General features: G+C 44.5%; 4 protein-coding genes, 7 long non-coding RNA genes and 1 pseudogene across 34 annotated transcripts, besides 25 other annotated features; 4 read left to right on the top strand and 8 right to left on the bottom strand.

Annotated features, from left to right (window-relative positions):
- Positions 8603-8782: an enhancer, noted in NCBI's record as "active region_16397". NCBI's record gives its function as "activates an Ori minimal core promoter by ATAC-STARR-seq in GM12878 lymphoblastoid cells {active_cell/tissue: GM12878}" and the evidence as "EXISTENCE:reporter gene assay evidence [ECO:0000049][PMID:35858748]".
- Positions 22306-22805: an enhancer, noted in NCBI's record as "H3K4me1 hESC enhancer chr2:113451927-113452426 (GRCh37/hg19 assembly coordinates)". NCBI's record gives its function as "activates a minimal SCP1, AML or CMV promoter by ChIP-STARR-seq in primed H9 embryonic stem cells {active_cell/tissue: H9 hESC(primed)}" and the evidence as "EXISTENCE:reporter gene assay evidence [ECO:0000049][PMID:30033119]".
- Positions 23923-25122: an enhancer, noted in NCBI's record as "CDK7 strongly-dependent group 2 enhancer chr2:113449610-113450809 (GRCh37/hg19 assembly coordinates)". NCBI's record gives its function as "activates an origin of replication core promoter dependent on BRD2, BRD4, P300/CBP, MED14 and CDK7 cofactors, with strong dependence on CDK7, by STARR-seq in HCT116 cells {active_cell/tissue: HCT116}" and the evidence as "EXISTENCE:reporter gene assay evidence [ECO:0000049][PMID:35650434]".
- Positions 24265-24504: an enhancer, noted in NCBI's record as "active region_16396". NCBI's record gives its function as "activates an Ori minimal core promoter by ATAC-STARR-seq in GM12878 lymphoblastoid cells {active_cell/tissue: GM12878}" and the evidence as "EXISTENCE:reporter gene assay evidence [ECO:0000049][PMID:35858748]".
- Positions 25855-26041: a silencer, noted in NCBI's record as "fragment chr2:113448691-113448877 (GRCh37/hg19 assembly coordinates)". NCBI's record gives its function as "represses an EF-1alpha promoter that drives an FKBP-Casp9 reporter gene in an ReSE screen in K562 erythroleukemia cells {active_cell/tissue: K562}" and the evidence as "EXISTENCE:reporter gene assay evidence [ECO:0000049][PMID:32094911]".
- Positions 36019-42856, bottom strand: LOC102724955 (uncharacterized). 4 transcript variants are annotated; one of them, XR_001739643.2, is made up of 4 exons: positions 42663-42856; positions 38373-38453; positions 37261-37433; positions 36019-36147 (listed from the first exon to the last, which is right to left on the bottom strand). It is a non-coding gene; the product is annotated as an uncharacterized LOC102724955 (long non-coding RNA). The 4 variants fall into 4 exon arrangements; XR_923207.3 differs by lacking the exon at positions 36019-36147 and having other exon boundaries at positions 37230-37433; XR_427158.4 differs by lacking the exons at positions 36019-36147; positions 42663-42856 and adding an exon at positions 40921-41094 and having other exon boundaries at positions 37230-37433.
- On the bottom strand, positions 53330-71216 carry SLC20A1 (solute carrier family 20 member 1). Its single transcript, NM_005415.5, has 11 exons — positions 71026-71216; positions 69993-70592; positions 69691-69831; positions 69417-69502; positions 64357-64453; positions 59914-60033; positions 58061-58330; positions 57393-57951; positions 56583-56768; positions 55929-56013; positions 53330-54291 (listed from the first exon to the last, which is right to left on the bottom strand). Exons 2-11 carry the CDS (start codon positions 70324-70326, stop codon positions 54130-54132), a joined length of 2040 nt encoding a protein of 679 aa, NP_005406.3. The 5' UTR covers positions 70327-70592; positions 71026-71216; the 3' UTR covers positions 53330-54129.
- Positions 69969-70263: a silencer, noted in NCBI's record as "tiled region #7980; HepG2 Repressive non-DNase unmatched - State 2:TssF". NCBI's record gives its function as "represses a minimal TATA promoter and a strong SV40 promoter by Sharpr-MPRA in HepG2 cells {active_cell/tissue: HepG2}" and the evidence as "EXISTENCE:reporter gene assay evidence [ECO:0000049][PMID:27701403]".
- Positions 70725-71554: a silencer, noted in NCBI's record as "silent region_11875". NCBI's record gives its function as "represses an Ori minimal core promoter by ATAC-STARR-seq in GM12878 lymphoblastoid cells {active_cell/tissue: GM12878}" and the evidence as "EXISTENCE:reporter gene assay evidence [ECO:0000049][PMID:35858748]".
- On the top strand, positions 72975-75325 carry SLC20A1-DT (SLC20A1 divergent transcript). Its single transcript, NR_033871.1, has 5 exons — positions 72975-73056; positions 73140-73196; positions 73862-73976; positions 74966-75072; positions 75173-75325. It is a non-coding gene; the product is annotated as an SLC20A1 divergent transcript (long non-coding RNA).
- Positions 74194-75393: an enhancer, noted in NCBI's record as "BRD4-independent group 4 enhancer chr2:113399339-113400538 (GRCh37/hg19 assembly coordinates)". NCBI's record gives its function as "activates an origin of replication core promoter dependent on BRD2, P300/CBP, MED14 and CDK7 cofactors, and independent of BRD4, by STARR-seq in HCT116 cells {active_cell/tissue: HCT116}" and the evidence as "EXISTENCE:reporter gene assay evidence [ECO:0000049][PMID:35650434]".
- Positions 75523-76722: an enhancer, noted in NCBI's record as "MED14-independent group 3 enhancer chr2:113398010-113399209 (GRCh37/hg19 assembly coordinates)". NCBI's record gives its function as "activates an origin of replication core promoter dependent on BRD2, BRD4, P300/CBP and CDK7 cofactors, and independent of MED14, by STARR-seq in HCT116 cells {active_cell/tissue: HCT116}" and the evidence as "EXISTENCE:reporter gene assay evidence [ECO:0000049][PMID:35650434]".
- Positions 75989-76283: an enhancer, noted in NCBI's record as "tiled region #14161; K562 Activating DNase unmatched - State 5:Enh". NCBI's record gives its function as "activates a minimal TATA promoter and a strong SV40 promoter by Sharpr-MPRA in K562 cells {active_cell/tissue: K562}" and the evidence as "EXISTENCE:reporter gene assay evidence [ECO:0000049][PMID:27701403]".
- Positions 77309-83861, bottom strand: LOC107985934 (uncharacterized). The gene is made up of 2 exons (XR_001739642.2): positions 79585-83861; positions 77309-78195 (listed from the first exon to the last, which is right to left on the bottom strand). It is a non-coding gene; the product is annotated as an uncharacterized LOC107985934 (long non-coding RNA).
- Positions 85988-86505: an enhancer, noted in NCBI's record as "H3K4me1 hESC enhancer chr2:113388227-113388744 (GRCh37/hg19 assembly coordinates)". NCBI's record gives its function as "activates a minimal SCP1, AML or CMV promoter by ChIP-STARR-seq in naive H9 embryonic stem cells {active_cell/tissue: H9 hESC(naive)}" and the evidence as "EXISTENCE:reporter gene assay evidence [ECO:0000049][PMID:30033119]".
- Positions 92536-92675: an enhancer, noted in NCBI's record as "active region_16395". NCBI's record gives its function as "activates an Ori minimal core promoter by ATAC-STARR-seq in GM12878 lymphoblastoid cells {active_cell/tissue: GM12878}" and the evidence as "EXISTENCE:reporter gene assay evidence [ECO:0000049][PMID:35858748]".
- RPS20P11 (ribosomal protein S20 pseudogene 11) lies at positions 94874-95382 on the top strand (annotated as a pseudogene).
- Positions 101731-117296, bottom strand: LOC124907869 (uncharacterized). The gene is made up of 2 exons (XR_007087193.1): positions 116842-117296; positions 101731-102942 (listed from the first exon to the last, which is right to left on the bottom strand). It is a non-coding gene; the product is annotated as an uncharacterized LOC124907869 (long non-coding RNA).
- Positions 117297-128114: 10818 nt separating this feature from the next.
- On the bottom strand, positions 128115-132708 carry CHCHD5 (coiled-coil-helix-coiled-coil-helix domain containing 5). 7 transcript variants are annotated; one of them, NR_163920.1, is made up of 4 exons: positions 132669-132708; positions 131031-131181; positions 130790-130955; positions 128115-128289 (listed from the first exon to the last, which is right to left on the bottom strand). NR_163920.1 is itself a non-coding variant. In NM_001304353.2 (4 exons), the coding sequence occupies exons 2-4, from the start codon at positions 131067-131069 to the stop codon at positions 128266-128268; spliced, it is 219 nt and encodes a 72-aa protein (NP_001291282.1). In that variant the 5' UTR covers positions 131070-131181; positions 132669-132708; the 3' UTR covers positions 128115-128265. The 7 variants fall into 7 exon arrangements, 6 of the variants coding, with proteins under 6 accessions (NP_001291282.1, NP_001358252.1, NP_115685.1 ...); NM_001304353.2 differs by having other exon boundaries at positions 131041-131181; NM_001371323.1 differs by lacking the exon at positions 132669-132708 and adding an exon at positions 132502-132546 and having other exon boundaries at positions 131041-131177.
- On the top strand, positions 131883-134168 carry LOC101927330 (uncharacterized). 3 transcript variants are annotated; one of them, XR_923204.3, is made up of 2 exons: positions 131883-132018; positions 132642-134168. It is a non-coding gene; the product is annotated as an uncharacterized LOC101927330 (long non-coding RNA). The 3 variants fall into 3 exon arrangements; XR_007087192.1 differs by lacking the exon at positions 131883-132018 and adding an exon at positions 132340-132384; XR_923203.3 differs by lacking the exon at positions 131883-132018 and adding an exon at positions 132340-132484.
- Positions 132120-132871: an enhancer, noted in NCBI's record as "OCT4-NANOG-H3K27ac hESC enhancer chr2:113341861-113342612 (GRCh37/hg19 assembly coordinates)". NCBI's record gives its function as "activates a minimal SCP1, AML or CMV promoter by ChIP-STARR-seq in primed H9 embryonic stem cells {active_cell/tissue: H9 hESC(primed)}" and the evidence as "EXISTENCE:reporter gene assay evidence [ECO:0000049][PMID:30033119]".
- Positions 132120-133337: a biological region, named in NCBI's record as "MED14-independent group 3 enhancer GRCh37_chr2:113341395-113342594".
- Positions 132138-133337: an enhancer, noted in NCBI's record as "MED14-independent group 3 enhancer chr2:113341395-113342594 (GRCh37/hg19 assembly coordinates)". NCBI's record gives its function as "activates an origin of replication core promoter dependent on BRD2, BRD4, P300/CBP and CDK7 cofactors, and independent of MED14, by STARR-seq in HCT116 cells {active_cell/tissue: HCT116}" and the evidence as "EXISTENCE:reporter gene assay evidence [ECO:0000049][PMID:35650434]".
- Positions 132653-132822: an enhancer, noted in NCBI's record as "active region_16394". NCBI's record gives its function as "activates an Ori minimal core promoter by ATAC-STARR-seq in GM12878 lymphoblastoid cells {active_cell/tissue: GM12878}" and the evidence as "EXISTENCE:reporter gene assay evidence [ECO:0000049][PMID:35858748]".
- Positions 134569-134863: a silencer, noted in NCBI's record as "tiled region #15338; K562 Repressive DNase unmatched - State 5:Enh". NCBI's record gives its function as "represses a minimal TATA promoter and a strong SV40 promoter by Sharpr-MPRA in K562 cells {active_cell/tissue: K562}" and the evidence as "EXISTENCE:reporter gene assay evidence [ECO:0000049][PMID:27701403]".
- Positions 137337-175119, bottom strand: POLR1B (RNA polymerase I subunit B). Of its 10 annotated transcripts, none has more exons than NM_001282772.2 (16): positions 174989-175119; positions 174484-174759; positions 169976-170143; positions 169588-169734; positions 167756-167888; positions 166153-166289; positions 165157-165380; positions 164339-164510; positions 159074-159245; positions 157581-157862; positions 152656-152789; positions 149018-149188; positions 148253-148409; positions 144397-144593; positions 143340-143593; positions 137337-142308 (listed from the first exon to the last, which is right to left on the bottom strand). In NM_001282772.2, exons 1-16 carry the CDS (start codon positions 175001-175003, stop codon positions 141426-141428), a joined length of 3522 nt encoding a protein of 1173 aa, NP_001269701.1. In that variant the 5' UTR covers positions 175004-175119; the 3' UTR covers positions 137337-141425. The 10 variants fall into 10 exon arrangements, with proteins under 10 accessions (NP_001269701.1, NP_001358899.1, NP_001269706.1 ...); NM_001371970.1 differs by lacking the exon at positions 174989-175119 and adding an exon at positions 171233-171490 and having other exon boundaries at positions 174484-174690; NM_001282777.2 differs by lacking the exon at positions 174989-175119 and adding an exon at positions 171233-171324 and having other exon boundaries at positions 174484-174690.
- Positions 160877-161077: a silencer, noted in NCBI's record as "peak3820 fragment used in MPRA reporter construct". NCBI's record gives its function as "represses an SCP1 promoter by STARR-seq MPRAs in K562 erythroleukemia cells {active_cell/tissue: K562}" and the evidence as "EXISTENCE:reporter gene assay evidence [ECO:0000049][PMID:32103011]".
- Positions 162576-163616, bottom strand: LOC124907870 (uncharacterized). The gene is made up of 2 exons (XR_007087194.1): positions 163465-163616; positions 162576-162631 (listed from the first exon to the last, which is right to left on the bottom strand). It is a non-coding gene; the product is annotated as an uncharacterized LOC124907870 (long non-coding RNA).
- Positions 174658-174807: an enhancer, noted in NCBI's record as "active region_16393". NCBI's record gives its function as "activates an Ori minimal core promoter by ATAC-STARR-seq in GM12878 lymphoblastoid cells {active_cell/tissue: GM12878}" and the evidence as "EXISTENCE:reporter gene assay evidence [ECO:0000049][PMID:35858748]".
- Positions 174943-175499, top strand: LOC105373562 (uncharacterized). Its single transcript, NR_136321.1, has 2 exons — positions 174943-174952; positions 175077-175499. It is a non-coding gene; the product is annotated as an uncharacterized LOC105373562 (long non-coding RNA).
- Positions 175416-234999, bottom strand: TTL (tubulin tyrosine ligase). 4 transcript variants are annotated; one of them, NM_153712.5, is made up of 7 exons: positions 234654-234999; positions 231160-231238; positions 222780-223012; positions 215814-215949; positions 213974-214243; positions 196730-196873; positions 175416-188474 (listed from the first exon to the last, which is right to left on the bottom strand). In NM_153712.5, the coding sequence occupies exons 1-7, from the start codon at positions 234808-234810 to the stop codon at positions 188360-188362; spliced, it is 1134 nt and encodes a 377-aa protein (NP_714923.1). In that variant the 5' UTR covers positions 234811-234999; the 3' UTR covers positions 175416-188359. The 4 variants fall into 4 exon arrangements, with proteins under 4 accessions (NP_714923.1, NP_001358641.1, XP_011508967.1 ...); NM_001371712.1 differs by having other exon boundaries at positions 175416-179012; XM_005263599.4 differs by lacking the exon at positions 175416-188474 and adding an exon at positions 195815-195933.
- Positions 187559-188059: an enhancer, noted in NCBI's record as "H3K4me1 hESC enhancer chr2:113286673-113287173 (GRCh37/hg19 assembly coordinates)". NCBI's record gives its function as "activates a minimal SCP1, AML or CMV promoter by ChIP-STARR-seq in naive H9 embryonic stem cells {active_cell/tissue: H9 hESC(naive)}" and the evidence as "EXISTENCE:reporter gene assay evidence [ECO:0000049][PMID:30033119]".
- Positions 188060-188560: an enhancer, noted in NCBI's record as "H3K4me1 hESC enhancer chr2:113286172-113286672 (GRCh37/hg19 assembly coordinates)". NCBI's record gives its function as "activates a minimal SCP1, AML or CMV promoter by ChIP-STARR-seq in naive H9 embryonic stem cells {active_cell/tissue: H9 hESC(naive)}" and the evidence as "EXISTENCE:reporter gene assay evidence [ECO:0000049][PMID:30033119]".
- Positions 215887-215936: a silencer, noted in NCBI's record as "silent region_11874". NCBI's record gives its function as "represses an Ori minimal core promoter by ATAC-STARR-seq in GM12878 lymphoblastoid cells {active_cell/tissue: GM12878}" and the evidence as "EXISTENCE:reporter gene assay evidence [ECO:0000049][PMID:35858748]".
- Positions 234229-234328: a silencer, noted in NCBI's record as "silent region_11873". NCBI's record gives its function as "represses an Ori minimal core promoter by ATAC-STARR-seq in GM12878 lymphoblastoid cells {active_cell/tissue: GM12878}" and the evidence as "EXISTENCE:reporter gene assay evidence [ECO:0000049][PMID:35858748]".
- Positions 234889-235278: a silencer, noted in NCBI's record as "silent region_11872". NCBI's record gives its function as "represses an Ori minimal core promoter by ATAC-STARR-seq in GM12878 lymphoblastoid cells {active_cell/tissue: GM12878}" and the evidence as "EXISTENCE:reporter gene assay evidence [ECO:0000049][PMID:35858748]".
- Positions 235599-235668: an enhancer, noted in NCBI's record as "active region_16392". NCBI's record gives its function as "activates an Ori minimal core promoter by ATAC-STARR-seq in GM12878 lymphoblastoid cells {active_cell/tissue: GM12878}" and the evidence as "EXISTENCE:reporter gene assay evidence [ECO:0000049][PMID:35858748]".

Here is a 238947-nt window from a genome sequence, read left to right as displayed (position 1 = left end):
TTCTCAAAAGAAGACATTTATGCAGCCAAAAAACACATGAAAAAATGCTCATCATCACTGGCCATCAGAGAAATGCAAATCAAAACCGCAATGAGATGCCATCTCACACCAGTTAGAATGGCGATCATTAAAAAGTCAGGTAACAACAGGTGCTGGAGAGGATGTGGAGAAATAGGAACACTTTTACACTGTTGGTGGGACTGTAAACTAGTTCAACCATTGTGGAAGTCGGTGTGGCGATTCCTCAGGGATCTAGAACTAGAAATACCATTTGACCCAGCCATCCCATTACTGGGTATATACCCAAAGGATTATAAATCATGCTGCTATAAAGACACATGCACACATATGTTTATTGTGGCACTATTCACAATAGCAAAGACTTGGAACCAACCCAAATGTCCAACAATTATAGACTGGATTAAGAAAATGTGGCACATATACACCATGGAATACTATGCAGCCATAAAAAGTGATGAGTTCATGTCCTTTGTAGGGACATGGATGAAGCTGGAAACCATCATTCTCAGCAAACTATCACAAGGACAAAAAACCGAACACTGCATGTTCTCACTCATAGGTGGGAACTGAACAATGAGAACACATGGACACAGGAAGGGGAACATCACACACCGGGGCCTGTTGTGGGGTGGGGGGAGGGGGGAGGGATAGCATTAGGAGATATACCTAATGTAAATGATGAGTTAATGGGTACAGCACACCAACATGGCACATGTATACATATGTAACAAACCTGCACGTTGTGCACATGTACCCTAAAACTTAAAGTATAATAATAAAAAATAAAATTTAAAAAAAAGATGCAAAAAAAAAACATAAAAAAATGCTGACTTGCCTTTTTAACATGTTGGGATTGTCCTTGATTGTGAGTTTGGTGCTTGACCTTCATCTGTGCAAATTATATGGCTTAAATTAGATCACTGTTTTTGTAGAGTTGATTTTTGTCTACTTCTGCTGAAATCTTTGATTTCTTTCTGAACTTATAACAACTTCAGCCATCCTTGATGTCCTGGCTTAATGAGTTACAGTTAAAACACTAACACTTTGATGCTAGTTTAAGACTCAGTTTTCCTGTTATAGTGTTATTTAAAAAAAAAAATCTAACTGCAGGGCAATCTGCATGCCCCTGTGTAGCCAAATATCATTACTACTAACTCTGTAATCAGCTCATGAGTTTTGCTTTGTTCTGTCTACAGTCTAGCTGTTCTACCTTGGAGGAGTCTCTCAGAGTACCTAATGCCCTCCACACCAGAAATTAAAGGTTTATTTTTACTTTTCAAATAAATAGTGATTATGTATATAGTACATGATATTAAAGAATGTACAACAAAATGTTTATTTCCAGTGATTGGATTATGGATGATTTTTATATATTTGTCTTTCACATTTTATTTTCTAATCTTTTTGTATTAAGCACAAATTACTTTTATAAAAATATATCACTTTTGGAGTAAAGTTAAAAAATGTGTAAAGCTAAAAAAAAAAAAAAAAAAAAAAGAAGGTCTATGTTCCAAGACCCCTTTTCCAGCCTCCTTATTGCTATCCTGGAGTTCTTCCCCTCTTCCTCCCACCTTCTTCTGAGCCCCCAGTTTGGCAGCTCTCCTTTATTACAGGGAGGTGGAAACAGGACCAACCCAGCCAGCATTCCTCTTGATTCTTCTACCTAGACTGTATCCATTTAAAAAGTGTTGCCGGGCACGGTGACTCACGTCTATAATCCCCAGTGAGTCAGGAGGCCAAGGCAGGAGAATCACTAGAGGCCAGAATCTCAAGACCAGCCTGGGCAACATAATAAGACCTATCTCTTTAAAAATTTCAAAAAATTAGCCATGGTGGCACACATCTGCAGTCTCAGCTACTCAGGAGGCTGAGTGGGGAGGATCTCTTGTGCCTAGGAGGTGGAGGCTGCAGTGAGCCATGGTCTCACCACTGCACTCCAGTCAGGGCAACAGAGCGAGACCCATTCTCTTGAAAAAAAAAAGTGTCAAGGCCAAGCAGGCTCTGTTCACTACTGCCTGCACTCAAAGAGGTCACCAGAACCGGGGTGCATGGTGGGGCAGGGACCAAGTGCAGGGCGTGGCTGTCTCCCCTCACCTTCTGTAAGAGGCAAAATTCCAGATCCCCACAGTGCATCCACCACAGCTTTAGCAGTGCAGAACCTGTGGCCTGGGGATGGGGCAACTTCCATTCTCCTGAGCTTGGAGAAACCATCTTGAGGTGACCAGAAACCTCCTTCCAGACAGGGCCTTCCTTGCACAGGTGCAGCTGGTACAGAGGGATTGAGCGGGGGACCTAACCAGTACACCAGGGAGTCTTTTTAACAGAGGAGAGTCTTGGATGAGGTATTAAAGAAAATGCAGGATTTTTATTAGTTAGTCTAGAAGAGAAAGGAATTTCACATAGCCAGCAAGGAGCCCAGTGCTGGGAGGCAGAAAGAAAACGAACCACACGGGACAGCAAAGGATGGGACCTGCCCTGAGGGCAATGGCCGTTGAACCATGCTATGGTCCCCAGGTGTCTGCTCCCCTCTGATGTGGCCACACTGCTAAAAGGCATGTTCTAGGCTGGCTGGGGAGGGACTCCGACCAGTCTGTGACCAAAGGGTGGTCTCTACTGGCTGGGGTCAGAGAATGAGTCAGGGACATGGGGCACCATTGTCCAGATTCAATTCTACCTTACCCAGGGCAAATGCTGGCCACTTTTTGGGGCTCAGGGTCATGGAGGGAGAGATTTGGGGTAAGAGATTAGGAAATTTCCAAAAACCTGTCTCTCCTTCCATCAAAACAATGGACATTGCTAAGAGTTTGTGGTGCGTGTGTAAGTCCATCTGTGAGTGGGGGATGTGTGAGTGTGGATATATGTGCACACGTGAGCAGGTGCACACATGTGCATGAGTGTGGCTGTCAGCTTGTATGATGGCCTGCATGCATGTGTGAGCGTGGGTGGGTGGGTGGGTAACGGGGTGCGCCTGTGTGACCTGGGTGGGCATGCTGGGACCAGGGCCGGGCAGAGGGCATGCCAGACACTGACCCCAAGCTTGGGCTGGAGCCCTTGGAGCCTGCAGTTTCAGGGAAAGGTGGAAGAGAGGTGGGGACAAGAATGTCATTACACAGCCCAGAGAAGGCAGGGGAGACCAGGAGCCAAGAGTTCCCCCAAAGTGCCATCAGTGCAAGGCTCTTGGGACTCCTCTTTAACCCCTGAGGGGGCGAAGCCTTATTTACTCCTAAATTGGAACAGCAAGGGGTCCCTCATCTCAGCAGCTGTGCAGTCCTGACAGGTCGTGTCTCCCCAGGGAAGCATCTGAGGATCGCGGAGGTGGAGGGCACCGGAGTCTCAGGAGACAGCTGTGTCCTCTCCTGGAGGAACATGTCAGGGAGGGTGCTGGAGGCCTCTAGTCCAGCAGCAGAGGGCAGGGATTTGCAGGAGAGCACCGAAGCAAGATCTGGGGCAGAAGGAAGGGCATCCAAGGCCACGGCAAACCTGCTCAGCTCCCACTGAGGTTCAGCCAGGGGAGGCCGAGAGCCAAAGCTGGGGCACCTCTCCCACAGAGAGCCACGGGCCCCCTCCCTGCAACCTTCAGAGTCGGAAGGGACGAGTATCTACACAGCAGGATGTGGAAGGGATGAGGAGGGGCCAGGGCAGAGTTCAGAGGCAAGGGGAAGCTGGTGGGAGTCTGAGATCTGCGCATTCCAGGCAGCTCCTATTCATAAACCATCCTAGTCAGACAACATGCATTGATTACGCATCTGCCTCCGCCACGCCCACGCTGGAAGCTGGGTTCAAAACTATGAGTAAGATGTGTCACTTGTCCTTTAGTGAGTTCACAGTACAGGAGGAGACAGAAAACACATGTTACTAGGAAACAGTGAAAAGATGAGCCCATGTCCTTGAGCACCCAGGGGGATCAGGGAGTGCTTTCCGGAGAAGGAAGTCTTGAAGGATAAGCCACCAGGCAAGGGCAGGTGGAGCCGCACTCATGCAAGGGTGTCCACGAATGGTGCTGAGCGACAGACTGGCCAGTGGGCAGGAATCGCAAGCAGACAGGCCTGGCCGGAGGGGGGCACACGTGACTGGGAAGGCAGCAGAAGGGCATGAGGGGTGAGCTGGGGCATGCTGCAGTGGCTCTCCAGGGACTTTATCTTGTAGGTGACAGACCATATGTGGAAAGTGGCAAGAGGGAGAGTGACCTAATCCCCTGTGCAAGAAGGGTCGATCTCCCTGGCCGCATTACAGTCACGGGGCTTTGGGCGTAAAATATAGAAGCAGGACATCAACAGGAGAGTTGTATTTCACCAAAAACCTGGCCTTTGTAGGGGTCCGGGGTGAAGACAGTTCCAGGAGAAGGTGATGCCCACTCTCTTTTGAAAGCTGAACAGGAGCCCCCTGGGCAGACCCACAAGAAGAATTCTTAGCAGAACAACAGTGAGTGTGAAAGGGAGAAGGGGTGTGACCCGCCCACAACCAGTCCCCAGGGACCCATGGGAGATGCGAGCAGGGAGCAAGGCCAGATTGGGAGGCTCCTGTGTTCCACTAAAGAGCTTGACCTTGATCCTGTAGGTGGTGGGGAGCCAGGCAGCATCTTGAGCAGGATGAGGATGTGCTCCACCATGTTTCTAAAGCTGCCCCTGGGGTCAGCTCAAGGAGGCATTGGAAGCTCAGATAAAGCAGAGCTGCTGAGAAGTCACTGCAGTAGCCCAGGAAGGCACTACTGAGAGCCTGAATTGATGGAAAATAGAGAAGGGAGGACAGCCCAGAGACCCACTACACTACGTTAGTCAACACTTGAGAACTGATCAGCCGTAGGGGATCTTGGTGAGGGAAGAGGCTTAGATTCTAAGGAGCCAGAGGAGTATGGGGTCACCCACCCAGGGATGCCAGAAGGAAGGGGGCTTGTCAGGAGGGTGAACGGCCCCATTCATGAGCTGGGGAGGCCTGGGCTGAGGCACACTTGGGAGTTGCAGGTCTACAATTCCTAATCTGAACCCATTAGGGCCAGATATATTCAGATTCAATCTTTTCTTTTCTTTTCTTTTTTTGAGACGGGGTTTTGCTCTTGTTGCCCAGGCTGGAGTGCAATGGTGCGATCTTGGCTCACTGCAACCTCCGCCTCCCTGGTTCAAGCAATTCTCCTGCCTCAGCCTCCCAAGCAGCTGGGATTACAGGTGCCCGCCACCATGCCTGGCTAATTTTTTTGTATTTTTAATAGAAATAGGGTTTCACCATGTTGGCTAGGCTGGTCTCAAACTCCTGACCTCAGGTCATCTGCCCGCCTTGGCCTCCCAAAGTGCTGGGATTACAGGCATGAACCATTGCACCCAGCCTCAGTATTTTCCTTTTAAGAAAAATCTTTTTAGAGACGGGGGTCTCACTCTGTTGCTCAGACTGGTCTGGAACTTCTGGGCTCAAGCAATACACTGGTCTCAGCCTCTAGCTGGGATTACAGGCACAAGCCACCATACCCAGCTAGATTTAATAATTTCTGGATGTAAGAAGGTAAAACATAATTTCCTCTATATATGCACGATCACACCCTTGTTGGGATCTGGGGCAGCAGCCCACAGTCAAACACATTGACATTCCTGCAGCCAACATATGAATATTCATTCACACGAAGTGGCTACATAGGGACAGCAAATAACCTCCTGTCCAGGCCTATCAAGGTTTTCCATCAAATGAGTTTGGAAAACCCCCTAGATTTTTGGACCTAGGGAGCAAGGATGAGAGATGTTGCATCGGCATCTATGGCAGCTAAAGATCGAGCACCAGGACCCTTGGAGAGGGACAGAAAGAGAGGCAAGAACGGAGCCCCGGGAACAACCAGGTAGGATGGAGACAGGAGAGGACCCAGCAGAGAAGACCAAGAGGAAGCAGGCAGAGGAGCGGAAGAGGAGGAAGAGAAAGGCTGGCCCAAGCCCCTGGAGCAGGCACTGTGCTGCAGAAAGGCAGAAGGAGAGAAGGCCCCAGTGCCCCCTACACTAGGCAATAGGTCAGAGGAGGCCTTGGCTGGCCGATGAGATGTCAGTGGTGAGATAGGGCAGGAGTCAGGAGGGAGAGGAGGGTGCAGACGTGGGAACAGCCTATGAAAGACAACCCTTGCAGGAGTCTTAGCCAAGAAAGAAATGACTTCAGGGCAAGTAGCCAGACTGATGGGCAAGAAACCCAGCAGGGCTGAAGGACCAGAGTCTCAATGAGCAGCAAAGAGGCCACAGGAAGGAAAGTGGGTTAAAAGACAATGGTGTGGGACGGTTGCGGTGGCTTATACCTATAACCCCAGCACTTTGGGAGGCTGAGGCAGGCGGATCACTTGAGGTCAGGAGTTTGAGACCAGCCTGGACAATATGGTGAAAACCTGTCTCTACTAAAATACAAAAATTAGACAGGCATGGTGGCAGGCACCTGTAGTCCCACCTATTCAGGAGGCTGAGGCAGAAGAATCGCTTGAAGCCAGGCGGTGGAGTTTGCAGTGAGCCGAGATCCTGCCACTGCACTCCAGCCTGGATGACAGAGTGAGACACCATCCCAAAACAAGCAAGCAAAAAAAGACAATGGTTTGTGTCCACCAAAAGACGTGTGCAAAATGCCACATCATCTTTATCCAACATCGTCGCAAACTGAAAACAACCCAAATGTTCAACAGTTCCAGAATGGGTCAATAAATGGTGACGTGTCGACCCAGTGGAATCAGCAATGAAGAAAAACCAAACATGCTACCCACAATAACATGCGTGAATCTTACAGACCCAGCAGTGGGCATAGGAATTCATGTACATCACTGTATGTACCTCCTACCTGAATTTAAAACCATGAAAGATGATAAAATGTAAGGTTTCAGATGTGGAGCAGCCTGGGAGATGACAAGGTCCAAGGTGTCACCAACAGTTCACATGGGTTATTCTAAAACAGTTACAGAAGACTATTTTTGAAAGTGGATGGGGCTGTACTATTTTTTCACAGACTCTGCCCTATGAGGCTGCCAGTCCCAGCTGCCCCTTCTCCAACTGTCCCCAATTCTGCTCCCTGACTCCATTGCAGCTTCCCCCGTGGACACTAGACCCTGGACTCTCACTCACTCACACTCAGACATGCACACCACACCGCACAGCACCCCACACCGCACACTGCACACCCTCACAAGGGCCAGACCTGGATAAAGATGTGAGTGAAACAGCACGTGGGGAAGCAGACCAGGAAGTCTCTACTGAAGGCCTCTCTATTGGGTCAAGCTGGTTGTGCCAAGCTCCTTTTGCCCTTGGGATGAGCTCCTTCCCAGGCGGCTTTTCCAGCTGTCACACCAGCTTGACTTCTGAGAACTCTCCCTCTCCCTCTGTCCACACACCAGTCACTCCAGAGCCTGAATGCATGTGACACAGGACATACAGGGAAGGCCATAGGAAACAATGAACAGTAGCTGCCTGGCACCGCAGCTATTGTTCATTATTGAATTAATGAATTATCATCATCCAAAATGGTTAAAATGTTCCCGTCTTCATTTTCTCTTCAATAAGTTATGTCTGAATTGATTTTTTTTTTTGAGTCAGAGTCTCGTTCTGTCACCCAGACTGGAGTGCAGTGGCACGATCTCGGCTCACCGCCACCTCTGCCTCCTGGGTTCAAGCGATTCTCCTGCCTCAGCCTCCCGAGTAGCTGAGATTACAGGTGCATACCACCACACCCAGATAATTTTTGTATTTTTAAGTAGAGACGGGGTTTCACCATGTTGGCCAGGCTGGTCTCGAACTCTGTACCTCAAGTGATCCGCCCGCCTTGACCTCCCAAAGTGCTGGGATTATAGGCGGGAGCCACTGCGCCCGGCCGTCTGAATTGATTTTTAAAGAAGATAGGTTGGAGAGACCTGAGAGTGGCAGCTCTGTAGGAGTGACAGTTCACAGAAGTCTCAAATTCACACTCAGCAGGCAGAAGCAGTGCCTGTCTGTGAGAAGCTGAGAGTTCCCTCGGAGGGCGGCTCCTGGGGGGTTCTGGGCAGCACAAGCTAAGCCCTGTGCGGAGATTCTAGGTCGGCAGGAGAGTGACCTAATTAAACACACAGGCTTATTCTTAGACGAGGAGCCCCAGTTAAGGCCCCTGGGTAAGCACAGCACAAAGGCACAGCCCTAGAGGTGACCGGAATAATTCTCATTTTTAAGTAGCAGCCACTTTTTTTTATTATAAAAGTAGTACACATTCATCGTAGAATGTTTAGAAAATATAGAAAGTACAGGAAAGGAAATGCTCTCTACTAGAAATAACCGCTATTTTTGCTTATTTCCTTCCTGGTCTTCTTTTTATACATATTTACTTATTTGACGACTGAGGGGAAATGTTTATTCACAAGTGTAAGTGAAAAAAATATATAAAATTATAAACGGCACAATCCTAAATTTGTTCTGCAAATTAGGACTGTTATACATATGCAGTTCTGTGTCCTGTTTGTTTCATTCAATATTAAAAACCAACATCTCCTTTATGTCATTAAATATTCAGCAACTTGATTTTTAATGGCTTCATAATGTCCATCACATAGAATAGTGTATACACTGTTGCCCTGTAATGGGGCATTTAGGTGGCTTCCAATTTTTCAAATAACTCTACCATGAACCTCCCTGTGTATTTTTAATTATTATCTTGAGCTGATTTCTAGAAGTGAAAATTATTTAGAACTCTTGTTTTGCATTGCCAAATAACTTCCTGAAAATCCCCAGCTATTGGCACTTCCACATCATATAGAAAGTACAGAAAAGTCCCTAAGTGTGGGACATCTTGGTTCCTGTAAAAACAACCTGAGGTTCCTTTTTTTTTTTTTTTTTTGAGACAGAGTTTCGCTCTCATTGCCCAGGCTGGAGTGGAATGGTGCGACCTCAGCTCACTGTAACCCCCACCTCCTAGGTTCAAGTAATTCTCCTGCCTCAGCCTCCCAAGTAGCTGCGATTACAGGCATGCACTGCCACGCCTGGCTAATTTTGTATTTTTAGCAGAGGTGGGGCTTCACCATGTTGGTCAGGCTGGTATCAAACTCCTGGCCTCAGGTGATCCACCTGCCTTGGTCTCCCAAAGTGCTGTGATTACAGCTCAGCTTCTTTATCAACGGACAGCTGATCCAGATCAAACAGAGGACACTGCGAGCAAGGAACCAGATCCTCAGAGCCGTCTGGTGCTTTGTGACTGAGCACAGCCAACACTGTCTCCTAGCAGGAGTCACCTTTCACCAGGTTAGGCTGCTGTAACCAACAACTCCAGAATTTTAGGGGATTACAGCAAGCACGGTTTATTTCTCACACACATCATTCAAAGATGTGGGTCAACTGTGGCTTTATTCCATGTCTTCTTAGTCTGAGACCCAAGCTGAAGGAACAGCCCAGCTCCTATCTCCAACCTCATGGTCACGGACAAAGACACAAAGCAGAAGTCCACAATGGTCTTTAGAGCTTTGACTTGGACTTGGCGTGTACAACTCCCACCCTCTTCCAAGCCTAAAGCCAAGGAAGCAAGGGAATACACTCCTCCCATGGGAAGGTGCTCCAGGTCCCGCGGCCTGGGGTGATACAGACAGATCCTGTTACAGAGTGGACAGAAGAGAACTGGGAACAAGGATACAATCTGCCACAGCTATGAGCAGTTGGAAACGATGCTTAGTGTTCATCGTCACTAAATCTGACGTCAGGAATCTCTGGCACCCAGAATACCACCTCATACTGGAAAATCCCATGCCCTAGAAGCCTTCTCCAATGGCTGATGAGAAGGATCACCTAGGTTTGACTTTTGTGCCAATAAAAGGAAAAAAATAAAATATACGTGTGTTGTGTGTGTTTATGAACATATATTTATAAGTAGCTCCATGTAAAATAGTGAAGGTATATGCTGTTAAATTTTTAAAAGGCAAAAGTAAAATTATATGTATGACAGGCTACCATTTATTTATTGTTTGTTTGTTTGTTTGTTTTTGTGAGACAGAGTCTCACTCTGTCGCCCAGGCTGCAGTGCAGTGACGCAATCTCAGCTCACTGTAACCTCCACGTCCCAGGTTCAAGCGATTCTACTGCCTCAGCCTCTCGAGTAGCTGGAATTACAGGCACCCGCCACCATGCACAGCTAATTTTTGTATTTTTAGTAGAAACGGGGTTTCATCATGTTGGCCAAGCTGGTCTCGAATTCCTGATCTCAAATGATCCACCCACCTCAGTCTCCCAAAGTGCTGGGATTATAGGCGTGAGCAACAGCGTCCAGCCTATCATTTATTTTTTTTATTGGGGGAGAATACATATACATTTCTGTTTATATACACATAAAACATTTCCCAAAAGATCAATAAGAAGCTGGTGACAGTGGCTATTTTAGGAACAAGAACTAAGGGACTGAAAGTGGGGAGGAAGGCTTGCTTTTCACTGTATACTCTTCTTATAACTTGGATTTTTTTTCCTTTTGTTTAGATTATCTTTTCCAAGAAATTTGTTCTCATTAAAAATTTTAAAAATTGTCCTTTCTCACGCACATCACATATCTCTCTGTCTATGCTTCCTTCATTGCTCCCACATTGGGACATGCCCTGAATTCCCATTCCTACAGCCTGAGAAAGCAGAGTTTCCAGAAAGCACTAGAAAATCCAAGAAGAACAAATACCAAGATCTACAAAGCAAAAAAAGAGCTCATGCTCCAACAGGCCAACCCGCTTCCTGTGGTTGTACAGACCACACTCCCTCACCACTGGCCTGATAAGCCCCTTTGAGTAAGGTGAGATCTGCAGATAGGGCTGAACTCTTGCGTGAGTCAGGAGTCTTTGCAGCAAAGGGGGTGGAGAGAGGGGAAGGAAAGGAAGAGACAGAAAGAGAGCAGCAACACGTGCAAAGGAAGCCAGGACTGGATGAGATGGAGGCCACTGGTGCCCCCAAGATCAGGGACTCTACAGATGGGGCTGCCTACCATACCATAGGCTGCCGAGACCTCTCCTCTGTCTTCTTCACATGCCCACTCCTGCTCCAAACCTCCCATACACCACATGCTTGCTGTGAAGAGATCCCTTTGCAGAAATCTCAAGGGCTGACATTTTTACCATCTGGAGGCGTGGAACCAGGACAGCACCCATAGGAACAGGAGCTAAAGTCAGAGATAACATGAGGGCATGGTGTCTAGGGAAATGGTGGAAATTCTGAGGAGTACTTTGGATTTCTAGAAGGCATTGAATTTGGAGTGCAAGCCAAGCTTATGTCTAAATAAGCCTAGAGCCCACAGTGGTCACTGGGTTTCACAAGCAAAGGTCATGAATATAGAATGTTCTTGCATGAGTGGTGGCGAGGTTGGTCTGCATCACTGGTCATCTGCTGTGAATTTTTTCAGGGGAAGCTCACATCCTCGGAGGCCTTCGCCTCACCCTAGAAAGATACAAAATGCCCTGGAGAAATGCTGTATTCACAGCACATTTGCACAGGACACTGTGTCAGTCACTGATCTGGAACACTTTGCTTGCTTACCTCCTTGAGCTATTGGTGCAATAACCATATGCAGATGGGCTAGCACAGGCTCCTGGGCTCCCTGAGTCAGTTCCACAGAACCCGGGATCAACAAGGAGTTACGAGAGTTCCATGGAACAAATAGAAGACATGATTAAATACATTTAGGGAAGATGGGAATAAACAAGATTTATGACTGCAGGACTTCTCAGAGTTTTGATGCTTTGATATGCATAATGAGCCCCCAAGAAGGGAATTATAATAGAGAGTGTATCTCAAACTCCTTTGACCATGGAATCTTTTAGAACAGCATCCCAGCCAGGGTTGCAAGGAACACATCTTGGAAGCCTCAAGTACTTCCAAGGTCAGCAGGCAACAATCAGGCAAGCCTATCGAAAAGAGAACTTCTGGGAATGAAAATGGGGATACTCTGGCTTGGTTTTTACATCCCAACCAGTGCCAATTTCCATCTGGAAATACTTTTGCCAGGTCTGCCACAACCTGAGACCTCCACATCATGCAGATTTGGTTTAGCCAAAGGTACCATCGAAGTCTACACCCCAAGCCATTAACTATAGAGACTACAGAGGAGTGGGATTAGGGTGACTGAGGGGAAACATTCACATCCTACTTTATACACTTCTATTTTATTCTTTTTTAAAATAACAAGCATGTATTTCTTTTTACATTTCTATGTATATAGTAGATGTGACCCTTCAGGAAGACTCAAGAGAGCACGGAGCTTGTCTTTCTTGTTCCATAGCATATCCACAGTATCTACAGGGATTGGCATGTAGTAGGTGCACACTCAACATTTATTGAATGACTCAAGCTGTGAAAAAGGGTGAAGACAGTAGATATAAGAGGGAAGAAGGCAAAGACCGAGACTGAAAAGCGTACTCAAGGACAAGGAAAAAAATGAGTTCAAACTTTTAAAAATGAGACCGGGTGCAGAGGCTGAGACCTGTAATCCCAGAACTTTGGGACGCTGAGGAGGGCGGATCACCCGCGGTCAGGAGTTCAAGACCAGCCTGGTCAACATGGCAAAACCCCATCTCTACTAAAAATACAACAACAGCAACAAAAATGAGCCAGGCGTGGTGGTGCATGCCTGTAATCCCAGCTACTCGGGAGGCCGAGGCAGGAGAATCACTTGAACCTAGGAGGCGGAGGCTGCAGTGAGTGAAGATCGCACCATTGCACACCAGCCTGGGCAACATGAGTGAAACTTCATCTCAAAAAAACAAAACAAACAAACAAAAAAACCAACTTTTAAAAATGAACTTAAAGGCTGGGAGCAGTGGCTCACACCTGTAATCCCAGCACTTCGGGAGGATGAGGCAGGTGGATCACCTGAGGTCAGCAGTTCGAGGCCAGCCTGGTCAACATGGTGAAACCCCATCTCTACTAAAACTACAAAAATTAGCTGGGCATGGTGGCACATGCCTGTAGTCCCAACTACTGGGGAGGCTGAGGCAGGAGAATCACTTGAACCCGGCAGGCAGAGGCTGCAGTGAGCTGAGATTGCACCACTGCACTCCAGCCTGGGCGACCGAGCAAGATTCCGTCTCAAAAAAATAAATAAGTAAAATGAACTTAAAAATTCCCTATAGAGTTTCAAAGTGGTTAATTAAAATGCAGTAATATTGAAAGACAATGTCAAGAGAATGAGTAGAGAAGCCAGGAATTGGTAGAAAACATTTGCAAAAGACACATCTGATAAAGTACTGTTATCCACTTTATACAAAGAACTCTTAGCCAGGCGTCATAGCTCATTCCTGTAATCCCAGCACTTTGAGAGGCTGAGGTGGGTGGATTGCTTGAGACTAGGGGTTCAATACCAACCTGGCCAACATAGTGAGACCCCATCTCTACAAAACAAAATAAAAAGTTACAGCTATTCAGGAGGCTGAGGCAGAAGGACTGCTTGAGCCCAGGAGGTTGAGTTTGCAGTGAGCCATGACTGTACCACTGGACTCTAGCCTGGGCAACAAAATGATACCCCGTCCCCTTTGCCCCCGACAAAAAAAAGACCTAAAATGCAACAACTAGAAAACAAACAACTCAATTTAAAAATAGGCAAAAGGCTGGGTGCAGTGGTTCACACCTGTAATCCCAGCACTTAGGGAGGCCAAGGTGGGAGCATCACTTTGAGGCCAGGAGTTCAAGACCAGGCCCAGCAACATAGCGAGACCCCTTCTCTACAATTAATAATAATAACCATTATTATTATCCAGGAACAGTGGCATGCACCTGTAATCCCAACTACTCAAGAGGCTGAGGCAGGAGCGTCGCTTGAGCCCAGGAGTTTAAGGTTGCAGTCAGCTACAATTGTGCCACTGCACTCCAGCCTAAGTGACGGAGCAAGATCCTGTCTCTAAAAAAGTAAAAAATAACGTTTTTTAAATGGACAAAAAACCTTAACAGGTGTCTTAACAGACACCTCACCAAACAGGATACACAGATGGTAAAGTAAGCATATGAGAAGATGTTCAACATTATATATCATTAGGAAATTGTAAATTAAAACAATAATGAGGTACCACCACATGCTTATTAGGATGTCGAAAATCCAAAACACTGACAACACCAAATAATGGTGAAAATATGGAGCAGCAAGAACTCTCATTCATTTTTGGTGGGGAATGCAAAATGGTACAGCCACTTTGGGAGACAATTTGGCAGTTTCTTGCAAAGCTAAACATATTCTTACTATATGTTTCAGCAGTCACATTACTTGATATTTGCTCAAATGAATTTAAAATTTATGTCCACAGAAAAATCCGCACAGAGAGGCCAAGCATGGTGGCTCACACCTGCAATCCCAACACTTTGGGAGGCCAAGGCTGGAGGATTGCTTGAGCCCAGGAGTTTGAAACCAGCCTGAGCAACATAGGGAAATCACATATCTAAAACAATTTTTTAAATTAACCAGGCATGGTGACATATGCCTGTAGTCCCAGCTACTTGGGACACTGAGGTGAGAGGATTGCTTGAGCCCAGCAGGTCAAGGCTGCAGTGAGCAATGACTGTGCCTCTGCATTCCAGCCTGGGCAACAGAGTGAGACCCTGTCTAAAAGAAAAAAAAACCTGCACACCGAAGTTTACAGCACATTTAGTTATAATTGCCAAAACTTAGAGGCAACTAGGATATCCTACAATAGGTGAATGGATAAATAAACTGTGGTACATCAAGACAATGGAATATTACTGCTAAAAAGAAATTAGCTATCAAGCCATGGAAAGACGGGGAGGAAACTTCAATGCATATTACTATGTGAAACAAGCCAGCCGAAAAAGATACATACAGTATGATTCCAACTACATGACATTCTCAAAAGGCAAAACTATGGAGACAGCAGAAAAGTCAGTGGTTACCAAGGGTTGGGGGAAGGGAGGGGACAAACAGGCAGAGCACAGAGGATTTTGAGGACAGGAAACTATTCTGCATGATCCTATAATGGTGGATACATGTAATTATACATTTGTCAAAACCCATGGAATGTACAGCACCAAGAGCAAAGTCTAATGTAAACTATGAACTCTGGGTGACGAGGATGAGTCAGTGCAGGTGCATCGATTTTTAATATTTTGGTGGGGGATGTCCACAGTGTGGGAGGTTGTGCATGGGTGGGGAGAGGTGGATGGGAACTCTGCACCTTCTGCTCAGTTTTGCTGTGAAACTAAAACTGCTTTAAAAGATAAAGTTTATTAATTTTAAAACAGCAATGATTGATGGGGCACGGTGGCTCAGGCCTGCAATCCCAGCATTTTCGCTTTGTGCTAAGACCTACAAATTATGTAGCTGGCCCAGTCTGTAACAAGATCCATATAAGAATGCTAAAATTAGTGGGTAGAAGTGAGGTAGGAGGCAGGACTTGACTCCAGATGAGATTGAAGACTGGCTGAAACAGAGAAGAGGCACCAAAAATATCTTTCCATAAGACTCACCCACCAGTGCCATGACAGTTTACCATTGCCATGGCAACATCTGGAAGTTATGACTCCTTTTCTAGAAATTTCTGAATAACCCATCACTTAATTTGTATATAAAATACAGGCCAGTCATGGTGGCACATGCCTGTAATCCCAGCACTTTGGGAGGCTGAGGCGGGTGGATCACTTGAGGTCAGGAGTTCAAGACCAGCCTGGCCAACATGGTGAAATCCCATCTCTTCTAAAAACATAAAAAATTAGCCGGGCGTGGTGGCACATGCCTGTAGTCCCAGCTACTCAGGAGGCTGAGGCAAGAGAATCGCTTGAACCAGGGAGGCAGAGATCGCTCCACCGCACTCCAGCCTGGGCGACAGAGTGAGACTCTGTCAAAAAATAAAATAATAATGATAATAAATAAAGTACGTATAAGTATAACCGCAGAACTGCCCCTGAGCTGCTGCTCTGGGCACATTGCCTATGGGTAGCCGTGCTCCAGAAGAAGCAGTTCCTCTGCTGCTGCCCTTCACTACCGCATCTATAAAAGTTGCTGTCTCACACCACTGGCTCACTCTTGAATTCTTTCCTGAGCAAAGCCAAAAACCCCCTCTGGCTAATCTCCAATTTGGAGGCTCACTTGCCCTGCATCAGAAGCTTAAGAAAAATCAGGATATTTCAGTAGCTTCAAAGTACCTCCCCCAAAATACTTGTTAATTACAAGGGGGAAAATAGAAACTTTACAGTGGAGTAACCAGCTGGACACTGTCTTAGCCAAGCAATCAGAGTTAATATCATGTATCCTGACATGGTACACTGGTAGAAAAGCACATTACTTCTGCATTATTCTCCCCCCAAATCCATAACCTTCATATAACCATGAGAAAACATTGAATGGACTTATATTGAGGAAGATTCTACAAAATGCCCAACCATTACTGTTAAAAACTGTCCACGTCATGAAAAGCAAGAAAAGACTGAGAAACTGTGACAGATGGGAGATTCAGAGGATATCATTACTAAATCAAAACAGGATCCTAGATTGGATGCTGGACAGAAAAAGGACATTAGGTGGAATACTAGGGAAACCCAACTGAAATCTATGTATTAATTAACTCCACTGAGTCAATGTTACCTTTCTGACTGAAAGTCATTGTACCATAATTCTGGAGGACAGTAGGGGAAGCTGAAAGAAGGATTTAAGGGAACTCTCTGTACTATCTTTGTAACTCTTTGGGTCATAAATTATTTCAAAATTAAAAAAAAAAATTTAAGCAATCATAATTCAGAAGGCAGTGATGAAATACACCATAAGCAAAACCAAAAGCATGTGACACTGTGGGAAGAGGAACTTACAACTCGTAACACAGACAAGAGTGAATCTCCCTAATACATAAAGAGCTTTGAGAAAAACATCAATAACCAAATAAGAGAAAAATGAACAAACAATTCAAAGAAAAGGAAAACAACTGGCTCTTAAATGTATAAGATCATCAAAATCTCTCATAAAATAACTGCAAATTAACACTACAGATAATTTTCACCTATCACATTGGCAAAAATCCAACTAGTTGATAATATTCTCTGTTGGTGAGTCTGTGGAGAAAGAGGAACTTTCAAACATTATTCGTGGGAATGTAAATGGATGCAACCACTTCTGGAAGGCAATCTGACAGCATCTATCAAAATTAAGATAAATCAGCCAGGTGTGGTGGCTCATGCCTATAATTCCAGCACTCTGGGAGGCAGAGGCGGGAGGATCTTTTGAGCTCAAGAGTTTGAGACCAGCCCAGGCAACAGAGCAATACCCCATCTCTGCCAAAAATGTTTAAAATTAGTTGGCTGTGATGTAGTCCTAACTACTTGAGAAGCTGAGGTGGGAGGATTGCTTGGGCCCAGGAGTTTGAGGCCATAGTGAGCCACGATGGTGCCACCGCACTCCAGCCTGGGCAACACAGCAAGATACTGACTCTACAAAAAAAAAAAAAAAAAAAAAAGATCAATCCTTTCTTTGACCCATTCCACTTTTACACTTCAGATTGATTTGTACAAATCCAAAATGTCCACATATATAAGGCTGCTCATGGTAACACTGCTTATAACAGTAAAATAAGTAGCATATATCCATCAATAGAAGGCTGGTTAAATAAAGTTAAGGCCCCACAGTAATGCAATACTTTATACACATACGACTTTGAAAAGTGAGGTTACCAGGGACTGGGGGGAGAGGGAAACAGGGAAATGCTGGTCAAAAAGTACAAAGCTTCAGCTATTCAAGATGAACAAGTCCTAGAGATCTGCTGTACAGCATGGCACATATAATTAACAATACTGTATTGTATACTTAAAATGGTGTTAAGAGGACAGAGCTCATATTAAATGTCATTATCACACCCACAAAAAAAGAGGAAGAGAGAAAACTTTTAGATTTGATGGTTATGTTTATGGCTTTTTTATGGTGACAGTTTCATGGGTATATATTTATTTTCAACTCATCAAGATGTACAAACTGAATATGTACAGCTTTTTGGCATGTCAATCATACCTCAATTAAAAAAAAAAGAAGAATGAGGAAGCTTTCTATCTACTAGTAAGGAAAGACCTCCAAGATTTACCAACAACTGTGGGGGAAAAGTTTGCAGAACAAATAGTATCTACATTCTGCATGAAAAAAAAAAAGAAGGGAGTAACAACAACAACAAAAATAACCCCATTAAAAAGTAGGCAAGAGATATGAACAAACACTTCTCCAAAGAAGACATACACACGGAGCCAACAAACATATGAAAAAAATGCTCCACCCACTGATCATCAGAAAAATGGGAATCGAATCCATAATGAGATACCGTCTCACACCAGTCAGAATGGCTATTATTACAAAGTCAAAAAATTAAAAAAAAACCAGCTGATGAGGCTGTGGAGAAAATAAAAGGTTTAGACACTGTTAGTGGGAATGTAAATTAGTTTAATCACTGTGGAAAGTAATTTTGAGATTTCTCAAAGATCTTAAAGCTGAGCTTACCATTCAACCCAGCAGTCCCATTACTGGGTATATACCCAAAGGAAAACAATAGTTCTACCAAAAGACTCATGTACTTGTATGTTCATCAAAGTGCTATTCACAGTAGCAAAATCATGGATTGGTGCTCATCCATGGATTAGATAAAGAAAATGTGGTACCTCTACAGTATGGAATACTAAGCAGCCATAAAAAAGAGTGAAACACATCCTTTACAGCAACATGGATACAGTTGGAGAACATTATGCTAAGTGAATTAATGCAGGAACAGAAAACCAATGCCACATTTCCTCACTTGTAAGTGAGAGCTAACCATTGGATATACATGGACACAAAAATGGCAACAATAGGCACTGGGGACTACTAGAGAGGGGAGGGAGGGACGGAGGGAGGGAGGAGGGGAAGGGTTGAAAAACTAACTATTGGGTACTAAGCTCACTACCTGAGTAACCGGATCAATTGTACCCTAAGCCTCAGCATCACGCAATATATCCAGGTAACAAACATGCACATATACCTCCTGAATCTAAAATAAAAGTTGAAATTATTTATTTAAAAAAAGAGGAATAAGAATCTATATTTGAAGTTTCTTCCATTTGCATAAAGAAACTGGAGGAATATATAAGAAACTAAAAACAGGATTTCAGAGGACAGAGAAGGTGGTAGGAACTAGAGACAGGAAATAAGAGAAAGAGATAAATTGTTCACAATACATTGGTTCCTAGTTCTGAATTGTGAGCCATGGAAATATATTACCTATTCAAAAAAATTAAAAACTTCAGGGAAATAAGTAATCATATAAAGAAAGGGTGATTACAACCAAAACTAAAATTATACCCTGAGCACAACAGTCATTCCTTAAAACAAAATATATTTTTTAAATGTGTATGGGCAACACAAAAATCATGCATAAGGCCCAAACATTTCAAAATAATCTGTCATATAAACACACCAAACCTGAATCATCAGACTATGAGAAACAGTATACATTTTATTTTTATTCCTGTTATGTACCTTGAAAAAAAGTGCATTTTTTTTTTTTAGATGGAGTCTCGCTCTGTGGCCCAGGCTGGAGTGCAGTGGCGCTATCTCGGCTGGCTGCAACCTCCGCCTCCCGGGTTCAAGCAATTCTCCTGCCCCAGCCTTCCAAGTAGCTCGGATTACAGGCACTTGCCACCATGTCTGACTAATTTTTTGTATTTTTAGTAGGGATTGGGCTTCACCATTTTGCCCAGGCTGGTCTCGAACTCCTCACCTCAAGTGATCCACCCACCTTGGCCTCCCAAAGTGCTGGGATTACAGGCGTGAGTCACGGCGCCCAGCCAAAAAAAGGACTTTTTACTTGTCTGTTTGTTAGGTAGAAGGAAGGAAATAAAGGGAGGGAGAGAAGGGATGGAGAGAGGGAGGGAGGAATAGAGGAATGGCCAGTGAGTTAGCCCATTGGCGGGAATTAAAATTAGTGTATTCTTTTTGTGGGGCAATATTGCAATATCTACCAACATTTTTAGCACACATGCCCTTTGATCCAGAAATCCTTTTTCTGAGAATTTATCTAACAGATATATTCCCACAGCTATGTAAAAGATAATTAATGCAGCACAAACAGATATGTAACGTGGCATAGTTTGTAGAGCAAAAATCTGGAAATTACCGAAATGTTCATTAAGAAAGAGCTGGTTAAATTACGGAATATCCTAAAATGAAACCTTCTGAAGAATGAGGTTGATGCTCCTATACTGAATTGGAAAGATGGTTGTGATATTAGCAAGTGAAAAAAAAAGTTGCGGTTTTGTAGACAGCATGATTCTATTTGCGTAGGGATAACATGTCTTGAAGGATCCACCAGCATCTGCTAACAATGGGTAACTGAGAAGCAAGACTGGGAATCAGGGTGGGAAAGCCAATTGGAAAACATTCACTTTTTTTGAATGAATTATGTTTACTATGTGCATTCATCACTTTTTTGTCTTTTGTTGTGGTGAAATATACACAACATAAAATGTGCCACTTTTTAACCTTTTTTTTTTTAATTTTTTTTTAGATGGAGTCTCGCTCTGTTGCCCAGGCTGGAGTGCAGTGGTGCGATCTCGGCTCACTGCAAGCTCCGCTGCCCAGGTTCATGTCATTCTCCTGCCTCAGCCTCCCGAGTAGCTGGGACTACAGGCGCCCACCACCACGCCCAGCTAATTTTTGTATTTTTAGTAGAGACGGGGTTTCACCGTGTTAGCCAGGATGGTCTCCATCTCCTGACCTCGTGATCCACCCAACTCGGCTTCCCAAAGTGCTGGGATTACAGGCGTGAGCCACCACGCCGGGCCTTAACCATTTTTAAGTGTACGGTTCAGTGGCATTAAGTACATTCACATTGCTGTGCAACCATCACCACCATCCATCTCCAGAACATTTCATCTTCCAACACTGAAACTGTACTCATTAGACACTAACTCATTTCCCCTGCCCCTCAGGCTCTGGTTACCACTATTCTATGTTCTTTCTCTATGAATTTTCCTATGTACTTCATGTAAATAGAATCATAATACAGGATTTTTCCTTTTGTGTCTGGCTGATATCACTTAGTGTAATTGTTTTCAAGGTTCACCCATGTTATAGCATGTATCAAAAAATTTCCTTCCTTTTTTTTTTTTTTTTTTTTTGAGATGGAGTTTCCCTCTTGTTGCCCAGGCTGGAGTGCAGTGGCACAATCTCGGCTCACTGCGACCTCCGCCTCCCCAGTTCCAGCGATTAGCTGGGATTACAGGTACCTGCCACTACGCCCAGCTGATTTTTGTATTTTTTAGTAGAGATGGGAGTTTCACCATGTTGGCTAGGCTGGTCTCGAACTCTTGACCTCAGGTGATCCACCCAACTCAGCCTCCCAAAGTGCTGGGATTACAGGCATGCGCCACCATGCTCAGCCAATTTCCTTTCTTTTTAAGGCTGCATAACTTTCCATTGTGTGAATACAACACATTTTGCTTATTTATTCACCTGTTGATAAACACTTGGGTTGTTTTCACTTTTTGACCCTCATGAATAATGCTGCTATGAGCATGGGTGTATAGCTATCTATCTGTTTGAATCCCTGCTTTCAATTCTTTGAGGTATAGACCTAAATGAGGAATTGTTGGATCATATGTTGAATCTATGTTTAACTTTTTGGGAATTGTCATACTGTCTTCCACAGAGGTTATATACCATTTTATATTCCCAGTCAGGCTCACATCTGTAATCTCAGCACTTTGGAACAATGAAGTGGGAGGATCGCATGTGCCCAGGAGTTCAAGGCTTCAGTGTGCTATGACGGCTCCGCTGCACTCGGCCTGGGCCACGGTGAGACCCTGTTTCTAAAAAAAATTAAAAATTAAAATTAAAATACATTCCCCCCAGCAGTGCACAAGGATTCCAATTTCTCCACATTGCATCTATTATTTTTATAACTAAAACTGTATTGTATTTTTAAAATCTCACTCTTTTGACTTCGATAAGTTCTCTAAGTTGTACCTCTCATTAACATTATGTTTATATTACAAATTCTGAGAGAGCAGGGATCTTCGAAGGGTGGATCACTTGAGGTCAGGGGTTTGAGACCATCCTGGCCAACATGGTGAAACCTCATCTCTACTAAAAATACAAAACTTAGCCAGGTGTGGTGGCGCGCCCTGTAATCCCAGCTACTGGGGAGGCTGAGGCAGGAGAATTGCTTGAGCCCGGGAGGCGAAGGCTGCAGTGAGCCGAGATCGCACCACTGCACTCCAGCCTGGGTGACAGAGCGAGACTCCGTCTCAAAAAAAAAAAAAAAAAAATCATCCTGGCATGGTGGTAGGTGTCTGTAATTCCAGCTACTTGGGAATCTGAGGCAGGAAAATCGCTTGAACCCAGAAAGTGGAGGTTGCAGTGAGCTGAGATCGAGCCACTGCATTCCAGCCTGGGCGACCATAGAGCGAGACTCCGTCTCAATCAATCAATCAATCAAATAAATAAATAGATAAATAAATAAATGCATTAACCATTTGTTTAAAATCAGTGGAGGCCTTCCAGGAGGAGGAAAGAACCAGTAAACCCTAAAAGCTTAGGTGCCTTCTGAACATGACAGCCTGGGGACAGCCGCTCACGCTCAGCCCATGGCCATGCTCCCCTCACATTCACAACGTGTCCTAGTCCCTGTCAGGGCAGGCACTGAGAGGTGATGATGTGGGGTCTACTGAAGGCCTCACGGGCATTCCAATGTCTAGAACACGGTTTCATTTGAAAACTTCTGGGTGTACAAAACCCAGCACCCACCTCCCGCACCCATCCCACCCCAACTGGCAGCAGCCTAGGGTCTAAAGAGTTCAGAAAGGGCCCTGCATGGGGGCTGACCTGAAGCCAGGTGGATTTCCAATGATGGCTGGGCCAGATGCCTTGTTAAGTAGGACACCGTGGGCAGCGCGCGGTGGCTCATGCCTGTGATCCCAGCACCTAGGGAGGCCAAGGTGGCGGATCACTTGAGATCAGGAGTTCGAGACCAGCCTGACGAACATAGCGAAACCCTGACTCTACTAAAAATACAAAAATTAGCTCGGTGTGGTGGCACCTGCCTGTAATCCCAGCTACTCAGGAGGCTGAGGCAGGAGAACTGCTTGAACCCAGGAGACGGAGCTTGCAGTGAGCCGAGATCGCACCATTGCCCCCCACCCTGGGTGACAGAGGGAGATTCCATCTCAAAAAAAAAAAAAAAAATAGGACACTCTGTCTGCCCTTTTTGGTGACATGAGTCTTTCAGAGCATGAGCAGTTCTCTCCTGGGACCATCTCATTTATCTATTTACCTGCTACCAATTTTAGCGCCAGGTTTGCTCTCACTCTATGCAGCAACTACAGATGTACAGCAACGGGCACCTCTGCGCCTGCTCCGCTTTCCTGCCTCGTTTCCATGAAGACATGGCTGGGGGCTTTGGGGACAGGGAGGTGTGTGTAAGGGGTGCCTGGGAAGCGCAGGGCGGAGCAGGAATGCTGGCACTCCACTCCTTTCCTGCCCCTCCAGCCTCACTTCCGGGTCATTCCTTCCCTCGCCCACTTTGACCCATTCTCCAGACAGCAGGAGAGACCTGATGTGGATGAGAGAATTGGTGTTTAGAAAAATCAAACACCTTGCTTAAGGTGGCTCAGTAGTAAATTGGAAACCGGGCCTCAAATTCAGATTTTCTGATTTGTTTTTCTTCTTCTGGAGCCAGCAGGCCGGTGTCTCATCCTCTTACTGCTTGGTCTTTGCTGGGTCTGAGTTATGAACAAATCCAAATGATAGTGCCTGGATTTTAATGGGGTCACAATTTAAATATTTTCATCTTCTCAAGGGATCTAAAGATCCTATATTAACCCAGGCTGGTAAAATAGCTAGTGCTAAGTAGGGAGAACTTTCTGGAACTCTCAAATTGCAGCATCTTGGTGTTCAGTAGCTGAACCATCAAGCCCAGGTCCATGCACTCATTCCCTTCCTTAGCGCCCCTGCCCACTCTGCCAGTGACTCATCCTCCCACACCTTCCCTCTTCTCTCCTGTGCCCATTTGCTCCCCAACCAGCTTTGCCACACCAGGGCTCTCCTGCCTGCCCTCAGGGTGACAAGAGGCAGAAGTCACAGGACTGGGGAGAAACTGACCCCAATTACTGAGGATGAAATGGTTCCAGCATCTCAGTGAGGCATCTCATTGAGGTGAGACAGGGCTTTGGAGGGACAATGAAGGTGTACTTGGGTTGGGGGATGCAGAGCTTTAGCTGGCTCTGGTTGCAGCTCCCAGGTGGGCATGGAAGTGAGGGAGGTATGGGATGGGTCAAGGGGGTCTCTACCTAACAGGAAGCCAGAATGGTGGAGGGGCTGGGAGGACAGCACAGGAGGAGTACAGACCACACTGGACCAAGGCAGGAGAAGCTGGGCAGATATGGGCCCTGAGGAGTAGGGAGGGAGTTGCTGTTGTTACAGTTGCCGCCTGGCTGCAGAAGCCAGAGGTCAAGTTCAGGCATGCTGGTTTCTAGGGAGATGAGCTCATGAGCTCTGATGCTCACTCCGCAGGAACCTCCAGCATGAGTCAGCATCAGCTAGGTTTCTCTGGTTCTAGCCTCACTCCTCGCAGCAGTCAAAGTCCAGGAGAGAGGATGTGGTTGGCCCAGATAGAGTCACACGCCCTGGCAATCTGGCGGGTGAGGGATGCTTCCCCTGAGGAGGCACCTGACCTGGACAGGTGACTCCCTGGAAGGAGGTGGGGCTGCTGCATCTGGGAAAAGGAGTAAATGCTGAGAGGTAAGATGACTAAAAATCATTCCAGTCCGATAGTGAAAGGACTGGCCTTTGAATCCATCCCTAAACTTGAGGATTTGATTTGCTCAGTGGCTTTAAAAATATCTAAAAGATATTGTGTCAAATTGCCAAACAACTCCCAGGCACTTCCTCTGCCTTAGCCATTTCTGGGGCTTTCATCAAGTCTATAGCTCCAGGTAATGGTCCAGCTGCTGATCCTTGTGGAATGAGACATGCGAAGCTCTGTGTATGAGTTACTGTTTGGGTTGTGACATTTCTCACTGCAGATTTCCTGCCAAGCCTCACTCCCAGGTTCTACATCCACCCACGAGGCATATAGAGACTTCTCTGGAAGCAGGCGCTGGGAGGCCCATCCAGCCCACTGTGACTTCACACCCAGGAGTGTTAAAAACTAGAATTCTCCTCCAGCTGGGCTAAGCAACATCCCTACTTAACACAGACGAGTAATACACATGCACCAGGGTGCAGTACTGTTTCAGTTACTAAAGGCTCCCAACAACCTAATGGCCATCAGGGGAAGATGTACTAAATAAATCATGGTGAGCCATCTAGCATGCTTCCAGGAAAAAAAAAAAAAAAAGAAGAAATCATGGTTCATTCACTGTTCAGCCATCTAACATAATAAGGCAGCACTCTGTATGAAAATGGAGTGATCCCTTATCTGTGCTGTTCAAAGTAAGGTGCCAAACATTGGGCAGACTACGACATCCCTTGTGTAAAAACTGCACACATATTTTAGGCCTGCTCATATGTATATGAGCACACATATAAAGCCGAAGTGTTCAGTTTCCCCACCACCCTCTAAGGAATCAGGGAACTCCACAAGGCAGTAGAAAAAGCAGACGGTAGGATGGAGAGTCAAGGAGAGAGGGGACCTAAGAGAAAGAGAGAGGAAGACACTTGGGGGTCAGAGAAAAAACAGTTTTTTTAGGAAGCTTTGTAGGGTGGTATTGTAGAAGGCAATTTTCATTCTTTCGAGCCACCCAGCGTCTGATCCTCTGTCTGTTAAAGGAACCCCGTCTTCAGAAGGCAGAATTCCCTTCACAGCAGAAGCTGAAAATGCCAGAGACTCATGTCCTCAGTTTTCCTTGCAGGGAGGGTTGGGACTCGTGACTCCACCAATCAAATGTACTCACCCTGTGTCTGAATCAGAAATTAGTCACATGAGCCTGGGCAACATGGTGAGAAACCGTCTCCACAGTAAAATACAAAAATTAGCTGGGCGTGGTGGTGCGTGCCTGTGGTCCCAGCTACTTGGGAGGCTGAGGTGGGAGGATTGCCTGAGCCTGGGAGGTTGAGGCTACAGTGAGCCGAGACCCTGTCTCAAAAAAAGAAAGAAAAAGAAATTAGTCACATGAGGCACTCTGTAAAACCCACTCAGTCCATGAGGTGGCAGTGGTGGCAATACCTCCAGTCTCCTGGGTGGCAGTTGGAGCGGTCCACGCAGCCAGCAACCAGGACCCAGAGTGGGTGTCGTGGTGTTGCAAGCTGCAGCCACCAGTGCCTATGTCTGTGGTCATATTCTAACCAGACCAATCTGCCACATGATTCTGGGGGTTGGTCTCGTCTGCAGAGCCTCCTAGCTGTGAGTTATCCAGAGATTCTATGAGCACCAGTATTGTCTAACAGAAAACAGTGATTGCCGTTGCTTACAGCTGCAAATCCTGAGACACATATATGTGTGTTGTGCGCCTCTGTCCTTAGCACTCTCCGTGGATCTTTTTTTTTTTTTTTTTTTTTGAGATGGAGTCTCACTCTGTCGCCCAGGCTGGAGGGCAGTGGCGCAATCTCGGCTCACTGCAAGCTCCACCTCCTGGGCTCACGCCATTCTCCTGCCTCAGCCTCCCGAGTAGCCGGGACTACAGGCGCCCGCCACCATGCCCAGCTAATTTTTTGTATTTTTTAGTAGAGACGGGGTTTCACTGTGTTAGCCAGGATGGTCTCGATCTCCTGACCTCGCGATCCACCCGCCTCGGCCTCCCAAAGTGCTGGGATTACAGGCATGAGCCACTGTGCCCGGCCTCCGGGGATCTTAAGTAAAGAACTAGACTAGTTCAAACATGAGGTCAGATTTGTATTTCTTTTCCACAGTCACTGTGCTAAGGCAAGAGCATGGACACCCGGTTTTATTGGGGTGACATCAAACATGCATATCAGACATTGTGAATGTTGGGAAAGATACTCACCAATCTGTTCACAGTGGCTGTCCCTGAGAAATGAGAATGCCATGGGGAGGAGGACTTTTTCTTCTCATTTTACATTTTTCCATGCTGTTTGAATTTTTTTTTTACCATATTCATGTATTATCTTTACATTTTTTAAGTTTAAAATAATTATTTTTAAAAGAAAAGTAATACATCTACAAATATATCAGAATGTGTACATGAGAGAAAAGATAAAGTAATATATGCATTCTGGCAAAAGGCAGAGTCTTTGGAAGAAGCAGGTGGTGAGGAACTGGTAGTCTGCTAACGTCAGCTGAGAATCTTAATTTGGTGGGCTGTCAGGACTGCAGACTTTTTTTAAAGTTTTTATTTGGCATATCTTTTCTTTTTTTAAGAGACAGGGTCTCACTCTGTTGCCCAGGCTGGAGAGCAGTGTCACGGTCAAAATTCACTGCAGCTTCAATCTCCTGGACGCAAGTGATCCTCCCACCTCAGCCTCCCAAGTAGCTGGGACTACAGGTGCATACCACAATGCCCGGGTAATTTTTAAAACTTTTTTTAGGAACAGGATCTTGCTATGTTGTCCAGGCAGGTCTCAAACTCCTAGCCATCCTCCCACCTTAGCTTCCTGAGTTGCTGGCATTACAGGCGTGAGCCACCTTGCCTGGCCTGGTTTAAAAACATAAATAGAAGAGGAGGTTTTGAGTGAAAATTTGATATGTAGGTTATATTTATGTGTGTGTGTGTGTGTGTGTGTGTGTGTGTGTTTACACAGAGGTCTCACTATGTTGCCCAGGATCTAGGACGTGAATTCCTGTTCTTAAGCAATCCTCCTGCCTCAATCTCCAGAGTAACTGGAACTACAGACTCTGGAGTAACTGGGACTACAGGCTCCAGAGTAACTGGGACTTCAGGTGTGCAGCAGTGCACCCAGTTACAATTACTTGTGTGTGTATGCTTGGGGGTATTTATGAATGAATGATGGAAGAGTATGACCACCGTTGTTGTCCATTTATATTCAGGACCCTAGAGAAAATCAGACAGCCTCTATCAGACTCCTCACATCCTCTGTGCCAGCATCAAAGGAGACCAGGTCCAGGTGAGGGGGTGAAGTAGCCTTCCTCTGCCTACTCTCCCTGCAGGTCCTGGGCAGGCTCAGGAAAGGAGGGTGACAACAAGCTTGCCTTCATCACTCTGAGGCGGGCCAACTGCCTAGCTCAGGGCATCTTCATCAGGAGGGCACAGCGGTGTGGGCTGGCCACTGGCTTCATTTTGTTTTCGGAATTTGATGTTCATCCCCACAGGCAAACAGATGAGTAACATCATGAAAAGCAGACTCAAGGACGGAACACCCACGATGGCTGTCGGCAGATCCACTTTCCACCTCCAGACGATGCCTCCGGCGAGTGCCCCCCACTGTGTAGTCAGAGCCCACCAACAGCAGAATCCTGGAGCTCTGGCCTGACCCTACTCTCCTCTGGCAGTGGGGAGAGGGGCCGGGGGGGACCCTGGCCTTTGCTCTCAACTCACTCCCTCTTCACTCCAGGGCAGGAGCCATGAACTCAGTCCCCACCTGTCTTGATCACTGGGGCCTGGGGTGAAAGGTAGGGTGGCCCAGGGAGAAGAGGGCATGGAAAGGCGTGTGTGGAAACATACCCTGACTGTAAAAAAAGGAGTGGTCAAGAGCGAAAGGTCACAGTGAGTCAGTTCCTGCTCCAGCCTGCTCCTGGTTCTTAGGTGCCAGAATGAGAAGATGGGTTCTGGGCTGAGGGAAAAATAAATATTTTTTATGCAGGAAACTTAAGACTGCAGAGGCTGGCCAGGCATGGTGGCTCATGCTTATAATCCTAACACTTTCAGAGGGTGAGGTGGCGGGATCGCTTGAGCCCGTAAGTGTGAGACCAGCCTGGGCAACGTGTTGAGTTGCTGCCTCTATAAAAATGCAAAAGGTAGCCAGACATGGTGGGGCACGCCCGTGGTCCCAGCTACCCGGGAGGCTAAGGCGGGAGGATTGCTTGAGCCAGGGAGGCAGAGGTTGCAGTGAGCTGAGATTGCACCACTGCACTCCCCGCTGGGCGACAGACAGACCCTGTCTCAAAAACTGTTACTGAGGGCCTGTGGGGGGGGGGGGGAAATTTTTTTGAAAGGACTACAGAGGCTTTTTGATGAGAAGATTCTCACAAAAACTACGAAGATGAATACCAGTTGCAGCTAAGTTAAAGAAAAATTAATGAGGATGATTAATCATAATAACAACCTATATGTATTTGTTGTAACCTCCTGGTTTACAGAGCACTTTCCTTTAAACTAATACAGTTGATCTTCACAGCAAGGTTCAAAGCAGGGAACATATTTTATCCAGGCTCAAGGTCATGCTGTAAAATTGTGCATCAATTCAGAAAAGCACTTTAAAGATCTAATTCATTGACTAGTACTGTTTGACATCGTTAGATATAATTGGCTATAGCATTGAAATTAACTAAAACATATTTAGCTCTTTGCGACATCCACAGAGACATCTTTGAAGTCTCTATGTTGAGTGGCAGGGCCAGGCTCAGATGTTGTCTTTTCATTCTCAGCCCTCCCCTGGCTTGCTCAGCAGCACAGCCTCCGCGTATAACCCATGGCCACGCCATCCCTTAGCTTACACGTTTGTCTGTAGAGCTAAGAGCTTGTGATTGGCCAGTATTTGCTTTTCAAAAAAATTTTTCTGGATTTACTTTTATTGTAATAAAACTTTTGTTAGAAAAAGCACCTAAATTTATGGATCACATCAAATAATCTCTGAGTTAGCCATTTCCAGGGAAAACCAGCCTGCAGACCCCGAGTGGACAGCAGGACCCTGGCGTGAGGGCAGTCAGTGCTACTCCAGAAGGCCAACACAGGGCCTGGGGGCAGTGGAGAATGGCCCCCAAAATGGGAAATAATGCACATCCAACCTGCCTCCCGGGGATGCTGGAGAAATACGGCACTGTCAATGGTAGAACTACTTTGCCCTGGGTAGACACGCGCTGCTACCATATTTGTGGGAATGTTATCATTGTTATTTTAATGGATGCCTTGTCTTCTTTCTGCCGGGCACTTTGAGTCTCTCTGGAGGGGCCAAGTCTCATGGAAACATGAAATGCTGTGTGCAGACAAACACCACGAGTTAAACGTATAGAAAGCTGGCAGGTAGGCGAGGCATGGTGGTTCACACCTGTAATCCCAGCAATTTGGGAGGCAAAGGTGGGAGGACTGCTTGAGCTCAGGAGTTTGAGACCAGCCTGGGCAACATAGTAAGACCCCATCTCTAAAAAACAATAAATAAATAAAAATTAGTAGGGCATGCTGGTGTGCGCCTGTAGTCCCAACTACTTGGAAGCTGAGGTAGGTGGACTTGAGCCCAGCCTTGGCAACAGAGCGAGACCCTGTCTTACAAAACAAAAAGAAAAAGTGCTGGCAGATGGCTCCTCAGGAAGGTCTCAGGAGATCTGCTGCCTGAGCAGCTTGTTGGGGAGCCCTGCCTACACGAAGCTCATAGCCAAAGTCATTCTGACGCTGAGAGATAACTTGGCCTTGTCTCCTCCCGCCTTCACGGCCCCCTCCCTGCTTGGTAAGCCCCGCTCCACTGCAGTCACGGTAGTCCTTACGCTGGAGCTGAAGTTGGTTCTGCCTCTCCAATTGCCTGTGAGCTGCAAGGAGGCCAGGACTGTGCTTCAGGCTGTGGAAGGAAGTCAGAGAATGGGAGGAGCCGCCTGTGGGGAGCAGGAAGGCTTGGGCCCTGGGTTCCTGCTCAGCCAAGGAACACCTGTAGGTTTCTGAACCTCTTTTTCCATCTGTAAAAGGGGGAAATAAGCCCTGCCTACCTCATCAGGCTTACAGCTGCACTGTCCATTATGGTAAGCACTAACCACTGTGGCTAATGAGCCCGGGAAGTGTGGCTAGTCCCAATTCACATGTGCTCTAAGTGGAAAATATGCACCAGATTTCAAGGCCGGTACCAAAAACTGTTATCAAGTCCCTCAGTAATTTTTATGTTGCTTATGTGTTGAAATAACATTTTTGATATATTAGGTTAAAGCACATATTATTAAAATTAATTCTCGCCAGACACAGTGGCTCACGCCTGTAATCCTAACACTTTGGGAGGCCAAGGCAGATGGATCACCTGAGGTCAGGAGTTCAAGACCAGCCTGACCAACATGGTGAAACCCCATCTCTACTAAAAATGCAAAATTAACTGGGCATGGTGGTGCATGCCTGTAATCCCAGCTACTCGGGAGGCTGAGGCAGGAGAATCGCTTGAACCCAGGAGGCGGAGGTTGCGGTGAGCCAAGATGGCACCATTACACTCCAGGCTGGGCAACAAGAGCGAAACTCGGTCTCAAATAATAATAATAATTAATTTCATCTGTTTTGTTTGTTTGTTTGTTTGTTTTTGAGACAGGGTCTCACTCTGTCGCACAGGCTGGAGCGCAATGACATGATCATAGCTCACTGCAAACTCCAACTCCTGGACTCAAGCAATCCTCCCATCTCAGCCTCCTGAGTAGCTAGGACTAAAGGCATGTCACTGTACCCAGCTAATTTTTCTGTGGAGATGGGGTCTCTCTATGTTGCCCAGTCTGGCTCAAACTCCTGGGCTCAAGCAATCCTCCCACCTCAGCCTCCAAAAGTGCTAGGATTACAGGCATGAGCCACCTTACCCAGCTTGCCTGTTTCTTTTTAAAATGTGGCTTCTAGAGAAATTACAGTTACATATGGGCTCATATTATGTTCCTACTGGACAGTACTGGTACAGCAATGAGCTACTTGGATGGATGGAGTTATTAGAACTCTATTTCTTCTGTTCTCTTCTCCTTGAATCTTGCAGAATGTGGCACAGGCAGAAGGAGGCTTGAAAAATCCCTGTCCAAAATAAAAGTCTTAGGTTTTTCATCTGAAAGAGTCAGATACTCCAGCTACCTCCACTTCCCACCCCTCAATGCAGATAAACAAACAGGCGTGAGCCACCGGGCTATTTATGATTTTGACAACTGCTCTCCAAAATGTTGTAACTTTCCACCCCTCCAGCAATACATGAGAGTACCCATTTCTTCAACCCTTCCTAATACAATTGGGGTTCTATCATTTTCTTCATCTTTGCCAGTTTAATAGGTAAAACTTCCCCTTCTGTGCTTACTGCAGAAAACTGAAACTTGTTCCTGGGTTACTGACCATATGTCTTAGTTTTTAATAACTTTCCTCATCCTACCTTTTCTTTGCCCATTTTTTCTTCTGAAGTCTATTGTCTTCTCATTTCTATGAGCTCTTTGCATATTAAGGACATTAATTCCTTGTCTCACATGCTGCAGCTCTTATTAGTCTTTTATATTGTCTGCGTAGTGTTTTTTTATGATTATTGAGTTAAACCTCTGAGTACTTCCTTTACGTTTGTGCTTTGTGTGGTTAGAAAAATCTTTACACCATAAGGATGAACTTATCTGTGTTTTCTTCTAAATTTATTATGGATCTTATTAATGATTCCACTTATTAAAATTTAGGTTTTACCTGACTTGAAATTATTTAAGTTGTGGTATGATTCAGAATCTAACTTCGTTTTCCTCTCCCAAATGGCTAGCCAGTTGTTCCCACTATCTCATGTATCCCAAGACTTCACCACAGTGACACTGTGGGACGTTTTGGGCTGGGTAATTCTTTGCTGTGGGAGGCTATTCTTGCACTGTAGGATGTTTAGCAGCGCCTCTGACCTCTATCAGATTCCAGTTGCATCCCCTCAGTTGTGACAACCAAAAATGTCTCCAGACATTGCTAAGTGCTCCCAGGGAGACAAAACCACCCACAGTTGAGAATCTTTCCTTTTCCCAGTGATTTAAAATATCACTTTTACCACACAGTAAATTCCCATATATCATATATCCTTGCGTCTATTTCAGGCCTTTCTATTCTGTTCCAATGAGTTGATGTCTATTCTTGGACTAGTAGCACCAAACTGTTTGCATTATTGCAGTTTTGTATTAACTTTTAAATCAGTTTATGTTCTTGCTCTCCCCACCTCTTTCTTTTTTTTAATCCACCACAGAGGACAGTTAATCTTTTTGAGCTATCAGGTGAGAATGCAACAAGAGAGACCCACGCAGAATCTGGGGCAAGGGAGAGCCCCACCTTCGAGTCAGGGAGTTGCACATTGGGTGGGACCAGCAGGCGCATAGCTGCCTGAGGCTGATAGGAGAAAGGGCGCCTGATAGGACCTGGAAGCCTATCTCCAGGGTCATCTGGTAAACCTGGCGGGAAGGAGCTACAGAAAACAAAAACAGGAAGTGGGGCAGTGTTTTGAGCTGCTGGTATTACTAAGTCAGGATGGAGAAAGAATGGGGATGGGAGGACAGGATCTTTGTGATTATTTACAGGGTATCTAGGCTTCCGTTGTTTCACAAGTAGTTAAATAAAGCCCACTAGGGAATTAACCGTTCAAGCCTCAGTTATGTCTAATGGGCATGACTGATGGTACACTCCCTCAGGACAGGGAATTTCGGTCCCCCTCATGTCTGGAAGGGACGGTCCCACCTCTTCCAGCAACTACTGGGATGTGCAGCTCAGGGCGGCCTGTCCCGAGGAGCCCACAGCAAGGGCTGCCAGCATTTCAGTTCTGTCTTCTCAGAAGGGCCTAGCCTTTGTTACCAAGTTGTTTCCCCCATGCCAGGGGCTGGAGCTTTGTCTCTGACCATCCAACAGCTCAGAGAGAAGTAGTGACTGGTATCCCAGGGGTACCAGTTAGGATGGTTTCAGTTTCAAGAAACGAAAAGCACAACTCAAACTGGCTTAAACAATAAAAGAAATGTATAGGCCCACATCACAGAAAAGTCCGCAGGAAGGCTTCATCCAACAGCTCAATGATGTTGCCAGGACCCATTGCTTTCCTTGGCTCCCTGCTGTCTTCCCCATGGGAGTGGCATCCTGGGTACAGGCCTGGACTCCTGTGTTCTCCAGAGGAACACCTGGGGCTGCATGCTCTCCTTTTAAAAGCAGCAGAGCCGGGCGCGGTGGCTCACGCCTGTAATCCCAGCACTTTGGGAGGCCGAGGAGGGCGGATCATGAGTTCAGGAGATCGAGACCATCCTGACTAACATGGTGAAACCCCGTCTCTACTAAAAATACAATAAATTAGCCGGGCATGGTGGCGGGCACCTGTAGTCCCAGCTACTCTGGAGGCTGAGGCAGGAGAATGGCGTGAACCCGGGAGGCGGAGCTCGCAGTGAGCCGAGGTCGCACCACTGCCCTCCAGCCTGGGCGACAGAGCGAGACTCCATTTCAAAAAAAAAGCAGCAGAAAGTTCTTTGCTCCAAAATCCCCGCAAAAGTCCTGAGATTCACCCTGAATGGACTAGAGTTGTTCACATGCCCATCCCGGAAGACAGAATTGGCATGCCTTGATGGGCTTAGAGCTGGAATCACTGAAGTCCCCCACTGGAAGTCTGAGCCTGTTGGGAAGGGGAAAAGGAAGAGGGAACGGATGCCGGGATATCCACAAGTGTCCACTGCATCAAACTTCCCAAAGGGATTGACTCTTTGTTCGGGGCTCAGTCTTTTAAAATGTTAATCTGACTGGGCCGATGCACCTAAATAATAATAATAAATCCTCCTCAACCCCTCGGTATCCCTGGTTCCTAAATCATCCAGCAACACCCCCACTGGAAGTCTGAGCCTGCTGGGAAGGGGAAAGGGAAGAGGGAACAGATGCCGGGATATCCACAAGTATCCACTGCATCAAACTTCCCAAAGAGACACAAAAGGAAGCAGTCTCCAAATACTGGTGTCATTCGAGAAGCTTTGCTTCCTATGTCTTCAACAGTCTCCTAATATCATCTGCCTCTGTCAGGCAAAGCCAGGTTCTTGCTGCACGTGCTGGCCAGTCCCTCAATGAAGCGCACACACAAAGCTCTAAGTGACGGGGTTCCCGTGACAAATGTTTTTTCTGGGAAATAATTGTGGCTATTACAGCAAAAAGTGCCCTGATGAAGCAAGCTGGTCTGCCATAGCCACTGCCTTCCTGAGATGCTTGGCTGCGCCTGGGTGACAGGAGGGCTCCTCAGGAGGAACCCAGCAATGAAGCAAGTCCTAGCCTAGCGCCAGCCCAGTGGCTTTGCAAAGGTAATGCCTGGACAGCCTCTGCTGCTCTCCAAAACATGTTTCTCAACACAGGTCCCAGCAGTTTTGTGTCACCATCAAGTAGATCAGCAGCTCCTACCCATGACATCTGCTCTGCTCGGCATAAAGTTCTGCAAGGTGTGGTGGAGGCCAAAAGGATAGAAGATGAGCCCTCTCTTTCACAGAGGCAGGGGGCAAAGCAAGGCTTGACCTGTTATGGTACCAGCATGCCTGAAGATTCCCTCAGCGGTCAGGGTAGACCAAGCTGCTACAGGCAATGGGTTGCACTGGGAAAGCCAGCATTGCATGCCAGGCATTCAGAAAACGGCAGCAATATCAATGCCATTTTAATTATGCTTGCACCTCAAGACTGTTTTGTTTTGTTCGTTTTTTTGAGACAGGGTTCCACTCTGTCACCCAGGCTGGAGTGCAGTGGTGTGATCTCGGCTCACTGCGGCCTCAAACTCCTGGGCTCAAGTAGTCCTCCCTCCTCACTTCCCAAGTAACTGGGACTATAGGCCTGTGCCACCAGGCTGGCCTATCAGACTGTTTTATTTATTTGTTTATTTATTTTATTTTATTTTTTGAGACAGAGTTTTGCTCAGGCTGGAGTGCAGTGGTGCAGTCTCGGCTCACTGCAACCTCTGCCTCCCGGGTTCAAGCAATTCTCCTGCCTAGCCTCCCGAGTAGCTGGGATTACAAGCTCCCACCACCATGCCCAGCTAATTGTTCTATTTTCAGTGGAGACGGGGTTTTACCATGTTGGCCTGGTCTCAAACTTCTGACTTCAAGTGAGCCGCCCACCTTGGCCTCCCAAAGTGCTGGGATTACAGGTGTGAGCCGCCGCGCCTGGCCTATCAGACTGTTTTAAATCCAACACTTCACCTTAGGAGATCTCACCAAGAGTACAAGGCTCCAGCAATAAAACCCCAGAAATGGGTAACAGAGGCATTTCTACAAAGCCCCAAATCACCTCCCTTGTGCTTTATTTTCCTTCTCCTTCAATCACCTGCTGATTTTTATTGACTTTGAAGACCCTAGAAGCACAGGTCACAGGTTCTGTGGTAGGGACTCCGGTCTCTGAACACATGTAGAATCTCAGTCTCTGTGGTATCCAGATCTTCTGCCGGCTGCATGCTTTTCAGGAGGAGCTATTGCCAAAGCACACACCAAAATGGTTTCAATGGTCCGTAAATAATTTTCCATGCACTCAGATTCTCCTTAGGAGGAGCAATCCAATTGGCATCTAGTAGTCTCATTTGTCTTAGATTTGGAAATGCTCCCACCTTACTGGTTGGAAGTTTTCTCTGTGTGTGGGCACCTGGTAAACTGTCTCCGCTTTGCTTTCACTTTCCCCACCACTGCACTGGTACATTCCCTAATGTTCTGGCCGTGTGACCTTGGATTGCCTTCTTTACCTCTACAATGCCTTAGTCCTCTCATCTGTAAGATCAAACTTCCAGATTGAGTTATTGCAAAGAGTAAATAAGTGAAAGCAAATGAGTGTTAAATTAAAGCAGGCCAGGTGAGGTGGCTCATGCCTGTAATCCCAGCACTTTGGGAGGCTGAGGAGGGGGATCACCTGAGGTCAGGAGTTTGAGACCAGCCTGGCCAACATGGTGAAACCCTATCTCTACTAAAAATGCAAAAAGTAGCCAGGCTTGGTGGTACACTCCTGTAATCACAGCTACTCGGGAGTCTGAGGCAGGAGAACTGCTTGAACCTGGGAGGCGGAGGTTGCAGTGAGCCAAGATCATGCCACTGCACTACAGCCCAGGTGACAAGAGCGAAACTCTGCCTCAAAAAAAAAAATAAACAAAAAATTAATTAAGGCAAGCTATGACTAATTTCATACCACTGTAATTACTGTCTGATTTCCATTGGCCAATCCCATCTAAAAATGACATGACACGAGAAATCTAAATTATATCTATTTCATAATTACATATTTAATTACAAATTAAATATGCACTTAAAGCAAATACTAGAACGGAACATAGAAAAATAACAAGAGTAGATTGAGACTCGCAGGTAGGTGATTTATAATGTACCATTTCTATAACGGGAAAAGTAAACTCCAAAGAATTGTATTGGTTAGAACTAAAATTTTGAAATGCATTAAATATACATATTTTGTGATATCTATGAATGATAAAAACATCTTCCCTTCAGCACCTGCCTTAGCTAGAGCTCTGATATCTATTATTACATAACAATCTATATCAAAACTTAGTGGCTTAAAACCAGCAATTTATTTTGCCTACATTTGGAGGATCAGGGATTTGAGAAGGGCTCAGTTTGGCTGCTCTTCTCGGCTCACATGGCATCAGTTGGAGTGTTTCAGCTGGGGCTGTAGAATCACCTTCCAAGACTGCTTGCTCACACGGCTGGCAGGCTGGGGCTGGCTGTTGGCTCACAGCTCTGCCAAGGATGTTGGCTGGAGAGAGAAGGGGAAAGAGATCTTGATTCCTCTCCATGAATCTGCTTGGACTACCTCACAACACAGCAGTCTCAGGGTAGTCAGGCTTCTTTTATGGAAGCTACTTTTCCCCAGGGCAAGTGTTCCAAGACACAGGAAGTGGAAGCTGCCAGACTCCTAAGACCTGAACCTGGAAACTGGCAGTCGCTTCTACCAAATTCTATGACTCACAGCAGTTAGAGCCCATCCAGTTTTAAGGAGCGGGGACATAGATCCCACCTCTATGGGAAGAGTGTCAAAGAAACTGGCCATTCTTAAATTGTCACAGTTAGCCAGGCACCGTGGCACACCTGTAGCCTCAGCTACTTGGGAGGCTGAAATGGGAGGATCGCTTGAGCCCAGGAGTTGGAGTCTGCAGTAAGCTGTGATGGCACTACTGCACTCCAGCCTGGACAACACAGTGAGACCTCATCTCTTTAAAAAAATTTTTTTTAATTGTCATAGTTATTCTTTTCTTTCCTTTCCTTTTTTTTTTTTCTTTTTTTGAGACAGAGTCTGGCTCTGTCACCCAAGTTGGAGAGCAATGGCGTGATCTCGGCTCACTGCTACCTCCGCCTCTTGGGTTCAGCCTCCCAAGTAGCTGGGATTACAGGCACCTGCCACCACACCCAGTGAATTTTTGTATTTTTATTAGAGACGGGGTTTCACCATATTGGCCAGGCTGTTCTCGAACTCCTGACCTCAAGCGATCCACCCGAATCAGCCTCCCAAAGTGCTGGGATTACAGGCGTGAGCCACTGTGCCCGGTCAGTTATCCTTTTCTTGTGCCAGCCTTGCCTGCTGGTGCCACAGACAGGCCATTGCCAGCATTTCTTGCCTTACATACTTCTTTATGTGCTTTCTCCCCCATTCCTATTACTCCTTCCTAACTCCTGGTCCTTGACCCTTCTCTCATACCTGGTGATACTCATCTCCAGCTACAGGTTCAGAAGCTCTACTGTGTTCCAGTGACTTCATGCAGCTCAAGAGCTTTGGAATCTGGCAGACATGGGTTAGAACCAACTCTTTTAATTATTTGCTGTGTCCCTGGAAAAGTTGCTTAATATCTGACACATAGTTTCTTTGCCTGAAATAAAACTTATATCCTATGAGGTATCATAGGATTGTTGGGAGAATTTAGAAATAATGTATTTGGCAAAAATGTTTAAGTCTGACAATACCAAGTGTTGGTAAAGGCATAGAACTGAAACTCTTACACACTGCTAATGAGAGTTTAAACTGGTTCAATTTTCTGACCTATTTGGCAATATCTGATAAGATTATAAATGAACATATACTATAGTACAGTATATACTATATACGCATATAATATATACTAGGTTTTGATGGTTTTTTTGTTTGTTTGTTTTTTGAAACAGGGTCTGGCTCTATCATCCAAGCTGGAGTGCAGTGGTGCCGTCTCGGCTCACTGCAACCTCTGCCACCCAGGCTGAAGCCATCCTCCCACCTCAGCCTCCCAAATAGCTGGGACTACAGGCATGCACCACCACACCTGGCTAATTTTATGCATTTTTTGTAGAGATAGGGTTTTGCCATGTTGCTCAGACTGGTCTTGAACTTGTAAGCTGAAGTGATCCGCCTGCCTCGGCCTCCCAAAGTGCTGGGATTACAGGCATGAGCCACCGTGCCCAGCCTTACTGTATTATATTACAATATAATACAACAATTCTACTCCTAGATTTAGATTTTAGAGAAACTCTGAAACAGGTGTCCAAGGAACCCCATATAAGAATGGTAAGGAAAGTACTCTTTAATTGAAATTAAAAGAATCTCACTACAATGCTAAGCAAAAACAAGTAAATTGTACAACAATACATATAGTGTGAGATCATTTACACGTGGCTTAAAACATGCAAAAGAGTGTGATATTTTATTTAGTTATATGGATATAACCAATATATATTTTATATATAACTATACATAATATACATATTTATCTTATATATTTAGCTATATATATATGTGTGTGATAAAAGTAAAAAGAAATAATAAACACCAAATTCAGTCAAAACCAATCTAAGCCCTGGAATTTTTTTTTTTTTTTTTTTGAGATGGAATTTCGCTCTTGTTGCCCAGGTTGGAGTGCAATGGCCTGATGCCGGCTCACCGCAACCTCCGCTTCCCGGGTTCAAGCGATTCTCGTGCCTCAGCCTCCTGAGTATCTGGGATTACAGGCATGCGCCACTACGCCTGGCTCATTTTTTTTGTATTTCTAGTAGAGACAGCGTTTCACCCTGTTGGTCAGGCTGGTCTTGAACTCCTAACCTCAAATGATCCATCCACCTCGGCCTCCCAAAGTGCTGGGAGTACAGACGTGAGCCACCGCACCCGGCCTAGCTCTGGAATCTTAAGCTGTATGGTGGGAACCAAAGTGTTCATTATTTTATTCTTTCTTTTTTTTTTTTTTTCTGAGATGGAGTTTTGCTTTGCCACCCAGGCTGGAGTGCAGTGGCATGATCTCGGCTCACTGCAACCTCCGCCTCCTGGGTTCAAGCAATTCTTCCGCCTCAGCCTCCACAGTAGCTGGGATTACAGGCGCCCGCCACCATGCCCAGCTAATTTTTGTATTTTTTAGTAGAGATGGGTTTTCACCATGTTAGCCAGGCTGGTCTGGAAACCCTGACCTCAGGTGCTCCGCCCGCCTTGGCCTCTCAAAGTGCTAGAATTACAGGCATGAGCCACCACACCTGGCCATTATTCTTTATGCCTTTTCTATGTCTGGAATATTTCACAACTTTTAAAAGTTTTAAGGACCTACTTTATATTAAGCATGTGGCACAATGCTGGGACTGTGGCCAAGGTTCAAGGCACAGTAGCAACTGCTGTCATTTCTACTGAGACCACCCCTTGTCACTTCTGCAGCTTCAGAATCCTCTCCTTCACTCCATCCTTAAGATAGAAAAAGTCGTTTCCATTTTTACAACAGCTCAAATGAGCTTGTGACTGAAGTCATGAAAAGCACTCTAAATCTGGTTACCTGGATCGGACCAGCTGAGTTAAATTGGATTTTGAGAACAGTCACTTTTTTTTTTGAAGGTGAGCAATCTAATGTATAAATATGCCATGTGGTCAAACACTAACGATGGACAGATTTTTGAAAGTGCTGATTTGAAAGCAAGACATGCCAATCTTCCTGGTTCAGTCCTTTCATTTCTATCCAACGGATTGAAACAAGGAGCACTAATTTACCCTGTGTGGCCAATTTAGGCTGCCTGTTTCAAGCTTCTCAACTCTGCAAGCATATTGGAATGCCCAAGAGAGCTTTTGAAAATCTCGATGTTCAGTCTACAACTATATCAATCAAATCACAATGCCCTTGGATGGGACCCAGGCCTAAGCTCCGCAGGTAAGTCTAATGCACAGCTGTGTTAGTCCATTTTGCATTGCTATAAAGGAATACCTGAGGCTGGGTAATTTATAAAGAAGAGAGGTTTATTTGGCTCACAGTTCTGCAGGCTGTACAAACGTGGCACCAGCATCTGTTCGGCTTCTAGTGAGGCTACAGGAAGCTTTCACTCATAGAAGAAGGCAAAAGGGGAACAGACATGTCACACAATGAGAAAGGGAGCAAGAGAGAGAGCAGGGGGTCCCAGATCCTTTTTTGTTTAATTTTTTTAGAGATTAGGTCTCATTATATTGCCCAGGCTGGTCTCAAACTCCTGGGCTCAAGCGATCCTCCCGCCTCAGCCTCTTAAAGGGCTGAAATTGCAGGCATGAGCCACCACGCCAAGCCCCCATATTCTCTTTTTTTTTTTTTTTTTTTTTTTGAGATAGAGTTTCCCTCTTGTTGCCCAGGCTGGAGTGGAATGGTGCGATCTCGGCTCACCACAACCTCTGCCTCCTGGGTTCAAGCGATTCTCCTGCCTCAGCCTCCCGAGTAGCTGGGATTAAAGGCACGAGCCACCATACCTGGCTAATTTTGTATTTTTAATAGAGATGGGGTTTCTCCATGTTGATCAGGCTGGTCTCTAACTCCCGACCTCAGACAATCCACCTGCCTCAGCCTCCCAAAGTGCTGGGATTACAGGTGTCAGTCAACGAGCCTGGCTTTTTTTTTTTTTTTTTTTTTTAAGATGGAGTCTCACTCTGTCACCCAAGCTAGAGTGCAGTGGCGCAGTCTCGGCTCACTGCAACCTCCACCTCCTGAGTTCAAACAATTCTCCTGCCTCAGCCTCCCAAGTAGCTGGGATTACAGGCACAGGCCATGACGCCTGGCTAATTTTTGTATTTTTAGTAGAGACGGGGTTTCATCATGTTGGCCAGGATGGTCTCAAACTCCTGACCTCAGGTAATCTGCCTGCTTCGGCCTCCCAAAGTGCTGGGATTACAGGCATGAGCCACCACGCCCAGCCCCCATATCCTTTTTAACAACCAACTGTTGATGAACTAATAGAACAAGAACTAACTCATTACCAAGGGCAGGTCACCCATTCACAAGGGATCTGACCCCATGACCCAAACACCTCCCACTAGGCCCCACCTCAAACCTTGGGGATCACTTTTCCACATGAGATTTGGAGGAGACAAACATCCAAACTATGTCAGCAGCCAAGGTTGAGAACCACTGGCCCAGTTAATCCCCCAGGACAATGACAGTCCTGAAACACCAGACACCACCTGTGAATTCAGGTTATCTTTTCCCATCCTTCCATGTGTGAAGCACTAATTCCTTCTTTTTACTTTAAGTTTTTACAATTCAAGTCAATCGTGGATTCAACTGCAGTAGTAAGACTCTCTGGGCTTAGCCCTGTGACAGAGTGCTAGCCATGGACACCAGTACTTGCTCTCCCCCAAGTCCTTATAGATAGAACTCCAACTTTGGCTGGGTATGTGGCCCATCCACTTAAAAACCACATTTCCCAGGGATGGGGGCCAGGGAGAAGGGAAAGCTCTTCTTTACCAAAGAATGCCAACTAACGGATGTACAAGGAATGAGAGAAATAGAAAATAATTTTACAACCACCTTCATAATAACTGATTCAGGTGAGATTCATTAGTAGATACTAAGGCCATTGGCAGAAAGACTGTGGCAGCATGTGACATTCACACAATCTCAAAGCATCGCCACCCCCGACCCCCAGAGAATGCATTCATTCCAAGGGGAAAAGACACTTCCACAATGGAGAAACCTGGCAGACACCGCCTTTGTGGGCTGTGAAGCAATCATATCTCAGCTCCAAACCCTACCCTCTCTGCTCTGCTGTGACGCTGGGCTGGGAACCTTCCAACATTTGCTTGCCAGGGGCTCCCCTGTTTCGCTCTGCTGAGACGGCGAGGCTGGAGAGAGGAAAAGGAACTTCCTCCGGCTCGCCTCCTGTTCCCGCAAAGGGTGACCTCACATTTCTTCACTCTGATAGCAGCAGTTCCTTCCTTTTTTTTTTTTTTTTTTTTTTGTTTGAGATGGAGACTTGCTCTGTCGCCCAGGTTGGAGTGCAGTGGCACAATCTCGGCTCACTGTAACCTCAGCCTCCTGAGTTCAAACGATTCTCCTGCCTCAGCCTCCTGAGTAGCTGGGATTACAGACACCCGCCACCATGCCCGGCTAATTTTGTATTTTTAGTAGTTTCACCATGTTGACCAGGCTGGTCTCGAACTCCTGACCTCAAGCGATCCTCCTACCTCAGCCTCTCAAAGTGCTGGGATTACAGGCGTGAGCCAGCACGCCCGGCCAGCAGTTCTTTCTGACATAGCAGTTGGGTGCTGTGTGTGGTTCTTCAGCTCTCACCAAACCAACCCCTTCATGCACCTTTTCAAGTCACCAGCTGCCTGCCTGCCCTCCTCAGCAGCCAGGGCCCAGGCCCACAGGACCCTTCCAAGCCAACACAGCAGCTCCAGCCAGGGAGTGACGCTTCCTCAGCTCTTATAGCCTCAGTGATTGCTACCTCCATAACACCTTAATGTTTGTTTCTTGCCACTTCAGTTACCTGGTTAACACTTTACACCTAGCTAACAACTCTCATTAAAGGCTCTGTTAAAATAACTCAGATTTCTGTCTCCTGACTGGATCCTGATGCAGAAATTGGAATCAGGAGTGGGATTTATATGCCACCCTCTGGCATGGAAATATATCTTACTAAGGCATCCAAATTCCTTGCTATTAGTGATGTGAACACCTTAATATCACCAACAATGAGACAACTGATATCTCTGGGTCCTTGGGTCTCGAAGTCGCAACCACATGTTGAGGATGGAACAAGATAGAAAGAGTCTGTGTTTCCATCCTGATGACCATGGAGCCACCATAATAGGCCTGGGCTTCTTTTATTTATGTAGGAGAGAAATAAACTTTCTGTTCTTTGTTATTGCAGTTTTCTGTCACTCGCAGCTCAATCTAATCCTAATTAATATAGGGCATTTAAAGGCAAATTCACCAAAATTAAATTTATTTTAGACTTAAGAAATGAAGTTACAGTGAAGGAAAATTACTTGTCACACCACAGGCAGGAAAAGGTACCTTAGAGAATCAATGTCAAGTGGAATATTACCATGTCAAGAAAAATTACATATATTTATATGGAGAATGAGGTCAGTTAATAAACACTATGAAGTGCTTATGAAGTCAGGCACTACACACATTACATGCATTATTTTATTTAATCCTCATGAAAATCCTCTGACATAAGGCACTGTTATCATCACCAGTCCTTAGACAAGAGGACTGAAGGTTGGAAAGATTAAACAACATCCCATGCCATGCAACTTGTAAGTAGTAGAGATGGAATCAGAACTCAGGTAGGCTGAGTTAATCAACTCAACTTAATCAACTGACATTAAGATCTCTGCCACCAGTGGAAACTTAGAATGTAAAGCCTTGCCAGGTGCAGTGGCTCATAGCTGTAATCCCAGCACTTTGGGAGATCAATGTGGGCCTATTGTTTAAGCTCAGGAGTTCAAGACCAACCTGGGCAACACAGAGAAACCCCGTCTCCACCAAAAATACAAAAATTAGCTGGGCATGTTGACGTGCACTTGTGGACCCAGCTACTTGGGAGGCTGAGGTGGGAGGACCACTTGAGCCTGGGAGGCAGAGGCTGCAGTGAGCCAAGATGGCACCACTGCATTCCAGCCTAGGTGACAGAGTGAGGCCCCCATCTCAATTAAAAAAAAAAAAATTTAAACCCTTTCTCTATGTGAGAAAGTAATTCTACATGAAACAAGACAACCAGTATAAAAAAAAAGATTCTAAACAGAAGTTACTCTGACCAAATCTCTATTCCCAAGCTGACAGTTTTTCCAAAAAGCTGGCAAGGCCAACCACATTTAGGCTGACGAAGAGCTTGCCAGAAGCCAAGATCTTAGCTAAAAGAAAATTAACCTCCGTTCCAAATCAATAAGGTACACATAAGGTCCATCACAGGACTGTTCAACTAATGGACAATATCGATTATTATTCCCAGAACACGGCCCCCCAAAATTTTCAAATTAAAATTTAATTCAATAAAGGCTTCTAGAAAAAGAGATCAATAGGCACTTATTCTTATGGGCTGACATGAGATCTCCAATGGGCCTTGTATACAGCACAGCTCTCCCCGGGATTTCCAAAGTTCTATTATCTTCAGTGCTAAACTAAAAAGTACTAGTTCACATTAGGAACCAAACTGGCAACTGGGATGCCAACTATTATTTTGCAAAGCAGGACACAGTTAGTTGAAAATTGTATTTTTCCAATTAGCACAGCAGGAAACACTGCTGAGACATTCATCCCAAGCCTGCAATTAGAGAACATTTGCTTGCTTCTAGAAATAGAATGAATGGGAAGTAGAGACCTGCTATCTAGGTCTTCGGCAATAATATCCTGGGAGGGGAGATCTTGCTACCATTTCAGCAGTTCCCAGAAAATAAGCATCTTGCTCCTTTTAATAAATGCAGTATCATTCTCCAGTGCACCACAGTGTGTTAGGAAGAAACTAAGAAATCCAGCAACAAAAGGGGTTTACACAAAACCCTTATCATTAGAAAGGTAAGTACAACTGCCGATGAGCAGCTCTAATGTTTTATTTTATAGTTGTTTTAAAAATCTATTAATAGCTGGGCACAGTGGCTCACGCCTGTAATCCCAGCACTTTGGGAGGCCAAGGCAGGCGAATCGTGAGGTCAAGAGTTTGAGACCAACCTGGCCAACATGGTGAAACCCCGTTTCTACTAAAAATGCAAAAATTAGCTGGGCATGGTGGCACGTGCCTGTAGTCCCAGCTACTCGGGAGACTGAGGCAGGAGGATCGCTTGAACCTGGGAGGTGGAGGTTGCAGTGAGCCCAGATCATGCCACTGCACTCCAGCCTGGGTGACAGAATGAGACTCTGTCTCAAAAAAAAAAAAAAAAAAAAAAAAAAAAACCATTAATAATGTCTCAAAAGTCTCCACCTGTCACAAAAGGAAGTTTGGGCTGAGCACCTCCACAATCTCCAGCTAGCTGGCCTTCCCTGGCTCTTCAAATACAGTACTTCATTGTATGTGAGGCAAAACAATGGAAGCTTGAAGAATTTAGATCTCTCTCAAGCAGAGGTAAAGATAAGGCAGAGAACAGTGTTAAAAAGAGAAACAACTTTCACACCATGGGGTATCAGTTCAGTAACCTCATCAAAATTTGGAGCACTAAATTAAGATTTTGGTGTGAGCCAAGAGAAAACCCATTGGTTACTAAGATATTTGCTCTATATACCCCGCACAAACATTACAATGGAGAAAGGGTTTTCATAGACTAGGCATCCCCATACCATTAGATTTTACAGAGGACACTACAACTCAGCTTTAATGAATAAGTCTAACTTTGTACCTTTGGTCTTTAAGCAGCTTTATATTACATGAAGGTGAAAGAGGTATACAGTGAGAACAAATCCTTTTATTTCCCCCAATCAGGAAATGATTTGTTGAAAGCCCTAGCTTGGCCCAAAGTTTACCTCCAGCTTGTAACACTTATGGTAACTTGCAGGTAAACACGTGCATGATTGTGTAACATCTATTTAGATTGGTGCAAAAGTAATTGCGGTTTTTGCCATTACCTTCAATGGCAAGAACCGCAATTACTATTGCACCAACTTGACTATCTAGTTCTCAGTGACTACAGGAGGTTAACCAGATGATTCAACACTGATATTTATTCTGTGAAATAAACTATTTAATTTCTAGACAACACAGGGGCTTTACTAATAAACAGCTTCATCTCTCAGAAAGATCATGCAAGTATGTATGTGTGCATATGTACACATATGCATAGACAAAATGCCTATGAAGGTTTGCCAACTATTGCCAGTGGTTTCCTTTGGATAATGAGACTAGGAAACAGGAAAGCAAGCAAGACTCATTCATTCTTTACTTTCTTTTTTTTGTTTGTTTGTTTTTGGTTTTTGAGACTGAGTCCCACTTTGTCACCCAGGCTGGAGTGCAGTGGCATGATCTCGGCTTACTGCAAACTCTGCCTCCTGAGTTCAAGCGATTCTCCTGTCTCAGACTCCCGAGTAGCTAGGATTATAGGCATGCACCACCACACCCAGCTAATTTTTGTATTCTTAGTATTTTGTATTTTGTATTCACCATGTTGGCCAGGCTGGTCTTGAGCTCTTGACCTCAAGCAATCTGCCCTCCTCAGCCTCCCAAAGTGCTGGGATTACAGGCGTGAGCCACCACGCCCAGCCTATTCTCTACTTTCTATACCTAATTGTTCAAAAAACTTTTCAATGTAAACATTCCAATAAATGTTTCACTTAAAAAAAATACTACTAAAGCCGGGCACAGTGGCTCACACCTGTAATCCCAGCACTTTGTGGGGCTGAGTCAGGTGGATCACCTGAGGTCAAGAGTCCAGGTCCAGCTTGGCCAACATGGTGAAACCCTGTCTCTACTAAAAATACAAAAAAAAGCCAGGTGTGGTGGTGGACTCCTGTAATCCCAGCTACTCAGGAGGCTGAGGCAGAATCACTTGAACCTGTGAGTCAGAGGCTGCAATGAGCCGAGATTCCACCTCTGCACTCCAGCCTGGGCAACAGAGCAGGATTCCAACTCAATAAATAAATAAATAAATACTACTAAAATACCAACTAGTCAAGAATTTCCAGGGGAAGACACACTGAAACATTTACCTTCACTCCCTTAGGGCAGTGGAGGAATATTGTAGAGGCATAGTGAACAGGCGAGGAAACAAAACCTCAAAATTGTGGAAGCTTAGATAGCAGATGGAAAGACTCGGCTGACCCCAGAAGGCTGAAGCTAAGCTGGCCACTAAAAGGCTCGGAAGTTGGAGTCTCAAGTAACTTGGAAGAGAAACAAAGGATGGGCTAGAACCAGTAAGACTGAAAGTCTAAGAAGCAGTTTGGCCAGATGGAGTATCAGATGATATTAAAGAATTAGTAGGGCCGGGCACAATGGCTCACACCTGTAATCCCAACACTTTGGGATGCCAAGGTGGGTTGGGCACGTGAGGTCAGAAGTTCAAGACCAGCCTGGCCGATATGGTGAAACCCCGTCTCTACTAAAAATACAAAATTAGCCAGGCGTGGTGGCGCATGCCTGTAATCCCAGCTACTCAGGAGGCTGAGGCAGGAGAATCACTTGAACCCAGGAGGCGGAGGTTGCAGTGAGCCGAGATCGCGCCATTGCACTCCAGCCTGGGCAACAAGAGCGAAACTCTGTCTCAAAAACAACAACAACAAACTGTGTTAAAAATGTACAGGGAAATTTAAAAATAGCAAAACCACTATTTATTTAGTACCTGTAATTTAAAACATTAGACATATTGGGACTAAGCATTTTTGGATCAGCATCCAGTATTTTGCCCTTTGGGCTCTCGGTGTTGTAAATTAACTCCAAGAGGTCTGTTAAGGTGAAGTTTTTGCCAGCATCGCCTCTGGGACGCGTATGTTCTCTTTATCACAATCACTTTCTTCATTTTTGTTGTTAAATTTACCTTCGCTAACTTCCTCTGGCTGCCTGTCTAGAATCTCTCAAACAGCAGCCTGATCAACTTCCCATGGTCAAATGTAACTCAATTTATGTGCAGTTTGAATTCTGCAAAGTTACTTGCAGCATATAAGTTTCTACCACATTGAATATTACTGTTAATTTCTGCCATGATGCTTTCCATTTCTTCCAAACTTCAGCTAAAGAAATTGCAAGATCTGGCCAGGCGCAGTGGCTCACACCTGTAATCTCAGCACTTTGGGATGCTGAGGCAGGCGGATCACTCGAGGCGGGGAGTTCGAGACCAGCCTGGCCAGCATGATGAAACCCTGTCTCTACTAAAAATACAACAAATTAGCCAGGCATGGTGTCACACATCTGTAGTCCCAGCTACTCAGGAGGCTGGAGCAGAATTGCTTGAACCCAGGAGGCAGAGGTTCCAGTGAGCCAAGACACCCCCAGAGCACTCCAGCCTGGGCAATAGAGCGAGACTCCATCTCAAAAAAAAAAAAAAAAAAAAAAAAAATTGTGAGGTCGAGGTGGGTGGATCACGAGGTCAGGAGATCGAGACCATCCTGGCTAACATGGTGAAACCCCATCTCTATTAAAAACACAATAAATTAGCCTGGCATGGTGGCACACGCCTGTAGTCCCAGCTACTCGGGAGGCTGAGGCAGGAGAATCATTTGAACCTGGGAGGTGGAGGTTGCAGTGAGCCGAGATCGCAGCACTGCACTCCAGCCTGGGCGACAGAGTGAGACTCCATCTCATAAAAAAAATAAAAATAAAAAAAGCAAGATCTCTGGATGTAGCATCAATGGCCTATCAAAACTCCATAGAAGATAATGAGCTTTAAAAATCAAAATAATGGCTAGGCACAGTGGCTAACACCTGTAATCCCAGCATTTTGGGAGGCCAAGGCGGGTGGATCACTTGAGGTCAGGAGTTCAAGACCACCCTGGCCAAGGCAGGTGACTCACTTGAGGTCAGGAGTTCAAGACCAGCCTGGCCAACATCTCTAAACGTCTCTACTAAACGTCTCTACTAAAAGTTTAAAAATTAGCTGGGTGTGGCCAGGCGTGGTGGCTCATGCCTGTAATCCCAGCACTGTGATAAGCTGAGGCAGGCAGATCACGAGGTCAGGAGTTTGAGACCAGCCTGGCCCACATGGTGAAACCCTGTCTCTACTAAAAGTACAAAAATTAGCCAGGCATGGTGGCGTGCACCTGTAGTCCCAGCTACCTGGGAGGTTGAGACAGGAGAATCACTGGAACCCAGGAGGCAGAGGTTGCAGTGAGCCAAGATCGCACCACTGTACTCCAGCCTGGGTGACAGAATAAGACTCTGTCTCAAAAAAAAAAATTAAAAATAAAAAAAAAACTTAGCCAGGTGTGGTGGTGCTCACCTGTAATCCCAGCTACTCGGGAAGCTGAGGCAGGAGAATCGTTTGAACTGGGAAGGAGAGGTTGCAGTGAGCCAAGATCGCACCACTGCACTCCAGCTTGGGTGACAGAGCGAGCCACTGCCTCAAAAAACAAAAAAAATATCAAAATTATCTGTTTGTGCATTGGCTGGATTAATGAAAGTAGTGTTTGATGGTAAAAAGCAAATTTTCATTTTCATTCAAGCCCCCAAAAGAACTGGAGCATAATCCCACAGTAGCACTGAAAGTCTATAGTAGTATCTCTCCCACTGGAAGATAAGAAGGCAACACAACCAAAAGCTTTCTCATCTGGAGTGAACTGAGTAACAGATGTACAGTAGCCAATCACCAACAGACTTTGAAGGAAGTGACATGACAGATCACCCATCATGATGTGCCCATTCTTTTCTAAAGGTGATCTGTGGACTGAAGAGCTAACAGTGAAGGCTTTGCTTTATAGTTACTCAGTTAGTAGACCACGGTAACTGAAATATGAGCTGTGCTGTCAGGGGACTGGTATTTACCTAAACTGCGGTAACTAAACCGGTGCCTATTGAAGCCACCCTAAGGATGGGCTGTCTAGGCTGAAAACAGTGAGGTTAAAATATGTGGTGACCACTTCCCCCTCTGAGTCCTAGAACGTTCATTAGTTAGGCTTTTAGCCTTCTGAAGCTTTTCTGGGGTTCCTCCAAGGAAAGAGCCCAACCAGATCACCCTATGTCAGGGTTCTGCAACCTCAGCACTACTGACATTTCAGCCCAGGTATTTTCTGTTGTGGAGTTGCCCTGTGTACTGTAGGACGCTTACAGCAGCATCTCTGGTCAGTACCATCCCCCAATTGTGACAACCAAAAATGTCTCCAAATATTACTACCATAAATGGGACAAGGGAGAGTCACAAATGGGGACTGGGGACAGCAAAAGTCACCCCTGGTGGAGAACTCCTACCCAAGACAAAGGCCCAGTAGTCCCAGAAGTGTCACCCGCACTCAGCCAAAAAATGCGAGAGGGAAATAGTAACACAAGTATATTATTTAGATATAAAGAGACAAATACCAAAAGAATTGAAAGTGGTTGCCTCAGGAAAGGGAAATGTTGGCAGACCTGTTTTTGTTAACAAGCCTTGTTGGACCAGCTGGCTCTTCAATTTGCCCAACCTTGATTTTCAAAAAACTTTTAGTTAAGAAAAGGCAATGTCAGCTGAGCCGTGGTGGCTCACGCCTGTAATCCCAGCACTTTGGGAGGCTGAGGTGGGTGGATCACCTAAGGTCAGGAGTTTGAGACCAGCCCGGCCAACGTGGTGAAACTCTGTCTCTACTAAAAATACAAAAATTAGTCGGGCGTGGTGGCGCAAGCCTGTAATCCCAGCTACTCAGGAGGTTGAGGCAGGAAAATCGCTTGAACCCTGGGAGGCAGAGATTGCAGTGAGCCGACATCGCGCCATTGCACTCCAACTGGGTGACAAGAGCGAAACTCTGTCTCAAAAAAAGAAAAGGCAATATCTATGCCGAAAAAAAAGGGGGGGGCCAGGGTTCTCACCATGTGTCCCTGCCCCATGGCAGACAACTAAAGTAGAAATATAACCGCTCCTCTGGTCCCTTCCCTAGCTCTAGAGGCTCCTCTCCCCAGGTCTACCTGCTCTGCCTACAGAAACACATCCTTGGTGTGTTCAATCTTTTCACTTCCCTGGGCCACACTGGAAAAATTGTCTGTAGCTGGACAAGCTTGGTCTAAGTATTTTCTCAGCTGTTCTGTCCTGAGCCAAGTGAAAGTGCCAGGGAGGTTCCTCTTCTCCATGTAATCACTGGGCTCTGAAAGGATCTGGGCTTTTGTGAGGTCATTCAGCACGAAGGGAAGGCAGTGCCAGAACTCTGAGGGTCTCCTCCCAGACCCTCAGTTCAAGGCCTAATGCTCGGTCGCCCTTTACAACAGCCCCCTACCCTCCCTTCCCTCAAGTAACAAGTCATAAAGCTAGTTTCACCCAGCCCCAAAGGCTACAAGTAACGGGCACCCTCTGCTAACTGACAATACTGGGCAAATACAGATGTTCTCCACGCCAGTTTCATCATGTACAAAATCAGGATAAGATCTACCACAAAAGGCCATGAGGATTAAATGTAGTCTTCTGCAAGACCATTAAACTGACAGCAGGATGCAACGGCATGTACCCAGCCAGTGGCCTAACCTTGCAGGCACAGGTTAGACTAGGCACTGCCTTACCCTGTTCGATTCTTAGTGTTGGTTTCTAGTGAAACGCTCCAAATAAACTCAAAATTCAAAAGTATTGTTCCAAACCCTCAGGACAGGAACTATCAATCTAGTTTGCCAAGAAATGTACTTTTCATTAACTTCTGATCAGGGGCAAAAATATAATGGGTCAGAACTGAAGAATCCCATACTGAGAACTTTTAAACAAAACTTAGCTACACATTGCCTCCCACTCATTTTTGCTTTCCTTGTACTGATGTCCTTTGAACACTAGTCTGAACTGCAGAATCCACTTATACACAGACTTACTTTCACCTCTGCCATCCCTGAGACAGCAAGACCAACTCCTCCTTTCCTCCTCAGTCAACTCAAGATGACAAGGATGAAAACCTTTATGATCCATTTCCACTTAATGAATAGTAAATGTATCTTCCTTATGGTTTTATTTCCTTTTCTCTAGCTTACATTATCGTAGTACAGTATATAATACATACATATAACACGTAAAATATGTGTTCACAACTGTTTATGTTATTGCTAAAGCTTCTGGTCAACCGTAGGCTACTGGTAGTCAAGTTTTTGGAGTCAAAAGTTATACATGGTTTTTTGACTGCATGGGGGTTGGTGTCCAACCTCCACACTGTTCAAGGGTTTACCGTAATACCAAAGCTAAAAACAATCTACATAAAATAGTAAAATAAAGCTGTCCATTCAACAGTAAATCTTTGGCTGTGAAAAACCATGAGTAGGCCAGACGCAGTGGCTCATGGCTATAATCCCAGCACTTTGGGAGGCCAACACAGGCGGATCACTTGAGGTCAGGAGTTTGAGACCAGCCTGGCCAACATGCTGAAAGCTTGTCTCTACTAAAAATTAGCCAGATGTGGTGGTGGGCGCCTGTAGTCCCAGCTACTCAGGAGGCTGAGGCAGGAGAATTGCTTGAACCCAGGAGGTGGAGGTTGCAGTGAGCCGAGATCACACCACTGCACTCCAGCCTGGTGACACAGCGAGACTCCGTCTCAAAAAAAAAAACAAAAAGTATCAAAAGAAAAAACTGGAAAAACAAAACAAAAAAAACACCCGTGTGCTAACATGAAAGTGTACAGGCTGTGCTACTAAAAGGGAAAATGCCAAGTTGCCACCACAGTCCCTATGGAGTAATGTCTTGCATATTCTGGGCACACAAGAAGCATACAGGGAGGGGTTGGGAGCTTTAAGTTGGACAGTAGCTCTCACTTGTTAAGATATTCACATCACCTAAGAATGATATTAGGCTAACTGATCAGGAGCCCAGGTGATTCGAGTATGAAAGAAAACCATGAGAACAAATTTTCTAAAAACTGTAGGCTTTTTTATTCAGTTAAGAGGTAGACAAATGAACATGGAAGGCTGTCCCACTTAACTTGCCCAAAGTTCACATTCCACTTCATTCATCCATCCCACACTGCCAGAAATCTTAAAGAAATAACCAAGATTGCCAACAGGCTTTTTCTTTCTTACTTCTTCTTAGCAATAACAGTCAATAAACTGCTTGCAAAAAAGTTACTAATTTAAATTTTCACTGTGTTCAAAGAACCTCATCCCTCTAAGAAGCTCCCGAATATGCCAATAGATCCTGCCACTACTGACAGGAGGGCAGAGTACCAAGGACTCTACTTATATAAGAGACTACAAGGGAAGTTGTAGTTATATTTTTGTTGTTAAATCCCTGTGCATGTGAGGGCAGAAGCTGGTGAAACCAACAACGCAGAGCATGCTCTGTCAAACGGCTCTTCATGGTTTAAAAAAAAGAAAAAAAAATCACAAGTCATCTTCAGAGACAACATTAAAACATAATGGAATTGAAGCCTGATACAAAAAGTAGAGAAATATGTACAGGAATTCACAGCCCAGAAGGAAAGGGGACCTCAGCAGGAGCCAGTGGAACCCGGGCTATTTTACACAGCTAATTTTGAGACAATTCATATTTAGCACAAAAGCAGTTATAGCACAAGTAACACTTCCCTCCTCTGGCTCCCAAATAAAAAGACTCTTGTCAGTCTTCTGTTAACACTGTAATCATTCTTCAGGGGAGCAGGAATACCTAAGATGGTCCCAAACATTGACACAAATTTTAATCTCAAACAGCTTCACATTCTGAGGATGACATATCTGAAGATTGCCATGATGGCAGCACTGATAACTCCAGAAATGGGGACTGTGACAAACCAGGCCATAAAAATGTTACGAAAGAGACGCCAGTCAACAGCCTTCTTGGACCGGAGCCAGCCAACAGACACAACAGAGCCCACCTAGAAGAGAAGCAGACCAAGGAAACAGGTTATTGAAGTGCCAGTGGTATTCTGGCAAACAGACACCTGAGACTGTTTGGACAAGGAGCCCCAGACCCCTGGACAAGACAAAGTCCAAGAAAGCTGGTTTACAACAGGTTAAGCTGGGAAAATGAAGGCAATTTGAAAATCCAATCATAATCTATACTAACGGTAGTAAAAGGACACAAGAACTATTTCTTTTCCCCTTCTCAGCTACTGCTAAAATTTAATGAATATATACTGCTTTTATTTATTTATTTTTTGAGACGGAGTCTCGCACTGTCGCCCAGGCTGGAGTACAGTGGCGCAATCTTGGCTCACTGCAACCTCCACCTCCTGGTTTCATGTGATTCTCCTGCCTCAGCCTCCCAAGTGCTGGGATTACAGGCACCCACCACCACGCCTAGCTAATTTTTTGTATTTTTAGTAGAGATGGGGTTTCACTATGTTGGCCAGGCTGGTCTCAAACTCCTGACCTTGTGATCCACCTGCCTTGGCCTCCCAAAGTGCTGGGATTACAGGCATGAGCCACTGCACCTGGCCTATACACTGCTTTTAATAACAAATTGCATTGTAAGTCTTCCTAAGATTATTTACAGAGTGGCTGATATTAAACCTAATAAACAATTGTCTGGAGACACATCCGGGTAGCAAACAGATGACTCAGCAGGATCCATGATGGACCAGCTTAAATGCTCTTAAGGAAACCAGTTTCTTCCTTCTCCTATAATTATTAGATTGTCATCAAACAACCTTAAGATTTGTTTTGTTTCTCAGTATTTCAATCCTGAGAGGCCCTGAAATATGCCTTCTGTAAATAAACTGCTTTGCCAACATTTTGGCAAGCCTCACAGACTTGTTAGAACCAGGCCTTCAGCCACCACAAATGGCAGCAGAAACCCACCTGGCCAGAATTAAAGCACCTGCCAGTTTCTAAGCATACACCTACCCTGCTCTGAATGGCTTCCCCAAAGGCAAAGAACATAATGCTGTCGGCCGGGCGCGGTGGCTCACGCATGTAATCCTAGCACTTTGGGAGGCCGAGCCAGGTGGATCACCTGAGGTTAGGAGTTCATGACCAGCTTGGCCAACATGGTGAAATCCTGTGTCTACTAAAAATACAAAAATTAGCCAGGCATGGTGGCGGGTGCCTATAATCCCAGCTACTTGAGAGGCTGAAGCACAAGAATCACTTGAGCCCAGGAGGCGGAGGTTGCAATGAGCCGAGATTGTGCCACTGAACTCCAGCCCAGGTGACACAGCAAGACTCCAACTCATACATAAATAAATAAAACATAATGGTGCCAAGTAGAAATGACTCTTGAGATTAAAAAAAAAATTATTATAAAGAGACTACAATGAGGGAGGATAAAGTAACAAAGGAAGAGGTTAGTAGCCAGAAACTACAGTAAGCTGTATATAAAACAATGTTTCTATTATTTGGGGAGAATATCTATTTAATTGCTTAAATAAGAATAAACACAAGAAATAACTTATGAACTCTTCAAGACTCCAACTGCACAAAACTTTCTAAATCAAAGTATCAGAGAAGTAAAACTAAAAACCCTACATATTAGAAGAACCATTTGAAAGACACACATTGGCATTACACTTACTTTACAATGTGTTGTACTGATGGGAAGGCCAATATTTGATGCAATCACCACAGTGAGGGCAGATGCCAGTTCAATACTGAAGCCACTACAGACACAAAAGGATTCTTGTCAGGAAGTGAGTTTGACTTTTTTGAGAAGCTAACACTACACCTCAAGTTAACACAGTCCTGCTTTGTTCTACTCAGTCACAAAACCTCCACTGACATCTTTATTTGCTATAACCCCTAAGATCTACTTTATTTAAATCAGGCCACAGATGCCCAGTTTCCTTATTCAAAGGCTTCCAGTTTTACGTTTTTCTGGAATCCCACTATTAAATAAAATTTGCACTTTTATTTTGAAGAGTTTGGTAAACATTGAGTCTTAGCTCCCAAGACAAATAAAAGGCAAGTATACATAACTATCCGCTCTTAGCATACACAGCTTTCTCAGAAAAGTCATTTTCTTCAGAGACCACCAGAGCTAAATGGGTAAAATGTCTGACCAAAATGTTTAAGGGCCAGACAAGTAAAATCTAAAAAGAACAATGACAATAAGAACATCATGAACTTATACAAACTTGGTTACTTTAGAGATTTGTGTTAGCACTCGACAGTGTTATATCTCTGAAAAAAATGAGTACTGACATTTGTAGAACCTGCTCCACCTACTTACCTAGAGGGTGTGATCGGTGTCAGATCCTTCCCCATGGTCTGGATAACTCTTCTTCCCCAAACCCACAGACCAACACAGATACCAACACCACCATAGAGTAGAAGCCATATTGGTGTTGCCACTTTTGAAGAAACATCTCCTGTGTCATAAACCAAATATAAAGCAACCAGAGGCCCAATGGCATTGCTGGAAGAAACAAAGAGGGCAGAAGTGACTTTTCAGGCAGAACTAGATCTTGGCAAGACCCAATCTGCTGAATGATCTACCAGGTTGTCTAAAGTACAGCTTTCAAGCTCATCTGGCAAAAGGGCCTTTCTTTCTAAAGACATAAATGGAACCCCAACATACACAACAGAAAAATGAACACAGCTCTGATGGAGGGAATGCCAGGCAAATGGTGGCCTCTTTCCTCCTATAGGCAGCTTAAAGCAACTCTCAGGTTCCAATAAACAGTTTACAAACCAAACTACAAAATCATTCTATATGAAAAACTTTTAAGTTTTTCATCTTACATCTTACATCCCACAATTCACTACCAAAGAACTGAATCTCATCTTGATGGACAAAAGCCTTCTCTGTGAAGAGTATCTGTTTATATTTATCATCTACAAAAATAAACATTCTTTGTAATTCCTCTGAAGAATAAAACTGTACTGTCTTATTATGTCAATAACTGCTATTACCTCATCCTATTTGTATTATTTGGGGTCCTGTAAATGCTAGGAGTACCACTACCACAAGCACAGGCCTGTGACAAGGATAAATGGTTTAAAAATAGGGTTAGCAACACTAAGATCAATGTCAACTGACCTTACGTCATTGCCACCATGGGCGAATGACCCAAAGCAGGCTGTAAGGATCTGCAGGAACTGGAAGAGGAGAGAGACTTCAGGCTTATCCTGGTCATACCATTCTTCTAGAGAGCCATTACTTCCTTTTCTGTCACCTAGACCCATCTCTGCCTTGACACTCATGTCTATCTCAGATGCTGAGTGAAGGTCAGACACAGCATTGCAGTAACTGGTGTAACTGTCCATTCGAATTCGCTTCTTGGAGTCTGCATTAGGCCATGTCAGCTTCTCCATTTCTTCGCCCTTCTGTTCACCTTCTTTGGCACGGAATGAATCCAGAGGCATGCCACATATTGCCATGGTATAGGAAGTATAGCTATTATTGCGCCTTAAGGGTTTGTCACCGGAGTCTCCCATGCAATCTCCCACCTTGGCAAGATGTAATTTATGGAGTAGCTCTTTGTACAGGCCGGAATCCTTATGCACGGTGTGATACTGGTAGTGGCCACTGGAGTTTATTTGGTTGCTGACGGCTTGACTGAACTGGACAAGGTTCCCATTAGGCAACTGCACTGCACCTAGTCAAGATCACCAAGGTGACATTCAATACAAAAAGCATCAAATCCAAAACAATAAGCCTCCTCACCACTGCAGGTAACAAAAGTGAAACCAGGAATTCCAACTCACCATTCACGGTGCTATCTATGCTGGTTTCCTCTTTCAAGTCCACGCTGGGAAGCCTCTCTCTCTCTGGAGCTTCCTCCAAATCTCCAAGTTTGAATGAGACTGTTCTCTCCTCCACCACAGCCTGGAGGGGCACAGTGGCAGGCCCTACCTCAGAAACAGGATGCTTGTTTTCAATATCACCAACAGACAACTTTGTTTCTTCATGGTCTTCTTTCAAGCTATTCTTTTTTTCCATTAAGGGGCTTTCAGAAGGACTACACTTTATTTCTCCTAGGAAAAAAAAGGGGGGTCTTTTTTGGTTTGGTTGTGGCCATACTACTTTGTTCCACGTCTCCTTTCCTCCACCCCCAAAAAACTCATCTCAAAACAAGAATGTATGTGAACTTCAATTAACATTCAGGAACATTTTTCCTGCCTGCTTTATCATTTGCCAGCAACTCTCACTTGGGAACAACCAGCAATGCAGAACACCCTATGTCAGGGGTCCCAAAATTTTTCTGTAAATATTTTAGGTTTTACGGGCTTCTGTAGCACATTGTTGTTTTGTTTTTATTTTTACAACCCTTTACAGATATAAGAACCCTTCTTAGCTCCCTGCTGACTCATTCTGTAGGGGAAAGTAGCTCAACCATGGGGCTGATAAGCTGAAACTAAAAATCTGAACTGTACCCAATTCTATTCTTTTCAAAAGAGGATTCTCTCAAATTTCAGTCCACCAATTCAAGCAAAGTGGCACAGCTCAATGCAGGGAACTAAAGACGACAACTTTAATTTCCACCTCTATAAAACAAAGAGATGTGCATCATGGCTGTAAATCCCACAGGCAGACCAGAGTATCTTCTGCCTCTCTCATGCCAGTGCTCAGTATGCTGACCTATCCATCCAGGCACCTCAGTCAAACTACAGACTGACTAACATAAAGCAAGACTTGTCTCAACTCCTCCCAGAGAGGGAAAATGAGGCCAGAGAGTCCTGAAAGCCTGGTTCCCACCGTGCACTCGGCACAGCCAGACTAGCACAGAACCTCTCGGAGGCTCTTCGGTTCAGCTGCGGTGACGCAGCGTTCTTCCTAACACCACTGCAGTCTATGCATCCCTCAGCTTCGAAACGATAAACTTCAACTTGCTAACCCAGCCTTCACATCGATGAAAAGGGCAGAAAATGATTATTTTAAGGAAAAAAAAGTCCGATACTAACCAAAATTTACTCAGTATTTAATTACATGAGTGTGTGGTAATGGCCTAAATGATTCCTTGACACTTGAAAATGTTTACTTCTAGAATCTGTGCTACAATTCTAGCAGACACACAATGTGTGTTTGTATATGTATTTGCATTGTATACTGCAATACAATGTCTACATGTATTCTAGCCTATATACAACATGTACACATTAGACTTAGCTTTGCTTGTCTGAATCTGAAGTTATACACAGAAGCAGTTGGGGTAAATATTTCCTCTACGAAAATATCTTGTATCTACCCCTTATTTTTCATTAAGGTATCCTTCTACTTCTCAGTAAATGTAGGCTATGATTTCTCTATTTATCTATCATGTCACTGGCAACTGATCAAGGAACATAAAAAAATTCAATGCCCCAGATTGTCTCTACAGCATAGGTTGAATACTCTTTATCACTAGGTCTTAGGTCATGTAAGTCCATTTTTAAGAACAGGTCTTAGGTCATGTAAGTCCATTTCTAAAAACAGTTTGGACAACAAACCCATATCCTCAAATTTCCCTTTAAAATCTCTTATTTTGCCAATCTCTTCTAATAGATTTTTACAGGTGGCCAAATAAAAAATAAACACAACATTAGTAGTTAAACTTTTCTGCTGTTTAGTTATTACTTACGTTCAATTTTTCTCTTCATCCTGGGACATACAAAGAACCAGACGATAAGGGCACAGAAAACTGCACATCCCACCGAGATGAGGATGGTACCCCACAGAGGAAGTTTGTCAAAGCCCAGCACTAGGAGATAAAATGGTGCATCTTGAAAACCCCAGGGCAACAGCCCCCTGCAATATTGTGTAAACCCTCCTCTGGGGACTGAGGGGTTCCCCATACCAGCCCATCACCCCTGACAGCTGCTGCCAGATTTAAGTGCACAGGATTACTGTGCTAGTGCCTATACAAATTTGGGAGAAAAACTCAATGATCATCTGAAAACCCACACCAGCCTAGCCCACTTGAACACCTGCGGGACTCAAGTTCCTATGCTTCTCAACATACGAGCCTTTTCCTTTCTTCACCTTGGAAGATAATAAAGATCACTACACGCTAAGGACCTATGACTAGCTATGAAAAAGACAGCAAGTGTTCCACTCTCCTAGCTCATGATCGTAACTGCCACATATTCCATTACCACCTACAAACTTATTTTAATGTTAACAGAATGATGTCTCAGTAGTCACATTTGTCATGCTGACACAATTCTGTGTAAAAGTGATTACATTCACTATACTGGCCTTTAGTAAAATGCTTTAATGAGATTATCTCCTTGAAAGCAGTATCAAAGCAAGATACAGAAAACAAGGATATTATCTATCAAAAGTTGATAATTTAAGAATAGTTGTAAAAGCTTTGTCTTTCAGCCAGGCACGGTGGCTCATGCCTGTAATCCCAGCACTTTGGGAGGCCGTGGCAGGCAGATCACTTGAGGTCAGGAGTTCGAGACCAGCCTGCCCAACATGGCAAAACCCCATCTCTACTAAAAATACAAAAAAAAATTAGCCGGGCATGGTGGTGGGCGCCTGTAGTCCCAGCTACTCGGGAGGCTGAGGTGGGAGAATCACTTGAACCTGGCAGGGCGGAGGTTGCAGTGAGCTGAGATTGCGCCACTGCACTCCAGCCTGGGTGACAAAGTCAGACTTTGTCTCAAAAAAAAAAAAAAAAAAAAAAAAAGTTTTGTCTTTCTCACACACAAAGTTTAGTGGTAATTTCACTTACAAGTCTTACCTTAAAAAAAGACTTGCCTAGCAACACTGTTCACATGGTTTAAGAATGAGTAATATTAGTCATTATCTGACTGTCATATGCACGCCAGTAGGCTCCAAACCATTAGCCTGTACTAAAGACAGAAGTAAAGCACTGGCCAGGCACAGTGGCTCACACCTGTAATCCCAGCACTTTGGGAGGCTGAGACAGGTGGAGCACCTGAGGTCACGAGTTCAAGACCAGCCTGGCCAACATGGTGAAACCCCGTCTCCACTGAAAATTAAAAAAATCAGCTGGATGTGGTGGTGGGCTTCTATAATCCCAGCTACTTGGGAGGCTGAGGCAGGAGAATCACTTGAACCCAGGAGGTCGAGGTTGCAGTGAGCCAAGATCGTGCCACTGCACTCCAGCCAGCCTGGGTGACAAGAGCGAAACTCCGTCACAAAAACAAACGAAAAGAAGTAAAGCACTATACAATCCTATTTAAATCTAACAGATGTTATAATGATCTCTAGCTACTCAGGAGACTGAAGTGTGAGAACACCCTGAGCCCAGGAATACAAGGCCAGCCTGGGCAACACAGCAAGACCCCATCCCTGAAAAACAAAAAAGGTAAAAAAAAAAAAAAAAAACCCATAAAAGATATTATAATGATCTGTAGTTGATATCTAGGAATAGCTTAGTTACTTCTGCTTGTTTTGCTTTATTTTGCTTGTTATGTACGAAATCACAGATGCTCCTCAACTTACAATGAGGTTATGTACCTATAAACCCATCAAAAAGTCAAATAACTGAAGGTTGAACCATGAAGTCAGGGACTGTTTGTACTTATAAACTGGAAATTCTATCATACCCCAAAATGATTAATCTTTAAAAATCAGACACAAGGCCAGACGCGGCAGCTCACGCCTGTAATCCCAGCACTTTGGGAGGCTGAGGTCCGTGGATCACCTGAGGTTGGGAGTTCAAGACCAGACTGACCAACACGGTGAAACCACGTATCTACTAAAAATACAAAAATTAGCTGGGCGTGGTGATGCACATGTGTAATCCCAGCTACTCGGGAGGCTGAAGCAGGAGAATCGCTCAAACCCGGGAGGTAGTGGTTGCAGTCACCCAAGTTCGCACCACTGCACTCCAACCTGAGTGACAGGGCGAGACTCTGTCTCAAAAAAAAAAAAAAAAAAAAAATTAGAAACAAATTGAGGTCCCTTCAAAACTAAAACTTTTTTTGTTTTTGAACTTTTTTTTTTTTTTTTTGAGACAGCATCGCACTCTGTCGCCCAGGCTGGAGTACAGTGGCACGATCTTGGCTCACTGCAACCTCCGCCTACCAGGCTCAAGTGATTCTCCTGCCTCAGCCTCCGAAGTAGCTGGGATTACAGGCGCCTGCCACTGCACCTGGTTAGTTTTTCTAGTTTTTAGTAGAGATGAGGTTTCACCAACTTGGCCAGGCTGGTCTTGAACTCCTGACCTCATGATCCACCCACCTCGGCCTCCCAAAGTGCTGGGATTACAAGCATGAGCCACCGCGCCCGGCCCCAAACTACAATTCTATGGTGACTATGTATCTTTTCATTTTAAATTCTGCTTTCAATTTTGATCATGTGGTCACACAAACTAAAATATACATGAAATTACTGTCTATCACAATTTAAGTTGGTCTACATTCCAAGTCAAAAAGGAAAGAGACTGGTTTTTCTTACAAATGATCCATAAAGGACACAACGAAAATATCTAAGTTTCTGTTTTTAAAATGATTCTAATTTCACTCATCTCTGAGCTTTGCTTCTACCACATAAAGAATGAGTGTTAAGAGCATCATGGGAGACTTTTTAGTTTATCACAAAGAACTGTTTACAATGGAAATCTGGCATACAAACTTCTCTTCACCGGCACATAGCAGTTCAGTATAGTCTAAGTAAGAACAATATTTTCTTAAAGTTGTCTGTTTCGTTCCTGATTATTCCAAGAATTAATTAGCAAGATTAAAAATACTTAGCTCCATCTAACAAAATACACATATAATCCCTCAATCTAAAATAAGGTAAAAAATTAAAATATTGGCGAGGTGCGGTGATCATGTCTGTAATCCCAGCACTTTGGGAGGCTGAGGCAGGCGGACCACCTGAGGTCAGGAGTTGGAGACCAGCCTGACCAACATGGAGAAACCCCGTCTCTACTAAAAATACAAAATCAGCCGGGCTTGGTGGTGCACGCCTGTAATCCCAGTTACTTGGGAGGCTGAAGCAGGAGAATTGCTTGAACCCGGGAGGTAGAGGTTGTGGTGAGCCAAGATCATGCCATTGCACTCCAGCCTGGGCAACAAGAGCAAAACTGTCTCAAAAAAATAAATAAATAATAAAAATATTTAGCTAACTCTACTTTGGGTCAGCAACTTACTACTTCAGTGAGGTTTAAGAGCAAGTCACAACCCATTACTCAAAACTGAAATCATTTCAGTGGGCCACAACAAATGTTAAGAAAAAAAAAAAGAGAGAATTTGAAAATATGGGTGCATAGCACATAGTAAGCATTAAGTGGCTTCATGACACTATTCCAGTTATCTTTCTCTCTACATACATACATGTGTGTCCTGTATTTCATCCAGTGGGTCACAGTATAAAGAATAAAAGTCACTGCCTATGTAGTCACAGACCATCAGGCCAAATGAGTCTAGATACCAAAACTGTACTGTCCTGCCAGTTACAAGTTACCAATCTTTTGTTGTTGCTAAATTAAACTTGTAGCGCCATAATTTAATCCATGCCTTGCCTTAGTCCCAAACATGAAAGTCATCAACATTTCAACCTTTATATTCTCACAAATTATTTTTCCTCTTAGCTGCATGAATTTCTTCTTCCAAGTGCACTTAGAGCAGGTGGTAAACATCCCAACTCTTCTCATTCAAGCAGATTCATGGAAGTTTAGTACTTAGAAACAATAGTATCTCCATTTGGGAGAGAAAAATGAGAATATCCAGCAAACCAGTCCTAAATGACTGATTACTGAAGATCAGATATAACTAATGACTTCAGTAGTTGAGGTCAGTATTAATTCCAGCATTTTTAGCATAGACAGGAGAAAGGGAAGGAGATGATCATATTATCAGTGGATCCTGTGAAGACTAAAGAGGAAAGGTCTGTAGTGATTTAGAATCTGAGCAGGTCTCTTTGGTTGAAAAACTATCTAGGTTAACTCAGCGTACACTAGCCTGCAGCCTTCTGAAATGGGCGCAGGCCAGCCACCTTCTAGGAGATTTCAGCCCTGTAAAGCAAAAAGGGGTAAATTGGGCATTTAATGCAAGTTTTGTAAACAACTTTAAATTCACATTTAAATATTTTGATAGGTACTTACACGGTGCTCCAGTATACATGATGGAAAAGAGGTTTATTCCAACTGTGCAGGCATAGAAAACTGGCAAAGCTCGCAAACCATTAGGAACTGGATCTGCCTGTAAAACATCATTAAGATCAATATCTTAAAAGGTATAAAGGTTAACCCATTTCCACAGAATCTTTTAACAGGGTAGGTTTGGGAATTATAGTGCCAATAACTCTCTCCAGAGTAGTTTCCAAGGACAACAGAGTTTTTCCTGCATTTGCATCTGGAATTCTTCCTACGAAGGCTAATTCCAACTTCTACCTGTTTTTTTTTCTTTTTTCTTTTAATAACAAGACTAACTGTACCAGTGACTGATAACATCCTGAATAAAGATTGCAATACCCACATTCTAAGGTACCCAAAAGCCCTAATATAAACTTCAGCACACACCTGAGGATAGGCTATACTCTACGTTTGTAAGAGATGTCAAGAAATAGACTATGTTAGGATGTTGCTTACCTGACTTCATATCTTCAAAGACTAAAAATACAACATGCAGACTATGCGTACGCCAACCATCTTATCTAAACATCTGACAAAGATGCCACAATTAATGCTTTACCGAAGTTCAATGATAATAACTGATTGTGCACAAGGTCATCCACTCACTCAAAAGACTGTGTGCCAAGTGCTATTCTGGGCACCGAAATATAGGAGGGAATAAGACCAAGTTCCTGTTCTAATAGAACTGACACTCACCTTCTAGTATGGAATAATGTAAAGTACTGACAAATGCTGTGAAGAGAAATAAAGAAGGGTAAGAGGAGAGTGATGGAAGGGGGGGCACCATTTGGGTGGGGAGGGTCAAGGAATAAGCATGACATAAATGTAGTAAGCTAGCAAGCTGTGTACATTAACTATGGGTACAGAAGGGGCAAACCACCTGATTATTTGGGCGCTGAATGTTCCAGACAGAGATATCAGCAAATGCAAAGGCCCTAAGGCAAAAACTTGAAATGTTTAAGGAACAGTAAGGCCAGTGACTAAAAATAAGAATTCTACCATACCTAGTATGTATTAATTCTATAGGAGAACACCCAAGTCAAACACCGAAAGAATGGGAGGAGGCTGGGCGCGGTGGCTCACACCTGTAATCCCAGCACTTTGGGAGGCCGAGGCAGGACAATCATGAGGTCAGGAGATCGAGACCATCCTGGGTAATACGGTGAAACCCTGTCTCTACTAAAAATACCAAAAAAATTAGCCCGGATGTGGTGGCAAGCATCTGTAGTCCCAGCTACTCTGGAGGCTGACTCAGGAGAATCACTTGAACCTGGGAGACAGAGGTTGCAGTCAGTGGAGACTGGGCCACCTCACTCCAGCCTGGGCAACAGAGTAAGACTCCATCTCAGAAAAAAAAAAAAATTGGGAGCAAAGATCTGAATACATATATGGGAAGGCTAAAAACTTTATAAAGACCTTAGCCTAAAAGGTTTAATGTTATCTTGATCACAATTCCAGTGGAAAATCTTGGGGAGGAAAAACAGAAAGTAAAACCCTACAGCTTCCAACAATAATCAATACACTGGAAAGTTAGTAGCTTAAGACCAGTGAAACAAGGGAAAGCTCAGACCCATGTGTAAAGTAAAGGTACCATTTCAAATTAGCAGAGATGAGCACTCATTGAAAACCACTCTAAAATTTAACTCTTATCTATAGTTTAATAGAGAATGTTAACAGATAGTGAAATAGCCAAAACAAAAACAATAGCATACAGAAATCAAGAACTGTTAAGCATCCTTGAATAACTAACTCAACGGTGGTCAAACTCTGAGGGCAGTCAACAAGATTAGGAAACTAAGGTGTGTATTTTTATTCTAAAGACTAGTCTTAAGAAAATGCAGGTCAGGTGTGGTGGTGGCTCATGTCTGTCTGTAATCCTAGCACTTTGGGAGGATGAGGCAGGGGATGGCTTGAGCCCAGAAGTTCAAGACCAACTTAAGCAACAGAGCAAGACTCCACCTCTATAAAATATAAAAAGTTAGCCAGATGTGGTGGCACACACCCATAGTCCCAGCTACTCTGGAGGCTGAGGCAGGAGGATCACTTGAGCCTGGGAGGTCAAGGCTGCAGTGAGCTACAATTAAGTCACCGTACTCCAGCCTGGGTGACAGGCGAGACTTCGCTTAAGAAAAAAAAAAAGCCAGGTGCAGTGGCTCAAGCCTGTAATCCCAGCACTTTGGGAGGCCAAGACGGACAGAGCACCTGAGGTCAGGAGTTCAAGACCAGCTTGACCAACGTGGTGAAACCCCGTCTCTACCAAAAATACAAAAATACTAGCCGGGTGTGGTGGCGCCTGTAATCCCAGCTACTCAGGAGGCTGAGGCAGGAGAATTGCTTGAGCCCGAGAGGCGGAGGTTGCAGTAAGCCCAGATCGTGCCACTGCATTCCAGCCTGGGCAACAGAGTGAGACTCCGTCTCAAAAAAAAAAAAAAAAGGCTCCAAAAAACCCAACCCAAGACTCCCACCCCCAAAAATTTCCTGGGTTTTAAAGACATTATGTGGGGACTTCTCAATAGATTTTCAAAGATATTTCGTAATATGATTATCCATAAATCAAATTGTAATTGACTAGTCTGAAGTAGCAGCCTGTGTATTTATTATCCTGTATAGCATAGCCCAATTAAGTATTCCCTGAGGTAAACAAATCTGAGGTATTCTCTACGCAAAGTTGTTGGGGATGGGGTAGGGTATGAATGACACTACTATACCAATAGTTTATTGTGAAATACAGGTTCATGGTTAAAAAAAAATCAAAAGTTCCAGAGAGTCTAGGAAGAAGGTAAAACAAGAAAGGTCTCATCATTGTAGAGATCCACCTAACACACAAGTAAAACTTCACCTGGAAATAATGTGAATGCCTCATCGTCTAGTCATGTGGGACAGGAAAGGTCTTCACAAAACCCCCCATCTTCACCAGAATAGTTCACTTTTACATATTGGATATTCTGGTTTTGTCTAAAGAAAAGGGAAGACATCCTAAATATATTTCTAACTAATGAGAATGCCAAAAGCCCTATTTTCTTTGACTAGAATTTAAAAATACTCAACAGGAGCACTGAAGCATATTCCTTCTGTGCGATGCCAGTCCTAAATAGAAGTACCTCACCTCCATTCTGTCTGTTCCCACCTATCCCCAACATGCTTGGAACAAACATTCAGAGAATAGAAAATGTTTAAAAGCAATTTTTTGAAATTAAAAAAAAAGGTCATGTTAATCTTAATTTTCAAGATAGACATTTAAGAGTTGGAATATATCTTAATGGTCAAATATTCAGATTTTAGCAGTTAAGATACCAAAAGCTTACCAGTCTAAGGATATTTTCTTGAAATTTAACTCCTAAAAGGAAGCAGAAATATTCATACTCAACTGAAAACTCCTGTTACTGAGGGATTGGCCTGCAAGAGTGTGTGTGTGCACGTGCACAGAGTGGGGGAAGATCCTCAAAGTCAATATTGTTTTAAACACTATGCCAATCATTCTTCATCATTTGATCATGCCCATTCCCATACCCATATAGGAAATATACAATTAAGAAATCAGTTACCGTATCTAACTTCAGCCCTCAATAACACCGTGGGGGTATGCATTCCTCAAATGAGAGGTTCTGGGCACCTGAGAATCCCTCTTTGCACCTCAGAGCACCACCATTCCCCTTCCGGGGAATAAGTGTTTTGTGGAGGTGAAACACACAAACCCTCTCCAAAAACAAAATGATCTGCTACTCAATAATCAACACAGGGCCAGCATAAACCTTTACCAAGCAGGAATTCACAACAGGAGATCCTACTAATGCTTCTGACTCTCTGCTAAGTAGCAAGATATACAGTTCTAATGAAAACTCTAAAAAAAACAAAAAAATCTGGTCCATGACTACTGGTGAGCCTCTAATTTAAGCATCCCAGTATCATACACTACAGTTGTAGGGAGTGGGAAGGTAGATGCTTATCGTACCTGTCTGCTGAATAAAACAGTACCAAACTTAGGAGTCCATAAATATCAATGAACTGTTTACTCTCATATTATACCAGGCTAAAGATATTTCAAGTTTTCAAAGTGTTAAACTGCTATATTCTGCCAGATTCTGGCTATGGAAAACAGTGATTAGTGAATCACTTTACTAGTCATAGAATTTCTACAGAGAAGAGACAAATCTTTCCCTAGAGAAGCTTACAACTAGACCAGACAAGTGGGTCTGAATACATTCTTACCTGCTGGGATTTATGCTATCTCCCTCAGATTTCTACAGTTTAGGAACACTTTTAAGAACTTACAATGGATTGTTAAGAGCCATTCACCTTAGAAAAAGGACAACTTTGTTTCCTGAGAAAAATGCATTTATCCTCACTGTAACTCAGTCCTATGCCAACATAATCCCTTGTCAACATTTATTTTGCAGCCAGCAAGACTTCTTGATAAAAGAAATGCAAACTGGGTCACTTAAAAGGGATTTTCAAATGGACAGGAAATTAAATGGCTGCCTGAAGTTTTTTTGGGGGGCGGGCCAAAAACTACCTTTAACTGGTTCTTTTCAACTATTCTGAGAAATTGGAGTCAAGTCACTATGGGAGGCAGAGTCCTCATCTAGAAGCTTATAAACTGGTTATGATAATCAGCACGGCAGAGACCCATTTAACTGGCAGCTTAGTTAAAAAAGCCACAGGGGACACTGTCTTGAACTCCAAGTTTACGTATTATATTAGCCTGAATATAACAGTGGTTTAAACAAATAATGTGTATACAGCTACACAAAACCACGCAAAATAAATTTCCTTATTTTTTTGCTCCCAGTTTCTCCTACTTCTTGGCACATCATAGTATTCAATTTTTCCTTCCTGACTGCCCTCTTGAGTATTAAAAACTCGCTTTCAGAGAACTCCACAACATACAAGAAATGCACAGAACAAAGAGCTTTTTAAAATTTTCCAAGGCCGCATACCTATACACCAATCACATCTGCAAAAGTACCACTGGGTTTGAAATCGATTGGGTGTGCTCCATGAAAGGTCTTCATACGGGGGAGAAAGGTTACCTTATGGAGGATGAATGCACGAACCAGGAAGAATAAAATTCCAGACATAATTCCAGAAAGCAGTGGGGACACGAACCAAGACATCACTGGAATAGAACACATTAAGAAAAAATATCAAATAATGAAAATCAGAAACCAAAAACCACTTTAAATGTTTAAGAGTTCAAAATTCTTGGGTCTGTCCCTCGACGTTAGAACACATCCTCCCATACCTAATGCCATGGTAACATATGACGAAAACGAAAATTAAGAAGCCGTTTGGAATTAAACATACCAATTTTTATCAGTTCAGACCACTTGACACCCTCCTGCCCCTTTGCCACGAGGGAGAAACCAATAGTTGCACCAACAATACAATGGGTTCCAGAAATAGGGAGCTTCAAAAACGAAGCCACGAGTTGCCACACAGCAGAACCTGAAACATAGTAAAGTTTTATTAAGTAAATATCAAAATTCCATTATGTAAGTGGCACATTCAGAAAGGTTAATCGGAAAGGTTATGCACAAAAATGGAACCACCCATGATACAAATTTGCTCACCCACCACGAAGAGGACAAAACATAAAAAGAACTTACCAAACATAGCACTGACTGAGCCGGCCATCAGCAGCCCTTGAGTCGAGTTGTACATCTCCACGTCAATCAAGCCCTTCCGGATGGTTTCGCTCACTTTGGCCCCCAGTAAGACAGAGCCCACTGTTTCAAAGATGCTAGCTAGGATGCAGGCTTGCTTCAGGGTCACTACACCTGAGCCCACAGCTGTACCAAAAGAATTTGCTACATCATTGGCTCCCACGGAGAATGCCAAGACAAATGCAATAATGAAGCCCAGGATGAGCATCCATAGGTAGTCCACCAAAGGACCAGAAGCGGCGGTAGCAGCTGTAGTACTGGTAATCAGCGTTGCCATTCTCTGGAGTAGTGGTTGTTTAGTAAGAGAACTACTGAGCGCCTTTCAAGATGTGTAAACAGAATATGAGGTATCAAAAATGCTATAATAAATAATATATATTATATAAAATTAAATACTGTAAACTACGGCACAGAAACCGAGCTGGGGAGTTACTGCTATACGCTGCGTATGGGCATCTGTTGTCTGGGGTTTCTTTGGCTCAGGAGGGCTAAAAGCACGGAGCAGAATTCCATGGCGGAGAAGAGAAAGGACGCAAGTTCATCCTGCGGGGGAGGGGGGAAATAACAATAGCTGCGTGCCCCTGGGGGGCCAGTGGGGCACCCCGCTCTACCCACGCGCCCGGGGTCCCGCAATAGCCTCTGCCGGCTACTCCAGACCCCCATCCCCAGTAGGACGCGCGAGAAGGAGAGGCACGTGGCTCCGGGTCCTCCGCGGCCCGCGCGCGCCCAGCCCAGCCCCTGCGCTGCCAGCCCGCGCGCGCCCTCCGCGCGAAAATCGGAAAAGGGCCGTTCCCGCGCGCGCCGCCCGGGGACCGCCAAAAAGGCCCGCGGGCGGGCAGACGGGCGGAGTGGAGGCGGCCAGCGGCGAAGAGAGAAGCCAGCCGCGCCGCCCACGGCGTCCGCCTCCAGCGCCACGGCGTCCGCGCCCGGCCCCGGGGAGAAGAAAGAGCCTTTACGAGGCGGCGCCACTACTCACCAGGGAAAAGGGAGGGCGGAGCGGGAGACGAGGAGATCGAGGCGACAGCGGCTGGAGCCACGGGCACACGGCCCGGGTCGGCGGCACCGGGGACAGCTCAGCGGGACTCACGACCTTCCCAGGAAGCAGCCGCGGGGGTTTCAGCGGCCGAGAAGAAGAACCACGCAGAGAGCGCCGGCAGCCATCACTCCAGCGGAGCACCCCGCCGGCCCCTACTTATAGCCCGCGCAGCGACCCGCGTGACCCCGCCGCGCCTCGCGCCGGCCCCGAAGCCCCGCCCCCGGCATGACGCAGCCCTCCTCGGCCCGGCGTGCCCAGCCGGGTGAGCCCGACGGTGGCGCTCATTGGCCCGGCCCGCTTCGGCGGCCACGCCCCCAGCGGGGAGCCGGTCCACGTGGGGCGGGACAGCCCCCTCCCTGCGGCCTCGCCCTGGAGTCTCGGCACCGTCTGGCCCCGCCGGCTGATTACAGCCAGAGATCGAGGGGGACCTCGCTGTCCCCCTAGAGGCCGTCATGCGGGGTTACAGAGGCTGCGACCAAAGTCATTCCTAGCTCCTCTCTCGGGGCTCCGGAAAGCCGTCCGCGCCTCCAGCCGCACTTTCAGCGCACGCAGGACCTGCCGCGCCCGGTGGCCACACCCGTCCCTCTGCCGGGTGACGCTGCGGGAGATCTTGCGCCCTGGGGCTCCGGATCCAGTTCTGGCACGTTGTTGCACCTGTGACTTGTCCTTGGCCTGGCACTGTCCCTCGCCTGGGGGAAGCGGGGGGGTGGGGGGGGGATGCTCACGTGGTCGCTTTGCTCCCGCAGTCATGCACTTGGGTGAAAACAGACTGAAGAGTCACGGGAACCAGCTTGTCTCCCCAGTTATGGCGCAGAGCTGCAAGGATGGCTGTGGGTCATTAATTTCTCCGTGGCTGACCTGTGTTTGTAACGCCGCAGCTGTTGCGAGGGGGAAGGACACTGCTTCGGATTCAAATTCTGACTCCTTGCTGCAGTGTGTCACCTTGAGCCAGTCCCAGATCTCTGCGTTCTCACAATTGTAAAATGTTAACAGAGGCTGCCTACCTTGTGGCTGGAATTAAATGAATTAACGTGTGTGAATGTGACTAGAATTCAGTACATGTTCAGGAAAAGCTGATTTCCGCTTTGCTGTTACCGTGAATATTACTGTTTTAGGGTGTAGAAAAGGGTGGAAGGGGATGTTATTGCATCCTGGAAGCTTATCCTTTTGAGGTAAAGATTGATTTCTGGTCCCCTGCGTGGTATATAGTGTAGTTTTGACATTATTTAGATGTGTTATGCACATTTGGGTGTTGATTATATGGCTTACGATCAAGACTAACCAGTCATGCCGTGGGAGATTAAGGTCGTGGTCTCTTGTCAGGATTGTAGTGAGATTTAAAAATTCCAGCCAGAAATACCAGGCTTAGAATGCTCTGAAGCCCTCCCCACATTTTTGCCATCTCTAGCAGGAGGGCACTGCATAGCAGAAACAAAGACGTTGTAAATTGTTGCTGCCTGAGTCATTTATAGAGGCTTAAACAACCTGAATGTCCTCTGACCTACCTGTAACATTTGATGGAGTTGTATGAGTAACTTACAAAGCTGTAGGTCCCAAGGTCGGTCTGAAAAAGAAAGTTCATATCCGGGAGCACTGACCCCGTAGTGTAATCCTGGCACCTTAAAACGTACTGCTCCCTCCACCTTCACTTCAAGGTTATGAAAACATTGAGTAAAAGGGATGATCTGTTCAAAGTCCTTAGTGTTCTGCCAATTTAAAACAGTAATTTTCAAAGCAGTTATTTGCAAGGAAATTGCCTAGAACTTCTCCCAGTGTGCGGTTGTTTTGTGTGTTTGTGTGTGTGTTTTGTTTGTTTGTTTTCAGTCTGTCCACAGGCGTACTTTTATAGGTCTGTGATAGTAGGTAGCTCTTCAAGTTGGCAAACACCTGCTGGACAACCCCTGAGAGATTCATCTGAGTGAGAGAGCACTCTCCAGCCCCATCGGAGTGGGTTTGCAGGGAAATCATAAGGTAGAGATTCAAAGGAATTCCCTTGCGTTGCAAATGAAAACTGTATCTTCAGACTCTGATATAGTGTAATCCTTCCTTTTTAGGAAGAAATCCTTATCTTTCCAACACTGAGATGCTTCTGCCGAAGAGTAGAATGGGAGGTGAGGAATTGGGGTGGGCCCTCACTGCTTTGCCTCCGGATCAGTAGGGTACAGCCCTTGGAGACCAGGATCTTCCTTGGCTGGGACACCTTCGTCCTCCCCTAAGGGAGGAGAGGTAGGGATCTGCCTGTGGAAAGAAGTTACAGTGCCTTTTAAATAGAAATAGGAGGTAGGAGGACCGTCAGTTGTCAGTTCGTGCACAAATGGCATTGTTTCTGGCCTTATCTCTGAATGCTGAGGAAACAGGTCAGAGATCCTAAAGAGAATCTAATCTCTTAGAATCCAGGCATTGGCACAAACCCCCTCTAGCATCTTAGGGAGGTGGTTTGGTGTAGTGGTTAAACACATAGACTGTAAGACCAAACCACCTGCTCTGTCACTCACTAGTCCTGTGACCATAGGCAAATAAATTATCTGCCTCAGTTTCCTGATCTGTAAAGGGGTGAGATTGAGACTTCTAACTCACAGTGCTGTTGTGAGGACCAAATGAATGAATATATGTAAAGCCCTTGTAAAAGGGCTCTTATTCTCTTTGTTCAATAACTAGCTGAAGGCCTGTCATACATAGCCCATGTTTAAAATGAAGTATGTGTCAGATGTCAGGACCACCCTCTTCTCCCTGCCCTCTGATCCAAGCCCTTTCAAATTTCTCCCACGGCTCATAGTGAGGGGACACGCAAAACGGGCTGCTGCCGGAGGAAGAGGAACAGTGTTGTGGCTCATGCCATATGAATGGGCTCACTGGCCTGGCCCAGACCCTGACTGCCCACAGGATCTTTGGTGAGTCACTGTCACTGAGCCTGTGAGCCTAGGGTCCCTCTCCAACCTCACCCTCAGAGAGGACAGAACAAGATGACCTGTGGCATGCTGCAGAACACCATGTTGGGGACTGTGGGTTTAGAGTCCTCTTGGGGACATGTCCATCGTTCACTAATTCGGTGGAGTTGAGCTGCTGAGAGCTAGGAAAGCTACTCTCCCCCCGGATCCCAACCTAGCCCTGTGGAAGACCAGACAAAAGAAGGAAGCAATGACATTTCTGCACTTTTTAGTTCAGAGAGGCACAGTCAAGGAAATGCATTTGAGGTCACTGTTCGATGTACTTGAAGTACTCATCCTGGAAATAGTCTACTTGGAGTAGAGGGAGCTCAAGTGGGCATGGGAACGTTGTGGAACCAGACCAGGAACAAAGGCGGCTTCAGAGGCCGTCTGTGAGGACTTGCATGGGAGCAGGGGCGAGAACATCCAGGGAAGAGAAGGTAGGAGCCTTGGAGTAAAGGAGAACCAGCTCCTCTCCACCCACCAATGCCCTCCCCATCCCCAGATGAATGAGGTAATAATAATACCTGTAGCTGGACATGGTGGCTCAAGCTTGTAATCCCAGCATTTTGGGAGGCCAAGGCGGGTGGATCACCTGAGGACGGGAGTTCGAGACCAGCCTATCAACATGGAGAAACCCTGTCTCTACTAAAAATACAAAAATTAGTTGGGCACGGTGGTGCATGGCTGTAATCCCAGCTACTTGGGAGGCTGAGGCAGGAGAATCACTTGAACCCGGGAGGCGGAGATTGCGGTGAGCCAAGATCGTGCCATTGCACTCCAGCCTGGGCAACAAGAGCAAAACTCCATCTCAAAATAATAATAATAATAATATCTGTGATGCAGTTGAATGCTTACTGTGTGCCAGGTACTATTTCAGGTGCTCTGCATGGATTATCTCAGGTGATGCTCTCAATAAATCTCAGATGAGGTATTTTCCCCTTACTTTATAGACAGAGAAACGGAGGCACAGAGAAGGAAGCGGCAGTTAAAGCTGCGAAGAACCTAACAAATTTCAAGATTGTAAGTGCCTTTTCCCAGGATGCCAGCAAGTACTGAGGCAAGTATGATTGCCCTAGGTGCCAACTCTTATTTGCACTTAACACATTTACTTCCTCCTTCTTTCCCCCTCCTTTTTATTAACTCTGTTGCTTTTACAGCCTGTATTTTGAGCTGCATCAAACCCTGTTGGAATAAAAAAGGACATTTCTAGGAGATCAGTCTTCGAGATTGGCCCCAGTTTCCCCAGAGTAGGAAGAGGCAGGAAGCCAGAGCACATGTTCTCTCCAGAAATAAAGTTGTTGCAGTGGCCTAACCGTGTCTTAGAGTTACTGAAAACTCTGTTCTCTTGAGATTTCTCAAGAAAGGAAACCTATCTTGCAAGACAAAACCCACCTGTAGTCAATTCCTACAGGAAATAAATTCAAAATAATGTTTCAGGCAAGGGCCACATGTCACCACCACCACTTTCCCACCAGCTTTGAATGTGGCTGTCCTCTGTGTCTCCAGTCATTTCCCATTTCCCCCGGCATCTGTGGCTCTGTCCTGGCAGAGTCCAAGGGATGCTTGGGATCCAGGTGGGGGAAGGGTGCTTGAAAGCACCCAGACAGCCAAGCCCTGATATGGAGACTGGTTGAGACTGGTTGTGACTGGTCTCAGGCCAGCATCCCATGGCAAGAAAGCTGAGTTTTGGTTGTGCCAGACAAACTGGTGGGTCTATTTCTCCGCCAACACAGGAGTATGGGAGGTTGGCCCACCCTCTCTAGATTTTACATGCCTCTGTCCTGGCTGCACATGGCCTGGTCTCTTCCCTTTGGCTTTGAGTTCACACATGTGGGTGTGATATGGCATAGGAGCCAGGCAGAGGGAACAGAAGCACAGTTCTTAGAGCTTGAAATGGTCCAGGTGTCTCTGGAGCCAGCTTCTGGATAGCACAGCATCCTGAATACTTCTTTAGGAAGACGTCTCTGGTGACTTAAACTGGGACTTCTCGCTTTCCCCAAGGCCCAGTTTTCTCAGCTCTTAAACAGGGAAGAAAGGCAACTTGCTGGAAACTCAGGAACTTTGTGTAATGAAGATCCTACAGCAGAAAAGGAAGGGTCAGCTCGCTGCCCGCACAGTCCAGGATGTGTGGTTTTAGGCTGAGAAAGTGAGGGGGCAGCAGGACGTGAGTCATCCCCAAAGTCATCCCAGGAGGAGGTGGAGGGTAACAGCATCTGGCTTTGTATGGCTTCCCTAGCCTTTCATTCATTCGTCTGTTCAGTCAACAAATAGCCTGCTATGGATCTAGTGGATCAACAAGATTGACCAGCCCATGCTTTTATGGGCCACAAACCCCTTCTTGCATTGAGTTTCACACTGAGGACTGGCCATGAATACAACAGCCAAAGAGGCAAAGTCAATCTCTCCCTTCCCCCAACAGACCTGCCACTTCTGGACATGAACCACACACCTCATCTTCCAGTACATCCTTATTTATCATTCGCTCTCTCTACAGACCAGAGCACAGGAGACTGTGCCAGGCCACTCACTGCACAGTCCACTCCACCACTGCCGAGGCTCTTGCTCCCCAGCATTCCTCTTCCAGGGTCAGTGCCCCTCACTTGTCTGATCCCTTCAGCAAGAGAAAGCTTCCCAACAAGACCCCCCACCTCAGAGCTTGCTGGGCACAAAAAGCTGAGTTTTCAGGGAGGGAGTAGGGCCTGGGGCTGTACCTCTGCTTTCCTGGTCCAGAAATTCAGGTGTTTGGGGCACTCAAAGAGAGGCTTCTGCTATTGGGAACTGCCTCATGGGAGACTGAGGTTCTGAGCAGAACCCAGTTTCTTCATTTTCCGTGGGGAAGTCTATCTCCAATGATGGGACCCTCTAGCCCTCTGCCTAGAGCCTTCACTCCACCCCAGACCTGCTGAATGAGAATCTGCATTCTAACAAGATCCCCATATGATTCATAAGCATGCTGCAGTTTGGGAAGCAATCACAAGAATGACTCTTGCTACCTGGTAAGTTTAGAAACAATATGTTAACACATTCCGTTTCAGTCAGATGTTCAAAAAACACCACTTTTTTCTATTTTAAGTCCTGTTTTTCTGAGCAAGCATTCCTACTGTTCTAGGTAAGGGATAGTTTAGCACATGGGACCTGGGGCCAGACTATTAGAAATTAGAATCTTGTCGACCATTTACATGCTATGAGGTTGGGCAAATTGCTTAACTTCTCTGTGCCTCCCATTCCTCTGTAAAGTGGAAATAATAGGGTTGTTATGAGACTTAAATAAGTAAAATGCATAGCACTATCCCTGGCATTTAACAAGCATTTATTTGAATATTAATTGGGTTTGGGTATCCCCCAGTTTTGTTATTTTGTTTTTATTTGTTTATTAATTTTTTGAGACGGAGTATTGCTCCATCATCCAGGCTGGAGTGCAATGGCACAATCTCAGCTCAATGCAACCCTTGCCTCCTGGGTTCAAGCAATTCTGCCACCTCAGCCTCCTGAGTAGCTGGGACTACAGGCTCCTGCCACCATGCCCAGCTAATTTTTGTAATTTTAGTAGAGACAGGGTTTCACCATGTTGTCCAGGCTGGTCTCAAACTCCTGACCTCAAGTGATCCACCCGCCTCGGCCTCCCAAGGTTTTCAGATTACAGGCGTGAGCCACCCTGCCCAACCCAAGTTGGTTGGGTTTTTTGTTTTGTTTTGTTTTGTTTTTTTGTCACAAGGCCTCACTCTGTTGCCCAGGTTGGAGTACAGTGGTGCAATCTCAGCTCGCTGGAGCCTTGACCTCCCAGGTTCAGGTGATCCTCCTTCCTCTGCCTCCCCAGTACCTGGTACTACAGTTGCATCCCACCACGAATGGCTAATTTTTGTATTTTTTGTAGAGACTGGGTTTCACCATGTTGCCCAGGCTGGTCTCGAACTCCAGGGCTCAAGCAATCCACCCACCTAGGCCTCCCAAAGTGCTGAGATTACAGCCATAACCCACTGCACCCGGCCTAATTTTGTATACACCACCTTTACCATCTTTTAGGATGAAGTGCTTCTGTGGCTGGTCTCATCCATTTAGCATAGATTCTTGCCAGTTTTATTTTCCAAAAGTGATTTTCTTCCTGGGGGCAACTTACTGTTGCCCCAAAATATATCCATTTTAGGACTGTTCATTTATTCAACCATTCAGCACCTACCACCTGCAGGGAATATGAAATTTTTAACTGTGACCTTGAATACTGCCTCTACCTTTTATTTTGTTTTTTCACTCCTCCCTCTCCACCCATTTACCTCTCCCTTTTTAATGATGGTTATAAAATCAAATGTTAACGCTGATTTATAAAAACCATATATGTGTATATATATATATATATACACACACACACACACACACACACACACATATATATAGATATATATAGGACTCACTCTCCTGTTTCCAGATACCTTCAAAGGCATTGTTTCATTTTATCTTCACATCTGTGTGATGTAGGCAGAGCAAGTATTTTTTTTACCCTATCACAGGGAAATGAGGGTCTGAGAGCCTGCAGTCGGGCAAGTAGCAAGTTTTAGAGTAGGGCCTGGAGTCCTGCACGGTGGGCCCTGGCAGGCAATGCGTGAGAGACTCCAAGTCTACTATACTTCCCACCACCCTGTGTTAACTCCCCATTTAAGCCAGAGGAGTGACTTACAGGTATGGGGATAGGGATGGGACATTCAGGCCAGAGAAGGGAGAGAAAGGGACAAGGGAGAGAGTACTTCATGCAGTGACTTCAATTGCAAATACCCTATTCCATTGTCCCCACTAGAATTCATATTTATCAGACTTGTATTCTGATTATTTCATAATATATGGGCACCGAAACAACCAGACTAATAGGGGAAATAGTTTAGGGCAAGAGGAGCTCAAGATTTTTAAAAATTATTATAAAAATAATACATGCTCGCTGGGTGCAGTGGCTCATGCCTGTAATCCCAGCACTTTGGGAGGCCGAGGCGAGTGGATCACCTGAGGTCAGTAGTTCAAGACCAGTCTGGCCAACATGGAGAAACCCCGTCTCTACTAAAAATACGAAAAATTAGCCAGACATAGTGGAGCATGCCTGTAATCTCAGCTACTCAGGGAGTCTGAGGCAGGAGAATTGCTTGAACTCGGGAGGCAGAGGTTGCATTGAGCCAAGACCACACCATTGCACTCTAGCCTGGGTAACGAGAGCGAAACTCGGTATCAAAAAAAAAAAAAAATTAGCCGAGCATGCCTGTAATCCCAACTACCCAGGAAGCTGAGGCATGAAAATCTCTTGAACCTGGGAAATGGAAGTTGCAGTGAGCTGAGATCACATCATTGCACTCCAGCCTGGGAGACAAAATGAGACTCCTCTGTCTAAAAAAAAAAAAAAAAAAAAAAAAGCTCATGTAAAAACTATACCATAGAGAAGAATATCAAGTGAAAAATGCTCCTCCTTAGAATCTCAACTTTCTAGTCTAACCCCCCGACATAACTACTTTTAATCATTACTTGTAATACACACACACACACACACACACACACACACATAGGTATTTTCACTATAATATATAGTGTATACCTTTTTTCTTTTAATCAGATGAAATCATACCATGGGGTTTCGCAACTTGTTCTTGATACCTTTGCACGTCACTGCATATAGATCTTCTTGCACGCCTTCTTTTATTATCTGCAGTGGAATAGACCATTATAAAGCACGTCCTTATGCAAGTGGACTCTCTGGGTCATGGGCTATGCAAATATTTTCATTTTATATGATATTGCCAAATGTCCACCCAGCACATAAGAGAAAATGCCAATTTCAAGGCTGGGGATGTTTTTTGATCCCCTTCTGATTACATATGGCTGGTGGTGTCATGGCCCATCCATATCTCCTTTGCCAACATTAATCCCGGCTTTGGCATCTCTTTAACTCTCAGTAGAATGAAATCTTTGGACGCTGATCCTCAGCAGTGAGGCATTTTCTTTGCCTTCTCTTTCCAACTCTGTAGTGGTCATTGATTAACAAGCCTGTCTCTCCCTTTCACTGGCCCTTTCCATTTAGACCCTGGCCTCTTTCCTCACTCCATCCTCCTCCCAACCTGCACTTTCTGGAACAGCCCCACAGGGCCCAGCTGGTGGGTGCCTCCTTCCCCAGGGGTGTGGGGTGTATGGTTGGTTTTGTGGCAAGGTCATCCTCATGGTCACCACCTTGCTTGTTGATGTTCCCTGCCATTGGCATGGTGGTTGTTATGGGATCAGCATGGGTAACCAAACCCTGAAGAGACACAGCTTTGCTGCTAGGAATTTTAAATCTGTAGTTCCTTACTGTCTCGCCAAAGGCTGGCTCTTAATAGCTCTTGTTGCCAGCGGCGCTGATGATGAAACCAGCCCTCGCCCTCACCTTTCAGTGGTTACCCACTTTCACTTCCCATCTGTCTGCTTATGCCTTGGCCGAAACAGGGACCACTCAGTGCCTCACTAATGTTTACAGCCCTCTGGATGATTTCTAGCCACCAGCTCTGATGGGCCCTATGATGAAGGAAGAAAAGAAGAATCAGTAGCAAACGGGAAAAGGAATAATTGCTGGTGCTCTGGGTCCCAGCCCTGGGCTTTGAACACCCTTGGCCATTCCCAGAGAATGCCTGGTCCATCCAGTTGCCTGACTTCCATGCTGCCTAACCACAAGAATAAAGACCAAGGCCTGGGGGTACTGGGGCCAGGTGCAGGCTGGTAGGCCTGGCACACAGTGGAGGGATAGGGGATGCAGCCTGTTGTGAAATCCAAGATTAGCATCTCCGTCTACCCCGTCCACCTCATCTGCCTCTTTCTGTCTCATTTTCTCCTTTGTCCTCAGCAAATTCAGCACTTCCTTCTCACTGTCTCCTTCCCTTTTGCCTCCAAACATCTATGCCTTCCTTTTTCTTCCTACCCATCACTTCCACTGCCTGTTCCCTGAGATAGCAGTCTCTACCAGTCCACCTTCCTTCCCCTGCACCTGCTCTCCTCTACCCTGAAAGGTATTGCCCGTTTCCGCACCCCTGCTGAAAATCTTGTTGCCCCTTAGCTTCAGACGCCCCAGCCTCTTCTCAGCACTCTTTCTGAAACCTCTGCAATTGGTAATGCTAATAGAGCACTTCCCTAGGACTGTCTTCTCCCCTGACACCTGTGTACACCCCACCTCTCCAGTTCCACAACAATTTCCTTTTTCCTTATCCCCAGTATCTGTCCCTCCACATTTTTTTCGGGGTTTCACCGAATCCATCCCTGCCCTAAATCATCACCTCCACATGCACTTTTCCACCAGGCCTCCATGTCCTGCCCCATAGCTCTCAATGTAAGCTGCATATCTCTTCTGTTAAATATAACATTTAAACCAAAATGTCTCAGCTTCTCACCTCCCACCCTGAGCAACCTCCCTCTCATGATTCCCCTGCTTCAATAACCAGAGCTGCACCTCTCTTACATACTCTGAAGCTTCAAGCCTGGTGTCCTTTGAATCCAACTTCCACACGGCATCAGTCTTTACATCCTCTGAGATTTCTCCCAAAGCAGTGCCTCTCCTGAATCAGAGCTCCCCACTCTGCCACCTTTTCCAGATTATTGATTCCTGGGTGGCCCAGTCCTGTACACTCTCCCCATGTGCCTTCATCATCACTCCCTTACGCAGACACCTCTCGGGGCCCTCTGTTTGTGGAATGGGGCCCAGCCATGCAGATTTTCTCCAGTCCATACCCTCGTGTCCTTCCCCACTGGGGAACCTCCCTCTCCCATGCTCATCCCAGGGCTGACTTCCCCCAGGCCGTGTGCACCTCACCTCTATGCACCCCTTTATCATCTGTGGGAGAAGATCTCTTCTCTAAATTCAACTCAGAAATGCAGATGACTGCCCCATGCATTGGGTCTGCCATTGTCCTCCCTCTTTGCCTGTATACTTGTTTTGTTTTCCCAGCAAAATCAGAAGCTCCTGGAGCGCCTTTGCATTTCTTCATGCCCTGCTAAGGTGGGGTTGGTAAATTCATAAACTCAGGGGCAAGGCCAGAATGCATATACAACAGGTAGACAAGAAGGACGGTGTTGGCCGCACAAAACCCATCTATAGATTGAATGGACCCGTGGGCCGCACCAGTTTGAGATCCTTAGCCAGGTGCCTGGCCCTGTCAGTGAGTCCATGAATCCTTTGTGGTGGATGCCCCAGAGGCAGCAGTCAGTCCCCAGCGTCCGGCAGACTGTTGGAGTGGGTGACCTGATTTCCCTGGCCTGGTGTAGAAGGAGCAGCCTGCCTCAGCAGGCACAGAGGTGTCAGCTTCTCACTCCGTGGGCTGTGCTGCACCTGAAGTCAGGTGCTGCCACAAGGCTCTGGTTTCCTGTGAGATCTAACCAGCGGTCGCTTTTCTCACTCATATACTAAGGAAAGAGTGGGCCTGCCCTTCCTCCACTCATGACCCACTCAAAGCTGCCCAGACCAAGTTTACCTGGAGTTTGTGCGGGTGATTTTGGCTGGGCAGCACCTTTATGCTCTGAAGCATTTGGGAGATGGGGATAGGGGTGGAGACAGAAGGACAAGAGGAGAAAGGCAGAGAGCAAGATGCAGGGGGAACGACGCCCTGGAAACCGGGGCCCTATTTTCACTCCTGTGGCCTGCCTTCCACCCCTACCCCTCCCACTGCCCCAGGCTAAGTCCACACGGCAGCCCTTGACACCTCTCAGGTGCTTCCCAGCCTCCAGTCTCACTCCACCCCACCCAAGCTACACAGGCGGTGAGACTCAGCCGCTGAACCGTGAGTTTCACAAAGCCTTTCCCCATGACCACTGCCTGCAAAACAAACTCCAGACCGCTCTGTCTGGCTGGAGCTTTCCATGACAGGGCCCTTCACTGTCTGTCCAGCTTTATTTTCCTCTGTTTCACCACGGGAAGAATGTATTCTGCCCGGTCCGGCTTGTCACCACCATACCTTAGAACGTTAACTTCTTCAGGAATGTGAGCTGCTCCCAAGTCTGTCCCCGCATTCTCCTCCTGGTAGCAAGCCTGGGGAATGGCATAGTTACCCTAATTCCACAGATGAGGAGAAAGGGGTCAAAGAGTTCAGGTGCTTCTCAAGACCACAGCACGACAAGCAGGAGAGCTAGTCTCAACGCAGGCCCTTTTTGCTCCACAGTTCAGGGTCTTCCCACGTAACTTTACTTAAAGGAAAATTGTAAGCTCCTGAGAATGTGGGCTAGGCCGTACTTGTTTTGTTTGTAAATGTGTACATGGGTGTCTTGGTTCATTCAGGCTGCTGTAACAGAGGACTATAGACCAGGTGGCCTGTAAGCAACAGAAATTCATTTCTCACAGGGAGGCTGGGAAGTCCAAGATCAAAACGCCAGCAGAATCAATGTGTGATGAGGGCCTGCTTTCTGGTTCATAGACAGCTGGCTTCTCACTGTGTCCTCAGATGAAGGAAGGGGAGAGGAAGCTCTCTGGTGGTCTCTTTTATAAGGGCACTAATCCCATTCATGAGGTCTCCACCCTCATGACTGCATCACCTCCCAAAGGCCGCACCTCCAAATGTTATCACATTGGGAATTAGGTATCAACACGAATTTGAGGGAGAGTTTTTTGTTACCTTTTTTTTTTTTAGATGGCGTTTCACTCTTGTTGCCCAGGCTGGAGTGCAATGGCACGATCTCAGCTCACTGCAGCCTCCACCTTCCAGGTTCAAGCGATTCTCCTGCCTCAGCCCCCCCGAGTAGCTGGGATTATAGGTGCGTGCCACCACACCCGGCTAATTTTTTGTATTTTTAGTAGAGACAGGGGTTTCACCATGTTGGCCAGGCTGGTCTTGAACTCCTGACCTCAGGTGATCCGCCTGCCTCGGCCTCCCAAAGTGCTGGGATTACAGGAGTGAGCCACTGTGCCCGGCCACAAACATTCTATCTAGTGACATTTTATCTATTGCTCATGGGTTACAACTACAATATGTAACAAAACAGAGCTAGGTAAATAATTAAGAGGAACAGTCATGCATTTTCTTTGGTTTGGTTTTGTTTCTTCTTCTTCTTTTTTTTGAGACACTCTTGCTCTGTCGCCCAGGCTGGAGTGTAGTGGCACTATCTCTGCTCACTACAACCTCCTCCTCCCAGGTTCAAGTGATTCTCCTGCCTCAGCCTCCCAAGCAGCTGGGACTGCAGGCATGTGCAACCATGCCCGGCTTATTTATTTATTTATTTTTTTGAGTTGGATCCTCGCTCTGTCACCCAAGCTGGACTGCAATGGCGTGATCTCGGCTTACTGCAACCCCTGCCTCCTGGGTTCAAGTAATTCTCATGCCTCAGTCTCCCTAGCAGCTATGATTACAGGCACTTGCCACCACCTTCAGCCTATTTTCTTAATTTCTTACTTTTTTTTTTTTTTGAGACAGAGTCTCGCTCTGTCACCCAGGCTGGAGTGCAGTGGTGTGATCTTGGCTCGCTGCAACCTCCGCCTCCTAGATTCAAGTGATTCTCCTGCGTCAGCCTCCCAAGTAGCTGGGACTATTAATTTCTTAAGTGGTGGCCAGGCGCGATGGCTCATGCCTATAATCCCAGCACTTTGGGAAGCCGAGGTGGGCGAATCACAAGGTCAGAAAATCGAGACCATCCTGGCCAACATGGTAAAACCCCATCTCTACTAAAAATACAAAAATTAGCTGGGTGTGGTGGTGCACCTCTGTAGTCCCAGCTACTCAGGAGAGTAGGACTCTCCAGCTGAGGCAGGAGAATCGCTTGAACCCGGGAGGCAGAGGCTGCAGCTAGCTGAGATCATGCCACTGCACTCCAGCCTGGGTGACAGAGTGAGACTCTGTCTCAAACAAACAAACAAAAAAATTTATTAAGTGGTGACGTTTCTACACAAAGTGAAGGGATAACCGAGTTCTGTAATTGAATTACATCACTGCTCCCTGCCCTTCTGCTCCACCGCGGTGTACCCTGGCCTGCCTTTCCCCGCTGTGGCTCCAGAGCCAGTGGTGACCCCCTGCCCAGGCAACAACAAGGAAGAGATGGGCACCTCTAGACCCCAAGATGCAAAAGTTCCTCTCCTCCCATTCACACACTCTTTTTGGCCAGCATTTCCCTGGCCGGGATCCCTCCAGCAGCTCAGTTGAAGAGCTAGCCACCTAAAAAAGATTTGCATTACAGTACAGTGTGACAAGAGCCATCGTAGAGCTGTGCACACAATATCGCTGGGGTACCAGGTGGAGTCTGGGGAATCTTTGTGAGTTAGGGATGGGTATGTTAAAGGAGTGAAGGAAAGATATAAAGTACTGAACAGGAAAGCTGCAAAGAGCAGGCCCTAGGAGCTTGAAGTCCATCATCGTCAGTAAGCCCCGCCTTGGCTTCTGTTTCTTAATGAGGCCAGACTCTCTCAGTCTGCAGATCAGAGCAAACAGAAGCCCTCATCTGTTTATAGTTTAATCCTAACCTGATCCTAGCTTGGAAGCAAAGCTTCTCTCACTTTAGCAATGACAGCTTCTCCGTACACTTTAGGACCATGGCTTTCCACCTACAAGTCCCCACAAGCACTTTTTAAAAAATGAAATTAAAGAAAATATCAGAGTGCATCCAACAGAGTAAGTATTATTTCATGAAACTTTTGATTCAGTGACATGTGTGTATGAGTCTGGGTGGTAATGTCAGATGTATTTCTTACTGAGATTTTAAAAGTTAAACTTTAAACGTTTAAAGGAAAACATCTGTTCATCAAATATTAAGTATGATCAGAAACTGTATCTTGTTCTAGGGTAAAGAAAAGAGCAAGACTTGGCTCCTTCACTTAGGAAGCTGTGAATCTGGGGGCGAAAAGACAAACATACCGCTAGGACAGGATGTGAAAACCACACTGACAAAGTGGCGTCAGGGTGCCTGGAGTTGGGAGGAGGAGCCAGCACCTTCCAGGAACCCCAGTGCCCCTGGAGGAGGTGGTGTGTGGGCTGGTCCTGAAGCGGGCTGCAGGAGGAAGCGTGTTCTCGGAGGGGATGGGGGCGTGGATGGACAGCTGTAGCCTGGTGTGGGAATCCAGGGCAAGGGGCTGCTGGACCAGGCTTGGGCAGAGGTGCCAGGAGGGACACAGGGGCAATGATGACAGGGAGGAAACGATCAAAGCGGACCAGATATTGACTTTATCTTGTGGGAGATGTGGGAGATATATATGTGTGTGTGTGTGTATACACCACACACACACACACACACACACACACACACACACACACAGTGGCACAATCTCAGCTCACTGCAACCTCCGCCTTCCAGATTCAAGCAATTCTGCTGCCTCAGCCTCTCCCGAGTAGCTGGGATTACAGGCACCTGCCACTATACCCGGCTAATTTTTGTACTTTTAGTAGAGGCAGGGTTTCACCATGTTGGCCAGGCAGGTCAGACATGTGTGATATTTTTTGTTGTTTCAAAAGGGGATGACAATGGGAGGCAGCGACTTGAGGGCCAAATGTTGCATTTGTCCTCGTTTCAAGGATTTTTTGGGTTTATCTGAACATTCGTCCTGATTAAAACTTAGGATGCCGTGAAGCAGTGGTCTGATAGGAATTCTCCATGTTTTCATTTTGTTCATGTTTCCTGCTTGCCCTCCAGCTAGACCCAGCGTTGGTATGTGGCCACCTTCCTTTCCCACAAAGCCTTTTTGCTTTCCTATTTTTTCTCATTATCCCCACTGTGCACCAACTCCAGCTGCGGAAGGGACCCAGAAGGGGAGAAGTGTTTTCTTCTAACACCTCTCCTCACCCCTGGGGGCTACAGGCAAGCTGGCTTTAGAAAGAGACAGCAGGGCTGAGAACTTGCTTTTCAGCTCAGCAAACAGGGAGTGGCTTAGAAAGTAGAGACAAAAGAGAAAAGCAAAAACAACTAAAGGAGCAAACGTTTTGTGCAAAAACATTTTTTAGTCGCAGATCCAGAATATAGAGTCTGCCTTCTCCTAGGTAATCTCTTGGAGCCCAGTAATTGAAAGGGGTGGCAAATATCCAATATCTAAATGTAGCTGTCTAAGGGCTAAAGTTAGGGACTGGAATTTACCAACCTCACCCCAGCCTCATTGTGGACTTCTTCCTTCCATGATGTTCGCCTTGACTTGGAACTCTTATATTAAGAGTCATCCAGCAGCGTGACGGACGTCCTTCTGTGTTGTTCGTTCCCATGCAGAAGCCGGTCTCCTTTGCTCTTAACACGCCAAGCCCCTTTTAACCCTTTGCCCCAAGTGTCTTCTGCTCTCCGGAATTCTCTGTCTCCTTTTCTATACCTACCTAAAATCCTATATCCTCCAAGAAAGCAGCCCACACAGAGTGCCCAGAATTCCTAAAATCTTTTTGGTCTTTAAATCTTTTTGTTTTGTTTTGTTTTTGAGACAGAGTCTCGCACTGTTACCAGGGCTGGAGTGCAGTGGTGTGATCTTGGCTCACTGCAACTTCTGCCACCTGGGTTCAAGAGATTCTCCTGCCTCAGCCTCCCGAGTAGCTGGGATTACAGGCACCCGCCATCATGCCCAGCTCATTTTTTGAATTTTTAGTAGAAACAGCGTTTCACCATGTTGGCCAGACTGGTCTCGAACTCCTGACCTTGTGATCCAGCCACCTCGGCCTCCCAAAATGCTGGAATTACAGGCGTAAGCCACCATGCTCGGCCTGGTCTTTAAATCTTTATGAATCATAAAGGAATTATTCATTCCCTTATGTATAACCTCAGGATGTTAAATGTTTGTCACTGAGATTTTAAGTGTTGTAGATTCTTGGAACTCAGAGACACTAAATCATCCTTCTGTGCCTGGCTCAGAGCTGAGGATGTAATAGGATTTCGGAATTGAGATCTAATATAAATCTGGTGCAAAATCTGAGTTCAAGTCCCTGGGAGCTTGGGAGCTTCCTTTGCCTCCTTCCTAAAGGGCAATTCCCCTTTTGTAAAACTAGACTAGTCATCGTACCTACCATTTAGGGATGCTGCAAGGGTTAAACTAGAAAAAGTTTAACATGTTACTGGGATTAGTTATTTTTACTACAAAGTGGTAAGATAGAAGTCAAAGGGTACATTTTATTTGCTTGTTTCTGCTTGTGTTCAACTTTAGCGTTTTCCCTGTCCTTGTGAGTTTTATTTGTATTTATTTTTGAGATGTGAAATATTAAAATGATTTTAAAAGTCAGTTCAGAACAAAAAGAGGATCGGGTGCGGTAGCTCACACCTGTAATCCCAGCACTTTGGGAGATGGAGGCAGGAGGATAGCTGGAGCCCAGGAGTTCAAGACCAGCTGGGCAACATAAGGAACCCACATCTCTGCTAAAAATAAAATAAAATAAACAAAAAGAGATATTCCTAGAAGTCTCATTCCCCCTCATTCCCTTTATTTCCATCCTGTTCCTACCATGCCCTGCAGGTAGCTAATCTCATCCATCTCTGTTTTTTTCTTTTTCTGTTTCTTTTTCCTTGAACAAATAGGTAAATGTGGCCGGCCTGGTGGCTCACGCCTGTAATCCCAGCATTTTGGGAGGCCAAGGCAGGTGGATCACGAGGTCAGGAGATCAAGACCATCCTGGCTAACACAGTGAAACCCCTCTCCACTAAAAATACAAAAAATTAGCCGGGCATGGTGGCGGGCACCTATAGTCCCAGCTACTCGGGAGGCTGAGTCAGGAGAATGGCATGAACCCGGGAAGCGGAGCTTGAAGTGAGCCGAGATCACACCATGGCACTCCAGCCTGGGCAATAGAGCGAGACTCCGTCTCAAAAAAAAAAAAAAAAAAAAAAAAACTAAATGTTCTGTTTCCTCCTCTCAAAGGTATACTTGAGACAATGTCCTTTCGAGACCAGTTTTTCAGGACTCTGGCCATCTTTTGCACATGTTGGTTGGGAGGTTGGGAGGTGCTAGGCGGGCAGGAGCTCTGTGACAGTGGCCTTAGTTGTGTCCTAATCCTCCCCTCATTCTTCACATGACTAGCTATATCATAAATACTTACCCCAGGTCCCAAAGGTGTCTCTATGATTGGTAATGGGGCCACAACCCAGTTCCTGCTACCCAGGAGACTGAGGTTCAGGTTTCCTGCCCTAGTGAAGCATCCCCATCAAGCTCAGCATGGCCTGCTGATTCTCCTGGAGATGGAGGCAATTCAGGTACAAGCCTGGATTTCTGAAGAACCACTCTTGGTGCTTGCAGAGCCACGACAAGTACCAGCCACACTCCTGCAACCTTCACACCTTATGAGAAAACAGCACTTTATGCTTCTAATCTATCTATCTATCCATCCATCCATCTATCTATCTATCTATCTATCTATCTATCTATCTATCTATCTATCTATCTATCTATTTTTTTTAAATGAGATCTGAAGAATCAAGGCCAAAAGACCCCTGGGTGTTTCTCTGTAGGACCTCTTTTTAAGGAGGGAAAAACCTGAGTAAATTAAAGTTCGCAGCCCTAGGGCGGTGGCCCAAGGCAGTGGAGGCCCACCGCTGGAGGTATTCATTGGAAAAAGCAGTGGGAGTGGAGAATTCTGTCTCGGAGTAAGCTGTCCACAAGTCTGCTCGGAGGCTGTGACTCACTCTGAGGAAAAGGAGTGCCCTGTATTCTGGAGGAGGCTGCTTTCTCCAAACAGGAGATCTGTGGCCAAGGAAGGAAATGAAGCAATCCAAGACTGATCAGCAGCCGTGGGGCAGGCAGAGCTAGACGTCCACACCACCCCCAACTCTTTGTGCTTAATATTTGCCCTGTGCCCCCAAGGAATAAACAGCACTACAGAACTGGATTCTGGTGAGAAGGGAATCAGGCCCTATCTTGGGCCCTCTCTGGACCTTTGTTTGCCCATCTCGAAGGTTAAGGGGTGAACTGGACAGGGAGGAAACTGGCAGCCAACTCATGTCCCAACTCAGCCTGTGGCTGCATTTTATCTTACTCACAGTTAGAAAAACAATTCAATTTAGGTGCCTTTGCACAAGGCTCTTTTCTCCAGTTCGGCATAGCCACTACCATTTCCTGCCATCTTACCCTAAGTCAGCTTCACAAATTCAGGCTCCCTGCCTGCCCTTTGAAGTTATTTGAAATGGCAACTCCAGCACTAGCAGCAACCAAGTCCCTTCCAGCTCTGGGGTCCCTCCCGAGGATTCTATGCCTCGGAGAAACAGGGAGTAGAAGCAGGGTGAGCAGGCTGCTCTGGAATGAGAAGGAGATGATCCTTAGTCTCAGGATGCTACAGAGGGTGAGTGTGGCAGCATGCCAGGGCCGAGCATCTGCCAGGCAGCACCATCACGGCTTAGGGAGAACTCAAAAACAGCCTTTTTTTACAGCCTCCTGGTGCATCCTGTTTCTCTGGTGCTGCTGCCACCAGCAAGTGGGCACCATGCCCACCCTGCAGTGGGCAGTGAGGGGGCTAGGTGCCCATCTGTCCCGTCTCCTAAGCAGGTGCTGGGAAGATGGCGCCTGAGCTCAGGCTGCCCTCTGCTGGGTGAGCATAGAAGCTGCTGTGGGGTCTGAGACCACAGAAAATCCCACAGGGGAAGGAGGCACCCCCTCTCAGATTCTCCACATTCGTGAGGTGGGAATGGCTTGATTGTGGGCTGCTGCATCCCTGCCGCCTTCCAAAGAAGACTCAGTCTCTAGGAAGGTAGTCTCAGGTCCTGTAAGTCTGCATTTAATTAAAATCCCTTTCTTTTTTCTTTTTTGTTTTGAGACAGAATCTCGCTCTGTCACCCAGGCTGGAGTGCAGTGGTGCAATTTCAGCTCACTGCAACTTCCGCCTCCTGGGTTCAAGTGATTCTCCTGCCTCAGCCTCCGGAGTAGCTGGGACTACAGGCACCAGCCACCATGCCCAGCTAATTTTTGTGTTTTTCCTAGAGACAGGGTTTTACTACGTTGGCCAGGCTGGTTTTGAACTCCTGACCTCAGGCGATCTGCCAATATCAGCCTCCCAAAGTGCTGGGATTATAGGCATGAGCCACCGTGCCTGGCCCCAAAATCCCTTTTCTGACATAGGGCCTAGCACGACGATGTGCTCAGTGAATATATATTGAATAAATAACTAGGCCAGCGGTTACCTACGGTAGAAACTGCTTCTGTCTTGTTTGGAAGGGCAACTTTATTGTTTTTCTTCCTCAACTTCCTCTAACAGACGCTAACCCCTAATGTCTACTCGGGGTCCTGCCTGGCTCTCCCAATTCCAAGCTGGTGCTCTGGCCTGGGCATCTTCCTCCAGGCTCCCCGGGGCATGGCTTCTCCTAGTTCCTCAGCCCCAACCCAGGTTCCTGCTGAGATGAGCACAAATCCCCCTTTTCTCTCATCATTTCCTTCTGCCTTCCCTTTGAACACCTGGATTCTTGTTCCACCTTGAGCTCACTGGACTTAGAGATATTCTCTCCTTCCTGAGGCAGCCACAGGGTGTTTCTAGCCCACTTCACTATTAACTGTTGTTACTTGACACATGGGCACGTGTCCATGGGGTGGGGTGGGCAGCAGGAAGGGCTGGGAACTTCTGGTTTCTAGGAGGGAACTCTGGGGCCCCCCTAGGGTTGTCCTGGGATAGGACCAGGCCCAGTTTGGGGCTGGGGTAGGGCTGCATGAGACTGAGCTGAATGCCCCATCAAAGATGAACGTTTCTTCAAGCATATTTCAGGCGTTCTCACTTAGCTCTACACAATGATCTCACCAGATTTGGGGAGGGGGAATGGGGCTCCCTCAGGTTTTTCCTATTATACCTATTTCTCTTCCAATTTATATTTCCTAATCAACAATAGAGATCTGTTTTTGATTAGCTAGATGAGATACATAGGAAAAATTCGGCTGGGCGCTGTGGCTCACACCTGTAATCCCAGCACTTTGGGAGGCTGAGTCGGGTGGATCACAAGGTCAAGAGTTCAAGACCAGCCTGGCCAACATGGCCAACATGGTGAAACCCTCCCCCACTCCCGCCCTGTCCCTACTAAAAATACAAAAATGAGCCGGGCATGGTGATGCATGCCTGTAATCTCAGCTACTCGGGAGGCTGAGACAGGAGAATTGCTTGAACCCCGGAGGCAGAGGTTGCAGTGAGCCAAGATTGCGCCAGTGCACTCCAGCCTGGGTGACACAGCAAGACTCCATCTCAAAAAAAAAAAAAAAAAAAGGAAAAATTCAAAGAGCTATAGAGTCAGTAAAAAGTTTTAGTTGCCCCACCCATTCCTCCATTTCCCTTGCCCAGAGACAGTCTGCTGCCATTTTCTTGTGGATCCTTCTAGAAACAGTATCATGAACATAGTTATATGTATATAGGCATGCATTCAGTCAGTATTTGAACACCTGCTATGATTCAGTTACTGTTCTTCTATAAAACATATAAAAATCCTTGTTCTAGAGAACCTATATTCTAACAGGAGGCAAGGAGTCAGAGAATAAATGAGGTAAATCAAATATATGACATGTTAGATGTTGATACATGCAATGGAAAAAACTTACACAGGGTAGGTGAGTTGGGGTGTGGTCCCGAGTGCCTTTCCCCTGGGCTGCCTCTCCTCACCCTGAGAAACCTGGGGCCACACAGCTGGTGCAGCTCTCAATTCTGGTTTCTCACACGCAGGAACCCCACCCTGCCCTGGTGAGTCACGCCTTCACTTGGCTTCCTGATGTTGGAGGGCAGGCCTCCCTTACTGCCTCAAGGCTGTTCATCATCTTCAGCTTATATCCTGGGTCAACGTTGATGACTACTTTGCTGGCTTTAATTAAGTGGTCTATGGGCCAGGAGAATAAGGATCAACATCATCTGGGGACTTGTCAGAAATGCAAATTCTCAGGCCCCACCCCAATACTACTGGATCAGAAACTCTAGGTTGGGGTCCAGCAATCTGCGTGGTTTTTGTTTTAGTTGATGTTATTGTTTTAGAGACAGGGTCTTGCTAGGCCGCCCAGGCTGGAGTGCAGTGGCTATTCACAGGCACAATCATAGCATGCTGTAGCCTCAAACTCCAGGGCTCAAAAGATCCTTCTGCCTCAGCCTCCCAAGTAGCTAGGACTACAGGCGCACCCTACTGCGCCCAGCTGAGCAATCTGTGTTTTAAAAAGCCTTCCGGATAGCTCTGATGCATGATAAAGCTTTTATGAACCTCTGCTCTGCGGAAATGCCTTACCATCTCACATGCCTACCAGCTATGGTCATAAGCACACATTTTATATAATCGTACCAAGTTTTGAAAAATCTTTTCCAAGTTAAATCCTAGACAGGTGTACAAATTATATGTTAAGAAGTAACAGATAAATCTTACAGCCCAATTATTTGAAAATAAGAATCAAGTCATTTGAGTCTGGGCCTTCGAAATTTGACATGTAAGAATATTCATAGAAAATTGACTTAGTCCTAAATTCTTATCCCTAAATCCTGTTTTGTTTTGTTTTTTAATTTTTTTTTAAATTTTTTTTGGTTTTTTTTTTTTGAGTCAGAGTCTCGCTCTGTCGCCCAGGCTGGAGTGCAATGGCACAATCTCAGCTCACTGCAACCTCTGCCTCCCGGGTTCAAGCAATTCTCCTCGCACCTCAGCCTTTTGAGTAGCTGGGATTACAGGCGCCCGCCATCATGCCCGGCTAATTTTTGCATTTTTAGTAGAGATAGAGTTTCACCATATTGGCCAGGCTGGTCTCGAACTCCTGACCTCATGATCTGCCCACCTAGGCCTCCCCAAGTGCTGGGATTACAGGTGTGAACCACTGCACCCAGCCCCAAATCCTGTTATCTAAAAGATGACAAAATTTGAGCCTAGGCAACATATCAAGACCCCATCTCTACAAATTTTTTTTAAGAAATAGCCAGGTGGCTGGGCGTGGTGCCTCACCCTGTAATCCCAGTACTTTGGGAGGCAAAGGTGGGTGGATTACGAGGTCAGGAGTTCAAGACCAGCCTGACCAATATACTAAAAATACAAAAATTAGCTGAGCATGGTGGCACACGCCTGTAGTCCCAGCTGCTTGGGAGGTTGAGGCAGGAGAATCACTTGGACCTGGGAAGTGGAGGTTGCAGTGAGCCGAGATCAAGCCACCGCACTCCAGCCTGGGTGACAGAGCGAGACTCCGTCTCAAAAAAAAAAAAAAAAAAAAGAAAAGAAAAGAGAAAAGAAATAGTAAGGCATGGTGGTGCATGCTTATAGTCCCAGCTACTCAGAAAGCTGAGGCAGGAAAATCACTTGAGCCCAGAGGTTCAAGCCTTCAGTGAGCTATGACTGCCACTGCATTCCATCCTGGGCAGCAAAGAGAGTCTCTGTCTCTACTGAAAAAAAAAAAAAAAAAAAAGAAAAGAAAAGAAAAAAAAAAGAAAAGAAAAAATTTGGAAATAAATTAAAAGTGCATAAAAGTTATTAAAATACTGCTAAATAGTAATAGATAATTTATCTTCCTCTTTACACTCTGCAGAAGAAACGGTGAATGGTACTTATTAGGCAATGTGTAAAGCACTTGACGTGTGTAATCTTATCACATCTGCACAAATGACACACGATCCAAAGAACATTTTTGGCTCCAACTTACAGATGAGTAAGCAAGCTCAGGGAGGATCTTTCCTGATAGATATTTAGCAGCAGAGAGGGCCAGGAATTGGGTTCTGTAATCTCAGTCTGTGCTCATTTTACTGGAAGCCACATGTGTAGATACTGGTATTATCTGAGCCTAATCCCTGGAATCTCTATGGTCAATTGGAGAGAGGCTTAGGGAGGTCAGGGGATAGACAGGTCTTGGCCAGAGTCCACCTCACAGTGGGTCAGGTAGGATCCCAGGCACACCGTGTGGCTATTTTGCCAGCCTTGCTGTCCTTATCCGAGGAATGCGGTCTGTCATGGTGGGAATGCCCAGTTAGAATCCTTGAAAGGGCCACCTACAACCAAGATAATAACCTAAAAACAATTCTGTGGAGGAAGACGCGGTCGTAGGTGCTGAGGATTTCTCGTTCAGACGCTCCTGCTCCTGACTTACCGCTGTTCACTCTCGCCGAGGAACAAGTCGGTCAGGAAGCCGCGCAGCAGCCTTGGCTTTTAAGGATACCGGAAAACACCCGTGGAGCCGGAGGTGGCCATTCACCAAATTCGAATCACCCTAACAAGCCGCAATGTAAAATCCCTGGAAAAGGTGTGTGATGACTTAATCAGAGGCGCAAAGGAAAAGAATCTCAAAGTGAAAGGACCAGTTCGAATGCCTGCCAAGACTTTGAGAATCACTACAAGAAAAACTACTTGTGGTGAAGATTCTAAGACCTGGGATCATTTCCAGATGAGAATTCACAAGCGACTCATTGACTTGCACAGTCCTTCTGAGATTGTTAAGCAGATTACTTCCATCAGTATTGAGCCAGGAGTTGAGGTGGAAGTTACCATTGCAGATGCTTAAGTCAACTATTTTAATAAATTGATTACCAGTTGTTAAAAAAAAAACAATTCTGTGCCTGATGACATTGCAGAAATTAGTTCCATAAAGATTTGAAAGATGCAGGGCTACTGATTTCCATAACACCATTATTACCTCACCTATTTGGTCAGTGCAAGAGGCAAATGTTGGTGGAGAATGAAGGTGGATTAACACAAACATATTCATGGGTTTGCTTATCCCGCCCACAGCACTTCCTCCAGCACCATATATTCATAGATTTACAAATGCTTATTCAATTGCAATGATGTCTTACATACAAATTATTTGTCCATGGGCATGTTTTCATGATAAAAGATGTTAAGCTATGGGCCATGGCTATGGAGTTCCTGCTTACTACATGCCACATCTCCTAGCAGCAGGCAGCTTCACAGAAGGTAGTGGAAAGACCTGCCGCAGCCTTAATTATGGTGGCAGTGTGGGCTCCACATCTACGACTTTACAATGTGTAGTGAACCTTTGGATACCTCTCAGAATTTCCCATCAGGACCTAAGCAGTGATTCCATGAGCTGCTAGAGTATGGACTGCTAATGATTCACAGGTGAAACCTCTTCCAAGAATGTCCTTGGCCCACAGGAACAGTCTTACCCAAGGTCATGCACCCTTCCCAGTGTAGGGACACACAGCCTGTTCTAAGGATATGTAATACTTCTGTCCATAATGGCAAGTGATGTTGCCTTTGGAAAAATGCTACAGTGAGAACAGCATTAGTGGGATGAGAGCACATCCAGGACCCACTGGGCTCCCTGAGCCCAGCCATGTGGTGTGGGTGAAGCAGTACAGGCGGGGAAAAGACCACTGCACTGAGGAAAAGAGCTGGCAGGGTCCAGCGTGCTTAAGAACAGTGTCCAGGCCAGGCACAGTGGCTCATGCCTGTAATCGCAGCACTTTGGGAGGCCGAGGCGGGCAGATCACGAGGTCAAGAGATCAAGATCATCCTGGGCCACATGGTGAAACCTCATCTCTATTAAAAATACAAAAATTAGCTGGGCATTGTGGCGTGTGCCTGTAGTCCCAGCTACTCGGGAGGCTGAGGCAGGAGAATCGCTTGAACCCGGGAGGTGGAGGTTGCAGTGAGCCAAGATCAAGTCCCTGCACTCCAGCCTGGCATCAGAGTGAGACTCCATCTTAAAAAAAAAAAAAAAAAAGCAGTGTCCGGCAGACTGTACAGACTGCACTCTGCTCAGGCCAGTTAGCTCTAATGATCCTTTTCAGCTACAAGTGCCAGTGACTGGCTACTCTGTAGAATGGGGTCATCAGGCATCAAAAGAGTCACATAATGGCATTACAAGATGGCCAGACATCCCTTGATCCCAGAGGAACATTTTGTGCCAGCACCTCCAGCTTCATGGAGGCATTGATACACCAAGTCCCTGAGGATGCCTGAAGCTGGTTCACAGATGGAGCCCGCTAAGTTACAGGCTGGCGGATTGTTCTTGGCCCTTGCAGCTGTGCAGCCACAGGGGAAAACAAAAGCTGTTTAAAATTTTGCACACAAAAAAAAGGTACTACCCAGTGGACAGAGTTGGGGACAGTGGTGGTTTTCCTGAAAAACCCCTCCAAAATGCTCCTTGCTGCTTTTTCATTGATTTAGAGACGGTAGCCAATGGGCTGGCAGTGCGGGCCTGTGCCTGGAAGCAAGACTAAATGATCAAGTCTCAATCCCTATGGCAGTGAACATTATGGTATCAGACTTTTTTTTTTTTTTCTGAGATGGAGTCTCCCTCTGTTGCCCAGGCTGGAGTGCAGTGGTACGATCTCAGCTCACTGCAGCCTCCATTTCCCAGGTTCAAGTGATTCTGTTGCCTCAGCCTCCCAAGTAACTGGGATTATAGGCTTGCACCACCGTGCCTGGCTAATTTTTTTTTTTTTTTGTATTTTTAGTAGAGACGGGGTTTTGCCATGTTGACCAGGCTGGTCTTGAACTCCTGACCTCAGGTGATCCACCATGCCTGGCTATTTTTTTTTTTTTTTATTAGAGATGAGATTTTTGCCATGTTGACCAGGCTGGTTTCGAACTCCTGACCTCAAGTGATCCACCGCCTCAGCCTCCCATGCTGGGATTACAGGCATGAGCCACCGCACCCAGCCTCAGATTTTATTAATACTACACCACTGCCCTCTGTTTTATGGATGTGGATGTCCATAGAAATAGCATGAGTGGAATTCAAAACCCAATCAGACTTGTGCCTTCCAGGTAAGGACAACTGAATACATCATCACAGAGGCCACGACATTCTGTCTACAGTGCAGGACTGGGACCCAAAGCAAAGATGAATGACTCCAGCACAGGAAGCCACCGAAGTCTGGTAAATGAGCCTGTCAGTCAAGGGGCAAAGAAAACTCCAGGGCACATATAAACTCAGGACACCAGATTCTGGCCAGTCCTGGCAAATAGGCTACATAACCTCCTAAATGCTCCACTTGGGGATGCAATTAAGCATTTCCTACAGTAGGCACCTTTCTGGGTATGGCATGGCAATGTAGGTCCTTACCACAGATAGGAGGTAGATGTAACATAAATTTAGGGACTCGCAGATGACCTGTGTTACATACTGAGATTCCCTGAATGTATCTCATCAAATGATGCGCATTTATAGTCAAGAGTACCCAACACTGGCCAACCACCTTGGACATTGCCAGGACATCTCAGGACCCTCATCACCCACAGGCAATAGATGCCATAAAAGGATGGAATGAGGCTGGGCGCCATGGCCCACACCTGTATCCCCAATACTTTGGGAGGCTGAGGCAGGTGGATCGCTTGAGACCAGCCTGGGCAACATGGTGAAACTCTGTCTCTACATAAAATACAAAAAATTATCCGGGTGTGGTGGTACACCCCTGTGGTCTCAGCTACTGGGAAGGCTGAGGTGAGAGGATCACCTGGGCCCAGGAGGTTGAGGCTGCAGGGTAAGCCGTGATTGAACCACTGCATTCCAGCCTGGGCGACAGAATGGGACCCGGTGTCAAAAAAAAAAAAAAAAAAAAAAAAGAGAGAGAGAGAGATGGATGCTTAAAGGAGAAGCTAAAAAGGGTACATAGAGAACCAAAGCTCAATTCTCAGTAGAGTACACACTTAAAACAGACAATATGGATTCTAAATGTGCCAATACCCCAAAAGGGAACTTCCTTTTTAAATAGAATCTGTGTGAGTTTGAGGAGTCGGGGAGGAGGCCCAGACTGTCTGTAAGAGACCCAAACCAACACAATATACTCTCCTTCTTCATTCCTCCTTTCCCTCCCACGCTCACCCCTGGGGAAACCAAACTATGCTGCTTTTTTCTTTTTTTTTTTTTTTTGAGACGGAATCTCACTCTGTCGCCAGGCTGGAGTGCAGTGGCGCAATCTCAGCTCACTGCAACCTCCGCCTCCTGGGTTCAAGCAATTCTCCTGCCTCAGCCTCCTGAGTAGCTGAGACTACAGGCGCCCACCACCACGCCCGGCTAATTTTTGTATTTTTAGTAGAGACGGGGTTTCACCATATCGGCCGGGCTGGTCACAAACTCCTGACCTCAGGTGATCCACCCACCTTGGCCTCCCAAAGTGCTGGTATTACAGGTGTGAGCCACAGCGCCCAGCATTTTTTTTTTTTTTTTTTTGACACGGGGTCTTGCTCTGTCGCCCAGGCTGGAGTGCAGTGGCACAATCTTGGCTCACTGCAACCTCCGCCTTCCTGGTTCTAGAGATTCTCCTGCCTCAGCCTCCGAGTAGCTGGGACTGTAGCTGGGACTATAGGCGTTTGCCACCATACCCGGCTAAATTTTAGGTATTTTTGGTAGAGACGGGGTTTCTCCATGTTAGCCAGGATGGTCTTGATCTCCTGACCTCGTGATCCACCTGCCTCGGCCTCCCAAAATGCTGGGAATACAGGTATAAGCCACCATGCCCAGCCTAACCTGATGCTGCTTTTACTGTCCAGTTATGCTTCCTGGATCTGGGCAATTATAGATACTGATGATATTGATCATGAGTATGAAGTGACGACTCCCAAAGTGGTCCCGGCATGGCACACTATGTGAGGGAGTGGAAGATGTTCTAGATGGCACAAGTTGCAAACACACACACGCACACACACACAAAGCTGCACTGCTTAGGAATAAACTCAGCCATATGGTGTGTATTAGACTGAGTGAGGACTGCAGGGACTAGCTATACCTATCTCATGGCCATGAAAAAACATCAAAAGCCCAGGATGGTGGTGAAGGAACACTCTAGATCTCTCTTGGCTCTTGCCTGCAGAACACCTGGCTTGGCCTGTCATCTCAGAATCTTTTTGTCATGTTGTCCAGGCTATCACCACTGCCCTCAGTCTAACTACTACTCCCATTCTATCGAGAGACCTTAAATCGAGGACCTCCAACTTTAGAAGTGGAGAACTTCTGCCCAAGACATCAGAAAAAAGATAATTTTCTGGACACTTAGGTTTCTTTCCTGCTTTCTCCTATCCTATTATTGCTGGTATCTCTGGTCCCCTTCCACTACCTAAAAAAAATAACAAAACTTCCTTGTGTTGCTCAATCTGTCTTACCCCTCCTGACCCTGCTGACAAACTTTTAATAGCTCCTCCTGCCTGGGCTCGATGGCTCATGCCTGTAATTCTAGCACTTTGGGAGGCTGAGGCAGGTCGATCACTTGAGATCAGGGGTTCGAGACCAGCCTGGCCAACATGGTGAAACCCCGCCTCTACCAAAAATATGAAAAATTAATCAGATATGGTGACATGTGCCTGTAATCCCAGCTACTTAGGAGGCTGAGGCAGGAGAATTGCTTGAACTCAGGAGGCGGAGGTTGCAGTGAGCCTAGTTCGTGCCAAAGCACTCCGCCTGGGGGATAGAGCAAGACTTCATCTCAAAAAAAAAAAAAAATCTCCTCCTTTGAGTACTTTGGAAGTATTCTTCCAGGAACTATTCCTTCTTTCAGGCTCTTTCTGATACTTAAATTTCCTTTATATTGTTAATCCCAGCCTCCAGTCTTGTGAGAATTGGACCTTGACGTCACGTCAGCACTGTGCTGCTGCTGTGGTCACCCAAACCTATTAGCAGAATCTAATTCGCCCTGAGCAGGACGTAGCATTGAGACTAGGTTGGGCTACGATAGCCGGAGACTTATACTCTTACAGTTTTGCCCCAAATGAATAGCACTTCTTATGGTGGATATCAGGCATATAATTGCCTACCACGCACCTAGTTTGGGCTATCAAGTGTGAGCGGTAATGGATGATCACATTGCCCTGGATTTTCTGCCAGCCAGCCAAGTAGGACATCTGAATTAATGACATACCTAACTGGCTTGGCTCTGGATGGGAAGTCTGATTGCAGCCTATCTTTTTCCAAGCAGGCCTAATTGTCCTCCTGGGAGTCATCATCATGGTTACTCTCATTTAATGTTGCCTAAGGAAAAGGATTTGGTCCAACCTTCTACCAGTACATCTAAGGTAAGTGATGGAGAATTTCCAGGCCAGGCATGGTGGTTCACACATGTAATATCAGCACTTTGGGAGGCCCAAGTGGGCAAATCACTTGAGCTCAGGAGTTTGAAACCAGCCTGAGCAACAAGGTGAAACTCCACCTCTACCAAAAATTCAAAAATTACCAGGTGTGGTGGTGCACACCTGTGGTCACAGCTACTTGGTAGGCTGAGGAGGGAGGATCACTTAAACCCAAGAGGCAGAGGTTGCAGTAAGCCAAGATTGTGCCACTGCACTCCAGCCTGGGCAACACAGTGAGACCTCATCTCAAAAAAAAAAAAAAAAGAATTCCCAGGCTCAGCACAGTGGCTCATGCCTGTAATTGCAGCACTTTGGGAGGCCGAGGTGGGTGGATCACTTGAGGCCAGGAGTTCAAGGCCAGCCTGGCCAATATAGTGAAACCCTGTCTCTACTAAAAATACAAAAAATAGCCAGGTGTGGTACCACATACCTGTGGTCACAGCTACTCAGGAGGCTGAGGCATGAGAATTGCTTTAACCCGGAGGCAGAGGTTGCAGTGGGCCGAGATTGTGCCACTGCACTCCAGCCTTGGGCAACAGAGTGAGACACCATCTCAAAAAAAAAAAAAAAAAAAACAATATCCAGAAGAATTATCAGCGGGGTATGTGGAAGGTCCAGCATGGTGGTATGGAGTGCCAACTCCACAGTGCCCTGGCAACCCTGCATGTCTTCACTTAGGCCATGTAGACAAGGCTCAACCACAGTCTGACTCCCCTTGTGCAAGAACACCCGAGGCTCCTGAAACACGGTGAGATTGTAACCGCCCAGTGGGTTCACTTTGCCCCCTGCCTAGACAAAGCCCATTTTTCAAGACAGGGGAATTACATGGAGAAAAAGTAATTCATGCAGAGCTGGCTGAGCAGGAGACCAGAGTTTTATTATTACTCAAATCAGTCTCTCTGAAAACTCAGGGATCAGGAGAGAGGTTCAAGATGGCCGAATAGGAACAGCACCAGTCTGCAGGTCCCAGCGAGATCGATGCAGACGGTGGGTGATTTCTGCATTTCCAACTGAGGTACCTGGTTCATCTCACCGGGGCAGGTTGGACAGTGGGTGCAGCCCACAGAGGCTGAGCGGAAGCAGGGTGGGGTGTCACCTCACCTGGGAAGCGCAAGGAATCGGGAAATTTTCCCCCTGACCCAAGGGAAGCTGTGAGGGTCTCAGCCTGAGGAACTTGGGCACATATACTGCACTTGTTCCATGGTCTTCACAACCTGCAAACCAGGAGATTCCCTCTGGTGACTACCCCACCAGGGCCCTGGGTTTCAAGCACAAAACTGGGCGGCCAACTGGGCAGACACTGAACTAGCTGCAGGAGCTTTTATTTTATTTTATTTTTCCATATCCCAGTGGCACCTGGAACGCCAGCGAGACAGAACTGTTCACTCCCCTGGAAAGGGGGCCTGAAGCCAGGGAGCCAAGTGGTCTGGCTCGGCGGTTCCCACCCCCATGGAGCCCAGGAAAGTAAGATCCACTGGTTTGAAATTCTCGCTTCCAGCACAGCAGCAATCTGAGATCCACCTGGGACGGTGGCGCTTGGTAGGGGGAGGGGCGTCCGCCGTTGCTGAGGCTTGAGCAGGCGGTTTTACCACCACAGTGTAAGCAAAGCTGCTGGGAAGTTCAAACTGGGTGGAGCCCATTGCAGCTCAGCAAGGCTGCCGTGTTCAGACTGCGAGATTGCTCCTCCCTGGACAGGGCATCTCTGTAAAAAAGGCAGCAGCCCAGTCAGGCTTGTAGCAGACTTAAACGTCCCTGCCTGATGGCTCTGAAGACAGCAGCGGATCTCCCAACACAGCATGCGAGCCTGCTAAGGGCCAGACTGCCTCCTCAAGTGGATCCCTGACCCCTGTGTATACTGACTGGGAGACACCTCCCAGTTGGGGCTGACAGACACCTCATACAGAAGAGCTCTGGCTGGCATCTGGCAGGTTCCCTGCTGGGTCGAAGCTTCCAGAGGAAAGAACAAGCAGCAATCTTTGCTGCTTTGCAGCCTCCACTGGTGATACCCAGGAAAACAGGGTCAGGAGGGGACCTCCAGCAAACACCAGCAGACTGGCAGCAGAGGGGCCTGTTAGAAGAAAAAGAAACAAACAGAAAGGATTAGCACGTCCACTCAAAGACCCCATCCGAAGGTTACCAACATCAAAGACCAAAGGTAGATAAATCCACAAAGATGGGGAAAAACCAGTGGAAAAAGGCTGAAAAATCCAAAACCAGAACGCCTCTCCTCCTCCAAAAGATCGCAACTCCTCGCCAGCAAGGGAACAAAACTGGACAGAGAATGAGTTTGACGAACTGACAGAAGTAGGCGTCAGAAGGAGGGTAATAACAAACAACTCCGAGCTAGAGGAACATGTTCTAACCCAATGCAAGGAAGCTAAGAACCTTGAAAAAAGGTTAGTCAAATTGCTAACTAGAATAACCAATGTAGAGAAGAACATAAATGACCTGATGGAGCTGAAAAACACAGCATGAGAACTTCGTGAAGAATACACAAGTATCAACAGCCAAATCAATCAAGTGGAAGAAAGGATATCAGCGATTGAAGATCAACTTAATGAAATAGAGAAGACAAGAGTAGAGAAAAAAGAATAAAAAGGAATGAACAAAGCCTCCAAGAAATATGGGACTATGTGAAAAGACCAAATCTACGTTTGATTGATGTACCTGAAAGTGACAGGGAGAATGAAACCAAGTTAGAAAACACTCTGCAGGATATTATCCAGAACTTCCCCAACCTAGCAAGACAGGCCAACATTCAAATTCAGGAAATACAAAGAACACCACAAAGATACTCCTTGAGAAGAGCAACCCCAAGACACATAATTGTCAGATTCACCAAGGTTGAAATGAAGGAAAAATGTTAAGGGCAGCCAGAGAGAAAGGTCGGGTTACCCACAAAGGGAAGCCCATCAGACTAACAGCAGATCTCTCGGCAGAAACCCTACAAGCCAGAAGAGAGTAGGGGCCAATATTCAACGTTCTTAAAGAAAGAATTTTCAACCCAGAATTTCATATCCAGCCAAACTAAGCTCCATAAGTGAAGGAGAAATAAAATCCTTTACAGACAAGCAAATGCTGAGGGATTTTGTTACCACCAGACCTGCCTTACAAGAGCTCCTGAAAGAGGCACTAAACATGGAAAGGAACAATGAGTACCAGCCACTGCAAAAACATATCAAGTGTAAAAAACATCGACACTATGAAGAAACTGCATTAACGGGCAAAACAACTAGCTAGCATCATAATGACAGGATCAAATTCACACATAACAATATTAACCTTGGGTTGGGCATGGTGGCTCATGCCTGTAATCCCAGCACTTTGGGAGTCCAAGGCAGGCGGATCACAAGATCAGGAGTTCGAGACCAGCCTGACCAACATGGTGAAACCCCATCTCTAATAAAATAAAAAAATTAGCCAGGCCTGGTGGCAGGTGCCTGTAATACTCGGGAGGCTGAGGCAGGAGAATTGCTTGAACCCAGGGGGCGGAGGTTGAGTGAGCTGAGATGGTGCCATTGCACTCCAGCCTGGGCAACAGAGTGAGACTCCATCTCAAAAACAAAAACAAAACAAAACAAAAACAATATTAACCTTAAATGTAAATGGGCTAAATGCCCCAATTAGAAACACAGACTGGCAAATTGGGTAAAGAGTCAAGAACCATGAGTGTGCTGTATTCAGGAGACCCATCTCACATGCAAAGACACACACAGGCTCAAAATAAAAGGATGGAGGAATATTTACCAAGCAAAAAAAAGCAGGAGTTGCAATCCTAATCTCTGATGAAACGGACTTTAAACCAACAAAGATCAAAAGAGACAAAGAAGGGCATTATATAATGGTAAAGGGAACAATGCAGCAAGAAGAGCTAACTATCCTAAATATATATGCACTCAATACAGAAGCACCTAGATTCATAAAGCAAGTTCTTAGAGACCTACAAAGAGACTTAGACTCCCATACAATAATAGTGGGAGACTTTAACACCCCATTGTTAATATTAGATCAATGAAACAGAAAATTAACAAGGATATTCAGGACTTGAACTCAGCTCTGGACCAAGCAGACCTAATAGACCTCTACAGAACTCTCCACCCCAAATCAACAGAATATATATTCTTCTCAGCACCTCATCACACTTATTCTAAAACCGACCACATAATTGGAAGTAAAATACTCCTCAGCAAACGCAAAAGACCAGAAATCATAACAAACAGTCTCTCAGACCACAGTGCAATCAAATTAGAACTCAGGATTAAGAAACTCACTCAAAACTGCACAACTACATGGAAACTGAACAACTTGCTGCTGAATGACTACTGGGTAAATAACGAAATGAAGGCAGAAATAAAGATGTTCTTTGAAACCAATGAGAATAGAGACACAATGTACCAGAATATCTGGGACACATTTAAAGCAGTGTTTAGAGGGAAATTTATAGCACTAAATGCCCACAAGAGAAAGCAGGAAAGATCTAAAATTGACACCCTAACATCAAAATTAAAAGGACTAGAGAAGCAACAGCAAACACATTCAAAACTTAGCAGAAGACATGAAATAACTAAGAGAGCAGAGCTGAAGGAGATAGAGACATGAAAATCCCTTCGAAAAATCAATGAATCCAGGAGCTGGTTTTTTGAAAAAATCAACAAAATAGATAGACTGCTAGCCAGACTAATAAAGAAGAAAAGAGAGAAGAATCAAGTAGTCGCAATAAAAAATGATATAGGGGATATCACCACTGATCCTACAGCAGTACAAACTACTATCAGAGAATACTATAAACACCTCTATGCAAATAACCTAGAAAATCTAGAAGAAATGGATAAATTTCTGGGCACATACACCCTCCCAAGTCTAAGCCAGTAAGAAGTCGAATCTCTGAATAGACCAGTAACAAGTTCTGAAATTGAGGCAGTAATTGATAGCCTACCAACCAAAAAAAGTCTAGGACCAGATGAATTCACAGCCGAATTCTACCAGAGGTACAAAGAGGATCTGGTACCATGCCTTCTGAAACTATTCCAAACAATAGAAAAAGAGGGAATCCTCCCTAACTCATTTGATGAGGCCAGCATCATCCTGATACCAAAACCTGGCAGAGACACAACAAAAAAAAATTTCAGGCCAATATCCCTGATGAACATCGATGCAAAAATCCTCATAAAATACTGGCAAACTGAATCCAGCAGCACATCTAAAAGCTTATCCACCATGATCAAGTTGGCTTCATCCCTGGGATGCAACCCTGGTTCAACATACGCAAATCAATAAACGTAATCCATCATATAAACAGAACCAAAGACAAAAGACACATGATTATCTCAATAGATGCAGAAAAGGCCTTTGATAAAATTCAACACCCCTTCATGCTAAAAACTCTAATAAACTAGGTATCGGTGGAACATATCTCAAAATAATAAGAGCTATTTATAACAAGCCCACAGCAAATATCATACTGAATGGGCAAAAACTGAAAGCATTCCTTTGAAAACCGGCACAAGACAAGGATGCCATCTCTCACCACTCCTATTCAACATAATATTGGAAGTTCTGGCCAGGGCAATCAGGCAAGAGAAAGCAATAAATGGTATTCAAATAAGAAGAGAGGAAGTCAAATTGTCTCTCTTTGCAGATGACATGATTGTAAATTTAGAAAACCCCATTGTCTCAGCCCAAAACCTCCTTAAGCTGATAAGCAACTTCAGCAAAGTCTCAGGATACAAAATCAATGTGCAAAAATCACAAGCATTCCTATAAACCAATAACAGACAAACAGAAAGCCAAATAATGAGTGAACTCCCATTCACAATTGCTACTAAGAGAATAAAATACCTAGGAATCCAACCTACAAGGGATGTGAAGGACCTCCTCAAGGAGAACTACAAACCACTGCTCAAGGAAATAAGAGAGGACAAAAACAAATGGGAAAACATTCCATGCTCATGGATGGGAAGAATCAATATCGTGAAAATGGCCATACTTCCCAAAGTAATTTATAGATTCAATGCTATCCCCATCAAGCTACCACAGACTTTCTTCACAGAATTGGAAAAAACTACTTTAAACTTCATATAGAACCAAAAAAGAGCCTGCATAGCCAAGACAATCCTGGGCAAGAAGAACAAAACTGGAAGCATCATGCTACCTGACTTCAAACTATACTACAAGGCTACAGTAACCAAAACAGCATGGTACTGGTACCAAAACAGAGATATAGACCAATGGAACAGAACAGAGGCCTCAGAAATAACACCACACAGCTACAACCATCTGATCTTTGACAAACCTGACACACACAAGCAATAGGAAAAAGATTCCCTATTTAATAAATGGTGTTGGGAGAACTGGCTAGCCATATGCAGAAAACTGAAACTGGACCTCTTCCTTACACCTTTTACAAAAATCAATTCAAGATGGATCAAAGACTTAAATGTAAGACCTAGGACCATAAAAATCCTAGAAGAAAACCTGAGCAATACCATTCAGGACATAGGCATGGGCAAAGACTTCATGCCTAAAACACCAAAAGCAATGGCAACAAAAGGCAAAATTGACAAATGTGATCTAATTAAACCAAAGAGCTTCTGCACAGCAAAAGAAACTACCATCAGAGTGAACAGGCAACCTACAGAATGGGAGAAAAATTTTGCAATCTATCTATCTGACAAAGGGCTAATATCCAGAATCTACAAAAAACTTAAACAAATTTACAAGAAAAAAGCAAACAACCCCATCAAAAAATGGGCAAAGGGTATGAACAGACACTTCTAAAAAGAAGACATTTATGCAGCCAACAGACATGAAAAAATGCTCATCGTCACTGGTCATTAGAGAAATGCAAATCAAAACCACAATGAGATACCATCTCATGCCAGTTAGAATGGCGATCATTAAAAAGTCAGGAAACAGGCCGGGCACGGTGGCTCAAGCCTGTAATCCCAGCACTTTGGGAGGCCGAGGTGGGTGGATCACGAGGTCAGGAGATCCAGACCATCCTGGCTAACACAGTGAAACCCTGTCTCTACTAAAAATACAAAAAAATTAGCCAGGCGTGGTGGCAGGTGCCTGTAGTCCCAGCTACTCGGGAGGCTGAGGCAGGAGAATGGCGTGAACCCAGGAGGCAGAGCTTGCAAAGAGTTGAGATCGTGCCACTGCACTCCAGCCTGGGAAAGATGGCGAGACTCTGTCTCAATAAAAAAATAAATAAATAAATAAAAAGTCAGGAAACAACAGATGCTGGAGAGGTTGTGGAAAAATAATGCTTTTACACTGTTGGTGGGAGTGTAAATTAGTTCAACCATTGTGGAAGACAGTGTGGCGATTCCTCAAAGATCTAGAACTGGAAATATCATTTGACCCAGCAATCCCATTACTGGGCTTATACCCAAAGGATTATAAATCATTCTATGATAAAGACACATGCACACGTATGTTTATTGTGGCACTATTCACAATAGCAAAGACTTGGAACCAACCCAAATGTCCATCAATGATAGACTGGATTAAGAAAATGTGGCACATATACACCATGGAATACTATGCAGCCATAAAAAAGGATGAGTTCATGTCCTTTGCAGGGACATGGATCAAGCTGGAAACCATCATTCTCAGCAAACTATCACAAGGTCAGAAAACCAAACACCACATGTTCTCACTCATAAGTGGAAGTTGAACAATGAGAATATATGGACACAGGGAGGGGAACATCACACACCGGGGCCTGTCAGGGGGTCGGGGGCTAGAGGAGGGATAACATTAGGAGAAATACCTAATGTAGGTGACGGGTTGATGGGTGCAGCAAACCACCAGGGCACGTGTATACCTATGTAACAAAACTGCACGATGTACACATGTTTGCCAGAACTTAAAGTATAATTAAAAAAAAAAAAAAGAAAAGAAAAGAAAACTCAGGGATCAGGGTTTTTAAGAATAATTTGGTGGGTAGGGGTCCAGTGAGCCAGGAGCACCGATTGGTTGGCTTGAGGATGAACTCATAGGCAGTCGAAGCTATCCTCTTATGCTGAGTCAGTTCCTGGGTGAGTGCCACAGAACTGGTTGGCAGGTCCAGGTGAGGCCAACCACTTGTCAGAAATGGAAAAACCTGAAAAGACATCTCAAAAGGCCAATCTCAGGTTCACAATGGTGATGTTATCTTCAAGAGTAATCAGGGAAGTTGCAAATCTCATGACCTTCCACGTAACAGCTGGTAATATTTAGAGTTCCAGCCCCTCTCATCCTAACTTGGTGGCTGGTGGCCTTTCATTCGTTTTACAAGAACAGATTTGCTTTTGGGAAGGGCTGTTATTTAAACTATAAACTAAATTCCTTCCCAAGGCTAGTTCGGCCTATGCCCAGGAATGGATAAGGACAGTTTAGAGGTTAGAAGCAAGATGGAGTCAGTTAGGTCTGATCTATTTCACTGTCATAATTCCCCATAATTTTGGCAAAGGCGGTTTCAAGATGGGCAGTCTTCTTCAGAACTCTCCCGAGCCAGTTTATCACCTGCTTCCCTGGTTCTGGTAAGCATGAGACTCCATGCCTTGCCCTCCTCTGAGTATAGCTGCAGACTAGAAAACACTTGGCTGGGCCAGGCACGGTGGCTCATGCCTGTAATCCCAGCACTTTGGGAGGCTAAGGTAGGCAGATCACTAGGGGTCAGGAGTTTGAGACTAGCCTGGCCAACATGGGGAAAACTCCGTCTTTACTAAAAATACAAAAAAAAAAAAAAAAAAAAAAAAAGAAGCTGGGCATGGTGGCGCATGCCTGTAATCACAGCTACTCAGGAGGCCGAGGCAGTGAGATGAGATCACACCACCGCACTCCAGCCTGGGCAACAGAGCAAGACTCTGTCAAAAGAAAGAGGAAGGGAAGGGAAGGCAAGAGAAGGCAAAGGGAGGGGAGGGGAGGCAAGGGGAGGAGAGGTTAGGTGAGGGGAGGCGAGGCGAGGGGAGGGGAGGGAGAAGAAGGGAAGGGGAGGCCAGGGAAGGGGAGGCAAGGGGAGGGGAGGGGAGGGAGAAGGAGGAAAGGGAAGGGAAGGGAAGGGAAAGGAAGGGAAGGGAAGGGAGGGGAGGGGAGAGAAGGGGAGGGGAGGCGAGGGGAGGGAAAGAAAGGAGGGAGGGAGGGGAGGAAGGAAGGCAGGCTTGACTGTAGCTTAGGAAGGAAGGAAGGCAGGCAGGCAGGCTTGGCTGTAGCTTAGGAAGGAAGGGGAAAATGCTTGTCTGTAGCTTAGAATTAGCACCCACACTCGACGGGAGGCGATGATACAAGGCATGTATATGAGGGAGTGGGAATTTGGGGACCACCTAGAATTATGCCTTCCCATCCCTGAGAGCATGTGCATAGCTACCAGCTATAAAGCTGCTTGGCTGCAGTGTGGTATGGGCTTCACCTGGCACTCATGTTGCTGCCATTTGGCCCCTGTTGTTTTGGTGCCGCCCTGTGCAAGGGTCACAGGGACCTGGCACCTCTGTCTACTTGCGCTTTCACCATCTGTATGAGTAATATAAACTGCCTGATCTAAAAAATGGCTCCTTGTTGCTTTCCTGACCATGCATGTCAGCCAGGCCTTGCCTTGTGCTTGATACATAGCAGCTGTGGCTCCCCCAGGCTGCTGCTTAGGGGCTGCTGCTTAGGGGCTGCTGCTTGGCCATCTGACAGGAAGATACTCGGTCTACTAAGGGAGGAAAGAATGATACATGAAGGAACCACAGGACGTGGCCAAATGTCCAGTAGGTGCTGGGGAGACACACGGGGCTGGCTCTCCTCATGCTGCATCAAGTGGGACAAAGTTGGATAAAGGGAAGTTTATTGATGCGAGAGTGCTGCTGTGGGGTATGGGATTCACACCCCAGCAAGGAGGTGAAGATAGTACTAACACTCCACTCAATGGTCTCATGGAAGCCTGGAAAAAGCAATATCCCCCAGGAAAGCAGAACTGCCAGAAATGCCGTGCAATAGTGGATACAGGAATGAGGTGGCTCAGAGAAGCAGGCATGCTGGAGTGGATATGCTACTGAGGAAAGAAAACCCACCAGGTCACCGCAGTCCACAGGGGAGCCGTGGGCACCTTCTGTTTATCCAAACGAGGAGGAATGTGCTGTTCAATGGGGCCACCAGCATCAGCAAGAAGCTTGGTGGTGACTGTGGGCTGATCGTGGGAGATGATGTTACAGAGCTATGTTCCCAATACTAATGAGGATGAGTCCTGAAATAATAGAGGCCAGGTGACAACACTTCACTGCCAGAAGAATGCTGGGTGAGATTGCTGTAATACATGGCAAGAACAGATGTAATGTATGACAGGCAGGGGAGTCTGTTCCCATAGAGAATTATAGAGATGGGCCAGGCGCTGTGGCTTACGCCTGTAATCCCAGCACTTTGGGAGGCCTAGGTGGGTGGATCACCTGAGGTCAGGAGTTCAAGACCAGCCTGGCCAACATGGTGAAACACCCCAGTCTCCACTAAAAATACAAAAAATTAGCCAGGCGTGGTGGTGGGTGCCTATAATCCCTACTACTCAGGAGGCTGAGGCAGGAGAATCGCTTGAACCCAGGAGGCAGAGGTTGCAATGAGCCGAGATGGTGCTATTGCACTCTAGCCTGGGTAACAGAATGAGATTCTGTCTCAAAAAAAAAGAGAGAGAGTATTATAGAAATGATAATAGGACATAATTTTCCTAAGGGCAAAATACAGCTTAATTTATGCAATCAGAGGGAATCAGAAATGATCAAGGCTCAAGACACATCTCAATAAAAAACTATGATCCTTTGATCAGTTTCTAGACCTGAGCCAGTACCCCTTGACTGAATGGGATGCCAGCCCACATAAGGGAGGATCCTACATCACGGCAAATGTATGTGGTAATGATTCCCTCCAATCCTTCTCCAGAAAGACCTGAGGGCATGTACTCAGGTAAATGTACACTGGGGAAAAGGGAATAATCGACCTTTCAGGAACTATTGGACACAGGATCCAAGTTAACACTGAAAATCAGAGACTCAAACATCATCATTAAAGGGGCCAGGTAATACATGGGGTGCCAGGCCAGGCCAAGTTCCTACTGGGTGCAACACAAGCTTCCAAGAGTCCTTTCCCAATGGAATCCACAGGATGCACGTAATTCCTCCAGCAACAGGTTATGACAACACATGTGAAACATTGTCTACCAGGGAGGCTCATTAGAGACTCAGTGTGTAAGGTTTTAATGCAGGGAAGGTACTTACATTGGCGTCCACTGTCTGGCATGTACCAAAATTCTAGACTCTCAGAAGGAAAAGAGGTGTTCAGCATAAGCTGAACACTTTAGATACAGTGAGACACTCCGATGAGAGAATGATGGAAATCCAACTGACTAGATGCCAGCCAAGGGCCAACCTTGCAAGCCGACTTTTCCGAGAATAGCAGGCTCAGGCCTGCTGTGTTAACTTTTTTCTACACAGGCTGTTCACTTGGAATTATATATTCAACAAAAATATATTTCAAGAATGACAGTAAAATAAAGACATTTTTGGGCTAACGATATAGAGGGTTTGCTCCAAAAAGAGCTGCCATAAATTCTGAAGGATGTGCTTATGCAGAAGAGTAATCCAGGAAGATCAGAGACGCAGGAAAGAACAAAGAACACTGATGGTACAGTACCCTGTAAGAATGTCTTCTGGGCCCAAAAGAGCAAGAGAAACACAGCATGTAAGGGGGAGAGGATGTGAGGTTAATGTAATCAAATATCCTTATATAGTTGAAGGACAGTAGAGCTATTTCTTGATTTTATACATGTTAATTATGAATGTCAAAATATGTAAAGTTAATTACTAGGCCAGGCATGGTGGCTCACGACTGTAATCCCAGCAGTTTGGGAGGCCGAGGTGGGCGGATCACCTGAGGTTAGGAGTTCGAGACCAGCCTGGCCAACATGGCGAAACTGCATCTCTACTAAAAATACAAAATCTCCTTGTCTCCCTTTTGCCTAACTTGGTCCTTCCAGGTCCCTGACCAACTAGCCAAGCCATTTGCCACAGCTCAGGAGTCCATACTCATACCTACTTCAGGCCTCTTCTCCCTCTATACAAAGTGGATGGCCAAATACACTATTCAGCTCTGATTGCTGGGAAGATTTCCCCTCATGGCTATTTTGAGGGCCACCTTGAGTAGGGCTGTAGTATGATAGCAGTCTACTTCAGTGGATAACAGTCTATTTCAGCTCACACCAACAAGGCCCAGGATTGTTCTTCTATCAGTTGATCATACACACCTACCTGAGGCTATGGACATCAGCTGAGTCAATGGCTTCAATGCAACCGAGGTGGATGACCTGGGGATCTGGGCCATGTGTCCATTTAACTTACTTATGTTCTCGACCTGCTCCTGAATGACCATTTCTATCATACTTGAAAGGCAGCTCCAGGTGCAAAGTCACTTGATGCCCCATGGTCAATTTCAAAATCTCTTTTAGGGCCCAATGGTATGACAAGAATTGCTTTTCCAATGAATGGCAAATAATTGTCTGTTACAGAAGGCATAGTCTTGCTCCAGATCTCTAGGGGTCTGTGCTGCAATTCTCCCAGTGGACTTTCCAGAAACACCACACGGCATCTTGATCTACTATGCCTACACTAGCATCACTGAGCCCGCTGGCATAGAAGGCAAAGAGCAGGGCAGTTTGCCCCACACCTTGGATCTGCTGCAGGGTCTCATTGTTTGGGTATTATTTGAACTAGGAGATAAATGAGTAAATGCTGTATTGCCAGTGTGGTATATGATGCCTCAAAATGCCTCTTTCTTAGCAATAGGGGGTGCTTAAGGTACAGCAACTTGTTTCAGACCAGTGGACCCTACAAATGTCACCAATATGGCAAAGCCTCCGAATTTTAGGGGAGGGGAGTCCTGTCTCCCACCAACTGGCATCTGGTCATTCAGAGTACCTGCCATATTTTGTTCAACCAAGTCCAGCTAGCATTATGTTCTGTGGAATGGCAAGATGATCAGGTCCCTGTGGATCATACTGTGATAGAGAGGAGAAGAGTTACCATAGCACTGGGGCAAGAAGGTAAATCTATTCTGCTGCCTTCCCTACATGTGAACAAAATAACTTTGAGTCTCTTTACTCATGAGGATTGAAAAGAATGCATTTATCAGATCAATAGCTGCATGCCAAGTGCCACAGGCTGTATCGATCTGTTCAGGTAAACATCCAGCCTAGCAGCTACAATTTCGGCTATCACTTGGTTAAGTTGATGGAAGCCCACAGTCATCCACCACAATCCATATGGTTTTTTATACATATGAGCCAAATGGCGATATGATAGGAACCATCCTCCCTGCATCTTTAGTCTTTGATGGAGGTGCTGATCTCTGCAATTCTCCAGACGTGGTGTTATTTTTTATTTATCATCTTGACACTTGATGCTTGGACCTGCCTAACATAATTGGTGAGAGAACTAATATGCAAGTTCTGCTACCTGCTAAGTATATCCACCCCAATTAAGAGACCTGGAAATAACTTCAAGAGGGAACTGTGGGCCCACTGGACAAACATGAGACAAACATGAGGCAGGACTCCGCTTATTACCTTGTCTCCCGTGCCCACTCTAGGCAGGGATCTATAGTGGCATTTCAGATCCTCTGGTACCGATTTCATGAACCTGGTATTCCATGGCCCTTGAGAAATCTAGGTACTTCCCTTTCTATAGTGGACAGTTACCCTAGAACATGGCTCGGTCCCTTTAACAAAGAGCTAGAGGAATACTTGCTGCATGTATTTGCAGTAGCATTGTCGGATTCTTCCTCGGGGGAACTGGGCTGCCCTTCTGTCAACAGGGTCTGAGCTTGAGAACTGACATGTGATTTTTTTTTTTTTTTTTTGAGATGGAGTCTTGTTCTGTCACCGAGGCTGGAGTGCAATAGCATGATCTCGGGTCACTGCAACCTCTGCCTCCTGGGTTCAAGCGATTCTCCTGCCTCAGCCTCGTGAGTAGCTGAGATTACAGGTCCCCACCACCACGCCCGGCTAATTTTTGTATTTTAGTAGAGACGGGGTTTCACCATATTAGCCAGGCTAGTCTTGAACTCCTGACCTCACCTGATCCACCCACACTGGCCTCCCAAAGTGCTGGGATTACAGGTGTGAGCCATGGTGCCTGGCCAGACTTGTGATTTTCATTGTGGAAGATGACATAGGGCTCTGCTCCCCAGATCTTCATTTTTCCTGGTTATACAGTCAAATAATACTCTAGGCAATATCCCCCATGGGATGGTGTTCTCCCCAGGGGACTGTGTGGACCATTGGCCATTGCCACAGGTATCTGCGTATCACGGCACCCTGACTACCAGTCCAGGCTTGCTGCCCATTCCAGTAATTTGTACTCACTTTGTCTCTGATGGTTAAGTGCCTCCACCTGCCTCTGCTATTTCAGAATCCTGTCACTCCCATTAACCCTAGGGAGCCCAGTTCAATGGCATCGTATCTCACTGTCACTCCTAGCCTATGGAGACTCCACCAGTGAGTTTCCCATTGATACCAGAAGCTCCCTCACTAGTGCACTCTACACTACATCTGGGGTAAAGGGCCATGATGTCTGCAACACATTCTCAAATTGTTCAGGGAAAAAAAATGTTAAGAACAGAGAGAGGCCGGGCACAGTGACTTACACCGGTAATCCCAGTACTTTGGGAGGCTGAGGTGGGAGGATTCCTTGAGCCCAGGAATTTGAGAACAGCCTGGGAAACATAGCAAGACCCCTACCAAAAAAAAAAAAAAAAAAAATTAGCTGGGCATAGTGGTGTATACCTGTGGTCCCAGCTATGTGGGAGGCTGAGGCAGGACGATCACTTGAGCCCAGGAGGTCGAGGCTGCATGATCACACCACTGCTGTTGCCACCCTGAACAATAGCAAGATGCTGTCTCCAAAAATAAAAGAACAGAGAGAAAGAAAAGCAATGAAGCAAATAAAGCAAAATGTCCACAGGAGGAAAATCTGAGAAAGGAGATTTTATATATATATATAACGATTTTTTTTTTTTGGCTGGGCATGGTAGCTCATGCCTGTAATCCCAGCACTTTGGGAGACAGAGGTGGGCAGATCACGAGGTCAGGAGTTCGAGACCAGCGTGACCAGCATGGTGAAACCCTGTCTCTAATAAATATACAAAAATTAGCGGGGCGTGGTGTTGCAGCTACTTGGGAGGCTGAGGCAGGAGAATCGCTTGTACCTGAGAGGCGGAGGTTGCAGTGAGCCGAGATCACGCCATTGCGTTCCAGCCTGGGCGATACAGTGAGACTCTGTCTCAAAAAATAAAAACAACGTTTTTTTAATCACCTTTCCAAACTTTTCCACAGTAACTAGGACACTTGTGTTTTCTACATCTTGTGTCAAATATGATCCTTAGAAGTTCAGCAGGAAATATTTTTACTAGAGTGGCATGCAGTAGCCTCCAGACAATTTCTGATTACATTCCTTTCTGATTTCTAAATGCATCTGTTTTTAACCTTTTACTTTCTTTATCTATTCAGTCTCCTGAAGGGTGCATATAGTTTATCCTGAAAGAAGCAATTTGAGATTAATCCTTTCAATCATCTTTTGCCTTGTTTTTATTTCCTGTTTTATTCACATCAGGTTTTAATTTTACTAATTCCTTCTAATTTTTGTACCTCAAGAGAGCTCAGACTTAGATAGATCAAAATCTGTTTCATAATACACTCTCATCACCATTCTATACATACCCTGCTTTCATTTATTTTGTGTTCTTAAAAATATTATAATAAACATGTGTGTAATCAATGTCCAACCTAAGAAGTAGAAAGAATAAACTATTATCTTTAAAATACAGGGCTATGGACTTATCTGCACATAGCACCATTCAGTTAATAACTAAAGTTATGCCACTTTTTGTAATGACTCCCTTTTTACAGTATAATGACTCCCCAAAAACACACTAAATAAGTACACTGTAAGAAGTAATACTTGACCTTAGGGTTTCCAGCAAAGACACACCCCAAAATCTCCATGCGCAGTTCCCAGCCGGAGGCCTCACGTGGAAGCAGCTGCCTCTGGTCTGTGTGGGACAGCGCCACCTCCTGGTCGGCGGCAGAGCCAGCATCTTAATTCCATGCATGCTTCCATGCTAGGAAACGCCCTTGCTTAGCCTTAATTTTGTTTCAAACGTATTTGGGGTGCCATAAGTTTATTTTCTGTAAAGTTTGAGGGCACTGTAATCATGAGCTCCCAAAAGACTGAAAAATTGGTGAGGACAATGGTGCAAGATGAAAAATGCCCCTTCCCCGATGGTCAAGTCCTGAGTTCCTCTTTTGGGGAAGGCAACATATCTACATTACACGAAGTTCTATGCACATAATATTTATTTACATTAAACTTGTTGGGCTGGGCGCTGTGGCTCACGCCTGTAATCCCAGCATTTTGGGAGGCCGAGGCAGGTGGATCACGAGGTCAGGAGATTGAGACCAGCCTGGCCAACATGGTGAAACCCTGTCTCTAATAAAAATACAAAAATTAGCCGGGCGTAGTGGCGCGTGCCTGTAGCCCCAGCTACTCAGGAGGCTGAGGCAGGAGAGTTGCTTGAACCCGGGAGGCGGAGGTTGCAGTGGGCCAAGATCATGCTACTGCACTCCAGTCTGGGAGACAGAGGGAGACTCCGTCTCAAAAAAAAAAAAAAAATTGTTGTTTACTACTGACATAAATATGTTTTCTTTATTTGGTTGATTTTTTTTCTATTAAAATTATTCACGTGTCTTGGATTGAGATAAATGATGTATTTTCTCATTAAAATTAATAGAAATATTTTTTTCATATGCAGGTTTGTCACTTAGCAGCAAAGTTTTTAGGAATAAATTAGTCATTAAGTGAAGGATAGGTATAACTTCAAAAGAAAGGTACAAATATCTAAATGATGGCAACAAAAGAATTAACATTAAAATGTCAATCAATCCAAGACTAACACATAAAAATTAATCAAAAAGAGTAAAAACTTTTAAAGACCACATGAACTAGCATGATTCAAAGTAATTAGGAATAAATAATACAGCAAAAATAAAAATAAAAACTTGGCCAGGCGTGGTGGCACATGCCTGCAATCCCAGCACATTGGGAGGCCGAGGCAAGCAGATCACCTGAGATCAGGAGTTTGAGACCAGCCTGGCCAACATGGCAAAACCCCATCTCTACTAAAAATACAAAAATTAGCCGGGTGTGGTGGTGGGCGCCTGTAATCCCAGCTACTTGGGAGGCTGAGGCAGGAGAATCGCTTGAGCCCAGGAGGCAGAGGTTGCAGTGAGCTGAGATTGTGTCACTGCACTCCAGCCTGGGCAACAACAGCGAAACTCCATCTAAAAAAAAAAAAAAATTAAGCTTCCTACAAACTGTTGAAGTAATACATAAATTAATTGTCACAAGATTTCAAACAATACAAAGAGAGTGTGAGAACCCCTTGAATATTTCTCTTGTGATTTCAGTTCCCCTCCCAATCCCAAATGAACTCGGGCACAAACAAGCATGCAGAGTTTGGAATGTATCAGCAATTTTCCTCCAAAATGTGTGTACCATGAACAATAGCTTATGAGGTACCTATTTTTACACTTTCTACTTATTTTAATTTTTTTTTTAAGAGATGGGGTCTCACTATGTTGCCCAGGCTGGTCCCAAACGCCTGGCCTCAAGCTATCCTCCCACTTTGGCCCCCTAAAGTGCTGGGATTATAGGTGTGAGCCACCACGCTTGGCCCTATTTCTACATTTTCTTTTCTTTTTAATTTTTCTTTTCTTTTTTTTTCTTTTGAGACAGAATTCTGCTCTTGTTGCCCAGGCTGGAGTGCAATGGCGCAATCTTGGCTCACCTCTGCCTCCCGGGTTCAAACAATTCTCCTGCTTCAGCCTCCCGAGTAGCTGGGACTACAGGCATGTGCCACCATGCCTGGCTAATTTTTGTATTTTTAGTAGAGACGGGGTTTCTCCATGTTGGTCAGGCTGGTCTCGAACTTCTGACCTCAGGTGATACGCCGGCCTCGGCCTCCCAAAGTGCTGGGATTATAGGTGTGAGCCACTGCGCCTGGCCTACATTTTCTTTTTCTTTTTCTTTCTTTTTTTTTTTCTTGAGAGAGAGTCTTGCTGTGTCACCCAGGCTGGAGTGCAGTGGTATGATCTCAGCTCCACCTCCTGAGTTCCAGCAATTCTTGTGCCTCAGCCTCCTGAGTAGCTGGGATTACAGGCATGCACCACCACATCCGACTAATTTTTGTACTGTTAGTAGAGACAGGATTTCTCCATGTCGGTCAGGCTGGTCTCAAACTCCTGGCTTCAAGCGATCCACCCACCTCAGCCTCCCAACATGATGGGATTACAGGCATGAGCCACTGCACCCAGCCTAGTTCTACATTTTCTTGTCAACATTAGATATTATCAGACTTTTTAGTTTTTGCCAATCTGAAGGACCAAAAATCTCACTGGAATCTACACTTCTCTAATGGTTAGAGAGACTGCATATTTTTCCTTTCCTCTTTTGTGAGTTGCCTGTTCCTATTGTATCACTGAGGTTTTGCTGCTGTAACAAATAACCACAGTATCTCAGTGGCTTACAACAAGAAGCATGTAGTTCTTGATCATTTAAATGAGGACTGAGGTTGACCTGTAGCTCTGCTCAGTTTCTATTCTCATTCCTGGTCCCGGACTGAATGAGCATCATCCTCTAAGGCCATTCCCACAACGTAGAGATGAAACACAAAATGCAAAGCTACAAGATGCATGCCATTTAAAACTTCCGCCCAGATGTGGCATATGTCACATCTTTTCACCTCTCATTGGCTAACACAAGTCTCACCAGCCAGCCCTGGCTATGGGTCAGAGAAGTACCCTTCTCCAACAGAGTATGTGATGAAGGTGGAGGTGGGAATGTTTAACATTGACACAGGGAAAGAGTTGATAACTCTTTATGTGATTATTATCTACTAAACGGTTCCACTTTTTTTTTTTTTAATTATTTTTGAGACAGAGTTTCGCTCTTGTCACCCAGGCTAGAGTACAATGGCATGATCTCGGCTCACTGCAACCTCTGCCTCCCGGGTTCAAGTGATTCTCCTGCCTCGGCCTCCCAAGTAGCTGGGATCACAGGCATGTGCCACGACGCCCAGCTAAGTTAATACAAACATGGTCATCATGTTGGACAGCCTGGTCTCGAAATCCCATTTATTTATTTATTTATTTATTTATTTATTTATTTATGAGATGGAGTCTCGTTCTGTAGCCCAGGCTGGAGTACAGTGGCATGATCTTGGCTCAATGCAACCTCTGCCTCCTGGGTTCAAGCGATTCTCCTGCCTCAGCCTCCCGAGTAGCTGGGATTATACGCATGTACCACCATGCCCAGCTAATTTTTGTATTTTTTAGTAGAGATAGGGTTTCACCATGTTGGCCAGGCTGGTCTCAAACTCCTGACCTCAAGTGATCCATTTGCCTCAGCCTCCCAAAGTGCTGGGATTACAGGCACGAGCCATCGCCCCCGGCACACAAGCCTTGCTTCAAGGTGATTCCACTTGGTATGTGATTCTCCTCCATAAACACAGGTTATAAAGTGTTCCCTCTATGAACTGAGATTCTCTCTCTGACTTTGATCTAATATAGACAAGTAGAATGAAAACATGGTCTGGCTGACACTTCCACTTCTGGCATCTCTCCAAACTGAGGTGGCCTTGATACCTAAGAAAGCCCCATGCTGATGGCAGCCCAAGGGGAGCAAGGTCAGGGAAGGCCTCTCCCTGTTAGGAAGGACATTCACATAATTTTCTTCCTGTGCACAGTGTGAGTCTCAAAAAAAAAAAAAAGACTCTCACTCTGTCGCCCACGCTGGAGTGCAGTGGCGTCGTGATCCCGGCTCACTGCAACCTCTGCCTCCTGGGCTCAAGCAATCCTGCTACCTCAGCCTCCCGCATAGCCGGGATTACAGGCACCTGCCACCATGCCCAGCTAATTTTTGTTTTTTTAGTACAGACGGGGTTTCACCATGTTGGCCAAGCTGGTCTTGAACTCCTGACCTTAAACAATCAGCCTACCTTGGCCTCCCAAAGTGCTGGGATTGCAGACGTAAGCCACCATGCCCAGCCTGAATTGATAAATTCTTGAGAGATGGGAAACGGCATTCTTTAATGAGAATTTTGGATATAGGGGACACTAATAGAAACTAACAAAGTGCTTTCATAAAATTCCCAGATGCTCAAAGAAAATTTAAAAGTCGAGTTAAGATCCATAAAATATGCATGCCCAGGCTGGGCGCGGTGGCTCACGCCTGTAATCCCAACATTTTGGGAGGCTGAGGCAGGTGGATCACGAGGTCAGGAGATTGAGACCATCCTGGCCAACATGGTGAAACCCCATCTGTACTAAAAATACAAAAATTAGCTGGGCGTGGTGGCGCGTGCCTGTGGTCCTAGCTACTCAGGAGGCTGAGGCAGGAGAATCGCTTGAACTCGGGAGGTGGAGGTTGCAGTGAGCTGAGATTGCGCCACTGCACTCCAGCCTGGGCAACAGAATGAGACTCCACCTCAAAAAAAAAAAAAAGTGCACGCCCACAACTGAGTAAAAGACAGGACTGTGATCAGGAAGTGCAGAAAATGTTAAATTTTAATGTCAGGGGTTAATTTAGAAAACATTGGCAAGTGTTTTCTCCTTTTATCATACCTTCCCCCTTTCTCATCTTTGCTGCAGATAAGGTCAAGTTCAGGGACTGCAGGACTTAAGGGGTAGGAGGTAATTCCTTCAAAACAAAAATGAAGGCAGGGTGTGGTGGCTCACGCCTGGAATCCCAGCACTTTGGGAGGCAGACGAGGGCAGATCACTTGAGGTTAGGAGTTCTAGACCAGCCTGGCCAACATATTGAAACCCCATCTCTACTAAAAATACAAAAAAATTAGCTGGGTGTGGCGGTGCATGTCTATAATCCCAGCTACTCAGGAGGTTGAGGCAGGAGTAATGCTTGAACCCGGGAGACGGTCCTCGCAGTGAGCCAAGACCATGCCATTGCACTCCAGCCTGGGCCATAGAGTGATTCTGTCTCAGAAAAAAAAAAAAAAAAAGATGAAAAGAAAACCCTTCTTTTCTCCTGCTTTGCATCTGCAATGGTGCAGGAATCCACAGATGTAACTAGACGTAACTGATGAATTGCAAGAAGTTAGAAGCCTGAAGAATGCAGCCGACATGAAAGGCTTTTATTCATACAGGTGATGTGATCTAAATGACTGACTGCATATTTAGAAAATAGGAAGAGTGTGAGGGACGGCAGCAAGGGTGAAGAATCGCCCCTCACCAGACAAGACTACAACAAAATTAACTGAGTCCTCATTTCAGCTTTAAAATAAACAAAAGGGGCTGGGCATGGTGGTTCACTCCTGTAATCCCAGCACTTTGGGAGGCCAAGGCAGGCAGATTTCTTGAGCTCAGGAGTTAGAGAACAGCCTGGACAATATGGTGAAACCCCATCTCTACTAAAAAGACAAAAATTAGCTGGGCATGCGTGCCTGTAGTCTCATCTACTCAGGAGGCTGAGGTGGGAGGATCATCTGAGCCCAGGAGGTGGAGGTGGCAGTGAGCCGAGATCACATCACTGCACTCCAGCCTGGTCAACAGAGTGAGACCCCATCTCATAAATAAATAAACAAACAAATAAATAAAATGAACAAAAGGGGAACTGTATACCCAAACTATAAAACAAAAATTAAAAAAAAATGAAAAGGGGAATTGTAAATCCAGGCTTAAGATGGAGTGAGGCCTTCTAAGAAAAAGAACAGCAACAACAATAACAATACCAAACCTTCTGCAGGGGCAGAGTGCAAAGAAATGGTGGTGAGAATGACAAGCTGGGGAAAATAATGCCTGCTGCAATTCCGGACACATTGGGACTTAGTGCTCCCTTTGAGACATCTATATGAAGGTCCATGGCAGCAGGTGGAAGCCCAAGGCAGAAGCCAGGGCTGGAGATAACCATCTGTGAACCAATGACTTATCTGATATTCTCTAGGAAGGAGATCACTGCACAGAGGAGAGAATAAGAAGAGGCCTGGTGTAAGCCTTGAAGAAAATCATTATGTCACGGCTGGGTGGGAGAAGGTGGTGGCATAGCCAGAGAGCTAGGAGGAAACCTGCAGAGTCCATGTAAAGATGAAAGAAGAGTAGAAATGTGGAGGGCCATTAAAAAATTATTCTGACAGTTGTTAAAACAGTATAGAAAATTGTACTCAAGACGACTGTCCCTGTCTCACTTCCCACTGCCCTAGTAATGCTTACTGGGATCAACCTCTAATTCTCTGTCCCAGGGTCTGTTTCTGGGGGAACCTGAGCTAAGACGGTGCATCATGAACCAAGGATTATGATTCAAGCACATATGGCACATTAACAAAAGCTGAGCATATGCCAAGCCATAAAGGCTCGACACATTTCAAAAGATTAAAATCATATAAAATGTTCCCAACCCAATTGCAATTAAGCAAGATACCTAAAAAAAAAAAACCTCCTTATGTTTAGAAATTAAGAAATACGACTCTAAACTTCTAAACAATCTGAGGTCAATGGAGAAATCAAAAGAGAGTAGAGAAGGGAAAATAAGGAACAAAAGGAGGATTGAAAGACAAAGACATCCAAGGAGCAGGACTACTATAGGCAGAGATGGCAAGAAGGAAACGTGACTATTGGCTAAGTTACAACAATGCATTCATGGGTTTTTGTTGTTATTATAGTTATTTTATCTTCTATTTTGAAGAATGATTTGTTATTTCTTCACAGTTATGGGACAAGTCAAATTATATATCTTGAAAAAAAAAAAAACAAAGTCACGCTTTGTGGCAAATTTAAGTGTATTAGAAAAGAAAGCCGGACACGGTGGCTCACGCCTGTAATCCCAGCATTTTGAGAGGCTGAGGCGGGTGGATCATGAGGTCAGGAGATCGAGACCATCCTGGCTAACATGGTGAAACCCCGTCTCTACTAAAAATACAAAAAATTAGCCGGGCGTGGTGGCGGGCGCCTGTAATCCCAGCTACTCGGGAGGCTGAGGCAGGAGAACGGCATGAACCCGGGAGGCAGAGGTTACAGTGAGCCAAGATCACGCCACTGCACTCTAGCCTGGGCAACAGAGCACAACTCTGTCTCAAAAAAAACAAAAAAACAAAAACAAAAAAAGAAAAAAGGCTGAAAACCAGTGAGCTAAACATTCATTTCAAAAAGGTAGAAACAGACAATTAAATCTAAAGAAAGAAGAAAATAAGAGAACTAGCTGGACGTGGTGGCTCACGCCTGTAATTCCAGCACTTTGGGAGGCCAAGGTGGGTGGAACACGAGGTCAGGAGTTCGAGACCAGCCTGGCCAACATGGTGAAACCCTGTCTCTACTAAAAATACAAAAATTAGCTGAGTGTGGTGGTGGGCACCTGTAATCCCAGCTACTCAGGAGGCTGAGGCAGGAGAATCGCTTGAACCTGGAAGACGGAGGTTGCAGTGAGCCAAGATCACGCTACAGCACTCTAGCCTGGGCAACAGAGTGAGAAGAGAACTAGTTAAAAACAAATGTACAAAATAAAGTGTCAACAAAGCCAAAAGTAATTTCTGTGAAGATTAACAAAATTGATAACCCTCTCTCAAAATCGATTAAAAAAAAAGGAAGAGCATACCAATAACCAATGTCAGAAATGAAAAGGGGGTTATCACTACAGATTCTACAAACCTTAAAAATATACTATGAGGATATTATTAACAAGTTGATGGCAATTTGAAAATGTAGATGTTTGTTTTAGTCTATTTTCTGTTGCTATAACAGAATACAATAGACAGGGTAATTTAAGAAAAAGAAAATTATTCCTTATAGTTCTGGAGAGTGGGAAGTCCAAGAGCACGGTGCCTGCATCTGGTGAGGGCCTTCGTGCCACATCATAACATGGCAGAGAGCGTCACATGGTGAAAGGGCAAGAGCAGACCAGTTCAGGTCTTTTTTCCTTTTCTTATAAAACCACCAGTCCCATCATGGTGGCCCCACCCTGATGACCTTGTCTAATCTTAATTACCTCCCAAAGACCCCCACCTTCAAATATCAAAACTGACACAAGAAGAAACACTATGAAGTTGTTGCAGTAATTTAAATATAGGCACAATTTTTTTGCAGCCAAATGCTATCAAGAAGTAAAGTCTCCCCATCTCTTTAATCTCAGCTGGGCTCATGACTGCTTTGACCAATAGAATGTGGTAAAAGTGATGTCTGAAGTTTCCATTTTCACTCTCTTGGACCCCTGAGACCATCATATAAAGAAGCTAGTCTAGCCTATTGTAAGACAGGACACATAGAGATGTTCTAAAGTGTAGTCTGGATCTCCATTTTGTCTGTTTTAATCACACTTCTTTTAGTTGCATGGCATAGAACCCCACTCAAGCTTACTCAAGCAAGTGGAGTGGGCTGAAAACATCCACCACAGCCCATGGAAACTAGAGATGGAAACAAAAAGCCACCAGGATCCAGACCCTTTCAGGGACAGGAACTTGCAGGGAGCCAAAGGCCTGTGGGATGTGACCAACTCAGCATTCCACTGGGGCTATATGATCAAACAGCAAACTGTTTACCATTAATACAGAATGTGGACAAACTCACTTCTGTGCCTGCCCCAGAAGGTTTGATGAGGGCAGTCGCTTCCTGGCGCCGAGCTCCTTGAGGTTATCTACTGCGACATCTAGGGAATGCAGTCTTGCAAGCCTACTCTGGACAAGCTGACCTCTTCTTCTACCTGCCTTCTCGCTATCTCTTTTGCCTAATAAATACAGAAAGCTGTGTAAAGCTCAGGGCCCTTGTCCACTAGAGGCAAGGTGCCCCCTGACCCCTTCTTCCAAATATACTCTTTTGTCTCTTGTCTTTTATTCCTGCATTCGCCACCCTTTCTTCAGTCCACCAGGGATTGTGGCAGGTTACAGGAACTGATCACAATTCTCTCTCCACTACCTGGGTTTCCTCCTAGCTCAGACAAATGGTATAAAATCTTGCAACCCTGAACTTACAGGATTTCTACCCGGCTCCTAAACCAATGAACAACTTCCTTTGTCTTGGAGATTAATCCCTAGGAGAGACTCCCATAGGCCAGGCTCATTCTTCCAAGCCGAGCATAATCCTTGGGTATCAAATGGCCAGTTACTCCAATTTCCAGAGGTTTGGGATCACCTCCAGGGAGGAGGGCCTCGTCTGAATGGTGAATGTGGGTGCAGGCCATGGGCATGCTCAGCTCAGCACTCTGGGGTCTCCTCCTCTATTGCATACACGCCTGTCTGCTTTCTATTCTTTAGGACCAGTCCCTACTGGGGAGCCTGTATCAAACAGCAGGAGCCTGTATTCCTGAGAAGCATGAAGAAGCCACAGCAGCCACTGTTGGTACCTGCCCAGATCCACTCAGCATCTCTTCCGCAGGTTTAAGGCTGCTCACTTGATCCCATTATACTCTGCTTACGGCCCTCTTCTGATGGCAGAAGTGAACTTGGCCTATAAAGGGCAGGCCAGAAGTACCAGTCAATGCCCATGAAAATACCCCTTAATGACAGATGGGAAGTTGGTAGATAACACAATTCCCTTGCTCCTTGATAGGGTAACTGGGTTATGTTCTATAAAGTCCCCCACAGGTCCCCAGTGGGACTGAGTCCCAGTTGCCCAGAGTGGTAACTCGCTTGATAATGCACCTTTTATTGGCTGCCTTCCTCTCTATTGTCTCCCTTCTCCATTCCTCTATCAGTGTTTCTGGAATCAAATTCAAATTACCATCTGCACTCAAATTCTGAGTTGGCTTCTGGAAAACTGGAAACTAAGAACAGAAATCCAGTGCATAGACCAGAAGCGGTGGCTCACACCTATAATCCCAGCACTTTGGGAGGCTGAGGTGGGCAGATCACCTGAGGTCAGGAGTTACAGACCAGCCTGACCAACATGGTGAAACCCCGTCTCTACTAGAAATACAAAAATTAGCCGGGCATGGCGGCCGGTGCCTGTAATCCCAGCACTTCGGGAGGCTGAGGCGGGCAGATCACCTGAGGTCAGGAGTTTGAGACCAGCCTGACCAACATGGTGAAACCCCATCTCTACTAGAAATACAAAAATTAGCCAGGCATGGTGGCGGATATCTGTAATCCCAGCTACTCAGGAGGCTGAGGCAGGAGAATTGCTTGAACTCAGGAGGCAGAGGTTGCAGTGAGCCGAGATCACGCCATTGCACTCCAGCCTGGGCAACAAGAGTGAAACTCCGTCTTGAAAAAAAAAAAAAAAAAAGAAGAAAGAAAGAAAAGAAATCCAGTACATGGCCTTCTAAGCCATACATCCTTCCATGTGGTTGTTTTCAATAATAAAGCCAGTATTTTCATCTCCATTGCCTAATGCCTCTGTTGCCCAGTTGATTCTGAATTCAGCAGGGAAAGACGCATATTATTTATCACCCCCCAAGCCTCCAGAAAACTGAAAACAGATTTGGAGAATGCAGCCAGGCACTGTGTCAAGTGCTTACGGTAGTGCTAGCTACTGTGGAGGCTGAGGCAGAGGATCACTGGAGCCCAGGAGTTCGAGGCTGCAGTAAGCTATTATCGCACCACTGTACTCCAGCCTGGGCAACAGAGCAAGACGTTGTCTTTAAAATATATATATAGGCTGCGCGTGGTGGCTCACGCCTGTAATCCCAGCAATTTGGGAGGCCGAGGTGGGCAGATCACGAGGTCAGGAGATCGAGACCATCCTGGCTAACACGGTGAAACCCTGTCTCTACTAAAAAAAAAAAAAAAAAAAATTAGCCAGGCGAGGTGGCGGGCGCCTGTAGTCCCAGCTACTAGGGAGGCTGAGGCAGGAGAATGGCACGAACCCCGGGGGGCGGAGCCTACAGTGAGCCGAGATCGTGCCACTGCACTCCAACCTGGGCGACAGCGAGACTCTGTCTCAAAAAAAAATAAAAATAAAAATAAAATAAAAAATATATATATTAAAAAAAAATAACAATTTGGGGAATGCTAGAGTGGAAGGGATTGAGGGTCTTTACCCCAGGCACATGCAGCAGAAGTCAGGAAATGGCTGTGTGGCAGAGTTCACAAGGGAGGCAGGGTAGTCTCAACCCTGGGGCACAGCTGCAGAGTCCTGTTCTTCCCAGGCACTTCCTTGGCACACCCGGTGAAGCTGGGGAACAGATGACTCTGCCCAGCCAGCTCTCCTAGGACCCTCTCAGGTACGGATGGCAGGAATCAAAGCCCAGTATACAGAGTCTTTATTTATTGGAAGTCCTGATATCCAGGAAAGCCGGGCCCATGTCCAGGGCTCAGGACTCCATCTGGCCACTCTGCAGGGGAGGGGCGTGGGGGCAGTCATTCATGTCCAGTTTTCCTGCCGTCAGAGGAGTCCTCAGGAGGCAGGAAGTGGCTGTGCCTGTGGAGAAAGTACATCAACATCTAGTAGCACCTCCTCTGTGCCCAGCCTGGGGAGCCTATGTAGACACCACAGAGGGAGACCCTGCAGAGCCCACAGTCTGGAGGGAGAAGGGTGTTGGGCAATGACCTTGGCCCTGAGCCATGTGAAAAAGTCAGCTGTGGTGAAGTGTCATGGGAGGCAGGGAACGCGCCATTCTGCTATATTTACTGAGCACCTGCCGTGTACCCAGCAGGCAAAACTCTCTGACTCAAGCAGGGAGAGACGGACAATAAATATGTCAACATCCAAGAAATTCGATGAAGAAAATTTAATCAGGGTAAAGAGCAGAGGTGTGTGCGGAATGGGAGGGACATGTACCACTTTGATTGTCAGCCACAAAAACACAGGACATTCTGTAAAGTCTGTATGCCATGCTGCAGGAGATGAGAATGTTTGTGTTCGCTATTGTGTAGACCAGACAACAAATCTCACTGCCCCTAGCTAGGAAGGAAAAACTGTAACTGGGATGCCATCCCCAGGAAGGAGGGGATGATGAGGAGATGTGACCTAATTCCCTTTTTTTTTTTTTTTTGGAAGACAGAGTCTCGCTCTATCGCCCAGGCTAGAGTGCAATGGTGCAATCTTGGCTCACTGCAACCTCTGCCTCCTGGGTTCAAGCAATTCTCCTGCCTCAGCCTCCCAAGTAGCTGGGATTACAGGTACCTGCCACCACACCTGGCTAATATTTGTATTTTTAGTAGAGATGGGGTTTCACCATGTTGGCCAGGCTGGTCTCAAACTCCTGACCTCAGGTGATCCACCCACCTCGGCCTCCCCAAGTGCTGGGATTACAGGCATGTGCCACCGCACCCGGCCCTAATTCCCATTTTTAAAAGCTTCTTTGGCTGCCAGGGAAGAGAAGACTGTCAGGGCAGGGGTGGCCACAAGGAGACCAGAGAGAGGCTGGTTGCTGGTCCAGGGAGGGAAGCAGCAAATGGCTCTAAGATAGGAGGATGGGGTCTTTACTGTTCAGATGCCCAAAAAACTTGAAAGACAGAAATGTCCCCAGCAGCTGACTGAGAACAGTATGTGATCGTTAGGTAACGTTTCCTGAGGAGAATTAAGTTCCTTCCGGCTCTCAGGGGTCGTAGTTTCTGCCCTAGGGGTCTGAACTATTCACTTATCCTTGCCTTACAGAAACAATTAATGCCTATAGGGCCTGGTAAGAAGGGCATCACCCCAATCTTCAGCCAAGAGCTCCCTTGACACAGGCATAGGATGTGAGCCTTGATGGAGGGGCTCAGGGACCTTGGGAACTTGAAGACAGGGGCGGGAAGTGGGTGGGACATCAGGGAGGTTTTCTGAGAGACGTGCCGTCTAAGCTGGAATAGGAATTAGCCAGGAGATGGATTAGGAAGGGCAGTCCCAGCAGAGGGAAACAGCTGGACAAAAGCAGCGGAGACGTGCACTTGAGTAACTGCATGTTCACTGGGGCTGGAACATAGAGCTTAAGGGGGAAAGAGAGGAGAGGTGGGACCACGGGTCGCAGGGACTGCATCCCACAGGGCCCTGTGGGCTGTGCTGGCATTAAGACTTGGGCTGGTGGAATTGAGAACCATGGAAAGGTTTGTAAGTAGAAGCAGAACATGGTCAGATTTCCTCTGAGATCAGTCTAGGATGATCACCAAGAATGACTGGAAAGTCAAGATGGAGCATGGGGCCCAGGAGAAGGATGGCCAGGTGGCCCAAGAGAGAAGCCAGGGCTGCAGGGGCAGAGAGAGGGCCCCAGGAGAGGGTACTCACAGGGGCTGGGGAAAGATGTGACTTTCACCTTTGGAGCTCACAGTCCAGTGAGGAGGGTAGTAAACATCTAAAAGAGCATTTTTCAACCTTTTTCCGTTACTGCCTCTCCTCAAGGAGTCATTTTAGACTTTTGTTCTAATTGCCCAACCATGAAACTTACATATCACAGATATACTGTATATCTGGTTTACATATTAGATACATTTAAAAGAGTGACCTTTTTTTGGCCACCCCAGCCCAGCCCCTCTGCAGTTGCAGATGAGGAGTAGTGAGAAAGAAGAGAGAGGGTGAGGCAGGAGGCAGATGAAGTCAGCCTAGGGAAGAACACAGAGAACCCAGCAAGGACCTGGACTTTTGTTCTCAATGTGACACAAAGCCACTGGAGAGCTTTAAGCATAGGTGTGATGAGACCAGATTTCAGTCCTTACATGCTCACCCAGGCCGCTTTATGGAGGCAAGAAAAGAGGGAGGAAGGGAGACCAGGGAGAAGGCTGGGGCAGGTATCCTGGAGGTGGAGGGTGAGGGTGGTGGTGGATTAAAGCAGGGGCTATATGGGGCAAGAAGTGATGATGTTCTGGATTCTGGATGCATGGCAAAGGCCTGTGTGGTGATGGGGTGGGGCTGAGGATGACTCCAAAGTCTTTACCCTGAACAACCAGAAGGATGAAGGGGATGTTATGGAGAAAAGAGATGAACTGAGGTGAGCCCCTCTTACCTCCACAGTTGCAGGTGAGCGTGGCGGCTGCACCTGCTCAGCGCACTGCAGGAAGCGGCGCATATGCTCTGCACAGTTGCCCACAGCTGCCTCGTTCTGTCGAAGACACTCCTCGAAGGCCTCAAAAGGCTGAGCACAGGCCTGGCGGATCTGGCGGATGATTGGGCTGTGGGGGTAGGGCAGTTCAGCCCCTGGGAGATTCCCACCCCACTGCCCACCCCCCACACTGTCTCATACTTGCCCGCACTCACTGGGAGGATGTGCACTGGGCAATGCTCATCTTAAGGTAGTGACAGTCCCGCTGCCAGGATTCCGGCTTGGCCGCCACACACTGGCCATACTGCTCCAGCTCCCGGCCACAGTAGCGAGCGGTGACCTCTAGGGCCGCCTGCCTGTGGGACAGGATGGGCTGAGGATCATTCCAGGCAGTAGGCAAGCAAGGGAATTCTTTTTTTTTTTTTTATTTTTTAGAGACAGGGTCTCACTGTGGCCCAGGCTGGAGTGCAGTGGCACGATCATAGCTCACTGTAGCCACCAACTCCTGGATTCAAGTGATCTTCCTGCCCCAACCTCCTAAGTAGCTGGGACCACAGGCATGAGCCACCATGCCCAGCTAATTTTTTATGTTTTGTAGAGACAGGGTCTTGCTATGTTGCCGAGGCTGGTATTGAACCCCTGGGCTCAAGCGATCCCCCTGCTTAGACCTCCCAAAGTGCTAGGATTACAGGCATAAGCTATGGTGCTCCGCAAAGAAAGGGAGTTCTGGTCTGGGTCTGAAGTAGGACTAGGAGTTCAGGGCAGATGTGGGAATCTGAAGGATCCTGAGATGGTGCCAAAGAAGTGGAGAGGTGAGGCCCAGCCCTGGGGCTTGTAAAGCAGGAGGGGAGCTTCTGGGGAGAGAGTGGAGGTTCTAAAACAAAGTCTGATTAATGTAAGGTAGGCCTTCAGGGTCCTAGAAGACAGGCCTTGAAATCCAGGCATCCCCCAGTAGGCCTGGGGATCATGCACAGAAGACTTGGGGCCTTAGAAGAAAGATCTAGAATTCCAGGGAGAGCTTGAGAGCCCTTAATGGGTTTGGGGGTTCTAAAAGTGAGGTTTAGAGCTCCAAGAGGTGGGGTCTCAGGTCCTGGGGAAGAGTGTCTTAGCCAAAGAGTCTTCAAGATGAAACCTAAGGCCCTGGTGCGGGACTCAAGGTCCCAGGGGCGTGAAGTCTGGAAGCCCTGGATGAGGTTGGTGCTCTGGGAATCCTGGGCAAGGTCAGAGTGGTCTAGGAACAAGTCTGTGGACCCTATAGGTGAGGACTGGGGTCCCAGGCAGATCTGGAAGGTTCAAAAGGTAAAGTTTGGTGATCAAGGGGGAGGAACCTGGAGCTCTGAGGATGGGTGTAGGAGTCATAGAGGTCCCTAAATAAGTCTGTAGTCTTAGGATTTCAGTGTGAAGGCCGGACCTGGGGTACTGGGGGCAGAGATTGGGTGAAGAGTGACTGGACCGAAGTCCTAAGCAGCGCGAGAGGGGGCGAGGCCTAAACGCTTAGAGGGCGGGGCTTGGGCATGCGGAGGGTTGGAGCTCGTGAGCGAAGGCGCTGAATCCTGAGGGTCAGATCTCCAAGAAGGAGGGAGGCTGGTCCTAGTTCCCGAGGTCCTAGACTAGGTCTAGATCACTGGGTAAAAGAAGGGGAGCGGCAGCACGTATGGGGTAGGCGCTCTCACTACTCACATCTCGAGACCTTTGCCGGCGTAGGGCTGTCCGGGGGGAACGACCCGCCTTTTCCGGTATCGGTTGTCATGGCGGCGCCCAGCCCAGCCTGGTTTTTTCCGGTAGCCAATTGAACTAACAACCCCGTTCCCTTTAGGACTAATCTGTCACGGCGGCGCCCTACCTCTTCTTCCGGCCCGGCTCGTCATGGCGGCGCCCTGAGTAGCCACTTCCGCCCTCTTCTGGCTAAATTGCTTCATCCCTATTTCCGGCTTGCCATGGCAGCGCTCGGGGTTTAACGGAAGTAAGCAATGGAAAGTATGGTGGTGCCTCGGGTCCAAAGAGAATGCGCCGCTGAGTTGCGCGGCACCTGACGGGATTGAGCCTCAGACACAAGCGCTCCAAATCTCCGACTGTAGCTGGTGGGAAGCGCCTGCTGTTGCTGCAGCGTCTCAACATGTTGTTCCCATTTTCGTTGGGTGCTGTAGCGGTAGGCTGTTGGGCTCAGGGATAGGGGGCCTGATTCCTAACGCCGCGCTGCCACCATCGGCCTTGCGCAGACGCTGATAATCCCCCTGGCACCCAGGTTCATGCGAGCGCTTGGAACAGGAGGGAAGAGGGAGTCAAACCAAGAGCCGAACTAATTCGGCTTGGGCCTGCCATTTACCCAGCCTGGGACCCAGACGTTTCCCCATCCCTTAGCGTACGCCAGGACAGACATGGCGTTTAATCCTGACTCCATGAGACTATCAAGCTAGTTACTTCCTCTCTTTGTAATTAATTCCTCCTAATGTAGCAACATTTCCCCCTTCCTTCTCATCTGTCTTAAAAGTGTGAGGTTAGACCTGGGCGTGAGTTTCCCCACATAAGAGACTGGATATCCCCTGGTCAGAGAACTGAGCATCAGTCCTGCCGTTTCGTTTGCAGATCTTTCAAGACTCTAGTCAAAATGAGCAGAACATTTTGCAGTTAATCATAGAGTTGAAGATGAACGAGAAGATGAACGAGAGCTACTTGATTGTGAACTAGTAACGACCACTTGGAGTCGCAGTGTGTCTGTAAAATGATGATGACAGTGACATCATAGAGGACATAGTGCAAGTGAACAGTTTGATACTGAGCTTGGAGCCTCAGTAGTTCTGGATAAGTGAGAGCTGTACGGGAGGTTGTAACCATGAGCTACCCTGGTTGGCAGTTGACATCCGAGGACCAGCACTGGTCATCGCACAGAAAGAAAACTTTACACCTTGAGATCCCTCCATTCTTCTTAAACTTCCAAGTGTATGTTTGATGGGAGAAGAGGGGAAGGGATCAACATTTAAAGGCTCTGGAAGGAGTCAGATAACTGTTTTTGGCTTCAAATGTAGAATGAATCCCTAGATTTTCCTCTACTGAGAGAATGAAATCTTAACCCATTCCGTTCCCTTGTTGGTACTCAGAAACGGATACCCCAAAGATGCATTTTGACATGCTGAAAGGCCTTAGAAGCTGCCTTAGAAGATCTGTCTAACCTTGTCTTGTTGGTGTGTGGAAGTGGGAATGCCCACAGGTGCACAGGGAGGGAGTTTCTGAAATTATCTGACCGAGAAAGCAAAAAAAAAAAATCAATTGTCTTAAACCCGGTTTCTAGGGATCTCATTAAAGAACTAGGAAAAATTAACCACCTGTTAACAGAAAAACCAAACTGAAATGTTTTAAAGAGATTTATTTTGAGCCAATATGAGTGACCATGGCCTGGGGAACACAGGCTCAAGAGGTCCTGAGAAAGTGTGCCTGAGACAGTAGAATTACAGTTTGGTTTTGTACATTTTAGGTGGACAGGAGTTACAGACAAAGACATAAATCAGTACATGGAAGGTACAGATTGTGTTCAGCTGGGTGCAGTGGCTCACGCCTGTAATCCCAGCACTTTGGGAGGTCGAGGTGGGCGAATCGCTTGAGGTCAGGAGTTCGAGACCAGCCTGGCTAACATGGTGAAACCGTGTCTCTACAAAAAATACAAAAAATTAGCCAGGGATGGTGGCAGGCACCTGTAGTCCTGGAGCTACTCAGGAGGTTGAGGCACGAGAATTGCTGCGGAGGTTGTAGTGAGCCGAGACCACACCACTGCACTCCAGCCTGGGTGACAGAGCATGACTCTGTCTCAAAAAAAAAAAAAAAATTCTACGGTATTTTTATAATACATTTTGTAGTACCACTTATAACCACTTGGGTGCGTGGGTTGCCCATTAAATCAAACAGTTTACAGTTCACCCTTGAACAACATGGATTTAAACTGTACTGGTCCACTTATACTCAGATTTTCTTCTGCCGCTGTCACTCTGAGACAGCAAGACCAACCCCCCTTCCTCTCCTCAGCCTACTCAATGTGAAAAGGACAAGGATGAAGGCCTTTATGATGATCCACTTCCACTTAATGAATAGTATATTTTATCTTCCTTACGATTTCCTTAATAACAGTTTCTTCTCTCTACTTTACTATTGCAAGAATACAGTATATAATGCATATAACATACAAAATATGTGTTCATCTATGTCATCAGTAAGACTTCAGATCGACAGTAGGCTATTAATAGTTAAGTTTTGGGGGAGTCAAAAGTTATATGTGGATTTTCTACTGCATTGTTTAAGGGTCAACTGTAGATTCAACGACTACCTAGGATTGTAGAGTTGACTGATAGCACTGGGACTGATGATAACATCATAACCTGTAAGAAGTGTCAACAATGGTGATGGACCCCCAGCAACCCTGGAGTGGGGATGTCTAAAGATAGATGTCATCCACCAGGCAGGAGTTGGTGCTGCCAGTGTGTCATGTACTGCAGCCTCTTTTATTTATTTATTTATTTTTATTTATTTTTTGAGACAGCATCTCGCTTTGTCACCCAGGCTGGAATGCAGTGGCACAATCTCGGCTTACTGCAACCTCCACCTCCCGGGTTCAAGCGATTCTTCTGCCTCAGCCTCCCAAATAGCTGGGACTACAGGTGCGCACCACCACGCCAGGCTAATTTTTGTATTTTTAGTAGAGACGGGGTTCCATCATATTGGCCAGGCTGGTCTCAAAGTCCTGACCTCGTGATCCGCCCATGTCGGCCTCCCAAAGTGCTGAGATTACAGGTATGAGCCACAGCGCCTGGCCTGCAGTCCCTTTTACTACAACAAATATGGGAAAGAGTCACAGGTGTGGCATACGGTGGTGGCTTCTGCGTTAGAAACATAGGCCAAGTACAGTGGCTCATGCCTATAAATCTCAGCACTTTGGGAAACTGAGGTGGCCAGACTGCTTGAGCCCAGGAGTTTGAGATCAGCCTGGGCAACATGGCGAAATTCTGTCTCTACAAAAAGTACAAAAGTTACCCGGGTGTGGTGATGTCATAGGTAGTAGATTTATCCTTCAAACATCAACAACTAAAAAATCTGGACAAAATAGGAGACAACAGAGTTCAGACATTGGAAACAAGCATTGTAGCACAGTGGTCCCCAAGAGAAAGGAGACAAATGAAGTGACCTTAGTGGCCCGGCTTATGTCTGGAGAGTTAGTTTCTAGGCTACATAGCCCAGGGGTGTCCCTGAGTTGGGACAAAGTTGAGAATTTGGAGAGGCCAAGGCAGCTAGTTTGTAAGGCAGGGTACCAGAGAGTAGCGCAGCACAGACCTGCAAAGGGTTTCCTGCACGTGTAGCGCACAGCATGCCTGTGAACACACTCCTGGAAACCAAGGGAACTACCAGGAAGGTGCAGGCAGAGCAATCCCCGGAGCCATAGTGGAGACCATCACTGTGCACTGGCTAAACTACTCAAAGATACTGCCTGTCTAGTGAGGCAAAATTAGCCCTAATGGCCGCTCTGGTCTCACCTAAGTAAGCTCAGAAACACTGAAGCAAGCTCTCAGTTCGAAGGAAAATGGAAATCTGGCATATGAAATCAAGATCTCCAGATACAGTAAATATAACTCTTATGACAAAATAGCACAAAGGCCAAGAGACAGGAAAGTGTGTGCTGTTGCTAAGTTGTTCTACTACCTGTGAAGTGGTAGAATATTACATAAAAGTGTGACAAGTCTAAAGATGTACACTAGAAATTTTAAGAGAAACAACAAAAAATGAAAATGGAGGTAGGGTTAATAAGCCAACAAAGGAGATAAAAATGAAATAATACAAAATAAATTAGCCCCGCACAAGTATGGCCATCTGATTTAAACCCTGTCACTCCAGCTGGAGTGCAGTGGCGTGATCACGGCTCACTGCAGCCTCGACTCCCAGGCTTAGACGATACTCCCACCTCAGCCTCCTGGGGAGCTGGGACTACAGGTGCACACCACCATGCCTGGCTAATTTTTTTAGTAGAGATGGGGTCTGGCTGTGTTGCCCAGGCTGGTCTCAAACTCCTGGGCTCAAGCAATCATCCCACTTCAGCTTCTCAAAGTGCAGGGATTACAGGCGTGAGCCAGTGCACCCGGCCTATGGCCATCTGATTTTTGACAGAAGTGCAGAAGTAATTCAATAGAGAAAGGATCGTTTTCAAGTAACAGTCCTGGAGCAATTGGATATCTATTGGCAAAAAAAAAAAAAAAAAAAAAAAAAAAAATCTTGATCTAAACCTTACACTTTGTACAAAAATGAACTCTTAAGTGGAAAATGGATCATAGATTTAAATATAAAGCATAAAACTATAAAACCTTTAGAAAATAACATATGAGAAAATCTTTGGGCTAGGTGAAGAGTTCTTAGACACAACACCAAAAACCTGTCAATTGGGCTTCATCAAAATTTAAATTTGTTTCTCTGCAAAATACCTGTGAAGAGGATGAAAAGACAAACTATGAACTGGGAGAAAATATTTGCAAAGCACTTGTATGACAAAGGCTTTATATCTGGAATATATAATGAAGTCTTGAAATTCAACAGTAAGAAGACAAACAATCCAATTAAAAAATGAACAGCAGACATTTCACTGAAGATACACAGATGGCAAATAAACACATGAAGAGATGTTCAACATTTTCAGCCATTAGAGAAATGCAAATTAAAGCCACAATGAGATATCACTACACATCTATCAGAATGGCTAAAATAAGAAATAGTGGGCTGGTCCAAGTGCAATGGTGTTGCAACAAATTGATCACAACCACTTACAGATTTATTTGTTCTTTTTCCACTCCCACTGCTTCACTTGACTAGCCTTAAAAAAAAAGTGACATCACCAAATGCTGGTTGGTCAGAATGCCAAGAAATGAATCACTTATACATTGCTGGTAGGAATGTAAAATGGCACAGCCACTCTGAAAAGTTTGGCAGTTTATTAAATGAAATATGCAACTACCATATGACCCAGCAATCCCAGTCTTGAACACTTGTCCCAGGGAAATGAAACTTATGTTTACACAATAACCTGTATAGTAGTCCTCCTTATCTACAATTTTGCTTTCCTTTTTTTTTTTTTTTTTTTTTTTTTTTTTTTTGAGACTCTAGTCTTGCTCTGTTGCCCAGGTTGCTGTGCAGTGGCGTGATCTTGGCTCACTGCAACCTCTGCCTCCTGGGTTCAAGTGATTCTCCTGTCTCAGCCTCCTGAGTAGCTGGGATTACAGGCGTGTGCCATCACACCCAGCTAATTTTTGTATTTTTAATAGAGACGGGGTTTCCCCATGATGGCCAGGCTGGTCTCAAACTCCTGACCTCAAGTGATCTGCACACCTCAGCCTGCCAAAGTCCTGGGATTACAGGTGTGCACCACCGCACCCAGCCAGTTTTGCTTTATGCAGTTTCAGTTACCCACAGTCTGAAAATATGTGAGAACAGTACATTTTGAGGCCACATTCATTTAATTACAGTATAATTGTTCTATTTATTGCTGTCAGTTTCTTGCAGTGCTTAATTAAACATCAAAGGTATGTATGTATAGAAAAAATATATAGAGGACATATAGTACATATAGCACATATGGATAGTGTATATACTATCCATGGTTTCAGACACTCACTGGGAGTCTTGGGATATAATCTTCAAAGATAAAGGGGGACTATTATACCTGATTGTTCAGATCAGCTTTATTGTTAATGCCCCCAAACTGGAAACAACCAAAATGTTCAAGGTGAATGGTTAAACTATAAATATATATGCTATGTACATAGTATATTCATACTATGGAGTACTGTGTAGCAATAAAAAGGAATTAACTATTGATACATGCAACTACCTGGATGTATCTCAAGGGAATGGAGTGAAAAGGCCATTCTCAAAGGTTATACTTCGTGATCCTATTTACGTAAGATTCTTGAAATAAGAAAATTATGAAGAACAGATTAGTGGTTTCCAGGGGTTAGAAATGGGGGACAGAGGTAGAGATGGCTATAAAAGGATAGTATGGCAGAGCTCTGTGATGACGGAACAGCTCTGTATCTTGCTTATGTTGCTGTTTTCATCCATCTACACAGGTGATAAAATGAAATAGAACTATATATCACATGCAACACAAATGAGTGCATGTAAAATGGGTGAAATTTGAATAAGCTCTGTGGACTGTTCCAATGCCAATTTCTTAGTGGTGAATCTACAGTTAAAAAGCTAAAAAACATTTTTTTTGGGAATGTTTTTAGTGCTGCTAAAAATAGAAGTGGAGCGATGACAATAGACCTCAGCTGTGGGATCATTCAGTAGCCAGAACCTGGAATAGTGTGTGAAAGTGTGTGGTTGGGATTCTTAACAGCAGGGGGAAACGTCAGTCAGTAGAATCGACTTTTTCCTTCTTCTTCTCAACCAGCTTCCTGAAGCAAAGCCTATCTTTTCTATTAAATTGGTTTTTTCTTATGCCTCCCCGCTTTTTTTTTTTTTTTTTTTTTGAGACAGGGTCTCATTCTGTCGCCCAGGCTGGAGTGTGGTGGCACAATCTTGGCTCACTGCCTGGACCTTCCAGGCTCAGGAGATTCTCCCACCTCAGCCTCCTGAGTAGCTGGAACTACAGGCATGTGCCACCACACCAGGCTAATTTTTTTTGTAGAGCTGGGGTTTCCCCATGTTGCCCAGATTGGACTTGAATTCCTGGGTTCAAGCAATCTGCTGAGCCAAAGTGTTGGGATTATGGGTGTGAGCCACCACACCCAGCCTTTTTTAATTTATAAAATAGAGACAGGGTCCTGCTCTGTCACCCAGGCTGGAGTGCAGTGGCACAATCTTGGCTCACTGCAGCCTCGACCTCTTGGGTTCAAGCAATCCTCCCACCTCAGCCTCCCAAGTAGCTGGGACTACAGGGGTGTGCCACTATGCTTGGCTAATTTTTTTTGTCGTTGTTGCTTTTTTTGTAGAGATGAAGTCTCGCCCAGGCTAGTCTAGAACTCCCAGGCACAAGTGATTGCTCCTGCCTAGGCCTCCTAAAATGTTGGGATTAGTGGCGTGAGCCACTGCGCCCATCCTGCTAAGCCTATCTTGAAATGATAGATTTTTCTGTCTGTTCCTATCTGCCTTATAATTAGTGACAGACCATCTGAACCAAACTCAGGAAAGAATTACCTTAGGAAAGCTTTCATCATCAAAAAACATCTTATAATTGCAGAAGTATATACAAGATGATCTATTATCAACAGTTTATAATGGCCAAAGATAAGTCACCAGAATATTTGCAGAAAAAAGTTATAATGGCCAAAGAATGGAACAACTTAAATACACAGGGGATGGTAAATCCATACAATAAAATACTGTACACAAGAAAGAAAACATAAGTGGCACTCTACACACTGCTATGAAAGCAGATCAATATAAAAGCAGAAAAAAGCCAAGTATGGAAGTGTAGACTAAATATAAAATACTCACCGGAGGCCAGGCACAGTGGCTCACACCTGTAATCCTAGCACTTTCGGAGGCCGAGGTGGGTGGATCACTTGAGGTCAGGGTCTTCAAGACAGGGTCTTCCTATATTACCCAGGCTGTCCTTGAACTCCTGCACTCAAATGATCCTCCCACCTCAGCCTCTCAAATAGCAGGGACTATAGATGCACAGCACCATGCCTGGCTTCCAAAATGGATGAATCTTATTTCACTATGCTAAGTGAAATAAGCCAGTCACAGGACAAATATTGCATGATCCCACTATATGAGATATCTGTAATAGTCAAACTCATAGAAACAGGGTAGAAGGGTGGTTGCTAGGGGCCAGGGAAATGGAGAGTTGTTCAACAGGTATAAAGCTTCAGTTATGCAAGACAAGTAAGGTCTAAAGATCTGTTGTACAACATGGTGCCTGGAATTAACAATACTATATCGTGCACTTAAAGATTTGTTAAGAGGGTAGGTCTTGAGTTAAGTGTTCTTACCACAGAAGACAAAACAAAAACTCAACAGCAACCAAAAAGCAAAAAACAAAGGGGCAGGAGGAAACTTGTGGAGATGACAGGTATGTTTATTACCCTGATTGTGGTGATGGTATCAAAGGTGTGTGCATATAGTCAGACCCATCAAATTGTATTCATTAAATATGTAACAACTGTACTTCTATAAAGCTGGTAAAAAACACTGTACCTGTTTGTTTTTACTTCAACGTGGCTATAAGAAAATATAAAATTACATTACAGCTTGCATTCTATTTGTATAGTACTGTCCTGCTCAAGATGGATTAACAGGTGTGTGACACTCACTGCCTGCTGAGAGCAGGGTGTAGGGAACCTGGGGTTGGAAAGGAGACTTGTCACCGTATGCTCTTCCATTTATCAATATTTCATATTTTGAGAAGACATGAACTTTTTGAACAAAGATAACAGAAAATCATTGTCAATAGTTAATCTACCAGAGAGATTCAGAAACCTTGCATACTTGGTTTTCAGGTCTTGGTTGAGAGTTCTAACACCGTTGAAAAATCTCAAGAGTAACCTGGTAATGATATCTTCATTGAATTAAAATTACATTTTGCTTTAATCTGATAGTCCTCTTAATCCAAAAGGTCAACATCAAGTTAAACAACATCCAGTTTCACTTTGATGTTCATAGCTGCCAGTTCAGCTACAAAATACCGAAAAACATAAGGCACAGAAACAGTATCGATAGTGTCACTGCGACTACACAGAGTACAGTTGTATTTTCTGTTGCGCATGGCAGACCAAGAAGGGGGTGGCTTCTCCAACAGTGGAGAGAGTAAACTGCCACACTTCACACACACATGGGCTACCGACCGATCTGAGCAGTTGAAGAGGCGGTCATGAAGGAGAAAAGATGTACCATGAGCTAAAAGCGCATCCCGTTCCATCTCCCCAAAACGGATTCCACCCTGGACATTTCTTCCCCCAATAGGCTGGTTGGTGACTCTGTCTCGGGCTCCAGTTGTCCTTACTTGAAATTTGTCTGAGACCATATGGCGTAAGCGCTGATAATAAACCACTCCTATGAAGATGTCTGCTTCCAGTTCTAGCCCACTGATGCCACTATATAACCTCTCGGTGCCATAGAAATTGTAGCCAGCAGCCTTTAACATCTCACCAAAGTATTCTAAGGCCGAGTTCTCCTCTGAGAAGATGAAGGGTGTAGCATCATGGCAGAGACCATGCAAAGCTGCAGACTTCCCGGCCATACTCTCAATTAACATCCCAATGGTCATGCGGGATGGAAAACCATGGGGATTGAACAGAATGTCTGGGACCATCCCACTCTCAGTAAAAGGCATGTCCTCAGCCGGCCACAATCTGCTTAAAATGCCCTTCTGCCCATGGCGACTGGCAAATTTATCTCCGATAGTTGGGTTCCGAGGCACTCTCATAGTGATGCAAACACACTTGAATTTTCCACTCCCAGTGTCATTACTGCACACTTTGATGTTATCCACAACACAATTTTCTTTACTCCTAGGAAAAAGTAAACCATATAAGGTCAACCTATTTGTTTTAACTTATGGAGATAAGTTTCATTGATATAATTAGTGCTTCATAAAGGATATTTGTAAAACTTTTTTTTTTTTTTTTTTTTTTATGATACAGGGTCTCACTCTGTTGCCCAGGCTGGAGTGCGGTGGTGCAATTACAGCTCACTGCAGCCTTGACTTTCCGGGTTCAAGCAATCCTCCCACCTCAGCCTCCTGAGTAGCTGGGACTACAGGTATATGCCACTAGGCCTGGCTAGTCTTTAAATTTTTTTTGTAGAGATAGGGCCCCACTACATTGCCCAGACTGATCATGAACTCCTGTGCTTAAGGAATCCTCCTGTTTTGGTCTCCCAAAGTGTTGGGATTGCAGGTGTGAACTACTGTGCCTGGCCTGCAAAACTCATTCTTACCTTTATTCTCCAATACAAACAGAGATGGTATGAATAGAGCTATTGGTGATATTCACTACAGAATTATGTTCATCTGAAAGAAAACTAGCAACAAAAGCAACTGAAAAATTATTATGAAAGCCTATTGAAATAAATTATATTGTAAAATAAGCTAAAATAAGACATTTCTAATAAGAGGTATGAGCTCAACATTTTGGCTAGGAAACATTGCTAACATTGTATGTGAGAAAGATGACAAAGTTTGGATAATACAGTTTTTAAAAAAAGCACAAATAGGCCAGGGATGGTGGCTCAGGCCTGTAATCCTAGCACTTTGGGAGGCTGAAGCAGGTGGATCACTTGAGCCCAGGAGTTCGAGACCTACCTGGGCAACATGGTGAAACCGTCTATACTAAAAATACAAAAAATTAGCTGGGCATGGTGGTCCATGCCTGGAGTCCCAGCTACTCAAAGGCTGAGGCGAGAGGATTGCTTGAGCCCGGGAGGTGGTGGTTGTAGTGAGCTGAGATCACTCCACTGCACTCCAGCCCGGCTGACACACTGAGACCCTGTCTCAAAACAAAAACAAAAACAAAAACAAAACAGCTTGGATACCCAAACTTACTTATAGTACATCACAAAACTTTCCCCGGTGTTGAGGTTGAGGTAGCTGTAATACGGATCTCCGTACTGCAGTTTTGCTCCTATAAACGGCAATCCATCGTCATCTAACTTCTGCAGAACGCGTGGGTCACCAGGTTTGATGCCAAACACCAGGCTACTATCTCCTTGTTTAATTTTTTCAGAGAGGTCTATGAACTCAGACTTGTAGACACTTCCATGGGCAAAGCCTCGTTCCCAAGAGGCCTTATTCACAATCTGTGAAGTAAAAGAATCGTTAAAAGACTGAGGCCAATTGAGGATTTTCAAAATAAAACTAGGTGGGACTATCATACTTGGTTTAGGATAACTGGCATCACATTTTAACTTTCCTCACATTTTCCAAATCACTGATACTAACTACAAAAACCCAGACATGGCTGGGCACGGTGGCTCACGCCTGTAATTCCAGCACTTTGGGAGGCCAAGGCAGGTGGATCACTTGAGGTCAGGAGTTCGAGACCAGCCTGGCCAACATGGTGAAACCCCATCTCTACTAAAAACACGAAAATTAGCCAGGCATGGTGATGGGTGCCTGTAGTCCCAGCTATTCGAGAGGCTGAGGCAGGAGAACTGCTTGAACCCAGAAGGTGGAGGTTGCAGTGAGCCAAGATCGTGCCACTGCACTCCAGCCTGGGCAACAGAGCGAGACTCCGTCTCAAAAATAAAAAACAAAAAACAAACAAACAAAAAACAAGAAAAACAAAAACCCAGGCACACAGAAATAGCTTAAAATCTAATCATACTTAAATATAAAAGGTAGATAGATCCAAAACCAAACTTCAAAATTTACTCATAATATGCACTCAAATATGCAAGACATACGTGTATCTGAATATTTAGTGGATATTCCTCAAGGCTTGCCCACTTTCAACTTAGACTAAGAACTAATCATTTAATAGAACATCACGTGCCAAATACTAGGTACTTGGGTACACAAAAATATTCCTTCAGTGATTTCACAGTAAACAAACAAGTTAAAAAATAAAAAGATTGGAACAACATTTCCTGGTAAAACTTACCATGGCATCTTCCATATCATAGCCAGTGTAAGAAATCACAGCAACGATGGCATTGGTCCCAATTGGATAGTTATCCATGTCATAATAATCATACATGGAGGGTCTCACCAAGGGACTCTGAGGAGTCTGAAGACGATACAGTTTGTTATCCGATCGGTCTTGATAAGTGAGAAGTGGAAAGCCCATAGTTTGCTTACCTACATGGAGAAAAAACATCTTAGCATTTTCTGCTGCTTTCATCTTGATTATAGGTGTGATACGCAACACTGGAAACAACTAAATATCCATCAGAGGAAAATGAACAAATAAATAGTCATGGTAGTTATGCTTACTTTAGACTAATACATAAGCTGTGAAAATGAAGTAAACCTAAATGTATCAACGTGACCAGACCAGGAAAACCATGCTGAGTGGGAGAAAGTGCAGACTGACATTTAATATGATACGATTTATGTGTATTTGCAACACACCCCAAACAATTCTATACTTAGTTTATGGATACATGTATGATGTAATAAAAGCTTTAGAAGGGGACAGAAAGGAAGTACGCAAATTACAGGCTATCACTACTCGGGGAAGAAAAGGGGATAGGAATTATTACGTAATTAGATTACTTTCTTACAGCGGAATATGTATTTAATTCTAAGTAGTGGAGCATGGGGTGAGATTCCTCTGTGTACTACCTCACAGTACAGAGAATCATTTCACGACAAAATGATTTTAAAATATAAATACATACAAGTGAAATTTTTAAAAAAATTATAGACTTAGAGCTTCCAGTAATAAAGGGCTACTCTTACTAGACCACCCTCAACACATAAGTATGAGACGCAGACCCCCAACTACACATACAGCACTGGAGAGTAACCAAAAGCTGTCAGAAGCTGAGAAGAATTTTTACTTGGACAAAAGGAACACACTGGGTGAATTTCCAGGTTTTTAAGTATTTATGTATTTATTTTTGCCTTATGGCCCAGTGTGGCAGCTACAACTTAGATAGAAACCCACAATCTTACTGGCTTGAAGAACCAAGAAATAGAGTTCTGAGCATGACAACAATTGGGAAGGGGGAACATTTCAGAAATGAGAGAACCACAAAGGGAGACCCTTAAATTCAGCATATAAATTGGGTCCGAATCTTTGGTGGACTCCTGAACTATGCATGCATGGGACAGATCACAGCAGCCCACCTAAGGCTGAAGAATGTACTTCAACTGCCACGTTCACCAAGTTAAGTACCAGTGAAAACTAAAAACCAATCCTCTTCCCCTGGAGAATTTTTGGTGACATGCACTGAACCAGGTGATGGACTGTGTATTAAGAAGGAAAGACATAAAATGAAAAAAATTAAAATGTAATTGAAGGCCAAACACCACACTAAAAACAAACAAAACCAATCCTCTTCAGAGGACCCTAACAGGATCCAGGGTTTAAAACATACTCCTCGCAATGTTCATAATACAATCCGATATTACTGGGCATACAAAGAAATGGTGAAACTTGACTTATACTCAAAGAGACTGATACTAAGATGACCCAGACATTGGAATCTGCAGATAATGATTTTACAACACCCATCATATAAAACTATGTTCAAAATATAAAGGAAAACATGCCCACAATGAATGAAGATAAGAAATCTTAGAGAAGAAAGAAACTATAAAAAAAGAAACAAGTCAGGCCAGGCGCAATGGCTCATGCCTGTAATCCCAGCACTTTGGGAGGCTGAGGCAGGCAGATCATTTGAGGTCAGGAGTTTGAGACCAGCCTGGCCAACATGATAAAACCCTGCCTCTACTAAAAATACAAAAAATTAGCTGGGCATGGTGGCACATGCCTGTAATCTCAGCTACTCAGGAGGTAGAGGCAGGAAAATTGCTTGAACTGGGGAGGCAGAGGTTGCAGTGAGCCAAGATCGTGCCACTGCACTCCAGCCTGGGTGACAGAGCGATACCCTGTCTCAAAAAAAAAAAAAAGAAAAAAAAAAGAAACAAGTAGAAGTGCTGGACTTGAAAAATACAGGCATGCACTGCATAACAATGTTTTAGTCAATGCAGGATGGCATATATACTATGGTGATCCCATATTTTTACTGTACCTTTTCTATGTTTAGCTACACAAATCCTTGCCATTGTCTTACAACTGTAGACAGTACACAGTACAGTTACATGCCACCCAGGTTTGTAGCCTAGGAGCAACAGGCTATACCATATACTAGGTGTGTAGTAGTCTCTGCCATCTAGGTTTGTGTAAGTTCACTCTATGATGTTCACACTACGACAAAATCACATATGACTCACTTCTTCGAAGGTATCCCTGTCGTTAAGGGCACATGACTGTAAGCAAAAATTCAGTAGAAGACAGAATAAAAAGTGACTGTGATAATAGGTCAATAAAAATAATCCAATCTGGGCCAGGTGCAGTGGCTCACACCTGTAACCCCAGCATTTTGGGAGGCTGAGGCAGGCAGATCACTTCAGGTCAGGAGTTTGAGACCAGCCAGGCCAACATGGTGAAACCGTATCTCTACTAAAACACAAAAATTAGCTGGGCATGGTGGTGTGTGCCTGTAATCCCAGCTCCTCAGGAGGCTGAGGCAGGAGAATTTATTGAACATGGGAGGCAGAGGTTGCAGTGAGCCGAGATTGTACCACTGCACTCCAGTCTGGGCAACAAAGTGAGACTCCATCTCGGGAAAAAAAAAAAAAGATCCAATCTGAAGAAAATAAAGAAAAAAGAGAACAGAAACTCAATGTCTTATGGAACAATATCAAAAGGTTTAAATATATGAATAACTGATAGAAGAGGAGGAAAGAGAGAAAAGGATAGGAGCAATGTTTTTAAAAATAATGACAGAAGAGTTTAGCAATTTAATTAAACTGAAAAAAAACAAAATTTGAGGCCGGGCGCAGTGGCTCACGCCTGTAATACAGCACTTTGGGAGGCCAAAGTGGGCAGGTCACCTGAGGTCAGGAGTTCGAGACCAGCCTTGCCAACATGGTGAAACCCCGTCTCTACTAAAAATACAAAAATTAGCTGGGTGTGGTGGTGAGTCCCTGTAGACCCAGCTACTTGGAAGGCTGAAGCAGGAGAATCACTTGAACCCAGGAGACAGAGGTTGCAGTAAGCCGAGATCACACCACTGCACTCCAGCCTAGGCGACAGAGCGAGACTCTGTCTCAAAAAAAAAAAAAAAGAAACACACTATATTCAGAAGACTGCTGCCTTCTAACTAGAAATGACAGAGACTAAGAAGAGACAGTGTAACAACAACTTTTAAGTGTTGGAAGAAAAATAACTGTCAACTCAGAATTGTATATCCAGTGAAAGATTCCTTCAAGTGAAGCAAAATAAAGACATTTTCAGATAAATGAAAACAAAGAGAATTTGTGGCCAGCAACCTGCACTATAAAAAAATGCTAAAGGAAGATTATCAGGCTGAAGGAAAATTGTATACAATGAAAACTTGAATCTTGCAGCAGGAATGAAGAGGACTGGAAGTGATAAATATGCGGGTGACTATAATTGCTTGTATTCTTCAAAAAATCAAATAATAAGACCTCAGGCACACCCAAATCTATGGACATTCTATACCTTTTTCTTCAAAAATGTCAATGTCAAAGACAAAGAATGTTTAAAGATCTGTCATAAATTACAGGAAACTAAATAGACATGCCAACTAAATACAATGAGTGATCCTGGGCTGGTTGCTTGTGGCACAGAAAAAAGAAAAACTTGCCATAAACTGTATTTTTGGAACAAATGGTCAGCATATGTAAATAAGGACAATAAAAGAGTGTGCTAGTATCAAGTTTACTTTCCTGATTGTGACTGTAACATCATCCCTCTTCCTTACCCATCTGGCATTGGTACATGTTCCGTGGACTCTGGTTGTGATCAGAGAAAGGGATGAAGTTGGCAATCACACTCAGCAGGCTGTGTGGAAAGAGTTCCTGGTGTGTGGTAACTCCAGCAAAAACTTCATCCTCAAAGATAGCGACATTCATGAAGATCTGGAAGAGCAGATGTCCAAGGCACAAAATAACTGCAACTGGTTACACATTTACTCTTACCATTTCTCAGAGTTCAGTACTCAAAGACTCAAGAGAAAACCATCCCCACCCAGCATCATGAGTGCTGAAGGGATCAACTGGGAAGCACAGGGAAGCGACCAGTTAGAAATACCACTTGCTTTACGTATCTCACTCTAAAACTACCCCAGACCAATTGTGAAGGGGAATAGGAAGAAAAATTTTTAAGTAGCACAAAGCCTATAATTTTGCAACTGTAAATATGTAGGCAAAGACTGAGTGTGAATCTAATGGAATGTTTTCACTTCACGGCTGAGGCAGAGCCAGGTACAAAGGAGTTCTGGGAGCTAGATAAGATGGGAGGCAGGTAATGTGACCACCAGCCCTCTCTCAGGTTCTGTGGAGTGAGATCAGACATGGAAATTGCTCTGTGCTGATCATAGAGGAGGTGGAAAGTCTGACTTTCTTTCAAATGTCCAACTGTTGTTGTAACATTAACAACCCTTTTAAAAAAGGAAGAGTTAAGTCTCTGAAAGTTGTATACTATACAAACAAGCACATACACTCATCCATCACACATATGTATTTACCTGTTCCATAGTTCCAATTAGCTCTTCTTTGCCCAATGCTAAGTTCTGCACAGGCCGTACCAGTCTACAAGGAGTGGTAAAAAGGAACAATCCTGGGTACAGACTTGGTTTTCCTGTCATGGGTATAAGGACCACTTCCATCCAGGGAGGAATTCTTTTCTCTCTCAACACCTGTTTTTAACAAAAACAGAGTTTAACAAACCTGTCCCAAGGCCATGGCTGTCGCTGCCAGTCTTATGCCCCATGGAATACCACTCATCCACACTCAGCCATGGTAAAAGCCCTACTTCCTTGGGTGCTCACCCCAGCTAGTAGGCAAATCACTAACTACTGAGGCTAAGGATAAAGCACACCATGAATGCACGTGTCGATACACTAAAGGAAATTCTGTCCTCTGTGATCTAAAATACAGTAGATTACTGGTTTTATTTGTAAATTTAATAAACCAAAAACTCATGGGTGGGCCGGGGGTGGCTTATACCTGTAATCCCAGCACTTTAGGAGGCCAAAGTGGGTGGATCACTTGAGCCCAGAGGTTCAAGACCAGCCTGGGCAACATGATGAAACCCCGTCTCTACAAAAATTAAAAAATTACCTGAGTGTGGTGGTACGTGCCTGTAGTCCCAGCTAATCGGGAGGCTGAGGTGGGAGGATCACTTGAGCCCAGGAGGTTGAGGCTGCAGTGAGCCATGATCATGCCACTGCACTCCAGCCTGGGTGACAGAGTGACCCTGTCTCAAAAACAAAACAAAAAAACTCCAACAAACTCCTGGGTGAAAGGAGAAATAAAAACCTAAATTACAGAAACCTGAAAACAACAACAACAACAACAACAACAACAAACCCATGTGTCAGAACTCATGGGGATTCACAGCTAGATGCATTATCATTAAAAATGAGAGAATGTTTGGTGGAGGGGGACACGGGGAGATGTTGGTCAAAGAGTATAAAGCTTCAGTTATGCAACAAAATTAAGTTTCTGGAGATCTCATGTACAGCATGTGACTATAGTTAAGAATACTATATTGCATGCTTGAAATTTACTAAGAGAGCAGATCTTAAGTGTCCTCATCCTCCGATGCTCCACAATGCTAACCAAAAAAAAGAGAATGAAAATAAATTCTCTATAAAAAAGATAAAATCTGAGACTAATGAGGCAGGTAGCTCATTTGAGGTCAGGAGTTCGAGACCAGCCGGGGCAACATGGAGAAACCCCATCTCTACTAAAAATATAAAAATTACCCAGGCATGGTGGTGTGCACCTGTAATCCCAGCTACTTGGGAGACCGAGGCAGGAGAATTGCTTGAACATGGGAGGCGGAGGCTGCAGTGAGCCAAGATCACACCACTGCACTGCAGCCTGGGCGACAGAGCGAGACTCTGCCTCAAAAAAAAAAAAAAAGAGGAATGATTGTTTAATGGTTACAGAGTTTCAATTTGTGATGATGAGAAAGTTCTGAAGATGGTGATGACTCCACAACATGAATGTACTTAAAACCCTCAACTGTACACTAGATCAAATCTCATACACTTTCTGAGCATCAAAATAAGTAGTAACAGAATATTCACAAAATTAAACAAGCATCTATAAATCTACGCTAACATAAATAAATGAACAACTAATAGAAAAGAAAGCCCTCCCTTACAGAATAGCAACTAATAAACATAGAAAAAATGCTGGTGGGGGAAAACACCATGTGGTAACCATCACAGTAATATTAACTCAGCAAAGAACCACCAATGGAATAGTAATTCAGCTAATAATCCATCAACTAGTGGGTGAAAATATGAAGAAAGAGGGCTCCACATAGCTTTCAACTATCTCTCCACAAGTTACTTATTACAGAGAAAAACAGAAACTGTACAGTGAATTAACCTAAAGAACACAACTTTGAAGGGATCAGTTAACATGAGTCGTAACAGGACAAACCAACGTCATGTGCTTCCTGAAATATCTTGAATCTCATCATGAGGAAGCAAAACATAAACCTAAATTACAGGAGAGCTGTGATTCCCAGCACTTCGGGAGGCCAAGGCGGGTGGATCAGTTAAGGTCAGGAGACCAGACTGACCCAAATGGTGAAACCCCACCTCTACTAAAAATAAAAAAAATTAGCCGGGCGTGGTGGTACACACCTGTAGTCTCAGCTACTCAGGAGGCTGAGGCACAAGACTCTGACTCAAAAAAATAAAAATAAAAGACTGGTGGTTGGCAGCATCTAGGTGGCTTCAGGATGGGGCTGGTCACCAGAAAGACCAAGCCAGGATTAGAGGATTGGGACTTTCACCCCCACCCTCAACCTCCAGGAAGGGGATAGGGGCTGGAGGTTAAGCTAATCCCCAGTGGCCAATGATTCCATCAGTCATCCTATGTAATAAAGCCTCCATAACAACCCAAAGGACTGGGTCAGGGTAGCCGGGCACAGTGGTACAGTCCTGTGGTCAGGCTGCTTGGCAAGCTGAGGTGGGAGGATCACTTAAGCCTGGGACACTAAGGCTGCAGTGAGCTGTGATTGTGCCACTGCACCCCAGCCTGGGCAACAGAGTGAGACCCGTCTCTCTAAAAAAAAAAAGAAAAGAAAAGAAAAAAAAGAGAGCATTACTGAGACAGCTGGTGGAATCTGAGTATCAACTATGGATCCCACCCACATGACCTTCTCTGATTTTCATAAATGTACTGTGGTTATTGAAGAGAAAGTCCTTGTTCTTAGAAAAAGTACACTAAAATCTTTATGGAAAATGAGACAATGTCTCAATACTGCTCTCAAATGGTTCAAAAGAAAAAAATTGAGTATACAGAAGATAAAGGATGTAGGGCAAAGCATAGCAACTGGTGGATTTGGGTAATGTGTATACAGGGGGGTCCCATGTACTGATTAAACATCTTTGCTCTAAGTGTAAAATTATATCAAATGAGCCACAATTCCACTTATAGGAATATAAGAATTAAAGAATTAAAAGCACAAGGACTTAAATAGATATTTGTACACTCATGTTCATAGCAGCATTATTTGCAATGACCAAAAGGTAGAAACAACCCAAGTGTCCGAAACAGCACTTAAACGAAAACTAAAATTTAGTTTAAACATTTTTTAAAAATAAAAACACAGAACAGAATATAAACCACAAACAGCCTGTTGCCAAAGGATAATTCTTTCAATGGCCATTATCAAAGCAACAAATACTCTTCACTAGGAGGAAATCCCAAAGGTAAGTTATTCAAAGAATGTCATTCTACTTTTTAAAAATATATTTTCAAAACCTAGGAGGCAATGGGGTATAACTTCTACCTTGCATATTTTGAATATTACTGAAATATCTGTATTTTGAGATCCCTTCTATGCCACTAGTATTAAGAAGGGGGAAAAAAGTTAAAATTAGTTAGATAAGCAGACTGAGGTGCCTCAATGAAACTGCCAAAGAATGTATATGGGTCAAATATCTGTCACTGACCCCAACCAATGAGGCCAGTATAAGGCAAGCCTCTGTCACCAGAGGGAATGCACAGGCATTCTGGACATTGTGACCCCCTGACCACTTGATCACTCTAGACCGCCCAGGGGTTAACCCCAAAACTAGAAAGGAACTGAAAAACCTAAGGTCAAGGGATAGGACAATTCACAAAGCCTCAAGCCCACCTTAAAATGACGAAGAGAATCTGCGATGCCTGGAGCAAGATCCTTATCCACCCAGCCAACCATGACACCGTCCAGCAGGACAGGGTAGCACTCACTGTATGATCGGTGGGGAGCTCCATCAATGGGAGTGACCCCTGGTAAAGGAAACAAACAGCACAATCACATCAGAATGCTTCATCCAACATTCCAGATTCCCTCCAGATGGGGTCAACAGCTGCTGTATCAGTTCAGATATCAAATTATCCTTGTCTCTAAAACAGGTACAGGCATTATTTCTTTTAACTGCACTTCAGATATTTCAAGCAGGCTTATCAATGCCATTTTTCCAACGACAAGTGTTCCCTTTGTGTCTCTGTGCTGGCATTTTGGTAATTCTTGCAATATTTCAAATATTATTATTATTATATCTGTTATGGTGATCTGTGATTAGTGATCTCTGATGTTACTACTGGACTTGTAGATGTGGTAGAAATAGCAAGACCACTAGAATTAGAAGTAGAGCCTGAAGCTATGAGTGAATTGCTGCAATCCCATAATCAGACTGAATGGATGAGGAATTGCTTCTTAGAGGATGAGCAAAAAAAATGGGTTTGTTTTATTTTTGAGACAGGGTCTTGCTCTGTCGCTCAGGCTGCAGTGCAGTGGCATGATCATGGCTCACTGCAACCTCAACCTCCCAGATTCAAGCAGTCCTCCCACCTCAGCCTCCCGAGTAGCTGACAGGTGCGTGCCATCATGCTTGGCTAATTTTTAAATTTTTTTTTTGTAGAGACAGGGTCTCCCTGTGTTGCCTAGGCTGGTCTCGAACTCCTGGGCTCAAGCAATCCTCTCGCCTTGGCCTCCCAAAGTGCTGGAATTACAGGCCTAAGCCACTGTGCCCAGCAGAAATGGTTTCTTGAGATGGGATCTCAAGAAATGAGAAGATGCTGTAAACATTGTTGAAATGACAATAAAGGATTTAGATTATTTCATAAACTTAGTTGATAAAACAGCGGCAGGGTTTGAGGGGACTGACTGCAACTTGGAAATAATCTCCTCTGTGGGTAAAATGCTATCAAACAGCATCACATGCTACAGAGAAATCTTTTGTGAAAGGAAGATGCAATTGGTGTCGCAAACTTGTTTTATTTTAAGAAATTGTCACAGGCCAGGCGTGGTGGCTCACGCCTGTAATCCCAGCACTTTGGGAGGCAGAGGCGGGCAGATCACGAGGTCAGGAGATCGAGACCATCCTGGCTAACACGGTGAAACCCCGTCTCTATAAAAAATACAAAAAAATTAGCCGGGCGTGGTGGCGGGCGCCTGTAGTCCCAGCTACTCGGGAGGCTGAGGCAGGAGAATGGCGTGAACCCGGGAGGCAGAGCTTACAGTGAGCCGAGATCACGCCACTGCACTCCAGCCTGGGTGACAGAGCAAGACTCCATTTCAAAAAAAAAAAGAAAAAAAAAAAAGAAAGAAATTGTCACAAGCTGGCCGGGTGCAGTCACTCACACCTGTAATCCCAGCACTTTGGGAGGCCGAGGCAGGCAGATCACCTGAGGTCGAGAGTTCGACACCAACCTGACCAACATGGAAAAACCCCGTCGCTACTAAAAATACAAAAAAAATTATCCGGGCATGATGGTGCATGCCTGTGGTCCCGGCTACTCGCAAGGCTGAGGCAGGAGAATCACTTGAACCTGGGAGGTGGAGGTTGCGGTGAGCCGAGATCGCGCCACTGCACTCCAGCCTGGGCAAGAGCGAAACTCCGTCGCAAAAAAAAAAAAAAAAAGAAAAAAAAGAAATTGTCACAAGCCATCCTAACCTTCAGCAACCACCGCCCAGATCAGTCAGCAGCCAGCAACACTGAGGCAAGACCTTCCACCAGCAAAAAGATTACAACTTACTGAAGGGTCAGATGATTTAATATTTTTTAGCAATAAAGTATTCTTAAAATTGAAATATTTACAGCATAGTGTAAACATAACTTTCATATGCACTGTGGGAAACCGAGAAATTCATGTGGCTCACTTTATTGCAGCGCTCTGGAACCAAACCTGCAATATCTCCGGGGTAAGCCTGAAGGCTTTTGTATTGCTTGTGGAAGTTTAAATTGCTTCAGCAAGGACACACAGGAAAGAAGTAGCAAGGGGACAGGGGCCTATGGGAGGGAGCATTTCACTGTATGTCTTAATATTTTTATTTCTAAGCCACCTAAATGCATTAAATGCATTAACCCCCAAAATGTAATTACAGTTAATCCTCATTATGTGCACATTTGCCTACTTGCTACATTATCTCTGTAACCACAAAATTAATACTGGGGATGCTTTCAAAGTCATTTCAGAACATGCAGCAAAAAACTTTGAGTCCCCCGATGCAGATGCTCCCCGCAGCTGAAGTCAAACAAGACGATGCCATGCCTTCTTGTCAGCTCATACTATAAACAAGTGCCCCTTGCCCAGTCTGTTCACTGGCACGTTTTCAGCATTTTTGTGCTTTTTGTTGGTGTGATTTTTTGTTGGAAGCTGTTTAAATAACAGCTTCCAGGCTTCGCATGGTGGCTCACACCTGCAATCCCAGCACTTTGGGAGGCCAAGGCAGAAGGAATGCTTGAGGCCAGGAGTTCGAGACCAGCCTGGATAACATAGCAAGACCCCATCTCTACAAAACAAACAAACAAACAAACAAACAGAAAAAACAAATTGCCTCCGAGTGCAGCACTGAAGTGCTGCCTAGTGTTCATAAATGCAAAAAGGTGTGATGTGCCTAACAGAAAAACATGTGTGTTAGATAAGCCTATAATTACACTGCTGTTGGCTGAGAATTCAATGTTACCACGTGAACAATATATATTTTTAAAGGGTGTCTTTCAACAGAAACACACAAAAAACAAGGCTACATATTGATCGGCTAACAAAAATGTTGTAACCCGAGGCTTGAAGGAACCTTACCCTGTATTTCCCCTAGGCACAATGGTTCAATATTCACTGGTAACTTTAAAGATGAGTACTACAAATAATGAGAATCAACTGAAATTAAGTAAAAAAAAAAAAGAACACTCTTCCATGAACCATAAATACATTCTGAAGACATCAAGTGTTTGTTAGAGTGTCAGAAGTTACCTGCCTCGTGTTTCATCTGTCACCACAATATGAACATCTCTATCGAAAGTTAGGTAGCGATTCCGTCTTCTTCTCCAGTGCTAGAGCAAAAAACCCTTCCCCATCTCTTTTTCTGCAGTTGGATATACTTTCTACCTCTCCACTTTCTCTTTTCTCCTTTCTACCCTCTCCTGGACTTTGACATTTTGAATCACGAGTAACAAAATTCTTTTCCTCGTAGAGGATAAACCTTCAAATTACGCTGATTACATCTTCTGAATCTTGAGTATTTCTTGATTACTTTCTGTAGGGCCCTCTTCTTACAGGCCACTCTCTCTCTCTTTTTTTTTTTTAGATGGAGTCTCACTCTGTCACCCAGGCTGGAGTGCAGTGGTGCAATCTTGGTTCCCTGCAACCTCCACCTCCTGGATTCAAGTGATTCTACTGCCTCAGCTTCCTGAGTAGCTGGGACCACAGGCACATGCCACCACACCCAGCTAATTTTTTTGTGTGTGTATATTTAGTAGAGATGGGGTTTCACCATGTTGGCCAGGTTGGTCTTAAACTCCTGACCGCAAGTCATCTGCACACCTCGGCTTCCCAAAGTGCTGGGATTACAGGCATGGGCCACCACGCCCGGCCAGGCCACTCTAATTGGGAGAAGTACTTTTAAGCAGAACTTTCTTGAGTCAATGCCCTTCTAGTTGCCTGAGAACACTTATCATCTGATCCCCATGAACTGGAAGTTTTACTGCACACATATTAATCCCACTGAGGACCCTGTCCACAGACCACCAAAGACAGAACATTTCTGTCTCCAAATCATAAATGGAGAACCCTGGGACTAGAAGACTGCAGAGAAGGCTGACATCTTTAGGTATGAAAGTAAATTCAAACCAAGTATCAAGCCAAGCAGAGACAGAGACAGCAGCTTTAAGGTTATCAGGAAAAAAGGTTATATATCTGATGATATCAGGGTAGACTGGGAAACCTCCTTTTAAACTGTCCTCCTGCAAACCAACACTGTTTTCTATTTAGAAATGCAAAGATCCGCCAAGAGATGCAAAAAGAAATGACCCAAAAAACTACTCAATAGCTTCTATACTTCCAATATTAATGACTAGTCTATTTCGAATGCTTTGGCATCATTCTTATTCATTTATTTTTCATTTTGGAGATAGGATCTCACTTTCTCACCCAGTCTAAAGTGCAGCAGCGGCACAATCACAGCTCACTGCAGCCTCAAATCCCTGGGCTCAAGCGATCCTCACTTCCATTATCTTTTTTTTTTTCCCAAAGAAAACAAAGTACCTATAACACTTAGTTTCTCCTGTTTTCACTTTCAAAGAATGCATTCGGCCTTCTACAGAGGAGCCAAGAAAGCAGCCCAACTCCTGCACAGAAGAGTAAAAAAGAATTCTTACAGAAAATCTCTGCTGAATCTCCAAAAGCAGCACAACTTAACAGGTTAAAAACCACGTAACCTTGGCCGGGCGCGGTGGCTCACAACTGTAATCCCAGCACTTTGGGAGGCCGAGGCAGGCACATCACGAGGTCAGGAGATCGAGACCATCCTGGCTAACACGGTGAAACCCTGTCTCTACTAAAAATACAAAAAATTAGCCGGGTGTGGTGGCGGGCGCCTGTAGTTCCAGCTACTCGGGAGGCTGAGGCAGGAGAATGGCGTGAACCTAGGAGGCAGAGCTTGCAGTGAGCCAAGATCGCGCCACTGCACTCCAGCCTGGGCGACATAGCAACACTCCATCTCAAAACAAACAAACAAAAAGAACACAAAAAAACCCACATAACCAAACAAGATGTTTATCACTGTACACTACATACCCAAGTTGCACAGTAAAGCTGGAATAGATGCCGTATACACAAACTGTGTGACAACCTCACATACGGCAGTTAGGTGGTTCATCAGGCCACAGGGCTCCCCGTCTGGGGTATGCACGGGACAAAGGAAGCCCCAGGACTCTGGCAGCAGCCTGCGTACTGTGGTGGTCCTCATCTTGGCAAAATCAGCCCCTCTGTGCACGCAGCGGAAATGGGAGAGGTAGCGTATGAAGTTCAGCTTGTCAGCCACAACACAAAGTCCAGAATCTTGTAGGAGGCCAAGACCTTAATAAAACAAAAGTCATTCAAAAATGGGCCAATCTTTTGAAAAATGGAAATTGTTGAGGCTTTATGACGACAAAACCTCAGAGCACTCTACAGATCATAGAATGAATTATTACAACATTTATTCTCCTAGCTCTGATGAGTGTAAAGAGTTCACAAAAAAATATGTAAAATAATCCCCAGATTTCACAAACTGTATTAGCCCCAACTAGTTCCCTGTCTCCTCTATGACCTCCTTTGTGGGTGAACATTAAATGAGTTAATAAAATAGCAAGTAGTTAAATTCATCTGAGAGAGTCAGATAATAGACAAGCAAGAAAGCAGGCTAATGAAAGAATCGGCAACAGTAACATGGGTTTAAAAAAAAAAAAAAAAGGCGGGGCACAGTGGTTCATGCTATAATCCCAGCACTTTGGGAGGCCAAGGTGGGTGGTTCACCAGAGCTCAAGAGTTCCAGACCAGCCTCAGCAGCATAGCGAAACCCCATCTCTACAAAAAATACAAAAATTAGCCAGGTGTTGTGGCTTATGCCTGTAGTCACAGCTACTCGTGGGGCTGACGTCGGAGGATCACCTGAGCCTGGGAAGTCAAGGCTGCAGTGAGCCATGATCCTGCCACTGCACTTTAGACTGGGTGACAGAGTGAGACCCTGACTCAAAAAAGAAAAAAAAAAAATTCTGAATTCCCAATTACCACTTTTTAAGTTTCTAGGGTCATTCTCTTTTTTGTTGAGACAGGGTCTCACTCTGTCACCAGGCTGGAGTACAGTGGTGCAATCACAGCTCACTGCAGCCTTGACCTCCTAGGATCAAGTGACCCTCCTACCTTGGTCTCCCAAAGTGTTGGGATTACAGGCATGAGCCACCACACCTGGCCTCTCAGGTCACTCTGAGGCAAGGCAAATGGTTTAGAGATGGGCATGTACAGCAACCCATCTAGAGTTCCTGTTAGGTAAGCCTTCCTCAGAGGTCTAAGTGGCCTTTCATTTTCTAGAAGGAAGCAGAGAAAATGTATTCAGTTATCTGAATTAAATTTTAGCTATACAGACACCTTGTCTAAAGCCCTTTAGACCAATAGTTGTCGAAGTCATAGTTATGAGAAATTTACTTTTTTCGTGGGGTTTGCTTTTAAAAAGAACTCTCAGGGACAGGCAAATCTACACTAAGCAACTAATTTGAAAAACATAACTAAAACGATCGATTTAATTTTACCTGTTTTAGAACGCAGATTCCCAGTAGCAAAAAGGTATTCAAATGGTTTTGTAAGGTCTATGCCCATTGTAAAAATCCTCATCAAATTGTCAGTGTTCATGGAAACACTGGTCTTCTGAGCCTTCTTATCAAAAGCTATTTTAATAGACACTAACCAACCTTCCAGTTTTTCCTGAAATAAGGAAAAAAAATTAATATAAAATAGTATGTGAGCCAGGTGTGGTGGCTCACATCTATAATCCCAGGATTGGGTGGATCGCTTGAGACCAAGAGTTCAACATGAGACTGGGCAAAATGGTGAAACAAAACCCTGTCTACAAAAAAATTAGCCAGAGGGGGTGGGGTGAGGGGGTGGGGCGTGCCTGTAGTTCCAGCTACTTGGGAGGCTGAGGCGGAAGGATCGCTTGAGTCCAGGAGCCTAAGGCTTCAGTGAGCCATGACTGTGCCACTGCACTCCAGCCTGGGAAACAGGGCAAGACCCTATTCTCAATAAAATAAAATAGTATGTGTTTCAATTATCACAAACTTCATATTTATTCCCATGTAATCTGTACGATCTTTAACAAACGTCTACTAACATACATCAAAACCAAAAACCTGAAAGAGGGCTTTTCAGGTGCAGAAAGGATAGCTCTTCAATGTGATGCCCTCCTTCACCCATTATACTTGTTATACATCTAAAACCAATCACACGAACTACACAGTCCATCTTAATCTATGCTGCCAACACTAAGTGAAAAGCCTAAAGCAGCCTGCAATTCCAAAATTACAGCTAGACTGGAGGAATGAGTTCTGGTATTCTGCAGCAATGTAGGTTGAATACAGTTAACTATATTTGTTGTATATTTTTTCACTGCAGCCTCAACCTCCTGGGTTCAAGGGATTCTCCTGCCTTAACCTCCTAAGTAGGTGGGACCATAGGTATGTGCCACCATGCCTGGCTAATTTTTAAATTTTTTTTGTAGAGATGGGGGTCTCACTTTGTTGCCTAGGCTGGTCTCAAACTCCTGGGCTCAAGCAATCCTCTTGCCTCAGCTTCCAAAGTGCTGGGATTACAGGCGTGAGCCACCACACCCAGCCTTATTGTATATTTTCAAAAAGCTAGAAGAGGGGATTTCGAATGTTCACAACACAAAAAAATGATACATGTTTGAGGTGATGAATGTGTTAATTACTCTGATTTGATCATTATACATTATTGACATATATGGAAAAATCACTGTATACCCGATAAATATGTACAGTTATTACATGTCAACTAAAAATAAAAGAAAAAAAGACTATACACCATCAGCGCTTTCTATGGGTGGTTCAGAAACCACTGAAAATACCTAAGAGAATGTTTGAGATAGGTTCTCTCCTATATTTGATATTTGGAAGAAAACGTGGAAGATGTACATAGGTCACTCATGTATACCTTTTCCAGCAGGCCCCTGAGTCAACACATTAGCCATTGACTATTGATAATCCACCTCTTCAAACTATCAGTGTTTGAACACTCACACTTGGAAGACCTAACTATTCTTCCAGAAGACAGCACTGGAAGTGACACATTTCATTTCTGCATATTCTCTGGCACTGACACTGCATTTAATATCACTGTGGTGCAGTAATATTAAATTTTTAGTACTTGGAAGGAATAAATTTTGGAGAGGTGTGGGAAGAAGGAATATATTTTATAAAATGTTACAATGAATCTCACAACTGACTACACACTAGTAGGATTTGTAAGTACACTGCTAAAAATCTGTAATGTACAGATAAGGGAATTACCAGGGAGTGAAGGAAGCTGTTAGCTCACCCAACAAGGGTATTAATGTAGGTTTGGACTTTATCAAGTGAAACTAGAGAATCAAGTTTGAGTAGAAGAGCCTGGCATCACTGCTCCACCTCTGCTGGTTGCTGTTTAGATTCCTTTCTTGAGCCTACATCTTCCTGTGTCATAAATGTTTTTATCAGGTGTACACTGAACACTTCATCTTCACAGTCAAGATGGAATAAGAAGCCCTGGATCTTGACAACTGATTTGTTTGTGTTCTTCTCCCTTTTTTTTCATAACTATGTCTACTTCCTTATTTGGGTTTAAAATCAAAACCAGAAAGGCTAACTGAAGTGTTTTATGGTTAATCTACAATAATACAGAAAATATGGTTGCTATTTTTCAATTTTATATTGCTTATTTCAATGTAAATACAATGTGAATTTTTAACAGTCTATAATTCATCTTATGTCATGGTTATGTATCTTCTGAAGATTGTTTTTATGCTCCAAACTCAAAGGTTTAAAAGCTTTAACGTAGCTGGTAAGGAAATCAGATACTCGGCAATGAATTCTCTGAAAAAGCCCCAATTTTCCCTTGGTTTCTCTTGTTGCTGACACAGGTCACCTTAGTAACGCCTTGCTACAGAAGACTCATTTCTTTTTTCTGTTGAGACAGGGTCTTGCTCTGTCACTTAGGCTGGAGTGCACTGGCGTGATCACAGCACACTGCATCCTCCGCCGCCTGGGCTCAGGCAATCCTCTTACCTCAGCCTGCTGAGTAGCTGGGACCACAGGTGTGGCCCACCAGGCCTGGCTAAATTTTTTTAAAATTATTTGTAGAGACGAAGTTTTGTCTCTGGGCTGTTTGCCCAGATTGATCTCAAACTCCTGGGCTCAAGTGATCCTCCCACCCCGGCCTCCCAAAGTGCTGGGATTACAGGTGTGAGCCACCGCACCAGGTGTTTTTTTCTTTTTTCTTTTTGAGATAAGGTCTTGCTCTTTTGCCCAGGCTAGAGTGCAGTGGCAAAATCACCCCTTATTGCAGCCTTGACCTCCTGGGCTCAGGGATCCCACCTCAGCCTCCCAAGTGGCTGGGACCACAGTCATGTACCACCATGCCCAGCTAACAGGTTTTTTTTGGAGACAGGGTCTTGCTCTGTCGCCCAGGCTGGAGTGCAGTGGCGTGATCTCAACTCACTGTAACCTCCGTCTCCCAGGCTCATGCAACTCTCCTACCTCAGCCTCCTGAGTAGCTGGAATTGCTGCAGCATGCCAGCATGCCCAGCTAATTTTTATATTTTTTGTAGAGACAGGGTTTTGCAATGTTGCCCAGGCTAGTCTTGAACTCCTGAGATCAGAAGATCCACCCACCTTGGCATCTCAAAGTGCTGGGATTATAGGCGTGAGCCACCACACCCAGCCACTGCTAATAGTTTTTATTATTTCTGTAGCGATCTCTCTGTGCTGTCCAGGCTGGTCTCAAACTCCTTGGGCTCAAGTTACCCTTCTGCCTCAGCCTCCCAAAGTGCTGGGATTACAGGCATGAGCCACTGTACTCCTGGTCTCATTTCTTTTTCTTTTCTTTTTTTTCCTAATTAGGAATTGATGTGGAATAAAGACACATTTATAAGTGTGGAATACAATGAGCCCACCATGCTTCACTTTAAGTAGATGGGAAATGTAAATTAACCTTTACTTGAAAGGTTAATTTAATAACATTAAATTAATAAGAGAAAACTTACGCTGCCTGCTTTCAATTTTTGTCAGGAAAATTGTAGGCTGCTGAAATTTTTCAATCTAATTTTATGGACAGAGCAAACAGAAACAAAGATTATTACCTTTCGGGAAGAATGTAAATAAGAATTACTACCTAGATAAGAAATTAGAAGGCCGGGTGTGGTAGCTCACGCCTGTAATCCTAGCACTTTGGGAGGCCAAGGTGGGTGGCTCACTTGAGGTCAGGAGTTCGAGACCAGCCTGGCCAACATGGTGAAATCCCGTCTCTACTAAAAATAAAAAAATTCGCCGGGCATGGTGGCACGCGCCTGTAATCCTAGATACCCGGGAGGCTGAGGCAGGAGAATTGTTTGAACCCGGGAGGTGGAGGTTGCAGTGAGCTGAGATCGTAGCACTGCACTCCAGCCTGGGAGACAGAGCAAGACTCTGTCTCAAAATAAAATAAAATAAATTAGAAGCCAGGCACAGTGGCTCACACCTGTAATCCCAGCACTTTGGGAGGCTGAGGCAGGTGGATCACCTGAGGTCAGGAGTTCGAGACCAGCCTGGCTGAAATGGTGAAACCCCACCTCTACTAAAAATATATTAACTCTTAGATTACATCTTTTTGAGGATAAGATGCAAAATATAAAATGCCACTGAATCAATATTCTTATGAAATCATTTTTGTGCCATGCCAACTTTCTCTCTATATACATCTACAGTCAAATTTCACTACTCACAGTAGCTATGTTCTAATGAACACTGAATTAACACATATAAAACCACTACTCCTGGGGAAAAATACAGGGCTGGGTTCCTGCAAGTCTCTGGTCATAACATTCTGGTCAACGGATCAATATACAATCTTGTTTAATGTCAGCTTTTGTTGAAAGGCACCTTATTTAACATACCTTGTTAATTCATTAACACTGAACACTAGACAGCGCTTCAGTGCTATGCTTGGGGACCATTATAAACAGCAAAAACTGGCCAGGCTCAGTGGCTCATGTCTCCAATCCTATCACTTTGGGAGGCTGAAACAGGAGGATCACATGAGCCCAGGAGTTTGAGACCAGCCTGTACAACATAGTGGGACCCTGTTTCTACAAAAAAAATTAAAAATTAGCCGGGTGTGGTGGTGAATGTCTATAGTCCCAGCTGCTCAGGAGGCTGAGGTGGGAGGATTGCTTGAGCCTGGGAGGTTGAGGCTGAGACCCTGTCTCAAAAAAAAACAAAAAAGTCACCAATAAGAAGCACGACAATGTGAAAAACATAGCACCAAATGCACCTCAAAAAGGACCCTCTTTATAGTATGAGCTGAAACCGGAAAGCAGAGCATCGCCCTGCCCCGCCTCAGCTGTAACATTTGCCTCAGGAGACCCAAATTCTTCACTGCTCTGCTCATGTATGTGAATAATCATGAAAGCACTGAGCACTGACATTAGGGTTACAAATAAATTTTAGCCAGTGAGTGAATTCACAAATACAGAATCTACAAATAATGAGGATCAACCATATGTATAAATACAGGCCATTTGCTTTTTATCATTAACACTGTGACCAAGATTTGATGTGATCTTTACATAAAAATATTAAGCAAATTTCCAAACCTGGTGTAAGCCAGGATTTCTGATCCCCTTACTGCTAAATGAACAAACAAAAAAGAGACCACACAAAATGCCAAAACTAGAAACTATAAACATGCAGAAAACAGTGCTGCTGGACAAAGTCACGCCATTCCACAAGTGGTACCACTGGCCAAGGGTGGACATAGCATGCATTTACCTTCAGGAACATAAGGAAGAGCTGACCCGGTGTGAGGACTTCCTGGTTCACCAAACTATCAGGATTGTCCTCCATGCACTCTCCTTTGGCTAAAGCAAAGAGCTTTCGCGTCATGAGACAAAGCATATAAAACTTTTCAGTATTGGATTTCAAGTGGATACAGATGCACTGGCTGTGAAAACAGAAAAAAAAAAAAGCTTAAAACAATTCAGTTGGTAATACTACTTAATATTCTATTAACCAAGATCCCCAACTCATGCTTACTTAACTTTAATTAAATAAAATTAAGCATTCAGTTTTTGAGCTACACTGGCCACATTTGAAGTGCTTATCATGTGACTGGTGGCTATGCACTGGACAGCACCAGTATGGAGCTGGCTTCTTTAGTAATTATACAGTGGTTATATAAGACAAAGTCCTTGCTTTGGAGAAATAAAGTGATACAATCCCTGCAACTTTCAGGGATTGTACAGAAAGAAAAATGTACATCTGTGTACACAGAAAGTAAAAAAGTAAATGTAAATGAATGAAATGTTCACAATTAGAATCCAATGTACTATTTGGACATTATTCTGGAAGTCTGAAATTATTTCAAAATAAAAGTTAAAAAGTACTATAAAATAAAACACGACTACTAAAAAAATACAAGTGAGGAGGGCCGCAAAAACAAAGGTAGCCCCCGGCTAGCAAGGACCAGGATTCTACCCCAAGATTCATTCTCATTCCCAAATGACTCGCCCGCCCAAACTGCAACCAATACAAAGAACCACTGACAGCCCTCCGCCCCTCCAAAAACAGTTTAGACAAAGCACACATACTTAAACAGGAACTCCGCAGCTTGCTCATTTGGGTACCAGTCAGGAACATTGAGTTTTACTCTGAAGCATTCACCTAGGTAGTTAAGGACCTGTTTTTGTGTCGAACAACCCTCTTCCATTACAATCCTTAACATCTGAGAAACAGAGTTCCTAAGGAAAGAATCATCCTCTTTTCCTTTGATGAGCTCCTGAAAGATCTGATAATCAGAAAAGCTGACAAGTGCCTAGAATAGAAAATAAAAGGTTTAATTGCTCACTAATAACTAAAATACTTTATCTATTCACTAATAATTATCTTCTCTCATTTTTTTAATACCCAAGGAAAATTAGCACTCTGCTATTGCTGAATCAAAGTAAACTCTCTAAAATAAAGCATTCTTTGTATGATAGCCAGACAGCACAATTGCCTCCAGGGTCCTCATCTCCTGGTGTTCACAAACGTGTAGTTTCCTCCCATGCCGAATCAAGGCTGGCCTGCTTGACCAAGAGAATGTGGTGAAAAAGATAATGGGAGACTCCCAGGGCTAGATCACAAAGGGCACTGCAGCTTTTTCCTTCTGCATCTTCTGCTCTCTGTTCTCTCAGCTAACTATATGGAGGAAGACAGTTGCCTCAAGCAGCCTACAGAAAGGGCCATGTAGAGAGCAACCCCATGAGGAGACCTCCTGCCACCAACCAGCAGATTTGCCAGCCATGTGAGTGAGCCACCTTGGAAGTCCTGAAAATGACTGCAGTCCTGTCTGACATCTCCATGCAACCTCCTGAGACCCTGGGCCACAAGTGCCCAGCCAAAGCACTCCCAAACTCCCGACCCGCAGAAACTGTGAGACAGAAATGTTATTGAGTTTTAAGCTATTGAATTTTGACGTAATTTGTTTTGGAGCAGTAGACAACTAGTACAGTATTATTTTAACAAGGAGAATCCATCCAATGTGCACAGGATACTACCCCCAGTGAATTTCTTCATAACAAAAGAATGCATTCATTAAGTCATACCTTAAGTGCAAATCCCAAAGGAAGAAAGAACAGTTCTTTTCGGTAAATAAAGTTCAACATAACAGTGCCATTTTCCAAGTAGTGGAGGTTCATATTGACAGCGGAATGTTCTTCCCTCACACAGTGCATTGAAACTCCTATTGAACCAAACAACAAAAAAATCAGAAACTCATTGATATCTTAATTGCTTCAACCATTTTCTTTCTGAACAATCTTAACCTCTTAGACACAATTAAAGCCAAATCACTAAGTTTAGCCAAGACTGGCAATCAAAAATGTTTCTAAACCTCAGCAAATGTCCTCTTGCATGCAAAATCTACCCAGATTGAGAAACACTAATGTAAAATAACCGAAACTATGAATTTAAGCAAACTTCAAAGTTTCCCTCCAGGACAGAGTCCACATCTTTTAGCACTTTATATCTGCCTTAAACTGTGGAGTCTGGTCAAGACATGGTGCTTGATCTAATAGTTCCAATGGAGAAAAGTAGAATTTTAGATTTTATTTCAGTTTCAGGCAAAGACTGCTAAGACATACTACCATCAACTGATGCAAAAGAAAATCACTAGACATTCAGGCATGCTGTTTTTCTAGGTATAGTATGTATGGCTATAATTAAGGTCTGATTTTTAGCTCAACTATCAGGACAAATTGTTTAACTGTCAGGGTTGCTCAAGAATACAACATGCTGTCTTAGGCATTGTCAAAGAGAATGTTCCAACAGAGGCCAGGTGGCTGTCAGACAGAGACCCTGAGGGGTGTACCACAGTGGCCTGAACCAGAAGACATCCAAGGCCCACATTCACCTATGGCCAAGCCAGACTAGCTTCCATCTTCATAAGTAGTAACAAAAATACACATGCTCTTTCAGTTTGCAAAAGTGCAGCAGCCTGAACCAGAAGACAGCCAAGACCCACACCCACTTATGGCCAAGCCAGACTAGCTTTCATCTTCATAAGTAGTAACAAAAATACACATGCTCTTTCAGTTAGCAAAAGTGAATTTTAAAATGCTTATGATTGATAAAAATCATATATATTCAAGGTGTACAATACCTTGAATATACATATACATATATTATAATGATTTCCACAATCAAACTGATGAAAACATCAATCACCATAGTTATCATTTGTAGTACGTGTGCACGCGTGTGTGGTTGAGACACTTAAAATGTACTCATCAATTTTAAGCAGTACAGTATTACTATCATCACCAGGCTGTACATCAGATCCCCAGAACTTATTCATCTTGTAACTGCAAGTCTGTATCCTCTGACTAACATCTCTCCATTTCTTCTTCCATCCCAATTATGAAAACTTAACACAAGAATGCTCAATAGAAAAACAACAAAAAACAAAAGAAAGACCAGACACGGTGGCTCATGCATGTAATCTCAGCACTTTGGGAGGCTGAGGCAGAAGGACTGCTTGAGCCCAAGAGTTCGAGATCAGCCTGGGCAACGTGGTGAAACCCCATCCCTACCAAAAAAAAAAAAAAAAAGAAACAAAAATATCAAAGACCATTTGGATGCATCTACTTCAAAAAAAAAAAAAGTTTTAAATTTTCCTTAAAAAATATTCTAATAATCTCCAGAACTTACCATACTGAGTATAACCAGGCCCTCTGGTTTTCCATTTTGGTCTTATCATTGCAATGGGAAAATTTCTCCGAGGCATAATCAACATTCGGATGACTTTTTCAATGCCATTGATTATAAAATAGCCCCCCATTTCCTGCCAAAAAGATGAATTGCAACTTGTTAAACAAAGATACATGACTAACTGTAAACATGAACCTCACTCCTAGCCAAAGGTAGTACAACACACAGAATAGGAACACAGAGGTGAAATGTACTACTGATCCCTTGAAAACAGTACACAGACACTGTCTTTGTGTGAATTAACAGTTTTCTCAAGTATATTACAAAGGTCCTAGGGACATGGGAAAAAAGTATGGAAGAAAAACAGGGTACTTCTCTTTATCAGACAGGCTCAACCTATCTTGCCTTTCTGTCCCCTAAAATGACTTCAGTCTTCAAATAACACTAAAAAAAACTTACTCCAAAGAGGTGTTGAAAGATAAAAACTGGGCCGGGCGCGGTGGCTCACGCCTGTAATCACAGCACTTTGGGAGGCCGAGACAGGAGCATCACAAGGTCAGGAGATCAAGACCATCCTGGCTAACACGGTGAAACCCCGTCTCTACTAAAAATACAAAAAATTAGCCAGGCGTGGTAGTGGGCGCCTGTAGTCCCAGCTACTCGGGAGGCTGAGGCAGGAGAATGGCTTGAACCCAGGAGGCGGAGCTTGCAGTGAGCCAAGATTGCGCCACTGCGCTCCAACCTGGGTGAGAGAGGGAGACTCCGTCTCAAAAAAAAAAAAAAAGAAAGATAAAAACTGTAACCATTTTGCTTCCATACGAGTATGGTTTCCCAAATACGTTCAAAAACTTGATTGTATGAAAGCTCTGGAAACCAGAAATTTGGATTAGCTAAATAGAAAAATATTTTTAATAGCTCTGCTCAATATCACATTTCTGTAATAAACAGCTACTATTTACGAATTGCCTACTATGAAACAGGCATATTATAGTAGGTGCTCTATGTTATCATAACATTTAATTCTCATAACAATGAGTGGGGTAGCTATTATACCCACTTGCAGCAGAGGAAACTGAGGCTCAGGGAGATTAACTTCCCCAAACCACAAGACTGATAAGCGGAAGAGCTGTGTGTCAAACCCAGATCTGACACCAAAACCCTCTTCCCACCACATAACACCATCTACCTATTTAGTAGGCACTGTTTGTTCATCTTGATTACCTCAACTCAACTCTGCAAAGCCACCTAATATAGCTGAAAGAAATGATGAAGGGAATGCATATAAGTCATTTAATATGCGCACAGAATCTTACTGTTAGCAAAGCAGACATTTTTATTTCACTTTTTTAGTGACGGGGTCTCACTCTGTCTCCCGGGCTGGAGTGCAGTGGCACAATCATGGCTCACTGTAGTGAGGCCTCCTGGGCTCAACTGATGCTCCCGCCTCAGCCTCCCAGTTAGCTGGGACTACAGATCCATGCCACCACCATGCCCAGATAAATAGACATTTTTGACAATAGCTTTGTGGATTAAGACAGCTTGAAAAAAAAAACAAATTTTGTGGAAGTATGTCTCTATCATTCAGAAAATTAGGGAAAAACCTACCAGTTCTTCCCCCCGAACAATAATATTCTCTAATTTTACAGCCACTTTTTCATACTGTCTAATTTGATAGTTATTCAGAGCCATACACTGTATGCAGGCAAGATACTGATATCTCTTTCACCTATCCAGAAATTGGAGCACAGAAAGAAAACACTGACACACTTCTTGTCTTCTTACTCCCAACCCAGGCCTTCTCTACTGTCTCATGCCTGGACGCCCGTCATTACCTCTGCCTCCTCATGGTGCTCAATGAGGGCTTGTGGGGGAAGGTTACGTAAGTTGCAAAGCTTGGATTTCACCATGATGGGAACATAGCCAAGAAACTGCTTAATGATTCCTTTTGAGATTCCATTCACTGCCCAGTTGATATCAGCCTAAATGAAAACAAGAGAAAAAGTTACTTAACAGAAATATCTGCATTTACGAGAACAAATGAGTATTTTCAAAGACTGAGGAAGAAGATCAATTAAATTATTTTATGCCTTAGATTTAGAAGGTGGGATCTCTTAGACAATAGCACCAAGAAAGCAATTTCTGGCATAAACTTTATTAGGCACCCGCCCTACTCCCAAATATGTGCAGTGTTGAGAGTCACACAGTATCACTAGTACTCACTGTCAACTTCCCACGGTAGGTACTCCTTCGGCCCCGGCATTCTGCTGGATAAACATTGGCCTCTTTGCAGATGGTCCCTTTTGGAACTGTAGGTGGACTGATAACAGCATCCAGAATAGTAAAAGAGATACGCTCATCTTTGAAAGCAAATTCAAAGGGAGGTATAGCCTGAAATGCAATTCACACTATTAAATTGCTTGCATTTCCAAGGCATTTTTTCTCTAAGACTCTTCCAAATCTTATGTGTTCTACAAACATTGATGCCTGTGATGCCACCATGACACACCTAAAAAGGACAGTTAAGGCTACCTCCAGTTGGCCGGGCGCAGTGGTTCACGCCTGTAATCTCAGCACTTTGGGAGGCCGAGGTGGGAGGATCACAAGGTCAGGAGATCGAGACCATCCTGGCTAACACGGTGAAACCCCATCTCTACTAAAAATACAAAAAAAATTAGCCAGGCGTGGTGGTGGGCGCCTGTAGTCCCAGCTACTCGGGAGGCTGAGGCAGGAGAATGGCGTGAACCCGGGAGGCAGAGCCTGCAGTGAGCAGAGATCACGCCACTGCACTCCAGCCTGGGCGACAGAGCGAGACTCCGTCTCAAAAAAAAAAAAAAAAAAAAAAAAAAAAAAAAAAAGCTACCTCCAGTCTACTCATAACTTCACTAAATACTTAAAACCACAAAGCATTATTAGTACAAGATTGTTTTGAGTGACCACATGTGTCAGAGACTGTAGTAGGCTCTAGGGATACAGCTGTGAACAGAACAAAATTCCTGTTCTCTGAACCAAGAGCCTTGTGTATTCTTAACTTGTCTATGTGCATAGCAAGACAAATGGGACTACTGCTAATAGAGCAAGGATACGGAAACATCCTTTAGGATTTAAGACTAGATGCTTAATGTACAATGGCAACGTCAAACTGAAGCCAGAGCCATGCAAAGGAAAAGATGGTGGCCAGGCTGGGTTTCCCCTTCCACAGAAGTTACTTCTTTGTACCATTCTGTAGGGGAAGCTTTGCTGTTCTGAGGAAGGGGCATCACCAAGCTCTCCTATATATTAATTACAAGCAACCTCCTAGACTTAGTCTTAGAATAATGAAAATGAAAAAATGGAACCAAGAAAGAATACCAAGGAGGTTCTCCACCTTCACGTGAGTTAACTTACCTTTTCTAAATTTTAAAATGTTATCTAAAGCTGGTATTATTTTAGAAATTCATATTTTATTTAAAAATAAAAGCCAGATGCAGTGGCTTATACCTGTAATCCCAATATTTGGGAGACCGAGAGAGGAGGACTACTTGAGCTCAGGAGTTTGAGACCAGGCTGGGCCACATAGGGAGACCCCGTCTCTACAAAAAATAAAAATAAAAAAATTAGCCGGGCATAGTGGTGCACGCCTGTGGTCCCAGCTACTCAAGAGGTTGACGTGGGAGGATCACTTGATCCTGGAAGGTCGAGGCTGCAGTGAGCTATAACCATGCCACTGCATTCCAGCCTAGGTGACAAAGTGAGATCCTGTCTCAAAAAAAAAAACAGAATGAAGTTAAAAAAAGAGAGATTAGACAATTTGCTTTCTCAAGACGCAGCTGCACTATTTAGAAGGAAATACAGTGAACTGTCATTATTCATAATAGTTATGTTCTATACAGTTGCCATAAACACTGAATTAGCCAATACTGAACCACTGCTCCTAGGGTAAATACATGGTTAGCTTCCTGCGAGCCTCTGGTCACATTTCATCAACTGATCAACACACAATCTTGTATTATGTGTGTTTCTGTTTAAGGACAGCTTATTTAATACATATTATTGAGTCCGTAACTCATGCCTGAACAAAGCCTATGATTTCATCCACTGATCAATACACAACCTTGCATTATGTGGGTTTCTGTTTAAGGACAGCTTATCTAATATATATTATTGAGTCCCTAACGCATGCCTGAACAAAGCCTATGTTAAATGCATGTATTAATATTTTCCCCTAAAGGCACAGCACAGCCTTCTTGTGCTTAGGAACTTTATACAGAACTTTAATACTTTAATACTTTGCTTGGGGGACATTTTAAACAGCAAAATCACCAACAAAAAGCACAAAACACGGCACTAAATAGATAGTGAAGACAACCTCTGTTTATAGTTTAAGAACTTAAAACAAGAAGGCCGAGCATCACCTTGTTAGATCTCAGCTGGGAAAATGGACACTGAGCAACTCAACTTTTTTGCTGCTTCTGGGCATGGTGCTTTTGGAGTAGAAGTAAATTTTAGTGAGTAGGTGAATTTGCAAATATGGAATCCCCAAGTAATAAAAATCAATTGTATTTTGAAAAGACAGACACATAAATTCTGACTCACAGAAAGGAGGAATTCACTCCAAAGAAACTTGGCAAAATTATGTTTTGTAAGTAAAAAATATGATAACTATTTTTTCCCTTGGCTTTATAAGTATTAGTTATTTATGTTACTGTGTTTTACAGAACTTTTTCAAATACTATATTATTATAGTCCTAGCTAAGTTGTGGCATCATTTTCTATGCAGGGCCAAATTTTCTTCATCTACTTCAACCAAAACAATTATCACAAGGGACTGAATGCACAAGCAGACATGAGAATCCAGCTGTCTTTTCATTAAGCCAGACATTAAAAAGATTTTTAATAATGCAATTCATCTAACTTCTTTTTTGCTTTGGAAAATATTTTTCTTAAAAATGTTAACATATAATTGGTTTATTTATTTATGTATTTATTTTTTTGGGAGAGTCTCACTCTGTCACCCAGGCTGGAATGCAGTGGTGCAATCTTGGCTCACTGCAACCTCCGCCTCCCAGGTTCAAGCGATTCTCGTGCCTCAGCCTCCTGAGTAGCTGGGATTACAGACATGTGCCACCATGCCCGGCTAATTTTTGTATTTTTTAGTAGAGATGGGGTTTCACCAGGTTGGCCAGGCTGGTCTGGAACTCCTGACCTCAAGTGATCCACCCGCCTTGACCTCCCAAAGTGCAGGGATTACAGTCAAGAGCCACCACACCCAGCCGACTGGCTTATTTTTAAATTAGTGCTTTTCTAAAATTTCTCAATTGGATTTTTTTTTTTTAAAGACAGGTCTCACTCTGTTACCGAGGATGGAGTGCAGCGGCACAATCATAGCTCATTGCAGCCTCAAATTCCTGGGTTCAACTTATCCTCCCACCTCAGCCTCCCGAGTAGCTGGGACCAGCTACTTGGGTGCGCACCACCATGCCCCACTAATTTTTAAATTTTTGTGGAGATGGGGTTTCACTATGTTATCCAAGCTGGTCTTGAAATCCTGGGCTCAAGTCATCCTTCTGCCTTGGCCTCCCAAAGTCCTGGATTACAGGTGTGAGCCACTGCACCCAGCCCGATTAACTTTTAATTAGGAATTTTTTCTCACAGACATGATACTGTAACAATCCAGGCACAATACAAATAACCCCCACCCCTCTAGTCTTTCTAAACAATAAATCTTAATGGCTCCCATATTATTTGCCGAATAGAGTTCAAGAATCAGACTGGCAATCAAAGCTCTCCACATTATCTGTATCCCTATCTCCCACAACACAAATCTTACCCAACAAAACCACAGGTAGGGTCCCCGAAGCATGTGACTCTGCTCTACTCTTCCCCTGGACGAAATGCACGTTTCTCACTTCTTGAACTCATCTAATCCTGCCCTTTCTCAAACTCCTGGATTAGTTGCGCCGCCCATAGGCTCCCGCAGTAGCCCACACAATCCCTTGGCAGAGCAGTTCTCAAGAACATTGGCATGCACTGCTTTCATTATCTTCACCCCTTCAACCCCCAAACACGACAGGGAGCACTTAAATGCATGAACTGTCTCGTACACGGGACTGCCTCCTCCACATCCTCTGAGCCTAGTGCCTGGAGACACTGGGGATGCTTACTAAACGAAGCTTTCCCCCACCATACTCACTTGAATTCTGCTACCATTACTCTACGCTAATAATGCAATTACACTTTTCGATTCAATCTTGCTTTCATGACTCATTTATACCTTCCTCGGCACCTGCTTAATTCATAACAAATGACGAGTAGTTTCTCTCTTTAAAGCTCTAAGAGAAGGAAACTGAAGGATAACCTTGAACATTACACTGTACCTACAAATACGTTCGGGATCTTTCGAGGTACGTTTTGGAGAGGTAAGTCTTCAAGTGATATAAAGCCGTGTGCATTGTGAAGCACATCCCCAGATAAGCCACTTCCTCACTCTCACAGCACCCCGAAACTGTCCAAACTACGGTTCACAATCACTTTTCACTCCAGAATCACGAATACATCTCTTAAGACGCCTCGACTCCAAGTCTCACGAAGGCCAGTACCGCGTCCTGTTTAACATGTTGTGCTCTCCCGCTTACCCACCAAGCCTGTCAGGATCAAGGAGCACATGCATCTGGGGTCATACTGTGACCTCCCAGCCACCTCCCTGGGATTGGCCTCGCCGCGGCAAGGGCGCCGGCGGACGCCGCGCTCACCTGCACCGCGAGGCCGAGACCCTCGTGCACAGCGTAGTTGAAGGACTCCACGTGCGCCCGCGTCAGCTCCTGCAACGCTGCCTTTTGCTGTTCCCGCGGGATTCCATAAGAGGGGTCAGTCAAGTGCTTTAGGCTAGGCCCGCTGGGCAGGTTCCGCCACCGGCTGCCAGGATCCATGTGGCCACCTGCACACCGGACGCCAGTCTCTCGGTACACGCCGGACGCCAGTCTCTCGGTACACGCCGGAAGTAGTGGCCGCAGTCCCGTTTCCGCAGCCTGCTGGGAAATGTAGTTCCCTCTCGTTCCACCCGCCCTAGGCCCTGCGGTTTCGGTTTCTCGGGGTCAACGTAGAACCAAAAACGTCGAGTGAACGGGCCGATTAAGGCCGTGTCCAGCCAGAGCGTGGCGGGCCCTCCCTTTCTCCCATATTCCGCCCCACTCATCTCCCCGCTCGCGAAAGATGCCGCAGGTGGAAACCCGCTCCCCGCCCAGTTGAGCATGTGACCTCTTTGGCTCTCATTGGCTCAGTCAATTAGGATCGGAGGAGAGCGGTCTTCTCAGGCTCTCTTCTGTTTCCCTTCACCTGTTCCCAGTCCCACGCTGATGCCGACCCTGGGGAGTCATCCGGCCAAAGTCGTTGCTTCAACGAAAAAGCGGATGCCGGGCCCCGGGCTGACTCTCTACCCAACTCCTAACTCGCGAGGCTCACCCCTGGGAAGCCAAGGAGTGGTCGGGCCCCGCTAACCTCGTCGCATCTTCCGGACTGGAGGCCTGGGGGAGGCCTGGGGAAGGAGGTGGGAGAGGAGTCGGGCGGTCCCGGATGGAGGGGATGGGGCAGCGGGGCGTCCAACTGGATTTACAGCCTGAATTTCTTTTGCGTTCCTGTGAGCCCCTTACCTCCCCAGAATACTGATTAATCAGGGAATGCCTGCTGGTTTTTCAACTTTATTGTGTTTGTGTTTAACAGCTATATTGCGTTATAACTGGCATACAATAAACCACACATTTAAAGTGTACGCGTTAAGTTTTGACCTATGTATACAACCATGCAGCCATCACCACAATTAAAACAATGAATTAAACCACCACTACCCAGTATCCTCCTGCCCCTGATAGTCCCTCCTTACTGTCAACTTCCCCTTTCCTAGTTCAGCTGGTACTTTTCATTCCTATATCACTTTTTATAAAAAATTCGAGCCGGGAGTCTGTTGCACAGGCTGGTCTTGAACTTCCGGCCTCTAGTGATCCTCTCGCCTTGCCTCCCTAAATGCTGGGATTACAGGCATGAGCCACCGCGCGCGCCCGGCCAACTGAGTAGTTGTAGTTCTTTATATAGCCTATACTAGTCCTTGTCAGATCCATGATTTGCAAATATTTTTCTCCCATTCTGTGGGTTTTTACTTTCTTGCTGGTGTCCTTTGAAGCAAAACGTTTTAATTTTGAAGTGTAGTTTTTTTCTTTTGTTGCCTGTCTTTTTATATCATATCTAAGACATCATTGTGTAATCCAAGGTCATGAGGATTTAAAAAAAAATTTATGGGTACATAATTAGCATATTTATGAGGTATATGAGATGTTTTCATATAGGCATACGATGTAATCATCACAGGAGGGTAGATGGGGTTTCCATCACCTCAAGCATTCATCATTTCTGTCATGAACATTCCAATTGTACTTCCTCAGTTATTTTTGAAGGTACAACAAATTATTGCTGACTGCAGTCACCCTGTTGTGCTATCAAATACTAGATATTTTTCAATCATGGGGATTTTCACCTATATTTTCTACTAAGAGTTTTGTAGTTTCAACTCTTACATTTAAGTCTTTGACTCATTCTGAGCTAATTTTTGTATATGGTGTGAGAAAGGCATATCACTTTATTCCTTTGCATGTGGATATCCAGTTGTCCTAACACCATTTGTTAAAAAGACTATTCTTTCCCTCATCAAATTGTCTTGGCCTCCTTGTCGAAAATCAGTTCACTATAGATGCAAGGGTTTATTTTTGACTCTCAGTTCTATTCTCTTGATCTGTATGTCTATCTACATTTATCTGTATATCTGTCTACAAACTACACAGATTTGATTAATACAGCTTTGTAATAAATTTTGAAATCAGGAAGTGCACATCCTCCAACTTTGTTCTTCTTTCTCCAGATTTATTTGATCCTTTGTATTTCAATATGGATTTTAGCGTCAGCTTAGCTTGTCAATTTCTTTCTCTTTTTTTTTTTTTTTTGTTTTTTGTTTTTTTGAGACAGAGTTTTGCTCTTGTTGCTGAGGATGGAGTGCAGTGGCATGATCTTGGCTCACTGCAACCTCTACCTCCTGCCTCAGCCTCCCAAATAGCTGAGATTACAGGCATGCACCACCATGCCTGGCTAATTTTGTATTTTTAATAGAGACAGGGTTTTACCATGTTGGCCAAGCTGGTCTTGAATTCCTGACCTCAAGTAATCCATCTGCCTTGGCCGCCCAAAGTGCTGGGATTACAGGTGTGAGCCACCACACCCGGCCCAGCTTGTCAATTTCTGCAAAGAAGGCTGAGATTCTTGATCAGGATTGTGTTCAATTGGTAGATCAATTTGGGGCCTATTTTCATCCTAACAATAATTATCTCCCAATCCATAAACATGGGATGTCTTTCCATTTATTTAGGTGTTCTTTAATTTCTTTCAGAGATGTTTTGTAGTATTTGGTGTAGAAATGAACTTTTGTTAAATTTATTCCTAAGTATTTCATTCTTTTTGGTGTTGATATAAATGGAATTGTTTTCTTAACTTCAAATTGTTTGTAATATGTAGAAATACCATTGAGTTTTGTATATTGATCTTGTGTCTGGCAATCTTGCTAAACTCTTTATTAGTTCTAACAGCGTAAGTGGATTTCTTAGGACTTTTTCTATATGGTATCTTGTCGTCTGCAAAGAGAGATCATCATACTTCTCCCTTTCCAATCTGAATGCGCAGTCTTCTTTCCTTCCTTTTGTCGAATTGCTCTGTCTAGAACATTTAATACAATGTTGAAGTGACAAGAATAAATATACTTGTTTTGTGCCTGATATTGGGAAGAAAGCTCCCAACTGGAGCTTTCACATCACCATTAATATGATGTAGGCTGTGGGTTTTTCCAAAGATGCTCTTTATCATGTTGAGGAAGTAATTTATTTCTAGTTTGTTGAAAGGTTTTTTCCAAGAAAGAGTGTTGTGTATTGCCAAATGCTTTTTCAGTGTATATTGAAATGATCATGTGCTTTTTGTCCTCTTTTTTCTATTAAAGTGGTATATTATATTAAGTAAATTTTGTATGTTAAAAAAACCTTGCATTCTTTCTTTTCCCCTTCTCAACGTTTATTTTAGAATCAGGGGGGTACATGTGCGAATTTGTTACAAAGGTATATTGGGTGATGCTGAGGTCTGGGGTATGGTTGAACCTGTCACCCAGGTAGCGAGCACAGTATCCAATAGGTAGTTTTCAATCTTTGCTCCCCTCCTTCTCTCCTGGCTCTAGTAGTCCCCAGTGTCTGCTGTTCCCATCTTTTTTTTTTTTTTTTTTTTTTTTAGACAGAGTCTCTGTCACCCAGGCTGGAGTGCAGTGGCGCAATCTCGGCTCACTGCAACCTCCGCCTTCCAGGTTCAAGTGATTCCCCTGCTTCAGCCTCCTGAGTAGCTGGGATTACAGGCGCCTGCTACCACGCCCGGCTAATTTTTTGTATTTTTAGTGGAGACGGGGTTTCACCATATTAGCCAGGATGGTCTTGATCTCCGGACCTCATGATCCGCCCGCCTTGGCCTCCCAAAGTGCTGGGATGACAGGCGTGAGCCACCGCGACTGGCCTCTTCCCAACTTTATGTCCATGTGTACCCAATGTTTAGCTCCCACTTTTTAATTTTTTTGAGACAGGACTTGCTCTGTCACCTAGGACAGAGAGCAGTTGTGCGATCTCTGCTCACTGCAACCTCCTCTTCTCAGGTTCAAGCGATTCTTGTGCCTCAGCCATCAGAGTAGCTGGGATTACAGGCATGCACCACCATGCCTGGCTAATTCTTGTATTTTTTATAGAGACCAGATTTAATCATGTTGCCCAGGCTGGACTCAAACTCCTGGCCTCATTTGATCTGCCCACCTTGGCCTCCTAAAAGTGCTGAGATTATAGGAGTGAGCCACCGTGCTCAGCCTAGCTTCCACTTACAAGAGAACATGAGTTATTCCAAACTTTGTAATCTTAGGATAAGTCCCACTTAGTCATAATGTATAATCCTTTTTCTATGTTGCTGGATTTGGTTTACTAGTATTTTGTTGAAGATTTTTTCCGTTTGTATTCCCAAGAGATTATTGGTCTGCTATTTGCTTTTCTTGTGACATCTTTGTCTGGTTTTGGTATCAGGGTATTAAGAGTGACCTCATAAAGTTGAGGACACTCTTCTCAATTGAGGAGTATTTTCTTCTCTTCTATTTTTTAGGAGACTCTATGAAATATTGGTGTTAATTCCTTACCATCTGGCTTACAATCTGGTCCTGGGCTTTTCCCTGTGGGAAGTTTTAAAAGAATTATTATTAGTCCAACCTCTTTACTTGTATATTTCTTCATTAATACAGAAATTAACAAAATTTGTTACTGATTTCTGATTTTATTCCAACATGGTCAGAGAACATATGTAGTATAATTTCAATTCTTTTAAATTTACTGAGACTTGTTTTATGGCCTAGCATGTGATCTACCCCAGAGAATGTTCCATGTGCACTTGAGAAGGATGTGTATTTTGCTGCTGTTGGGTGGAGTGCCTTGTAGATATTTGTCAAGTCTAGTTGGTTTATAGTGTTTTCTATTTTCTTGTTGATCTTCTGCCTAGTTGCTCTAGCTATTATTGAAATGGAGTTTTGAGGGTTCCAACTATTGTAGTTAAATTGTCTGTTTCTTCCTTCAATTCTCTAAGTTTTTATGTCATGTATCTTTAGGCTGTATTGCTAGGTACATATGTTTATAATTGTCATATTTTCCTAATGGACTGACCCTTTTATCAATATAAAATGTCCTTGGCATACAAGTGGCCAAGAAACATATGAGACAATGTTCATCATCACTAATCAACAGAGAAATGGAAATCACAACCACAATAAGATATCATCTCACGCCAGTCAGAATAGCTATATTAAAAAGTCAAAAAATAACAGATGCTGAAGAGGCTAAGGAAAAAAAGAGAATGCTTATACACTGCTGGCAGGAATGTAAATTGGTTGAACCACTGTGGAAAGAAGTTTGGAGATTTCTCAAAGAATTTAAAACAGAGCAGCTGGGCATGGTGGCTCATGCCTGTAATCCCAGCACTTTGGGAGGCTGAGGCAGGTCGATCACCTGAGGTCAGGAGTTCAAGACCAGCCTAGCCAACATGGTGAAACCCTGTCTCTGCTAAAAATACAGAAATTAGCTGGGCATGGCGGCACACGCCTGTAGTCCCAGCTACTTGGGAGGCTGAGGCAGGAGAATCGCTTAAACCCAGGAGGCGGAGGTTGCAGTGAGCACAGATCACACCACTGCACTCCAGCCTGGGTGACAGAGAGAGACTCCACCAAACAAACAAACAAACAAACAAAAACAGAGCTACCATTCAACATAGCCTCCCATTACTGGGTATATATCCAAAAGAAAACAATTCATTCTACCAGAAAGACACATGCACCTATATGTTTATCACAGTGCTATTCACAAGAGCAAAGACATGGAATCAACCTAGGTGCCCATCAACAGTGGATTGGATAAAGAAAATATAGTACATATATACCATGGAATACTATGCAGCCATAAAAAAGAATGAAATCATGTCCTTTGCAGTAACATGGATGCTGCTGGAGGCCATTATCCTAAGTGAAATAACACAGGAACAGAAAACCAAATATTGCACAGTCTCATAAGTGGGAGCCAAACATTAGATACACATGGACACAAAAATGGCAACAAGAGACACTAAAGATGACAAGAGGGAGAAGGGAGGGAGGGGTGCAAGGATTGGAAAGCTAACCATTAGGTACTATGCTTACTACTTGGGTAATGGGATCTGTACCCCAACCTCAGGACCCATGTAACAAACCTGTGTATGTACCTCCAGAATTTAAAATAAAAGTTGGAACTATTAAAAAAAAGTCCTTCTTTGTCTATAGAAACAATTTTTTTCTTAAAGTTTATGTTGTCTAACATTAGTATAGCTACTCCACTTCTCTTTGAGTTACTGTTTGCATGGTATATCTTTTTCCATCATTTTACTTTCAACCTGTTTGTGTTTTTGAATCTAAAGTGTGTTTTGCCAGGTGCATTGGCTGATGCCTGTAATCCCAGCTGCTTAGGGGAGACTGAGGCAGGAGGATTGCCTGAGGACGGGAGTTCAAGACCAGCTTGGGAAACACAGTACGACCCTATCTCTAAAAAAAAAAAAATTTTTTTTGGAGAGATATCTGCACTCCCATGTTTACTGCAGCCTTGTTTGCAATAGCCAAGATTTGGAAGCGACCTAAGTGTCCATCAGCAGATGAATGGATAAAGAAAATATATTGCTTATACACAATGGAGTACTGTTCAGCCATAAAGAGTGAGATCCTGTCACTTCCAACAACATGGATGGAACTGAAGATCGTTATGTGAAGTGAAATTAGCCAGGTAAGTTTTGAAGTAAGCCAGGTCCTATCTCTAAAAAAATTGTTTTAAATTAGCCAAGTATGGTGGCAGGCACCTATAGTTCCAGCTACTTGGGTGGCTAAGGTGGGAAGATTACTTGAAACCAGAAGTTTGAGGCTGCAGTGAGCTATCATTACACCACTAGACTCCAACCTAGGCAACAGAGCAAGACTCTGTCTCTAAATAATAAAAATAAAAATAAAATGAAGTGTGTTTTTTGTAGATAGCATATAGTTGGATCATGATTTTTAAAAAAAATCAATTTGCCAATCTCTACCTTCTGATTGGAGTATTTAATTCATTTGCATTTAATGAAATTACTGATAAGGCAGGATTTATCTACCATTTTACTGTTGGTTTCTTTAGGCCTCTTGCCTTTTTTTTCTCCTCTATTTTTCATTACTTCCTTCTCTTTTCTTATATATTTTCTAGTGTAACATTTCTGTTTCCTTGTCATTTTTTACTATATATTTAAAATTATTTACTTAGTGGCTGGTGTGTCTTGAGGTGGACTCTTTGAGTCTTTCCTGCTTAGAATTTGTTGAGCTTCTTGGATTCACTTTAATGTTTTTCCTCAAAGTGGGAAAGGTTTTGGCCACTATTTCTTCCAGTATATGTTTTATCCCCTTCCCTCTCTCTCACTTATCTATTCTAGGACTCCTATTATGTGTATGTTGGTATGTTTGATGGTGTCTGACGGGTGTCTGAAGCACTGATCATTTTTCTTTGCTGATTTTTTTTTTCTGTTCCACAGACTGGATAATCTCAAATGACTTCTAATTTGCTGATTACTTCTTTTACCAGTTCACACATTTTTTAAACTTCTCAAGTAAATCTTTCATTTGCATTTTTGTACTTTGCAACTCTAAAATTTCTACTTGGTTCTATTTTATAAACTAACTTTCTTTCCTTTTTTCTTTTCTTTCTTCTTTCTCTTTTTTCTTTCTCAATCTTTCTCTTTTCTTCCCTCCCTCCTTTCCCTCCCTCCCTCCCTTTCTCCTTCTTTCTGCCTGCCTTTCTTTCCTTTCTCTTTCTTCCTCTCTCTTTCTCCCCTTCCTACCTTTCCTCCCTCCCTCTTTCCCTCCTTCTGCCTCTGTCCTCTCTGTTTGTGCAGACACTTAAGGTCAGACGAAAGAGCTGGGGAATTCTCAGGTCTCTTCTGGGCATGTGCACAGTCCTACACATGTGTGTGGCCTTCTGCATTCTTAGGAATAGGTTGAAGCTTTTCAAAACGTCCTATAGAAATCTCATTCCCAGTTTTTCCTTCTAAGTCTTTTGGTCAGTTTGTTTGTTCCAACTGTTACAGCCACCTTAGGAAGCTGAGATGTTCAACAATTGCTGTTGATTTTTTTTGACAAATGCACCCAGGGAAAAGGTTGTTCACACTGGGTAACCTCTTAGTCACATCAAATAAAGACAAGACCTAGGAGTAGGGACTTACATGGAACTACCAAAAAGGCCAAATGGCAATTCTCTGGTAATGAAGCTTTGGAGGAGTTCCAATCCCCTTCTGAGCCCTACGGTGGCTGCTCTGCTGCTGGATGTCAGCATGATTGTGTGGCCGAGGCTGTTGTGGAGCTGGGGAAAGGGGGAGTGGGAATAGGGTACATTAAAATGTCAGAAAGCTTGCTTTTCTTACCCAGATGCAACCCTTTCCTTTTTTTTTTTTTTTTTTTTTTGAGACAGAGTCTCGCACTGTCACCCAGGCTGGATGGAGTGCAGTGGCGTGATCTCGGCTCACTGCAAGCTCTGCCTCCTAGGTTCACGCCATTCTCCTGCCTCAGCCTCCCAAGTAGCTGGGACTACAGGCACCTGCCACCGCGCCCGGCTAATTTTTTGTATTTTTAGTAGAGATGGGGTTTCACTGTGTTAGCCAGGATGGTCTCCATCTCCTGACCTCGTGATCGCCCGCCTTGGCCTCCCGAAGTGCTGGGATTACAGGCCTTTTCTTGAATAAATGGATTGCTGCAAGCCTCTGGTTAATGTCTAGACAGTTTTGCTAGTGTTCTCATTGCTTTTATGGAAGAGAGGGTTTTCAGAGGTTGTTACTCTATTATGCCCACTGATGTCCTCTCATAATTTTTGAAAGGAATTATGCTTGCAACAATCTTCAAGTTCTGCTACTATGTATTGCATTGGAGAGGGGTTCATTTTCCTTTGCCTTCAGGGACTGCTATGGTTTGAATGTGTTCCCCAAAGTAAATGTGTTGGAAACTTAATCTCTACTGCAATAGTGTTGAGAGGTGGGACCTGTAAGAGGTTAGGTCACGAGAGCTCTACCCTCATGAATAAATTAATGATGTTATGCCAGGAGTGGGTTAGTTATCACAGGAATGGGTTGCTAGTTAAAGGGTGAGTTAGACTCCATTCCTCTCTTGCCATGTGATGCCTTCTGCCATGCTGAGGCAGCAAGAAGGCCCTCACCAGATATAGCCCCTTGATATTGGACTTCTCATCCTCCAGAACCGTGAGCCACATACACTTCTCTGTAACATTCTGTTATGGCAATACAAAATAGACTAAGATATGGAGGGATGCTTTGGGGAAAACACTTCTAAAATATGGGTTATGGGAGAACTTCAGGTTAAGAAGGAGGTGTAGCTACTGACAGGAAGTGGGACCAGTCTTTAAGAGAAGTCTTCCAAAGGCTTTGGGCCTGTCCACTCTCAGGGTCCTAAGTAGGTGCCTGCCTGGATCCATGTCTGCTTGCACCCTGCACCCTGCACCCTGCCCATGCAATCTCTGCTGAGTCCACTGGGAATGTGTCATAGTGTATGTGAAACCTGTTTGGAGTGGAGTGCCTACACAGGGCTTCTGGCATGGAAACCTCCTCTGTGCCAGAGGTATATTTATGAAGTGGAAGCAGCCACAGAAGGCAGGCCAGCCATACAAAGGAAAGATGTCCAAAGCATTCAGCCTTATTGCACAAGAAGTTACAAGTTAATAACAATTTGCATTAATGAAACTCTTTCTATCCACAAGACTAAGCATCTCAGGTGTGTGAGGTTTATAGGTATTTAAAAACCTGGCCTTGGTGAAATGCTTTACAAGAACTCGATACACAAGACACGTAAGAAACGATGGGCTGGGACTTTGGCAGCTGAAATAGTCTCAGTGCTTCACTGAGAAGCTCATCAGTTTTGAAGGACAATCTGTTGGCTTATGTATTGGGTAACATCCTGGGGTCAGCAAATTACTGCACATCTGGCCTGCTTTTATACGGCCTATGAGCTAAGAGTTGGAGAAAAAAACAAAAAGTATGCAAAAAAGGCCCTACATGGTTTGCAAAGCCTAGCAGATTTATTATCTGGCCTTTTACAGAAAGTCTGTCTACCCCTGAGTAACGGCATCATGGATTTATATTTACTTTATTATTTATTTACTTTTGAGACAGGGTCTTGCTCTGTTGCTCAAGCTAGAGTACAGTGGTGTGAACATGGTTCACTGCAGCCTCACACCTCAGCCTCAAGCGATCCTCCCACCTCAGCCACCACCACATGCCACCATGCCCGGCTAATTATATGGTGAATTTAAATGACCAGTGATATCCCAGGACAGTCAATACCTACAACAAGAACCAAAGAGCACAAAAACACTTGAAATATCATTACTTTACTTTAGTGTTCCAGGCATTTTAAATATTCATACAATCGCCTTATTTCAGCAGTCATTTCCTCTCCAGTACAGATTTTGTGTCCAGAACCAGAGCCATGTACGTCACTGAATTTTCTCTACAGCACCCGCATGCTACACGGGACCTACTCCGGTGCCCATGTCTTTGCTAGTAGAGCCTCTCACCACACTTGCAAGAGGGCTGGACCTCCCCTTGCTTGATGTAGCCTCCACTGTGAATGAAAACACACTTTGTCACTTCGATCACAGTACATTTCCAGCACTCCCAGGTGTTCCATGTATGTGGCAATCATCCCACAGAGCTAGTGACACATCATGTCAGCTGGTACCTATGTCAGCACCTGCTCCACTATATCATACAGATGCTGAGGCACTTAAATGTTCTTGGTAAAATGGAGTTCATAATTGCCATAGGAGTTGAGTTTTGGGGAAAGGGACTTTCAATAATTAATACCCTTAATACATATTTAGCAGATTTATAATTTCGTGTCTGTTTACATTTGTTGTCAAAGCTTCATAAACTATTTATGTAAATGAAAGCATGTTTGAGTTTCCAAATGCTGCTATGACAAGCAAACAGAGAAACTGCTTAGACAACACCTGCTTGTGCCATAAATACATACGGCAACATCCGGTCATCCTTAAAGAAATGCTTGTGTTTCCAAAAAGAATTTTTTTTTTTAAGTCATAAGCCTTATGCAATTCTTCCAAGATAATAATGTGTTTGTCCTTCCTTCTCAAGCATGGTTCAAGGCATCTCAAGGCATATTGCTGTCTGAGGTTCTGATTTAACTGTCCGGGGGTACAGGGGAAGAGTGGGCACTAACATTTTTTAAAAGCTTCACAGTCATTCCAGCATGTAGTCAGTGTTGAGAACCTTGGTACTAAAGGCTCTTGCATCTTCCTACTGTCACTTGTCCTCATCAAAAGCCCTTGAGGTAGTCCCTGGGTCAGGCAATGATCTCTTTCATGGGCTAAGAAACTAAGGCACAGAGAGGTTAACAGGCTCCTCTGATACTGTGCAGTCAAATGACAGAACCATGATTGCAACTGACATTTCCAAATAAACCATGACTCCTCCCCCAGCAACGGGTAGCACTTACATGGACCAAAAGTATGAAGCCTGACTGGGAGCCAGGCATAACCTTCTGTGTCAAGGACATCATGGAAGGGAAAGGAACAGTTCTGAACCAATCATTCCGCATGAACAGAAATAAATACATAAAGCCAGGCTTGGTGGTGTGCACCTGTAGTCTCAGCTACTCAGGAGGCTGAGACGGGAGGACTGCTCAAGCCCAGAAATTCGAGGCTGCAGTGTGCTATGATTACAACTGCGAATAGCCACTGCAATCCAGCCTGGGCAACACAGTGAGACCACGTCTCTGTAAAATTTTATTTAAAATTTATTTAAAATTTATTTAAATTTATTTGAAATTTAAAATCAAATTTTAAAAATTTAAAAAATATTTTTTAAAAAGGAAATAAGTTCCTAAGATACTTATTGGAAGCCACATGAGGAATGAGGCATAACTTTTTCTTTTCTTAAAAGTCTTACTTCCCTCTTATATATGCCATTGAGTCAGGTTTCTCAGAAAATCCATCAAGATTCACAGACTTCCTGACATCTGAATTCTTAGCTCTGTTACTGTGAGGGCTAGAAAACTCGTGAATGTCTCTATAATTTGGGTCCAAAAGATAATTACAAACCTCTGTTAGCATGTGACAGCAATACAAAAATGCCCATGCTTTCCCTGTCACCCGCCCACCTAGACTTGCCAGGGACCCAGAACCCTACACGTTCTAACTGGGTATACATCTTCCCAGGATCCGATCAGATCTCACTCCCATCTCAGAATTTCCCAAACACCAACCCATCGGCTGCGTTGGGCCTCAAGGATTAATGACTACAACTGACTGTTTTATTTTGCTCTACAGGCAAACTTTTAAATCTGTATTCTGGGTAACCCCCAGGACGTTTATTTTGTAATTCCAAATTTCCATGAGAGCCAATTCACCTGGGACCTTCTCCACTTCACCCCAAGGTAACACCCTCACATCCTATCAACTATTGCTGTACCTAAGAAATAATTTCTATCATTATTGCCTTTTTCATTGTAAGTTCTCACATCTCATCATGTTCAAGGAGGCATTGATTTTCTCCTCTTTTGTAAAAGTCTCACCTGACTGCAGAAATGTTTTCTTGAGCCAAGTAGAAATGAGGAATGGAGCACACATAGGCATGAAGAAAGAACGTAGCACGTTCTGGTGGGGAGGGCAGTTTTCAATGGGTTGCTGTGATTTCCAGGACACTCTAGGAAGGGCCTGTTTACTCAGCTTACACTGAACACAAATGACATCTTGTTCTCCCTACTGCTAGTGATGTGGCCTCCTGAAAAGCCTATAAAGTATTAGTTAATCCAGTAAGCGGAAGCCACTTCTAACAGTACACATTTGTTGAGATTTACAAGACACTGTGTGGAGATGAAACCACTTCTTTCCCATTTTAGAAGACTTCCCCATTCAGGCAGGATATATACTCTCCTAATACCCACAGGCACAGGAACTCGAATCCTTCCTGGAAGGAAACCTGTCCCTCTAGCTACTGCAGAAAGTGCTTGGGGGCATAAAAAGAACAAAAAGGGGGAAAGCAACCTTTGTCTGGGGCAGGGCCACTTGGGGAGTGGAATTTTACTGACTCCTCATCCTCAAAGAGGTTTTTACAAACGTTTAAAAAAAAGTAAAAAAAGAAAAAAAAAGGGAACTAGGCAAAACTGCATTTAGAATTTTGGTTAAAGCAAAGAAAATTGAGAAAATTGAATCATCATATTTTCAAAGACCTACCATATTCAACCTATTAAGTAAAGCAATATATCATGTTTTTTTCTCTCTCATGCTTATTTGATGCTTACAGGTTCAGGGCAGACTTGCCACTTTGTTTCTAAAACATGCAGAGAGCAGACTTAGAGCAGCATATGCTGTTTTGGGGCCCAACCCGCACAAACCCTGACAGGTGACTGACCAAACACCATCAGGAAGGTGATGAGGGAAACCACCTTTGCCGAGAGGCCAGTGCACAGCACAAAACTAAGGACTGTTGGTGCATGCTTGTACAGAGCTTAGTGTGGCAGAGTGTTACCGAAGGGATGGGTGGGGAACACACAGGCAACCTCCAATATGCTCTGACGTCCAATCCATAGTCCAGAGCAGTGGGGCTGCAGCCGGGCATGGAGCTAAGGCACTAGGGCTGCAGTGGGTGGGAGGCACCGACCAGAGGTCCCAGTGCCCTGCCGTTCCCGGGGAGAGGGGAAGGAGCTCTGCTCACAAAGCTGCCTTTGTGTACCAAAGTTGTTTTCAAAAGTCTCAACAGCACTGCTGAGAGCTACATCTGGGAAGCCCCCTGAGCAGCCCTCTCTTTGGGAGCTGCCTCCTCTGCTCACGTGCCTTCTTCCATCTCATCTTTGCGAGTTGCCTTTCTTTCCCCTGCTGTGGGCTGGATAAAGAGCAATCCAGTCATTTCACCATTCCCTGGAGCAGGACCCCGTGCTTTTTCCAAGGCAGCAGGGAGTGCCCTCTGTCACAGCTTGATGAAGGCAGCTGGCTGGGTCTGAGGTTGCTCCACATCTGGGGGTGGGAAGACACTGGAAATGGCTATGTCCACGATGCCTTGGCACAGTTCTGCATAGAGCTTCCTGAAATGTGTTTTTAAAAATATCATTGAGGATGTTCATCAAAGTACAAGCAAAAAAAATAGATGTTTTTTGTTTTTGAGACAGGGTTTTGCTCTGTCTCCCAAGTTGGCATGCAGTGGTGCGATCATGGTACATACACTGCAGCCTCAAATTCCTGGGCTCAAGGGATCCTCCCACCTTAGCCTCCCAAGTAGCTGGCACTATAGGTGTGCCCCACCATGCCCAGCTAATTTTTAAATTTTTTGTAGAGACAGGGTCTTGCTATGTTGCCCATGCTGCTCTTGAACTCCTGAGCTCAAGCAACCCTCTCACCTCGGCCTCCCAAAGTGCTGAGATTACAGGCGTGAGCCACCGTGCCTGGCAGTTTTTCTTGTTTTTGTTTTTTACCAAGATCTGCCCTAGAAATTCTATATCATGACCACATTTCTAAAACTGGTTGCCACTCAGCCAGAGAGAAAGGTCGGGTTACCCACAAAGGGAAGCCTATCAGACTAATAGCGGATCTCTCGGCAGAAACTCTACAAGCCAGAAGAGAGTGGGGGCCAATATTCAACATTCTTAAAGAAAAGAATTTTCAACCCAGAATTTCATATCCAGCCAAACTAAGCTTCAAAAGTAAAGGAGAAATAAAATCCTCTACAGACAAGCAAATGCTAAGAAATTTTGTCACCACCAGGCCTGCCTTACAAGAGCTCCTGAAGGAAGCACTAAACATGGAAAGGAACAACTGGTACCAGCCACTGCAAAAACATGCCAAACTGTAAAGACCATAGATGCTAGGAAGAAACTGCATCAACTAACGGGCAAAATAACCAGCTAACATCATAATGACAGGATCAAATTCACATATAACAATATTAACCTTAAGTGTAAATGGGCTAAATGCTCCAATTAAAAGACACAGACTGGCAAATTGGATAAACAGTCAAGACCCATCAGTGTGCTCTATTCAGGAGACCCACCTCACGTGCAGAGACACACATAGGCTCAAAATAAAAGGGATGGAAGAAGATCTACCAAGCAAATGGAAAACAAAAAAAGCAGGGGTTGCAATCCTAGTCTCTGATAAAACAGACTTTAAATCAACAAAGATCAAAAGAGACAAAGAAGGCCATTACATAATGATAAAGGGATCAATTCAACAAAAGAGCTAACTATCCTAAATATATATGCACCCAATACAGGCGCACCCAGATTCATAAAGCAAGTCCTTAGAGACTTACAAAGAGACTTAGACTCCTACACAATAATAGTGGGAGACTTCAACATCCCACTGTCAACATTAGACAGATCAATGAGACTAAAAGTTAACAAGGATATCCAGGAATTGAACTCAGCTCTGCACCAAGCAGACCTAATAGACATCTACAGAACTCTCCACCCCAAATCAACAGAATCTACATCCTTCTCAGCACCACATATCTCACTTATTCCAAAATTGACCACATAATTGGAAGTAAAGCGACCACATAATTGGAAGTAAAGCACTCCTCAGCAAATGTAAAAGAACAGAAATTATAACAAACTGTCTCCCAGACCACAGTGCAATCAAACTAGAAATCAGGATTAAGAAACTCACTCAAAACCGCTCAACTACATGGAAACAGAACAACCTGCTCCTGAATAACTACTGGGTACATAACGAAGTGAAGGCAGAAATAAAGATGTTCTTTGAAACCAATGAGAACAAAGCCACAACATACCAGAATCTCTGGGACACATTTAAAGCAGTGGGTAGACAGAAATTTATAGCACTAAATGCCCACAAGAGAAAGCAGGAAAGATCTAAAATTGATACCCTAACTTCACAATTAAAAGAACTAGAGAAGCAAGAGCAAACACATTCAAAAGCTAGCAGAAGGCAAGAAATAACTAAGATCAGAGCAGAACTGAAGGAGATAGAGACACAAAAAACCCTTCAAAAAATCAATGAATCCAGGAGCTGGTTTTTTGAAAAGATCAACAAAACTGATAGACCGCTAGCAAGACTAATAAAGAAGAAAAGAGAGAAGAATCAAATAGACGCAATAAAAAATGATAAAGGGGTTATCACCACTGATCCCACAGAAAGACAAACTACCATCAGAAAATACTATAAACACCTCTACACAAATAAACTAGAAAATCTAGAAGAAATGGATAAATTCCTGGACACATACACCCTCCCAAGACTAAACAAGGAAGAAGTTGAATCCCTGAATAGACCAATAACTGGCTCTGAAATTGAGGCAATAATTAATAGCCTACCAACCAAAAAAAGTCCAGGACCAGATGGATTCACAGCCAAATTCTACCAGAGGTACAAAGAGGAGCTGGTACCATTCCTTCTGAAACTATTCCAATCAACAGAAAAAGAGGGACTCCTCCCTAACTCATTTTATGAGGCCAGCATCATCCTGACACCAAAGCCTGGCAGAGACACAACAAAAAAAAGACAATTTTAGACCAATATCCCTGATGAACATCGATGCAAAAATCCTCAACAAAATACTGGCAAACTAAATCCAGCAGCACATCAAAAAGCTTATCCACCATGATCAAGTGGGCTTCATCCCTGGGATGCAAGGCTGGTTCAACATATGCAAATCAATAAACGTAATCCATCATATAAACAGAACCAAAGACAAAAACCACATGATTATCTCAATAGATGCAGAAAAGGCCTTTGACAAAATTCAACAACCTTCATGCTAAAAACTCTCAATAAACTAGGTATTGATGGGACATATCTCAAAATAATAAGAGCTATCTATGACAAACCCACAGCCAATATCATACTGAATGGGCAAAAACTGGAAGCATTCCCTTTGAAAACTGGCACAAGACAGGGATGCCCTCTCTCACCACTCCTATTCAACATAGTGTTGGAAGTTCTGGCCAGGGCAATCAGGCAGGAGAAAGAAATAAAGGGTATTCAATTAGGAAAAAAGGAAGTCAAATTGTCCCTGTTTGCCGATGACATGATTGTATATTTAGAAAACCCCATCATCTCAGCCCAAAATCTCCTTAAGCTGATAAGCAACTTCAGCAAAGTCTCAGGATACAAAATTGATGTGCAAAAATCACAAGCATTCCTATAAACCAATAACAGACAAACAGCCAAATCATGAGTGAACTCCCATTCACAACTGCTTCAGAGAGAATAAAATACCAATAATCCAACTTACAAGGGATGTAAAGGACCTCTTCAAGGAGAACTACAAACCGCTGCTCAACGAAATAAAAGAGGACACAAACAAATGGAAGACCATTCCATGCTCATGGATAGGAAGAATCAATGTTGTGAAAATGGCCATACTACCCAAGGTAATTTATAGATTCAATGCCATCCCCATCAAGCTACCAATGACTTTCTTCACAGAATTGGAAAAAACTACTTTAAAGTTCATATGGAACCAAAAAAGAGCCCGCATTGCCAAGACAATCCTAAGCCAAAAGAACAAAGCTGGAGGCATCACCCTACCTGACTTCAAACTATACTACAAGGCTACAGTAACCAAAACAGCATGGTACTGGTACCAAAACAGAGATATAGACCAATGGAACAGAACAGAGCCCTCAGAAATAATGTCACACATCTACAACCACCTGATGTTTGACAAACCTGATAAAAACAAGAAATGAGGAAAGGATTCCCTATTTAATAAATGGTGCTGGGAAAACTGGCTAGCCATACATAGAAAGCTGAAACTGGATCCCTTCCTTACACCTTATACAAAAATTAATTCAGGACGCATTAATGACTTAAATGTTAGATGTAAAACCATAAAAACCCTAGAAGAAAACCTAGGCAATACCATTCAGGACATAGGCATGGGAAAGGACTTCATGTCTAAAACACCAAAAGCAATGGCAACAAAAGCAAAAATTGACAAATGGGATCTAATTAAACTAAAGAGCTTCTGCACAGCAAAAGAAACTACCATCAGCAAACAGGCAACCTACAGAATGGGAGAAAATTTTTACAATCTACCCATCTGACAAAGGGCTGATATCCAGAATCTACAAAGAACTTAAACAAATTTACAAGAAAAAATCAAACAACCCCATCAAAAAGTGGGCAAAGGATATGAACAGACGCTTCTCAAAAGAAGACATTTATGCAGCCAAAAGACACATGAAAAAATGCTCATCACTGGCCATCAGAGAAATGCAAATCAAAACCACAATGAGATACCATCTCACACCAGTTAGAATGGTGATCATTAAAAAGTCAGGAAGCAACAGGTGCTGGAGAGGATGTGGAGAAATAGGAACACTTTTACACTGTTGGTGGGGCTGTAAACTAGTTCAACCATTGCAGAAGACAGTGTGGCGATTCCTCAACGATCTAGAACTAGAAATACCATTTGACCCAGCCATCCCATTACTGGGTATATACCCAAAGGATTATAAATCATGCTGCTATAAAGACACATGCACATGTATGTTTATTGTAGCACTATTCACAATAGCAAAGACTTGGAACCAACCCAAATGTCCATCAATGATAGACTGGATTAAGAAAATGTGGCACATATATACCATGGAATACTATGCAGCCATAAGAAAGGACGAGTTCATGTCCTTTGTAGGGACATGGATGAAGCTGGAAACCATCATTCTGAGCAAACTATCACAGGGATAGAAAACAAAACACTGCATGTTCTCACTCATAGGTGGGAACTGAACAATGAGACCACTTGGACGTAGGATGGGGAACATCACACACCAGGGCCTGTTGTGGGGTTGGGGGATGGGGGAAGGATAACATTAGGAGTTATACCTAATGTAAATGATGAGTTAATGGGTACAGCACACCAACATGGCACATGTATACATATGTAACAAACCTACACATTGTGCACATGTACCCTAGAACTTAAAGTATAATAATAACAAAATGTCAAAAAAATAAAGAAAAAAAAAAACTGGTTGCCACTGTATATACAGATGCTTCAGAAGCCTTTGCACGAAGATAAAGCATTCCCTCAGCAAATACTTATGGAAGGCCTTGCAGGTGAACAAGGCACACAACTGGCAGGGAAGGCAGGCATTTCAAGAGCATGTAAGAGCCACCTTGCATTACAGACAGGGGCAGGCCCTACCCAGGAAAAGGACCAACTCAGCATAATTGAAGGGACACTGGAGAAGACTCCCCAGTGACACGGGAAGACTCCCCAGTGACAGAGGAAGACTCCCCAGTGACAGAGGAAGACTCCCCAGTGACAGGGGAAGACTTTCCAGTGGCAGCTAAGCCAAGACCCAATGAATAGAAGGCAGACAGAGAATGGATGACAGGGTAGAAATAAAGAAGAAGGGGCGGATACACACACACACACACACACACAGACACACACACACCCACAGACAGTTTCTTCTGATGAGTTAATCTGATGGCAGTTAGTGCAATGAAGGAAACTGCAAAGGCTCTGCCTAGAGAAAATCAGAGCTAGGACTGTTCAGAGAAAGCTTCCTCAAGATGTTTTGGTAAAGAAGAAGCCAGCCACGGTAAGGCTGGTGGTGGTGGTGGTAATGGTGGTGGGGATTCCACACACAGGTAACAGAAAGCACAAAGGCCCACTGCAGATAAGAGCAATCAAGGGAAATGGTGACTTGGGATGAAGCTGGAGAGGTGGGTAAGGCAGCGGCCTTGGAGGTGGAGGGAGGAGTCTGGTTTGTGTCCTAGGTGCAATGGCAAGTCTGGAGAATGGCATGGTCTGGTGTCGACTTTACACACTGGCTGCTCTGGGAGGATGGATTTCACTGGGGCAAGAGCAGAAGTGCACCCCAGTTAGAAGGCTCCATGCCAAAACCTTCACTATGGTGGAAGACACCCTGTGCAGGGGTGACAGTGCAAATGGAGGGCAAAGGACTCCGGAGGCTAGAGGTACAACCCACAGGGCCCTGATGGGCAGGACTTGAGGGGAAGGGAAGGCAGAGGCAGGATCACTGTCAGGTTCGAGCTTAGTCTCTGGGGGGAGCAGGGGGTGGTGACCGACCAAGATGGGTAAGTCTGGAGGCAGACGGGAGACATTCTGGCAGGGAAGGCAGGTGCAGATACTAGTCTGCATCTCTGGGCTGTGATGTAATTTGGTAATTTCAAAATCATGAAGTTGGATGAGATCACATACACAGAGAGGAGACAAACACCCAGGCCTAAGACCAGAGGCACTGGATGAAGAAGACGGAGTCCAGCTTGCCCACACCTCACCAGGCAAGCCTGCCCAGCACCACGTGTCCAGCCATGACAGGAGAGCAGCTCAGCAAGTGCTGTCGGTTGCCTCGAATGCTGCTGACAGGTCCAAGGGGGTGGGGACAGAAAGAGGCTGCTGGAGGTGGCAATAAGGACTTGGCTGGGGACCTGCAAAGAACAGTTTCTGTGAGGCAATCAGGATGGGAGCCAGCCTGGAATGGACTGGAACATGGATGGGAACAGAGGAATAGAAGACAGCTTGTGCAGAAGCTGCTCTCCAGAAGCTTGGCTGTGAAGGGAACTGGAGAAGGCGTGATCATTGGAACAGGATGTGGCATCAGGGGAGGACATCTTTTTGAATAGTTGGGAAAATCTGCTGGGACTGCATATGCTGACAAGAATTATGCATCAGAGAGGGAAAAAGGTGACAATGTTAACTGCCAGATGAGAAGACAGGAGCGGGAGGAGGGAAAGGTCTAGAGCACCATGGAGGGACAAACCCCTGATAGGAAAGGACAGTGGGTGAGACTGGGCACACCACTGTTGATTTGGTGAGGGAAGGTGCGGATCCCTGCCTTATTCCGCCCTTAGCCCATCTAACTTGCGTTTGGCCTTCAGATCTCAGTTCCAACATCACTTCCCATCGTGGGCCCTTGGCTCAGTTACGTTACCTTTCAACATCCTTTGTTCTCCATTGAAGCACTTGTCCTCGCTTGTAATTGACATCTGCCTGGTATCTGTCTGCTCACAGTCTCTCCCCACGAAAGGTAGGGCCTGTGTCTCTCTTTGCTCCCCACTGTGAACCCATGGCCTCATACAGAGCCTGGCCAGGTAGGCAGCACCTGATAAGCACTTATCGGCTGCAGAGACTGATGAACAAGATGGAATCATGCAATCATGCCTGTCGTAACCATCAGGCAATGGCAAAGGCCTAGCTTCTAAGTAAAGAACAACTTTGGTGTGTTGACATCGTCCCTTGCAGGTACGGGACTTTCTCTTAAACATTTTGAAAAATCACTCAATTTCTTCAAGATGTAGATGGGAACCACGAAAGGGTCTTGACATCATGAAAGAGGATCTTCAGAAGAACCCTCAGCACAAGAGAATTGAGTCCGAGTGACTTTCCCTGACACGTAAGGCCTTCCACAGAAGGTCCTCTCTTACCTTCCTTCCTCCTTAATGACTCCATGACGCTCATGCTACAACCAGCCTTCTCCCGAGAGAAGCAGAAGTTCCGGAGAGCAGGTTCTCAGGAGCTTCTGTTCCTCTGGGCATCTCCCAGACCTGCAGAGCCCGGGACAGGGTGAGAGCCCACAGGACGCTGCACCTCTTTTGGAAGACTCTCCCCACCAACCTTTGGTGCAGCGGAACCCTCTTTTCTTGCACCCCAGCTCCAGACCCCCCATGTCTAAGATGCCTTCTCTGACTCCTTCCTGCCTCAGGAGGCTCTGAACTTCTGGGTCGCCACATCATAGGATCCTGCTTACTCAGCTTGTCATACGGGTCTCTCTGGCAGTAATGAACTTTAACACTCTCATGGCATCTCCCACCCACCTGAGCACAGGCTAGCTGCTTACATTTTTTACTTTTGAGACAGGGTCTCTCTGTCGCCCAGGCTGCAATGCAGTGGTGCAGTCATGGCTCACTGCAGCCTCAACCTCCCAGGCTCAAGTGATCCTCCCACCTCAGCCTCCCGAGCAGCTGGGACTATAGGCACACAGCACCATGCCTGACTAATTTCTGTATTTTTTGTAGAGATGGGGTTTTGCCAGGCTGCCCAGGCTGGTCTTGAACTCCTGGGCTCAGACAGTCTACCTGACAGTCTACCTGTCTTGGCCTCCCAAAGTGCTGGGATTACAAGCATGAGCTACCACACTGGGCCTATCTGGCCTATACACGGGGAAATAGGAAAGGAAGTGACTCAGCAAAGCCCCCTGCCAGATAGAGTCCTCCCAAGGGTCTCCTATCACTGTGGCATCCTCCCTCACAGCAGTCAAAGTGACTACACTTGTACCCACAGACTATCCCAACTGCAGAACCAACTTCCCACTTGTAAAAACACAATGACGTGCAGGCTTACTGAGCACATGCAGGGGCACCGTTGACCTCAATGAGCCACACCTTCAGCTCCTCATCGACCATGAAGTCAAAGCCGAAGAGCTGGAAGCTCTGGTAAGGGAGGTGCTTGGTGCTAATGGCAGGCTCCACGCTCAGGAGGCAGTTCCTATGAGGCAGGAGGGGAAATGCTCATTAGAACGGGGTGGTCAAAGGAGAAGGAAGACATGAGGTGTGCTTGAAAGATTTTATATGAGATGAATACAAATATCAGCTTATCAGCTTTAATTCTCTGTTTCCTTTTTTTTTTTTTTTTTTTTGAGACGGAGTTTTGCTCTTGTTGCCCAGGCTGGAGTGCAATGGCATGATCTTGGCTCATGGCAACCTCCGCCTCCTGGGTTCAAGAGATTCTCCTGCTTCAGCCTCCCGAGCAGCTGGGATTACAGGCATGCGCCACCGCACCCAGCTAATTTTGTATTTTCAGTAGAAACAGGGTTTCTCCATGTTGGTCAGGCTGGTCTCGAACTCCCGACCTCAGGTGATCCGCCCACCTCGGCCTCCCAAAGTGCTGGGATTACAGGTGCGAGCCATCGTGCCCGGCCTAATTCTCTCTTTTCAACTTATTACCATTAGGTTACTCAAGAGAATGTTACTTATCAAGCATTTGTTAGAAAACTGCAACCACTCGTGTTCTTCCAGGCAAAAGCCACTTTCCCATGTCTCAAGAAGCAGTAGAGTGCCGAGTCATTGTGGCCTCTGTAAATGAAGATTCTTCCAACAGCTGGGCTGCTGCCATGTTTGTTTATAACACGTAAAACATTTCCATGTATTTTTGCCATGTAAAGAATGGACTGCCCTTTGGTGAAGGGCAGGATTTGCAAAAAAAAAAAAAAAAAAAAACATGTTGACCTCACGATGTCGCTAGTTCTAGTTCCAATGGCAAATTATTGCTAATTACAAGATTTAAGAGCTATACATGTTGAAACTAAATGTTGAAATGTAGAAGTATTATTAGCAACAATGAATGGAAAAATGGCAGGATTTTAGTGACACAATAAAAAAGTTGAAAGTGTATTTTGGAAATACAATGAACAAGTACATGAGGTCTCAGGTCAGACCAAAATCTTGAACAAGTGATTGTTCAGTGAGATAATTACATAAGGAACTTGTCATAACTCCTGGCACCTAGGAAGCATTTTAATAAATGTTACTGTTATGAACAATTTTTCATCATATTTCCTTATGATAACCATATATCTATTATTTAGGAAGAATAAATACCTCTTATCTACAACTATCCCAGAAAACCTATGCCATTTCTGTTTTATAAAGATCTTCCCTGATTTTTCACCCAACTGAATGCTGGGGCAAAATATTTCTCTCAGTAAATAAAATGTGCTACAATGACTCTGGTGTACCAGAGATAACTGTCCTTCTACACAGCTGTGTATTTGGAAGGAAAAAGATACAGGGGCCAGCCGGGCGCGGTGGCTCACGCCTATAATCCTACCACTTTGGGAGGCCGAGGCGGGTGGGTAACCTCAGGTCAGGAGTTCGAGAGCAGCCTGACCAACATGGCAAAACCCCATCTCTACTAAAATTACAAAAATTAGCCAGGCATAGTGGCAGGTGCCTATAATCCCAGCTACTCCAGACGCTGAGGCAGGAGAATCGCTTGAACACAGGGGGCAGAGGTTGCAGTGAGCTAAGACTGTGCCACTTCACTCCAGCCTGGGTGAAAGAGCAAAATTCTGTCTCAAAAAAAAAAAAAAGAAAAGAAAAAGAAAAAGATACAGGGAACTGTCGTCCATGTGACTAACTCTAAGACGTAGCTCTAGATGCAGGTTTTGACTCATGACTTTAATAAAGAACTGAGGCCTTTGTGAACTTGGAGCCAGGGTCAATCCTCCGCCCTCGGCCCTCCACAAACTTCAATCTCCTTTTCTTTTTTCCTAAAAAGAAAAATATTTTAATTGATACATTTAAACCTTTAAAAACTATTTTGGCTTAAATGGTTCTTTTAAGATGAGTCATTTAAAAACTAATTATAATAAAAATTTCTTCTCCCATTCATATTCAACCTGAATTGACAAGCACACATCACATTAAAAAAAAAAAATCCCTGTTCTACACAAGAATATCCTTAACTTTTGCTTTAATTAAAATACTCTTGGCTGGGCGAGGTGGCTCACACCTGTAATCCCAGCATATTGGGAGGCCAAGGCAGATGGATCACTTGAGGTCAGGAGTTTGAGACCAGCCAGACCAACATGGTGAAACCCTGGCTCTCTACTTAAAAAAAAAAAAAAAAAAAATTAGTTGGCTGTGGTGGCGCATGCCTGTAATCCCAGCAACCCAGCAACTCAGGAGGCTGAGGCAGGAGAATCGCTTGAACGTGGGAGGCAGAGGTTGCATGAGCCAAGGCTGCAGTGAGCCGAGATCATGTCACTGCACTCCAGCCTGGGAAACAGAGCGAGACCCTATCTCCAAAAAAAAAGCAGGAGACAGGGTCTCACTCTGTCGCCCAGGCTGGAGTGCAGGGGCCCAATCATGGCTCACTGCAGTCAGCCTTGACCTCCCCGAGCTCAAGCGATCCTCCCAATTCAGGCTTCCGAAGTAGCTGGGACTACAAGCATGCACCACCACACCCTGCTAATTTTTTTTGTAACTTTTGGAGACAGAGGTTTGTCATGTTGCCCAGGCTGGTCTTGAACTCCTGGGCTGAAGTGATCTGCCTGCCTCAGCCTCCCAAAGTGCTGGGATTAGAGGCATGAGCCACCGTACTTAGCCTGTTTTAATTAGAATATTCTTTAAAATATTATAATTAAGGAAGATTTAAAAGTTTAACAGATGCTTATGGTAAAAAAGAGAGAGAGAAAAAAATACTAAAATATAAAATGGGGGCTGGACACAGTGGCTCATGCCCGTAATCCCAGCACTTTGGGAGGCTGAGGGAGGCAGATCACTTGAGGTCAGGAGTTCAAAACCAGCCTAGCCAACATGGTGAAACCTCATCTCTACTAAACATACAAAAAATTAGCACTGAGTGGTGGCACATGCCTGTAATCCCAGCTAGTCGGGAGGCTAAGGCAGGAGAATCGCTCAAACCCGGGAGGCAGAGGTTGAAATGAGATGAGATTGCGCCACTGCACTTCAGCCTGGGTGACAGACCAAGACTCTGTCTCAAAAAAATAAGATAAAATAAAATTGAAAGAAGTATTACATTCCAACATAAAGAAAAACCTGAGAATCAGAAGCAAATCAAAACTAATTTTTTTTTTTTTTTTTTTTTTTGCTGAAAGCTCAAGATTAATAATACACTTTAAAGGATTTTTATCCCTCATCAGAGACTTATACAGTGCATCTTTTTTTGGCTGGAGTGGGAAGTTAGGGGGAGGCTAGCTGGAAGGAAAGAAAACCTGAGAGCTGCTGGGAGCATTTATAGCACCACAGCAGCAACACTCTGAACAGCAATGAACAATGCGGAAAGGATGCCGCAAACTTCCAATAAAGCTTTTGCCTAAAATAGGAATTCTTTTTCCAGCATATTTGATTTATCTGGTGTCAGAATTCCAACCACCTATATTCCCTGAAGAAATGGGACTCCAAGCCCTGTAATTATTCTACTGGGCTCTACGTGAGAATACAGTAAGGAAAAAGTCTCAGTCATTGTGACAGGGTAGCATTGACATGGTGGATGGTAGAACAATGGGACAGAATGGAGATCCTAGAACAGACGCTCACATAAATGGCCACCTGATTGATTGATTGATTTCTGAGATGGAATCTTGCTCTGTTGCTCAGGCTGGAGTGCAGTGATGCGATCTTGGCTCACTGCAACCTCCACCTCCCGGGTTCAAGCAATTCTCCTGCCTCAGCCTCCCAAGTAGCTGGGATTACAGGCATATGCCACCATGCCTGGCTAATTTTTGTATTTTTAGTAGAGACAGGGTTTCACCATATTGGCCAGGCTGGTCTTGAACTCCTGACCTTGTGATCCACCCACCTTGGTCTCCCAAAGTGCTAGGATTACAGGTGTGAGCCACTGTGCCCAGCCAGCCACCTGATTTGTAACAAAGACACACCACAATGCAGCGGGGAAAGGACAAGTGGCCCTGGGTCAATGGGATATCCTTGTGGAAAGACATGAAACTTGATATATAACAACTTCAGATAGATTATAGTTCTAAAATATAAGAGATAAAACCCAGATGTCTACCAACTACAGAAGGAATAAACTGAAATACTTATACAATGGAATATTACACAGTAATAAAAAGGATAAACTACTGTTATGTGCAATAACATGGATGAATGCCACAGATGTAACACTGGGAAAAGCTGAACATAAAACAGGAAATATGGTATAATTCCATTTACATAAAGTTTAAGAACAAGCAAAATGAATCTAAGGTGATAAAAGTCAGAAAAGTGGCTGTCTTTGGCAGGGCATTTATTTATTTATTTATTTATTTATTTATTTATTTATTTATTTATTTATTCTGAGATGGAGTCTCGCTGTGTCGCCCAGGCTGGAGTGCAGTGGTGTGATCTTGGGTCACTGCAAGCTCCACCTCCGGGGTTCAAGCGAATCTCCTTCCTCAGCCTCCTGAGTAACTGGGACTACAGGTGCCCACCACCACGCCTGGCTAATTTTTGTATTTCTTAGTAGAGACGAGGTTTCACCGTGTTAGCCAGGATGATCTCAATCTCCTGACCTCGTGATCTGCCTGCCTCGGCCTCCCAAAGTGCTGGGATTACAGGCGTGAGCCGTCGCACCTGGCCTGGCAGGGAATACATGTTTTGAGGGAGTTCAAAGGAGTCTTCTGGGATGCTGTAAATGTTTTATATTTTTATGTATATCACAGCTAGGTGAGTACATGCATAACTGAAAACTCACCAGACTGTACACTTTGTGGATGTTACACCTCATTTAAAAAATCTTTACTAGACTTAGTAAACTGTAGTAAGTGAACACTAATGCTAAAATACTACTTCCAGGCATATTTAGAAATAAGACCAAGAGAAAAAAGAGACAATAGAAACAGACCTAAAAGTCAGGAGCTGACAAACTTTTTCTATAAAGGGCCAGACAGTAAATATATTAGGTTTTACAGGATATGTACCACCTCTGTTGCATATTCTCATTTTTACAATCTTTAATATATAAAAAACATTCTTTGCCCACAGACCTTACAAAAACAAGCTACAGGCCATATGCAGCCCATACACAGGGCATACTCTGGATTACTCTGCCATGGGTAATCTAGATTTTGGAGTTATCAGATAAGGATGTTAAAGAATTGCCATTATCTTCAAGAAAATATGAGGCAAGTGGGAGAATTTCATAAGACAACTATAATATGAAAAAAAGAAACAAATATAAATTTCAGAACTAAAAAGCACGCTAACTAAAATCAAGAACTCAATAGGTGAGTTTAACAGCAGCTTTTAAAAGCTTTTACCTTGTAAAAATTGTTAACAGGTTTTAATAGATAAAGAAAGGATTAGCAAACAAAGATGTCAGACGAAAAGAATGAGTACAACCATGGGGAGATAAAATGATACAAAAATGCCATAAAAGTGTGAGAAACAGTGAAAAGCATTAACAATCATGTAATTAGAGACCTAGAAGAAGAGGAGAATGGATCAAAAGACACAACTGAAAGTATAATGTCCATGAATATTCCAAAACTGGTAAAAGATATCAAGCCACGGTGCAAGAAGCACTATGAACCCAAATGCAGGAATATGTACAAAGAAAACTACACACATCTCATAGTAAAATTTATAAAAACCAATGTAAAGGAATCTCAAAAATAGAGAAGAGATACATTAAGAGCAATACTAAGATTTCACCTGACTTCTCAGCAGAAAAGATGGAAGCCAGAATACAATGGTATGCAACCTTCAGAGTAGGAAAAGAAATTAACTGCTTATCTAGAAATCTATGTCCAGAGCAAATGTCCTTAAAAACAAAAAGACAAAATATATTTTCAGACAAATAATAACTAATTTATCACAGCAGACTTTACTTAAAAACTACTAAAAATTAGTTTTTTTTTTTTTGAAACAGAGTCTTGCTCTGTCACCCAGGCTGGAGTGCAGCAGCACAATTTTGGCTCACTGCAACTTCCACCCCCCAGGTTCAAGCTATTCTCCCACCTCAGCCTCCCGAGTAGCTGCGACCACAGGTGTGCACCACCATGCCCAGCTAATTTTGCATATTTTGGTAGAGATGGGGTTTCAGCATGTATCAGGCTGGTCTTGAACTCCTGACCTCAAGTGATCGGCCCACCTCGGCCTCCCAAAGTATTGGGATTACAGGTGTGAGGTGCCGCGCCTGGCCTAAAAATGAGTTTCTTAACAATAAGGAAAATAATCCTAGATAAAAGCAAGGAAATGCAGGAAAGGAAGAGAAACAACATAAATGGTCAAAATGTGGGGAACTCTAAATGAATATTAACTATCTATAATCATAGGAATGCTGTCTTGTGAGTTTAAAATATATGTAATATTAATTATTCCCCATGTACCCACCATCCACTATCTTTAAGCCTCTTCCCTGTGTCCCTTCTGCCTTCCTTCTAGGGATATGAATAACCACTATTTTGAATTGTATGTTTATCACTTCTTCATTTTGCTTTACATTTTTACCATACATGTGTATTCAGCTAAATAAAACATTATTTAATTTTACTTGTTTAACTTATGTAAGTGAAATAAATTTGTATGCATCTTCTATATAGCTTGTATTTTTGCATTTTTTTGCTTAATATTATTTGTATATTTATATTTATACTTGTATAAATATTCATACTTGTATAAATATTTATACTTATACTTGTATAAATATTTATACTTGTATAAATATTTATATGTATATTTGTATAAATCCAGTGAAAATACCCTTCAGGAAGATGGTGAAATAAACACATTCTCAGATGACAGAAAACTAAGAGGATTTATCAGCAGCAAAACTGTTCTAAAAAAATGCATAAGAGAGAGAGTCAGAACTTTAAAACTTAAGGAAGTATATGGGTAAATATAAAAACTCTAAAAGAAATGCTTAAGTCTGAAGGGAAATGATACCAGAGAGAATCTCAGAACTTCGCAACTGAAGGAAAAACAAAAGTAGTATCTGGGTAAATATAAAAGAATATTTTTCTCCTTTTATAAAGTGGATTTCTTATAGACAGTATAGAGTTTGGTTTTATAGTTTAAAAATAATCCAACCTGATAATCTATCATACCTGTGCAAATATATATATAAAACTGTTGATAGCAAAAATAATAACATTATGTGGTAGAGATTTCAATGTGTAGATATATACTTATGATAACTATAACAGAGGGCAAGAGTTAGTGAACTATGTTATAAGGTTTTTGCATTTTATTTGAAGTGGTAAACTATTAACTCTAAGAAGGCTGTGAAATAATTGATATGTATACTGTAATTCCTAGAGCAAGCACTAAAAAAAAAAGCACTAAAAAAAAATAAAAGAAGACATAGCGCCAAATACTCAACAGGAAAATTAAAATAAAACTCTAAAAATATTTCACATAATTAAAAAGAAGATGGGAAAAAGAGACACAAAAAAACAAAAACGAAAACTACAATAAAGGAGGGGACAGACAACAAATAATAAGATGGCAGATGTGAGTCCAATACAATAATTACATTACATTTAAGTGGTATAAACACACCAATTAAATGACAATGATTATCATATTGGATTAAAATTAAAATACAGGGCCGGGCGAGATGGCTCACGCCTGTAATCCCAGCACTTTGGGAGGCTGAGGCGGGTGGATCACCTGAAGTCGGAAATTCCAGACCAGCCTGACCAACATGGAGAAACCTCATCTCTACTAAAAATACAAAACTAGGCCAGGCGTGGTGGCTCATGCCCGAAATCCCAGCACTTTGGGAGGCCGAGGTGGACGGATCACGAGGTCAGGAGATCGAGACCATCCTGGCTAACACGGTGAAACCCTGTCTCTACTAAAAATGCAAAAAATTAGCCGGGCATGGTGGCGGGCGCCTGTAGTCCCAGCTATTCGGGAGGCTGAGGCAGGAGAATGGCGTGAACCTGCAAGGCGGAGCTTGCAGTGAGCCGAGATCACGCCACTGCACTCCAGCCTGAGCGACAGAGTGAGACACTGTCTCAAAAAAAAAAAAAAATACAAAATTAGCTGAGCGTGGTGGCACATGCCTGTAATCCCAGCTACTCAGGAGGCTGAGGCAGGAGAATCACTTGAACCCGGGAGGCAGAGGTTGCAGTCAGCCATGATCGCGCCACTGCACTCTAGTCCGGGCAGCAAGAGTGAAACTCTGTCTCAAATAATAATAATAATAATAACAATAAATACAAATACAAAACCCAACTATATGCTGTCTACCAGAAAACTACTTTAAATATAGAATATAATACCTAGGGACAGTATAGAATAGAATAGAATAGAATGAAAATAAAAGGATGGAAACATACTCCAAACATGGAGACATACCATGGAAACATTAATCAAAAGAAAGCTAGATTGGTTATATAAAAATTAGATAAATAAATAAGAAATACTGGCTGGGCATGGTGGCTCACGCCTGTAATCCTAGCACTCTGGGAGGCTGAAGTGTGTAGATTGCTTGAGCCCAGGAGTTCAAGACCAGCCTGGGCAACATGGTGAAACCCTGTCTCTACAAAAAAAAAAAATACAAAAATTAGCCGGGCATGATAGCATGTGCCTGTAGTCCCAGCTGCTCAGGAGGCTGAGGTGGGAGGATGGCTTGAGCCTGGGAGGCAGAGGTTGCAGTTTGCCAAGATCATGCCCCTGAACTCCAGCCTGGGCAACAGAGTCAGACCATCTCAAAAAAAAGAGAAAGAAAAAAAAAGAAAAGAAAACTACATAATGATAAAAGAGTCAATTCCCAAAGAAGAGATAACAATCCTAAATATATATGCATCTAATAACAGATCATCAAAAGACATGAAGCAAAAACAGATAAAATTGAAAGGAGACATATACAAATCCATAATTATACTTGTAGACTTCAGTGCCTCTCTTTTCAATAATAAATAGAACAAACATCGCTTCTCGGCCTTTTGGCTAAGATCAAGAGTAATAAATAGAACAAGCAGAATAAGGCCAGGTGCAGTGGCTCATGTCTGTAATCCCAGCACTTTGAGAGGCCAAGATGGGAGAATTGCTTGAGCCCAAGAGTTCGAGACCAGCTTGGGCAACAGGGCAAAACCCTGTCTCTACAAAAAAAATACAAAAATCAGGTGGGTTTGGTGGCATGCACCTGTAGTCCCAGCTACCTAGGCTACTTACGCTTGAGCCCAGGAGGTTAAGGCTGCAGCAAACCATGTTTGTGCCACTGCATTCCAGCCTGGGAAACAAAGTAAGACCTTGTCTCAAAAAACATAAAAATAAAAAACAACACTCTGCCCAATTATAGCCAAGTACACATTCTGTTAGTGCACATAGAACATTAAAAGACCTTCTGGGCTATGGAACAAACCTTAGCAACTTTTAAAGATGAAACCAGACAAAGTCTCTTCCTGACCTAATATCTGGATATTAAACAAAAATTTCTAAATCACATGAATCAAAGATAAAATTATAAGGGAAATTAGAAAATATTTTAATAAAATGGAAATGAAAACAGCAAAATCTGTGGGATTCTGCTAATGCAATATTTAGAGGGAAACTGATAAAGGGAAACTGAGACATGCTTTTATTTTTTTAAAAAAGAAATATCTCAACCATCCTGACCAACATGGAGAAACCCCGTGTCTCCTAAAAATACAAAATTAGCCAGGCATGGTGGCACATGCCTGTAATCCCAGCTACACGGGAGGCTGAGGCAGGAGAATCGCTTGAACCCAGGAGATGGAGGTTGCAGTGAGCCGAGATCGTGCCATTGCACTCCAGCCTGGGCAATAAGAACAAAATTCTATCTCAAAAAAAAAAAGAAATATCTCAAATCAATTATTTAAACTTTCACCTTAAAAACTGGAATAGGCTGGGCATGGTGGCTCACACCTATAATCCCAGCACTCTGGGAGATCAAGATGGGAGGGCTGCTTGAGCCCAGGAGCTTGAAACCAGCCTGGGCAAGACAGTGAGACCCAATTCTACAAAAAATAAAAAAATTAGCCAGGCACAGTGGTGTATACCTGTAGTCCCAGCTACTTGGGAGGCTGAGACAGGAAGATCCCTTGAGCCTAAAAGTTTGAAGCAGCAGTGAGCTATGATCACACTTGTACTCCAGCCTAGGCAATAAAATGAGACACCATCTCTTAAAAAACAAACAAAAAGCACAACTAGAAAAAGAGTAAATTATATCCTCCAAAAAGCAAAAGGAAGAGAATGATAAAGTGCATAAATCAAAGAAGCTGAAAAGAAAAACAACAGAGAAAACCAATAAAACCAAAAGCTAATTTTTTGAAAAGACTGATAAAATTGATAAATGTTTAGTCAATCTGTCCAAGCAAAATAGAGGGAAAATATAAATTAGCCAGGCATGGTGGCTTACGCCTGTAATCCCAGCACTTTGGGAGGCCGAGGGGGGTAGATCACCTGAAGTCAAGAGTTCAAGACCAGGAGGAGGAGCCAAGATGGCCGAATAGGAACAGCTCCGGTCTACAGCTCCCAGCGTGAGCGACGCAGAAGACGGGTGATTTCTGCATTTCCATCTGAGGTACCTTACCGGGTTCATCTCACTAGGGAGTGCCAGACAGTGGGCGCAGGCCAGTGTGTGTGCGCACCGTGCGCGAGCCGAAGCAGGGCGAGGCATTGCCTCACCTGGGAAGCGCAAGGGGTCAGGGAGTTCCCTTTCCGAGTCAAAGAAAGGGGTGACAGACGCACCTGGAAAATCGGGTCACTCCCACCCGAATATTGCGCTTTTCAGACCGGCTTAAGAAACGGCGCACCATGAGATTATATCCCACACCTGGCTCAGAGGGTCCTACGCCCACGGAGTCTCGCTGATTGCTAGCACAGCAGTCTGAGATCAAACTACAAGGCAGCAACGAGGCTGGGGGAGGGGCGCCGGCCATTGCCCAGGCTTGATTAGGTAAACAAAGCAGCCAGGAAGCTCGAACTGGGTGGAGCCCACCACAGCTCAAGGAGGCCTGCCTGCCTCTGTAGGCTCCACCTCTGGGGGCAGGGCACAGACAAACAAAAAGACAGCAGTAACCTCTGCAGACTTAAGTGTCCCTGTCTGACAGCTTTGAAGAGAGCAGTGGTTCTCCCAGCACGCAGCTGGAGATCTGAGAACGGGCAGACTGCCTCCTCAAGTGAGTCCCTGACCCCTGACCCCCGAGCAGCCTAACTGGGAGGCACCCCCAAGCAGGGGCACACTGACACCTCACACAGCAGGGTATTCCAACAGACCTGCAGCTGAGGGTCCTGTCTGTTAGAAGGAAAACTAACAACCAGAAAGGACATCTACACCGAAAACCCATCTGTACATCACCATCATCAAAGACCAAAAGTAGATAAAACCACAAAGATGGGGAAAAAACAGAACAGAAAAACTGGAAACTCTAAAACGCAGAGCGCCTCTCCTCCTCCAAAGGAACGCAGTTCCTCACCAGCAACAGAACAAAGCTGGATGGAGAATGATTTTGACGAGCTGAGAGAAGAAGGCTTCAGACGATCAAATTACTCTGAGCTACGGGAGGACATTCAAACCAAAGGCAAAGAAGTTCAAAACTTTGAAAAAAATTTAGAAGAATGTATAACTAGAATAACCAATACAGAGAAGTGCTTAAAGGAGCTGATGGAGCTGAAAACCAAGGCTCGAGAACTACGTGAAGAATGCAGAAGCCTCAGGAGCCGATGCGATCAACTGGAAGAAAGGGTATCAGCAATGGAAGATGAAATGAATGAAATGAAGCGAGAAGGGAAGTTTAGAGAAAAAAGAATAAAAAGAAATGAGCAAAGCCTCCAAGAAATATGGGACTATGTGAAAAGACCAAATCTACGTCTGATTGGTGTACCTGAAAGTGATGTGGAGAATGGAACCAAGTTGGAAAACACTCTGCAGGATATTATCCAGGAGAACTTCCCCAATCTAGCAAGGCAGGCCAACGTTCAGATTCAGGAAATACAGAGAACGCCACAAAGATACTCCTCGAGAAGAGCAACTCCAAGACACATAATTGTCAGATTCACCAAAGTTGAAATGAAGGAAAAAATGTTAAGGGCAGCCAGAGAGAAAGGTCAGGTTACCCTCAAAGGAAAGCCCATCAGACTAACAGCGGATCTCTCGGCAGAAACCCTACAAGCCAGAAGAGAGTGGGGGCCAATATTCAACATTCTTAAAGAAAAGAATTTTCAACCCAGAATTTCATATCCAGCCAAACTAAGCTTCATAAGTGAAGGAGAAATAAAATACTTTATAGACAAGCAAATGCTGAGAGATTTTGTCACCACCAGGCCTGCCCTAAAAGAGCTCCTGAAGGAAGCGCTAAACATGGAAAGGAACAACCGGTACCAGCCACTGCAAAATCATGCCAAAATGTAAAGACCATCGAGACTAGGAAGAAACTGCATCAACTAATGAGCAAAATCACCAGCTAACATCATAATGACAGGATCAAATTCACACATAACAATATTAACTTTAAATATAAATGGACTAAATTCTGCAATTAAAAGACACAGACTGGCAAGTTGGATAGAGTCAAGACCCATCAGTGTGCTGTATTCAGGAAACCCATCTCACGTGCAGAGACACACATAGGCTCAAAATAAAAGGATGGAGGAAGATCTACCAAGCCAATGGAAAACAAAAAAAGGCAGGGGCTGCAATCCTAGTCTCTGATAAAACAGACTTTAAATCAACAAAGATCAAAAGAGACAAAGAAGGCCATTACATAATGGTAAAGGGATCAATTCAACAAGAGGAGCTAACTATCCTAAATATTTATGCACCCAATACAGGAGCACCCAGATTCATAAAGCAAGTCCTCAGTGACCTACAAAGAGACTTAGACTCCCACACATTAATAATGGGAGACTTTAACACCCCACTGTCAACATTAGACAGATCAACGAGACAGAAAGTCAACAAGGATACCCAGGAATTGAACTCAGCTCTGCACCAAGCAGACCTAATAGACATCTACAGAACTCTCCACCCCAAATCAACAGAATATACATTTTTTTCAGCACCACACCACACCTATTCCAAAATTGACCACATAGTTGGAAGTAAAGCTCTCCTCAGCAAATGTAAAAGAACAGAAATTATAACAAACTATCTCTCAGACCACAGTGCAATCAAACTAGAACTCAGGATTAAGAATCTCACTCAAAGCCACTCAACTACATGGAAACTGAACAACCTGCTCCTGAATGACTACTGGGTACATAACGAAATGAAGGCAGAAATAAAGATGTTCTTTGAAACCAATGAGAACAAAGACACCACATACCAGAATCTCTGGGACGCATTCAAAGCAGTGTGTAGAGGGAAATTTATAGCACTAAATGCCTACAAGAGAAAGCAGGAAAGATCCAAAATTGACACCTAACATCACAATTAAAAGAACTAGAAAAGCAAGAGCAAACACATTCAAAAGCTAGCAGAAGGCAAGAAATAACTAAAATCAGAGCAGAACTGAAGGAAATAGAGACACAAAAAACCCTTCAAAAAATCAATGAATCCAGGAGCTGGTTTTTTCAAAGGATCAACAAAATTGATAGACCGCTAGCAAGACTAATAAAGAAAAAAAGAGAGAAGAATCAAATAGACACAATAAAAAATGATAAAGGGGATATCACCACCGATCCCACAGAAATACAAACTACCATCAGAGAATACTACAAACACCTCTACGCAAATAAACTAGAAAATCTAGAAGAAATGGATACATTCCTCGACACATACACTCTCCCAAGACTAAACCAGGAAGAAGTTGAATCTCTGAATAGACCAATAACAGGCTCTGAAATTGTGGCAATAATCAATAGTTTACCAACCAAAAAGAGTCCAGGACCAGATGGATTCACAGCCGAATTCTACCAGAGGTACAAGGAGGAACTGGTACCATTCCTTCTGAAACTATTCCAATCAATAGAAAAAGAGGGAATCCTCCCTAACTCATTTTATGAGGCCAGCATCATTCTGATACCAAAGCCGGGCAGAGACACAACCAAAAAAGAGAATTTTAGACCAATATCCTTGATGAACATTGATGCAAAAATCCTCAATAAAATACTGGCAAACCGAATCCAGCAGCACATCAAAAAGCTTATCCACCATGATCAAGTGGGCTTCATCCCTGGGATGCAAGGCTGGTTCAATATACGCAAATCAATAAATGTAATCCAGCATATAAACAGAGCCAAAGACAAAAACCACATGATTATCTCAATAGATGCAGAAAAAGCCTTTGACAAAATTCAACAACCCTTCATGCTAAAAACTCTCAATAAATTAGGTATTGATGGGACGTATTTCAAAATAATAAGAGCTATCTATGACAAACCCACAGCCAATATCATACTGAATGGGCAAAAACTGGAAGCATTCCCTTTGAAAACTGGCACAAGACAGGGATGCCCTCTCTCACCGCTCCTATTCAACATAGTATTGGAAGTTCTGGCCAGGGCAATCAGGCAGGAGAAGGAAATAAAGGGTATTCAATTAGGAAAAGAGGAAGTCAAATTGTCCCTGTTTGCAGACGACATGATTGTTTATCTAGAAAACCCCATCGTCTCAGCCCAAAATCTCCTTAAGCTGATAAGCAACTTCAGCAAAGTCTCAGGATACAAAATCAATGTACAAAAATCACAAGCATTCTTATACACCAACAACAGACAAACAGAGAGCCAAATCATGGGTGAACTCCCATTCACAATTGCTTCAAAGAGAATAAAATACCTAGGAATCCAACTTATAAGGGATGTGAAGGACCTCTTCAAGGAGAACTACAAACCACTGCTCAAGGAAATAAAAGAGGACACAAACAAATGGAAGAACATTCCATGCTCATGGGTAGGAAGAATCAATATCGTGAAAATGGCCATACTGCCCAAGGTAATTTACAGATTCAATGCCATCCCCATCAAGCTACCAATGACTTTCTTCACAGAATTGGAAAAAACTACTTTAAAGTTCATATGGAACCAAAAAAGAGCCCGCATCGCCAAGTCAATCCTAAGCCAAAAGAACAAAGCTGGAGGCATCACACTACCTGACTTCAAACTATACTACAAGGCTACAGTAACCAAAACAGCATGGTACTGGTACCAAAACAGAGATATAGATCAATGGAACAGAACAGAGCCCTCAGAAATAATGCCGCATATCTACAACTATCTGATCTTTGACAAACCTGAGAAAAACAAGCAATGGGGAAAGGATTCCCTATTTAATAAATGGTGCTGGGAAAACTGGCTAGCCATATGTAGAAAGCTGAAACTGGATCCCTTCCTTACACCTTATACAAAAATCAATTCAAGATGGATTAAAGATTTAAACGTTAAACCTAAAACCATAAAAACCCTAGAAGAAAACCTAGGCATTACCATTCAGGACATAGGCGTGGGCAAGGACTTCATGTCCAAAACACCAAAAGCAATGGCAACAAAAGCCAAAATTGACAAATGGGATCTCATTAAACTAAAGAGCTTCTGCACAGCAAAAGAAACTACCATCAGAGTGAACAGGCAACCTACAACATGGGAGAAAATTTTCGCAACCTACTCATCTGACAAAGGGCTAATATCCAGAATCTACAATGAACTCAAACAAATTTACAAGAAAAAAACAAACAACCCCATCAAAAAGTGGGCGAAGGACATGAACAGAGACTTCTCAAAAGAAGACATTTATGCAGCCAAAAAACACATGAAGAAATGCTCATCATCACTGGCCATCAGAGAAATGCAAATCAAAACCACTATGAGATATCATCTCACACCAGTTAGAATGGCAATCATTAAAAAGTCAGGAAACAACAGGTGCTGGAGAGGATGCGGAGAAATAGGAACACTTTTACACTGTTGGTGGGACTGTAAACTAGTTCAACCATTGTGGAAGTCAGTGTGGCGATTCCTCAGGGATCTAGAACTAGAAATACCATTTGACCCAGCCATCCCATTACTGGGTATATACCCAAATGAGTATAAATCATGCTGCTATAAAGACACATGCACACGTATGTTTATTGCGGCACTATTCACAATAGCAAAGACTTGGAACCAACCCAAATGTCCAACAATGATAGACTGGATTAAGAAAATGTGGCATATATACACCATGGAATACTATGCAGCCATAAAAAATGATGAGTTCATATCCTTTGTAGGGACATGGATGAAATTGGAAACCATCATTCTCAGTAAACTATCGCAAGAACAAAAAACCAAACACCGCATATTCTCACTCATAGGTGGGAACTGAACAATGAGATCACATGGACACAGGAAGGGGAATATCACACTCTGGGGACTGTGGTGGGGTCGGGGGAGGGGGGAGGGATAGCATTGGGAGATATACCTAATGCTAGATGACACATTAGTGGGTGCAGCGCACCAGCATGGCACATGTATACATATGTAACTAACCTGCACAATGTGCACATGTACCCTAAAACTTAGAGTATAATAAAAAAAAAAAAAAAAAAAAGAAGTTTACGGATAAAAGAATGAGAAGTAGACTGACATTGTACTTTTCATCAACGTGTTGAATGCCTAAAGAATGGAAGGAAAATAAGCTTAAAATTTTGAATCTATGATAAAGAAAACTATTGATTAAAAAAAAAAAAAAAAAAAAGAGTTCAAGACCAGACTGACCAACATGGAGAAACCCTGTCTCTACTAAAAGTACAAAATTAGCCCAGCGTGGTGGCACATGCCTGTAATCCCAGCTACTTGGGAGGCTGAGGCAGGAGAATCACTTGAACCCAGGAGGTAGAGGTTGTGGTGAGCCGAGATCGCACCATTGCACTCCAGCCTGGGCAACAAGAGCAAAACTCTGTCTCAAAAAAATAAATAAATAAATAAATATATAAATATATATATATATATACACACACACACACACATACACACACACATATAACCATTATCAGAAACGAAAGAGGAGACATCATTACAGAACCTGCAGACATTAAAAGGAAAATAAAGGAATATTACAAAAAATTTTTGACCATAAATTAGACAACTTATATGAAACAATTCTTTGAAAGGCATAGACGCCAAAGCTCCTTCAAGAAGAAACACGTAATCCAAAAAGATACAATTAAGTTACCTTATTATATGTTTGATTTGTAGTAAGATACTACTTTCTAGGGTAATGTTCAAAGCACTTGTTAGGTACTGATTGAACTCCTTGAAGAACATTTCATTTCCTTCTTCATACTTCCCGTAGTTCTTTGAATACTCTTTTTGAATGCAGTGATTGGTCAAATGGCAGGTTTTGTCTTGGAAATTATCAACATGATATGGTTCTGAAGCAGTCCGAAGCACACCCTCTCTATAGAGGTAGATATTATACTGATGATCCACCAAGACCCAGCTTCTGCAATTCAACAAAAACACTGCTTTACTCAAGTCATCCAAAGTTTCTGCATATTATATACATCAATCCCCACATCTTGACTTCTTTTATGGGGTAGGTAAGGAGTGGGAGGCAACTAGGGAAGGAGGAAGTTTCTAAAACTATAAGAGGCATGTTATGATTTAGCTAAGATAGTGAGTTATCACTACAATGAGGCAAACAAAACATTTTACCATAAATAACAGGGAAATTTGATCAAAAGATAAAAAAATCAGATGATTTTTTTTTTTTTTTTGAGATGGAGTTTTGCTTTTGTTGCCCAGGCTGGAGTGCAATGGTGTGATCTCGGCTCACTGCAACCTCCGCCTTCCGGGTTCAAGCAATTCTCCTGCCTCAGCCTCCTCAGTAGCTGGGATTACAGGCGCATGCCACCACGCCCGGGTGATTTTTGTATTTTTTGTAGAGACAGGGTTTCACCATGTTAGCCAGGCTGGTCTCAAAATACTGACATCAGGTGATCCACCCACCTTGGCCTCTCAAAGTGCTGGGATTACAGGCATGAGCCACCACACCAAGCCCTGGATGGGTTGGATTTTAAGGTTAACCTATGAAACCTCCATTTGTTATGTCTCCTCTTTGAGTAATCTTAAAGAGTGTTCCTCCTGAAGATGATCTGACCTATGTTGATGTTCAAGAAGCGACAAATCGTTATGAAGCAATCAAGGAGACAGAGTCCTTGGCAATGAGCTGACAGCAAGGCCAAGGGTAAGTTGGAGAGGGAGGGCTGTTTAGCTTTAGAATGCACCACACAACCTCTTTCTCCATGCCAAGCCCTTTGCTCAGAAACTTAAAATCCCCTGAGGTGTGGTCATAAAATCCACAGAGTGGGACACAAACAATGAAGTGAGGAGAAATTATTTGGCAAGGTTGCACAACCTGTTGTGTCTGAATTACGTGTTCCATGCACATCTCTCAGTTTATTCCATGAGCAAGACCATACATTTATATTCATTTCTTTGAATCCACAAGTCATTTTTATAGAAAAGATTTTTTTTTTTTTTTTTTTGACACAGGAGTCTCACTCTGTTACCCAGGCTGGAGTGCAATGGTGCAATCTCAGCTCACTGCAACCTCCCCTCCCTGGTTCAAGTGATTCTCCTTCCTCAGCCTCCTGAGTAGATGGGATTACAGGTGCCTGCCACCATGCCTGGCTAATTTTGTATTTTTACTAGAGACGGGGTTTCACCATGTTGGCCAGGCTGGTCTCGAACTCCTGACCTCAGGTGATCCATCCACCCTGGCCTCCCAAAGTGCTGGGATTACAAGCGTGAGCCACTGTGCCCAGCCAGAAAAGAATATTTTTTAAAAAAGAAAATCCATAATCGTAGTAACATTTTCTAGATGGAAAAAACAAGAAAGAAAAATAGAAAATTAGGTACAGAAGGTAAGTTCCATTCAGCTGTGCTCAATTTTGGTAACATATTAAACATGGTCAAACGCTTCCTCATATTCCATGTCCCCCTTCCCACCACATACCATGGCAGTTTTTTCAGATGAATAAAAACAAAAGCTATGGACATGAATGCATTACCGGATGTCAAACTTGCGATGACCTGGCTCAAGCAGCAGAGGGTGCTCAAGATATTTCTGGATCACGTGCACTTGGCCCTGGTTGTCTATGAAATCGAGAAGCTCTGAAGCCTCTGAGGAGATGAGAATGCCTTCACCTAACAGGGAAAAAGCAAAAGACAAACCAATCCAATTCAAACCAAGAGCTCTCTATAAATCCAGAAAGGAAATACGAACAGCAAAAACCCCACAAGAGGCTTTCAATGTCCCGCTCACCTTTTTCCCTCCCTTCCTTACTCCAGTCCCCCACATGCTCCCTTCTCCCCTCAAGAGCACCCAGGATTATCCTACCAACTCTTTCTCCATACAGGTGTCAACGCTATCTTGGCTGGCTACAACCATGAAACGTCAGTTTTACAGAAATTCGTAGTGCCTAAGCACTCAAAATAAATACCATTCTATTACTAGTCACTGGCTACCACAATAAAGACTATAACAACAATAAATCCCCTTCCTTCACTATATCTTATAGAACTACCAGGAAGATAAAGGCATAAAGATGAATGTTCAAGTACGTCCCTTGCAGCATTGCAATAGAAAAAACTGGATACATTGGAATTGTCCATTAACATTAAATAATTGATATATCCTTTTTAATAGCTTGAAGTATAATTCATATACCAAAAAATTTATCCTTTTAAAGTGCACAGTTCAATGGCTTTGAGTATATTCAAGAGTTTTAAACCATTACTACAGTTTTTGTTGTTATTTCTTTGTTTGTTTGTTTGTTTTTGAGATGGAGTCTCACTCTGTCGCCCAGGATGGAGTGCAGTGGCGCAATCTCAGCTCACTGTAACCTTCGCCTCCTGGGTTCAAGCAATTCTCCTGCCTCAGCCTCCCAAGTAGCTGGGATTACAGGCGTGCACCACCATGCCTGGCTAATTTTTGTATTTTTAGTACATATGGGGTTTCACCATGTTGGCCAGGATGGTCTTGGTCTTCTGACCTCGTGATCTGCCTGCCTTGGCCTCCCAAAGTGCTGGGATTACAGGTGTGAGCCACCATGCCCGGCCTACTACAGTTTAATTTTAGAACGGTTTCACCACTCCCCCCAAAAAAACTCTTGTACCTATTAGCAGTCACTCACTACTCCCTCCTCACCCCAGCTTCTGACAACCACTAATCTACTTTCTGTATCTATGGATGTCTCATCTGGACATTTCATATAAATGGAATCACACAGTATGTGGCCTTTTGTGTCTAATTTCACTTAGCACAAAGTTTTCAAGGCTCATCCCCATTGTAGTGTGTATTAGTATCATGTTCACTCCTTTCTATGGCTGAAGTCATTTTTGTTCATTTAGTCATCAATTGATGGACGTTTGCATTGGTTCCATTCTTGTCTGCCTCTTATGAATAATGCTGCTATAAGATTTGCATACAAGTTTTTATGAACATATATTTTCAATTCTCAGGAATACTACGTATGCAGGTGTGTGACACCACATTGGCTAATTTTTGTATTTTTTTTGTAGAGCTGGGGTCTTACTGTTTGCTCTTTTTCTAATTGGATTGTGTGTCTGTTGTTTACTGTTAAGTTTTGAAAGTTGTTTACATATTCTAGATCTGAGTCCCTTGTCATATGTATGACTTAAAAATCCTTTCACCCAGTTTGTAACTCATTTTTATCCTCTAATGAGGTGTTTCATAGAGCAGAAGTTTTATTTTGATGAGGTTCAATTTATCAATTTTTACTTTTATGGATTACACTTTTGGAGTCAAGCTCAAGAACTCTTTGCCAAGCCCTATCTCCTTTTTTCTGAAAAATTATTAGGTCCACGATCCATTTTGAGTTAGTTTTTGTATGAGGTGTGAAGCTTATGTTGATGTTCATTTTTCTGCCTGTTGATATCCACCTTATCTAGTACAATTTGTTGAAAAGTTTATCCTTCCTCTATTGAATGGCTTTTGCACCTTTTTCAAATATCAGATGGGCATATATGTTTTGGTCTATTTCTGAGTTCTCTATTCTCTTCCACTGATTTATGTTTCTTCTGTTTTTGAGACAGAGTCTTGCTCTGTCACACAGTGGTGTGATCTCGGCTCACAGCAACCTCTGCCCCCTGGTTCAAGCAATTCTCATGCCTCAGCCTCCCGAGTAGCTGAAAGTACAGGCATGCGCCACCACACCTGGCTAATTTTTTTGTATTCTTAGTAGAGATGGGGTTTCACCATGTTGGCCAGGCTTGTCTCGAACTCCTGACCTCAGGTGATTCAGCCGCCTTGGCCTCTGCTGGGATTTCAGCCGAGAGCCACCGTGCCTGGCCCCACTGATTTATGTTTCTATTTTTTCATGAATACTACAGTGTATTAAGTACTATAGCTCTAAAATACATCTTAATATCAGGTAGCATGTTCACTTATATTCTTCTTTTTCAAGATGTTTAAGCTATTCTAGGGCTTGTGCCTTTCCATATGAATTTTTATTATTTATTTATTGATTGAGATGGAGTCTTGGTCTTGTCGCCTAGGCTGGGCCCAAGCGATTCTTCTGCCTCAGCCTCCTAAATACCTGCGATTACAGGCGCCCGCCACCATGCCTGGCTAATTTTTGTATTTTTTAGTAGGAACAGGGTTTCACCATGTTGGCCAGCCTGGTCTCGAACTCCTGACCTCCGGTGATCCACCCGCCTTGGCCTCCCAAAGTGCTGGGATTACAAGTGTGAGCCACCGTGCCCGGCCCCTCCATGTAAATTTTAAAAGAAGCTCCATGTCTATACAAAAATGTTGCTAACATTTTGATAAGAACTACATAAACCTATAGACCAGTTTAGGGTGAACTGACATCTTTACTATACTGTCCTGCAATCCATGAACACGGTATGTCTGTCCATTTCTTTAGGTCCTCTTTGACTTCCTTCATAATCATTTTACTATTTTTAGCACACAGAGCCTATACATGTCTTGTTAAATTTATACCCAAGCATCACATTTTCTCTAGGGTGACTGTAAGTAGTACTGTAGTTTTTTGGTTTTTTTTTAGACGGAATTTTTGCTCTCTTGCCCAAGCTGGAGTGCAATGGTGCGATCTCAGCTCACTGCAACCTCTGCCTCCTGGGTTCAAGCGATTCTCCCACCTCAGCCTCTTGAGTAACAGGGATTACAGGTGACTGCCACCAAGCCCGGCTAATTTGTGTATTTTTATAGAGACAGGGTTTCAGCAAGTCAGCCAGACTGGTCTCGAACTCCTGACCTCAGGTGATCCGCCCGCCTTGGATTCTCAAAGTGCTGGGATTACAGGTGTGAGCCACTGCGCCCAGCTAAGTAGTTTTGTGTTTTTAACTTTGGTTTCCACATGTTCATTGTTGGCACATAAAAATGTGATTAAGTTTTGTGTGTTGCTCTCATATCCCGTAACATGGCTGAACTCACTCTTTAGTGAGTTGTCACCACTTCTTATTATAACCATTTTAATAAAAGTGTAGTGACAGTTCGTTGTGGTTTCAGTTTGCTAGAATCTTCTGATCTATGCTTTAGATTTATAGCTGATTTCTACCTGGATCTCATGCTTTCTTTATAAATGAATTCAATTCAGTTCATTAATTCAATGATCCACCTTTCCCAAACGTTAACGCCCTTTTCAACTATCTTCTTCCTGTCACTTGTTCGACCATCTGGTGAGCTTCTTGAACAAGAAACTGCAAATCAACCTGGAAAAGCTCCCTTATTCTCTTCCCCTACACACATGACTCATGCTGTTTCATCTCCCTTAGGAATCAGACTCAGATTTTTTGATACAACAGTATCAAAAATTATAAAATAAATTTGAATTTTATGTATCGTTTTATACCTACAAAATAAGAAAACAAAAATGGTGATACTTTTAGTAAAAGTTCGTCATGAACTGCTCCCTGTTAGCTCACGGCCCTTTGAAAAAGCAAGAGGATAACACAGAGCAAGAGCCATAAAGGCTTCATATCATTTGACCAAGTAATCTCATGTTTCAAACTTACTCTAATGAAATTTTTAAGAAGAAACAAGAGTCAAGGCTGGGTGTGATGGCTCATGCCTGTAATCCCAGCACTTCGGGAGGCTTGAGGTGGGAAGATCACTTGAGCTCAGGAGTTCAAGAACAGCCTGGGTAACACAGTGAGACTTCATCTCTACTAAAAATCAAAAAATTAACAGGGTGTGGTGGTGCACGGCTGTCGTCCCAGCTACTCAAGAGCTTGAGATGGGAGCGGGCCCGGGCACGGTGGCTCACGCCTGTAATCCCAGCACTTTGGGAGGCTGAGGCGGGCGGATCACGAGGTCAGGAGATCGAGACCATCCTGGCTAATGTGGTGAAACCCTGTCTCAACTAAAAGTACAAAAAATTAGCCGGGTGTGGTGGCTGGTACCTGTAGTCCCAGCTACTCGGGATACTGAGGCAGGAGAATGGCGTGAACCTGGGAGGCGGAGCTTGCAGTGAGCTGAGATGGCACCACTGCACTCCAGCCTGGGTGACAGAGTGAGACTCTGTCTCAAAAAAAAGAGGTTGAGTTGGGAGGATCGCTTGAGCCCAGGAAGTCGAGGCTGTAGTGAACTGAGATCATGCCATCTCACTCCAGCCTGGGCAACAAAGTGAGACCTTGTCTCAAAAAAAAAAAAAAAATACACACACACACACACACACACACACACACACACACACACACAGACACATATATATATAAAATAAAAAATTAAAATTAAAAAAGAAACAAGGGTCATCTACAGCAAAGACATTTACTACTGTTATCTGTAATAGTGGAATAATGGGGTTGTTTCTAAACAATAATTTTCTGTTATAGATGTAGTGTGTTCCCACGCTCCAGGTGAGAGGTGAAGGTGGCTAGATTAGAAATAGGCAGTGGACATGGTAAACAGTAGCTTCATAATGGGTAGAGTTTGAAGGTTGAGCCAACTATACAAAGCATGTAGTGGGTACCAAATAAATACTTGTTTAACAAGAATAAAAACCATTCATTCATCCTATTGGTTTCATTTTATGGTTTCCAAACATAATAAATATATATCAAATATATATCTCTTCAACTCTTAAAGCAAAAAGTCTTTAGCATTTTATTCTCTCTTGACTTCCCCCTGCTGCTTGGTGTCCCTCTGAGTCTTGTCTTAGTGAGGGTCCAGGGATCACCAGGTGTCCTCACAGTGGCCATTCTGACTCCAATCCCAAACCCACAGGAGAAGGGATGTCTATTTCCTCTTCCAAATCCGTCATTTACCATTGGAACCACACTAGGGGGCAGTAGTTGAGAAAAGGTCACAAGAGGGGAGAGAGAAGTAGGTGAGATACCTGACTTGTGGCAAGAGTCCAACTCTCCCCCTTTCAGGGATACCAGTTGAGGCCTTCCTGTCTCATCGCTGGTGGAAAAGAAGGTGAGGTCCCTTCGACCCGGAACAGAAATGAGTACCAATGGCTAGATGTCTTCCAAGGCAATACAAGAAGTGAGTTCAAAATGGAATGGTTTTTTTTTTAATTTTTGAGAAGGAGTCTTGTTCTGTCACCCAGGCTGAAGGTGCGATCTCAGCTTACTGCAAGCTCCACTTCCCGGGTTCACGCCATTCTCCTGCCTCAGCCTCCCGAGTAGCTGGGACTACAGGCACCCGCCACCACACCCAGCTAATTTTTTGTATTTTTAGTAGAGACGGGGTTTCACCGTGTTAGCCAGGATGGTCTCAATCTCCTGACCTTGTGATCCGCCCGCCTCGGCTTCCCAAAGCGATGGGGTTACAGGCAGTGAGCCACTATGCCCAGCCAGAATGGTTTTATAAAGAGCGTATGAGGGCATTAACATAGACAGAGATTGTTTATGTGTTCATTACATTGGGAACTGCCTCTATTTTCAGCCTGAGTTAACATTATAAACCTTACCCCTTACATGCATTCATTCAACATATATTTGTTGACTGCCTATGAGGAAGGTACAAGGATGAATAAGACAGAATGTCTGTGTTTGTGTGAAGCCTACAGAATAATAGGAGAGATGGACAGAGAAGTAGTATAGTGCCAGGAAAAGGTTAATGTCAGGAGGTAAATGAGGCAGGGGAAAGGGAAAGAAAGCAATGGACACGGAGGCTATTTTAGATTAGAAAAGCCTTCCCTGAGGAGCCAGCAACTGAGGTAAGAGAAACAAAACAATCCATGTAAGCACATTCTAGGTACAGAGACAAGTTTGGAATATTCGAGAGATACTAGGCAGTCTTTGTGTCTACAGTGCAGAGAGCAAAGCTGAGGATAGAAGGAGATGAGATCAGAGATATGGGCAAATGTCAAATGGTGCAGGCTACCATTAGGAATCCGGAGTTCATTCTAATTGCATTAGGAAGCCAGCTGGTAAGTCTTAAGTAGGAAGTAACATGATTAGATTTACGTTTTGAAAACATTATTGTCTGGAAGGAGAACTGGTTGAGAGCAGGCTCGGCAGTTACACACAGTAAAAAGAATGGGGGTTTTGATTTAGAGGGGAAGCAGGGGAAACGGCAAGAAATAGTCTATTCAGAATATATTTTGAAGGTAGAGCTAGCAAGAATTGCTAATGCATTAGGAGTAGATTGTAAAGAATACAGTAGTCAAGGATGAATCCTAGGTTTTAAGCTTCAGAGACTGAGTGAATAGTGGGATCATATACTAAGTGGAAAGCGTGAAGGAGGAGCAGGCTGGCGTGGGCAAAGTTGGGAAGGAAATGAAAAGTTCTGTATCAGATGTGTTCAGTTTGAAATGCCTTTTAGAGATGGTGAGGGTGTCAATGGATCTAGAGCTTAAAGGAAAAGACCATACTGGAGATAGACATTTAGAAGGCATCAGTACATAGATGGGTATTTATAACTATGTAACTAGACACGGTCTCAACCTTCGATGATTCAGATTAAAATAGGGTCATTCATCTAAATACATCACAATAGCAACTTACCAGGAATAGAGAAGGGGACAGCAGTGCCAACTCACCTTTGGCACCGGCTGATGACTTTGCAATCCAAACGTTGCCCTCTCCATCCTCTTTCTTTCTGTTATAAGAGGCGAGAAAGAATTCTCTTTCATCTGTCCTTGAGTTACTGATTGGTGGCTGAATTCCATTCTGTGCTGGAGCAACTGGAGTCTTGAGATTGGTTGGATAAATCACATAAGATTCAGGGAACCATGTGCAGGACTCAGCCAGTTCAGGGCTTGTCTTGATTAGCCTGGCAGATGACAGAAGAGGATCAGCCTCCCTTCTTAGTGCACTTTGTCACTCCCTTCAGAAAGGCCACTCCTTTCCCCCAGAGACTTTCCGGGAGGCAAAGCATGACTCAGTCTTCTAACATCTCTATTTGCTCTTAGTCTCCCTGGACAAAGCTCAAATGCGTTATTGGGGAGCGCACAGCTGTTAGATGCAACCTGAAAGGCATACCCCAATTAATTCAAAAGGCTTAATGTCCAACACTTATGCTCCTTTTAAAATGCATCTCTAATGAAACTTAACCGGACACAATCCTGAGCCGATATCTTTTCAACAAATATGTTGTTGAACCATACCCATACTAAAAAAATGAAATGGGGAAGAGAGGAAAATTTAAGTAGCAAAAAGACTATCCTGGCCCAACTCTCTATGGGAGAAAAGGCTACGTAGGAATCTGAATTATCTAAAGACTTTTTAAAGCTCTTGCTTTTAGCTCAGGCTGGCTTTGGTGACAGAATAAAAAAGGTATTTTTCTAACGGAACATAGGACACCAGTGGTCATAGTGAAATATACCTCCTGCTCCCCAAATACCATAACACCACAGAAGATAAAGTCAGGCAAGGCACTTAGCACACAGGGGCTTCCCTCTGCATCTACTCTGCAATCAGACCCCTGGAGCTAGAGGCACTGGCATCACATTTCACAAATTAGGAACTGGGTCATGGAGAAGTAAACTTCCTGAGATCATAAAGGTAGTGAGGACCAGCCAACATGCAGGCCCGAACTCCCAAGTCTTTTTTTTTTTTTTAACAGCTCAAGCTACTACAAAACCCCCAAGTCTTAACTGGAAACCTGCTCTTACTCCCCAGGAATCAGAGACAGGGAGGAACCTGCCCACAGACATGCACTGGCCTTCCCTGAGCTGTGCTCCCTCTTCTGTTTAGAACAGAACTGTTCATGCCAAGTCCATGTTAAGATTCACCTACAAAACCCAGTCTGTGAACAAATGGTGGAAATAACGACATTGTAGATAGATATTAAAAACAAATTTATTTTAAAGCGTAAGGGAAAGAACTGAAAAGCTACTTGAACTTGAAGGAACAAAATAAATAAATTTTTAACTCACTGAAAGTTCAACTCCGTATCTGCATTGTCCCATCCAGTGGTCACTAGCCAACCACAAGTGGCTACTGAGCATTTGAAATGTAGTCAGTGTGACTCAGGAACTGAATTTAAAGTTTAATTTTTTATTTTATTTTTATTTTTTTTATTTGAGACGGGGTCTCAGTCTGTCTCCCAGGCTGGAGTGCAGTGGTGCGATCCTGGCTCACTGCAACCTCTACCTCCCGGGTTGAAAACGTTCTCCCACCTCAGACTCCCGAGTAGCTGGGATTACAGACGCCCGTGACCACACCCAGCAAATTTTTTTTTTTGGAGATGGAGTCTCGCTCTGTCGCCCAGGCTGAAGTGCAGTAGCGCGACCTCGGCTCACTGCAAGCTCTGCCTCCTGGGTTCACGCCATTCTCCTGCCTCAGCCTCCCAGTAGCTGGGACTACAGGTGCCCACCACCACGCCCAGCTAATTTTTTTGTACTTTTAGTAGAGACGGGGTTTCACCGTGTTAGCCAGGATAGTCTCGATCTCCTGACCTCGTGATCCACCCGCCTCGGCCTCCCAAAGTGCTGGGATTACAGGCGTGAGCCACCGCGCCCGGCCCACACCCAGCTAATTTTTGTATTGTTAATAGAGACAGGGTTTCACCATGTTGGCCAAGCTGGTCTCAAACTCCTGACCTCAGGTAAACCACCCACCTCAGCCTCCCAAAGTGCTGGATTACAGGCATGAGCCACTGGGTCAGGCCTAAAATTTAATTTGCCTTTAATTTAAAAACGGATGCATTATAAAATATTTTTCCATTAAGCACAACTTTATTGATATGGTGAGATAATACTTCACTTTCTTGTTGTATCGCAGCATGCACGTCAGGGCCATGTGTCATTTCTAGTATCACACACAAACACATCGCTATTCTATTCAGGGACAATAGATTGATTCAGATCAAGTGATTTCTGTGCAGTGATGAAACATTATGATATGTTTACTATGCAGAGAGCATGAATTACAGTGCTAGCTACAAATACCACAATTGGGACTAAGGTGAAATAGAATTTCTTCCTAGTTAAAAAAATATTTGGACAAAAATTTAAATTTAAAACGAAGGCATACTACTGACGTGGAATTGAGTAGGGACACAGAAGCTAGAACTATGACAAGGACAGTAAGAGATTTAAAAAAAAAGAACTGAAAGGAGGTATGCCACAGATTCACAAGAAATGGTGACTGCAATAGGCTATGGTAAAAGTAAAATGAAAAAACGGTTGTGTAAAGGAGACATTTTTAGCAAATACATAATAAACTTGATAAGTATTTTCCTCTCAATGCTCAAAAAAATTAATGAAACTAGTGGCTAAAATCACAATATCCAACACATTTTTTAAGCAAATGTTTTACAGAGTCTGGGTTTATAATTTTGGGCAACTATAAAATGGCTTGGATTCTTACACAAAAAGAAAACCATTTTAGATGCAAATGTAGTTTTAAAAAACTATTTTAAGGAAAAGACTTAAAAATATAATTTACAAAAAATGAACAATCTTCAGCTGAGTCACAATTGCCCACAGACTACAAAACCTTTCTAACAATATCAAAGATTGACTCAAAATTTGAAAAATATTAAGTATTTTTCTTTAGCTTTAGGTGAACTGTGTGACATAAAAGATGCTGTCCAATTAATACTTTGGGTGTTTTGCCTCAAAGGATTTCCAAATGTATGATAAAATGCTGTCAAATTGCAGCTTAAAAAATATCAAACTCAGCCGGGAGTGGTGGCTCACGCCTATAATCTCAGCACTTTGGGAGGCTGAGGCAGGCGGATCACAAGGTCAGTAGATCAAGACCATCCTGGCTAACGCGGTGAAACCCTATCTCTACTAAAAATACAAAAAATTAGCCGGGTGTGGTGGCAGTTGCCTGTAGTCCCAGCTACTCGGGATGCTGAGGCAGGAGAATTGCTTGAACCCGGGAGGCGGAGGTTGCAGTGAGCTGAGATCGTGCCACTGTACTCCAACCTGGGTGACAGAGTGAGACTCCAACACACACACACACGCAAACTCATAGTATAGATATTTTAAAATCTCTTACATCTGTCACAGAATTTTACCTACATGCAAAAAATTTCTTTCTATCATGACAGATAGGACTTCAGTTAGGTTGTATTAAAATATGGATTTATGGCTGGGCACAGTGGCTCACTCCTGTAATGCCAGCAGTTTGGGAGGCCGAGGCAGGTGGATCACCTGAGGTCAGGAGTTCAAGACCAGCCTGGTCAACATGGTGAAATCCCGTCTCTACTAAAAATACAAAAAACTAGCCAGACATGGTGGTGGGTGCCTGTAATCCCAGCTACTTGGGAGGCTGAGGCAGGAGAATCGCTTGAACTGGGAGGCAGAGGTTGTAGTGAGCTGAGATGGTGCCACTGCACTCCAGCCTGGGTGACAGAGTAAAACTCCATCTCAAAAAAAAAAAAAAAAAAAAAAGATTTACTAAGATTTTAGTAGACTAATGTTTCCTTTACTACTTCATTTTATTGTATGATACATATTGGAAACATTTGCTTCATTGCATTATGTGTTACATGTTGAAAACATTTGTGTTAGGTCTGCTTTTTGTTTGTTTGTTTGTTTATCCGAGACAGGGTTTGGTTCTGTTGCCCAGGCTGGAGTGCAGCGGCACAATCTCGGCTCACTGCAAACTCTGCCTCCCCGGCTCAAGCGATTCTTGTGCCTCAGCCTCCCAAGTAGCTGGGATTACAGGCGCACACCACCATGCCCAGCTAATTTTTTTTTGTATTTGGAAGAGGCAGGGTTTCACCATGTTGGCCAGGCTGGTCTCGAACTCCTGACCTCAAATGATGCACCTGCCTTGGCCTCTGAAAGTGTTGGGATTACAGGTGTGAGTCACCACATCCGGCCTTGTGCTAGGTTTTCTGAAGCAGACTCTAAGTGTCACGGATACAGTTGTTAAAATGGTTCTGTATATACTCAATGATTCTCCAGTTCATGGAAACAGAAGACAATGAATTTAATGATACTGTGTTCTCTGCCAGTATTCACTGATGGAGAAGGGGAAGGGTCTTTTTAAATAAAGATTTACTTTTCAACTCCAATTCAGATTTTCTTGAAAATAAAAGGAATGTTTGTCAAATCATCATTTTCACTCAGTAATTCATTATTTCAATAATCAAAATAAAAAATGACTGCCATTTGCATTTTCTCATCTATCTTCATACTGCATATAAACAAGATAAATTTAAAGCTCCAAGGAAGGGAAGAGAAGATCTTATTTATGATCCACCCAGACAGGTGTGAGAATTTATGTTCCAACTTCATAAGTTGATAATAATGATTTCACATATTTTTACAACATGATTCAGTATGCAAAAAATGTTAATTGTAATAGCATTATGAAAATTGGCTGCAAAAACTAAAAGAAATCTGAGGAACACTTTGTTGACATTGGTAAATTTAGAGTTACTTTTCAATATATTCAATACATCTTTGAATTTGATATTTACAGTATCAAACTAACACAAGAGTTGGTGAATTTACTTAACTTGGACATTATTTTGAAAATAAGCTTTTGCTTCATAGTCAAATCAATTCTTCTAGAAAAGATGAACTAGTTTTGAAAATGTGTGTGCAATATTAAAGGAAATAGATCTTCTGGCTTTCAAAGTTGTTGAAAAACTTTTATGTACAACTTGAGTACATAAATCTACTTCTTCAACCATACATTTTTTATGTAATCTAAATTCAGATCAAAGCTTTCCAATGAAAATTTACTGTTTGAATTAAGATGTGCTACATATGTAAAATTCACATTAGATTTTGAAGAGTGAATAAAAGAACGTAAAATATAATAGCTTTTTATATTAATTACATGTCAAAATAACATTTTGGATTTATTTAGTTAAATATAATAAATTATTTGGGTTTTTTAAATTAATTTATTTCTTTTTTGAGACGGCGTCTCACTCTGTCACCCAGGCTGGAGTGCAATGGCATGATCTCAGCTCACTGCAATCTCCACCTCCTGGGCCCAAGCAATTCTCCTGCCTCAGCCTCCCAAGTAGCTGGGACTACAGGCGCCTGCCACCATGCCCAGCTAATTTTTATATTTTTAATAGAGACGGGGTTTCACCATGTTGGCCAGGATGGTCTCAATCTCTTGACATCGTGATCCGCCCGCCTCGGCCTCCCAAAATGCTGGGATTACAGGCGTGAGCCACCACGCCCGGCAATAAATTATTAATTTAATTGCAGCTGTTACTTTTCTTTTCTTTTTTTTTAAGAAGGAGTCTCACTCTGTCTCCCAAGCTGGAGTGCAGTGGCATGATCTCGGCTCACTGCAACCTCCACCTCTCAGGTTCAAGCGATTCTCCTGCCTCAGCCTCCCGAGCAGCTGGGATTACAGGTACCCACCACCATACCCAGCTAATTTTTGTATTTTTAGTAGACATGGGGTTTTACCATGCTGGCCAGATTGGTCTCGAACTCCTGACCCTAAGTGATCTGTCCGCCTCAGACTCCCAAAGTGCTGAGATTACAGGCGTGAGCCACCACGCCCGGCTTGCAGCTGTTTCTCTGCACTTATTTTAATGTGGCTACTAGGCGGTTTATAATTACATGTGTGGGTAGCATCCTATTTCTGTTGGACAGTGCTGGTCTGTAAGATGACCTTGGTTTGGAAGCCCTCATTTCCTGCACAGAACCAAGACCAGGCTCTGCAGGAAGTCCTTTGCTTTTGTCCCATTTCCTCATGGGCCCATTTGGGAAGTAATCAGAAATGGAGATTTATTTACATCTATAAAACAGCAATGCTCAGGAGAGGAAAAGATAGCCTCTGATCTGTACCAGGAGAAGAAAAGCCCCTCAGGGTTCTAAGACTATGGCCTTGAGGCCTCAGTGAAATTTCCGAAACTCCCTGAAGTGACAGGGGGAAGGACTGGGCTGCACAGGGTCTTGCACTGAACCCCACCAAGGCTCTGGGAAGCCTCCCAAGGGTGCACAGTCACAATGGCCAGGGGTCCCATTTGTGCAGATTAAAACTGTCCTGGTTTAACAGGAGCTACTATGGCCATGGGCAACCTGGCTGTCCTCTCTGAACTGCCACTTTGTCCTATAAAATCAAGGAGACTTTATTTCTAACTCTCTGGAGCCCTTTCAAGCCATACAAAATCATGGGAGAGAGACAAATGGATAAAGGGAAGCATCATATCCTGGAATTACTGCAAGCCCCTCACAGGACAACTGAGACAAAGATGGAAGCTGATGAGGATGATGCAACCTCCAGCCTGCATAGGTCATGTCACCATTACAAGGTGCTATCACAGATCACACTGCATGCCTCCGAGGGGCAAGGGGCAGGTACTGTCACCACCATCCATCCCCATTTTACAGATGAGACACGGGGATTCTGAGTGGTGCTCTCCAAGGTCACAGATATTTATCACAGTTGGTCACGACTCCAGCCCTGTACTCACTCTGCTTCACTATAACTGCAAAATATACAAACATGGAAACCATTATTTTTTTACTGAGTCCTCTGCTTCCTACTTTATCTTTAGGGGAAAAATCGTAGCAGAAGAGGTTTAATAAATATTTAATAAGAATTTCTAAGTGAATAATTTGAATAAACAAGCATGTCCCACTTCTATTCCTGATTCCATGTAACAGTCATTTGCATTCTAAATATACAAACATGTCACAAAATGACTTCAGGAAGCCTCACTCTCCTTCAGGAGTGGGATGAATCATGATAAACCCATCACAGAGAGGAGTGGGTACATAAGTTACCAGGGCCAATGAGTGAACAAAAAGCAGAAATGTTCCTGTGAGCACCCAACCTAGTAAATATCTAGAGCCCAGAAAGAAACGTTAGTGGGAAAAGAGCATTTTGCATTGAGTCATATCTTCCAGTACCTGGCTACACACACATGTTCACCAGTCATCATGGAAAGAATACTGGAGGCCCACGACAGCCCTGATTTTAGTGGCCCGACCCAGTGTTTCCTACTGAAACAACAGTAATAGCAATGACAACTATACTAATAGCAATAATAAGGAATGCTTTCACTTATACAGTAGGAACAACAAGACGGGCACAATTCAAAGCCCGTAGCTAAATTAGCTCAATTAATCCTCATAACAACCTTAGGTAGTTATTATTATTTCCCCATTTTACAGCCAAGAAAATTAAGATAGTGTCAAATTCTCATTATGTACCAGGCCACTGTGCTATATAAACTTTACATGCATCACCTTATTTAATTCTCATAATAGCCTTACGAGGGAGGCACTGAGGCTTAGAGGGATGAGGAGATCTGCCCAAGCTAGTGAGAGAAGGAGCTGGGGTGAACACTTACACTTTTCACCCTAGATCTTAATCGTTGTCTAACACCGTCTCCTTCCACTTTGTGATACCTAGCCATAATCCAACTGCTCAGAGATGGGCAGTGCAGTGAATGCTCTTATACCCTGCCCAGATATCCTTTCTGAGGGACCCCTTACAGCCATGAGAGAAGGATGCTACGGGCTATATATGCCCTTCTCTGGGGACCAGCCCCTGCCCAGAAATGCCTGCGAAGCTAAGCCCTCCATCTCTTCCCACAGCCAATGGCTGACTGATACTGGAGCATAGAGGCCTGGTCCTTGCTCAAAATGTGACAACTCTGAGGTGCCATTCACTCTGGTGCTCCTTGGAGTCAGGAGAGGCAAGACTTCAGCTGAAACCACCTCTTTACTTGGTTCTCCCCCTGCCCTGCCCTGTCCTTGCTTCCCGATGGCTGTCTCTTAAGAATCCTACCCCAGGAAATCACTTACACAGGAGACCCTGAGTCAGGCTCTGCTTCTAGGAGCCTCACCTCAGAGGCAGACAGGCTTTATCAAGCACCATGTTTTGGACCGCAACCAAAGCGGCTTAGAGGAAGCTTCTGAACTGATATTTGTTGGCTTTTAAAATAAAAGTATGTTTGTCCTTTAAACAACCCCACATTTTTGCCTAAGTGCTTCATTTAGGTAAAAAATGGAAAACAGCGGTCTTAACACTTACTTCACTAAAGAAGCTTTGCGACACAGTTTGTCAGCACCCCTGTAGTAATTCACCAACTGTACCAGCCCGGGCTCGTGACCTAGGAAGGAAAGAGGAGGCTCAGAAGGGACACAGGACACAGCAAGCAGGAGAGAGGACAGCTGTGTCATGCCCAGCTTTTCTCTCTCTCATCTCAGGATTGGCTGTTAGAAAATGGAAAATGGAACAATTTTGTTTCTCTGTCCCCAGGGACCCTCTTTCTCTCAGTATTCCGCTGGCAACCTTCATTCTCCCCACAGTGGATATTATATCAACATCGTAGGTTTGCCAAAACTGCTGCTACCTTTGTCTGTTTTTTCTTGTTAGGGTAGAGGGTATTGAGGGTATTTTTTCATTTCACCTCTCCCTGACTGCACACTGCATTCCGCTCCTGGCTTAACACATATAGACTTGTCACTCTGTACAATAAGGCTACTTTAACAGTCACGCTTTCCACATCCGTAACCTGGCTTTCCATACCAAGGAAGGAAGGAGAACTAGAATGATGCTGGTCTCAAGCAAGTCTATCTCTGCAAGCTTCTAGGTGAAGGAAGGTAGTGGAGAGGCCATGTCTACAAAATCAGAAGCCCTGAGAGCTTTCTTCTGTGCCGCATTCCATGGGGAAACTCATTTTCAACAGCTCTTATTACATGTGGCTTTTTTTTATAGAATTAGAGCAGAAAGGACACAAAGAAAAACAATTTTTATTAAAAATAAAAAGTGTTTTCAGCCAGACACAGTGGCTCATGCCTGTTATCCCAGCACTCTGGGAGGCTGAGGTGGGTAAGTCACCTGAGATCAGGAGTTCAAGACCAGCTTGGCCAACATGGCAAAACCCCATCTCTACTAAAAACACAAAAACTAGCTGGGCGTGGTGGCGCACACCGGTAATTCTAGCTACTTGGGAGGCTGAGGCATGAGAATCACTTGAACCTGGGAGGCAGAGGTTGCAGTGAGCCAAGATCCCACCACTGCACTCCAGCCTGGGCGACAGAGCAAGACTTCATCTCAAAAATAAAATAAAATAAAAAATGTTTTGTTTCAAATCTTAATAAAACACACTGTATTTCCAGTAACAAAATCAAAGTAAGACCAAAGGAATTTTCAGTTGAAAATGCCAGAAGAAAGAATAATTTCTCTGAGAATGGCATACAGTCAAATCAAAAGTTTCAGGCAGGCATTAGCTGGCTCTCACTGGTCTCCCTGAGCAGACAGACCTGATTCCCACCTGAACTGCCTACATTCTTATCCACAGGGCACCTGCCTTCCTGAGCCTTTACCTAGCTCTATAAATCTTCTCCTTGGCTTTCATGTAGTACACTTTAAGCAAAAGGTAAATATCCCTTAACAGTGATGGCATATAACCAATTTTGTTGTAGGATGCTGTTTTCTTTCCCATAAAAACCAAATGTTGGCCGGGCACGGTGGTTCATGCCTGTAATCCCAGCACTTTGGGAGGACGAAGTGGGCGGATCACCTGAGGTCAGGAGTTCGAGACCAGCCTGACCAACACGGCAAAACCTTGTCTCTACCAAAAATACAAAAAATTAGCTGGGCATGGTGATGCGCGCCTGTAATCCCAGCTACTTGGGAGGCTGAGGCAGGAGAATTGCTTGAACCCAGGAGGGAGAGGTTGCAGTGAGCCAAAATTGCACCACTGCACTCCAGCCTGGGCGACAGAGTGAGACTCTGTCGCAAAACAAACAGACAAACAAAAAACAAAACTACAAAAAAAAAAAAAAACACATACAAACAAAAAGCTCAAACGTTTACTGATCATCTCCTGAATTTGTGGTATCTGTTCAGGATTCAAATTCTGGAGGCTTCTGCTTCTCACTCCTAGGCTTAAGCACCAGGGTAATGCCAGTCACTCCTACCTCTGCCTGGGCGGAGCCATGTTTGTTGTTTTTAATGTTATGATTCCACCTAAGCTTTCACAGCTAGGCACTGCCAAGAATATAGAGGGAAGTCAGGAAGTCTGGAAGGGGAAGTGGACAATGCAAGGAACAAATAATTGTTCTCAACTATAAGCAATTCTTCCTCTCCTTTCAGATCATGAATTCTCTTTGCTAGGGTCTTCCTGACACCGGTTAACCAAAGGGAGCCTCCAGGCACAGTCTCCATATTCTAAGATTTCTGGGTGTTCAAATGGGTCCTTCCATGGAGTCACCATTCTACATCATAAACTTGTATACCAATGAAAAGTTGTCCCAGGTACTATTCAAAAGAAGAAAATCCAGCAACTTTACACTGCAGCTCTTCATTCCTCCAACGATTTGAGTTTTACACAGCCCCCTCCCAAAGGCTCTGTCTATGGAAGCTCATAAATGACCAGTCAATTCCAAATGGCCCGTATTCAGTTTTTACCCATTTGAATTCTGACCACACCTATTTCTAAAAACTGTTTTCTCTCCTGGACATAGAACATTGCTCTCTCTGGGTTGCCCTCCAAGGTAGAGGTGACTCTTCCTCCGTATCGATTCTCCCCTTGTCTTTGGAATACAATTGGCCCCCACCTCTGGTGAATTCTGGCAAGGAACATGGCTCCCCGGAGAGAAGATGCAATTCCCAGATGACTGTGCAGAGAGGGAGGCCATGAGACTATGCTCAGGTCAATAGGATGTGAGTTGAACCGATCTGGGCAACTTCTGGATGACATCACTTACAAAGGAGCCGCTAGTCCCCTCCTATCTCCTGCGCTTTCCTACCCGTGGACATGTGGGTATGGTGGTGCCCAGCCAGCTTCAACCATGTGGATGAAGGTAATTCCCTCGGGGAGAGCAGGGAAGACAGGGAGGGCGAACGCAGCCTCGTGTAAGATCTTAATCCAATGCAGAACTGCGAAAACACATTATTTGGTGAAACTAAGGAAAGGTTTATAATCAGACATCCCTCCACACTTCCCTGGGCTAGGGTCTCTTCTGCAGCTCCTGCTTTTGGAATCCGGGGGTCTTTTCCAAATCCTCTGATCGCTCCTCCGCGCCTTCGGGGGGCAGAAGCCTCAGGGGTTTCAACACCTACGGCTCCCCCGCCCGCGCCCACGCCAAGCAGGGAGAAATCCTCAGTGCAGACGAGCTGCAAAAGATGACTCCAGCCGCCCGCTCTGCGGAGCCGCGCCCAGCGCGGCGGACCCGCCAAATCTGGGGGCTTCGGCCCGGGGGAGCCGCTAGACTCGCGCCTCAGGTCCCAGCCCCGGCGGCCAGCGTCTCCCGGGCTGCAGGGACCGGTCACCGTCGGGAGGTAGCTGCGGCCCCGAGTGGCCGCACCGCGACTCCGACTCTAAATCCAAGTTAGGAGACAAGAAAGCATTAAAAACGACAGGTTTCGATCTTTCCGAATCCGTTTCTGATGTGCCCGACAAGCGACAGAGGAGAAAATGTATGACCTTTAAAAACAAAAGCGCCGGTTCTAACGGGCCGCGGGAGGCGCGCAGGGCCGCTCCGAGGAGGGCAGACGGGAATCGGGGAGGGGCTCACCCAGTCTCCCGAAGGGCAGCCGATTCCTCTCTCCCAGCATCAGGTTGAATCTGGGGTTGTCTCGCCGCAGCCTCTTCCAGTGGCCGGTGGCGAGGAGCAGCCGGGAGACCTCGGCGTAGACGCTGCTGTTCTCATCGCGTACCACGAAGGTGTACATGGCGAAGCGCCGCGCGCCCGGGCCGCCGGGCAGCCGCCGCAGGGACCAGGCGGCCGAGAAGGCGGCTCAGCGCGGACCCCGCCCGGGCGCCCGCCGCGGCCCGGCCCCCGCCGCCCGCGCCGGCTACCGCGCCTCTCGGGTGCCGGCGGCGCCGCGCCCGGGCGCCCGCCGGGTGCCGGAGAGGAAAGCGCCGCTCGCACGCCCGCCCCCGCCGGCGCGGCCCCGCCTCTGTCCCGTGATTCCGCGCGGCCCGGCCCCGCCGCGCTCTGGAGGAGCCCGTGGGCGGCGGCGCCGCGCCCTTTCCGTACCCTCCCCCGGGGGCGGCGGCGGCGCAGGGTTGGAGACCCGCGGCGGTGGGCGCGGCTTTACCGCAGCGGGCGGACTGTGCGGTGGAACCGGAGCCCGGGCCTGGGGTGGTTCTTTCCGAGCCCCGGGTCGCAGCCGGGGGGCGGTGCCGGCGGAAGATCCCAGTTTGCAGGGCTCGATCTGGGTTTTTCTTCTATTGCCAAAGGACCTTTAATGGATAAAACCCAAAAGTTCTAAGGCCCGGTCCTGTGGCCTAATGAAGAAGCGCTTCCTCTTCCTCTTTGCTTAACGACTACGGAGACCCGGAGCGTCGGTTTTGTTTGTGTCGAGTGCTCCTTCCTTCGGCTGAGCCCAGGGTGGCGCACGGCCAAGGGGATGACCTTAGACTCTGCTGGTGGAAGCAGGTCCCAAACCGACCCCCTGGAGCCCTGGGCTCCGCTCTTTTCCTGCCTTTTACCGGCATTCAGCCACTTGCTTTCCCTTCTCCGGACCTCGATTTCCCCTTATGAGCGGCGGAGAGTGGCTCTTAAAAGTCCCTTCGGTTCTGATAGCCCACTCTGAAGACTGTGCTGCTGCATTTGAGATACAAAGAGAAGGCAATGATCATCAGAGCTCCCCCAAACTTCCTACAGTCCCTCATAAATTACCCACATCAGCCCTGCGCCTTGCATCTTTTACTCTCCTGTAGATAAAGAACACCCTGGGGCCTCTCCCCTTCCTGTCCCCCGATGCTCACGGTATCTACCCGAGCACATTGTAAAAGCGCCCTTCTCCTTCCCATCGTTGCCCAGATTCCACGGGGCCGCCAGGCGCTCACTCGCCTGTCTTGCGCACCGGCTCCACCTGCAGGCAACCGCTGGCTGTGGAGAGCCCGCTCAGAGCAGAAATGGGGCAGACTTAGAGGTGCTGGGTGCTTGCACTCCTTCCCAGCTGCTCTCCCTCCACGAGGGATAGAGTTGGTCGAGAATGCCCTGGCCCTCTCGCCCTCCGCACGTGCCCTGCGGGGAGGCGTGTGTCCTAGGCGTATTGCGGTGGTCCTCTGTAGGCCACGGCTGCGGTTGTCCACAGCTGCAACTTGCTCATCAGGGCATCTTCTGTTGGCTTCCTTCCTTTCCCTGACTACCGATGTTTCCTGGGATCACCTCCCAAAAAAACTACTGTACTCGTGCTCAAATTCTTGTTCCAGGGGGCACCGTTTGGGGGAACTCGAGCCAAGACGCTGTGTTTGCCGCTCTTCACGGCTGATCACCTTGAAAGTGACGTCCACTCCCACCATGCTGCATCAATTCCTCCTGCGACTCCTACTGACGACTCCTGTGCCACAGGTGGCTTCTCTCTGCCACTCCACAACCGTGGATCTCATTAGGAACACCAGTGACCTTTGAATTTCCAAATCCAGAAGCTACCTTTTTCCTTTTTCTCACTTTTTGTAGCGAGCACCATTTTTGTTTCTTTTAGCTGTAGGTTCTGTACGGTACTACTTATTCCCCACCCCACTTTTTTTTGAGACAGGGTCTCACCATATTGCCCAGGCTGGTCTCGAACTCCTCAACTCAAGCCATCCTCCCACCTCAGCCTCCCAAACTGTTGGGATTACAGGCGTGAGCCACCACACCCAGCTTATTCCCTTTTCTTTGTAAGGTAACTCATCTTTCCTCCTTGGAACGTGTGTGTGTGTGTGTGTGTGTGTGTGTGTGTGTGTCTGTTAGGGAGTCTTGCACTGTCGCCCAGGCTGGAGTGCAATGGCGTGATCTCAGCTCACGGCAACTTCCACCTCCGGGTTTCAAGAGATTCTCCTGCCTCACCCTCCTGAGTAGCTGGGACTACAGGCACAGGCCACTATGCCTGGCTACTTTTTATATTTTTGGTAGAGACAGGGTTTCACCATATTGGCCAGACTGATCTCCCAACTCCTGACCTCAAGTGATCTGCCCGCCTTGGTCTCCCAAAGTGCTGGGATTACAGGCATGAGCCGCAGCGCCTGACCCCCTTGGAACCCATTTTTTGTGGCTCTTGTGGGATTAACAGTGTCTGTTATTGATAAAGGAAATGAATATCCAGGCTTGGTCCAACAGGATTACTCTCTATCCCTTTTGCCACAGCGACTGGTAAAACGTAGGAAACTGGTCCAAATCAGACCAATCTGATGGAACACTATCTGTGTGGGACAGCTTGCCACTGTCTTGCTGTCTTATAGGGGGAGAATCTGTTCCGAAAATTCAGCTTTGCCTCCACCCTAGCATTAAGCCCCTAGCAGTAAGCATTAAATGTGGATATGTGAATATACTCTTGCCAGTAGAATGTGAGCAGGTGATATGTATCACTTCCTAGCTTAGACCTTAGAATTTGGATGTGCCCTCTTCTTCTGGAGACAGTACGTACAGTCAGCAGCAATATTGGAACAAAGAATGTAAGGAATTTGCCAAAACTGGCAGTACCCTGGATTATAAAGTAAACTCCAGCAATTTCAAAAGATTGAAATAATTCTGAACACTTTTCTGACAATAGTGGAATTAAGTTGCATGGAGATTAAGTGATATTGTACACTGCTAAATAACCCATGAATCCGTGAAGAAATCACAATATGAGAAAGTATTTTCTAACTGAATGAGAATAAAGATATGGCATAGCAAAACTGGTAGGATACAGCTAAAGCTGTTTTTAATAAAAAAATTACAGTCTAAAGTACATATGTGTTTTTTTTTGTTTTGTTTTGTTTTTGAGACGGAGTCTGGCTCTGTGGCCCAGGCTGGAGTGCAGTGGTGTGATCTCGGCTCACTGCAAGCTCTGCCTCCCGGGTTCACGCCATTCTCCTGCCTCAGCCTCCCGAGTAGCTGGGACTACAGGCGCCCGCCACTACGCCCGACTAATTTTTTGTATTCTTTTTTTTTTTTTTTTTTTTAGTAGAGACGGGGTTTCACCGTGTTAGCCACGATGGTCTCGATCTCCTGACCTCGTGATCCGCCCGCCTCGGCCTCCCAAAGTGCTGGGATTACAGGCGTGGGCCAAGTACGTATGTTTTTAAAAGAAGACTGAAAATCAATTAAGCTTCCATCTCATGAAACTAGAAAAAGAATAATAAGCAAAACCCAAAGTAAGTAAAAGGAAATAAATCCTAAGGGAAGAAATCAAGGAAGTAGAAAATAAATGTACAATAAAGAAATCAAAGGCAAAGGGGATATATTTTAAAAAATTTAAAATTGTTAAGCATTCAAGACCAACAAATGAAAGGAAGAACAATCAAAGTTAAAATGAAAAAGGTCAGATGCAAGAAGATTTAAAAATATTTTTAAACAAATTTTTTAATGAAAAAAGAAACATCACTAGAGATCCTGAAGGTATTAAAAACAATAAGATCCGGCCAGGCGCGGTGGCTCACGCCTGTCATCCCAGCACTTTGGGAGGCCGAGGCGGGTGGATCACCAGAGGTCGGGAGTTTGAGATCGGCTTGACCAACATGGAGAAACCCTGCCTCTACTAAAAATACAAAAAATCAGCTGGGCGTGGTGGCGCACGCCTGTAATCCCAGCTACTCGGGAGGCTGAGGCAGGAGACGGTCTTGAACCCGGGAGGCGGAGGTTGCCGTGAGCCAAGATCGCGCCACTGCACTCCAGCCTGAGCAACAAGAGCGAAACTCCGTCTCAAAAAAAGAAAGAAAGAAAGAAGATCCTATGATCAATTTTTGCAAATGAATTTGACGTGTGGACAAAATAGACTACTTCCTTGAAAAATCCAGTTTACCAAAAATGACACAGAAATACAAAATCTGAATAATTTCACACCTATTAAAGAGATTGATTCTATTCGCAGATAACATATATGTAGAAAATT

Source organism: Homo sapiens, chromosome 2, assembly GCF_000001405.40.
Source record: "Homo sapiens chromosome 2, GRCh38.p14 Primary Assembly".
NCBI classification, from domain to species: domain Eukaryota; kingdom Metazoa; phylum Chordata; class Mammalia; order Primates; family Hominidae; genus Homo; species Homo sapiens.
The sequence above is the reverse complement of the archived record's forward strand: the minus strand, read 5'-3'. Positions and strand labels throughout refer to the sequence as shown.

What these genes read in the sequence shown, in the direction of transcription:
- SLC20A1 (NM_005415.5), bottom strand. Translation starts at nt 70,326, where the DNA reads ATGGCAACGCTGATTACCAGTACTACAGCTGCTACCGCCGCTTCTGGT. An exon ending in GTCTGAACTGATAAAAATTG is followed by an intron (nt 69,503 to 69,690) that starts GTATGTTTAATT and finishes GTTCTATTCCAG; the next exon opens with TGATGTCTTGGTTCGTGTCC. An exon ending in CATGTATACTGGAGCACCGT is followed by an intron (nt 60,034 to 64,356) that starts GTAAGTACCTAT and finishes TTTATCTCCTAG; the next exon opens with TGCTGGGCTTTGACAAACTT.
- CHCHD5 (XM_005263824.5), bottom strand. An exon ending in GCCCAGTGCACATCCTCCCA is followed by an intron (nt 130,956 to 131,040) that starts GTGAGTGCGGGC and finishes CTACCCCCACAG; the next exon opens with CCCAATCATCCGCCAGATCC.
- TTL (NM_153712.5), bottom strand. Translation starts at nt 234,810, where the DNA reads ATGTACACCTTCGTGGTACGCGATGAGAACAGCAGCGTCTACGCCGAG. An exon ending in GCTGCCCTTCGGGAGACTGG is followed by an intron (nt 231,239 to 234,653) that starts GTGAGCCCCTCC and finishes TTTCCTTCCTAG; the next exon opens with GTCACGAGCCCGGGCTGGTA. An exon ending in GGTGCCCCTGCATGTGCTCA is followed by an intron (nt 188,475 to 196,729) that starts GTAAGCCTGCAC and finishes AACACATTTCAG; the next exon opens with GAAGCTCTATGCAGAACTGT.
- POLR1B (NM_001371969.1), bottom strand. Translation starts at nt 174,660, where the DNA reads ATGGATCCTGGCAGCCGGTGGCGGAACCTGCCCAGCGGGCCTAGCCTA. An exon ending in GAATCTGCGTTCTAAAACAG is followed by an intron (nt 157,863 to 159,073) that starts GTAAAATTAAAT and finishes TGTTTTATTAAG; the next exon opens with GTCTTGGCCTCCTACAAGAT. An exon ending in ATTCTCTTCGTCATTTTAAG is followed by an intron (nt 150,398 to 152,655) that starts GTGGGCTTGAGG and finishes TTTTTGAGGCAG; the next exon opens with AGTCTCGCTCTGTCGCCCAG.